This window comes from Gadus morhua, chromosome 8, assembly GCF_902167405.1.
Source record: "Gadus morhua chromosome 8, gadMor3.0, whole genome shotgun sequence".
NCBI lineage: Eukaryota > Metazoa > Chordata > Actinopteri > Gadiformes > Gadidae > Gadus > Gadus morhua.
The window spans coordinates 2,420,868-2,701,841 of record NC_044055.1 but is presented as its reverse complement, the minus strand read 5'-3'; the positions used below and the strand labels follow the sequence as shown (position 1 = coordinate 2,701,841).

Here is a 280,974-nt window from a genome sequence, read left to right as displayed (position 1 = left end):
CAGTTTTTACTGTGACCCCTAGGGACACCTTCCTGTTGTGTCTGCTCAACAGTGGAACCAGCTTTGTTGCTGGATTTGTTGTCTTCTCCGTACTTGGATTCATGGCAGAGAGACAAGGTGTTCCCGTTGACATGGTGGTAGACTCAGGTAGCACATTTTGTTTTGCATGACTTCAATTTCAATGAAAAATTCGAAACTACTGTTCAAGTATTGGACTGTAATTACCACAGACCGTACTTTCTCGAACATTCAAATTTTGTCAGAATGGAATTCTTGATCATCGTCAGCATTTTCCTTTTTCGATTGGAATTTGATCCTAAACAAAAGGGCTCTCTCACCTCTACCAACAAAGGTCCTGGCTTGGCATTCATTGCATATCCCCAAGCAACAGCCCTGATGCCATTGCCTCAATTCTGGACCATCTGCTTCTTCCTGATGCTTTTTCTACTCTGCGTCGACACACATGTATGGTTTTGACGTTGCAGGAATCGGTGACTTTTTGTTGATGCATGCAGACTAGTTTTGGTCATTTGTTGTGTGTTTCCAGTTTGTGATAGTGGAGTGTTTCATCACATCAGTCAGCGACCTGTTTCCCAAACGCTTCCGCAGATTTGGAAGGAGTGAAATCTTTGTTCTTCTCATCTGTATTGCAAGCTATCTGATACAACTGCTTTTGGTCTCTGAGGTAAGATAAAACTATTTAAATAATGACAAAAAATGTTGATTATTGTAATTTCATAATGTGATTTTTCTTTTGTCCATTTTCTAGGGGGGCATCTATGTGTTTCAGCTCATAGATTTTTATGCCTTTACTAGAACGGGCGCAGCCATAATGGCAGTGTGTCAATGTTTGGCAGTGGGCTGGATATTTGGTAAGAAAAAACCTCAGAGTGTATCATACGTTCTCCAATGTTTAGGTACTTTCATTATCATCGAATTGGAAAAGCATTTTTGTTTAAGTTAATTTCTAAATTTTCTGGATAAAGGGGCTGACAGATTCTACAACATCATCGAAGAGATGACAGGAACACGGCCATGTTTTTACTTTAAACTGTGTTGGAAGTATTGTATTCCAGTGTTGACAATGGTGAGTCGTCTCTTTTCTAGCTTTACCGTGGATAGGATTTGGGGATATGGTCTGGTGTGGCTCCAACAGCATGATGGTGTAAACCCTGATGCGGTTATAATCATTATAATGCAGTAATAATAATAATAATTCATTAATTTTGTATAGCACCTTTCAATGTCCTATAGATGCTTACAGCAGTGGAGGGGGGGGGGGCTCACTAAAAACAACCAGTGTAGCACCCCGATTGGCTGCACGGCAGCCAATCGGCCCCTGAGCGCTCACCACAAACCAGCTTCAGATAAAGAGTGAGGGAATTAATGAGTCAGACAATTATACAGGAGGATGAGTAGGGGGCCATATTGAATGAGCCTGGTTGCGCCAGGACACCGGGGAAACCCCAAACTCTTTTGTGATAAGTGCCTTGGGACCTTTAATGACCTGAGTGAGTCAGGAGACAGGACCTCGGTTTTACGTCTCCTCCGATTGACGGGATATAGCATTAGCATAGGGGTTAGGGGCTCACACATACGTCATCACGTCGTAATACCATAAATACGTCATCACCAAGTGTCCTCGCCGCCGTAACAACAATGGAGAACAACAACGAGAACAACACAGAGATCAACACAGAACACAATTGGCACTAACACTCGACTTCACTATCGTTCCAACGTAAACCTACTCGTGAACCGCTTGCCGCCATTGTTTAAAATGATTGTTGTGGGAAAGAAGGGCATGGACCTATAAAGAAAGAAGGGTCGCGCAAGGACTACGTCATCCAGCTCACGTTGCGTATCATCTCATTAACATCTGTACTTTGGCCACGGCACACCTCTCCCAAGTGTGCCGTGGCCAAGGGGCTGTTCCGTGCTGGAATACGGATGGCGTGGTCACACTAGCCAAACGATCTAGACTTTAGTATGCAAATGAGCTCAGGCACGGGACCGTGGCCCTAGTGTGAGTGGCCCCTTCGTGTTAGGCTGTGGTAGTGCAGTTTGGTTCTGGTTAGTTAAAGACAGGGGCGGACTGGCCATCGGGAGGTTCGGGAGATTTCCTGAACGGCCGGACGATTTCAGGCCGAGCTGGCCGGCCGTAATTCTTTTAGATTTTTTTATTATTATTATTCTTTTTATTTTTTATTACATATTTATATATTTTTTTGTTGTAAAAGATGTAAAAAAAAATGAAAACGTTAAGTAAGCCGTGATTTGGGGTGGCCTGCTGCCGGATATTTGCTTACAGCGCGAAACGGAGCTCTTGCCTGACGGTGAAACGGCGCCGATGTATTACTGTCAATTTAGAGGGGGGAGCACCCCCACAGTGTATGGGGGCAAAGCGAGCGGCCAAAGCGAGCGGCCGAACGGCCCCTCCCTACTTGGACTGCTCCAAGTTGGGAGGGGCCAGTCATTTCTGATTGGCTCAGCCTGACACACGGCCGGGTCACTTACTTCTCGTTGATCTCACTGAAGTTACACAGAAATACGAAAATGTCAAAAAGGAAAAAAGGTGGTGGAGAGGAAAAAGAATTGGGTGGCGCTCAGAAGTTGAAAAATTTAGAGCAAGACGCAGCCAAATGTGCTAAATTAACCGACCTTTTCCGTGGAGAAGCCAAGGTTGACGGCGACGCCCCTGTCAGCGAGACCAATGGTGAGGCGGGAACAGGACACAGCAGTATAGCTATGACAGGTGCACTAGCGAGCATGTTTGGCAATATATTTTTACTTAAACTAATTATGGAAATACCAGAGACGTCGGAGAACTATTCATAATATTGTAATGACCACGGAAGAGGCAGTGAATGAAGTATTGATCAGAGAGCGATTTATTAGATACCACCGCTAATAAACCATTGGAACACTTCAACACCGGTAAACACAGCAACGCACAACAAACCCTGGCCCGCCCCCATCTCCCAAACCCTGTGTATGTGTATTAGAGCCCGACCGATATAGAATTTTTAAGGCCGATACGATACGAATATTTTGTGATTTAAAAATCCGATATGCTGATATATCGGCCGATATATATATATTAAAAAATCCAGAAACGCGCAACAAAACAAACACATTTCCCTAACATTGGTTATTTGTAGTTATCCTTTAAATCCTTTTCACTCTCAGCTAACACGTAACAACAGCAAAACTGGACATGGTAGTCATGAATTAAGGCATGCTTATCGACTTTAGAGAATTGATGGGGATGTTCTTTTAATTGTTATTCAAGCAATGTATGTCTCGTGACAGTTGCCAACTTACCATCAACACACTTAAACACATGAACAACACCGATGACTCCGTTGATCTCCGTCGTTCACTCTGCCTAACTCTGGCTGAATCAGCGGGTTTGGGCAAACTTTTTTTTTTTTCTTTTTTTTTTTATTCATTTATCGGCCATTATAAATGCCGATACCGAATAGTTTGAAAAATGCCTAATATCGGCCGATAATATCGGCCAGCCGGTATATCGGTCGGGCTCTAATGTGTATGACAATTTCTTTCCACTAAAAAAATTGTATCTTGCACTATTTAGATCATTTTCAGCCCTGATTTCCCTTTCTAGGCACATGCAATTTCTAATATTTTGTACATGGACAAGATTGCTTAGAAAATATTTCCCAGTGATCTTCACAATAGACTATTCTAAACACATGCACATCCCAACATTGACATGCAGTTGCAATACACATATCCACGGATAAGGACTAGTTTTTATTATTTTACACCGTGGCAAAATTCTACGCACGCTATTCCCGCGGTCTCATAAAAGGCCTCTCCATCCCAAAGTCCCGGGCCAAATTTTTGTCCCAGTCCATCCCTGGTTAAAGATGTTCTTGTTGCACTGGCACACTATCTCCAATCCTGTCGGATTAACTCAAAATTGGATAAATTAATACTTTAGTTAACATGAACACCATTAGTAAATTATTACTTGACAATAACTGAATTAAAAAATGTATTTAATGTTTGTACTGCATTAACTAATTTAATTAATGATTAATAATTGTAGCCTTATTGAAAAGTGTTACCAGTTTATGAAAACGGAGGATGGATTGTGGGTCAGTGTTCATTGTCAGATGATGTAATCATTGAGAGAATCTGTAAAAAAGCACTTATAGAATTATTGGATTATTTGACATGATTAGTAGCCATAATGTCCATGGACCTTTCACAACCGTTATCCATGATTCAACAGGGTTCCTTCATTGTGTACATGCTGAATTACAAACAAATGAAGATTTCTGCTGCATATGTCTACCCTCATTGGGCCCACGTGCTGGGCTGGGTCATGTCTATGTCTTCTATCCTCATGGTGCCACTGTTTGCCGTTGTGCAGATCTGTCTTGGGACAGGGCCATTGAGAAAGGTCAGTGTTTGATACATCAAAGTTGTATTTGTCATATCATATCCTATCATATAATAGATCATCTCTTAAACATTTACTGATGGTGTGTGCAAAAGATTATTGTGACTATTTTGATTGTAATTAGATTAATACAGTTATATTGATATAATATATTGTAATATGTATTATGCTATCACTTGTATATTGCAAAAAACATGGTTTCTCAATCTCATTAGCACACATACATTATTTATGTGACCTTGAAAAGGCAGGGTTGCCAGATCTGTGTTGCAAAACAAGCAATACAAGGACTCAAAATGAGCTCACTGTAGAGGGTTATCCGTACTAAGATCAGACAGTCCAAGTAAAGGAAACAAACAGATTTTGCGATATGGATGCAATATATAATAGTTTTATTATTAGACCACACATTCAGCAGTACATGGATCAGAGTCAGTATGTTAAGATGTTAACTTTGCCTTTTCAGCGTTTATCCGTCCTTTGTCAACCTGTTGAAGATCAAACCGGGCAGAACACTAAGATGGGAGCAGTTGAGACAGATGAGGGGCAGATGATGTTGGAAGAGTCCGAGCCTGAAATGTGCTGTGGCGACTCCTACAGGGGTCACGCCGGGGATTCTGGGGATCCGTGATGTCGGTTGGGGAAAAAGGGTTTTATCGTCTTTTTTGGTTGGGGTGAGTGCAGTTGTGTGTTGTTGAGTGTTTACTTGTTGTGTGTAGTGTTGCCGCCAGCGTTACCGAGAATTGCATGTCTGTTGGTTGGGTGTGCTGTATGTTGTGTGTCGTGTTAAATAAAGGCAGCTCTCGTAGTCGTGCGGTGTACGGGGCACGAGAGTTGCGTCATCGCTTAACCTGGGCTCCCGTCTCGTCCTTCCCTCACTGCTCGCCACATTGGTGTCGGAAGTGGGATGTGGCCTGCGCACACAGAGAGGGACTTGAGCTTCACGGTCCAGCCCATGGAAGCCCCCACCGAGGCCGACGCACCCTGTGCTAGGGGAGCGCAGGGCCCCCCTGTGACCACGACCGGAATGGCCCGGGAACCAGCGGCTGCTAACCGCCCCCTGGTGGCAAGGACAGGCGCAACGCAGCTGGAGCCGTAGTTGTCCGATCCTACGCAGCGGACTTGCAGCTGCACCCCCGGCGGGGTTATCCAGGCATCCCTGCGGCAGCTAGGGATGAGCTAGCCCTGCATGCCTTCCTTCAGGGACTGGCCCCGCCGCGGCTGGGGCAGCATGTCCGCCTCACCATGCCCCCGACCCTCGATGTGGCTCTCCACTAGGCGGAACAGGCGGAGCGGGAGCTCTCCAACCAACCCAGCCTGTCGGAGGATGATTTCCCGGACCAGTCTGGTCCGGCCAAGCACTGCTGCCGTCGTTGTGGTGCCCGGGTGGACGCGTCTGGGGCCGCCCTCTCCCGTGGCAAAAACGACAGTGGCTTCCCAGTCGGGGCAGGACGAAGAACGGGTCCGGAAACCCAGTCCATCGGACCTCGAGCCGGAGCAGTGTCGGCGGGTCAATGACTGCGGATGGACTGGACGGCGCCCAGCCCAGCCCAACCGACGGGCCAGACGGCGGAGGATGGGGTCCCCGAACGGCCCTCCAGCGCCCCCCTATGGCAGAAACCGGTGGGGGCCCCGATAGAGTTGGTCCCCGACCACAACCCCAGGTCCTCTGCGGACAGTTGGAGACGGGCGTCCCAACCAGGGAGGAAGGCTGCACCGCAACGGGGCCGCCACTGGCAGGGGCCCCCTGACTCCTACCGGGGGTCGCGATTCTGGGGATCCGTGATGCCGGTTGGGGAAAAGGGGTTTTATTGTCTTTTTTTGTTGGGGTTAACGGGTTTGGGGTGTGTGCTCGGTAGAGTGTACTTTTGTGTTGTTGAGTGTTTACTCGTTGTGTGTAGTGTTGCCGCCAGCGTTACCGAGAATTACATGTCAGTTGGTTGGGCGAGCGGTGTGCGGGTGTGCGGTGCGCTGTGTGTTGTGTGTCGTGTTCAGGCCCGTCGCGAGAAGGCAAGCAAACCAAGCAGTTGCTTGGGGACCCGAGTTGGCCTGGGGGCCCAAGACAATGACTGGTTATGAATAAAATGCAACGACAAACTGTGTGAGCGCCCCTTTGATAGTCAATGCAGTAAAGATCAATGACACTGTTATCGGGATCCCCCTCGAGGGGGCCCCTCTCAGTCGCTGACTGAGAGGGCCAGCCAGCCAAGTTTGTGATCTCTGCTGCCGGCAAAATACAAAACCTTGGCAGTCATGAAGCGGAATTATCAATCAGGGAGCCATAAAAGAAAGAAGAGAAAGGAAGAGGAGGATAAGAAAAAAAACAGATAGTGGTAAGTTTTAAATTACACTGGATAAAATAGCTCTACTTGTCTTGTACAAATGGTGTAATTTCTGATCAGGTAGGCTTGCATAAAAACAATTATGTTAGCATAGCTAGCTGCCTGCAACTTTTTTTCGATCGGATGGAATATGGTTACATACTTTAATATGTTTATTAAGGAAGAGGCAGATCTCTTCCAATATCACTGTTTATCGTATTTAATGACACGACATTGCTATAGCTTCGTAATAGGTTTTGATGAAAGTGGCATAGTATCTCTGCTATACTAACTATTCCACCGGGATAATCTATTTACCAAATGGTGGTTAGGAAAATCACACGATAATTTTCGTCCATCAAAGCAGACAGGAATATTCATGTCTAGTTGTATTCATGCACGCCAGGTTTACTGTTTTTAAAGTACCAGCTGCATCTGTCTAATTCTCTAACAGCAGAATGCTTAAATGCCATGTAAGCTACAAGTTGGCCAATGTATATCATTGGCTTGGGATGCCAGTATATGCAACAGCAGTATTTGCACTGTCAACATTTTTTATTGATATAAAGTGTGGGTGAACTTTACGTGAACTCCATGCCCATTTTGCTTGGGGCCCCAAAATTCATTGAAACGGCCCTGGTTGTGTTAAATACAGGCAGCTCTCCTAGTCGTGCGGTGTATGGGGCACGAGAGTTGCGTCATCGCTTAGCCTGGGCTCCCGTCTCGTCCTTCCCTCGCTGCTCGCCACAGACTTCAACTGACAACTGTTGTATTTTATCAATGGTTTTCGTTATTTTTTAATCACATTGATATGGCTGTGCAAACTTTGTAAATTGTTCAATTGAAGAGTGTGCCTTTTGTATAACACGTTTGGCTATGGAGTGTAAAAGTAATATAGATCCTTGATTCAAAAAGTACTGTGGAATGGTGCCATTAAGTGTTTACGCGTTCACACCAAAGCTGTAAAGCGTTTTGAGCATATACGCCCATTCACTTTCAATTAGACATGAACGATAAAGCGATAGGAGCGATAAAACGCTTGAGCGATAGCTTTAAATCTGTAAATGAGAGTTGAAAACAGCTCAACTCTATGCAAATTAGCTAGTAGCGTTTCGGCTGTAAATGACCGCCAGCCAATCGGAATGTAGATGTATCTCGCCGGCGTGGGTCCCAGTAAACATACGCGAGAACTTTAGTTCCTAGTTCCGACCACACATTTGTTCCTTCACGGTGCGTGAGAGAATAATGCAGCTATTGCAGGGCCTCGTATTTGTCCGCGATTGCATAGCCAACATGGTCTCATAATAGCCCGATCATTAACTAAAAAACCCACATAGAAAAAGAATAAAGCATTATGATTTCGACAATGTATGCGGGCATGCGCAATCCGCATTACGCAACAGAGATGGTCGCACAGTGTTATAAAAAAACAGTGGACGAGCGGTGGGTGGAGATGTGCGCGCATTTCAGAAGCAGGGAGATACCTCACAAAAATCTATTTCTAATTTGTCAGTTTGCCGTGTGTCTGCCTGGCACAAGTGCTCCCGTTGAGCGGATCTTTTCCATAATAAACAATACTACGCCGCACACGCACGTACACACACACACACACACACACACACACACACACACACACACACACACACACACGCACGCACGCGCACAAACAAACACACACACACACACACACACACACACACACACACACACACACACACACACACACACACACACACACACACACACACACACACACACACACACACGATAGCGATCAACTAAGCTGTAATCTTGCATATAATGAATCGCTCAATTAATTATTCAGTGTTTCATATATTTATGCTTAATATTTTTCTGTTGACCAAATTTATGACTATCTTGTGTTTTTGTGTCTCGGCATCAGGAGCAGCACTTGTCTCAACTACGAGCATGCAGGCAAAAAGCGCGGATCCTTTAAATGGAAAAGCAAAATCGCAAGAGCGACATATGAGTTGTAAATATTTTGGACAGCGTTGCGTTTTGAGCTATACGGCGATTTTGGATCTTTTACAGCTCTTGGTGTGAACGTACAAAGATGGATTTGGTTATTTTCTTTATCCTGCAGCCAGAAAGAAACACAAACATAGTGGGTAAATGTCATCAATCAACCTCAAACATTCACACCGAACCTTTGAAAGCAATAGGACAATAATAAGATTGTATCATGCATTTCTACAGACAGCTTTTTACTGATAGTCTTAGTTAGAAGCTTAGCTTGTGTTGGCCCCTACTGGAGAGAGTTATCAAATTAATAAAGTATGGAGCATCTCCGTGTGAACTAAGATTATAGTAACAATTTATATTAATTTAAGTCAAGGGTTTATAATATAAAAGTAATTCAATCATCATTAGACCTACCATTGATTTGTATTGTAATAAATAAAGAGTTATTAACACTAGCTTGAGGCCATTAGTCGGTGCTGGACATTGCTGTTCAATAGTGACCGCACAACATTGGCATTCTACCCATGTGAAGACCACACCCGCTCACTCCCTCAATAAAAACACAAGTGGGCCCACAGAAATGGTATTTGAATGAGTCTAAGGTTTTAAAGGATATCCCTTGCTGTTTTAGGGAGTGGTCAGAAAAATCTGTTCTGCCACTTGTGGTGTGGTCGGCAATGGCAGTCGTCCAATATGGGCGGATACAATTAGATCATACTCTTAATTCTGAAACAATTCAATGTTGCTGTCAGAATGTTTAATATAATATTTTGTTAATGATAAGAATAATAAAGAAAAATAAATCACACATAACGGTTGCCATACATTAATGATATTCTCCCCCACTTCTTTATGTTATGATCCGTTCTCTAATAAAATAAATACGTTGAAATAAAATATATAATGTGCTACTCAGTTTCTTCCGGACCGCATTGTAAATTGTATACCTTAGTTAGCTAAGCCTAGTTACGGAATAGTTATTGTTTTAAAACGCATTCATTGTCTGTGCCTGTGGAGGTGACGTCATTGTGATCCACATACACAGCAGGAGGGGTGAGGTGGCCAACCCAAGGAGCGATCCACCGGTATCATGGCTTCCTAACAGGAAAGGAAGTGATTTAGTGGGAAAATACTGAGTTTCGTATTGAATATTAGCGCAAATACAACATTTGCGTGACCGTGAGGGTGGGTAAGTGGGGCTTGGCCTCCCATTGCGCCCCTAGATCCAGGATCTAGTTCAATTAATTTGTAAATTTCCATTCCTGCACCGTGGAAGATGGCCGACCCGGCGGAGTGCACCATCAAAGTGATGTGCCGTTTTAGGCCCTTGAACAGCTCAGAGGTAACCCGAGGAGACCGGTATATACCCAAGTTTCCTCAAGGGGATGACACGGTCGTAATAGCGGTAAGTTGTTTGCGTCTTGAACGTAGACCTGGTTTTAGCCAGAAACCGCTGTTGTAGTCGGCGGAATTTAATCTGTCTCGGAGGTAGGGTCGTTAGCATTTTAGCTTCCGTGCTAACGTTAGCCCAGTGCTGACCTGTGCGATCTCTCCTAATTGGCCCTTCGCTGTACCCAAGCGTCGGCCATAAACAGTGTCTATTTTAGAATTTAATCGGACGTATCCTTGGTATGATGCGTATATATAATCGATTGTCTTTTGGACATCACGGTCACAGAACTAACTAATACCCTGCATGTCCCAAATGTCAAGTTCGCGGTTGTTCTTTCGTGGCTAGCGAGCTGTCATTCAACGATGCAACACACAACGACTGTCCCTGGTCGGTGATACTAAGACTCTGGATGTCTTTACTATCATTCGATGTCACTGCTACTATAAACATAGGGCGTCGATACAAAGTCATACTGGTAACCACGCAGAAACAATAACGTTACACTGACAATGGCTGATGTGAAGTGCTAGCTAGGCCAGCTGGTGGCTTGACAGATAAGCTGGCCCTGGCTTGCTAGTCAGCTAGTTCCACACAGCTCACTTGTTAACCATGTTGGCGATATGGAAACCACTGAGTGCCTGCGTATTGTGCATCCTACATCTAGCGGTGGCATCGATGAGATGTGGCCAGGTTTGATTAATCGCTTGCTGTCACATATTCCGATTGCCTTGAGGAACGAGTTTTGAAAGCAAGTCGGTGGTCTAGTAATGCATTCCATTGAAGTTACATTTGTGTTCACTTTACTTCTACTAATCCCACTACCCTTGTGACACAGACCTCTAAAAGCGTGATTAATGAAACGTGACACTGCTTCATTGAGTCAACGACGAAGACATGCTAATTACTGTTGATGGTGGCTTGTTACTGCACAGAAGCCTTTGAGCGCCGTTGATATTGACAAGGGTGTGGGCTGGATAGTCTTTTAAATACGAAACTAGGGCCTTAAATTAACCTTAAATTACAATTTCCAAGTAATCTATGTGGCTGTGTTACAAAGAAAATTAGAAAGTTACCAAGTTCGGTTAACACATTCTTGAGTGTCATAACTGAGTAGTAACAATCTAGCCTCTTAAATATGGTTACACATTATGTGTCATGGCAGAAACCCGCCCTGTTTTGCATGGACTTTGGTGTCGGACAAAGGGATTACACCTCAGGAAAAGTAACAGATGAAGCACTTGGAGCCCCTTACAAGATATAAATATATGTCTTTTATCATGCAGTGACATCCATGGAGTAAACCTATCATTGAATTTAGCTGATAGCGCTTGGCCACAGTGGACCCATTCATTCAACATTTTGCAAACAAAACAGCCTGTGCGGATATCATTTAACAAAGAGTCTTCAATAGTTCTGAGTGACAAAACGCCCAAGCTACTGCTAGCAATCCCAGCATTTGGACCGGGCCACGCATACCATTGCAAAACCCAAGTCGGTACGCCTTTTAGATATTCCCTTAATCCCTGTGCACATTGTCAAAGACACAAGTGTTGGTGGCAAGGGGCCCTGCTAGTATCTGCTAGCTCAGCTGTTGGAAGAAGTGGCGCACTCACTGTACGCATACATGGCAGTGGCACAGGCCTTCTGGGTAATCCCCTGTGTTCTATCGCCTGGTAACCAGCTGTTCCTCCAATCAGGGCAGTGCTGGGCACTGGTAGATTCCGCCTGATTGGGTGGGGTGATGTTGTGATTTGTTATGTTGATGTATGTTGTTTTGCACTATTATTCACCATGACTGACTTGTTTTGATCCCGGCTTTATGCACCCTGTGTTAGGCCTGATGCCCAAACTGCCTAATTTCTCTTCCCTAGCCTGTATAAACATTTACAAATCCACCTTTGCCTGAATTATAGTGAACAGAATCAACATTTGTGTCCTTGTTCCCTTTGTCTGTACTTTCTTGACTGTTTCCTGAAGAATTGGGGACATCAGAAAAAAATAAAATATAGAGCTATGACCAAATCTACGTTTAGTTTCTCTTTTCACTAACGAGTCCGACTATATAATAATTGTGACTTCCCACTGGACCCATCTGCATGTGTAATCCCTGGGCAGGAAAAGAAACTTGTTTAATCAGAGAACACGCCCATCAGCACAGTAGAGTGACTCCTTCCATATTTAAACTCATTGAGAAAGAAACGGTACGGCTCAGCTCCTTTCATACCTGATATGACGATGAAACCAGTTGAAAGGAAATTTCAATTGTCTATTTGCAATCTTTGCTATGAAGATGACACCTAATCTGGCATTAGAATATCGATAAATATAGCCCAGCTTTGCTGCCATGATTCATAGTCTCCCTTCCACTCGCAAATATTTCCATGTGGTGCTGTGTTGCCTGGACATGGATGCAACTCGTCACTATAGGAAGGCTGGGCCGCATGTTGCCCATGGGTCAATTATTCATGCACCCATTACTGTTCCCCCTGGGCCCGCAGACAAAGGATGATGTCGTTGACCATGGAGTTCACACACTGCTGTGTCCTCCGTGAGATGATGGTAGATGGAGATAACCAGAGAGGATATGGCTATTGGCTAGGTCTAGTTGGTGAAGTGAGAGGAGGGCGCCTTCTACTTAACTAGTTACTGAATGTTTGTGGAAGCAAGGATTGTAAAAAATGATATGGTAATATTTATTACTTAGTACTATTATCTAAGGACAGGCCTGCTTTGTCTGCCAACAATAAAACAGTTGGCATCATGTTTGATTATATTTTTCTCTAACCTTGGAGTTTCCTTAACCAGGCAATTAAGCAATCTTCTGTTAACCGGAAATGACAATGATGTTTGAGGGACGCCATTGAACCAGATATCCACTAGAACTGCAGGCTGTGAGTTGAGATGTTTCAAGATCACAGTTGGATCCTCAAGTGGCCATGTCCTGCATATCATAAGCAATTCATCTCAACCAACTCTTGCCATAAAGTAAAAGCGTCCCCAGACATGAGCTAATGAATAGAGGGACTAGACAGCTCTTGGCTTCCTCTGCTCGGCCATCCTTAACGCAGTGCGCTATTATACACGCATACTGCATTTGATGCAAATGTGTGTATATATATATAGCCCAGAGAAAAAGTAAAAGTCTGCCTCTGCAATTTCAACAATGCGCTATTGTCCACAATTAGCTAAAATAGTTTGACCGCTCGGCTATCCGTGCCTTGACTAATGGTGCATCTGCATCGCTGCAGGTTGGGTAGATCAGACAGTAGCTCAGCTGCTTTTTAAAAACGGAGCAGGTCTGGCCAGCTCGGGTGTGTACTGCTGTCGCCAGTGTTGGCTATGACTGGTCTAATGACGTATGGAGGAATACATTTTGAAAGGGGCAACGGCCAGAGCTTTGTGTTGGCAGTAGAGCGTCGGTGCCTGCTGGCCACTGTGGACAGAGTTTCTTTGTCCTTCTCATGTACAAATGACAGTCAAAGACACGGTGGATCTTTTCCAGGGCGGTGCACTTCCGTATCCGTGCATGTACCTCAGGCAGAGGATGATATGGGGGATTACACTCGGAAAATGAATTCATCCTCTCGCTATCGGTCACACAGTCAGAGCGGTTCAAATAGTTTGCTCAGTATTTATAGTCCCTCCGCTGGTGACATTGACTCTAATGTTCAGAACGTGTTTACTAGAGGGACGGGGGGGAAGAGAGACAGGGCCCCTCTGCAGTGAAATGCAGGAGGGGACGTTTGTCTGTGTTCCAGTTCCCCCCAGGGTGGGGCCTGGGTTAATTTATACAGGTGGTGGTGTGGTCATCTCGTGACGGTTTGCTGGGTGCCAGGGTGTTCATGTCTCTGAAAACCAGGATTACTAAGGGTGTGGCAGAGAGGTGTGTGTGTGTGTGTGTGTGTGTGTGTGTGTGTGTGTGTGTGTGTGTGTGTGTGTGTGTGTGTGTGTGTGTGTGTGTGTGTGTGTGTGTGTGTGTGTGTGTGTGTGTGTGTGTGTGTGGTACATTGTTGGCCCCATTACTTCCGAGCAGGCTAGTGTGATAGGGGTGAGGCAGGTGTTTTTTCAAAGCGAACCAGCCGTCCGTCTCCTTCAAAACCCATGGAAAAACTTGATGCATCAGTTTTTGTACTCTGCTGTAAACCCATCGATTCAAATCTCCCTTGATTCAAGTACAAAAGACACTCCCTGAAGAGCTTGTTTCTTTTTGTTGAATTGGGCAATGGCTAACATATCATTATTGTGATTATAGACCCAAGACTAGTCTTCAAAGACTAATCCTAATTGTAGCGATAGTTTTGATTACAGCCATGTTCTTATCCAATGTCAGTATTCTATAGAATACTCTAGGAAAAATGTTGGTTCTCACTTCTGAGGCTATCAATAACAATTTTATTTTTAATTGTATCTATTTTTTGTCAGATGAAACGATGAATCATTAGTTTCATGGTGAAAATGAATGTTTTGGTAACCAACATGGTTACCAAAACCAACCAAACCAACTTGCAATAGTTAAAATAGTCTGCAATAGTTATAAGACTCAGAAATATAAAATATTGGATAGTTGTAGTATGAGGGTTTTTAGTTATCATTATTTAATGATTTAATGATGGTCTGCAGTACCATGAAGAGAAGTGCCAAAAGTAAAAAAAAAAGAACTTTTGAAACAATGATCTCATACTGTCTACCTGTCTCTCTTCCAGAGTAAGCCCTACGCCTTTGACCGGGTCTTTGCCTCGAACACCTCCCAGGAACAGGTGTACAACGCCTGTGCCCAGAGGATCGTTAAAGGTGAGCTTTCTCCTCCCCTTTCTCTTCCGCTTTTCATACTAATCTTGTCCATGGTGTTCCAAGATTATATGATTTATATTGGCCTGATGAAGATCCTTAGAGATCGAAACGTGGCCCTTTTAATTAATCCACTTCTGGAGCATTTAAACAGTGTGCAGACCCTCCCTTTTCTCTTAAGATTATATGAAGACATGAGTTATTCTTCACTCAAAGCACCCTTGTGTTTGATTGACTGCTGCGTGTATGTTTGATGTACTTTAAGATGTTCTGGAGGGATACAACGGGACGATTTTTGCCTACGGGCAGACGTCCTCTGGAAAAACTCACACCATGGAGGTATGACATCTTCCTACTCTCAGCAGTGAACCATTGTTGCTGTATGCAGTAGTGTTAAATCTCCCAAATGATTTGTAATACTTCAGACGTTACCGTAGACCTTACTCTAGACGCATTCCCCAACTATAAAATATAGATTCAGACAATTGTAATTTGAACCCCAGTAGATGGTTCGGTCATTCCGGGCAGTCGTACCGTGTACCATGGTATTTCTTCCCCTCGTTTCCAGGGCCTGCTGCACGACACAGACAACATGGGCATCATCCCAAGGATCGTGCAGGACATCTTCAACTACATCTACTCCATGGACGAGAACCTGGAGTTCCACATCAAGGTCCAAAGAACGAGAGAATCCCGCACTTTACAAAGAAACGTGTTTGACTCTGAGCTCCGAGGCGTTGGTTTGGTTCATCTGTTAACCGTTTTTGTTATTTTTCTGTCGCAGGTGTCGTATTTTGAAATCTACCTGGACAAGATTCGGGACCTGTTGGATGGTAAGAGGCAAGGATGTGAGGGGGGGTGTGTACTTGTGCAATGTCAACACGTTTGATGTAGGTACAATACACAACCTCACTCATTGCATTGCTTGCTCCATGTGACTTTACTTTTTCCAGTGTGTTTCAACTAGGGATGCACCGATCCGCTTTTTTCACCTCCGATACCGATACCGATATCTGAGGTTTAGTATCGGCCGATACCGATCCGATACCGATATAGAAAAACAGCGCGAAATTATGGCTACAAACTGTACGTTTCATTGAGGGGAAAAGACTGGGATCATGAGACTTGAATTTTTGGAGGTGCTTTATAAGGTTTGTGGTATTAAAGCTAGAAGGTTTAGTACCACCCCTCGGGACATTTACTTTGCATATGTTGCATGTAGCCGTGGAGCTTGCTGGCTTAGGTAAAGTGAAATAGCTCCAGATAGCAGATCCTTTTGCTCGCTCCATTTTGCAATCACTGTAGGCTCCGCACGGCGTGTTGCTTGTTTATGACGTCACTCACAGCGCACAGCATAGAAACTGAATAGATCAGCCAATAGATGGATAGATACACTTTTATTAATCCCGTGAGAACATTTTCGTGGGAAATTAAATTATCAAAGCAGCATGGTAGTAGGAATAGGATTCAAGTATGTACATAAACGTTAAAAAAAATATATATTATTTATTTATTTTTTTTAAATATGGATCGGCCCATTTGTCACGATACCCGATCTAGAAATGTCTTCAATATCGGTACCGGTACCGATACAAATATCGGATCGGTGCATCCCTAGACTTTCAACCAGAAAGAGACGGTTTTGTTTCGTATATCTGACGCGTACGTTTTCCTCCCTTCTTCCAGTATCCAAGACCAACCTGTCGGTGCACGAGGACAAAAACAGAGTCCCCTACGTCAAGGTAACAGGCTCCGCCTCCCGTGACCCCCTTTCCCCCCCGCGTCCCCATACTTGTCCCTGACGTCACTGTGTCTTTGGTTTCCCAGGGATGCACTGAGAGGTTTGTCTGCAGCCCAGAGGAGGTTATGGACACCATCGACGAGGGCAAATCTAACAGACACGTAGCGGTCACAAGTAAGACAGGCTCACACCGGGCTCTCTCCTCTCTCGCTCTGCAGCTGCATCCCGTCCCCGGTTGTAGTTATGCATTTCGTTTGTATTGTGTCATTTTCGCTCGTCATCCATCGGTTGACAGATTATCGGAAAATCCTTTCGAAGTGCACCGTTCCCCATTTTGGGTACATTATAAAATATGTATTTCCGAAACGCACACCATTGTTTGATCAGGCATTCTGCTCAAGCAGTCGCGCCTTCATTACGGCCGGATGCGTGATGAAATGGGAACCATTGTTTTGATATTCTTAAGCCATGCTCTCTCGTGGCCGGCTCCCCTCTCAAGCTTGGGTGTGATGTGTTTCCCAGACATGAACGAGCACAGCTCCAGGAGCCACAGCATCTTCCTCATCAACGTGAAGCAGGAGAACACGCAGACGGAGCAGAAGCTTAGCGGGAAGCTCTACCTGGTGGATCTGGCTGGCAGTGAGAAGGTACGCAGTCGCTCCACAAGGCCGGAGCTTAGGGCCGCTTGATTATGGAAAAAATCCTAATTGTGATTATTTTGGTCGATATTGAAATCAAGATTATTCAAACGATTGTTTCTGTGTTCGAAAATATGATGTATTTATTCAGCATGTCTCTCCCAAAAAGAACGTTGTAACTGAGATCTTTGAAATTTCGCCTTAAAAAAATACACAATGTTCAGATAAAAAATAATGCACAGATATGTATCCGACTGTTCGATTTATATTACTTTTGTGATCGTTTGACGCTATCAAAATCGCCATCAAAATTCAATGAATCGCCCAGCCCTAGTGGAGCTGGTTGCTTGCCACACCGCGTTATCGGCTCTTTGCAAGTTGGAGGTCACACACATTCCGAGCCACCATCTTGAGGCTATTTCACGATTACAATCAGGGAGTTGTAGCAGCTAGGTGATTGGTTGTCTTTTGTTTTTTTATGAAACTTTGAGTCACATGATTGAAACACTCCTATATTTAATGTGGGGGACAATATAATGGACCTTTGCCCCTCATCTCTTGTCTATGATTTACCCAGCCATCTGCTGACCCACTAGCTTGACCCTCTCCCCCACCATGGACACTACTGATTTTCTATATTCTAATGATTAACCTTTACCTAAAACCGTTTTGCTTGTTATGCTTCCATTGTGGCAGCCATTTCACTTCTGACCAACCCTGGAGCATATTCCACATCGGCATAAAATATAAACGAATGTATTAACGTAAATATAGTGAAAGGCCAATAACTTGGGACGGGTATAAGAAACAGTATCTAGAGACAAAATAAATAGAACTAAAGATGTCTCCATTTCCATGGAAAGAGGTGTGAATTTCCTGTCGATTGGAGCCGGCGCTCCCTACAGAGGGGGAGTACTCCCAGGGTTGATCCCCAGAGGGTGGGTAGCCCTCTGGGGACCCCTGTTGTTCCCATCCACCCATCCTCCTGTTCTTATTCACAGGTCAGTAAAACGGGAGCCGAAGGGGCCGTCCTGGATGAAGCCAAAAACATCAACAAGTCTCTGTCATCTCTGGGGAACGTCATCTCTGCTCTAGCTGAGGGAACGGTAAGTTTGTGTGTCTGTCTGTCTGTGTGTGTGTGTGTGTGTGTGTGTGTGTGTGTGTGTGTGTGTGTGTGTTTGTATACATGCATGCATGCATCGTTTACGTTACGTGATGATGCAGACCAGCACACTTGACGAAGTCACGTTACGTGGATACAACGTACAACAAATGATAGTGCTATTTACTGATTCCCGTATGAAAGACTTCAAAATGCTGATCTTAACCGTTCCATTAAAATCCCACGTGAGGCACCTTTCCTAGGATTAAAGTCGTTTCAGGATTATACAAATGATGACTAAAACGAATCAGGTGGTCCACCGAAAAGCAGGAAGTAATGTCAGAAACTAGAGGAAAGTGGAACAGCGCAGCACACAGTGCTGTAGGTGTGTCAAAGTGCTGGCGTGTTTTGTAACCGCACACATGAGCCAGCCACGCGTGGAGTAAAAACAAACATTGGTTTATCAGGGTAAAGTCATATTTTATCCTCTGTAGCAGCCCAGACAACTACAGGCTTTTTATTCAGATGCTTTTGCCTCCGAGCTGTTGATCCAACGGTGTCGGCGGCTTCCGTTTGAGTCAATGTTTAGTCTGTTGTGCGCCATCTCTTTATTCGGGGCGCTTTCCCCCTGGCGCTTTCTTGCAGATTTATCAGCAGTTTTGGTTAAACAAGTGTTGTATTGTGCACTCGCTCTCTCCGTTCTAACTGGAAAAGGGCACTTTCGAGGAAAGTTATTGGCTCGTTATAGGTGTTCGGGCTGATAATCGATGACTCTTCTCCCTTTAACGGTGGCGAGGAGTGACTGAAACCGCTGTTAAGCTCTGGTCGGGTCCTCGGGTTTCACAGAGAGCGAGGCATGTCACCGAACCTGTTTGTATTCCGACCGCATGGTCCCCATGGCCCACAGCGTTTCACACAGATCATACCCCCATTACCTCAGCGTTTTGACCGCGGGTTAATGAGAGCAAGTATGCTGCGGGTTGTATCCCAATTCAAAGTCGTTTCTCATTGAGTTTGGCTCATTTAACAGCAAATAGGGTAGTGATGGAGATGCTCTCTGTTATAATGAGGGGCAACTAGTGAATAAGGGTGCATCCTTTGTGTGGCTTATCAAGGAGGCTTCCTTTTCCCACTGGGTTTATGGAGCTTTTCCCTTTAAAGGATACTGTCACCTATCGTTAGCATGGGTCCCTGAGGAGCCCCTTCAGTCTAAATTTGTAATAATGTGTGCATAATAGACTTGGAGCACCATTACTACTCTAGATGTGTACAGTAGCTGTGGCACACGTTTTTTACATTATCCTCAATCATCCTTGTGTGTGTGTTTGTGTGTGTGTGTTCTAGGCATACATCCCGTACAGAGACAGCAAGATGACTCGTATCCTGCAAGACTCCCTGGGTGGAAACTGTCGGACCACCATCATCATCTGCGCCTCGCCCTCCTCCTACAACGAGTCGGAGACCAAGTCCACGCTCATGTTCGGACAGAGGTGGGTTGCTAACAGCAAACCTCATGGCCATATTTCTGGGCACCAATATTTCCTATTTAAGCCTAAAATGTTGCTCCTGATTTCGACCAAAAGATAAGCTAGGGTTGTTACCAGCCTTGTGAAAGGGGTTTGGTACGTTTTCCAATCAGGTTGTTGTTGATTTGGAAAAAAGGCGGTTTTCCATCTAGTATAAATGGTTACCGTATTTTTCGCACTATAAGGCGCACTTAAAAGCCTTTTAATTTTCCCAAAAAACGACAGTGCGCCTTATAATCCGGAGCGCCTTATCTGACGAACACTTAGAAGGCGAACACACGTTCACCAAGTCGGGGAGACAGCGCCGGGCGACTTAGGCCACTATCTGCCAATGGATCGTGGATGCCTGGGCTGATATATCAGTCTCAACTCTGGTCCGAGCTTTCACGAAGGCAGGAATAATCACTGAACTGCCAGGCAACAGCAGCGACACTGACTCGGATAATGACGAGAGGGAGCCGGGCATGTTGGATGCCGTACTCGCCCAAATGTTCAATTCGGACACTGAGTTATTGTGAATGCACTACGTTTAAAATGTAGTTTTATACGTAAGTTGAACAATTTCGAGAGTTACTATATTGTGAATGCACTAACGTTTGATTTAGTGGCATCAGACTGTTTCTTTTACTACGTGTTTACTGAATCAGGGAAAAGTTCCCCTCCACGTTTGGGAGAAGAGTGAACAAGGCTGGGAGTTATTGTTAATATGCACATTAACGTTTGAACATCGTTACCATGGGAGTGAACGGAGTTGTCAGAACGCTTAATAAAGTTTGACTTTATCTGACTGTTTTGTTGACATTCCCTTTAGCACAGCTCGGTCTAGTCGATGCATAACGCAACCCCAGTCAAACGTTTGACTGCAGTATCTTTTATTTTATGCGCCTTATAATCCGGTGCGCCCTATATATGAAAACAGTTCTAAAATAGGCCATTCATTGAAGGTGCGCCTTATAATCCAGTGCGCCTTATAGAGCGGAAAATACGGTATTTCGTCCCTGACCGAAAGAAGGAAAACCTAATTTATGTGGTCTGTCCCCCAGGCTTCTGATGCAACAGTTTGGTTTGAAATGTAAATTCCAACTCCAAGCTTTTTATATATAAAGATGGATGGATAGATATAAATAACACTATTTAAAACCACACCTCCTGACCTGAGAACAGTTTTATAAGTTGAACTCGAATTCTCGCCGTTCACACTGGATGACAATGCTTTGTCATTGCATTTTTTTTATTGATTTCTACAGCTAAAGTTTGAGAGCTGGTAACTAGGGCCGCTCGATTATGGGAAAAAATCATAATCACCATTATTTTGTTCCATTTTGAAATCACGATTATTCAAACGATTATTTTTGAGTTTGAAAACATGATGTATTCATTCAGCACGTCTCTCCCAAAAAACACATTGTAACTGAGATCTTTGAAATTTCGCCTTCAAAAATACGCAAAATGGTCAAATAGATTTTTTTCAAATCTTAATTAATGTAAAGATATGTTTCCAGCTTTTCTGCTCTCTTTAAAACATTTAATGAAATTTTTTTTTTCTTTTTGAAAAAATCGATTATATTAGTTTTGTCATCGCTAAAAATGAATTGCCCAGCCCTACTGGTAACATTGAGTCCCAAACAACATAACGTCCGTTTGGAAAAACCCAAAGCCTACCGGCTCCTAACAGCAGTTCCTGGTGTCTTTTGCGCTTGTGCTTGCAGAGCGAAGACCATCAAGAACACGGTGTGTGTGAACGTGGAGCTGACCGCGGAGCAGTGGAAGAAGAAGTATGAAAGAGAGAAGGAGAAGAACAAGACCCTGAGGAACACCGTCACCTGGCTGGAGAACGAGCTCAACCGCTGGAGGAACGGTGAGAGGGATTCACTCGCTCGCTCACTCACTCACTCACTCACTCACTTGTTCGTTCTTTCGGGCCTGAAATTTCAGGACTACAGAGGTAAGGCAAAGTAGACTATAATGATTTGGCTAAACTATAAAACGCGACACTATAAGATGGAGAACACACCTATAACAACACATCTACATAGCAGAACAAAACATTCCGGATACACCCCAAACACCTCGTCCAGATTTGGTCGCTGCCATCTACGGAAGGTACTCGACCCCACGTTGCGAGTTATTAAGCCCTCGTCGTAGGAGAAGCCTGGAGGGAGTCCGAGTAGCCCACCGACACAGACCTGCAAATTACACAGACCCCGAGACGTCCAACTCAGTCAGGCTGACCTCCCCACCCCCCCACCCCTTCCTGGCTCTGGGTCCCTTTCAGGCGAGAGCGTCCCGGTGGACGAGCAGTTCGACAAGGAGAAGGCCAACGCTGAGGTGCTGGCGCTGGACAACGTGGTCAACGACAAGCCGGCCTCCACACCCAACTTGCCGGGCGTCCGCCTCACCGACGTGGAGAAGGACAAGTGCGAGGCGGAGCTGGCCAAGCTCTACAAGCAGATGGACGATAAGGTGAGGGGGGGGGGGGGGGGCAAATAAGAGTTGCCCAAACACCAACCCCAGGAGCACACGTACGTGTGCTCCTGGGGTTGGTGTTTGGGCAACTCTTATTTCGGGTTTCGCGGCATCGCGCGGAAGAGCGCCTTTGAACTTCTTCGAGGGAAAAATATGCTCCGAGAGAGCCAAAAAAGTTGTGGAATTGGTTGAGATTTTGAGTGTTTGTTCGGTCGGTAGAATATGCTTCTGTTCGCTGCATAGTCGTGCGGTGTTTCAAGGTGGTTATATTTAGGTGATGCAGTCATTTTTGGCGCAGCGCTGACGGGAGTTGCTGAAGCGTGCTCCGTTAATCATGCATGGGTAGTATCGCTTCCCCAGTTCCCCTCCCTTTTGTCTTGCTTTAGTGTGCACACAACGCACGTACGTTTGGTTGTTGTGAGTTGCCTGGAGTTCCAAGTACAAATCAAGGCAATTAACAAACGGGGTGACCACACTTCACCGTGTTGGTCACTTACTTGGCAATGCCGTGACTGGGGGGGGGGGGGGGGGGGGGAACAATAAACAACCCAACAAGCACTATTAAAAACGTCAACTTCCCAATTACATGAAGTACATAAACGGCAAACTTGTGTACTTCAAGCACCTGTGTTCAAGCACCTGGAATATTGAACAGCATCCCAAAAACAGAAGTAGTAATGTGTTCAACAATTAACTTTGCCTGACCAGTGCCCATGTACATGCCCAGATCCCACAGTGACGTATCGCCATCTGTGATGCCCCATCTGGGTGACAGTGGCTCCAGTGTGTTCTTGCTAATACCAGATGTTCTCCATGTGTCCAGGACGATGAGATCAACCAACAGAGCCAGCTGGCTGAGAAGCTCAAGCAGCAGATGTTGGACCAGGAGGAGGTGAGCGATTATGTACTGTAACTCGGCCTATACAATTAGCATGATGCTGGTACGGCTGGGTGATCTCTTGTTTTGTTACAAATATTGTGTCCGTGTCAATAGTTTCTTAAAATATGTAGTAGTTGCATAGTCATTACAACCGTTTTTTTTTTTTTTTTTAGTTTTCACATTTATTCAAATGTACAACTGCAACTGTTCTGGAGTCGTGCTTGCTGTCGGCAGCTGTCATTTGAGGCTAGAGAATTGGGTCTGACATCAGTGGGATGTGCTTCAGCACGTGCTTACGATTTGCGAAAGCACTAAAATGGTAACAAGCGCCATAGTTTAAAAATAAATGGCATCTTTGTGTTGCAACGACTGGAATCCGATTGCAGACATTCAGAGTAGAATAAGATTAAGGTCGGGGCTCAGACGCAAAAACATGAAACACGATGCTCCTCGTTTGAGGCAGCGGATGCCAGATAAACTGCTGATTTTATTCTGTTCTGCTCGTATGCCTAGCCTAGCCCACAAACAAAGAGTTATGAAAAGCAAGCTTGTGAAGGTCATAATTCATTGCCAGTCCACTTCTCAAACAAGACTTTAACAGGATTTATTAATGGACTTAATATGTTCAAATCAAGAATGATTTGAACATATTAACATATTATTAACCGCTATGCGGAGAGGTTTAGCTTTCTCCCAAATAGATTCTAACCCTTATTGTAAGCTTGTATGTGTTTTTGCACAGGTAGTTTTAATAAATGACGTGACATTTAGTTGAAATGTATCTGCTTGATCATTTCAGTCGGTCTTTCATTTTAAAGAGTGATCATAACTAACTCAATCCCGATTGTATGAGGTGACCTGAGAGTAGGTATGGTAGGTATGGTGGGACGCACTATCTCAGATATTCTCCTTTCAGTGCACCCGTTGGTCCTAGTCTTGTTCTTAACTTTAACTCCAGTGCGCTCCCCAACAGCACTCTAACACGGCTCCTCATTCGAATCCCCCCCCCCCCCCGCTAGCTCCTGGTGTCTTCCCGCCGTGACCATGAGAACATGCAGGCCGAGCTGAACCGCCTGCAGGCGGAGAACGAGGCCTCCAAGGAGGAGGTGAAGGAGGTGTTGCAGGCGCTGGAGGAGCTGGCCGTCAACTACGACCAGAAGAGCCAGGAGGTGGAGGACAAGACCAAGGAGTTTGAGGCCATCAGCGAGGAGCTCAGCCAGAAATCGGTGTGTAGGAGGGGGAGGGAGATGGTGGCGATATCATATGTATGGTGGTGCCCCTTCTTGCCTTCATGTCAGTGTCTGGGTCAGCAAGTTTGTTCAGGCAAACTATCGTGTGTGTGTGTGTGTGTGTACCTTCATCCATATATGGAACCTGAAAAGTCCTGATGTGTACTAAATGTGTTCTTGATTGAGGCTAACCGTGTACACGGATAGTAAATCATAACCGTTTAGGAAAAATAAGTAAACAATCACTGCGCTATTTTTTTCAATGGGGAATCTCGACGGTCCATACTTTCAACATAAAGTTTACATACTTATAATTCGAAATTCGTCCCAGCCCTTATACCACAGATACTGTAGGGTCTATAGCAGGGCTATTCAACCTCCTTAACAAGTGGGCCGAAAAGGAAAACCACTGGGGGTTCATGGGCCACACGGAGTAAAACTACGTGAATAAATCGCTACAAATAAATCGTACTTAAATTAGTGTTAACTTAATATATATAATACTACTACATGGAATAAACTTGTCAGACGCATTCCTTCCTTCTTGACTTTTAATCGTATCATTATAAAAGATTTTGTTCTCACATATTTTGGACACGTATTTAGAATTCAACAATGTTGTTTGAATCATCACAAAACAGAACTACTGTACATATGAGACATTTTGAGCCAGTGAGTCAGTGAGAAAGATGCACTGCCTTGTTTGCCTAGTTTGGCTCATCCTGAGACACTCATGCAGCTTCTCATATGTCATGGTCCAACGTGCCCTTGTTCTGATGGCATTCATATGAGAAAAGCTAGAATCACACGTATCGGTTGAGCCAAACATTGTCAGAATAAGTGATGCCAGTTCCTGATTGTGGGATACTGATACTGGCTAGTATCACCGGCTACACACAGAAACCTGATTTGCATGCAACTATGTTTCTCCTTTATTTTATTTATTTTTTGCATGCAACCTCTTGCGGGCCAGAAAAAATGTAAGAGGGGCCGCATTTGGCCCACGGGCCGCTAGTTGAATAGGCCTGGTCTATAGCATATAACCGCGTTTTCTGATTACAATTTAATGTAACAGTAAGCTGACAACATCCTAATTAACACCGCAACAGAAAATTAACCACACGGTGATAACCATGGCAACCGGTCAAACTAATCTTCGTTTTGCGATCATTCTGATCGCGCATCCGCCGTGTTGATAAACAAATAATCCCCCCTATAGCGCGACTGCGGTCCACTTTAAAAAAAAAAAAATCATTAATTAATAAAGAAAAACGGTTAGCCGTGTACACGAAAAAAAAAGAGGTTGTGTAACCGTTTACAATTTTTTGTAACTGTTCACACCCCTCGTTGAGGCAGATCTTCTTTTTTTAAAGCCATTCTGTGAATAGCCAATGGCAATGTTTAATCAAACGCTCTTCCTCTTTCCCGTCCAGACCCTCCTCACATCGCTGGACTCTGAGCTCCAGAAGCTGAAGGAGATGTCCAACCACCAGAAGAAAAGGGTGACGGAGATGATGTCGTCGCTGCTCAAAGACCTGGCCGAGATTGGCATCGCCGTGGGCAGCAATGACGTCAAGGTACTTAAAGCACGGGCAACGGGAACACTTTTGGGAAGTCGCAGTTGTCACGTCAAAACATAATGTATTTATTCAGCATGTCTCTCCCAAAAAACACTTGCTAACGGAGATCTTTGATATTTCGCCTTAAAAAAAATACACAAAATTGTCAAAAAGAAAATGTTCAAATCTAAAATAATCTACAGATATGTATCCAGCTCTTCTGCACTTTCTATAAAACGGTTAATAAAAAAGAAAAGAAAAAGAAAATTCGATCAAATTAGTTTTGTGATCGTTTGACGCTGAAATCGAAATCGTGATCGAAATTTTGATCGCGATTTCGATTTCAGCGTCAAAAAACTGACCTGTGAAAATTTCGAAAGAATGACAAACACCGGCGGACCTTCGGTAGAAAGGGACCGTATCGAAAGGTGCCAGCGAACCCCAATGACACCGTCTCTCCCTCCAGCAACACGAGGGCAGCGGCGTGATCGACGAGGAGTTCACGGTGGCGCGCCTCTACATCAGCAAGATGAAGTCGGAGGTGAAGACCATGGTGAAGCGCTGCAAGCAGCTGGAGGGCACCCAGTCCGAGAGCAACAAGAAGATGGACGAGAACGAGCTGGAGCTGGCCGCCTGCCAGCTGCGCATCCAACAGGTGAACACCCCGACGCCGTACCTTAGCCGTTACCGCTAATAGTGATGGTAGAGCAGTGGGAGGCTAGTTGTTGTTGTTGTTGTTGGAACCTTACCCACATTCAAAGCTGGAGATCTTGAGAGGGTTAAAACTATGTGTAGGGAAGCGGAAACGCAACCATAATAGAAGTAGGGGTGTAAATCTCTGGTTTCCTCACGATACGATATTATATCGATTCATTGGACAACGATACGATATTTGCCGATATCAAAAGTCTGCCGCAATACGATTTCGATTCAGGGGCATGCGATCGATATGAGACGATATCATATGCCCATTTAACACAACCTCTTACAATCACATCAACTTAATTATAATTTCATCATTTTATTTCTTTGCTCTTCCGGATATTTAAAACAAAAACAATCCATTTTTAATACAAATAATAAAGTGCCACATAATTGCATTTAAGTGCCAAAGGTTTTTTATGGCTTAAATTAAAGAGCCTGTAATGATCTTTCATTTTGAACGTAGACCATTCCCAACCTATCTGTGTGGATAGTTTTCTTCTAAAAACAAAACATCCCTCAGAATCATCTTGGCTGTTAAGATAAGCCTTCCGTGTTGCCAGATTGGGCAAATTTTCCAGCCCGATTTGGCTACTTATAATCACGTTTGGCTGGAAAAACGGGACATATGCCCAATCTGGCAACACAAACCGAAACTAGACATCCTCGCGCTCACACATGTGCTCGCTGTTGCCTCGTTTAACCGGTGAATGGATACGAGCGGCTTGGCGCTTTGCGCAGAAATAGTTTCACAAACACCCGCGAAAGGAGATATATACGGTAATAATAAAAGCGTGTAATACAGCGATATGCATCGATGTTTGGGCGTTGCATCGATGCAGTTGGATCGTTCGCCAATCAATCGATGTATCGATCTACATCGATTTATCGTTACACCCCTAAAAAGAAGTTGAGGCTGCACACGTGGCCTCACCTTTGCTGACCCGTGAGAACATTGTTGGTGAGCCGCTGACGTGAACGTCTGTGTTTGTCGGCCAGCACGAGGCCAAGATCAAGTCCCTGACGGAGTACCTGCAGAACGTGGAGCAGAAGAAGAGGCAGCTGGAGGAGAACGTGGACTCCCTCAACGAGGAGCTGGTCAAGATCAGTGCCCAAGGTAGGGTCTGGTTACAGGGGAAAATACTTGTTTTGTTCGGTTTGATTATGATGAGCCGCAAATACATGCCTGTGTGTGTTCCGTTCGATTCACTACAGTCCCACTGGTATTGATTTGTGCTCCGTGTCTGTTATTGCTGTATGCTGATGGGGTCTGTTGTCCTTCTGCAGAGAAAGTTCATGCCATGGAGAAGGACAATGAGATACAGTCTGCAAATGAAGTCAAGGTAAATGAGATCCCCCGAAGCATTCGGTCGTCCTAAGAGATGGGAATTGTTCATTTGAATTAAATCGTGGAAAGGCGTAGAACTGGCATTGCTTGGAATGTTTAATAGTCTGGAATCGAGTGGAAGTCTATTTTGGACTAGAGTTAATAACAAGACTTAAAAAATAAAGAGTGATTCAATTGATTGTGTATGTCCTGAAAAGCCTGTGGCCCAAGTCTCATCCTCCTCTGGTCTGCCTGCCTGAGAACAGGGTTGGGGCTAGGGAGATGAGACACAAGGAAAGGGAGAGATGCAGAGAACTTGAGGAAAGGCGCCCTTCATAACTCCAAAAAAAGTTTAACAGAAAACAAGACTATGCTGTTCCAATCATACAGCTCTTATTTGAGAGAGAGAGTGAAAATGAGTAATCATCAGGAGTGCAGTCTTTTCTTTAAGACGTCACCTCGGACAGGATAGCGGTATCGATCCGCTTACTGAGACCCAGTTATATTTCGACACCCCTGGTATCTGTGTTGTGGGTGCATGTGGGTGTGGTATTGGGGTGTCAAGCGGTGCTGTGTTCTGCCCAGGAGGCCGTGGAGCAGCAGATCCACTCCCACCGCGACGCCCACCAGAAGCAGATCAGCAGCCTCCGGGACGAGCTGGACAACAAGGAGAAGCTGATCACCGAGCTCCAAGAGTAAGGGAGCCATGACGCTGAAGGGACCATTGTCTTCTTCTGTTTTATGTCGTCTGTTTTTCTTAATGTATATTTTATATGGAACTTTATGCTACACTCTTGGCCAGGACTCCCTCGTAAAATAAATTCTGAATCTCAATGGGATTATTCCTGGTTGAAAAAAATAAATATAGAGGCTTTACTGTAACTAAAGGACAAGCAGGCCCTCCCAATACCAGCCCCCCCCATCTCTCTGCACTAATACCATTACCGTCGTCCAGACGTACTGTAGGATGTCCCAATGGAACGATGGGTTTAGTGGTACTAGTGCTGTTTGAATAGTAGGGATAGAAGAAGTATCCCAGAATGCATTTCGATTTTCATTTGAAGTACAGCACAACGAGAGGAAATCAAATGTATGCTCTATTACCTTGAAGGGACACTTCATCCATTTGCATTAAGCTTTGCATCGTTAGAAACCCAGTCATATTTGTAATGGTCTTGCATCATTCCTTAATTTTCCCCTGAGACGGGAGAGATCCGTATCTACCTCTAACACTCCCTGCTTTAAATGACACAAAACGAAACGTCATTACGGTCAGTGCCCTTTTATGGTGTCTCTGAGTCGCTTTAAAACGCCAAGTGAGCCCCGTTTGGTGTAGTTCCTTTGACCCCCCTGGAGAACGGCTGCTAGGCCATGGTGGGGGGCTCATGATGATCAGCCTAGTGGATCCGTGTTGTTGACGGCCTCTCTGCCCTCTCCCAGCCTCAACCAGAAGATCATGCTGGAGCAGGAACGTCTCCGGGTGGAGCACGAGAAACTCAAGTCCACCGACCAGGAGAAGAGCCGTAAGCTGCACGAGCTCACGTAAGACACACGCACTCCATCCCACACTCACACTCACACTCACAACCACACTCACACCCACAACCACACTCACACTCACACTCACGCTCAGCCTCAGACGAGCATGCACGCGTGAGCACATTCACACACATACTCATTCTTTCTCTCACACATGCATGCAATCATTCTGTCTTGCATGTGCACTAGGGCTTTGACTTTTGCCCAAAAATCATATTCGAAGTTTGTTTTTTTATTAATATTAATATTTGAATATATTCGAATATTTATTAATGATATTTTGACAATTAAATGCCTTCAGTAAGACCTGGATTGGGCTTCGCGAGGTTTGTTTACCGGCGTTGCTATGGTTACCGGTCTTGCGTGTTCCGACGGTTTATTAGGTTTCTAATAAATCGCTGTCTAATCAATACTTCATTCACTGCCTCTTCCATGGTCATTACAATATTATGCCTGCCACTAACAGGTTCCAATATTAAGGGCTGCCTAATATTTGTTCGAATTTTGATTTATTTTTTGATATTCAAATTATATTCGAATGAAGAAGTTTGGAGTCAAAGCCCTAATGTGCACACACAAACTCATTCAGCCTCTCGCACACAAACATGCACACATGAGCACATACACACTTAAGCAAATATAATAGAATATAATTATCTTTATTGCATGCGCTCACTCGTTTTCTCTCTCATTTGCACACTCGCGCTGATTTTTGTCCCTCACACTCACAAACTCATTCAGGCTCTCACACACAAACGCACACACACAAACTTTCTTATTTATTGCCATCGGTGTGAGGAGCATAACTATGCAGTCGCTGCGAAAACTATTAGCCAGAGGTTGTGTCCATAAAAATGTAATGATTGCGTTTGGTTTTGTAATGGCCCACGGAACAATGTCCTGTTGCTAAGCCGCGGCTGTTGTTGTTGGTTGTCCAGGGTGATGCAGGACCGCAGGGAGCAGGCTAGACAGGACCTGAAGGGACTGGAGGAGACAGTGGTGAGACACACACACACACACACACACACACACACACACACACACACACACACACACACACACACACACACACACACACACACACACACACACACACACACACACACACACACACACACACACACACACACACACACACACACACACACACAGGACCGCAGGGAGCAGGCTAGACAGGACCTGAAGGGACTGGAGGAGACAGTGGTGAGTCACACACACACAATGTGTGTGTGTATAATGGCTCATTTAAATGCTCCAAAGTGTATAGAGAACATTGCCGTGGGACACACACATCCTCACACACACACACAGTGTGTGTGAGGGTGTGCGTGTCCCACGGCAATGTTCTCTATACACTTTGGAGCATTTAAATGAGCCATTATACACACATCCTAAAGCACTGTACCAACACGGTTGAAAAGGAGGAGCAGAATGGAGTTCGTGCCGCGCCTCTTTGCGGGATCGCACTCAATGAAATGGTTTCGTATTCCTACTAAAGGAGTGCAGCTCTGCACGTTTAAAGTTTAATTCACCGACCCAGGCTAATAACTCTGCGCAGATCTGCTGTTGTACTGTAATTGGAAAAAAGGAACTTCAAACCATAATTGAGGTTTTGTGATTTATTTGAACGCCCAACCCCAGTGCTGTATAGGGCTGCCGTGCGGTAGAAAGGCCACCACGGCTGATAAACCCGAAGCATGAATGAAGACTCCCAAGCTTAGGTCTGAAGTTGTTTTGTTCCTGCAGGCTAAGGAGCTGCAGACTCTGCACAACCTGAGGAAGCTCTTTGTCCAGGACCTGGCTACCAGGGTGAAGAAGGTAAAGCACATCGTCCACAACCATTCATCTCCCTTTGACCGTGTACTAGACAACAGGCTTGGGAATATCTTCAGAACTGGCCCAGTAGGAGCTGAATGAAACGGACTGTCAATAGACTCTCCATTAGTCATACAGACAAACAGAAAATGAATCGAGATACATCAAGAGGGTTAGGCTTGGTCCTTACTCCAGGGTGTGTCTGGTCTTGTCCCGGTTAATAGATGAGTTCTCTTGACTGTGAGCGTGTTGCGTGTGTGTCTCCGCAGAGCGCTGAGATGGACTCGGACGACACCGGCGGCAGCGCGGCCCAGAAGCAGAAGATCTCCTTCCTTGAGAACAACCTTGAGCAGCTCACCAAGGTTCACAAACAGGTAAGAGACGACGAGATGGTCCGTGCACTGAGAACAGACGCCGACGGTGTCAGTTCTCCACTCGCCTCCCGCCACCCATCTCATCCGATCCGTCTCTCCGTTTTTGAACCACAATCTTCTTTTTTTTTAAGATTTACTTTTTGAAGGTATTATCCTTTCTTTTTGTAAAGTGAGTACGACAGGATTTAGGGCGGGGCGATATGGACCAAAAGTCGTATCATGATATCTTCAAGCAGAATGTCGATATATTTCTATATTTGTTGACGCAATCTGTGCTGGACATTCAGCCCAAATTAAACGCAAATTAAATTATATAGATGTTGACGATAGCGTCTCGTTCCATATCTCGTTTGAAAAAATATCGATATATCGCCCAGCCCTACCAGGAATGTATGGTACAGAGGGGGGGGGGGGGGGGGTAGGAATCTAACCCCGGTGGCTGTGGTAAGGAATAGGCCTTAATTGTACTCGCTCTACCCGGTGAACCACAGGGGGCGCCCCTGAACCTCAAGCTCATCGTTGCTCTCACGGCTACTCAAACGAACAATGCATAAATGCCTACAAGCTGGATCCGTATCATTATTACTTATCTTGCGAGCCGGAGGAATCGTTTGCCATACAGCAATGGTTTAATCATTTTTGACACAAACATGATTTTGAGACAACGGAAGATACTGGGAGGGAATCATGAAAACGTAGCCATCCCTGGTGTGGAGCCTGTGTCTTCGCCCCCTGCATAGCTCTCAAACGTGTGTGTGTGTGTGCGTGTGTGTGTGTGTGTCTTTGTCTTTGTCCCGTAGCTGGTGCGTGATAACGCGGACCTGCGCTGTGAGCTTCCTAAACTGGAAAAGCGTCTCCGCGCCACGGCCGAGCGGGTCAAGGCCCTGGAGTCGGCGCTGAAGGAGGCCAAGGAGAACGCCGCGCGCGACCGCAAGCGCTACCAGCAGGAGGTGGACCGCATCAAGGAGGCGGTGCGCGCCAAGAACATGGCCAGGAGAGGGCACTCCGCCCAGATCGGTAAGCGACCGCGCGGGGGCCACGGTGGCACCAGGCTGCCGCTGGCTGTCTGTGGGACTACCCCGTGTACTAGATCATCTGCGTGAGATAAGATGGTGCTCGATGGTAATAAAGGAGTTCCATTGATTAAGGAAAGCCCGTTACAGCAAGGCAAGCGCTGCAGCAGAAGGTACAGCACAGTAGGGCCGTTTAAGAGTAGAAGTACCGAAAACACGTCATCAACATAACAGAAGTTTTCTTCTCCTAATGGGTATCCGGCCACAAACAACACCGTTTATTTTCTAGGCATTTTAAAAGTGATTATGCAGAGTGAAAATTGTGTCCATTTCTGTGGAAGGCGATTACCTAAGCTTTATGTATGTTTTTTTTGTGCCCCGCCCCGCTTGAACCGGCCGAGCGTCGACATTGATCTGCGTCTCTTCTCCTCTCCCTCAGCCAAGCCCATCAGGCCCGGCCAGCAGCCCGTGGCCTCCCCCACCCACCCCAACATCCACCGCGCTGGGGGGAGCTTCTACCAGAACAGCCAGACGGTTTCCATCAGGGGCGGCGTCCCCAAGCCGGAGAAGAAGTGAGTTGAGGGAGGGCGCTCGTCCTCTCCCCGTCAACCTACTCTCGCCTCCGTTAAAGTAGCGACGCATGTGAAGTCGATTTTTTTTTTTTTACATTTTTGAATTGTTTGCTGGTCTTTGCTGTCATTGCAATGGGACAAGCGTTTTGTTTGCACTGAACATTTGAATGCCGTTTTACTTAGATTCGTAAGGCTAGATAAACAGGCCTACTGATGCCGTTGCAGCGCTCTCGTGCCGGCCTATTTTCGTGTTGTCACAAAATACAAAAATAAGGAAAAAATGTCATTGATCCTTGACGTCAGTCTCCTCCTTCTTTTCTCACGTTTGCCATCCTGGTCTCTCCCTCTCTCTCTGCCTCCAGCTGAAGAGCAGCGTAACAGAAGCCAGCGTCGACCTCCACCACCACCTTCACCGCAGCCTGTCGCGTCAATACAGCAGCGTTGGAGTCCTGCAATATAAATATATATATATAAACACCCCTGGCCTGTACAGCTTCACCATCCCCACCCACTCCACACTTCTCTCATCCCCTTCTGTCTCCCGACGATGTAATCATCAAGAAAATAACAAAAAACGACTCCCAAGTTGTTGACTAAAATTCACCAAAACGTCACCTGCCACACTCATCGGCCAGAAAATACAAACCAAACGCAGTCTTTGTTCACGCATACCCTGATCTGACCGTGTCGCTTCCTGGGTTGTTTTTTCTTTCTTTTCTTCATTCATTCATTCATTCATTCATTCATGCATCCATTGCACTGGTATGTTGTCATCTGTCGTTCGTTCATCTGCACTGTGCCAAGGTGAATGTAATCGGTAGCGGGGTTGGTGTGCAAAACACAAACGTCTATCTTATCTATATTACCCGTGCCGCTGCGAGTATAGCTTGAGTTTGGCTAACCTCTGTACATTTCACGAAGGTTGTTAACCCACGCTACCCCCCCCCTCCCCCCGGATAGATTTTACATGCTTCTTTAAAGAAAAAAACAAAACAAAGCAACTGTTTTACAAAAAAAAAAAACTAGATTGAACACTGAGCATTATGTTTTTGTTGGGTCTTGTACCGATGTCACTTTGGCCGTACTGCTCATTCTTCCTGAATGTCAATGGGAGTTGGGGGAACGAAGAACAAAAAGACGCCAAGACTTGCAACAGAGTAGATGTATTTAACTAAATACCTGTGGAGGCCAATTGTTTTTATCATTAAGTTAAAATATATATACTCGTTATTGGTGACTTCACAAGAAGGATGTAAAAAAAAAAAAAAAAAAATTGAAAGATGAAAACGTCGGAAAGAAGGAAAGAATGATCCAGTTAAGCAGAGAGAGAGAGAGAAAGGACATTACCTTTTTAGCACAGCCTTTCCTAGTAGCTGAATGTACCCAACCGTACTTCTCCATGAGGTTTACTATGCCATTTTACTGGACACTATTTATATCGGTCACACATCGGAGCACATAGAGCACAGTCATACTGACTGAGATGACACAAACACCCACACACGTATGTTTGTTGTCCTGTCCTAGCTAGTAAGGTGCGTCCAACATCCCCCCCCCCCCCCCCCCCCCCCCCGCGCGCGCTCTCTCGGCTTGGCTGTGTAGTGGAGGGCTTCTGTCTGTTGCAGTCTCTACGGTTTTTATAAGTGTTTCTTTTTGCTGCAGCATCCACGTGCTGCAGGGAAGGCTGTTCCTGCCATGTCATGTTGATTGGGTTGATAAAGTCATATCAAGGGTGCCTCGCGTTGGAAGAATCATTTGACCCAAAACTGCCCCTGCTTTTTTCTGTTTTGTTTTCTGAACGTTTTTTTTTTGGGATTGTGTGCCCCTTTTGTTGTATATTGCAGACTTGTTTTTGCTGGAGTTATGTACTGTATGTGTTGTGTTTTTTTTTTCGGTTTTGTCGTCTTTAGGTTGATGTGTGGAATTGGGATTAATATGTCATTGGGCAGGCTGTCCTTGATTGACAACACTTTTGCTACTGATCAGCCAATCAGATATGCAGGGTCTCAGTCAAGGCAGGGGTTAATGTTAAATATCTTGTATCGTCTTCAGGAAGGTTTATTTAACTAAAAAGCTAGTCAGGGGTGTAGGATTCTGTTTTCTGATTGTCTTTATTGCATTGTTTTTAAAATATTGTTTCCCCTCTATGCTTTTAAATATTATTTTCACCTTTTTTTTTTTATGCTATGGATCCCATAAGTATTTGCAGAAACAAACATCTCTTGCAAGCGCAAAGTAAAATCCCAGTTTATCCGTTAAGGGAGACGTGTGTTTTAGTCGCTAGTGCAACAAGCTCTTCGTGAAGTAGGCCCATATAGTACTTGAGGACGGCTGATCCCAGAACGACACACTCCATATGTGGCTACTTTTTAAGAGCGATGAGAAAAAGCTGCTTCCAAAGCCCGGGCAAGGAAAAATGATTTGTAACCGATCTTCCTTCTGGGGTTGTCTTTTGTGCATCGGGTTGTCTCCGACAGGAAGAAACCGGTTGTCCTGTCGCGGCTGCTTCTTCATCCATGTGTCCTAATAGAGAATGCCTATCTTTATCTTAAACTCCTACAAATACTGGATATGAAATTTGGAAAAGCATTGTAAAAAAAAAAATACGACAAACATTGTTCTATGGTGTTCACCAAAATTTAAATCGTTTGCGTTAATTCTAAAAAACAAAAATGTGTAGCCACCTTTTATTACTGTGTAATAGTTGCTCAATTTGTAAGACAGTTGTGAGGATTCCGTCAGTGGACAAAGGTACTGGATCATTCCGAGAGAGCTGGGGCTCAAATAGCAGGGCTCAGACTTTGAGGGGGAAATGGGGAAACGTTTAATGAGATCACCGTTTTGGATTGACTGCATGATGTAAATGTATGTGTGATTAAATAATTATGAGAAAACCCTTTCAATGGTCTACGGGTTTTTGTTTGTTTGTCTGAGTGTTGAAGAATTTGGAGGTTTTATTTAAGACCACTGGTTAATTCGTTGGATTGTGTTAGTTGTGGTCATTATTGGAGTAGCCTAAGCTATAGCCCGGGCAAGCGCCGGTGCTACACCGAATTCTGCGACCCAACGAAAATATTTTCTGCAACCTCCACGCAGCACGAGCATGAAGTAGACCGAAAAAACGGTGTGCACATCATAGTAAAAACATAAATAAAACATCTCCCCCCACCTCCTTAACTTGTTATAAAATGTGATTTGATCGATTTGATTTGATTAGCATTTAACAGACCCAAACAATGGATAGGGCATTTAGTACGGTCCATCACCGTTGCTTCTTTCCCCATAAAAAGCTAGTCATTATTTAATTAGTTGATTTACCTTTGAGAATTTCCTATTATAGGCTACTGTGTAAAATGCTGTTTAGAATTAACATTGGGATCAAGAAAGGAAAGACCCGCTCCCATGGGGATCACACAGGCAACCGGGTGCGGAGTGTCGTCTCTTCGACCCCTGATTCGGAGGATCCTAGGAAAATGTGATTTTGGGCTGCTTAGAATAAGCACAGTGCAATAATAACAGGATCACAGGCCATTGCATCCTGTATGAAGTATATTCCAGGCTCCCTCCAAGATCAGCCTTGAAGATAAAGAGCCCAAACAAAATCAAACACGGTGCTGTTGCTACTGCTGTGGCTGCGACTTCGATGGAAGTCACTCCGCAAAAGTTTTTTATTGATCAAACCAAAATAAATGAAGGATACAAATTCACGTTTTATTGTTGATCTAATATTAACACAATAAGTTGATTCAAACTAATTTCCATGTCCTAAGAAAGGATGTCTAAGACAAGGGCCCCCAAATTTTCCTTAATCAAGCAATGTCTTTCAATATATAAATAAACCAACTAAATTGAAATTATAATTTTTGATCCAATCTAAAATCTTTAGCTTTTATTAAACCACTATTTAATAAACTAAACGTATTTACTAAATTGATAAAGCCACTTGCATTGTGGTTTTCTGCTTGTTTTATGTTTGTGTTCACCAGTAAAAAAAAAATTCCATTCCTTTATTGTTCACATACAGGTAGGTGCCTACGTCAAGGAAAATAAAATATATTCTAGCCAATCAGATCACTCAAAATGTTTTCTTTGGCCAAATTGGATCGCTTGAAAATACAATTTGTTTAGCAAAGGAAATCGCTCGAAAAAATATAAAATAAGTAGGCTTTATATTTTAAAGAAATTGGTCAATCGGATAACTCTAGAAAATAAAATTTATTTAGCCAATTAGAAAAAAATCGTAGACATCAGATCGCTCGAATTTTCTTTTATTCTAGACAATCAGATCGCTTGGAAAAAAATAAGAGTTGGTTCGTGAGGAAAGTGATGGGCTGGTGGTAAAAATGGAAAAAAGCCCCCCCCTATGCATTCAAAACATTTGACAACTTATTTTAAGTTAGTTAATCTTTTCAAATGATTGAACACAGATGGGTGGTAGTGATAGGCTAGATGAAAAAGGACATGCCAATACTGCGGACGGCAAATAATTCGGTTCAACCAGATTTGTTAGGGCGCCACCAAATGAAAAAGTTAGTGGCACTGCCAGCAGTAGAAAATGTAAGTCTTGAGCCCTAATCTCACTATGCTAGCCTATAGCCTATACTTTATGACACCGCAAGAGCTCCTTGCACAACTCACACGCTCGTATTTGCGACGTTCTTCTATTGCATGATGCATTCAAGTTCAAGCCATTTGGAGATATTTGTACATAGGGTACATTCTACATGAATAAAAACATTTTTTTTCTTATTTGATGGTTTAGTTAACGTATTGGGGTAGAGATGGTGAAGTTCCGTATTCATTTAGATATTTTGTTTCGTTTCGGTATTTTGGTCGTTCTTTACAGCTTTTGTAAAGAGGCAACCCAAGTAAAGAGGCATCTTTAAATATAAAGGCATAAATGTCTCCAACATGGCAAAATAACACACTGGAACGTCATCCTCCACCAGATGGCGCCAAATATTTACATAATGCGTGCGTGTTTTCGTGAGCGCGCGCAGCCATCCTGTCCTGTCCATGCTCATACCATGGGCTCAGACCCACAGGTGGATTCGTGCGTCGTGCAAGCAAACAAATCTTAAATGCGCTGCAGTGCGTAGACAAAACCGTAGCTCCCCCCCACCACCACTAGATGGCGCGAACACCCTTTGTCTATGATGTATCCCTGACACCTGAGCGCTCCGGGGAAGCTCGAGAGCTGGCAGGCGTGAATAATAAGCGGGAGCGAGCGCTGCTCTGGGAACGCCAGAGTGAGACAGATAGGAGCGCTGCGTTCACATACCTTAGGAAAATAAGTAACTAGTGCACACGGGAACGGGTGGTGGACACTTACTAGAATTAGGAAGTAACTCAACTTGAATATATACAGGTTCTGTTCATATAACTGAGGCGATCTCCGGTTTCTACTCGGAACGAGTCTCGTCAAAGGAAAAGGTAAATATCGTTTCTTTACTTCCTAGTCTCGCCCTGGGACACTGATTAAAGCTTAGCTCCGAGCTTATTAGCTTGCTAACCTTAGCGACGGCTCAGTACCTGTCTAGTCAAGCTCAGAGGTGTAGTCAGTGTTTACTGGGGGGGCCGGTGCGTGGATTCATTTCCTTACGTCCTTTTTCCTGCATGACCAAACTCCTGACTCTTCTGACACCGATCAGACCATTGGTAGCAAATCTGGATTAGACCCCTTGTACCAGATCTGGATCAGACCCTGGTCTAACAGATCTACATCACTATGTTAGTCCCAGGTAGGCGATTGCGTCATGAAAACGTCGCCGTCGCAAGAAAAGAAAGAACAAGTTGTCTGAAAATAAGTTGCTGTGAATTCGAAACGTGTACAGGTGATCGAGGGTCTGTGTACCTGGGTGGTCGATTCCTTGGCTTATTCCCCATCATGTAAAGAGAAGTCAAACACCACCTTCTCTCCTTTTCTCTTGCCATTTAGAAAAAACAGTGTAGGCCTACTTTACAGAAGAGCTCGGCACCTTTAGTATAATGGCCCGTTTGTTGTTATTCGTGGCAATTCAGGGTGAAACGTGGGATGTGCTAACTAAGGTATATTTAGCTGAATTGAGGCACCCTGAGAAACCTATTAGGGCTGGAATGGGTTTGGCACTGACTCAGTTATGTGATTCCAAACAGTAAGTAAGCACATCTTGTATAGCCTACTTCAAAACACCTCGTAATTTGATCGGTAGCCAACTTCCAATGGTAGAGTATAACGATTCAAAACTAAACATAGGCCACTTGTCAACCCTGTTATGTAGGACTAGTCACGCTATTGGAGCGAGGACTTGACTCAACTTGCCTGCACGTTTTTCAAATATAAATCTCGTTCCATTGGCTTGGTCTAGCGAGATGGAATGGTGTGAAGGTTATGCCTGTCAAACACTCCTCTACTGCCTCACAGCAGTCCGAGAGCTTTCCCATCCTTCTCTGTTTTTATAAATAGAGCAAGGAAATGACCTGGAACATTCAGAGATGAACACCTATGAGGCACCCACCACGATTCATCCGTTTAAAAAGGGTGATTTGTATACATATGTTGTGTTCCACCTGACCAACATTGAGATGAGCATATGTTGGCCTATATTTGCATAAAATAAAGCCAAACGCGATCAAAAATGTACAGTATGTAAATGTACACAATTCTGATAAAATACACAACTTAGACCCAGGCGTGGATCCAAACTCCTATAAAAAGGTTCACATGAGTGGGGTTCTGAAACACTATGCCGGCCACAGCTTGCTTCTCTGTTAAATGCATTAAGGTTGACCTCAACAGTGCCTTTTATTTTTGGTAAAGGGTGCAGATGATCATCTCCAACAAAGTGTTGGGTTTAGACTGTAACATGGGAAGTAGGACCAAATCACTGTTGCTAAAATAACCATCTTGAATGTTTGGCACAATAAAAGTGTTTGTGAATTAGTGGATAGTGGATTCTTTTGTACAAAACCCACCGTTTTTAGTACAAAACTTAAACTTTCCAAACAATTCTACGACACTCTCAATCTGTTCCAATATTGATAATGTAGACTCTATAGCCAATATTGTCTATAGATTCAATTTGTATTGAGTATAGCCAATCGTCTGTACAGTTGATCGAAATTAATCAATGATTTACTCAAATGATTTGATCGGAACAAGCCAAACGGCTGGGCTTTCATGACTATTCTATCCTGTCTAATCTACTAATAGGCTATGTTTTTGAAAACTGTTTATTTACAGTTTGGAATTTCAGACTTCTCATTGCTTCATGTTCGTAGTAGAAGTAGCAGCTGCAGAATGTTTCAACATAGAAAGACTATTCCTGATATTTCCAAACCCATCACTTCCTATGCAGCACTATTAGCCAATATCCTGCCATTGCATAGAAGCTACGCTAAACAGTTAGGCAATAAAAGGAATTAATTTGATGGGCATAGAAAGACAAATGAAAATATTGCCTAAGAATTGATAAGATAGCATAGGCCTATATGGTGATGGGTAAACAAAAGTATTTTTAATGTGTTTGAGGAACATTGCAGGATTTCTTTTAACAAGTGATGTGGGTGAAATATTGGCAAATGATGGAAACTCTGGTTTGTGTAATATCTTTGTGGGTATGTGGGGTGTGATATCTGAATGGCTTCTGGCGCTGTGTTTGATTTACATTCACATTTAGGGCGCTATTATCCAAAGCTACTTACCATAATTATGTTTGTCAGCAGAAACTGAAATATGTTCTCTTCTTTCCTATTGGATCAGAACAATATAAAATTAAATTTAGTATGCTCTACTAAACAGAGATAATAGAAGGGTTACAAAGTAACTGTTAATTTACTATAAGATGTTTTATAGTATTGTGTTATTATTATTATATCGTTTTTGTGGTTGCTGTTAACTTGGTATGTAGTTATTGCTGTTTGTAAGGCTTGTGTTTGCTCTGTTGCTGTTTGTTGATGTTTCTGTGGTTCTGTGGTTCCTCATGTTCCTCATTATTTCATCTACGTGTCTAATATATAAGTAAAAGGCAAACAAAGGCCCTTCTTTTAAATCACATTCTCCTATTGTTATTATGTGGCAGAATCTGATAAAAGACCTGAGCTACATATGATTCAACTTCAAATTAACTACTGACTGGTAGGCCTGACCTTTCACGTGGTCTCATCATGGCCTCAGTATGAGCATTAGTCAGAAATGGAAATGGCATGACCCCCCCTCCTGTCAGACCTGCTAACTGAATTGACAAGTTAAAAAGTTAAAGGTTAAAGAGGTAAGCCTTGGAAGGCCATGATGGTCTTGTGGACCTAACGTACTCCAGTCCAGGATCTCTACCCAGTAACCACTGTGTTGTGTTCCCCTGTTGATGCGCTGAGAAAAAAGATAAAGATTCTCCATTTCAATTGAAGGTTGAAACTACAAAACAACGTTTAAGTGAGGCTTTCAGCCAGGGACGTTCTCTGCTGTGGTTGTCCGGTCAGTAAATATAGGGCTGGGCGATTTGGCAGAAAATTTGAATCTCCGATTTTTTTCAAACCACACCCGATTGTCAATTTCGCAAAAATTAACAAAAGCAACATTTGCTTGCCAGACTCTAAACACTCCGTTTTTTCAGCGCATGCTGCCATGTTGACATTTTTGAAGTTCATTTCATTTTTTTTCAATAATTGATTTTCTTTATAAAAGATAGATTATTGATCATGAATTCAAATGGCGAAAAAAATAATAGATTAATCGCCCAGCTCTAATTAAATATTGATCCCCCCCCCCAGCCTTGCCCCGGACTAGCATGTTGTTGTGGATCTCGTCTTCCCTGCTGCGGTGAGGTGCCAGGGAGGCTCCAACGAGAGGCGCCATGGCGGACCTGCCCATCGCCCCGGGCCAGGTGTACATCGAGGTGGAGTACGACTACGAGTACAAGTCCAAGGAGCGGCTGGTCAACATCCAGCAGGGCGACTGCTTCCTGCTGGTGAAGAAGACCAACGAGGACTGGTGGCAGGTGAAGCGGGAGGAGGGCTCCAAGGCCTTCTATGTGCCCGCCCAGTACGTGCGGGAGGTGCGCAAGGCCCTCATGCCCCCGCCCAAACCCATCCACCTGGGGGGGCCCACCGGCCACGCCCGCTCCAAGCCCAGCACCCTGGAGCTGGAGCCCCCCGCGGAGCCGGGCGTGAGCCGGCGCGCGTCGGGCTACCGGCGCTCGCCCTCCTCCCCCACGTCGCCCGGTCACGTGACCCCCCCCGCCCCCCGGAGAGACTCCTCCAGCCACCAGCCCCCCCACTGCCCCTCGGACCCCCACCGGGGCCTGGCGGACGGAGCCGGAGGCCCCCCCCCCTCCCAGCACGGCAACAAGGGGGGAGGAAGTGACACGCTTCCGCGCTCCCGCGCCCGCTCGCCGGACGCCGGCCGGCAGCCGCTGGACGTGGACTCGGCCGGGGAGAGCCTGGAGCGACGCACCAACGACTCGGAGTCCGGAGACGAGCTGAGCGGCAGCTCCACCGAGCACCTGCAGGTGAGAGAGAGAGAGAGAGAGAGAGAGAGAGAGAGAGAGAGAGCTGGACGTTAGGGCCACTCTGTTAGCGCTGGGCTGCAGTTTGACCCTTCATGCTTGTTTCCATGCAGACTTTTGCTACAGCCTGATCTATACACAGAGTTTAGATTATTTTTTCACCTTTTGTATGATATTCACCACGTCGTTTTGCTGACGGCGTAGTTAAGGCGGCAGGCGTGTGTTGCTCCGGCAGCCGCCTGAGCTGTTCAGTGCTGTGGGAAACCCCGACATATCATGATCTATTTGGCCCTATTGCCCCGGTGTCAGCAACACTTGGATGAGGGATTGGCCAGGCTGGCTGGTTTGTGTTGGCGATCATTAGTCCAGCTCGCTACAGGACAAAAGATCAGCGAGAGAATGGAAAACTAGGTCAGGATGGCACTGCCATTACATCTACAACAGCCCCCCCCTCCTCCCCTCTCCGCTGTGAAGGAGAGGAGAGCTTTGCTTGGGGTCGCTCACATGTCTGAAGATGGGTTTAATGTTTCCCTGGGGTATGGTGTTATATCACCGATGTAACGGAGCATAAATGATCTGATGTCTGCATGAGGCAACTCGGTGTGTTCCTAGCGTACCATGGGGACGGCGGCAGATCTGTTGGCTCATGTCTTATTAATGAATGCTTGTTTTGGTGTAATACTCCAGCCGAGGTAGTAAACGACACGGTGAGATGAAAACATGGACTTTGTGTGTCTGATGGCAACTTTTTGTGTGCCGGTTGTCCTGACAGCCAATCCTTGAAATGAACTGCATTCAATCAGAAATACCTCCTTCACGTAGGGCACATAATACTCGGCTTGCAATGTTTTGTAACTTTTTGCGCTGCTTTTACTTCGCGTTATGTGTCAAAATGTGTGGTGCTACGTAATTTAGTCAGACAGTAACTGTTGATTGTTAATGCATGTCGGTCCCCCTGTGAGATCATAGCGAAACAAGAAGAGGAAGCCTGAAACTGCCAAGTCAGTCAGTGTGAGAACCATCCGATGAACGTGAAAGACCGGGGGTTTGGGGGGAGGGGGAGGGGGGGGGTATATTTTGCCGCTAACTCTGTATCCTTATAAAGCAGTCACTTAACGACTGCAGAGTTCCTGTGAGTCAGTTGTTTTTTGTGTAACCGGTGGTCATGTGGTCAGGTTCTGGCCTTAGTCCTGTGTTTGTGAGTAGAAGCCCTTAAATTCCCATTTTCCTATTTGTTGTCGATAAATGTATCGGTACTAAAACAATAACTAGTAAATGTATTTGTTATAACAAGTAAATGTTTTGATCTATCAAGTAAATGTTTGTGCTGTTATTTATTTACTTTCATGTGAATGTACATGTGTGATGTACAGTAAAAATAGCTCATTGTCTGTTCCAGCCCTAGTATTTATTGCAAAATTCTTTGGCAATAGCCACAAACTATTTAACATAATTTCCCATAATGGCAATTTGAAGAAAATCTGATGCTATGGGTCCATTGTACTCTGCTGTGTATTTAAGTAGACTCACTAATACTCTATTGTTTTTCCTAGTCTGTATTTTGAAAAATAGGGTTTTTCAACAATTATCACAAGGAAATACTTCTATAATAAATTGCCTATCCTCCCTATAGCTGAAGTAAAAAGCTAATAGCAAGTAAGGGAACAGAAACTGAGTTACGGATGAGCGGAAAAACACTTAATGGAATATCATAAACTGGTATAGTTTTGTTGTGATTTAAGATGTTGGAGAGGTGTGTGTTTGTGCTGGCCGTTGTCCCGGCGCCAGCTGGCAAACGCAGGGTCTTGTGATAAGCCAGCCAAGAAGTGGCTCTGCCATACGCCTCCCTGGCCAGCCCGCTGTGGCTGGGACCGGATGGAAGACACTTTGTCACTACTTTCTATGTGACCTAGTGGGCTATACCCCCGCATGACTACCTCCTCCCCCCCCCCCCCCCCCCCCCCCCCCCCCCCCCCCCCCAACCACATCAGTCTTTCTGTTCCTCTTTACGAGCAGCGGAACATTCCTTTTTATAACCACGGCCACATTATGACTACGACTACCTTTTCAATAGGGCCACAGAGGAGTGTTCTCTCGCCACGGTGGTGGAGAGAGATGGTGGTGGTGCAAATCTACAATCGATTTGAACCTTTTTCTTCTCGGAGCACCAACACTCAGATTTCCAACGAGCGCTCTCAGCATTGATCTTGTCGTGACAAACGGGGCGCCTATGATCTGCGCCCTCACTGCTCCTACTCCCTCTCCCACAGCTGTCCTTGTAGATGAGACTCCCCCACGCCGGTCGCGGCGACCCTGGGCTAGTCTGAACACCACTCCCTCCCAAGGTCTGGGGGGTGTGTTCATTTGCCGCTCCGCTGAACGGCTCCTCCATCGATTTGTACTTATTCATTTTCTTACTCCTTTCGATTTTTATTACTCTCTCCCCCCTGGCTGACTGTTTTCCTGCAACACCATGGACAGCACATGGGCTGTATATATATATTTTATATAAAAATATATATATATGTACTTCAGGTTTTATTGTGAAGTGCTGCGTCTATTTCGCTAAGGTGATGGCCTTGCGCGGCTTGGTTCCCACCAGACCTCTATCAGTGTTGTGTCTTTCGTGTCGCTTGTTATTCCACTCATCGTAGCAAGGCAGAGGTCACTGGTTGAGACGTTGTGTATGGCGCGCTTCCCAATAAGGGTTTCCTTTGCACTTAATACAAAGGTAAATTATTATTATCATATACCCCTCTACTGACTCTTCTGAGCGCCCACGATTCAATCGGTGAATGTAGCTTAACGTCGTCCTCGTTGTAGGCGTTTACATTATTATGTTTAGCGTTTTCTTTGAGTAGTGAATCGGTCGGCACGCTGTGTCTGTACGTCGCCCGCATGGCCCAGGGCGTTCATACTGAACAACACTGCAGCACTGAGACGCTCGCTTCATGAAGTGGACCTTCTATACCTTCCATTAAACCGAGGCTGTGCGTTGTGCGACCACTATCCCTTATAGCTTGAGGCCCGATCTCGCGTGCGTGCGTGCGTGTTTGTGGGAGCCTGTGTGTGTGTGTGTGTGTGTGTGTGTGTGTGTGTGTGTGTGTGTGTGTGTGTGTGTGTGTGTGTGTGTGTGTGTGTGTGTGTGTGTGTGTGTGTGTGTGTGTGTGTGTGTGTGTGTGTGTGTGTGGGAGCCCATGTCTGGGAGCGTGTGTGTGTTTCTGCGCGTGCATGTGCGTGTGTGTGTTCCTGCGCTCGCTGGTACGTGATTGGTCGAGCCGGCGCTGTAGATAAGCGCCGACTCGGCCCGTCCTCCTCATCCTCCAGCCCCCGTCTTCAGGAGCCCGCCGAGCGCTTCATTAACCCCAAACTGCGGTTCTGCTCACACAGTGAGTCAGCACTATCCCCCCCCCCCCCCCCCCCCCCCCCCGCTGCTCCCCGCTCTATGTTTCATACCACACCGCGATTTCCTTCTGTTATCTCGCTCACTTTCTGCCACTTTCTGCCTCTCTCTCCTTTTTCCTTCTTTCTGTGAATGCACTCCCTTTCTGAATTTCAGTCGTGAGCCATTCGTGGTTTTTAGGCGTCGTTTTGAGGCGAATTTGTCCCCCGTGGTTCAATCCAACCTTCTTGGTCTGAGGGAAGTGTAAATATATGGCCTCACGTTCACTAATCCAGATATCTGACAGAATGCCCACGTGGTGTCTGTGCCTTGCAGTGATGTGGAGAGAGAGACCCACACACACACACACACACACACACACACACACACACACACACACACACACACACACACACACACACACACACACACACACACACACACACACACTAGAAATGGGTTTAGAAAAACAGTATTTGAGATTCATAACTCGAAAGCAACCATTGGCTTTTATCGAACAAAATTAGATGAGTTTTTCAGTAGGAACATTGATTTAAGCAAAGGATTGTGAGGTTAAACTCTATATCAGGACCTTGGTCTCTGTATTCTCCCTCACTAAAACGGCACCACACAGCCAAAGCACAATACAGACTGTGTGCAGCCTTTCAGCGGGCAGATGTGTGGCAGACAGAGGGTCTATTGGATGGAGCTCAATGTCCTTCTGAACTACATGGAGACGACATTCCAAGACTTGGATGGAAGCGCACACACACTACCAGCACTTATAGAGAGCTTGCCTTTAATCCCTTTGACTGACACACACACACACACACACACACACACACACACACACACACACACACACACACACACACACACACACAGTGTTTTGTCTAAGATTGCCATGTCTCGGGATGATCTGTGCTGGGCGGCATTCTGCGAAAGCTGGACAAGAAGTGACGGCATCTGTTGTGACAGCATTAGAGCGCTTGAGAGTGACTGAACTCTCCCTCTCTCTCTCCCTCTCTCTCTCTCTCTCCCCCTCTCTCTCTCTGCCTCTGCCTACCAGCCTGTCTAGTTGATGTCATTTTAGGAGGGTTTTTTCGGTGCCCACTGCAAAGAGGTCCTTGATTGTCTTTTCTTGTGGGCTAGTCGATGAGTGATCGCATTCAATTGCCGAGGTTGATTGGAGGTGGTGGGGGTGTCTCTGCCGCTGCTATTGCTGCTGCTGCTGCTGCTGCTACTGCTCCTTGGTCCCCGTGCTGCGCTGCCTCACACATCCCTCAGCCTCCTGATCAGCCGGCAGTGAGGCCAGGAGCCCCTCGCTGCTGCAGCCGAGCCCAGCCGCGAGGCAGGACGGTATGTACCCAGAGGACCGCCGCAGGGTAAGGGGCTCTTTGACGCTGTCGGGGCTTCAACCGTGTGTGTGCGTGTGTGTGCGTGTGTGTGTGTGTGTGTGTGTGTGTGAGAAGTATGTGGAACGAGTCACTCTGTAGTGTACCGGTCAATGCATGCACACGGTGAGGTGCGTGTGTTTATTTCTTTTCCCCACCAACACCACTTTCTCCCACGCGCGTTATTTATGGTGCAGTCGCTCGGACACCGGCGCTGCGAGGACAACGCATCGGGCGCCGCACACGCCGCAGGGTGACTCCCGCAGTGTGCTGCCGAGTCACCACGTAGCGGTCTGTTTATCAGGCGGCAGCTCTCCCCACACAGCCCCGGTTCCACCTCGCTCGCCGCGTCGGAGGCGTCGCAGCGAAGCACCGTCGCATGCATAATGTCTCCGCACACAGCTCGCCGCGGTGACGGGCACGGGGAGACGACGCGTTGATTGCAGCCGCGGCTCGTTTCAGTCGTCCCCACATCGAGGAGGAACGCCTCGCGAGCGCGATCCACGCCGGTATGCTGCGGCGCGTGTGTCTGCGTGCGTGATGATTCACATGGGAGCTCCGCAGGAGAGCCTGCGTGTGTAGCTCACCATCACCTCTCCTTCCGCCCTCCGTCTCTTACTGTGAGACTCTCAATAGTGCGGCTCTAGCCCTTTTCTCTCTCCTACAAAGCGCTCTGCCGGTCTGCTTCTCTCTCTCTATTTCTCTTAACAGCCAGTTCTTTGCAGGCTTAGCTCAAACTTCCTCCTCCACGTCGTCAGAGGACTCAAAGAAGCAGCTGTCCCCGACTACAATTCCCTTTCAGAACTCATTCATCCGTTTGGCACCGAGGCAAACGGGCAGTTAAGATCCAGTTCCCCCGATCCGTTCTCGCTTCCCCCCCCACACACACACACACACACACACACACCCACACACACACACACACGCACACACACGCACCGCCAAACATCCTCAGCACCGTGAGATGCTGGTGATGACTAGCGCTGCGGGTACAGCTAAGAGGATGTGTTTAGTCCTCGCCACGCTACATTACGTAAACCCTGGCTACGTAACGTTTGTTTGGACAGCTGTCCGCCCGGGGCAGCGCTGGTGCTGAGGATGGACGAGGCGGGCGAGGGAGGGGTTGTGCCAGAGCGAGACTGAACGGGATTGGGGTTCTTTGGCTTGAGGTCGCCTTGTTGACTGGCTTTTATTCACTGGATGAGGGAATCTGTAAGTGGACAATTCTGAAATATTTTGTGTCAAAGAACTATGCTTACAAAACATGGCAGGAAAGTAGATGTAAAGTTGTGACCCTTTCCTTACGTTTGACATACAACTGATTCCAACAAACCTATACTGTGTCTAAATTGCACAGTACAGTTTTCCATATTTGAATAGGCACGTTGATAATCAACTTGTATATTCATTTAATGAACATGCCAATGGTTCTTTGGCAGTTCTGCAGAGAGTCACTGTTGTCTGCGACGTCGGTGCCTCATAATGGTATGCCGTAAGTGAAATACTATATCGATGTCGTTGTAATTATTGATGATGGCCCACATGACCTTTCCTTCTTCCTTTCTTCTTCTTAATGACACGGCCTCTTGTGTGTCCCCTCTCTGGGAACCAGTGGCGGGGCCCAGCCGTTGCAAATAGCTTGCCCAAAGCTAGGCAACCATCCCGCCCCATACATCGTGGCTCGGATTGTCCTCCTTCATGTGTGCGTCTGTTAGACATTGCAGGATTCCTTCTTCGCAGCCATGGCACCAAAGCAGCAATTAGGAATGATTAAAAAGCTCTCATGAGGAATCGTCACCGTAGCTGTCGTTCGGAGCAACACTCGAGTGCTAACGCCTGGAAGACGATTTCGGGGTGGAACATAGTCTAGACTTTTGAAGAAGTTTACCATTCCTGGTCTCTGAAGTATGATGCTATTATGTGGGGGAACCACATAATCCTCATCATATTTCACTGCCCACCAAATGACAGGGGACCGGAGGAAGCATGTCATTTTCCAGTGCCGTATAAATGGAGGTTTGCTCGGAGCCCTACCCATGTGTACTTAGCAGTGACACTGGGCTGTATAATTTCTGCGGGGTGGAAGACATCGCGCTGTGCACTTTGCACCCGGCCCCGGGGCGACTTCAGAGTCACCGATTAACTCAGGAGGGTTGACATTGTGGGGCCAATCAACGCCTTTGTTTGTTTGGACACAACTCTTTTATGAAGGGTGAGAGTTTGACACTTTTTTTTAAATCTGAATCGGCAAAAGTAAGATGTGAATTGATTGATTGCTGTTTGGTCAGACGGCGTAGAATGTGTTCACGGTGACCTCATCCCTGTGATGAGTGGCGAGTAAAAACGCCAGATCAAGCCTTGTCTCGATCCGCTGGGTGTTACTACGGTATTATGAAATGTAAAACTAATCAAATGAAGTAACTATGAAACCATTTTTCATCAACTTTGCATGGAGAAAGTCAGCCCATGTAGGCATTTCTTATCTGAACGCCTTTGAATACAAGGCAAGAACACCCACATTTCTTTCCGTGGAGCATAAGCTTCAAACATCCCCACAGCTTGGTTCGATGTCAGCGGGTCACTGCAGCCTACACAGATTAGTTTTGGATCTGGCTCAGCCAGCTCTTGTTTACTGTAAACGCTGGAGCTGGTGTGAAGCTTCTCACAGTAACACCGCTGCAGTGGGCTGCAGAGGTTAAAAACAATCTTAGCTGCACCGGGATTGACATACCGATCGTCTGTCTTTCAGCCTCTATCCCAATGCTCTATGTGCTGGAAGTACTGCCACTGCTGTAGCAAGTGTTGGGTTATCGGAGTAAACCAATGAGATGTACATTCAGAATCTTCTTCTCTTTTAACAGACATTTGGGGTGCGGCGGTCTGCTTAGCTTGGCATCATCGCTGATGGAGATAGTTCCCAAAGGTGTCCTGTGTCTGTATGCATCCTGTTCAGCAACGGGTTGGCACTGACTGAGGACTCAGAACTAGACTTTGAACTGGAAAAGCCTGCTACATATTTGTCAGTGTCTGGGGGTGGCGTTCATTCTTTATAAAAGCTGCAGGGGGTTGCAACACTGTGGTGAAGTATATCAGCGTAGTGTGTGGGTGAACCGCTTAATATTCCATACCTCGTTCAGAGCCACTTGTCTAGTCGGCAATTGTATTGTAGTGCAGGTGCGGAGTTCTCCCTTTTTGTTATTTCGACAGCTTCATCTCATTGGTTTATCCGATTATTTGATTATATATTATGTATGATTCAAGAGCCCCCGGTATTTATTCCTGTGAGCGATGACAATGGTTTGCTCCAGTCCTCGGAAAATAGTACACGGTTGAAGCTAGCAAAATAAATAAACCCCACTATAGTTTCACTTCAGGCTGAATATTGACTTATTTTGTATGATTTATTATCTACACACATTCTATTAAAACGTCTGACGTAACAATAGCCCCCTAAGGCAGCCAACCTGCGTCTGCTAATGGACAAGGTGGGCTTCATGTCTGCTCTCGCCGTCCCCATTCCTGAGCTGGCTTAAAGCTCCTTAGCCCTGCCCTTAAGACCTGGCTGTGGGGAAACTGCTGTATCAGATGGGATTAGTAGATGACTGTAGAAAACCTTGTTGTCACCTTCCCTATTTTTCTTCAGCGCTCCTCTGAATGGATCGCACAGGTTCTATGACCGAACCGCGGCACTGTACAGCGGCTTCAAGCCAACAGGGCTGTTGAGTGCATGTCAGCTTCACAGCTCTTGCTTGGCTGCCATATTGTTTGTATGGTGCCTAAATAAGTGAGTCTTATGGGAGCTTTAGTGAAGCCCAGACCGGCGACATATCGATGTTAGAAACGATATAAGAGGGATGTCGGAGCTGTTTGAATCTGTCCAGAGGACAGGTTTGTAGGAATCAGTTGTATGTAAAATGTATGGAAAGGGTTACATCTTTGCATCTATTTTCCTGCTGTGTAAGGTCTGCATGGTTGTTTGTCATTGGCCTTCTCACATAAAACACATCTTTGCATTTTTCCTGCTTCCTTCAATGGTGTGTGTGTGTGTGTGTGTGTGTGTGTGTGTGTGTGTGTGTGTGTGTGTGTGTGTGTGTGTGTGTGTGTGTGTGTGTGTGTGTGTGTGTGTGTGTGTGTGTGTGTGTGTGTGTTGTGATCTCACAGTGAAAAAACACAACACAGCATTCCAATAATTACCATGGAATGTGCCACTCTTTTAAACTGCCGCTAATATTCCCGAAGGGGGACAAGGGCATGGCCCATTTGTCTTTTAAAACTGGTTTTCAAGCCTTGTTCTGGGCTGCCGTCTCGGAAGTCAGGTTAGATGCTTCCCACTTGTGTTCATTTGCGTTCCAAACCGGAAAGACCAGTCCGGGCTGACTGTTAGCTACGCGTTTCCCGAGGACAGTTGGTTCGACATGTATGAGGACAGAAGCAAATTACGTTGCTGCTATAGATCTTAAAGGTCCCATGACTTGCACCAGGTGTGAGTGTGATTAGCCGTTACAAGCCGTTAGAACGGATGAGCAACCTTTTGCTACAGTCCACTGGGTAGGCTGGTAGACTAGCACACATTAACGTGGACACGCCCATTTGTGATGTCATAAGGGGCAGATTTTCAAAACGGCTTGTAACGGCTAATCACACTCACACCTGGTGGCATGTCATGGGACCTTTAATAAGATGTACGGCTAGCTAAAATGTTCCTCGAAAGGCTAACGTGCTGGGTCTGGGTCTGGTGCACTTCACAGCACTAGTTATGTGTTTCCTCTGCTGGAGTGGAGAAGGGAGGGTTTTGTAAATGGGGAGGACCGACATGCCAAGACGCATGGCTGACCACATATCTGCTAACGGTCACACAAGCAGGACAGATACGTTAACACGGCCCCGACTAATGAATCACCCTCCCACTGTTCCATCTGAATCAGTGGAATTTCAACGTTGTTTAGGTGCGGTAGGTAGTCTTTGAGAGCTATACTCAAGCTCATGGTGGAAGCGATTTGCTGTTGTTATTGCCCGTACTGGAGGAAATTCCTTGTCTAGACTTGTGTGCAGAAGTATTACTAGACCATAAGCTTCTGACCATGGTTCTGTAACCTAGACATTCTGGGGACATCAGGATTCAGGACTTATTCATGAAATAGATGTAGGGCGTGTTCATTTGTTTTGTACTCCAAATAAGTTTTGAGTCACTAACCTTACAGCTTTAAGCACCAGTGATGTATGAGGTAGCTCGCTTTAGTTGAGCGTTACGTTCAATGTTGTCAAGCAAAAGTCGCTTTCAAAACGATAAAGGAACGTTCAGTTAAATTGCCATCCGTGAAACCAAAAATGATTTGCAAATATTGTGAAATATTGAATATGTGACCCAAACAATTAATTTGCATTTTGAAGTTTTTCAATTTAAAGACGGCCAAGGTTTCATTTTTGATCCAGTGTGGCCTGGCCAGCATCGACATGTCAGCCGACTGGACAACAGGAAAGACCAGAGCAGTGTCAGCACAGCAGTGAGGTTGTGTTGCGTGACGATATGCTAACCACTCACTCTTAACAGGTCAGGACGGGTTTCAGAAGAGGAGAGACGGTGCATTCCTCTTCTATGAAGCGGCCGCGTGGTCTTCGCTGAATTGTTGTCAACTTACTTTCTTACTTTTTTCACTTTTGCATAGCTGGGACAGCATTTGGCTTTTTTTCATTCAGTAAAAGCTATCATGAACGCAGCGCAAAACCCCAGCCCCTTGTCGGTGATTGGTTGGAATACTATTTATTTAGGTTTTCAGTGGTCGGTAGTACCATTTGTTTTTGTGTGCGATCTCGGAGCATAGGCTGCCCTACAGTGGCGCATTCTTTTAACGGCCGGCTCATGTGGTGGGGCAGCTAACGGATCGTGAGGATAGATCAGATGAATGTGATCATTTATGTTTCGGCCTAGAATCGCTGATACGACCTTTAAGGCGTCACCCTCCACTCAGTGAAGACGTCGAGTGGCGCCTGTGTGGTCCCTCATGATGCGCCTGTTTGTTTACCTTTTTCTCCCCCTTGATTGCTTTGTGCGGGGGTTGATCTCTTCCATTGATTCAGAGCGGACCATGTTGTCTCAGCGTCTCTTCGGGGACGGATGGACCGGCTCTGCAGAAACTCGATCATAAAGCGGTTATCAGCACGCCTCCAGAGCAAGCGGTTGGATTGTGAAAGCTTTCTTTCTGTCGCCTTTATCATCAGGATAAGCGAGGCAGAGCTTTCTGTTAAGTGGCCTTGGTTCTATGTCCATTGTGCTGCGTTATATTTAAACAACTTCCTGCTAATGTCAGTATTGCCATCCAGTGTTTGCCAAACAAACAAAGTTGGCCTTTTGTTTTAAAGGTCCAATACTGGCACTATGATTGTCAGATTTTTGGTCATTGGCCGAGTCATCTAAATGGATCGCTCTAGCAATGAATCATCTGGATGCATAACAGAGCAAAGGAAATGTGATCAAACTGAAGAATACTGCAAAACTCTTTTTCTCTTGAAAAAAATCTTGACACACTAAACCTGACCCACTGTGTATGTGATCTCTCTCACACACACACACACACACACACACACACACACACACACACACACACACACACACACACACACACACACACACACACACACACACACACACACACACACACACACACACACACACACACTTCGTCTGTCCCCTTCTTTCTCTCTCTCCCTTCCCTGAGAGGCCTTTCTGTTCAGAAGGGCCTTACACTCTAAGACCTTTTTTTAACAAATGTATGCTTTCTTCTCTAGCTGCAGGAGGTGAAATTTTGGCCACCATTTTTTTCTCCTTTTCTCTCTCTCCCTCCCTCCCTCCCTCCCTCCCTCCCTCCCTCCCTCCCTCCCTTCCTCCCTCCCTGCATTCTTTAAGAACAGTGGAGACAGGCTTGTACATGTTGTGGAGAAAGATATTTGACTGAACAAATGGGGAATGATAGGGGAACTCCTGAAAAAGGAGTCAAAGTTAAGATTTGAAAGAACAAAGTAAAATTTAAAACGAATAAATATGTGTGATGATTTGATTGTTGTTGATTGGGGACTAGAACTCTTGTGTCACACCACGCTCGAGTCTCCTATGTTTTTTCGCTCTGGCCATTATGCCTTCTCACCACCCTGTGCCATGAGTCGGTCAGATTCATTTCTACTTTCTTTAGTCCGCCTGTGCTTTCTTCGAAATCATTTTTCTTTTCCTTATCTCATTCAGTGCACATTATTTTGTTGCGAAAGTAGAGGGCAAAAAAATGATGGTGAACCGCGGTGCATGGCCACCAATTATACCGACGCGTCCCACAACATCGCATCTTCTTAAAGGCTGTGCCGACGTGTTCCGATAAGGATGGGAATTAGAAGGGCAGAAGCTGCTTTAGTAACACTTTCTTTAATCTATACACTATAAATGGCTTTTATTAGACCCATTTTCAGTCCTGGGTTTCCTGTCCTGTGTGGACAGGATAAGAAATGTGGTCGAGGATTGTTTGAGAGCCATTGTTCAGGTTGCGGCAAACAGTAAAGTACGTTACCAAAAATAAGTTTCCTTGGTTCAATTCATTAGCCTCTCCCTGGGGTATAATGGACGCCCCTTGAGGACTATAATTGTAAGACTTCCTGTGTATTTTGGGGTGCCATAGTGAGTAGAGCTCCTGTTTCGGGGCGTATGACCTTCTCTTCTTATTATCCGGTTGCCACACACTTCAAAGGTCAGAGACCTCTTCTTATACAAAATCGTCAAGAGACATGCGTCACACTTGATGTCACAAAGCCATCAGAACCAACAACATCCTGCAGCCATACAGCATCACACATCAGCAGAACAGCAAACCCGTCGTTGGACTAAAACTATGGGTTCCACGTGCAGTGTTTTGCATTGAGCACACAATGCTTTTCATACTGGTTCATCTTCACCTTGAGGTACTCCCTATGACAAGTGAAGGAGTTGAACAGATGGGTCCCAAAGGGCTTCACGCCACTCGCTCAACAGTGTGTTCAGCACTCTGGGTCTCGGCTGTAAACCTTCCTCTGATCTCTTCAGTAGGAGAGACGGCTGCATCTGTAGACTCCGTCTTTGAAATGCCGACAGTATCCCAGGTCACCGGGACCATCTGATGAATGGCATGGGTTTAGGATGGGGTAGCTGTGAATATGGGTGATTTTACACTTTTTAAAGTAACCGTTACATCCAAACTATGCTTCAACAGTTGGCTAGAAAATTTCACAATAGTTTCAATTCTGACGCACTTGCAAAATCAAAAATGGATTTGCCCCATCTTGCAAGCCTCTTGTGCCTCTCAAGGGGAAAGAGAAGCAGATGATCTAATCCGATCGTTAAAAACGATGTTTATTATGTAGTTTAATAACAGGCACCAATGCTCAAGCTCGGGATCAGAGGTCCATCAACTCAAGGGAATGTTTGGTGCATTTCAATGTAATCTCGAGTAATACTTTTGCACACAAACTGGTGAAAGCCTGAAGTGGCCTGGATACGAAAGGGTGGGGAAATGGTGAGGGTTCGCTACACTCACAATCAATGCCAAGTCTATGAGGGGTAAACCTACACCCCTCATACCTAATACCTCACACAGACATTGATTTCCCAAAACGAAATGTAGCTTTGTCAATGTTATAAAAATGTATGAAATGTACATCCGAATATGACTCAAATGAGGCTTGTATCGTATTCTGCAATCGGATCCTGGATCTGATTGCGGAATATGATACAAGTCTCATTCGTATCATATTCTGATGTACGTTTAATTGTTCAGAAATAAAAGGTTCATTGTACTCGTGCATGTTGAGTAAAAACTCCGGAGGCTCAGGCCTCAGGTTCAGCCCAATCGGAGGCTCGAGCCCTCGAGGTATCGATGTCTGATGGCGTGCCTCCATACCCATTGGGCTGCCCTCCCGATCGGGACCAGGACATTTGAGACTCCATTGCACTCGTGTCGTTCATGTGTGGCGTCCATCAGACTACTGAATACGCACTTCCTTGTTCTCCTGTGCCGTGGCGACCCATAGCTGATCATTACTGGTACTCTAACTCATTCTCTCTACTCTTCAAATTCCGTGAGATGTTTTTACTACAAACAGTGATTTGACAAGAAGCAGGTCTGTTTTTGGTATTTGCTGACTGAAGCAACACACCTTGGTTGCATGTTTGGCTTAGGAAGGCATTTAACCCGAAATAGCCCCGCATCCACCCAGACATCAACACTATCAACCAGGACGTGGCTGCTGCTTCTATGGACGGGTATTTGGTGTTTGTGGAAGAGTTTCGGTTCTGCGGTTTGGTTGTCAGTTGGAACTTGGGAGTGTAGTCACCGGCTACAGCCCGAATGTGTGTTGACAAGAACACACCCAGGGACACACACTGTTCTCTGGGTCCTCCCCATGGACACACACACACACACACACACACACACACACACACACACACACACACACACACACACTCTTTGCCATCTGCCCGTATATTTCTAGTATCTTTTCCTGCATTGTCGCCAAACCTTAATGTCCTTAATTGACCTTAATTGCAACATTGTTTTTTCCCTATTGCCTTAATGAAAACACACAGATTCTTGTTTGCATAGAATCATCTTTGGTTGTATGGAAATGGCCTTGACTGCGCAATGCACTGGGAAATAGGTTGTGCTGTGAGAAATCGTGTCCGGTATTGAAGCCCAATTACATTGGCTTTCCCATGGCCAGTATCTGTATTGTGGCTGGCGAGAATATACTCCAGATTTCAACAAACCGGTCGGCTGAACTTCTCTACAACTCTCTGATACGGTATCAAAGGGGAGAGCTAATCTTTACTGTGCATAATAATATCACATTTTATTTAATGGTGCCTTTCATGGCACTCAAGGTCACCATCCATCATATAAGATCAGTGATAAAACATAAAATAGAAGCACCAGTAATAAACATCACCAGTAAGACAGTAAGCAACAGAGCATATCTCTGCAATTAGCGATTAATAGTTAAATATAAGAAACCCTTGCAACCCTAGCATTATTTATCTATCTATATCACAACATAGATTGTGAATTGTGTTACAATTCTCTGACTTGATCCAACTAATCCATTGAAAATGCACTTAATGGCAACCATACAACTCTCCACGGACAAACAAAACTAGACTACATGCCAGTTACTATATGCCAGTTCGATCCCCGGCATAAACGCAATGGGTATTTGAGTGAAGACCAAAAGCATTGCTGGATAAAGGGACTATCAAATAAATATGGTAGGTCAATTGAATATTAGGGATTTCCATAAAGCACTGTATTTATATGCAAGGTGGCTGATCCGCACAAACAGATTGAGATTAGTGGGCTGTAAACCCACAGGAGAATGTGTAGGGTGGCACTCTATAGAAGCGCTACTGCGATGCCACAGAAAACCTATATCTCCTCTTGGGATCTTAATTCTCTTCAGTTTGCTTGGATCTGATCTAAAGCCGCTGGATTAAGATACAGATGCATGATAACCCGTCCAATGTGAAAAGATTAGCTAAGTGTTTATGCAGAAGGCCGGATATTTACACCACAGTGAAGAGCTTGTCCATACATCCTTCAACAGATTCCAGGGCCATAATACCTTCACGCTACAAGTACTGCTACCCCACTGTTGCATCACCAGAACCCTTCTGATTGGCTGACTGACTTGTCGGTTAGCAGTTAAAGGCCCTTATCTGGCAAGCGACACTATATAATCAGAAACTGAAACCTTAATGGCTTACTGTGTGTTGCTTTCTTTGATTGTAGGGTTGCTCGCGCTACCTTTATAACCTGCTACATTTAAGTTATACTCCCCCCAGGCCAAGATTATCTTTCAAGTCACCTGCTACAAAGCTAATTGTGTGCTTACATAACATGTGATATTAGTCATGCAGATGTGGTACCTGTGAGTCATCTCTGGTCATGCTCCTCGTTGGGCAGAGAACTTGGAGGTTGCCACGACAAAGAAGGAGTTTCTCTGAGGCACCAGGGCGCAAGAGTATAGCTCCACTGCCAGCTGTACACACACACACACACACACACACACACACACACACACACACACACACACACACACACACACACACACACACACACACACACACACAGCTTTAATGTTAGGCGGCACAGTAGCTGGTGTGTGTGTTTGTGAAAGCTAGGCAGCAGAGAGGAACATTCAGAAGAGTCCATCTCCAGATCCCAGCTGTCCGATGCAGTACATCGGACAGACTTGTGTGTTGAAATAAGAACAGTTTGCTTAATTGCTTTGATACAGCTCTGACATACTTACCATTTAGCGGTTTAATTCATTCCTGCTAATGGTACATATTGCATGACTGAAAATGACTGCCGGGTTATTGCCTACGATGCATCATGTCCCCAAGATGTGTTTTTAACCGAGTACTTCACAAGCATGTCTAAGTCTTAGCAAACCCAGGATTGCATGTGGAGGGACAATGGGTAAGTCAATTCCTTTCTAGCCTGGTGGCCCCATTGAACACAGGAAACCCGATCTGGGCCTTTTCTTTCCTCGTCAAGCCGCACGCTGGGTAGGAAGGAGAACACCCTGCTACTAGTGACTCAGTTCTACACTGTGAAGCCGTCTTCTGGCTACCGTGTCACATTAAAGTATAAACATCGTCATATTTCAACGTTTTATTATTGTCAGACATTATAGCTCTCTTAATGCGTCCATGCGTAGCATACCAACTAGTAGAGATTGTCCTTTATTCGATTAAATTGACTTTAAATAATTCAACTTCTCAAGCATACAAAACGACGCTGGGTAAGCTGTGAGATGTTATGCTATTCAACCCCTTGAAAGTGAACAGTGGGGCTGACGTTTACTCACACGGTGTCACACCATCGTCGCGCCCACACAAAATGCCAGCAACACTTTAAACATGACATGAAGAATATTACATTGAAATATATGACAAACTTATGACCAAGTATCCAACATCACTCATTGAGAGACGTGTTTGAATTTCAGACAGTTTAAGCCCCCGTTTAAATCTATTTCAGTCGGGAGCAATTCGTCAAAGAATACAATAATGAGAGACTGGAGCAGTACCGTTGTGTTTGGCGGCACGCCTATGTTTCGGGACATAGCCCTGCCTGGCCCCATCAGCCATGTCCACAGTTGGCAGGAGAGGCAGTGAGAACCCCCCCCCCCCCTAGGGTGATGGAACAGCCCCGGAGGCCGCCTGGTGCCATACAGGGCTTTACGTCATCCAGCAATGATCTGGGAAGAACCAATTGAGGGTGAACAGGGGTGACGGCGGTCGACCGGTGACTTGGGCCATAAGCACGCAGTTTCATGTGTTATGCTTCGAGTGTGATTTGCTTTGAGAGTCAGCTGCGCCAACCTCTCGTTGGTAATCGGTCGCTGTACGTATTGAGGCTAATTGGCTGATGTGAGTGTTGAATGACGAGGTTATAATCAATCAGCTGAGTCAACAGCTGACTTCAGTCGACTCCGTGGCCCGCCTGGACTCAAACGACGCTCGATTGAACTGCCGTGTGTGTTCATTGTGTCAATCTGTCCTGATCTTCATGAAGTCCTCCAGAGGACATGCTTACTGAAGTGTATTCACAGATGTTTTTCCCATCATTATCCCCTCCCCTCACTTAACATAGCAGGGATCTTGTAATGACCGAGGGGTGGTGTATAATGACTGAAAGGCGGGGGCCACATTTGAAAGATGTCTAGTTTTTGGTCACATGGATTTATGCGTTGTTGTTTTGGGTGTATATATTTGGGTTATGATACGGTGACTCCTACCTTCCTGACTCGTATCACGGTGATTGTGTCAGAGCAGACTGAATCAGAAGACCTCTGGTTAGGGCTGTTCTCCTGGGAGACGGGTATCGTTATGTCTTGACTTGCTGTGGCGTATGTCTGTAATTCATCTTGACTTGCTGTGGCGTGGGACTGAAAAGGACATAAGAACAAATTTAGTGAGAAAATGTTGTCTGTTTAAGACCTGCTACTTGTGTGTGTCGGCTTGAAGCTCAAGTTCACTATGATGCGACAAATGTCGGAAAACAAGATCACAATTCTCAAGCATTTTTCAATAGTTGGATGTGTTCAGTTGACTATTACTGATGAGATTTGAGATTTGAACTCCGGTGTTCCACCTCCTCCCACAGTAAAACCTCTCTTCTTGTTTCGTGGCTCTGGCGGCCCCTCCTGGAGGAGGTCAGCGGTGCACCCACGTCCACGTTAGAATCGGCCCACTGGCTGACCCACACAAAGTTGAACTGCACCGTGGTGTGTCCTCAGGAAGGGATTTTGGTGCATAGAAACGTCACGAGTTAAAGTCCCCCCCCCCCCCCCTGTTATTCAAAACTGGCATCGTTTTTAGATGACTCAATCCACCATATCCGATCTTGCTCATCGTCAGCTTTCAAAATACGTTCCCTTGGTGAATTGTATCTTTCCAAATCTATGCCGTTGCATATCCGCCGTGATCGCCGCAGGGTCGACGTGTTGGGAACTTTTGGCCGTGGCTGCTAACTATGCTGCTCGTATTCTGAGTGTGTTGCTTCCTAAGGAGTGGCGTCATGTGGCAAGGCGCAGGTCTGTCTGTCTGCATTAAAGCTGAACCAAGCCCAACCCTACAGACTCTCATGTCCCGAGACTTTGTTGGGTGGGTGGCGGTGGAGGTGGTTGGGGGTGGGTCGAAGGAACACCTTGGTTCATTGCATTCTGGGTACATGAGGTGAAGAAACGTTGGGGTTTCTTTTGTGTGTGTGTGTGTGTGTGTGTGTGTGTGTGTGTGTGTGTGTGTGTGTGTGTGTGTGTGTGTGTGTGTGTGTGTGTGTGTGTGTGTGTGTGTGTGTGTGTGTGTGTGTGTGTGTGTGCGTGTGGCACCACTGCCCTGAAGTCCTCCAGGTGTCTGTGTGTATTTGCATGAACGTTTTTTTGTACGTTTACTATGCGGTAGAGCTCGTTCCTCACAGGAATGCAGGAAGAACGGGGGGGGTGGCTATACAGAAGGTCTCTCTCTCTCTCTCCCTCTCTCTCGCTCTCGCTCTCTCTCTTGTGTGAGGGCGCCCTCTATCTATTGGAGACCTGCCATCCAAGGTGCAGTGGCTGCCTCATTTCCAACACATCTGTGCAACCCCAAAAAGTATCCCAAAATAAAGGTGGAAGACCGTGTGGTGGTGGACGGGACACTGACGCAGTGTCCCGTCCTCTCCTCTCGCTCTCCTCGGGACGGTTAGACTGTGTGTTGAAGGGCAGCCTAGCCAGCATGCACAGCTGCAGTTGGAAGAGCCAGATCCCCTGTTTCATAGTGTGACCATGTTTAAACGTAGAGCGTAGGAACACGTCCATACATCCTCCAGATTTCGGGTTATTGCTTCCCTCACGTGCCAGTGTTCTGAGTGTGACTCAGGCGTAGTTTGCTCTTGCGGCACTTTCGCTCCACCGCACCCTCCTCAAAATAAATGCCTTCTTTCTTTTCCTGCTTCCATTCTCTCTTCTCTTTGTTTCTCTGGCTGTGTCCTCCTCGCTAGTTTTTTTTCTTCCGCCTTTGTCCGCCCTCGCTCTTTTCTTTCTCTTCCTTCCTTTCCTTTCTCGTTTTTATTCTCTCTCTCTCCCTCTAACCCTCTCGCCCTCTCTCTCACCCTCTCTCTCTCGCTCTCTCACCCTCTCGCCCTCTCTCTCTCGCTCTCTCTCGCCCTCTCTCTCTCACCCTCTCTCTCTCACCCTCTCTCTCTCTCTCTCTCTCACCCTCTCTCTCTCTCTCTGTCTCTATCTCTCTCTCCCTCTCTCTCTGCCTCGCTCCCTCTCCCTCTCCCTCTCCCTCTCTCTGTCTCTGTCTCTGTCTCTGTCTCTGTCTCTGTCTCTCTCTCTGTCTCTGTCTCTGTCTCTGTCTCTATCTCTCTCTCTCACCCTCTCTCTCTCTCACCCGCTCTCTCTCTCTCTCCCTCCCTCCCTCCCTCCACTCCGTTCCCTGCCTCCGCAGAGCGGTCGTTTAGACTCACAGTGTTGTGCTGCAGTGATTCAGCCGGAGTAACGATACACACGATACCGTCACCCCCTCGCCCATCCTCACCGGCCCAGCCCCTCGTCACTCTGTTGTCCTCGGGTAGCTCTGGACCGGCACGGTACCATGACACGCCGCCTCCATATGATCAGCAGCCGCAGGGCGGAAGCGGGGAGGGGGGGGGGGGGGTGGATGACCACTCACTGTTTGTTTCCTGCACCACCGTTGGTATGGCAACAGTGTAAGGCGGTTGGTGTGTGTGTGTGTGTGTGTGGGGCGGGGGGGGGGGGGGGTAAGCAACTGCCTTCCTGCTTCCTGTCGGCTCTGCACACGTTGAAACTGCGCCCTTCTGTTCGAACTTTAATTAGTACAAAAGACGCCTACGGGATACCACACAGGCTAACACAAAATAGCACTCTGAGTACTCGCGATGGCACTATCTGTATATCAGATGATCAGGCTTAATGAGGTGGGAGGGGTCAAGCTTTATGTTGCAGCAGCGTGACCGCCACACGGACGACAGTCTGACGGGCAGGCTGTTCTGCCACGGCCCCCAGATGTCTCCAACACTCCTCCTGCCAACGCTACACCTCACGCATTGCAAATGAGGCTAATCTGGCAACCCAGCCTTTCTCACCGTGTCCGCATTAAATAACTTAATTTTGGTGCCGTCCGTCATATTACTTCAATGCGGTTATGTTACACACACGCGGCAACATTGTTAATTCATAGTGCGTCGTTGATTAACTTTGGTTGATGATTTATTCTTCATGATTATAGGTTGTAGTATTACTAGTACAAGTCATAGGCTATATATAGTTGATAGCTGTGTCAACAACACCCGTGCTGTTGTTAATGTCCCTGTTGCAAAGAGAGATAGTTGACCTCGAGCCAATAGGAAAGCAGTACACCCTGGTCCTTTTCTGTCAGGTGTCGCGGTTAGCCTGCTAGGATCAACCGTCTGCATGGACTCCCCTCTTTGTGAGGCACAAGCACTTACAATCAGACCACGGCCTCCCGACCACACTGAGGTAGCTCTAAGGATCTATCAAGTGCACGTGTTTGTGTGACCGTGCGTGAGTGCGTGCATGCGTTAAGCAGTAGCACTTGAGACGCCATGATCCACGTCAGTGGAGGCCTGTACTTACGCCCCTAACCCAGCAGCAGCAGTAGTAGAAGAAGAGAGGGATCCAGTTCACGTGCCGGTGGTTTTCACACCACCCAGGGTACTGCCATTGTGATGGTTTGAAGTACCCTTACCTGGTGCTTCACCAAACCACACACACAGACGGTGGTCTGGTTTGGGGGACAACAGACGGTGTCACCACAGACTGGTGGAGCTCTGATTGGTTCCCACATGCATGTGCTCAGAGCCTCAGAAACCGCTGCTCTGAAGTGGCTTCTTGTTTTCAGAAACCTGCTGGCATCCTATTAGGTTCAGTTCATTGAGTTGGTACCTGTTCACATCAGTAACTCGTAAGACTGTTTAGCTTGTCCCTCTCTAATCCTCACTGGATCCCTCTAGCTCTAAGTCTCAGCCTCTCTGTGTTATCTCCAGCCTGATGTCATTCCCTCTACTGTTTTCCAAGCTGATCAGTTGATATGTAAATGAATTAAATGAATTAAACGTCGTGACCCAGTCTTGACGTCACACTGACTCACTCTGCAGTGTATCAGGGAGAATTTAACAAAGGAGAGTAAAAGTCTTTGTCAGAAATGGTTCCAACACTGGATTTTAAAGTCCAACCCGTACTGAACTTGTACCGTTTTAGTTTATATGTTTACCTGAGTAAAACAACATTTAGGTAATATTGTTTTATCCCATATGGGAAACTCGGAATCCACCAACTCAATTGTATTGATTTCCATGGAAAAACTCTGCAATTGTTGGCGAGTTGTTGGCGCTGTTCTTACGTGTGTGTCTCCTACCGGCGCCAGACGCCCTCGTGTTGAAGTCGCGTTACGTAACGCCGTCGCCTCCCGCCGTACAGGACTCCGTGTCCGTTGCGAGCTTTCACTTCCTCCTCGCTCTCCTCTCTTCCCTCGTTGACCCCTCGTCTTCCTATCTGATGCCGCGGTGTCTAAAGAAACGGTTGAAACGTGACGCTCAGTGATGTGTTTGACTTCAGGTTCCCACCAATGCCAGCGTTTTCAGTTCCGGGTATCTGAATCTGTGTGGTTCTCTTTTTTTTTTGCGCTTCAATAAAGAATGCAGATGGCAGGTGGAAGAGATTGAGTCAGCTGGTTCGTCATTCAAATCAGGGGTTGTCTAACATCCTTCTGTTTCTGTGAAATTGCTTGCAACGTAAAAAAAGATGACAGATTGTTGGATTTTTGTCATTATTCAGCATCGGAATTCACCGGGCTGGAGATGGAGTCAATTATTAAATAAATTCCTATCCCTGCGGTATTTGGTATGTTTTGTTAGGGTTGGCAATATTTTTTTGTCCATGTGTTTGTGTGCGTTTGCTGTGTGGTGTGTTTTACATTGAGCTCATGGTTCTGTCCCTGAGTTGATCGTCCACTGTCCAGGAAGTTTGTTATTTGTTTCGTGTTCCCGCCCTGGTTACATAACCATGTTGAATCCACTTTGAGCCGAGTTAATATAGGCTGGGGCCCCAGGAGCAGTTTGAAAAATAACTTAACTTAACTTATTTCATCTTAAAGGTGCGATAAGTAGGATTTAACAGTTATTATCTGAGGCCTAAAAAAAATGTTTGTTTGGTTCCGGTTTCCGACCGACCCTGTCAATTTATGTGCGACCCAAATTATTTTATGAGTTTTATAAAAAAAAATTTTTTTTATTTTTTTTATGTAATTACGTTTTGGTACAGCACCTCTATAATTACGTTTTGGTACAGCACCTCTTCATTCTGTACAAGGATGAGCGAATTTTCTCGTTTTTAAATGAAAACAACCTACCTATCATTCGCTGCCGCTGGAAAAAATAATATAAAAAAATAAAATAAATTCCCTACCTACCCATGACCTCAACTGACAACCAACAGGAACCAAACTTTTTTTTTTTTTAGGCCTGAGTGTATCTATGAGAAATGGCATAGCCATCCCTCCGGTTTTGGTCATGGAAGTCCTCCGTGAGTCCTACGAGCCAATTGGACATCTCCCGGCTCTTTTTTAACCAATCAGAGCCTCTCTTCACCATCTTCTCCATCGCCTCTTCCCTAGCCAACACTTCCTCTGGTGTTACAGCTACAGGGGGGGAGCCGGGTCATAAACGAGGTCAAAGGGCATTATGTAGGCGGTGAGACCCTCCCATTGCTAACGCACCCCCCCCCTCCCCTCTCTCTCCTCCATCAGACGAGCTCCTCCCACCAGGCCCGGCCGGACTCCCCCGTCTACTCTAACCTCCGGGACCTGAAGATCACCCAGGGCCAGCTGCCCGAGCTGCCCTCCGGCTTCCCGCTGCACACGCTGGGCGACTGGGACACCTACCGCGACCACAGCGGGCGCCACTTCTACTACAACCGCTCCACCCAGGAGAGGACCTGGAAACCCCCCCGGGCCCGCGACGCCCCCGAGAGCACCGGGGCCGACGGCCAGGGCACGGGCGACGGCCACACCGAGGTACGGGGCGACTCGCCCCCCAGCTGAGGAGCCCAGCGTGACCGTGCGGTCCCTGGGGGTCGGCGTTAGTGTTTGGGGATTCGGTCCTAGTCTGGTTGGCAAGTTTTAAAAGTGACAAAGGACACTTTGAACGAACTGACAGAAGGTGATATATTAATCATCACATCAGTTTACCTGGATCCGCCTGATGCACCATGGCGGTTGGTCATTTTTAAAACTTTATCAATCAAAATCAAAGGACACTATATTATACACCTGGGAAGGGGTTCGACCCTTTTATCCTACATCAACACTCAGCCTTACAACCTGCCTAGAAGTCCTACCCTTTAAATCACAGCATCACTCTTTGACTACACCTCCTTCTTAGAATGATGAGAAGCGACAACACACTGCCATCTACTGACCAAATGGATGAACTGCCCTCTGTGTAGTGGATAGTGATCTATTAGGCCCTCTGTAGTGTGCTTTTCTGTCTCTGGTTCGGTTCTGGGATTAGACCTCTGTTTCTCTGTCACTCTCGGGGGGGGAAATATAATCAAGTTTTCGTCTCCTTTATCTACATCTGTTGTACACGATGTCCTGTTTCTGTCTCTCTCCCTCGCTCTCTCTCTTTCTCTCATTCTTTCTCTTTGGCTCACTCACTCACTCACTCACTCACTCACTCACTCACTCACTCACTCACTCACTCACTCTTTCTCTCTCTCATTCTTTCTTTCTCTCTCTCATTCTTTCTCTCTCTCTCTCATTCTTTCTCTCTCTCTCTCATTCTTTCTCACTCTCTCATTCTTACTCACTCACTCACTCACTCGCTCGCTCACTCACTCACTAACTCATTATCTCTCTCTCATTCTTTCTCTTGTTTTCAATTTTCCTCTCATTTTTTCTCTCTCTCTCTCTCTCTCTCTCTCTCTCTCTCTCTCTCTCTCTCTCTCTCTCTCTCTCTCTCTCTCTCTCTCTCTCTCTCTCTCTCTCTCTCTCTCTCTCTCTCATTCTCTCTCTCTCTCTCATTCTCTCTCTCTCTCTCTAACTGTAGCCCACGCCCCTCTCTCTCTCGCCGTCCTTCCTGCCCATGCTCTGTCTCTCCATCGGCCGTCTGCCGCCGCCGTCCTCCGAGGACGCCAGCCTCAGCGCCTACTCTAGCCAATCAGACAGCCTGTACGGCTCGCCGGCCTGTGGTTGGTCAGAGGAGATGGACGCGCAGGGCCAGACGCTGTATGTCAGCGACTATAACAACGAGAAGGTACCCCCCCTGCTCCCCCTCCCCCTCCCCCCAGGGCTGGGCCATTCGGCCTGGAATAAAATCTCTGGATTTTTCAAACCAAACCTGATTAACGATTTTAAGCAATTACTTTGCATAAGCGAGAAATATGTATATTTTTTAAGTTTGGATTCTAACAATGATCGACCAAAAGCTAAATAAATAACACACATGTGTTGTGCTTCTGCTTATGGTTGCCACAGACTTTAAGCAAACTCTACACACACACACTTTTTCCGGCGCATGCTGCCATGTTGATAATACCTTTTAAAGAAAAAATAAAAGAAAAGTGATGTATTTAATTTTTTTTATGAATACATTTTCTTAAAAAAAAAATCGTCCTAAACCATTCATTCGAATTACGATAAAAAAAAATTGGTTCATGGCCCAGCTCTCCCTCCCTACCCCTCTGTCTCTCTCTCTCCGTCGTCCTCTCTGTCTTGGTTTGATTGCTCTGATGTGATTGGTGTTCTGCTCTGGGTTGAGAGTCTGTGTGGCCAGATCTTCAGCTCACAAGCTCTCCTTAGATCCGCCCCAAACCCCTCGATAGCCCCCCCATACCGAGACCTCCGAGACCTCGAGGCGGCTTTGGTCACGTCTGGTCCGTTTGACGTTTGAGGGCTGGAGGTCTCACCATGGACGATTTAGGCTGGGTCGATCAGTGACAGTTAAAGGCTTAAACCCTGTGTGTGTGTGTGTGTGTGTGTGTGTGTGTGTGTGTGTGTGTGTGTGTGTGTGTGTGTGTGTGTGTGTGTGTGTGTGTGTGTGTGTGTGTGTGTGTGTGTGTGTGTGTGTGTGTAGTGGATAAAGCATGTTGATGAGCAAGGCAGGCCCTACTACTACAGCGCCGACGGATCCAGGTCGCAGTGGGAGCTCCCTAAGGTTGGTCCCCTAACGACCCCTACCGTCTCATGCTTCCTCCTCCTTTCTTCTGCTTTGACTCGTTATAGTCGGTTTAAAGTCCAACGGGGAGTTTCGCACTACCTATTAATTATTGTGTGGGGAAAGGCAGATAATCAGCCTATTTGCCTCATTCTTTGAGGCGTTTAGACTTTTTGACCCGACAGCTAGACTTGTTTTTTTTGTAATGGTAGTGCAGGGTTCACGCGCAGACTGAAATCCCTAACGTTACGACCTTCGTCCGAGGGCGCACGTCTTTAGCAGGCCAAAAATGAATCAATGTTGAACCAGACCCCTGTGATTCTACTTGCCGTTCACATTATCTGTAGCGTTGCATACCCTACGGTAATGTTACGTAACAGGTTGGCGTTTGGTCCGCACGTGTACGATTCACATTATGAAAACAAGTCTAGCACTCTAGCCTAAAAGTCTAAACCGAATGACTATAACTTTAAAATGTATTTGCTGCACGCTTTACCCATAATCACCAGGGGACGCCAACCTGCAATTCCAGATTTGTTTCCTGCTAATCATAATTCTGCTCGCTGTTAGCCCTAAATACGCCTGCACCACACTGCTCTGTGAGCACACTCTCAGACCCGACGACGCGAGCACAGACACAGTCGTGCCCGCCCCACTGGATGATAAAGACTGGAGGACGAGTGCAGGACATCCAGTGCGTTATCGGAGGCAGGCCCAACCCCATCCCCTTCCTATGTTTTTAACCCCCATCTGAAGGCTTAGTTATGGTTCCACATCGACGCAACGCAAGGGGGTGACGGACCCCTTACGTCCTTGCGGACCCTCCTTGCGTCCACCGGAAGGGTCTGACGTGCGCCTACCAAAAAATGGTGACCTTCCGTCGAGGCGACGCAGGAGCGAGGGCTGTGATTGGTCCGCTCACTGAAACCCGACGCAGAACCATCAAGGTTCCCCGACTGCTTCGAAGCGTCTGCGTGGTCGTTGCGTTGCGTCGACGTGGAGCCATAACTGTATGCCCCCTGCCCCCCCCCCCAGCTGGCGGGGGACTCGCTGAAGAGCCGCAGCCTGGACAGGAAGCACGCGGACCCCATCGTGTTGACCAAGTGGAGACACAGCACCACCTTCCTGGAGCCCAGTGACAAGGTCTGACTGACACACACACACACACACAGACACACAGACACACAGACACACACACACACACACACCGAACCAAAGTATACTCAAAGTAAATCATGGCTATTATGATAATGCATTTCCATGATTCCCTCGTTATCTTTTACATACACTAGAATACATTGCCGCCCTTTTAATTGCCGCCCCTATAATAAGTGGCAATAGCACAGATGTCATATTTTATCCCTCCATTAAGTAATTGTCTGATACGCAACATGCCAAAAGTGTGAATGTCAAGTCCAAACATTGAGCTATAAAAGAGAACTGCTGTGATACACAAAACACAAGAACATAATGTATCCACAAATTCAACTGTTACCGTACTGAAATATTTATGATAAATGAACATCCAATCATACCGTAGTAATCCGAATCCACGTCCTGGATTGGGATTCGTTCGGATCTGTTCGCCAACGATTTAATTCGACATGACAACTTTGTACACAGTATGAGAGTCGATGGATGTAAATGTGTTGCAGGAGGAAGCGGATGGCTTCGTGACAGAGATCTAGATTTGACACACCGATGGGTTTACAGTGACTGCATCACGGTAGTTGTAGCAAGAAGTGTTTCCCTTGGTTTGTAGGGCAGTGTGACTCACAGATCTGCTCCACCAACAGGGCCTTGTGTGTTCATGAAGTGCACCAGGGCCGTCTGTCGGTGTGAATGGGTTCTACTGAAGCGATGAAGGGAGGGACAGTGGTGGAATAATGTGGTTGTGTTGCAGCGCATCATCAAAAAGAGAAACCTCCGCGGTGGATCTGCCCGCCCCCACCCATACAAACACCAAGTCAGTGGCCTGTCCTCCATCAAAGGACCGATCGGCACCCTGCACAACGCAAACTCATCCAACCCAATCACCTTGAAATGGACCGATTGTCCCAATGACCCAAAGCGACCCCCGGCAATAACCCTCAAGCCTCATCGAGTGATTCGATGGCAATGATTTCTATGATTTCACCAGAAGTGTTTAAACAAACAATCACGATTATCAATCAGATGCATCCGAAGGCCAGTCCACACCGGCAATGATCCCGCTTGATTGGAAATAGTAATCACGCTTGTTCCCCTGAGATACGGACTCCAACAACGCAAGATTGAATCTGTTGCCGACCCACTCGCCTCACGTTGATTCTCACCCCGTCATTTCGTTGATTTTATAACACCGGTGTCCGTGAGATTCACTGACAATCCGGTCAATTCACCTGTCAAACATGTTAATAATAATTATAATAATTGATTGATTGATATAGCGCTATATATTCTATACACTTAAAGACGCTTTGCAGTGAAGGGGGGGACCTCACGCACTCACCACCACCACCACCGTGTACATTAGCTTGTCCGTTAGCATGTTGGTTGGCGTGGTCCCCATGACGACCCCTCCCCTGCCGCGCCCCTGTGGTTGCCGTGACAGCGTTGTGTGTCTCCATCACCAGGACGCGCCTCCGGGCCTCAAGCCGCCCTCGCCCGACTCCGACTCCGACCCCTCGTCACCCAAGGCCCCCGCCTCCGTCAGTACCCCCACTCCCTGGTCGCTCTGCTGGTCTGCCCCGCTCTGCTCTCTGCTCTGTGTTCCAGGACCTGGGATGGACCTGGAATTTCAATTTCAATTTTCTTCAGAGGAAACCCCTTGAGATGAATCGTCTCGTTTTCGAGGGGACCTCACTTTAATATCTTAAAGGCATACATATTAGGCATACATATTATGCCACCAGGTGTGAGTGTGATTAGCCTTACAAGCCGTTTTTGGAAAATCTGCCCCTTATGACATCACTAGTGGGCGTGTCCACCTAGATTTGTGCTGGACACGCCCACTAGTGATGTCCGAAGGGGCAGATTTTCAAAACGGCTTGTAAGGCTAATCACACTCCCACCTGATGGTATGATATGTCTCCTTTAAAGTGTGGATTGAACACGCATACAAACAAACAAGCAATCTTGTTTCACAATACAAGCAATACTTTTATAAGTTTGACTGCCATTTAGATAGTGAAGACAATCCAAGATAAGAAATGTATTCTAATGTTACAAATTAATCATTTTACAAATGATTGACTTTCGATTTGCTTTTGCTCAATTGGTAGGCCCCTTGTATACTGCATTATTCACCAGTATAGCCTTTCCACTGTAGGCTCATTGTGGCCATATTTGATGTAAGCCAAGCTGGGGTTTTACGTAGATGCTTGCATCACAGAACCATGTGGTGCTCGCCCTGTTTTTAACCTATTGAGATGGCAGCAAACCCAGACAAACTTCTCTAGTTATGGGCGGCCAGCGTTCACCGAGGACGATGACATAAATGGCTCCTCTGGTTGTGTTTGCTAATCAGCACTATGATGTCATCGCTTATGTGTGAGGTGACGATAAAAAACAAAAAAAACCACGAAGGTCAGGGTATTGTGATTCGTGATTTCCTTTCTTCATCAATTCAAGTTTCCTTCCATGTGTCTGCATACTGGTGGTGGGTTTGTTTCAAAGCCCTAAAAGCTGCCAGCCAGTGTTCTTTGGACTTCTGCATCTTTTTTCGGTGGCTCAGAGTTTGGTGAAGGTGCTACTATTAGGTGTCTTACCTTTCTGATGTTTTCACTTCAGGACGGTGTGTGTGATCATTCTTGACGGCTGTCCTTCCTCTCAACCGAGTGTTCTGTTTGGGATTTTGCTATTTAAGAGGTGGTCTGTGTGGGCTTCTCTTGGCTCTGCACTACCTTCCGTCACTTCGGTAAGAAACCAATGTTTGTTTCAATCCACAGCCCTCTGAGAAGTGTGGATTGCTGACCGTGACCAAGATCACAGAGCATGGCAAGAAAGTCAGGTGAGTCCGAATGTCTGTTTGTCAAAAAAACGTTTTTCTTATCTTTAACAATTTTATACGTACCCCAGTTTCCGTATCTGGGATTATTAAGATAGACTTCCACCTTATAATTGTATTGTGTTCATTAACTGGTAGTTAGGTTATATTTAATTGTGTTTTTGTTTAATTGTATTTAAACGTGATTTGCTATGGGGGATACTGGATCACACGCTGAACGGCCGATGCATCTTCCGAGGGAACGTAATATGCAGTAAATATTATCTTCCATTTTGTCTTATTGTCTGCTATAATTTTTTGCGGAACAGGAAGAACTGGACCTCTTCCTGGACCGTTCTCCGGGGATCCATGCTGCTATTCGCCAAGGGCCAAGGGGGCGGGACCAGCTGGGTGAGTGACACTTTTTTGTTGGTCCTAGGTTTTGCACAAATGCAGTCAGACTTGCCTCTGTATCTTTCTATTTTTTATTAAATAACATATTAAGAATGGTTTCATAAAATGGTCGATTCCAAATGTCTACGTATGTTCAGTCACGTCGGACATTTGAGGATTCCTTCGAATGGCCGTGTTAAACAAACAACATAACAGAAAACGTATAGCAATTAATATTCTGGCATAGTGGAGTTGTATATTTTTGAAAAGACATGGCACATCTACAAGGTACGTGTGTGTGTGTGTGTGTGTGTGTGTGTGTGTGTGTGTGTGTGTGTGTGTGTGTGTGTGTGTGTGTGTGTGTGTGTGTGTGTGTGTGTGTGTGTGTGTGTGTGTGACTTAGGTCATATCCACAAAAATGTAGTTAGAGGACTGCGGTTGGGGGTGGGTTACATAAGAAAGAAACCAAAAGATTGAAAAAGTTTTGCTCTGTTTCAGCCACCATATGTACTTTGTAAATCTGGACACAAAGATGTTGTTTATCCATAAGTGTTCGGTGTAATATCTTAACTTATCATGTAGGTATTGTGAAAGCGTGTAAGCTTGAACCTGTTACATTATCAATCTTTGTTCCCAAAATGTTTGGATCTTGTTCCCCTTCTTTCTGAATTCGGATCCAAATAAAAGCGTGTGTGTGTGTGTGTGTGTGTGTGTGTGTGTGTGTGTGTGTGTGTGTGTGTGTGTGTGTGTGTGTGTGTGCGTGTGCGTGCGCGCGTCGTCTCCAGTTTGGATCGGGCCAGTCCAAGCCAGAGTTCACGGTGGACCTCCGGGGAGGCGCGGTGGACTGGGCCTCCAAGGACAAGTCCAGCAAGAAGAACGTCCTGGAGGTGGGCTTCAGCGGCCTGGGGGTGATGTCGGGTCATACAGCGCAGACCCTCGTTGGTGATCACCTTAAATCATCCATTACCTAGACCGCGAGCCCCCCGCCCCTTCTGCCGGCGATTTGAGTCCGCCCTGCAGAAGGGTCTGGAGAGGATCAATACGTTTCTTTCTGCTTCCGATACGTTTTTGCGGGAGCCAATCGCCGAGCTGGCTTTTCCCCATTGGCGCGCTATTGGCTGGTTTAACACAATGACGACAGGGAAGCGACGGCAAGCAGCCAATCGCGTACAGAGTCAGTTGAACGAGGCCCGTTGATCACGCCTCTTGTGCTGAAGGAAATGACAGCAGCCTCCCCAGACCAACGTGTAATCTACGATGGAGCTTGGTCTGGCAGTAGCCAGGCTACCACCCATTCCTACCACGGCACACTTCAAAGGTTCTCCTGAATCTCTATTGATGGAAATTGAAAGCATACAATTCCTGAGCACCTTGTTTTCATTAAGGACAAAAGCGGTCTGTGTGATTAAAACATCGTTAGCGTCTCCCCTGGCTTCCCTAATACCTCTGTTAACAGGGTTATGGTCCAAACGACTCCCTTGTACGATGGGTCAGTAGGATGCCAGGTTTGTGGACAACATAACGATACCTAACCTCGCCATACAAGCACTTTACAAAATGTCTGATCCCAAAGGCCAAAGTGCTGTGAGCACATTCACCAGAAGTACTCTCAGGGATTTCGCCAAATTATTTCGGGTCCGTATGTTTTCGTGAAGCCAGGAGACACTCGGTTTGTTCCCCAAGAAGAACGGTATTGTCTTATAACGTTGATTTATCTGGGTTTATCTACACTTCTACACAGCTATAACAGGTCTGTGTGTCTGTCTGTCCACTTCGACTCAGCTATAACAGGGCTGTGTGTCTGTCTGTCCACTTCACCTCAGCTATAACAGGGCTGTGTGTCTGTCTGTCCACTTCACCTCAGCTATAACAGGTCTGTGTGTCTGTCTGTCCACTTCACCTCAGCTATAACAGGTCTGTGTGTCCGTCTGTCCACTTCACCTCAGCTATAACAGGGCTGTGTGTCTGTCTGTCTGTCCACTTCACCTCAGCTATAACAGGGCTCTGTGTCTGTCTGTCCACTTCACCTCAGCTATAACAGGGCTGTGTGTCTGTCTGTCCGTCTCCCAGTTGAAGACCCGTCAGGCCACAGAGCTGCTGATCCAGTCGGATAACGAGACGGTCATCAACGACTGGTTACAGACCCTGCAGGAAACCATCTGCACCCATGTGAGGAACCCACGCACAACAGACAACCCTGGCCCCCGCCCATTCAGTGTGTCCCAGTGTCTCCCAGTGTGTTTAACGCCGTGTGTGTGTGTGTGTGTGTGTGTGTGTGTGTGTGTGTGTGTGTGTGTGTGTGTGTGTGTGTGTGTGTGTGTGTGTGTGTGTGTGTGTGTGTGTGTGTGTGTGTGTGTGTGTGATGTCTCTGCGTCCGCCTACAGGCCTGGGAGTCTGACGAGGCCATCGAGGAGGACATGCCGGAGTCTCCCGGGACGGAGAAACAGGACAAGGAGAAGGAGCACCGGGACTCAAAGAAGGGTGAGGCTGTCTGCCCTAACCCTAACCCTAGCCCTAACCCTAACCCTAGCCCTAACCCTAACCCTAGCCCTAACCCTAGCCCTAACCCTAGCCCTAACCCACTCAAAGAAGGGTGAGACTGTCTGCCATAAGGAATACACTCACGGAACATGCAAAGAAAATGTCCCTTTGGTTAAATGCCCCTAGTCCTCACTACACACAACCACACAGCTCACACGGCAAATGAGCTAGTTAGCCCGGCTTAATGATGACAAAAAAAAAAAAATGCTGGGTGGCATGTATACAGATTTGAAATATAAAAAAGGAAGTTACGATAAAGGAAAAACTTTTTCTATAAATGAATAAGAGTTTCCTGTCGTTCCGGATGCATTGTATGGAAAATATAAATAGAGTTTAAACTTTTTTTTTTTTTGTTACGACCATCCTCTCAATCGCCCAGTGGCGAGGGTATTTATGTCCTTCTCGCCCCCCCCCCCTCAGGGGTCAAGTACTCGGCCAGCGTGGAAGACCGGGACAACAAGAAGACCCGGCACAAGCTCAAGAAGTTCCTGACGCGTCGGCCCACGCTACAGTCCGTCCGGGATAAGGGCTACATCAAAGGTGAGCGCCTCTATGGAAGGCAGCAGGTGGATCACCTCCCGATACGCTCCCACCAGGATCACCATGGCAGCTTACTATAACTTAAGTACTCCATGTGAGGTTATAGTTGACGTGCCAAACATCACATGTATATAATCAATATACAATCATTTGTATATCATTATATTATGCATAGCCTCAAATCATTTTTGGGAGTTAATCATGAAAACTGATGTTTCTCCCTACAGCTTTGTGTTCCCTCATGAATATAACGTTATGCTGGAGTCCTTGAACGGGGCACTGTGTGTGTGTGTGTGTGTGTGTGTGTGTGTGTGTGTGTGTGTGTGTGTGTGTGTGTGTGTTTCCAGACCAGGTGTTTGGCTGACTCTAACCTGTGTGTGTGTGTTTGATTGTAACTTGCGTGTGTGTGTATTTGACTAACGTGTGTGACTGTAATGCGTGTGTGTGTTTTGGACTGTAATATGTGTGTGTTTGACTAACTCTTAACGTGTGTGTGTGTGACTCTAACCTGTGTGTGTGTGTGTGTTCAGACCAGGTGTGTGGCTGACTCTAACCTGTGTGTGTGTGTGTTGCGACCAGGTGTTTGGCTGACTCTAAACTGTGTGTGTGTGTGTGTGTGTGTGTGTGTGTGTGTGTGTGTTCAGACCAGGTGTTTGGCTGCAGCCTGGCCGAGCTTTGCCAGAGGGAGAGTACCTCGGTGCCCAGCTTTGTGAGGACGTGCATCGACCACGTGGAGCAGAACGGTATGCCCAGCGGGGGGGGGGGGGGGGGGGGGGGGGGGGGGGGGGGCCTCCAATTCCAACACTGGGGGTCGGGTCGAATACCTTTGGGGGGCTGGGAGTGAGGACGTCTTGTCTCCACGGTTACGACCCGTGCTAACTTTATGGATCTAATACCGTCGTGGTCCGCAGGGCTGCACGTGGACGGGCTGTACAGAGTCAGCGGGAACCTGGCCATCATACAGAAACTACGCTACTCCGTTAACCACGGTACGTCACCCGGAGATCAGACAGCAGCCCCCTGGTGGTGAGCCATGAGGAGACGGGGCCTGAGGATGTGGAGAATAATGTGTGTGTGTGTGTGTGTTTGTGTATGTGGGGCTGCGTCTGTGTTTGTGTGTGTCTGTCTCTGTCTGTCTGTCTGTGTCTGTATGTCTGTGTCTCTGTGTCTGTATGTGTGTGTGAGTGTGTGTGTGTGCGCGCGTGTCTATCTCTGTGTGGTGTGTGTGTGCGCACGTGTCTGTCTCTGTGTGTGTGTCTGTCGCTGTGTGTGTCTGTGTGTGCGCGCGTGTGTGTGTGTGTGTGTGTGTGTGTGTGTGTGTGTGTGTGTGCGCGCGTGTCTATCTCTGTGTGTGTGTGTGTGGTGTGTGTGTGCGCATATGTCTGTCTCTGTGTGTGTGTGTCTGTCGCTGTGTGTGTCTGTGTGTGCGCGCGTGTCTCTGTGTGTGTGTGTGTGTGTGTGTGTGTGCGCGCGTGTCTATCTCTGTGTGTGTGTGTGTGGTGTGTGTGTGTGCGCATATTTCTGTCTCTGTGTGTGTGTGTCTGTCGCTGTGTGTGTCTGTGTGTGCGCGCGTGTCTCTGTGTGTGTGTGTGTGTGTGTGTGTGTGTGTGTATGTGCGCGCGTGTCTGTCTGTCTGTGTGTCTGTCTCTGTGTATGTGTGCGCGTGTGTCTGTCTGTGTGTATGTGTGCGCGTGTGTGTGTGTGTGTGTGTGTGTGTGTGTGTGTGTGTGTCTGTGTGTGTGTGTGTGTGTGTCCGTCCAGATGAGAAGGTGAGCCTGTCTGAGGGGAAGTGGGAGGACGTCCACGTGACGGCGGGCGCTCTGAAGATGTACTTCAGGGAGCTTCCCGAGCCGCTCTTCACCTTCTCCTCCTTCCACGACTTTGTCGGCGCCATCAGTACGTCTGGGCGCCGTAGACTCTGATACCATCGCCTGATTGGCTGGAGCCTTAAGCCAATCAGCTGCCTTGTTTGCTTGAAATTACAACTTTTTTTATTTTTTTCATGGATTACTATTTTTATTATTACATTATTACAACAATTTTTTATATTTATTTAATAATGATAATAATAATAATCATATATATTTCTTTATATTGCAGAGAATTCAGAGTACAAGCACCGGGTGCATTCCATTAAAGAGCTGGTGAAGCAGCTGCCGCGGCCGAACCACGACACCATGCAGCTGCTGTTCAAGCACCTCCGCAAGTACGGCACACGTGACACGACGACGTTCAAATCTATCGCTTTACACCTGTTTGCTTCCCTGTGCTTCCCTGGAAATGGTCCAAATAGCTTTTAAAATAAATTATAATTGCAGGGTAAGTCAAGTTTATTTGACCAATTACAATCGAAAAACCAACATTTAAATAATATTGCCCTCTCAACCATTAAACCTTGTTCAGGGCAGGTAATGAGTGCCACCAATTAACCTTGAGTATTAGCTCATGGGAGGGTTCCTTCCCTTTAGGGGGGCTCGCATCCAATAGGAGCGCGCTGGGCTGCAGAACAGTCAGAAGGGGTAGAACAGTAACATAGGTAGTATGTAGGCGCTAAGCCAGGGAACCGCCGATCAAAACGTGACCTCAGCCGTACAGCAGTAGATGCTCGTGACCAGTGATTATATTTTATTTTATTATTTTTATTTAAAAAAATATTTTTTCGGCATTATTTACAGACAGTTCAATAATGTTCCTTTTTTGAATTGAGACTGGTAACATTCGTTATCATCATTGTGTAATTTTCATGATGTCAATTGAGGGAGCAAAAGCGATATCGGCTACAATTATCGGCTCAAGAAAAACGGCATCGACGTATCGGTTATCGGCTAAAGCTGATGAAAAAAAAGTCTGTATCGGTATCGGCCCTAAAGAAAATCCATATCGGTCGACCTCTACTTGTGACATTAACCGTGATCTATGCCCCCCCTCCCCCAGGGTGATCGACCACGGGGAGGAGAACCGGATGACCACCCAGAGCGTGGCCATCGTCTTCGGGCCCACGCTGCTGCGGCCGGAGACGGAGACCCTGAACATGGCCGTCCACATGGTGTACCAGAACCAGATCGTGGAGCTCATCCTGCTGGAGTACGAGGCCATCTTCGGCAAGTAGGACCCCCCGGCGGAGGGCAGGAAGGGGGGGGGGGTTCTGGAGCTTAAGAACGGAGCCCTGGCCGGAATCAGCCAGACACAACCCGGGACGGTCTTCGTCTGGTGTGGCCTGGCTCGAAACTCTTCACCTCCAGCTTGTCCCCCAGGTCTGTGTGCAAACCCCTTTCGGACCGTGGACCCCACGGAGCTCGTGTGGAGCTGATGTTTTTGGGGGGGGGGGGGGGGGATCCCAGCGACAACCCCGAGGAATAGAGGCTCTTTCGTTTTCTTTTTTTTTTGTTTTGCACTCGATAGTGCTTGCATTTCGTGCCACATTGATGCCACTCCGTTTCCTGCTACACTGGATTCCTTGGACTTCAACGGACAAAAAAAATAACAATTTCTCTCTCTCGCTACTGGATGAGGCCGAGAGCTGCTGGGGAGATGTGTATGTCAGTGGGGGGGGGGGGGGGGGGTACGTTGACCGATCTTGCGTGTTGAGGTATCTCAACCAGGAGGTCATTTAGGCGGACCTGATGCCGCGTTGCGTGCGTTTGTGTCGCACTTGTTCACCTAACTTGTAAAGTCAGTGTTTCGTCCATTGCCTCTACTGCTGCTTCCTCACCTGCGGTCCAACACGCCTCCACCTTTATCTCCGGGGACCCCCCCCCCCCCCCCCCCCCCTCGCTCTCTCTCTCCATGGGTCATCTTTCCACAGGTGGGGTCTTAACAGAACTGGCCGCTGCCCTTTCCGGTACTATTGGTCATCGGTTGCAACATGAGCAAGAGAGTGAACTCTGGATACTGGGTGTTGCTTTGTATGAGTCCCCATGAGGAGAACTTGCTGAGCTCAGTTCCGTGGCTCGGAGCAACAAAACCTTTATGCTAACGCATGCTAGTCTTTATTCAATTCTTTCTTCTTCTTCTTCTTCTTCTTCTTCTTCTGCTTCTGCTTCTTCTTCTAATTCTGCTTCTAATTCTGCTTCTGCATCTTGTCTCCCTCTCTTTGTCTTCTATCTCTACTGCTGATCTTTATGTTGTTTCTCTCTCTCACGGTCTCTCCCTCTTCGCTGGTCGATGACCTACCTTACTCTGTAGAAACGTCCCTTTTTATTCAGCTTTAAGAACAAAATCAGTCTTGAGTCGCATACTAAAAAAAGTGCCCGAATGGAGAAAAAAAACAACGGTACATCTCGTCGTGTTATTTCCTTTGTTAATGGGTAGAACATATTAAGGTGAAGAGCCTTTGAAACTCTGTTGTATTGAGACGTGTGCAGAGCGTTAGCGTGCGTGTGGGCCGAGGGACAGATGAGATAATTGAATGATGAATCGGTGATGAATGGACCAAGTGACAATAAATTGTACAAATGGTAAATATGAGGATGTATGCCGTGAGAATATGAAATATGGGGGGAAATCCATAATGTATGATGATTCTTGAACTGATGGATTGAGGAATAAAGGTCTGAACTTTAGTGATTTTGAGGTGTGTGTGGAACGTTGTAACCCTATATAAAGAGATGCAAAACAAAATGACTTTGGGACACCTCTAACATCAAAGTATTTGATTTAGCAGAGCATGAACATGGGAAGATACAGGCAGCCATTGACCAAGCATCTTCCATGAAAAAAAAAAAAGGGTGTACATGATCCTTCGTGGGCAATAACAGCAAAGTGAGGGGGCGTGGCCATCGTGGAGAGCTAAGGATTGTCCGGAGAGGCCAAGCTAATTCGCAATGGAAGGGTCGTGGACAGGATGGAAGCCCGCAAGAGGAATCTGCACACGAAAGGAGCCGGGAGATCGGCATGCCCCCAGAATCAGAGTTGGTGGCTACAGTGTTGGTGCAAATGAGAAATCTCAGGTGCAAGGAGAGGGAATACAAATGTATTTTAAAACAAGGTTCATATAATTGTACAGGGTTATAAAGAAATAAAGTGGCATTATGCAATAAATGTCCTTTTTAAAATAAAAACGTATTCAATCATTTAGATACATTGGTACATTAATTTATATAATTATATTAATTATGTATGTAATGCCCTATTTATGTCCTTTATCGCCATAATTATGTATTTAATATTGGGTGCAATGGTAATCCCATAGGCTACACCCAGTGGCGCAGAAAGTGGGTACTATGCACTAAATGGTTATGGTGATGGCGCCTCGTATGGCTGCTTCGGTGTGTTGGTGGGACCATAGAAATCTTATAGATAGACGGAGCATTGGCTGCTGGGACGCGAGAAATACGGCCGCCATCTTGGAGTGGTCAACCGGGAGCAGCAACAGGATGCCGGGCTGTTGTTCAGCGTATTCCTGCTCAAATCGTATGGAGTCAGTTTCCTGCCATAAATCAAACCTGAAAAAAAAAGTTTCAAAGGCTTGTAAGTCTGGGTTTGAAAACTCAACACCTTGTAAAAAAGGTTTTGCAACACTGAAAAAAGAGATTATAACCTGAAAAAAAATAAAACTAAAATTCAAACATCTGTAAACATGATTTTGTGTTCTATTTTAACTTCTTCATCATTTTCACCAACACATTTTCAAAGTTCAAACAATTTCACCAGCGCATTTACAGAGTTTCAAATCTGGCACTGTTCTAACAGTGTATTTCATTGTTGCCCGATTTTGAAACCTTGTAAATGGGATTCTGCAAACAGGTGTTAATACATTGAGAAATACGTTTTGAAAGGTTGAATATTTAGTTTTAAAAACTTGTAAAGGTGTACGTTTACGACATTGCACCGTATTTTTTCAGAACTGGCTTTTCAGCACTGACTTTTCAGAGATTTGACCACGCAGGCGCAAGCTTTGAGTCACGTGAATATTGGCAGTGTTCTGACGCCACTCGTTTTGAAACTCCTGACAGTCGAATCTGAAAAAGAAAAAAACGTTCCTGGGGGCGGGACCATTTAGCTCTAAACCTATTGGTTGCTCTCGGCTGACGTACATTCCAATCACATGTGCCGTTCACCGGGCTGTGCGTGATTGACAGTGCTCTGCCGATGACACGAATAACAAGCGACTTTCGCGGTTGATTTTGATTTCCATTTTCTGGAACCATGGCTGTTTCCCAAAGTGAAGGCTGCAGCCTTGCTAGGACGCGTCCTTGCTAGTCGCGTCCTATGGAGATGAGACTCTAGCTGTGTTCGAAATCGTTCCCTATCATGGATGTAGTGCACTAAATAGGGTGCACGCCATTTTGTAGGGTGTTCGAATTCTCAGTGGTCCACTATATAGGGCACTATATAGTGGACTTAAAATAGGGTACATCCGATGTTCCCTACATGTTACTCCCGTATACCACAATGCAATGCGGTTGTATTTTTCCAGGGGAGAAGAAGAAGCTGAATAACCGCGAAAACGAATACATTTAATGATGGAGTCTCCGGCTTGGGTTTAGAAATGTAAACAATTTATTTGGGATTTAACATTCAAAATTAATTTAAAAAAACTTGAACAAGGAAATGTACCATTCAACATCAATACAACCTCCAGCCCGGTTTGTTTAGATGATGTCGGCGCATCACGTCACACAAATACCAGGCGCATTTACTGACGCAAATGACGTTTAGAAATGTTAGGCGTAGTGTCCGAATTCTCGTTCCCTATTCCCTATATAGTGCACTATATCATGTACACTATATAGGGAATAGGGAACGAGTGTATAGGGAACGATTTCGAACACAGCTTCTGGTTCCAGAAGCTTCTGGTTCCAAAATCAACCGTGAAAGTCGCTTGTTATTCGTGTCATCGGCAGAGCACTGTCACGCACAGCCCGGTGAACGGCACATGTGATTGGAATGTACGTCAGCCGAGAGCAACCAATAGGTTTAGAGCTAAATGGTCCTGCCCCCAGGAACGTTTTTTTCTTTTTCAGATTCGACTTTCAGGAGTTTCAAAACGAGTGGCGTCAGAACACTGCCAATATTCACGTGACTCAAAGCTTGCGCCTGTGTGGTCAAATCTCTGAAAAGTCAGTGCTGAAAAGCCAGTTCTGAAAAAATACGGTGCAATGTCGTAAACGTACACCTTTACAAGTTTTTAAAACTAAATATTCAACCTTTCAAAACGTATTTCTCAATGTATGAACACCTGTTTGCAGAATCCCATTTACAAGGTTTCAAAACCGGGCAACAATGAAATACACTGTTAGAACAGTGCCAGATTTGAAACTCTGCAAATGCGCTGGTGAAATTGTTTGAACTTTGAAAATGTGTTGGTAAAAATGATGAAGAAGATAAAATAGAACACAAAATCATGTTTACAGATGTTTGAATTTTAGTTTTATTTTTTTTCAGGTTATAATCTATTTTTTCAGTGTTGCAAAACCTTTTTTACAAGGTGTTGAGTTTTCAAACCCAGACTTACAAGCCTTTGAAACTTTTTTTTTCAGGTTTGAATTATGGCAGGAAACTGACTCCATATCGTCAGCGCCAGTAGGCGGTAGCATTCGATGCTCCGTCTATCATATAAGATGTCCCGTGTGGGGACGCACACTTCTGTGTTTGTTTTTAGTCTTTAATAGTGTTTAATTTAGTTTATTGCTAATCAAACCGGATTATTTTGTTTTATTGTCTTATTGTCACAAACTGTGTTGGTTTTAATTCTGTTTATTACGGATCAGCTCGGACTTTTTTAGGTTTTTCCATTTTTGTTATTGTGTTGCTATGGCGATGTCACGGATCATTTTTACGAGAGATGAGATCCTTAACATCAGGGACTCAACACCATCGGATTTATGTCCCAACTTTCTCGCCTCTCCCGTGGACTTACAAGACCTACTTATCCAAGGCCCTGGTCTCACAGTGAGACGGAGAAAGAGAGGAAAGCGCGCAGGAGCCCAGGTGCGATTTAGGAAGAGAGGAATGCGGTCGCCTTTACCGAGTATAATCCTCTCCAACGTCCGCTCACTCTGCAACAAAATAGATGAACTACGTCTTCTCATCAGGACAAATAGGGACTTTTCTCTCTCTTCTGTCATGTGTTTTACGGAATCCTGGCTGACTGAATCTACACCGGACTCTGCAGCACAGCTGACCGGCTTTCAGCTGTTACGTGCAGACCGCGATCCAACTCTTTCAGGCAAATCAAAAGGCGGAGGTATTTGTTTCTATATAAAACAGTGCTGGTGCAGTGACGTGAAAGTGATCTTACAATCCTGTTCTCCCGACTTGGAATCTTTTTTTATCACCTGCAAACCGTTTTACTCCCCCCGTGAATTCACTTATTTTATTCTTGCTGGAGTTTACATCCCACCGCAAGCTGACGTGCGAGAGGCTCAACGTCAACTCGCTGATCAGATATTAGGAGTGGAGAGTAGGAGAGAGAATACATATTCTCCGGTTATTGTCATTGGAGATTTTAATAAGGGCAACCTCACGCACGAACTCCCGAAATACAAACAGTTAGTCAAATGCCCGACCAGGGAGGAGAATACTTTGGACCACTGCTACAGCACCATCAGCAGGGCTTATCACAGAGTCAACCGTTGTGCGAACTAAATCGCAAATTGGATACCATTCTGGTGAAGTAGGACCGGGCTTAAACGGGCCACGAATTTTCGGCTAATTTGGCCTTTTGGATTCTGGAAATGGAAGACTACAGAGAGTATCAGAGAGACTTTAAGGTTGGCAAAAATTGCAGAGTCGGCCTGACCCAAAGCAATCGTTATCTTCATTCGGCTCCCCTACTTCGGCCTTGGAAGGCTGATATCTCTCCTCTCCCTGGTTCTTATGCAGACGGATGCCCTGCCACCCTTCCCCCCACCCTCCACCTCCTGTGAACTTTGTCTCTGGTCGGAACTCTTCGAGGTCGTCTCCACGGCGACGGCCGTGTCCTCGTCACCAGCATCAGACGGGAGAGACACTGTTGAGTCCATTGGAGATGGAGTCCTTGAGCTCACACACACGCACACAAGACTGATTACACACACACCCCCTGGACTCACCGCCTACTGGACTCCCTCCCCCTCCCCTTCCCTCGTTGCAGCACAGTATGCCGTGAGTGATGTGATGCGCCCGTTGGCTGCGTCCGCCTCCCGGTGTCTGAGTTGTGACACCTCCCCTCCCCAACTCCCTTCCCCCCTCCCACATGTGTTTGTGATGTTTTTGATGTGATGCTTATGTGTTGAGGTGTTTTTTTGCTAATCCCTACACTGTGCCCCCCTTAAAGGAGCATAGTTTGGGGTATTGACAATTTTTTTTTCCCCTCGTTACCTTGTTTAGCTTTTTAAACTTTCTTATATAACGCGGGCCGCATGGTTCTTGTTGAACAAGCGCCTGACAGTCTCTCCGTCCCGTCTCCCCACACTGTCTTTTATGTTTCTTGGACAGAATGTAACTGGGAATTTCGTTGCTCTGTTGCTCTGTAACATGTGCAATGACAACAATAAATTCAATTAAATTCAATTATCGTGCAGTTTCACACGCTGCTCTGGGGCTATCCGACCATGCTCTTATTCATCTGATCCCAGCTTATAAACAAAAACTTAAAATTTCGAAACCTGCTGTGCGGACTACAAAAAACTGGAACAACAGAGAAGCTGTGGATGAGCTGCGGGACTGCCTGGATGACACAGACTGGGACCTTTTTAGAACTTCTTAAAACTACATTTTCTGATTCTGATTGCTGTAGTACTTGCCAAAGGTGGGCTTTTACCTACTACGGGTCATTATTTGTTCATATTTTGCATAATAGTGAAACAAGATGCAATTAATAGTTTAAAATATTCACCAAAAATCAATAAAACTACATTTTCTCATTCTGATTGCTGTCGTACTTGCCTAATGGTGGGCTTTTACTTACTACGGGTCATTATTTGTTGACATTTAGTTGAAATGATACCATAATGTTACAAGAAATACGGTCACTGGCAGCTACATCAAAGCATAAGAAAATGTATTTGTATTCATCACTGGGCTTTGTTTTTGTTTAAGAGATAGCCTACAGCCATATTTACTAATCTGTTATTAAAAAATATCTTGTTAACAATGCCTTTTGTGTGTTTTTCATAATTACTCCCATCCTATTTCACAAAAAAGGTCACCCATAATAAGTAGCAGCATACCTTTAGCAACAAGCCTATAAACAGAATGGGAAAGTTTCCTTTTGTTGAATATTTCAAACCATTAATTGCATCCTCATTCGCTATAATGCAAAATGTCAACAAATAATGACCCGTAGTAAGTAAAAGCCCACCATTGGCAAGTACTACAGCAATCAGAATGAGAAAATGTAGTTTTTATTGATTTTTGGAGAATATTTTAAACTATTAATTGCATCCTGTTTCACTATTATATAAAATATGAACAAATAATGACCCGTAGTAAGCAAAAGCCCACCATTGGCAAGTACCACAGCAATCAGAATGAGAAAATGTAGTTTTATTGATTTTTGGAGAATATTTTAAACTATTAATTGCATCCTGTTTCACTATTATATAAAAAGTGAACAAATAATGACCCCTAGTAAGTAAAAGCCAACCATTGGCAAGTACCACAGCAATCAGAATGAGAAAATGTAGTTTTATTGATTTTCGGTGAATATTTTAAACTATTAATTGCATTGTGTTTCACTATTATGCAAGATGTCAACAAATAATGACCCATAGTAAGTAAAAGCCCACCATTGGCAAGTAGCCTACTACAGCAATCAGAATGCGAAAATGTAGTTTTATTAATTTTTGGTGAATATTTTAAACTATTAATTGCATCCTGTTTCACTATTATGTAAAATATGAACAAATAATGACCCCTAGTAAGTAGAAGCCCTCCATTGGCAAGTACTACAGCAATCAGAATGAGAAAATGTATTTATATTGATTTTTGGTGAATATTTCAAACTATTAATTGCATCCTCATTCGCTTTAATGCAAAATGTCAACCAATAATGACCTGTAGTAAATAGTGATTTCTTTCCTGAAACAATTCCATGGTAACGTCTATGTCACCAGTCCGTGGGGTGTAGGCTAATTTGTGGACGGTCCCTAAAACAGATTGCAGCCGGACTGTAGATTACAGCGCTGTTCTTGCACAGATATCGATAGCAACAACTAATTTCGGTGTGATTCTTTGTCAAATACGCTGTCCTATACTTTCCTCAACATACTACACCCGTAATATAGTGCAATTGTGTTGATTAAGCCGGATGAATCCGATTGCAAAACTGAATATCCGCCGAATATCCAACCTGCTGCTAACTTTTACCCGCTGAGCTTTGCCTTGCGGCTCAGCTTTCTTTTCGTAACAACAGTGCGGTAAAGCGAACGCAATACCGCCCCCGCTGCTCCGATTCTCCGGCCAATCTCACGCTCCATAGTACCCTCACTCGCGAACAAGACCGCGAGGTACTTGAACTCCTTCACTTGGGCTAAGGACTCATTTCCTACCCGGAGTAAGCAATCCACCGGTTTCCTGCTAAGAGTCATGGCCTCAGATTTAGCGGTGCTGATCTTCATCCCAGCTGCTTCACACTCGGCCGCCAGCCGATCCAGTGAGTGCTGAAGGTCACAGGCCGATGATCCAATGAGGACCACATCATCTGCAAAAAGCAGTGACGAGATCCTCGGACCACCGAACTGCAAATGTGTCTTGTTTTAAATAAATGTAATAAACACAGGGAGAAACACGTACACACACACACACACACACACACACACACACACACACACACACACACACACACACACACACACACACACACACACACACACACACACACACACACACACACACACACACACGATAAATAATTAAATTCTTGAATATAATATATCCCGGGTTTGGATTGACCTGGGCACTGTTACATTTCTTTGGGGTAAAGCCTCACAATGGAGAGGGACAATCAATAACAGAGTTGGTTTTCATCAATTTGGGAGATCGCTTATCTTGTTATGAAGGGGTTAATGAGAGCCCGACAGGACAGACTAATAAACCAAACAGTAGAAATCAATAATTGCAATAATCACATTTCCAAATGGCTTCATTATACCTAGTTCGTATGCGACCCAAATACTAAATAGAAAAGGTACATTAATATTTGATCACTTTTATTCTAGACAGGCTTTTCATGCCCTGCGTTCAATACGGAGGGAAACTCTTTATCGGCTCGAGCTTCTGGCTTGTCACAGCCATCCCGTTCTCGTTCTCATTAGCTACTAATTGAGTTCACCTGTGTCGCCCCGCACGTGCGGGATGAATATTTTTGCGTTGCTCCCAAACGCGTATTAAAATGGTCCCGCGGTTGATTGTTGGTTTTTTGGGCGCTTTTGACTGAACAATCCGGACAACGTGGCCACCAACGGGGGAGCGAGGACGCCGGCATGTAAGTCACCAATCGTTTGTTATTCCTTGAGCTGGTTGAAGTTGTTTGGTTGTGTTTGGCTGCTGTTTTCAGAATGTGTCCACCGCACACACACATCGCTATATTCTTTCCACTAAACTTAACCTGGATTTTACCGCTCGTCTGTTTGGTTTTGGCTCATTCTAAGTTTAGTGCAGTGTTGTAGGTTGTTTTTGAGTGCATTGTTGCACGTGTTTGTATGAGGCCTAACGGGGGACGACTAAACGACTGACTTTACTAACGCTGCGGACCGCTACAACAAGAACAACCTGTCTGGACACTGGGAAGGATGTGCTCTTCAAACTGGACGCAAAATGGAAGAACACCTGCGACTATTGTGGAAGTTCAACGTTTGGGCAAAATTGGAATTGGTGAAAGCAAACAAGCGCAAGTTAGATGGTAAGCATACCAATTGGCGAATGCAACTATTTTCGCCAATTGCTTTTTTGTTTCACAGCACCACTGGACTACAGAACATCCCTAGTGGAAATGACATCGGTGCAATTCTGGATGTTACAATTTGATGTCACAGCACCTTCTGCCGATGCTTCACCTCCCTCAGGAATCCACAAAGAACTGGAAGTTCTGGGAAAAACCCAGAACGGATGTCTGGCAAACCGAAATTAGGGCGAGTGTGAAGTTGTGACCTCAAACTTCCACAATGGGGTTTGTTTTCGCTCCACCCGTAACCCCACTGGACTGGTGTATGAAAAGCTGTCAGACTGACTTCACTAGACGAATGACTGCGGGCATGTTATGGTTTGGTTTCAATTGTTGGTTTTTGGCTTGGTAGGTTTGAATTTAGGAGATGGATTAGTTGATGTACACATCCACACAGTACTCTACATTCTCCCTTTTTTACAACTTTCGATACACTTGCAAATTGTTGACTGCTGCTGAAGTTGTAGGCTACTGCTGCTTCATACTTCAATGTGGTTTTATTCTGTGCTAAATGATTTTAATTCCTTGCAATGTGGTTTGATTCTATGCAATACGGTTTTAATTCTTTGCAATTCTATGCACTAAGATTTTAATTATTTTGCAATTCTATGCACTACGATTTTAATTCTTTGCAATTCTATGCACTGCGATTTTAATTATTTGCAATTCTATGCTCTATCTGATTTTAATTCTTTGCAATTCTATGCACTACGATTTTAATTCTTTGCAATTCTATGCACTACGATTTTAATTATTTTGCAATTCTATGCATCATACGATTTTAATTCTTTACAATTCTATGCACTACGATTTTAATTATTTGCAATTCTATGCTCTATCTGATTTTAATTCTTTGCAATTCTATGCACTACGATTTTAATTCTTTGCAATTCTATGCACTACGATTTTAATTATTTTGCAATTCTATGCATTATACGATTTTAATTCTTTACAATTCTATGCACTACGATTTTAATAATTTGCAATTCTATGCTCTCTATGATTTTAATTATTTGCAATTCTATGCACTACGATTTTAAGTCATTGCAATGTGGTTTTATTCTGTGCAATATTATCTGAAATATGTACTCGGACAATTGCAGTTGGCCAATTGGGGAGTATAGTCGACCTATGGCTATAAGATGTGTATGTAAACATACTGACTGTACAGCAAATGCAATTGTGTTGGGGGCGTTTCACCTGGTAGCCTGGAAGCTAGTTTGCTCCAACGCAACTGTGTTGGGAGCGTTTCACCTGGTAGCCTGGATGGTAGTTTGCTCCAACGCAACTGTGTTGGGAGCGTTTCACCTGGTAGCCTGGAAGCTAGTTTGCTCCAACGCAACTGTGTTGGGAGCGTTTCACCTGGTAGATTGGAAGGTAGTTTGCTCCAACGCAACTGTGTTGGGAGCGTTTCACCTGGTAGCCTGGAAGCTAGTTTGCTCCAACGCAACTGTGTTGGTAGCTTGGAAGGTAGTTTGCTCCAACGCAACTGTGTTGGGAGCGTTTCACATGGTAGCCTGGAAGCTAGTTGCTCCAACGCAACTGTGTTGGGAGCGTTTCACCTGGTAGCCTGGAAGCTAGTTGCTCCAACGCAACTGTGTTGGGAGCGTTTCACCTGGTAGCTTGAAGGTAGTTTGCTCCAACGCAACTGTGTTGGGAGCATTTCACCTGGTAGCCTGGAAGGTAGTTTGCTCCAACGCAACTGTGTTGTGAGCGTTTCACCTGGTAGCTTGGAAGGTAGTTTGCTCCAACGCAACTGTGTTGGGAGCGTTTCACCTGGTAGCTTGGAAGGTAGTTTGCTCCAACGCAACTGTGTTGGGAGTGTTTCACCTGGTAGCCTGGAAGCTACTTGCTCCAACGCAACTGTGTTGTGAGCGTTTCACCTGGTAGCCTGGAAGCTAGTTGCTCCAACGCAACTGTGTTGGGAGCGTTTCACCTGGTAGCCTGGAAGCTAGTTGCTCCAACGCAACTGTGTTGGTAGCGTTTCACCTGGTAGCTTGGAAGGTAGTTTGCTCCAACGCAACTGTGTTGGGAGCGTTTCACCTGGTAGCATGGAAGGTAGTTTGCTCCAACGCAACTGTGTTGTGAGCGTTTCACCTGGTAGCCTGGAAGGTAGTTTGCTCCAACGCAACTGTGTTGTGAGCGTTTCACCTTGTAGCTTAGAAGATAGTTTGCTCCAACGCAACTGTGTTGGGAGCGTTTCACCTGGTAGACTGGAAGGTAGTTTGCTCCAACGCAACTGTGTTGTGAGCGTTTCACCTGGTAGCCTGGAAGGTAGTTTGCTCCAACGCAACTGTGTTGTGAGCGTTTCACCTTGTAGCTTAGAAGATAGTTTGCTCCAACGCAACTGTGTTGTGAGCGTTTCACCTTGTAGCTTAGAAGATAGTTTGCTCCAACGCAACTGTGTTGTGAGCGTTTCACCTGGTAGACTGGAAGGCAGTTTGCTCCAACGCAACTGTGTTGATTGTTGGTTTTTTGTGCTCTTTTGTCTGAACAATCCGGACAACGTGGCCACCAACGGGGGAGCGAGGACCCCCGCATGCAAGTCACCAATCGTTTGGTATTCCTTGAGCTGGTTGAAGTTGTTTGGTTGTGTTTGGCTGCTGTTTTCAGAATGTGTCCACCGCACACACACATCGCTATATTCTTTCCCCTAAACTTAACCTGGTTTTTACCGCTCGTCTGTTTGGTTTTGGCTCATTCTAAGTTTAGTGCAGTGTTGTAGGTTGTTTTTGAGTGCATTGTTGCACGTGTTTGTATGAGGCCTAACGGGGGACGACTAAACGACTGACTTTACTAACGCTGCGGACCGCTACAACAACAACCTGTCTGGACACTGGGAAGGATGTGCTCTTGAAACTGGACGCAAAATGGAAGAACACCTGCAACTATTGTGAAAGTTCAACGTTTGGGCAAAATTGGATTGGTGAAAGCAAACAAGCGCAAGTTAAATGGTAAGTATACCAATTGGCGAATGCAACTATTTTCGCCAATTGCTTTTTTGTTTCACAGCACCGCTGGACTACAGAACATCCCTAGTGGAAATGACATCGGTGCAATTCTGGATTTTACAATTTGATGTCACAGCACCTTCTGCCGATGCTTCACCTCCCTCAGGAATCCACAAAGAACTGGAAGTTCTAGGAAAAACCCAGAACGGATGTCTGGCAAACCGAAATTAGGGCGAGTGTGAAGTTGTGACCTCAAACTTCCACAATGGGGTTTGTTTTCGCTCCACCCGTAACCCCACTGGACTGGTGTATGAAAAGCTGTCAGACTGACTTCACTAGACGAATGACTGCGGGCATGTTATGGTTTGGTTTCAATTGTTGGTTTTTGGCTTGGTAGGTTTGAATTTAGGAGATGGATTAGTTGATTTACACATCCACACAGTACTCTACATTCTCCCTTTTTTACAACTTTCGATACACTTGCAAATTGTTGACTGCTGCTGAAGTTGTAGGCTACTGCTGCTTCATACTTCAATGTGGTTTTATTCTGTGCTAAATGATTTTAATTCCTTGCAATGTGGTTTGATTCTATGCAATACGGTTTTAATTCTTTGCAATTCTATGCACTAAGATTTTAATTATTTTGCAATTCTATGCACTACGATTTTAATTCTTTGCAATTCTATGCACTGCGATTTTAATTATTTGCAATTCTATGCTCTATCTGATTTTAATTCTTTGCAATTCTATGCACTACGATTTTAATTCTTTGCAATTCTATGCACTACGATTTTAATTATTTTGCAATTCTATGCATTATACGATTTTAATTCTTTACAATTCTATGCACTACGATTTTAATTATTTGCAATTCTATGCTCTCTATGATTTTAATTATTTGCAATTCTATGCTCTCTATGATTTTAATTCTTTGCAATTCTATGCACTGCGATTTTAATTATTTGCAATTCTATGCTCTATCTGATTTTAATTCTTTGCAATTCTATGCACTACGATTTTAATTCTTTGCAATTCTATGCACTACGATTTTAATAATTTGCAATTCTATGCTCTCTATGATTTTAATTATTTGCAATTCTATGCACTACGATTTTAAGTCATTGCAATGTGGTTTTATTCTGTGCAATATAATCTGAAATATGTACTCGGACAATTGCAGTTGGCCAATTGGGGAGTATAGTCGACCTATGGCTATAAGATGTGTATGTAAACATACTGACTGTACAGCAAATGCAATTGTGTTGGGGGCGTTTCACCTGGTAGCCTGGAAGCTAGTTTGCTCCAACGCAACTGTGTTGGGAGCGTTTCACCTGGTAGCCTGGATGGTAGTTTGCTCCAACGCAACTGTGTTGTGAGCGTTTCACCTGGTAGCCTGGAAGGTAGTTTGCTCCAACGCAACTGTGTTGTGAGCGTTTCACCTGGTAGCCTGGAAGGTAGTTTGCTCCAACGCAACTGTGTTGTGAGCGTTTCACCTTGTAGCTTAGAAGATAGTTTGCTCCAACGCAACTGTGTTGGGAGCGTTTCACCTGGTAGACTGGAAGGTAGTTTGCTCCAACGCAACTGTGTTGTGAGCGTTTCACCTGGTAGCCTGGAAGGTAGTTTGCTCCAACGCAACTGTGTTGTGAGCGTTTCACCTTGTAGCTTAGAAGATAGTTTGCTCCAACGCAACTGTGTTGTGAGCGTTTCACCTTGTAGCTTAGAAGATAGTTTGCTCCAACGCAACTGTGTTGTGAGCGTTTCACCTGGTAGACTGGAAGGCAGTTTGCTCCAACGCAACTGTGTTGATTGTTGGTTTTTTGTGCTCTTTTGGCTGAACAATCCGGACAACGTGGCCACCAACGGGGGAGCGAGGACCCCCGCATGCAAGTCACCAATCGTTTGGTATTCCTTGAGCTGGTTGAAGTTGTTTGGTTGTGTTTGGCTGCTGTTTTCAGAATGTGTCCACCGCACACACACATCGCTATATTCTTTCCACTAAACTTAACCTGGTTTTTACTGCTCGTCTGTTTGGTTTTGGCTCATTCTAAGTTTAGTGCAGTGTTGTAGGTTGTTTTTGAGTGCATTGTTACACGTGTTTGTATGAGGCCTAACGGGGGACGACTAAACGACTGACTTTACTAACGCTGCGGACCGCTACAACAACAACCTGTCTGGACACTGGGAAGGATGTGCTCTTGAAACTGGACGCAAAATGGAAGAACACCTGCAACTATTGTGAAAGTTCAACGTTTGGGCAAAATTGGATTGGTGAAAGCAAACAAGCGCAAGTTAAATGGTAAGTATACCAATTGGCGAATGCAACTATTTTCGCCAATTGCTTTTTTGTTTCACAGCACCGCTGGACTACAGAACATCCCTAGTGGAAATGACATCGGTGCAATTCTGGATTTTACAATTTGATGTCACAGCACCTTCTGCCGATGCTTCACCTCCCTCAGGAATCCACAAAGAACTGGAAGTTCTAGGAAAAACCCAGAACGGATGTCTGGCAAACCGAAATTAGGGCGAGTGTGAAGTTGTGACCTCAAACTTCCACAATGGGGTTTGTTTTCGCTCCACCCGTAACCCCACTGGACTGGTGTATGAAAAGCTGTCAGACTGACTTCACTAGACGAATGACTGCGGGCATGTTATGGTTTGGTTTCAATTGTTGGTTTTTGGCTTGGTAGGTTTGAATTTAGGAGATGGATTAGTTGATTTACACATCCACACAGTACTCTACATTCTCCCTTTTTTACAACTTTCGATACACTTGCAAATTGTTGACTGCTGCTGAAGTTGTAGGCTACTGCTGCTTCATACTTCAATGTGGTTTTATTCTGTGCTAAATGATTTTAATTCCTTGCAATGTGGTTTGATTCTATGCAATACGGTTTTAATTCTTTGCAATTCTATGCACTAAGATTTTAATTATTTTGCAATTCTATGCACTACGATTTTAATTCTTTGCAATTCTATGCACTGCGATTTTAATTATTTGCAATTCTATGCTCTATCTGATTTTAATTCTTTGCAATTCTATGCACTACGATTTTAATTCTTTGCAATTCTATGCACTACGATTTTAATTATTTTGCAATTCTATGCATTATACGATTTTAATTCTTTACAATTCTATGCACTACGATTTTAATTATTTGCAATTCTATGCTCTCTATGATTTTAATTATTTGCAATTCTATGCTCTCTATGATTTTAATTCTTTGCAATTCTATGCACTGCGATTTTAATTATTTGCAATTCTATGCTCTATCTGATTTTAATTCTTTGCAATTCTATGCACTACGATTTTAATTCTTTGCAATTCTATGCACTACGATTTTAATAATTTGCAATTCTATGCTCTCTATGATTTTAATTATTTGCAATTCTATGCACTACGATTTTAAGTCATTGCAATGTGGTTTTATTCTGTGCAATATAATCTGAAATATGTACTCGGACAATTGCAGTTGGCCAATTGGGGAGTATAGTCGACCTATGGCTATAAGATGTGTATGTAAACATACTGACTGTACAGCAAATGCAATTGTGTTGGGGGCGTTTCACCTGGTAGCCTGGAAGCTAGTTTGCTCCAACGCAACTGTGTTGGGAGCGTTTCACCTGGTAGCCTGGATGGTAGTTTGCTCCAACGCAACTGTGTTGGGAGCGTTTCACCTGGTAGCCTGGAAGCTAGTTTGCTCCAACGCAACTGTGTTGGGAGCGTTTCACCTGGTAGATTGGAAGGTAGTTTGCTCCAACGCAACTGTGTTGGGAGCGTTTCACCTGGTAGCCTGGAAGCTAGTTTGCTCCAACGCAACTGTGTTGGTAGCTTGGAAGGTAGTTTGCTCCAACGCAACTGTGTTGGGAGCGTTTCACATTGTAGCCTGGAAGCTAGTTGCTCCAACGCAACTGTATTGGGAGCGTTTCACCTGGTAGCCTGGAAGCTAGTTTGCTCCAACGCAACTGTGTTGTGAGCGTTTCACCTGGTAGTTTGGAAGGTAGTTTGCTCCAACGCAACTGTGTTGGGAGCGTTTCACCTGGTAGCTTGGAAGGTAGTTTGCTCCAACGCAACTGTGTTGGGAGTGTTTCACCTGGTAGCCTGGAAGCTACTTGCTCCAACGCAACTGTGTTGTGAGCGTTTCACCTGGTAGCCTGGAAGCTAGTTGCTCCAACGCAACTGTGTTGGGAGCGTTTCACCTGGTAGCCTGGAAGGTAGTTGCTCCAACGCAACTGTGTTGGTAGCGTTTCACCTGGTAGCCTGGAAGGTAGTTTGCTCCAACGCAACTGTGTTGGGAGCGTTTCACCTGGTAGCCTGGAAGCTAGTTGCTCCAACGCAACTGTGTTGGTAGCGTTTCACCTGGTAGCTTGGAAGGTAGTTTGCTCCAACGCAACTGTGTTGGGAGCGTTTCACCTGGTAGCATGGAAGGTATTTTGCTCCAACGCAACTGTGTTGTGAGCGTTTCACCTTGTAGCTTAGAAGATAGTTTGCTCCAACGCAACTGTGTTGTGAGCGTTACACCTGGTAGACTGGAAGGCAGTTTGCTCCAACGCAACTGTGTTGATTGTTGGTTTTTTGTGCGCTTTTGTCTGAACAATCCGGACAACGTGGCCACCAACGGGGGAGCGAGGACCCCCGCATGCAAGTCACCAATCGTTTGTTATTCCTTGAGCTGGTTGAAGTTGTTTGGTTGTGTTTGGCTGCTGTTTTCAGAATGTGTCCACCGCACACACACATCGCTTTATTCTTTCCCCTAAACTTAACCTGGTTTTTACCACTCGTCTGTTTGGTTTTGGCTCATTCCAAGTTTAGTGCAGTGTTGTAGGTTGTTTTTGAGAGCATTGTTGCACGTGTTTGTATGAGGCCTAACGGGGGACGACTAAACGACTGACTTTACTAACGCTGCGGACCGCTACAACAACGACAACCTGTCTGGACACTGGGAAGGGTGTGCTCTTGAAACTGGACGCAAAATGGAAGAACGCCTGCAACTATTGTGAAAGTTCAACGTTTGGGCAAAATTGGATTGGTGAAAGCAAACAAGCGCAAGTTAAATGGTAAGTATTCCAATTGGCGAATGCAACTATTTTCGCCAATTGCTTTTTTGTTTCACAGCACCGCTGGACTACAGAACATCCCTAGTGGAAATGACATCGGTGCAATTCTGGATTTTACAATTTGATGTCACAGCACCTTCTGCCGATGTTTCACCTCCCTCAGGAATCCACAAAGAACTGGAAGTTCTGGGAAAAACCCAGAACGGATGTCTGGCAAACCGAAATTAGGGCGAGTGTGAAGTTGTGACCTCAAACTTCCACAATGGGGTTTGTTTTCGCTCCACCCGTAACCCCACTGGACTGGTGTATGAAAAGCTGTCAGACTGACTTCACTAGACGAATGACTGCGGGCATGTTATGGTTTGGTTTCAATTGTTGGTTTTTGGCTTGGTAGGTTTGAATTTAGGAGATGGATTAGTTGATTTACACATCCACACAGTACTCTACATTCTCCCTTTCTTACAACTTTCGATACACTTGCAAATTGTTGACTGCTGCTGAAGTTGTAGGCTACTGCTGCTTCATACTTCAATGTGGTTTTATTCTGTGCTAAATGATTTTAATTCCTTGCAATGTGGTTTGATTCTATGCAATACGGTTTTAATTCTTTGCAATTCTATGCACTAAGATTTTAATTATTTTGCAATTCTATGCACTACGATTTTAAATCTTTACAATTCTATGCACTGCGATTTTAATTATTTGCAATTCTATGCTCTATCTGATTTTAATTCTTTGCAATTCTATGCACTACGATTTTAATTCTTTGCAATTCTATGCACTACGATTTTAATTATTTTGCAATTCTATGCATTATACGATTTTAATTCTTTACAATTCTATGCACTACGATTTTAATTATTTGCAATTCTATGCTCTCTATGATTTTAATTATTTGCAATTCTATGCACTACGATTTTAAGTCATTGCAATGTGGTTTTATTCTGTGCAATATAATCTGAAATATGTACTCGGACAATTGCAGTTGGCCAATTGGGGAGTATAGTCGACCTATGGCTATAAGATGTGTATGTAAACATACTGACTGTACAGCAAATGCAATTGTGTTGGGGGCGTTTCACCTGGTAGCCTGGAAGCTAGTTTGCTCCAACGCAACTGTGTTGGGAGCGTTTCACCTGGTAGCCTGGATGGTAGTTTGCTCCAACGCAACTGTGTTGGGAGCGTTTCACCTGGTAGCCTGGAAGCTAGTTTGCTCCAACGCAACTTTGTTGGTAGCTTGGAAGGTAGTTTGCTCCAACGCAACTGTGTTGTGAGCGTTTCACCTGGTAGCCTGGATGGTAGTTTGCTCCAACGCAACTGTGTTGGGAGCGTTTCACCTGGTAGCCTGGAAGCTAGTTTGCTCCAACGCAACTTTGTTGGTAGCTTGGAAGGTAGTTTGCTCCAACGCAACTGTGTTGTGAGCGTTTCACCTGGTAGCTTGGAAGGTAGTTTGCTCCAACGCCAACTGTGTTGGGAGCGTTACACCTGGTAGCCTGGAAGCTGGTTTGCTCCAACGCAACTGTGTTGGGAGCGTTTCACCTGGTAGCTTGGAAGGTAGTTTGCTCCAACGCAACTGTGTTGGGAGCGTTTCACCTGGTAACCTGGAAGCTAGTTGCTCCAACGCAACTATGTTGGGAGCTTTTCACCTGGTAGCTTGGAAGGTAGTTTGCTCCAACGCAACTGTGTTGGGAGCGTTTCACCTGGTAGCTTGGAAGGTAGTTTGCTCCAACGCAACTGTGTTGTGAGCGTTTCACCTTGTAGCTTAGAAGGTAGTTTGCTCCAACGCAACTGTGTTGGGAGCGTTTCACCTGGTAGCTTGGAAGGTAGTTTGCTCCAACGCAACTGTGTTGTGAGCGTTTCACCTGGTAGACTGGAAGGCAGTTTGCTCCAACGCAACTGTGTTGTGAGCGTTTCACCTGGTAGACTGGAAGGCAGTTTGCTCCAACACAACTGTGTTGTGAGCGTTTCACCTGGTAGCTTGAAAGGTAGTTTGCTCCAACGCAACGCGGTTGATTGTTTTTGCTTGTTGATTGTTTTCTATGCTCTATATGATTTTAATTCTTTGCAATTCTATGCACTACGATTTTAATTCTTGGCAATTCTATGCACTACGATTTTAATTATTTTGCAATTCTATGCATTATACGATTTTAATTCTTTGCAATTCTATGCACTACGATTTTAATTCTTTGCAATTCTATGCTCTATATGATTTTAATTATTTGCAATTCTATGCACTAAGATTTTAATTCTTTGCAATTCTATGCACTACGATTTTAATTCTTTGCAATTCTATGCATTATACAATTTTAATTCTTTGCAATTCTATGCACCACGATTTTAATTCTTTGCAATTCTATGCACTACGATTTTAATTCTTTGCAATTCTATGCATCATACGATTTTAATACTTTGCAATTCTATGCACTACGATTTTAATTCTTTGCAATTCTATGCATTATACGATTTTAATTCTTTGCAATTCTATGCATTATTTTAAGTCTTTGCAATTCTATGCATTACGATTTTAATTATTTGCAGTTATATGCTCTATATGATTTTTATTATTTGCAATTCTATGCACTACGATTTTTCATTCTTTGCAATTCTATGCATTATACGATTTTAATTCTTTGCAATTCTATGCACTACGATTTTCCATTCTTTTCAATTCTATGCACTACGATTTTAATTCTTTGCAATTCTATGCACTAAGATTTTAATTCTTTGCAATTCTATGCATTATACGATTTTATTTCTTTGCAATTCTATGCACTAAGATTTCAATTCTTTGCAATTCTATGCACTACGATTTTAAGTCATTGCAATGTGGTTTTATTCTGTGCAATATAATCTGAAATATGTACTCGGACAATTGCAGTTGGCCAATTGGGGAGTATAGTCGACCTATGGCTATAAGATGTTTATGTAAACATACTGACTGTACAGCAAATGCAATTGTGTTGGGAGCGTTTCACCTGGTAGCCTGGAAGCTAGTTTGCTCCAACGCAACTGTGTTGGGAGCGTTTCACCTGGTAGCCTGGAAGCTAGTTTGCTCCAACGCAACTGTGTTGGGAGCGTTTCACCTGGTAGCTTGGAAGGTAGTTTGATCCAACGCAACTGTGTTGGGAGCGTTTCACCTGGTAGCCTGGAAGCTAGTTTGCTCCAACGCAACTGTGTTGGGAGCGTTTCACCTGGTAGCTTGGAAGGTAGTTTGCTCCAACGCAACTGTGTTGGGAGTGTTTCATCTGGTAGCCTGGAAGCTAGTTGCTCCAACGCAACTGTGTTGGGAGCATTTCACCTTGTAGCTTAGAAGGTAGTTTGCTCCAACGCAACTGTGTTGTGAGCGTTTCACCTGGTAGCCTGGATGGTAGTTTGCTCCAACGCAACTGTGTTGGGAGCGTTTCACCTGGTAGCCTGGAAGCTAGTTTGCTCCAACGCAACTTTGTTGGTAGCTTGGAAGGTAGTTTGCTCCAACGCAACTGTGTTGTGAGCGTTTCACCTGGTAGCTTGGAAGGTAGTTTGCTCCAACGCCAACTGTGTTGGGAGCGTTACACCTGGTAGCCTGGAAGCTGGTTTGCTCCAACGCAACTGTGTTGGGAGCGTTTCACCTGGTAGCTTGGAAGGTAGTTTGCTCCAACGCAACTGTGTTGGGAGCGTTTCACCTGGTAACCTGGAAGCTAGTTGCTCCAACGCAACTATGTTGGGAGCTTTTCACCTGGTAGCTTGGAAGGTAGTTTGCTCCAACGCAACTGTGTTGGGAGCGTTTCACCTGGTAGCTTGGAAGGTAGTTTGCTCCAACGCAACTGTGTTGTGAGCGTTTCACCTTGTAGCTTAGAAGGTAGTTTGCTCCAACGCAACTGTGTTGGGAGCGTTTCACCTGGTAGCTTGGAAGGTAGTTTGCTCCAACGCAACTGTGTTGTGAGCGTTTCACCTGGTAGACTGGAAGGCAGTTTGCTCCAACGCAACTGTGTTGTGAGCGTTTCACCTGGTAGACTGGAAGGCAGTTTGCTCCAACACAACTGTGTTGTGAGCGTTTCACCTGGTAGCTTGAAAGGTAGTTTGCTCCAACGCAACGCGGTTGATTGTTTTTGCTTGTTGATTGTTTTCTATGCTCTATATGATTTTAATTCTTTGCAATTCTATGCACTACGATTTTAATTCTTGGCAATTCTATGCACTACGATTTTAATTATTTTGCAATTCTATGCATTATACGATTTTAATTCTTTGCAATTCTATGCACTACGATTTTAATTCTTTGCAATTCTATGCTCTATATGATTTTAATTATTTGCAATTCTATGCACTAAGATTTTAATTCTTTGCAATTCTATGCACTACGATTTTAATTCTTTGCAATTCTATGCATTATACAATTTTAATTCTTTGCAATTCTATGCACCACGATTTTAATTCTTTGCAATTCTATGCACTACGATTTTAATTCTTTGCAATTCTATGCATCATACGATTTTAATTCTTTGCAATTCTATGCACTACGATTTTAATTCTTTGCAATTCTATGCATTATACGATTTTAATTCTTTGCAATTCTATGCATTATTTTAAGTCTTTGCAATTCTATGCATTACGATTTTAATTATTTGCAGTTATATGCTCTATATGATTTTTATTATTTGCAATTCTATGCACTACGATTTTTCATTCTTTGCAATTCTATGCATTATACGATTTTAATTCTTTGCAATTCTATGCACTACGATTTTCCATTCTTTTCAATTCTATGCACTACGATTTTAATTCTTTGCAATTCTATGCACTAAGATTTTAATTCTTTGCAATTCTATGCATTATACGATTTTATTTCTTTGCAATTCTATGCACTAAGATTTCAATTCTTTGCAATTCTATGCACTACGATTTTAAGTCATTGCAATGTGGTTTTATTCTGTGCAATATAATCTGAAATATGTACTCGGACAATTGCAGTTGGCCAATTGGGGAGTATAGTCGACCTATGGCTATAAGATGTTTATGTAAACATACTGACTGTACAGCAAATGCAATTGTGTTGGGAGCGTTTCACCTGGTAGCCTGGAAGCTAGTTTGCTCCAACGCAACTGTGTTGGGAGCGTTTCACCTGGTAGCCTGGAAGCTAGTTTGCTCCAACGCAACTGTGTTGGGAGCGTTTCACCTGGTAGCTTGGAAGGTAGTTTGATCCAACGCAACTGTGTTGGGAGCGTTTCACCTGGTAGCCTGGAAGCTAGTTTGCTCCAACGCAACTGTGTTGGGAGCGTTTCACCTGGTAGCTTGGAAGGTAGTTTGCTCCAACGCAACTGTGTTGGGAGTGTTTCATCTGGTAGCCTGGAAGCTAGTTGCTCCAACGCAACTGTGTTGGGAGCATTTCACCTTGTAGCTTAGAAGGTAGTTTGCTCCAACGCAACTGTGTTGGGAGCGTTTCACCTGGTAGCTTGGAAGGTAGTTTGCTCCAACGCAACTGTGTTGTGAGCGCTTCATCTGGTAGATGGAAGGCAGTTTGCTCCAACGCAACTGTGTTGTGAGCGTTTCACCTGGTAGCTTGGAAGGTAGTTTGCTCCAACGCAACGCGGTTGATTGTTGTTTTTTTGTGCGCTTTTGACTGAACAATCCGGACAACGGGGGAGCGAGGACTCCCGCATGCAAGTCACTAATCGTTTGTTATTCCTTGAGCTGGTTGAAGTTGTTTGGTTGTGTTTGGTTGCTGTTTTCAGAATGTGTCCACCGCACACACACATCGCTATATTCTTTCCCCTAAACTTAACCTGGATTTTACCGCTCGTCTGTTTGGTTTTGGCTCATTCTAAGTTTAGTGCAGTGTTGTAGGTTGTTTTTGGGTGCATTGTTGCACGTGTTTGTATGAGGCCTAACGGGGGACGACTAAACGACTGACTTTACTAACGCTGCGGACCGCTACAACAACAACAACCTGTCTGGACACTGGGAAGGATGTGCTCTTGAAACTGGACGCAAAATGGAAGAAAACCTGCAACTATTGTGAAAGTTCAACGTTTGGGCAAAATTGGAATTGGTGAAAGCAAACAAGCGCAAGTTAAATGGTAAGTATACCAATTGGCGAATGCAACTATTTTCGCCAATTGCTTTTTTGTTTCACAGCACCACTGGACTACAGAACATCCCTAGTGGAAATGACATCGGTGCAATTCTGGATTTTACAATTTGATGTCACAGCACCTTCTGCCGATGCTTCACCTCCATCAGGAATCCACAAAGAACTGGAAGTTCTGGGAAAAACCCAGAACGGATGTCTGGCAAACCGAAATTAGGGCGAGTGTGAAGTTGTGACCTCAAACTTCCACGATGGTGTTTGTTTTCGCTCCACCCGTAACCCCACTGGACTGGTGTATGAAAAGCTGTCAGACTGACTTCACTAGACGAATGACTGCGGGCATGTTATGGTTTGGTTTCAATTGTTGGTTTTTGGCTTGGTAGGTTTGAATTTAGGAGATGGATTTGTTGATTTACACATCCACACAGTACTCTACATTCTCCCTTTTTTACAACTTTCCATACATTTGCAAATTGTTGACTGCTGCTGAAGTTGTAGGCTACTGCTGCTTCATACTTCAATGTGGTTTTATTCTGTGCTAAATTATTTTAATTCCTTGCAATGTGGTTTGATTCTATGCAATACGGTTTTAATTCTTTGCAATTCTATGCACTACGATTTTAATTATTTACAAATCTATGCTCTATATGATTTTAATTCTTTGCAATTCTATGCACTACGATTTTAATTCTTTGCAATTCTATGCATTATACAATTTTAATTCTTTGCAATTCTATGCACTACGATTTTAATTCTTTGCAATTCTATGCATCATACGATTTTAATACTTTGCAATTCTATGCACTACGATTTTAATTCTTTGCAATTCTATGCATTATACGATTTTAATTCTTTGCAATTCTATGCATTATTTTAAGTCTTTGCAATTCTATGCATTACGATTTTAATTATTTGCAGTTATATGCTCTATATGATTTTTATTATTTGCAATTCTATGCACTACGATTTTTCATTCTTTGCAGTTCTATGCATTATACGATTTTAATTCTTTGCAATTCTATGCACTACGATTTTTCATTCTTTTCAATTCTATGCACTAAGATTTTAATTCTTTGCAATTCTATGCATTATACGATTTTATTTCTTTGCAATTCTATGCACTAAGATTTCAATTCTTTGCAATTCTATGCACTACGATTTTAAGTCATTGCAATGTGGTTTTATTCTGTGCAATATAATCTGAAATATGTACTCGGACAATTGCAGTTGGCCAATTGGGGAGTATAGTCGACCTATGGCTATAAGATGTGTATGTAAATATACTGACTGTACAGCAAATGCAATTGTGTTGGGAGCGTTTCACCTGGTAGCCTGGAAGCTAGTTTGCTCCAACGCAACTGTGTTGGGAGCGTTTCACCTGGTAGCTTGGAAGGTAGTTTGCTCCAACGCAACTGTGTTGGGAGTGTTTCATCTGGTAGCCTGGAAGCTAGTTGCTCCAACGCAACTGTGTTGGGAGCATTTCACCTTGTAGCTTAGAAGGTAGTTTGCTCCAACGCAACTGTGTTGGGAGCGTTTCACCTGGTAGCTTGGAAGGTAGTTTGCTCCAACGCAACTGTGTTGTGAGCGTTTCATCTGGTAGATGGAAGGCAGTTTGCTCCAACGCAACTGTGTTGTGAGCGTTTCACCTGGTAGCTTGGAAGGTAGTTTGCTCCAACGCAACTGTGTTGGGAGTGTTTCACCTGGTAGCCTGGAAGCTAGTTGCTCCAACGCAACTGTGTTGGGAGCGTTTCACCTGGTAGCTTGGAAGGTAGTTTGCTCCAACGCAACTGTGTTGGGAGCGTTTCACCTGGTAGCCTGGAAGCTAGTTGCTCCAACGCAACTGTGTTGTGAGCGTTTCACCTGGTAGCCTGGAAGCTAGTTGCTCCAACGCAACTGTGTTGTGAGCGTTTCACCTGGTAGCCTGGAAGCTAGTTGCTCCAACGCAACTGTGTTGTGAGCGTTTCACCTGGTAGCCTGGAAGCTAGTTGCTCCAACGCAACTGTGTTGTGAGCGTTTCACCTGGTAGCCTGGAAGCTAGTTGCTCCAACGCAACTGTGTTGGGAGCGTTTCACCTGGTTGCTTTGAAGGTAGTTTGCTTCAACGCAACTGTGTTGGGAGTGTTTCACCTGGTAGCCTGGAAGCTAGTTGCTCCAACGCAACTGTTTTGAGCGTTTCACCTGGTAGCCTGGAAGCTAGTTGCTCCAACGCAACTGTGTTGGGAGCGTTTCACCTGGTAGCTTGTAGGTAGTTTGCTCCAACGCAACTGTGTTGGGAGCGTTACACCTGGTAGCCTGGAAGCTAGTTTGCTCCAACGCAACTGTGTTGGGAGCGTTTCACCTGGTAGCTTTGAAGGTAGTTTGCTCCAACGCAACTGTGTTGTGAGCAGTAGCTGGGTTCATCAGCAAATTGTAGGCTTTCGCCTGGTAGCTAACTTGTGTGTTGTATTTATTCATATTACTTAATTGTCTAGCATTTGCATTAGCTAGCTATAGCTGCTATGTACGGGGAATGGGTTAGCCTAGCGATTTTTAGTACTTGCACTTGGTCCTATGAACATCAACACCGGCAAATTCAGATTTGTAGGACTGCAAATTTAAATTGTTGACAAATTTTCCATTTCAATATTTTGTCAAATTTCACAAAGTCCATTCCCAGATATCTACAGACTTCAGCAATGGAGGCAAGTAAGGTTTATCACTTTCTATGGCAATTTACTTGAGTTAAATTATTTGCTCTAAAAACATATGGTTCTCACTGTACCATAATCATCTTGCTGGATATGCCTCATGCTGTTCTTTATATTACTTATATGCAAGGAATTTAAGCATTGACAATTATTTATGAACGTTGAACCATGAAATAATTGAATTATTTTTGTTCAGGGGTAGGGTTTGCCCCTGAACATTTAATTTCAAGATCAGTGTTCTACAGCGTTTGTCAAATTCAGGACTGGCGCTGGAAGCTGTAGGTGGAGGGAAGACCAGGAATGGTGCAGCTCTGCAGATGCTGAAGGGTAAGATAACGGAATACACATATTGATGGCTTGCTTGGATTGTTTAGAATGACACGTCAGCGACGCATCGTACAGATCTAAAGTTATCCATACAGATGTGTTTATTCTGACTGGCTGTTAAGAAAGCATTCTCGGCAACTAGGACTAGTCAGGATGTGTATTACATTTGGCTGGCTTTTGGGGTTGGGAGTAATAACTATTGTAATTAGTTCTATCAAAACAGCCCACTATGTACTGTGCTGTAAAAGTGCATATAAAATACACTATTGACATCTGAGTGAGGTGTTGGACTGCATTAATGGGGATAAAACAAAGGTCCAGTGTGCCAAAGGGTCACGTGTGTTCCTGATGGGACTGAGGCGACGCAGTCGGAGGTCCCTGCGGTGGCGGTCAGCGGGAGGTGTCAAGACCAACCAGCTCCTCGTCCAGGAAAGGTGAATTCTTCAGACCGTTCTTCAAAGGTTCAATAAAGTAAATCTTATCATCTAAAAAATCTAGGACACAGTAGCTGGGTTCGTCAGCAAATTGTAGCTGGGCTTTTGGTCCCCCAGAATAAAAGTCAATGGTGCTGAGCAGCGCTGCTCAGGTGACCCCACCCCCCCCCCCCTTATTTATTATCTCTCTCCCCCCCCCCTAGAGGGGGGTGGGGGATGGGGGGGGAGTTAGAGATCTACCTATTTATTTTTTATTTATTATGTTCATTTATTATTATTATTTTTGTGTCTTGTATGTCTTGTTTTTTAAGCTATTTATGTTGACTATATGCTCTGTAAGGTGACCTTGGGTGTCTTGAAAGGCGCCTCTAAATTGAATGTATTATTATTATTACCTATGGTAGAGAGGTGCGTGATATTTATTCGAGAGATGGTACATGAAACGGATGACCTGTTAAGATGCTCGGGGGATCAACTCCCAGCAGCGGTACCGTATCCCCAACGTCTTAATGTTGTAACCTGTCAAACCCAACGCTAACAATTCGGGAAGCTTTCAGTGCATCCTGACAATGCCGCTGTTAGATACATTTACACTTGGTTGGGGCCATTGTATAAAATTAATCCATCGATACTAGGGATGGGCACGGGTAGTAAATTCCAAACTCGAGTGATCGAAGGAATTCCTCGAGGATCAATCGAGTACTCGTTAAATCAAATCTATTTTTAGAATGCAACGCATCTGCAGCAGGAATACGCCTGATGATGAACGGCAATATTACCAACCAAACATGTCATGCTTATTCTCCATCAAAACAGTCAGAGTTATCAGAGTATTCATTATTTATTTTTGCAAACGTTCAAAACACATTTTCCTTACAAAAATAAATATGCGTCTCACAATTTAAATCACCAAGGCCTGTAACAGTTTAAAAAAAAAAAAAACAAGTAGCCTAACCATTGCAAATAATTTAAAGCTGCAAATAAAACGGCAGCAAATGGACTATGGAAATACTCAGCGTTGTGATCTTCTCTACACGCCCGGGATTACAGCTGCGTCTTGCGGCGGTGAAAATAGCAGACACAGTTTCACTTTCACCGTTGCTGCGGGTCTGCTTTCCCGAACTCACCGTTGTGTTTCAGGAGCATATGTTGCCGAATAGTACTTTCTGGTAGCTCGATTTCGCTTGGCATATTTTACATTACATACATTATTAATACATTTCACCTTATGATCTCCTATTTCTTTAAAGTATTTCAATTCTTCGCTGCGGTTTGCTTTAACCGCCATCTCTTAACTTTTTGAATTCTGGCGTGCCTGCACACGGCACGGAACGCACCATGGAAATGGATGCATTTAATTATCTTTGTGCCCACGTCATGCGTTAGTGGCGCCGACAGAAAATTGATACATTTGCTTCAGAAAACTTTGTTTGTGTGTGTATATGCAAACTCGAGTTTGCCTGTCCACCAACCGAGTTCTCGAGTAATCGATTCCTCACGCCCATCCCTAATCGATACCATCTCAAAACAATGCTCTCATAGTGTGTGCTTTTGATTTTTTTTTTCCGCTTAGTCAAACTGATATTGGCTAATGCTTAAGAATCGTAAAAATGAATTATTGCTCTTCTGGTCACACAATGCTTGCTTCCATCCTATGTATAATTTTTATACCTACCCTTGGTGTATATTTTTTGCCCTTCTTGCTATGACTAATTTCCACTTGGGATCAACAAATTACTGTTTTTTTCAGGTCACGACGGAAGAGCAGATGGCTGTGCAGTTGCCATGGTGGAGAGACCCAGGTGAGAACTTTGTTAAATGGTTCCTTCATTCTTAAATGGACCAAATGGCGATCACATAATCCCTCCCGATTTTAATAAAAATGTTGAAGACTCTGGGAATAGCTGAACTGACTTGTATACATTTATTGATGAAAGATGGTAATACAGCACTGACTATTTGAATGTGGTTTTGATGTTGATGCACTATACAATTTTAAATCTTTGCAATTCTATGCACTATACGATTTTAATTCTTTGCAATTCTATTCACTATACGATTTTATTTATTTGCTATTCTATGCACTATACAATTTTAAGTCTTTGCATTTCTATGCACTGCGATTTAAATTCTTTGCAATTCTATGCACTGTACGATTTTAATTCTTTGCCATATGGTTTTTTTCTGTGCAGTATAAGACGGAATATGTTCAGTGCGGTTCCTTTGGGATTGTTCTCAGGCGGTGTCCTTTTGGTTCAATCCATATAAACATGTAATCACCAGCGAGACTTGTGTTTACATGACAATCGAGAACCAAATTATTGGGTTAGTCTCACTGTGATTGTATTTTTAAGATGCATGTATACACCTTAGTCTGACTAAAATCAGACCAGATCGGGTTTCTCATCGTCGGATTATGACCTCTAGATTATTCGATTGATGGTCTCATTAATCGTGCATGTACGTTCAATCAGGGTTATGCGTTCTGCACATGCTGGAGATTTTTTCCCAGAGCAGGAAATAGGAGACAATAGTCATGGTGTTGTCACTGTCAAACGGCAAACACGATGGAGAGGTCCAGGAGCAAGACACACTTTTGGACTGACGAGGAAACTCACCATGATGTACCAGTTAAAATACGTGCACAATTTACAGTTTATGGATGGGAGGAAGACTAGAAACTGATTTATTTAAAAAAGGTGATTGAAATGGGTACAATGCCATGCCACCTATCGTACTGGGGCATGACATGCTTCGGCCATTGAATCGATCTGTACTTGGACAATTGCAGTTGTTTCATAAAAAGGTTGAAGACTCCCTGGGAATAGCTCAACTGACTTGTATCAATTATACATACATTTATTGATGAAAGATGGTAATCCAGCACTGACGATTTTGATGTTGTTGCCGTAATGACTTGAAGCCTTTTCTCTCCTGTAAATCAATATAAAATCCAACCTAAATGACTGAATGTAATGACCTATGTTTGACGCCAGATGGTGCGGTTACTGTTATTTGTGTCTTTGATTGGCCTTCATGTTTGGTGGTCAAAATGTCTTCTAAATCGGCCAGCACACTGTGAGACTGACTTTACTTTTTGCCTTCAATTTATTTCAGAGTATGATGACCGAACAATGGATCTACAACGATGGCCTTCTCCCCATCCACCCTGAGGATCCCTGGCTGCACCTACAATCCAATCTACCCCAGACATAACCACTCGGAGATCAACAACTCCTACAACTCCTCCTGCCTCCTACACACCATACTGTTACCACTTTACCATTTTAACTTTAAAACAAAGTACTGTAATTCACACCATGTTGTAGGAAAAGCATGTTTAGCTCAATGATTTATACATTCTATTTCTGTGACCCCAACTATTGTATTTCTAACCCAGTTACCTCTGAACCCTCTTTCTAAGGGAGCGACTAAAGGGACAAAACTGGAGCAAACCTGAGCTTAACAATCTTTCTAATCTTTCTTTCAAATGTCCTAAATTGAAACATATAAAATGCCTAAAGTAACTTGTCTAACAAAACAAAAAGCCAACCTAATACCCAAACTTAACCATCTAACTAAAGATCTCAAATGCCTAAACTCTCTTACCTTAACCGAGTACCTAAACCGAACCATTTAACTAAACATCTCAAAGGCCTAAACTCGCTTACCTCAACCTAACCTAATACCCAAACTTAACCATCTAACTGAAGAGCTCAAACACCTAAACTCTTACCTTAACCTAGTACCTAAACTGAACCATCTAACTAAACATCTCAAAGGCCTAAACTCGCTTACCTCAACATAACCTAATACCCAAACTTGACCATCTAACTTAAAAGCCCAAATTCTTAAACTCTTACCCTAACCTGGTACCTAAACTTGACCATCTAACTAAGCATCTCTAATAACTAAACTCTTTCCTAATACCTAAACAATCTTTAATACAATCACTAATGCCTCAACTTAAACAAACACCAATAATAAAAGTTAACCATCCTTAATCTTAAACCCAAACCAGACTTGTCCCTGGGTCGCTCCACTTTGTTTCTTTAAAGGCATCTCTTTTCCCCTGCATCTGTGTTTTATTCCTTGAGGACTTCAAGTACTTCAGATGATATTTGAAAACTTGTTTAATTAATAATGACATTAATTTGGAGTGTGAAAACGACAGATGCGAAGTGATGACCACTTGTGCTTTTCTTATTACATTATGCATTGTGGCAACTCATGGATAACCGGCCAGAACCCCATCACCATTTTAATATGATGTGCATGTATTTACCTGTATGTCAATTGTGGCACCCATTGCACACCTGACCATCCCTGGAAGAAGGGATCCCCTACACTGCGTTTCTTCTCAAGATTTCTTCCTTGCTGATTCAAGGGAGTTTTTTCTTGCCCGTGTGGGGGCATGGGTAAAGGGCGGTGTCACAAATATTTGGCCTGTTAAGCCCTTTGAGACTGTAATGGTGATTAAGGGCTATACAAATAAAATTGAATTGAATAAAGATACTTCATCTTTACAGATTTTGTTTTGGGGAATTGGGACAGCTGAGCAGCTTAAGCATCCTTACTGGTGAATCTGATCTGACGATATCAATCTTAGGACTATGAAGCTGCAGAGTTCTTCCAAGAAAGGGTTCCAATCCAGGATAGCTTTTAACACACAAGTATTTCGGTATGGTAACTAACTACGGAGCAAAAGGAGGTGGAAGTGTGTTGAACACGTGCTGAGCGTCTCCCAGCTGATCAAAAACATTAACCCTTTGTCTGGTAGCAGCTAGAAGATTCTGAAGTCCAACTTCTCTGTCGAGATTGAACTGAAATGCAATGCACAACATGCAATTTGTCCTTATCTCAATTTTTAAAACTTTTTATATTTTTTATTATTACTATTTATTGTGCTGCTCTCTCTCTCTCGATCTCTCTCTTTGTATTAATACTGTACTTGACTTGGGAAGCCCTGCACAAGAATTCCACTGTGTTTGAACTGTCTTGTTTATGCACAAATGGCGAATAAAAACCTTTGAACCTTTGAACCTTTTTTTTTTAACCTTTTTGAGATTGAAAGGGTGAAGTGGGCGTGGCCTATGTGACGTATTAGCTTCGGCTTCACCTATCTAAAGGTGCCGCCTTCTGTGTGGTTGGAGCAGCTAGTGCAGCCTTCAATAAGGTCCTGCTCCCCTTGTGGCTATGTATAGTATTTACGGCTTATGTTTGGTCCTGCTTCCTTGGGGCTATGTGGGGGCAGCTCAGGTTCTTAAAATACGTAACAAAGCCAATAACATAAGGCTGAATATGTGAAAAGACAAGGTAGATAATGATCGAGGAGTAAACAAGGAATTGATTGGTAAATATCTAACATGGAACCAAATGCCTATTTTTTTGATCTGTTACCAGGCTATCGCAGTAGGGGAATCTGAAGGAGTGCCATACAGTGTTGCATGGGTTCTTGCTAGATTGCATTATGGCTGAGGCCATTGATTACGCTTGTTAATTTGAAGAGTATGAATAAAGAGTAATTGAAGTGGATTGTTGAATGTCTTTCAAATTTGTCACAATAGGGAAATCTGTTTTGAATGCATCTAGGTGAAGGGTTTATTGCTACTATAAAACACCAAGAATAGCAGGCTATGTATAAATACTGACCACCGTATTTTCTTTTATAAAAAAACACTATGTAGTCATCACTCACCCTCAGGCTCTTGTCTAACCCTGCTGGCCACGCCTTGTTGGCGCTCTACTTCGCTGAAGGCCATTTTGACTTCATAAAAGCTGCAGTTCGTAAATGGTGACAAAGAAGTCCTTATGTAGGATAGGTGAAGGAAGGATGAAAGGGGTGCTGGTTCTACTAGGCTAATCTAATAAAAGGGGGTGCTGATTCTACTGGGCTAATCTAATAAAAGGGGGGCTGGTTCTACTGGGCTAATCTAATAAAAGGGGGTGCTGGTTCTACTGGGCTAATCTAATAAAAGGGGGGCTGGTTCTACTGGGCTAATCTAATAAAAGGGGGTGCTGGTTCTACTGGGCTAATCTAATAAAAGGGGGTGCTGGTTCTACTGGGCTAATCTAATAAAAGGGGGTGCTGGTTCTACTGGGCTAATCTAATAAAAGGGGGTGCTGGTTCTACTGGTCTAATCTAATAAAAGGGGGGCTGGTTCTACTGGTCTAATCTAATAAAGGGGGGTTCTGGTTCTACTGGTCTAATCTAATAAAAGGGGGGCTGGTTCTACTGGTCTAATCTAATAAAGGGGGGTTCTGGTTCTACTGGGCTAATCTAATAAAAGGGGTGCTGGTTCTACTGGTCTAATCTAATAAAAGGGGGTGCTGGTTCTACTGGGCTAATCTAATAAAAGGGGTGCTGGTTCTACTGGGCTAATCTAATAAAAGGGGGTGCTGGTTCTACTGGTCTAATCTAATAAAGGGGGGTTCTGGTTCTACTGGGCTAATCTAATAAAAGGGGGTGCTGGTTCTACTGGGCTAATCTAATAAAAGGGGATGCTTGTGAGGCTATCGGTTACCGTCTTCATCGATGCATTGGGATTCGCTCTCCCTGTCCGGTAGCGTTTCACCGCAAGAGCTCCACTTATTGGGGGAGGCATCTCCTGGTGGACTATGGGCGCTCCCTGTTTGCATGACGCTCCCCTGACTACCAGATCTGGAGTCTCCGTCCTGAACGCCCGGACTCCGTTTGAGGAGCTGTCATGCTAAATTTGTACCGGCTGCCAAATTTGTACCGGGCGCGTCATCCATACGTAATCCATTCCTAACCTGCCTGGCAACGGACGATCGCGTCGAATGACGTGAAAGGTTCACGAACATTCGCGAACCTTCTATCTAGCGATCCGTTATCTCTATTGTGCTATTTCGTCCTTGACCTGCTTTAAACACTCAGTTTACTTGCTAAATTTGAGTAAACAATACAAATATAAAGTAAAAACAAGTGTTATCTAGCGATCCGTTTTCTGTATTATGTTATTTCGTCTTCGGCAACATGAGCGCGAATGTTTTTTGAAACCTGCCCGGCAACGGACGACGCGATCATCTTTTGCAGGCAGGTTTGGAATGGGTTACGTATGGATGACGCGCCCGGTACAAATTTGGCAGCCGGTACAAATTTAGCATGACAGCGGCTTGAGTTGTGCCAGTGACTCGACTGTTGTGGTATTGTTTTTAAGTAAAAATATGTTTTTACCAACAACATTGTGCGTCGAGGAAACTCTTTTTCACAGGGACAAAATGCACAGATAGGAAATCCTAGAAATGGAAATTTTCTGGGTATCCTTGATCTCTTATAGCACGGTATGATGTTACACTGGCAGAGCATCTTAGAAAGGCTGCCTCTAATAAAAACACCGGATATCTGTCTTGGTGCACTCAAAATGAATTTTTTGATTCAATATCAGAGTGTGTTTGAGGTCAAATTTGTGCCCAGATCAAAGAGGGGGGGGGGGGGGGGGGGGGCGCCTGCTATGTGTCTGCATACCCCCCAGAAAGTAGGCAGTTGCGCCCCTGGCTACACCTGAGGGATGACACAGCTCCCATTGACACGGATAGTCATACATTTGGGGTGCACGAAACCCATCAAACATAACTTTTGCTCCATTGAACAGAATCGTTGCATTATTAATCACATTTACCGTGTTGGCTCTACGGTTTTAAACGGTTGCCTGATTTAACAAACTTGAATAACGGTTATAAATAATGACTGCCAGATGGCGCTGTTCAGATTATTTAATTATCCTTGTACTTTAACTACGACGTGGGGCAGAAGCAACAGTCTTTAGTAGGCTAGTTGTAACAGGTAATAGAAAGATAATTATATTCGAAAAATTTCAATTTCGGTAGCATCGTATTGACATCTGAAAACTGAAGTCGCTATGGCACGTCAACATCAATATATATATATATATATATATATATATATATATATATATATATATATATATATATATATATATATATCCTAATCCCGGATCAAACAGAAACCTTGTGGGAATAAGGAACCATAAAAAGATCTTCTGTAATGGTCACGTGGTTTGGAAGCGGTCCAAGTGCAAAGGTACGTCCCACTGTTGAACTTCTAGAGAATCATCTGCGGATCAGAGTCGTCCCGGACAGTGCTTCGGACCTCTTGAATATCCTAAATACCGTGGGATCTCGACTACCTTGTGACCGCTATTATCACGGGCTATTTGGACGGTGCGCGTTGGAGCAGAGCTGAGCAGAATGTTGAGTAAAGACCTACCCGACATAGAGGTATAGATATCGATATTTTTTTTCCCCCTCTTCCCCTGTCTTCAACATACGTTGAGTAATGTAGGATTGTATTCCTTGATATTAGAATAAGTAGGCTAGTATAATGAAAGCCATACCCTGCAGCTGTTGGTGTGGGAGTGAGTTCTAAATCATATATCATGTGACCAGATGAAGATAAATACCTCTTCTCCTTCACCCTCAACTTGAACTTTTTTAGGACACAAATCCTTTGAGCAACTTGTGTCACATCTCGGTCAGATCTCCCCCCCGCACCACGCTCTTCTGATTGTTGCTGACATTACTGTTTGAAAAGGGTCTGAGATGTCGAAGCACTTTCAGTTTCACATGTGCAAAACGAGAAAAAAAAGCGGTTGCAAATGTTGCATATAGGGGTTGATGGTTAACACGTTTTTCGTTATTCTATTTATTTTAATGTAAATGTGTAACTGTAAATGTATTCGTTTGCATGGGAGTACTGCTTGAATTATAGTTATTGATTAATTTAGTAATTAACATATAGTATATTAAGTGAGTAATTGAGTAATTATATCTATATACCTATATCTTTATCAATACATTATATAGCAATTTAAATAGTTGCTGCACTCAGCAGTTTACAGAAACCAAGCACACTTTCTTTTGGAAGATGAATGTCAAAAAAATATCAATAGTTGCAAATAACCGAGGGAGGTAAGGGATTGTAATTAAACTGGAATCATCCTGTAAAGCCTCCAGATCGTCGCTGTACAATAGGCCTACAGGGGGAGCATTTGCAAACTTGGATATAGAAAAATTTAATTTGTTTTCAGTGAGGGTGTGAAACTTCTTATTCCAACAGAGCATCTTGGCTCTGAACCCAAGAGTGAAGACACACGCCGACGTCATCTCCACGGCAACCAAGAAGAAAGAGAAGAAACACTGGAAGAGGAACGCTGAGCATGGTTGTGATGTAAGAAACCCCCCCTACACACACGCACACGCACACGCATGCACAAACACATTCACGCGCACACAACATGTCAATGTGTCAGAAAATGAAATATGAAATATATTTTAGTTAACTTAGATATGAAGTATACTTAACTTAATGGGTAGCAATTAGGTAGCATATTAGTGTACTCTAGTATAGCATAACAGTATGGTATGGCGTACTATCATTGAAAAGTTGTATTAGTTAGTACTTAGTATAGTCATATAATATGCTAATAAAGCATCCTCATTTATACATGGCCCTGTTTGAGCTCAGTTGTGCGTGCACGCTGAATCCTCCATCTTCCTCTTCGCCATCTTCCTCCTCCATCTTCCTCCTCCATCTTCTTCCTCATCTTCCTCCTCCATCTCCCTCCTGCTTTCCGCTCCCCAGTCGTGCGTGAAGCTGGAGAACAACTTTGACGACATCAAACACACGACGCTGAGCGAACGCGGAGCTCTGCGCGAGGCCATGAGGTCAGAGCCCCCCCCCCCCCCAGAGCACTGAGGGCCCAGAGGAGGAGGCGGCGGGCCGCAGTAGTTCATACGTTGATCTATGGGGCCCTTGAACCTGCTTATGTCGGGTCAACACACACAGCCTATCTGGTGGGGGGGTTGGGCGAGTCAACATGCACTTTACACCAGGACCCCCCCAGAGCCTGTTGGTGTGTGGGCGTGTGGGTGTGTGTGTGTTTGATTGGGTGGTAGGGTGGGTGGGTGTGTGGGTGGGGGTCTGGGTGGGTGTGTGTCTGTGTTTCTAAACATTCAAACAGACCGCGTGTGTGTGTGTGTGTGTGTGTGTGTGTGTGTGTGTGTGTCAGTGTGTGTGTGTGTAACTGGGTGACTAAGTAAGTGTGTGTGTGAGAGAGAGAGAGAGAGAGAGAGAGAGAGAGAGAGAGAAGGATTGGTTACTTTTAAGTGATTTATTTAATTCTAACTTTCTTTTTATTGTGTCTGACTCATTCCTTGTGTCCAAGTACGTCCTACTTCTTGCTTGGTCATAGGAAGACTGAGACTAACCTTCAGCCTGTGAGGTAACGCTTCCCGTGTCATCACAGGTGTCTCAAATGTGTAGACGCCCCCTGTCAGAAGAGTTGTCCCACCAACCTCGACGTAAAGTCATTTATTACCAGTATATCCAATAAGGTAGGACACGCACGCACACACGCACGCACGCACATGCACACAAACTCACACACAGACACGCACACACACACACACACACACAGACACACAGACACACAGACACACACGCACACACACACACACACACTCACACACACACACACACACACACACACAAACACATACCCAGACACACACACACACTCACACACACACTCACACACACACTCACACACACACTCTCACACACACACACACACACACACACACACTCACACTCACACACTAACACTCACACACACGCACACACTATGCTTATACTGTGTGGGTGCTTTAATGTTAATTTTGATATATTGGTTTCTTCCAGAACTACTATGGGTCGGCCCGTTCCATCCTCTCTGATAACCCCCTGGGGCTGACCTGTGGAATGGTCTGTCCCACCTCGGAGCTGTGCGTCGGGGGCTGCAACCTGTTTGCCTCGGAGGAAGGTCCCATTAACATAGGGGGGTTGCAGCAGTTTGCGACAGAGGTGCGTTATCTCACACGGCGGGAGGGACGAGCTCTTCGGAGGGTCAAGGATGCGGACCCGTCTCATAAACTGGGACATCGCTGCGTAACACATTAACTACTTCTATAAGTTGCGTTCAAGAATAACACACTTAATGGTTTTCTCTCAGTAAACATTTGATTCAACACTTTGGGGGTCAAAATTACTTTTTGATAAAAAAATATTTTTCTAATCGTACAAACCCCATGCATGTGCTGGTGTTCGTATGAGCAAGCTGGGGCTGGGCGATTTGGATATTATTTGAAGATTAACAAAAGCAACATTTGGTGACCACAGTCTAAAGGCAACGTCTAAACGCCCACTATTTTCAGCGCATGCTGCCATGTTGAAATTGAATAATCGACTTTTAAATAATCGATTTTATTAAAAAAAAAATCGATTATTGACCATTAATTTGAATTACGAATAAAAATGGATTAATCGCCCAGCTCTAGAGCAGGCTCAAGATGTTCTCAGTGTCATACTGTGCTTGTTCCTCTAATGAGAGAGTGTTGACTGGGTCCGTTTCGGGTCTTCCGGATCTGGTCCGTTTCGGGTTTTCCCGACTGGGTCCGTTTCAGGTCTTACTGACTGGGTCCGTTTCGGGTCTTCCTGACGGGGTCCGTTTCGGGTCTTCCTGACTGGGTCCGTTTCGGGTTTTCCCGACTGGGTCCGTTTCGGATCTTCCTGACTGGGTCTGTTTCGGGTCTTCCTGACTGGGTCCGTTTCGGGTCTCCCCGCGTCAGGTGTTCAGCAAGATGGGAATCCCGCAGATCCGCAACCCGGAGCTGCCGCCGGCCAATGAGATGCCAGAGTCTTACAACGTACCCATCGCTCTGATTGGCTGCGGGCCGGCTTCCATCAGCTGTGCCTCCTTCCTGGCCCGTCTGGGGTACAGCGACCTCACCATCTTCGAGAAGCAGAAGTACATCGGAGGCCTGAGGTTCGTGGAGTGATGGCTCTTGTTTGTTTGAGAAGGAAGGATGGGGACTTCGATTCGACTCACGTCCATTATATTTGCACAGATCTCAATCGTTAGTCTCAGGCCACATTTGAAGACAGCCCTATTTATCCTAAAACAAGGAACACAGGCAGAGGGATCCCTCCTTCAAGGGAAGTTTAAGAGTTTGAGAACAAATACAATTTTACCATCTGCCTGACGTCAATGGCAATGTAAAATGATTGTGTTTGTTTTGCTAATGCCATGCCATGACCTGTCCGTACGCAACATTTGATTGTGCAACCTTTACATAAATAATACAATCTCTTATGAAAGTTGAATTGTTTAGAATGTATTGTGTGCCTCTCTAAAACTCTCTAAAGCAGCATTACTTTGAATAAATTTGCAGCTATGCCACTCGTGGCCTTTTAGTACATAGAACTATTAAATCACTGAACTTAAAGAACCAATAAACGTATAGAACCACTAAACGCATAGAACCACTAAACTTTTAGAACTACTAAATGTATCGAACCACTTATATTATATATTTAAGCAATAGATCATGCCAGGCTGTGGTATGTGCTCATTATACCACTGTGAAGGGGCGTTGTCCGGCCCCGACGCGCAGCGGAGGGCCGGCGACCCCCTTCACAGTGGTATAATGAGCACATGCCACTGACTGAAGTGATCTATTGCTTTTATACAACGGTTTCTGTTATGGCGAAACGAAAGTCATAGACACACTACATTTAAAAAGAAACCAAGAAAGTCAAAATAGACGTTTTTATTAAAGACTACCAAAAAGTAGTCCCTCCTGGCTGCCGCTATGCATCGACGGTCGCTATGCAACACACTTTAGCGTCCCTCCGAGAGAAGGCTCCGATAGAGCGGTTCGCCGGCAATTTATCCTATGGAGCAGTTCACTCGCCGTGTGCCTAAGCTTTCGTTAGCCTCTCCATCGCCTTGCTCACTCCCGGAGAAACAACATTTACACCCTCTCCATCATCCAACACATGTTTCACTTTGTAACTGTTTCTACTTCCAGGCGCGGAGTGATATGCAAACTTTCACAAAATGATCGGGCGTCATAGCAGTTATGTATACGCTCATTATACAACAGTTGGGAACCAATCAGATCGCTGGATTTAGGTCCCCCGTTCTATAAATACTTATATTATATATTATATTAACGTATATAACCAGTGAACGTATAGAACCAGTAAATGTATAGAACTATGAAACTTGAAGAACTACTAAATGTAGAGAACCACTAAACGTTTAGAACCACTAAACTTTTAGAACTACTAAACGTATAGAACCACTCAACGTATAGAACCAGTAAATGTATACAACTACGAAACTTACAGAACCACTAAACGTATTGAACCACTAAACTTCTAAAACCTCTAAACGTATATAAATACTAAACGCATAGAACTACTAAACTTGGACAAGTACTTTTAGGCATTGTAAGGAAGTACCAGCATTGTAGGTTTTGATAGCAAGACTCCCTGCGAGGATTGGTGGAATATGAAACCGTGGAAACGGTGTGTGTTTTGCGCAGCATGTCAGAGATCCCGCAGTTCCGTTTGCCCAGTGAGGTCGTCCAGTTTGAGATCGGCCTCATGAAGGACCTGGGGGTCAAGGTACGCACACACTCACACGCACACACACGCACACGCACATGCACACTCACACACACACACACACACACACACACACCTACACACAAGTCAACCTTTAAGTGTGGACTGCTTTTCTAAGAAACAGAGACAGAAAACAAGCTCAATGTGCAGACTTTAGTACTCGACCTCTTATAACATGGTTATATATATGGTGGGGCGTGACCCGTGACCGTCTGAAGATACAGACAGTCAGGGCCCACCCTCCCGGATATTAGGCAATGACATCCAGATAATGGTAATGATTACGCAAACCCTGGCGGATTTGATAAGTTGTAGTTGTGTTTATTTGTCTGAAGATCACGTTTACTCAGAGGGCTGTTTTGTGTGTGTGTGTGTGTGTGTGTGTGTGTGTGTGTGTGTGTGTGTGTGTGTGTGTGTGTGTGTGTGTGTGTGTGTGTGTGTGTGTGTGTGTGTGTGTGTGTGTGTGTGTGTGTTGCAGGTGGTCTGTGAGCAGGGTCTCGGTGTCGATGGTCTAACGCTGCAGTCGCTGAAAAACAAGGGCTTCAAGGCCGTCTTCGTCGGGATTGGTCAGTAGCCCTTGCTGTCGCTCTACCATTGGTCGCTCTGTCCGTCCGTCGGTCTGATCCAGATCTCTTCTCTCTAGGTCTGCCCCAGGCCAACAGAGCTAAGATCTTCAAAGATTTGACCATGGACCAAGGCTTCTTCACCTCCAAAGACTTCCTGCCGATGGTCGCTACAGCCAGCAAGCCAGGTTCAACTTAAACCAGATCTTCTCTGTCTTCCCATCCCAACTTATACAGTATCCCCCTCTCGAAATTAGGAATCCCACTATGGCCACGCCAATATCCCGAAAAGACCCGCCGCCTCTATTTCTGATTGGTCCGTCACACACGCCACCTCTATCTTTGATTCTACTGTCTATGGATTTGATTACCGCGCTTTTACTGGTTTGATATTAGCTGCTAGGGTTAGGGTTAGGGTTAGGGTTGGGGGTTAGGGTTATTTTGTGACGCTCTCGAATGCTCACAGCGAGGGCACCGTAGAGGTCTAAAGCGCCCGGTTGAGTTGCATGCAACCCGGCCAATCACAGACAGAGTAGGGCGGGTCTTGGCGTGGCCATGGTGGGATTCGTAAATACATTATCCCCCTCACCTCCCCCTCACCTCCCCCTCACCCCCCCCCTCCCCCTCACCTCCCCCTCACCCCCCCCTCCCCTCCCCCTCACCTCCCCCTCCCCTCCCCCTCACCTCCCCCTCACCCCCCCCTCACCTCCCCCTCTCTGAACACCTCCCCCTCACCTCCCCCTCCTCCCCCTCACCCCCCCCTCTCCTCCCCCTCACCTCCCCCTCACCTCCCCCTCACCTCCTCCTCCCTGACCACCTCCTCCCTTCCTCTTCCCTTCCTCCCTAAACTCCTCCCACCTAGAGAGACTTAAGGCAGGTGATAATGGCAGAGTCGGCCTGACCCAAAGCATTCATTATCTTCATTCGCCCCCCCCCCCCCCCCCCGGGTGGGTGGAGAGAGAGTCCTTGGGCTCACACACACACACACACACACACACACACACACACACACACACACACACACACACACACACACACACACACACACACACGAAGACACATAACACACACACCCCCTGGACTCACCGCCTTCTGGACTCCTCCCCCTCTCCGTCCCTCGTCACAGTACAGTACGCCGCGAGTGATGCGACGCGCCCGCTGGCTGCGTCCCCCCCCCCCCCGGTGTCTGAGCTGTGAGACCCCCCCTCCCCGACACCCTTCCCCCCTCCCACATGTGTTTGTGATGTTTTTGACATGTTGCTTATGTGCTGAGGTGTTTTTTTCCTAACCCTACATTGGGCCCCCCTGAGCCTAGTTTTGGAATTAACTTTTTTTCCCCTAATTTTTCCCGCTTGTTTATCTTTTCTTATCTAATAATGAGGTGGCGCATGCGTCCCGACAGTCTCTCCGTCCTGTCTCCCAACACTGCCTTTTTATGTTTCTTGGACGGGATGTAACTTTCGTGACATGTGACATGTGACATGTGACATGTGACATGTGACATGTGCAATGACAATAAAGTCTCTATCTATCTACCCTCTCCATGACCTCCTCCCCTCTTACCACCTCCTCCCCTGACCTCCTCCCCCTCCTCCTCCCCCTCCCTCCTCCTTCTCCTCCTCCTCCTCCTCCCCCTCCCCCTCCCCCTCTTCCTCCTCCTCCTCCTCCGTCCTCCCCCCGCCCTCCTCCCCCTCCTCCTCCTCTTCCCCCTCCTCCTCCTCCGCCCTCCGCCCCCCCTTCCCCCCCCTCCCCCTCCCCCTCCCCCTCCTCCTCCTCCTCTTCCTCTCCAGGTATGTGCAGCTGCCGCTCCGCCCTCCCTGAGCTGCGGGGCGTGGTCATCGTCCTGGGCGCCGGGGACACGGCCTTCGACTGCGCCACCTCGGCGCTTCGCTGCGGAGCCCGCCGGGTCTTCGTCTGCTTCCGCAAAGGCTTCACCAACATCAGGGCGGTGCCTGAGGAGGTAGGGGGCGGGGCTTCACCAACATCAGGGCGGTGCCTGAGGAGGTAGGGGGCGGGGCTTCACCAACATCAGGGCGGTGCCCGAGGAGGTAGGGGGCGGGGCTTCACCAACATCAGGGCGGTGGCCGAGGAGGTAGGGGGCGGGGCTTCACCAACATCAGGGCGGTGCCCGAGGAGGTAGGGGGCGGGGCTTCACCAACATCAGGGCGGTGCCCGAGGAGGTAGGGGGCGGGGCTTCACCAACATCAGGGCGGTGCCCGAGGAGGTAGGGGGCGGGGCTTCACCAACATCAGGGCGGTGCCCGAGGAGGTAGGGGGCGGGGCTTCACCAACATCAGGGCGGTGGCCGAGGAGGTAGGGGGGGGGGGGGGGGGCATCTTTCTTTTGCTATTGTTATAATATTTGTATATATTTATATCGATATATTCTCAAGGGCTTTTGTTTCCTTTATGGACAGAACAGTGAATAAAGACAGGACAGCGTGTTGGAGGAGGGTTGGAATGAGAGAGCACAGCACCACTGCATAACAGTTTCAACCGGCTTGTGCCTGAATCACAAAAAAAGCTGAAAATTCTGTCGGATAACGTGTGGAACAGGAAGTGGATAAGCTGAAGGTCTGCGGTATTCGACCCGGTGCTCGTACCTCCCCAGATGGAGCTGGCGAAGGAGGAGCGCTGTGAGTTCCTGCCCTTCCTGTCACCGCGCCAGGTGCTGCTGAAGGCGGGCCGCGTGGCGGGGCTGGAGTTCTGCCGCACGGAGCAGAGCGAGGACGGGGAGTGGCTGGAGGACGAGGAGCAGACCGTCCGCCTGAAGGCCGACTACATCATCAGCGCCTTCGGCTCCATGCTCGACGACCCGCAAGGTGCACGCACGCACGCACGCACGCACGCAGGCACGCAGGCACGCACGCACGCACGCACGCACGCACGCACGCACGGCCGTGGCTCGACGACCTCGTCGCACGCACACACGCACCACGCACGCACGCACGCACCACGCACGCACGCACCACGCACGCACGCATGCGTGCACGTGGCTCAACAACCTCCTGACAGACACACACGCACAAACACACACACACACACACAAGGCTGCAGCTCGACGACCTCGTCACACACACACACACACACACACACACACACACACACACACACACACACACACACACACACACACACACACACACACACACAGGGCTTGTGCTCTGTGGGCTCTTGAATGCATCATGGGTTTCTTCCAGAATCGTTTCACAACTAACTGCTAAAACAATGACCCAAACACTATTCCTACCAATGACATTCCAATGCTCCGATACTCCCGTAATGGAGTCAATGCGATGTGGTGTTGAGATGAACGAACACTAAAGTGGTCAATACATGCTGAAGCTGGGCGTTTGGAATACAGCCCAAGTCTACAGACATGATCAGTGCGTTAACCTCAACACAAAAGGCTTTGGAAGTTGGAATCTGATTGATGGATGCACTTCAACACACAACTTCAACAGTGTTGAACTCGTAGTAACTGAGTGCAGAAGCAAGGCAAAGAATCCAAGCAGCTACGTCAAGAGACCAAGATATAACAGACATGCAACAGCAGTTCAAGATTGGAGCTAGGAACTAGGAAAGAAGGCTCTGGTTTACCTTAGCCTTAACGCTAAGCTGATGACTGCAGCCATTCATGCTGGGCATTATAGCGTTCTTCAGGGTTTCAGAGCGTAAGGTTTACATTGCAGCTACCACAGAATGACTGTGATTAGTTAAACGTTATACACACAACTGACCACTTTCATAGCGGGATTAACATAAGTGCAGAAATGCCCACAAACATTCACAGACATAGGGGACAACTTAATGCCGATGGTCGTGTTCAATATGTCAACACATTTTGTGATGTTTAACCTAGAGCATAATAAGGGACTACTTTATGCTTTAATAATACACCTATCGCAGGTGTTATTAGGCGCGCATTGATCTTTAGTATATGCTAAACGTGAACCTCCTAAAATGGCACCATTTGATTGGTTCGCTATCGCGGGATATTGGGCCATATCCCATGTTTGAGATCACAAACTTGGGATATTGCGTAACGGTCGTCTCGCCACGCTAATAAAAACGAATCAACCCCTAATAAAAAACGAATCAACCCCGGCATAAAGTGTTATCTCGTTTATACTTGGAGCGGTCACGTTTTATACATACTAAAACAATTATTCACCTCAGGCTCCGTGAATAGTAGGGAAGAATCCCCCACTCTTCACTTCGCCTTTGGCGAATAATTGTTAAACTGATGTTATGTTAAAGGTTTAAGTCCACCGGTAAAGCACCCTGAAAGAGTCAACCCCCCTCCAGTGTTTCTATGATTACAGCAGTCGTGTCATAACGCCTCAAACCCAACCCAGTGGTTGAGCTCTTGTCACTGACCTGATCTTGTGTATGAATTGAATGATTTTGTGTACGAACTTGTGTAAATGCATTTATATGTGAATATGTGTTTAAGTAGGTATACTTACTGTATTTACTTAGCTTTAGAAAATATGTTTTGTGCTTCCCAGTGGCTAAATTTAATATTACAAAATTATTTTCCAGGTATTAATTGCATAAATTGCAAGTTTGATTTAAGTAAAGGGTACAGGTAGTAGTTTATAATTATTGTATGATTTAATGAAAGGGGGTGGGATTAAACAAGTGTATACTTGTCCCCAAAAAAAGGAAAAATAGAGCCTTGCTTTTGCGTCCGTCATTCGATGAACATTCGATGTTCTTTGCACATTTGACCTATGAACGTCAATTCAAACCAAACCCTCCTGCCGCCCCCCCAGTGGCGGAGGCCCTGGCCCCGGTGAAGCTGAACCGCTGGGGGACCCCCGACATCAGCACGGACACCATGCAGACCAGCGAGCCCTGGGTGTTCGCGGGCGGAGACATCGCCGGCCTGGCCAACACCACCGTGGAGTCGGTCAACGACGGCAAGCAGGCCTCCTGGCACATGCACCGATACATCCAGGTGACGAGGCCGCCCGCCGCCCGCCGCCCGCCGCCCGCGCGTAAGAGCGTCGATGCGGCAGCTTTGTTTAACCTTTGTGATAGTAAAAAAGTTAAACAATGATAGTGAAAGTAAAACTAACTTATCTGTCGGTACTGTTAATTTGCAGTTCCACTACTCCATAAAAAAGGTTCTGATGCCTATTGCTACTCTGCCCTCCATCAAGGTGTTGCTCTTCCAAAGTCGCTTTGGAAATAGCATCTGCTACATAACAAAATATTAATGTTGTAGAAGTAGTAGTTAGCCCCGAAATCCAGACTCCACTAGCGGCAGCAAATTTAATTTGCAGCCAGGGTCGTCTAGAAAACCTTCATTAGCTTGTGAGCCGGACAAACCAAACTCTGGTCGGCCAATCACATCGTGTGTGGAGTCGGTGGGCGGGCCTAACACAACCACAACAGAGTTGCGACTGGTCCGTGTCAAGTCCATGTGGTCCCTGCTACGTGATTGATTGTAGCGCTGTCCTATTGCGTGCAGAGGGAATTTGAAAGACAACCGTTTATCCCACCCCTTGGATTGAGTCGTGCCCATGGAGTGTTCCCAGACCCAACATCTTCATGTGGTTCTGGCTTGCCTTGCCAGGCTTAGTAGTAGTAGCAATAAACGTAACGTAAAAGCATCTTGATTATTCGTAAAAAGCTTGCTGCCGTCCCTTGAACCACCTGCGGTTGTAAATCGCTGACTGCAACGTGTAGCCGCTATCAGTCCAGCTCATTATCAGTATCCAACACAACACTCATGTGTTACTTGATAAGAGAGGCGGGGAGACATTCTAGGAACAGTGCTGCAAGCGTAAATGTGGCAAAAGATAGGTTTGAGGTCACGTCAAAGGGGAGCAATACATTACTTTCCCCGGAGGAGCCATCATAGGACAAACACTGGTGCTCTGTTATGCACCAGGGCGCCCAGTAGACTACAGTAGACTACAGTAGACTAACAGTAGACTACAGTACACTACAGTAGACTACAGTAGACTACAGTAGACTAACAGTAGACTAACAGTAGACTACAGTAGACTGTAGTAGACTACAGTAGACTACAGTAGACTACAGTAGACTACAGTAGAGTTACAGTAGACTACAGTAGACTGTAGTAGACTACAGTAGACTACAGTAGACTGTAGTAGACTGTAGTAGACTACAGTAGACTACAGTAGACTTACAGTAGACTACAGTAGACTACAGTAGAGCAGATAACCTCACAGTAACTCTGGACCCTACACAGAGCGGTCAAAGCAGGGTAAAAACATCGAGTAGGTAGTAGGGGTGGGGGAAAAAATCCCTTCATGTAAGAATCGTGTATCTTATATCATCAGAATCGATTCACAACCTCCCACATTTCTATTGCTAGAAATGTTTTTGGCCTTCTTGTCTCCGGTTTTGCTTTTGGTGTCCGTTGACATAACGCTTTCAAACATGAAATCAGCATTATGTCTCACAGCCTTACGCCTTCGTGCCACAATCAGCAGCCCGGGTACTGAACAGGGGTCGGACCGTCCCCCCCTCTCTCTGTCGCCCTGCAGTCTCTCCACGGGCAGGCGGTGAGCGCCGTGCCGAAGCTGCCTCTGTTCTACAGCGCCATCGACGCCGTGGACATCAGCGTGGAGGTGTGCGGGATCCACTTCCCCAACCCCTTCGGCCTGGCGTCCGCCCCCCCCACCACCAGCTGCGCCATGATCCGCCGGGCCTTCGAGCAGGGCTGGGGCTTCGCTCTCACCAAGACCTTTGGACTGGACAAGGTGGGCAGGGGGAAACACACGTGCCTCCCGCACATGAACGCATGCACACACGCACACGCACACACGCGCACGCAACGCTGATCCTGAACGTGAAAGAGCAAAGTCATCGTTGCAGCGCGATATGTGTGTTTGTGTGTCTATGGATCATGATGAAGGCACTTCAGTCATCATTGATTCATTCATTCTAATCATCTTTCTTTCTTTTACTTTTCATGCTCTTGTCTGTGTCCCTGTCTGTCTGTCTGTCTGTCTGTCTGTATGTCTGTCTGTATGTCTGTCTGTCTGTCTGTGTCCCTGTCTGTCTGTGTCCCTGTCTGTGTCCCTGTCTGTCTGTCTGTCTGTCTGTCTGTCTGTCTGTGTTCCTGTCTGTGTCCCTGTCTGTCTGTCTGTATGTCTGTCTGTCTGTCTGTCTGTCTGTGTCCCTGCCTGTCTGTCTGTCTGTGTCCCTGTCTGTCTGTCTGTCTGTCTGTCTGTCTGTCTGTCTGTCTGTCTGTCTGTCTGTCTGTGTTCCTGTCTGTCTGTGTTCCTGTCTGTCTGTGTTCCTGTCTGTCTGTGTTCCTGTCTTTCTGTCTGTGTTCCTGTCTGTCTGTGTCCCTGTCTGTCTATCTTTGTCCCTGTCTGTCTGTCGGTCTCTCCGGGCCCCCCCCCCCCCCCACCCCAGGACCTGGTGACCAACGTGTCCCCCCGTATCGTGCGCGGGACCACGTCGGGGCCCTTGTTCGGGCCGGGCCAGAGCTCCTTCCTGAACATCGAGCTGATCAGCGAGAAGACGGCGGCCTACTGGTGCCAGGGCGTGGCCGAGCTCAAGAAGGACTTCCCAAACAACGTAACTCTGCGCTCCGCTCTGTTCCCAGCTGTTCAAAGCATTCCGTTTCTAGTCTTCCCATTTTGAATTTCATAAAATAGCGGAGTTAATGGACCGCATTTAGGTCCCTCGCTCGGGGACACCTCGACACTCAGCTAGGAGGAGCCGGGGATCGAACTAGCGACCTCGCGGTTACAAACCAGCCCGCTGTACCTCCTGAGCCAAATGCCGCCTAGTGTCTTGTCATGTTTGGGAGTCTTATCCGTTTGGGAGACATGGTTCTGACTGTCCCTCAGGTGGTGATCTCCAGCATCATGTGCAGCTTCAACAAGTCCGACTGGACAGAAATAGCCAAGATGGCGGAGGTGAGAAAGACGACGAGACACACTTAGCTCACTGTGGTTCTACTGCCTTAAAACCTGACTTCCGTAACGCGCGCGCGTGTGTGTGTGTGTGTGTGTGTGTGTGTGTGTGTGTGTGTGTGTGTGTGTGTGTGTGTGTGTGTGTGTGTGTGTGTGTGTGTGTGTGTGTGTGTGTGTGTGTGTGTGTGTGTCCGTCTGTCCGTCTGTCCGTCTGTCTTAGGCTTCAGGAGCGGACGCATTGGAGCTGAACCTCTCCTGTCCTCACGGCATGGGGGAGAGAGGCATGGGGCTGGCGTGTGGACAGGTGTGTTCTGTCAGATCAGCTTATTTCTAAACTATTCGTATACACTCTGCGTTGTGTATTCTTTTTAGTAATTCTTGAAGTGGAAGGCAACTTGACAGGTTGGATCAGAGGGTCGAATAGATGGTTTATTCGAGGATGTAATACAGCGCAGGTACAGACTTAGGTGGGATGGTCTTAGTGTAGGTGGTGAGGAGCAGTCTCTAGACGTGCCCCACGTCACGCGCTCATCCTGTATCACCCCAGTAGCGCCCTGTCCACGCATACTGTACTAAAACACTGCAAGGCACTGCGTTGTCGTAGTAATACACCTTATTGTGTGTGTGTGTGTGTGTGTGTGTGTGTGTGTGTGTGTGTGTGTGTGTGTGTGTGTGTGTGTGTGTGTGTGTGTGTGTGTGTGTGTGTGTGTGTTGTTGTGGTCAGGACCCAGAGCTGGTGCGTAACATCTGTCGCTGGGTGCGCGCGGCCGTCTCCATCCCGTTCTTCGCCAAGCTGACGCCAAACGTCACCAACATCGTGGTCATCGCCACGGCCGCTTACGAAGGTAGACAGGTCTTCAGAACTGCCAGGAGACCGTTAGTCTCTCTGTTGCCTATTGGCTGACGGTCTCTCTCTATTGGCTATTGGCTGACGGTCTCTCTCTCTATTGGCTATTGGCTGACGGTCTCTCTCTCTACTGCCTATTGGCTGACGGTCTCTCTCTCTATTGCCTATTGGCTGACGGTCTCTCTCTATTGCCTATTGGCTGACAGTCTCTCTCTCTATTGCCTATTGGCTGACGGTCTCCCTCTATTGCCTATTGGCTGACGGTCTCTCTCTATTGCCTATTGGCTGACGGTCTCTCTCTCTCTATTGCCTATTGGCTGATGGTCTCTCTCTCTCTATTGCCTATTGGCTGACGGTCTCTCTCTATTGCCTATTGGCTGACGGTCTCTCTCTCTATTGCCAATTGGCTGACGGTCTCTCTCTCTATTGCCTATTGGCTGACGGTCTCTCTCTCTATTGCCAATTGGCTGACGGTCTCTCTCTCTATTGCCTATTGGCTGACGGTCTCTCTCTCTATTGCCTATTGGCTGACGGTCTCTCTCTCTATTGGCTGACGGTCTCCCTCTATTGCCTATTGGCTGACGGTCTCTCTCTATTGCCTATTGGCTGACGGTCTCTCTGTATACTGCCTATTGGCTGATGGTCTCCCTCTCTATTGCCCATTGGCTGACGGTCTCTCTCTATTGCCTATTGGCTGACGGTCTCTCTCTATTGCCTATTGGCTGACGGTCTCTCTCTCTCTCTATTGTCTATTGGCTGACGGTCTCTCTCTATTGCCCATTGGCTGACGGTCTCTCTCTCTATTGCCTACTGGCTGACGGTCTCTCTCTCTATTGCCCATTGGCTGACGGTCTCTCTCTCTATTGCCCATTGGCTGACGGTCTCTCTCTCCGGGTGCAGGCGGGGCCAACGGCGTCACGGCCACCAACACGGTGTCGGGCCTCATGGGGCTGAAGGCCGACGCCTCGCCCTGGCCCAGCGTGGGGGCGGGACAACGCACCACGTACGGGGGGGTGTCCGGTGAGTGCACACACACGTTTAGCACACACACACATGCATATAGACACAAGCGCGCGCACACGCACACACAGAAAGACCTGCACATAGACACACGCGCACATTCACACAAACACACACACACACACACACACACGCACACGCACACACATGCATATAGACACGCATGCACATATACACAAGCGCGCACGCGCACACGCGCACACACGCATACACAGAAAGACATGCACATGGACACACGCGCATTCACAAACACACATACACACGCGCACACACACACACACACACACACATGCTCATAGATCCATTCACACACACTCATGAACACACCCTCACACACAGGGCCGTCGGACTGCGGGGACAAAGGGGACAGTTGTGGGGGGGCCCAAGGCAGAGGGGGGGCCCATGACCAAAAAAAAAAAATATATATATATTTTACCCTTTATTTTTTTACTCCCCCCCCCCGTCAACAATCACTCCGGACCCCCCCCCCCCCGTCAACAATCGCTCCGGACCCCCCCCCGCCCCCCCCCCCCCCCGTCAACAACCTGGCGCAGGGGGGCCCCATCAGTACCTATAGTATAGGGGCCCAGGATTCGGTGCTACGGCCCTGCTCACACATATACACATGCACATATACACAAACACACGTATACACACACACACACACGTATACACACACGTATACATACACACACACACACACCTTGATCAATCACTTATTATTTTTCACGTATTTTTCTATAGGCTATATTAAAAACTCCTATTGGTAGAAAATACAAGCATGTTGTCTCAATGAGGTTTATGCGCCGCTTGTAAAAGCCGAAAGATCTGTGTCACAGAATAACAACAGAATAACAACAATCACACGAGCCAGATTAAGACCAGATCTGTATTCCAATTCCAATAAGAACCGACGGTTCTCACACTATGCAAAACAACCTCCGTTTGATCGAGAAAATGATCACGTGATCGGCAAAAATCCTTACCGATCAATGATCAACCATAGATCAATCACGCCCCTCCCTGCAGGCAACGCCATCCGGCCCATCGCCCTGAGAGCCGTGTCCGCCATCAGCAAGGCCCTGCCGGGGTTCCCCGTCCTGGCAACCGGGGGCATCGACTCAGCCGAGAGCGGACTGCAGTTCCTCCACACTGGAGCCTGTTTACTGCAGGTGAGACACACACACACACACACATGCAGACACAGACACACAGTCACACACAGTCACACAAAGTCACACACACACACACACACACACACACACACACACACACACACACACACACACACACACACACACACACACACACACACACACACACACACACACAGTCAAACACACACACAGGAACATACTTACAAACACACACACACACACACAGGAACATACACACACATACAGTCACACACACACACACACACACACACACACACACACACACACAGGAACACACACACACACACACACACACACACACACACACACACACACACACACACACACACACACACACACAGTAGTATAAATTCGTTACAGTTGAGAAAATAACTTTAGGTCATTTCTTTACACAGCCCTTAATGGGGATCAGATACTGTGTTATTCATGCTAATGAGTCTCACGTAATTAACATATTAACATCCACACTCCCTGTCCCGGTCTCTCGTGGCTCTCTCATGCCTCACTCTGTCTGTCTAGGTGTGCAGTGCGATTCAGAACCAGGATTTCACTCTGATTGAGGACTACTGCGTAGGTATGGGACCTCATCCGTGCTTCCTGTTTCAGCTCAACGCGTTGAGTAGCCTCTACTCTGTCTGGGGAACACCTGGTCCTCCACACGGCCTCAAGTGTGTTTGGATTGTTGTTCAAATCTGAACGAGAGTTGCTAACCACAGTGACTTGCTAACATGGTGAAATGTGAATAAACAATAGATACAATAACTAAACTAATTATTACATTTTTATAATAAAAAAGAATTCAGGGAATGAAGGAATATGTAGTTTTACATATAGAATATATACTATTATAGTATTAAATATTCATAGCACCTTAAACTTGCATAATTGACCTAATCCGAGATAAATCATAGATGTATGTAAGTTATGTATGTGGATTTAAGAATTATGGTCCCCTCTCTCTGATAAGATAAGATAGGACAACACTTTATTGATCCAAAGCCAGGAACTTTGGGTGATTGGTTCTGATGTGAACCAATGGAGATGATGATGAGGATGAAGAAGAAGAAGATGATGATGATAATGAAGAAGAAGAAGAAGATGATGAAGATTATGATGATGAGGAGGAGGAGATGGTGGAGGATTATGATGAGGAGGAGGAGGAGGAGGTTGATGATTAGGATGATGATGAGGATGATGATGATGTTGTTACCCCCCCCCCCCCCCCAGGCCTGAAGGCCCTGCTGTACCTGAAGAGTCTGGAGGGTCTGGATGCGTGGGACGGCCAGTCTCCTCCCACACAGAAGCACCAGAAGGGCAAGCCCATCCTCAGGGTGGGCGAGCTGGTGGGAAAGGTGGGCTTCAGAAGCACGGATCAACTCATTCACCAATCGGGGACAGAAGTGATCAATGTCCTTTTTCCATCACTGCTTTCTCAATGTATTTGTGTTTCCCGTTCCCTATACCATTATTTGGGAATTCACCAGCCACTTTGAATGGCTTAAAGAAAGAAAAAAAATTCTACGACTGACTATTGTCCAAAAACAACGCATCAATATTTGTTTTATTCGTTACTAGAAAAAGGAAATTGACCAATTGAAAATGGCCTTCCCTAAATGGCTGTGTGTGTGTGTGTGTGTGTGTGTGTGTGTGTGTGTGTATGTGTGTGTGTGTATGTTGATTGTGTTTGTGTATGTGTATGTGTGGGTGTGTGGTGATCGTGTGTGTCTGTGTGTGTTGATGATGGTCATGTGTGTATGATGATTGTGTGTGTGTGTGTGTCTGTGCGTTGATTGTTTGTGTGTCTGTGTTTGTTTGTGTGTGTGTGTGTGTGTGTGTGTGTGTGTTTGCGCGTTGAATCTGTGTGTGTGTTTGTGTGTGGTTGTGTGTTTGTGCGTGTATGTTGATTGTGTTTGTGTGTGTGTATGTGCGAATATATGGTGATCGTGTATGTGTGTCTGTGATGGTCGTGCGTGTACGATGATTGTGCGTGCGTGCGTGCGTGCGTGTGTGTGTGTGTGTGTGTGTGTGTGTGTGTGTGTGTGCAGAGCCTCCCCAGTTTCGGCTCTTATCTACAGGAGAAGCAGGACGCCATCGCGGCGTACAAGAGACAGACTAGAGACAGCGGCGTTGGCGTTGTCACGGAAACCACTGAACCCAAAGTCAACTTATCCAAGAAGCCGGTTCCTGCTGTCAAGGTTTGCGCACGCACGCACGCGCGCGCACACACACACACACACACACACACACACACACACACACACACACACACACACACACACACACACACACACACACACACACACACACACACACACACACACACACACACACACACACACACACACACACAGGAGTGGTTTTGAGAAAGGATCCTTTCTCACCAAAGTTTTGTTTGACAAAAAAATATCAGATTTTCATTTAACCTGTATGAATATAACTCAACCTGTATCAAAACAGGGTTATCAAATAATATATGAAAAATCATTTATTTGATCTGGCTCCCGAAGTTGAACGGACTCTCAAGGCTCCAAGCGAACTCTGCTGGCTAACATGGAACAACAATTTCTTAACTGAAACGGAAAATAATAATCAAGCCATTGGGAACCTTCAGTTAAATGTGACAACAAGCCCAGTGCCAATCTCTTACTATTTACATTTACATTTTTTCATTCAGGGTATTTATCTTCATTTAGGGTACTTACAATAAGAACATTTGTCATAAGAAGGTGAAAAAATATATTTGACTATATTCCCTGTGGAGGAAAAGATGCGGGATGGACAGGGTGGGGGCGATGACAAGCTCTACTGCGGGTGTTTTTTTTTTAAATTTCATAAAATAATTTTCACATCCTAATGTCCTACCTTTTTACATTCAAATTCATATGCAAATTTAGAGTGTGCGTATGTTTTTTACACACACGTAAACACACACACACACACACACACACACACACACACACACACACACACACACACACACAGACACATAGTATTAAGGGTCTGTGATATGCTTACATAAATATGTGTGTGTGTGTGTGTGTGTGTAGGACGTGATAGCCAGAGCACTGCGCCACATCGGAGCGTACCAAGAACTGGACAACAAGGAACAGGTACCAGAAGTTGTGCCTTCCCTTAACCTGTCTATTTTCCTACACAACAGCAGTTTGGGTCCGTTGTCAAGGAAACCCTTCTCCTCAGTCCTGGTGAATTGTATCTCTGCACATTCAGATTCCCTCGTTTAATAAATCTGATCTGGACCTTCTGTGTGTAAATGTTTTAAAGGCATCTCATTGTATATTGTAACTAATTCAATATGAAAATAATGTAGCATATACTGTATTTTATAGCATTTTAAGTGAGAATACTATCATGTGTATCTATTAGGGCTGGGCAAGTTAACGCGGTAATTACGCGTTAACGCAATCTTATTTTAACACGTTTTTTTCTTATTAAGTACATTTGGTATGAAGGATAATGTGTCATTCCAGTTGATAATCTCATTTAACTTCAATTGGAGTGGATTTAAAATGTAATTGTGAATTGTAAGTGCGATTAATCGCAAGTTAACTCACCAATACTATGTGATTAATCGCGATTAAAACTTGTAATCTTTGCCCAGCCCTAGTATTTATATCACAATCCCAAGCCGTCCAACTGGTTGTGTAACACGTTCTCGCTGGGGTTCCAGGTGCTGGCCTTGATCGACGAGGACATGTGTATCAACTGTGGCAAGTGCTACATGACCTGCAATGACTCAGGATACCAGGTAGGGCGCGCCTAGTCACTCAGTAACCAGCCATGTCTTTCTCAATGTATTTGTGTTTCCCGTTCCCTATACCATTAAAGTGTCACCACTAGTGCACACTGTGAAACCTGGGGTCCGTTTAAAGGTCCAAAACCCTCTGCATCATGGTGGAAAATATGCCAGTTGTATGGAGAGCAAGGTTTGGTAACGTGATCGGCATAATGTGAAACTTGAAAAAGGCCTCAGGCCGAAACGTTGTTCATTAAAGGTCCCATGACATGAAAATCTCACTTTGTGAGGTTTTCTAACATAAATATGAGTTCCCCTAGCCTGCCTATGGTCCCCCAGTGGCTAAAACTTGCGTTTGGTGTAAAACGAGCACTAGCTGTTCTGCTCGCCTTTGAAAAAACGGAGGCTCAAGCGCGCTGATTTGGAATGTCTGTGCTCATGACGTCATGAGGAATCTCGGCTCCTCCCCTTACTCTGCCTGGCCCGCCCAGAGACGTTGGCCCGCCAATGAGACTCGACCGTGCGAGCGCCACGTGTGTGTGTGAATACACACTGTAACGCAAGTGTTTCTTGTCGGTTCTTTGACGTGTCTTGTATTTCCACAACGAGACTGTCGTGGGGGTTATCTGAGCCATGTTTGAGAAGGAATTGGGGGAAAGGAACTTTGGTTTGACTCGCTGAAGTACATGAACTGCGACATGCCGCCGGTTGCCGCGAGGCACCATCGCCCGGCAGCGGGCAGCTGGCAGCAGGCAGCGCCCGGTTCAGTCGACTTCAGGTTGATGTGAAAGTGGAAGAACCAGAGACGTCGCAGAACCCGACAAAGTCGTTTGTGATTCATAATATCGTCTGGAGGCGCACACAATATATTATATGATATAGATATCTATGTATTATATGATATTATTTAGATATAGAGCTCCAGGACTGTAACGCAAGTGTTGTACACTTCCTTGTTATTTGGCGCATAACGCGTCGGACTCTCGTCTCTGGTATTTCTACAACGAGACTCGTATTGGGGGTTATCTCAGCCAAGGTTGAGAAGGAATTGGGGGGGAAAGAACTTTGGCTTCGACTCCCTCAAGTCAAGAACATGAACCACGACAAGGAGGAGAAACGGATCTTTGCCGGGCAGCGCTTAGGCACCTCCGCCTCCGGCGGTGGTCCCTCAGCGGGGCTCAAGCGGGAGACATTCGCCGCCAACAATCCCTTTCTCCTCCATGTCGTGGTTCATGTTCTTGAGGGAGTCAAAGCCAACGTTCCTTCCCCCCAATTCATTCTCAACTTTGGCTGAGATAACCCCCAATACGAGTCTCGTTGTAGAAATACCAGAGACGAGAGTCCGACGCGTTATGCGCCATCACACCAACAGCAGAACGGTTATCCAAATAACAAGGAAGTGTACAACACTTGCGTTACAGTCCTGGAGCTCTATATCTAAATAATATCATATAATACATAGATATCTATATCATATAACATATTGTGTGCGCCTCCAGACGATATTATGTATCACAAACGACTTTGACGGGTTCTGCGACGTCTCTGGTTCTTCCACTTTCACATCAACCTGAAGTCGACTGAACTGCGCGCTGCCTGCTGCCGGCTGCCCGCTGCCGGGCGATGGTGCCTCGCGGCATGTCGCAGTTCATGTAGCCTACTTCAGCGAGTCAAACCAAAGTTCCTTTCCCCCAATTCCTTCTCAACCATGGCTCAGATAACCCCCACGACAGTCTCGTTGTGGAAATACAAGACACGTCAAAGAACCGACAAGAAACACTTGCGTTACAGTGTGTGTATTCACGTTGATGTGGACGTTGAAGAACCAGGAACGTCGGAATATCGGCTCACACAGCTTTTGGCCGTGATAATATGTATTATATGATATAGATATCTGTGTAGGCTATATGATAATATTTAAATATAGAGCTCCAGGACTCCCGTGTGTTCTAGAATATTTACAGAACACGGCTAAAGGCTGTGTGCGCCTCGCCATTGCGATACATCCACTGTAAACAGAGCGCATGGTACCGTCCCTGGCTGCAAGCTGCTCAGGGCCACACCCCCACCCTCCTCCTTGACACGCCCACCGAAACAGCGCATTTGGGGGAAGCTCAATGTGCGACTGGCTCGGAGTGGCTGTAACTCTGCACCACGGCTGAATTTCAGGAACGTCTTTGAATACTGTGTTAGTTGCCCACTAATACCTATATTAAAGAATACATAAAATAGCATGTCATGGGACCTTTAAAATATTATTCGGCATCTGAACAAGAGTGTGCGCTTTCACAGTGGACCGGGAATCAAATGAACAACAAGGTGTAGCATGGTTGTACTTAGTGGTACTTTGCTCTCTCTATCTGTAATCAGGGGTGTGCTCCTTCTATGTGGATCTTTGCTGGAGCAGACTCATAAATACAGTTATGACTGACACCTGTGTCCATCCTACGATGACCCTTTGGAGAAAAAGGGTCTATAGTTTACAGGGAATTACCGTGAATGGATTTTAACCTTCAAATGAGTATGGTGAAGATAATTTCTCAACTCAACTTAACCCAGCTATCACTCTCTCACTCTCATTCTCGCTCTCTGTGTCTCTCACTTTCTCTCTCTCTCTGTCTCTCTTTCTCTCTCTCTCCCTCTCCCTCCCTCCCCCTCTCTCTCTCTCTCCCTCTCCCTCTCCCTCTCCCTCTCCCTCTCCCTCCCTCCCTCCCTCCCTCCCTCCCTCCAGGCCATAACGTTTGATCCAGAGACCCATCTTCCCTTCATCACTGACAGCTGCACTGGTTGCACGCTGTGTCTCAGTGTCTGTCCCATCATCGACTGCATCACCATGGTTACCAGGACAACGAAATACGAGCCCAAGCGCGGTATTCCCATCAGCCCCATGTGCTAGGCCAATCAGAAGAGCTTGATTTCTGTAATCTGTATTACCTCATAATTAAAATATATATATGAAATTTGCTATACACATAAAAAAATGCTTTTATTAAAACAAGCAAGCCAGTTAAGAAGGTCACCTGTTAGTTGGCATTTGGTGACTGGAAAGGCGCCAAAAATAAAAAATATTATTATTAGTTAAATTTGTATCCAATTTGTTGTACTTTCTGATAACCTGTTGTTTCAGCATTTATTCACCATGAGGTATTTGTCGAAATGGATGATATGCAAGAGACGTTGGACAGAGATGAACAAGATAAATCATAAATTGCATTCCTGTGCATCATGTTGCTCCCCTTAAAATGTAGGATGATTGTGATTGGCCCATTTTCAGTTCGACCAGTTGATTTTAGAAAATGTGATATAAAACATGGTCAGAGCCACAGAAGGGTTCCTCTGACGAGTGTGGTAATATTTAAATATATTCAAACTTAGCCATATTTACCTTAAGTTTAGATGTTTGGCTGTCTCTCACTTTCCTCCGGTATCTTTTATCGGGGTTTTACCGTTGGCATTTCGTGCCTGAACAAATGAAAATGTAAATGTGTTCAAATGAGCAGCTACGTTCAACAGGGTTTGATTTTAATAAATTGATTCATGATGCAGGAAGCTCTCCTTTGTTATTAAGTGTGTATTTGAGTTCCCCATGAGAATTGTTCCCCTAAAGGATTTCCTTTCCAGCCCGGTCCCCCATTCCCTAAAATGTAGACGTACACACAAATATACGCATACTTATATTCATGAAATACATACAGATATAAGTAAATTGAGTATAGGTCAGAAGTCCTAGTAGGGAGATCGGGAGATGTATGGAGATGAAATGGATATCTGATGGGAGGGACACATACACACACTAGTTAAAATGGATAGCTGGAAATAATTTAGGTTTGAGCAATCATCAATACAAAGTGTCTGTATTGATGACTCTGACAGAAAGACGTTCATGGCAAGTGATTTAAGCCATGAACGTTTAAGCCATCGGTGAAGAAGACCACTGGCTCCAGTTGAACCACTCGATGAAGAGGAAGTGCTCATTTAATATATGCGGGTGATAATAATAATAATAATGCATTTTATTTATAAAAGCGCCTTTCAGGTCACTCAAGGACACTGTACATCACACACAATAAAACACACATGAAATATACAAAAAACGTGATAAAATAGACATGGAAAGGACAACATAATAAGTTAAAATACATAGGGCAGAATGGCAGGAAGCATGGAGGTTAGAGAGAGTAGGCAGTCCGAAACAGGTGGGTTTTTAATGAAAGTTAAGGACGCCAACGAATTTGAGGAACTCTGATTCAGGTCGATCCCAGAGACCGAAGATCTCATCCAGATAGCACCAATACCCCTGGGGCCTATCGGTTGATACGCTCAGGGCTCGGGGCTGTTGCCACGCTGTGTCCCATTAGTCCCTCCTAATTAATCTGCTCTTCCATCTTCACCCAAAAGACAATAAAGAAACTTGTTATCTCCTGAGGGGACATGAGTCACAGCTAGAAGAACAGGCAGAAATCATGAAGGCTAAATATAGAAAATACACAGGATGCAAGCAAGCATTGTGTAACATAGAAAATATGTATATATTGTGGGGCAGAAATCTATGCAGCAGTAGAATACCTCGTATGGTCGTGCACATTAAGAGAATGCAAAACTAGACCCAGTAAAGTGAAAGTAAACCCTGCGGTATGCAAAAAGTGGTTTGACATGAGTCGCCATCGTCGTGTTCAGCCGAGCAGCAGTCTGCAGCACCACTCACTCTGTCTATCCTGGGGGGCCACTAAATGTCACCGAATGCTGTCCTGTGATTGGCTACCACCATGGCACCCACTCCGAAAAGTCTAGTGGAGGAGAGTATTTACAGTGACGGTTTTGTAGGGATCTTCACGAGTAGCAGGTCATAAGAGCAAATATATGACAATAGATGAGATGGATTTAGCTGATGCTTTTAAATAATAGAAACGAACAATGAGTGCATTCAACAATGAAGATGAATCCCAGCAATTGCAAGAATCATTCAAGCACATTACAAATTCATCAAATAAGTAAGTTCAATTTCATGAATTGCAGTAGTCTAGACTCGAGATGACAAGAGCCTGGACCGAAAGCTACGTGGCCTTCTGGATGAGGGATTGACGTATTCCCCTGAAGGGGTGCATGTATCTGCCGTAGCAGGTAGTGACAGGTAGATGTTGGCAGTCAAGGACAGCAGGTCATCCAGGGCCACACCCGTGTTCCTCACCGTCTGAACCACAGACACCACAGAGTTCGCTATCGATGGAGACGTCGTGGATGGGAGATGCCTTTCCTGGAAGGAAGATCAGCTTAGGCTCGTCCAGGTTGAGCCATCTGTGTTTCATATTTTTAGTGAGTCAACCGATCAACAAAAGGTTTATTTATGTATTTTTGTGGCATATTAAAATAATTATATAGGACACATGCATATCGGTGGTCTGAGCAATGAGCACATGCAGCTTTTATTATCACATCCATCCATCCATCAATCCATGGTTGTTCCTTTCATGACTCATGACCGCTTCGTCCACAGGAGTGGAAACGACTGCAATGCTGTAAGTGATCCACGAGATGTCACTGTGCCTTCAATTTCCAAAGTTTCAGAGCTTCGAATCCCAAGCTTCCCTGTTCACGTGATATGTTTCGGTGTGTCCCCGTGACACCACCGGTGACGACATCGCCAGGGACACTTGAGCGAATAGGAACGTTTCAATAAAAAAAAGACATTTCTCAAATATAAATATTAACCAAATATTGTCCATCCTATAATGTAATCATTTAGCATTCACATTTTTATTGAGAATGTCATGTTATGTTTCCATGGGCAACAACACCGTGTTCCTAAACCTTGCGCACAACTGGAAGTTTCTGAATTATGCAAGCGCGTGGACACGCACGGAAAATTCCACCTTGGCCATTACAGACTGCGTTTCACAAAGATTATAATAATTAATAATGATTATCAAAGCTTCAAGTCGTATAAGAAACTTCAGAAAGGCCGACATACATGGGCTAAGTAAGTAAGAAGTGTACTTAATTAAAAGTTAACAATGTATCAATAATTATGTAGGTGTTATCTCAATGCACTGCATACATATAGAATATATCGTAGGCCTATATGCATCGATTCAAATAATGTCCAGGCCAGATATTTCATGCTTTTATGGAAAATGCAACGACAGCTGCGCCGATTCACCCGGAGATGGCGCTAGAAAGGCAGATATCAAACGATGTAGGCTTCATGTGCTTGGACTGTCACTGGGTTCGGATTCGGAACCAGGCTGTTCCCAGCCCGTCCACATCCCACTGCGGCCATGTCATTGTATAAATCCTGGTCCACTCTACTCCTCACAATAATACGAGGATTTTCCATAAACAGCCCTAATCGTATCCAGTCTCACAAATCAGATCCAATACAACTTCTGGGTTCCCGAGATCAGCGCAGGCCTGCACCCTTACGTAACAGCGTTGAATCCCGTTTTGAATTAATTGCCATCGATGACGTTTCATGCGTGCTCCTTTGCTGCATTCTCTAGTAGTAGTGTGTGGATCCAGGGGCAGTAGATCACTCGTTACAGTTCGCAGCGGCTTCTAAGGTTACGATTGCCATTTTGGCTCCACCGCCGTGTCGTCAAGGGAGGAGCCGCGCCGTGCTGCTGCTTCTGCGGCGCGCAGAGCTCAGCGTTCAGCCCGGGCTTGAGCCAAGATGTCTGGTGCTGCAGCTCGAAGCGAGCAGCCTAGCCTAACCCTTTTTCCACATTGGGGGGGAGGAGGAGGAGGGATCCTTGAGTCCTGTCGCGCAACTACAGTAGACTAGAGGCTGTACTTTTCGACTTGCTCTGTCGGGAGTCTGGGCAGTAGTGAATTACGGGAGGATAGTCAGAAATAGCCTTCAAATGCGATTAGGTATGACGGATAGTGGCGAAGGGTTTCCGAGGCACTGTGCGTAAAGATGAGGATTCCTCCAGTAAGTACTGCATCTGTTTATCGGGATATTTCTGGGGCTAGACTACACGTTTCACTACTATTACAACGCCTGAAGCCTACTTGCTTCTCTGAAATACATATTTTATTCGTGCTAATCCCGTAAGGACGTGTGTTCCTGGATCGGTGGGGCACTTCCAGAGGACGGTGTTTAACGTAACAACAGATCGACAACATGTTACCGGGATCATATAACGTTAACGTGCTTACGAGCTCTGGGAAACTGCATGTAATGGTAGTAGCATTTATAGCCATCATAATTATTGTTCTAGCGGGATAATTATGCACAGTGGGCAGTTTGGTCAAGTTTACACCGCCGACCAGTAAATAGCATGGCTGTAAGCCACAAAGCCCCAGCGGGTGTATGGCGCGGTGTGTACCCGTTAATGCAGTCAAGAGCTGCCGCTACTCGGCGCACGACCCACCGGAGAAACACTGTGGCTAACAGACGCATTGTATTGTAGTGCACGTTGCCCGGACGAAGTGATAGTTTGTAAGGGTTCCCGCTCTCTGTTTGTACCTGCCTGGCCGCATTGCTACCCTCTTTTAACAAGAGTTATCCCACAACTTGGGGTTAAACTGTTGGGTTCACTTATTGGCGAGTGGTGTTGATGCTCTCAGTTCGCACAACATGAACATCACTAACTAAACTAAAGTCCAAGTAAAGCCCTGACACATTAATGGACCATGTTTATTATTTTGATACTGACATTTGAAATAATATGACGCGTTTTCATTTGTTGGTTTTAACACTGACTGTATTGGATTTTCAATGGGCCTCTATATTGTCAACAACCGTTATTATACAGAATCCATGCCGACTGTTTATTTTGAGGGATAGTTTTGTGCTCAGTTTGTGCTGGCGTGTTTGCATTGGTTTTATTGTTCTGTGGCTATAAACCATACCATTCATGTTGACACACAGATTTTTTAAAGTTAAATCAAGTTGATAAAAAAGGACTACAGGTTTGACACAGAAAAAAAACCAGCCAATTAACGTCGCAATAATGTCGTCTCAAATATAATTCCCTATTTTACCAGTAGCCTACTTACTTAAGTAATACAATCAGCCTTTTTAACAGCGAGCTAACTGATGAGTGGCAGTTGCCCATCAGGGAGTTTGGTCAGCTTTACTAATCTGAAGTAATTGAAGATGACAGAACTATTCTAGCAACATCTGGGTTGAAGAATCAAGCTACTTGTAGTCACATCTTTTGTGTGATATCTTTGGTCGTTTCCTTCAGTTAAGTATTGGAACTGCTTTTCTATAATGAGATACAAACCCATGTTTACATTGTTAAGTTTAGTTACCAATGTTATTTTTTATCACGCCACTATTCTTTTTTTAAGTCACTCTTGTGTTCCCAGGTTAACAGAATGCAACACGTATTTTAATTAATTTGACTATTTACAATAGTAAATACAAGTGAAAATTAACAGATGAGGTTCACCTGATAAGCAGTAAAATATGTGCTGTTGGTCACCTGGGGTTATAAAGTAATGTCAGGACTTGTTGAGAGCTCCACTACTTTCTGTAATGCGCTGATAAAATCAAAGCCTACCACGCCACTGTAAATTAGTAAACTGTAATGGCCGACCCATTCAAGTTTTCTTTATAGTTTTCCCTTCGATTATTTTTCCTGTCATGTATTGTTATTATCTGTGACTATTTATAGCCTTTCTACTACCGCGGGTAGTGCCCCAGACTTGTAAAGATGTAGGTTACTCAAGGCTTTCATAACGTATTAAGCTTGCTTCCTCTGAAGGAGCCATGGCAGGCGGTCTCGAGACATTTTCGTGTTGTTTTTTCTTCTGGTGTTTTAATGGAGATCAAAACATCCTCGTATCTCATAATCAGGCTTGGCAGTCGCTTTAGAAGGGCAGGCCTTAAAAGGCACTTCTGACAGGAAGACCACTTCTGTCTTTACCGTTTCCTAAGCTTCAAATCTCGGCGGATTCAACCCCCTTTCTTGTCAGGAGAGATGGGATACGTTTTTAGAAATTTCTAGAGCAAGAACGACCTGCTATTACGTGGTAAGAGCCTCACTTGTGGCTTTAACTCTGTCTCATTCAGACTTCTTTGTTTTGATTTATACTTCCCTCAATGTTGTCTCTATTTTATTTTTGAATGCCCTGCATTTGCAAATTACACACATTGCCAAAAAGTATTTAAGTATAAAACAAGTATTACACCAAAAGCAAGCTATAAATAACTTCTTGCTCCCTCTCTCTGACACACACACACACACACACACACACACACACACACACACACACACACACACACACACACACACACACACACACACACACACACACACACACACACGTGTGTGTGTGTCATAGTGTAGCCTCTTGCTGGAGAACGGAAGACAACTCCCAGTCATACTCCCCGAAGCATTCCCCAGTCATGGCGTGGAGGATTACATAATGCGGCGTCATGCGTCTGTCACGCCGATCCTATGGGCTAAGGCAGTGTAGTCGGCCAACAGAGGAAGTAAGAGGAAGTCGTTTGCTGTGTCCACTTCTTGCGGTCTGCAACGAAACTTGCTGGACAGCGCCTGACGACAACAATAACCGGATACAGGGCCCTGTTAAAAAAAGAAAACAGAGGACCTAGTGAACCCTGGCTGGACCTGAATGGTCGTTCTATACTCTTCGCCCGTTTAATGTAATGGCATTGACATTCCAGTTTGTCCAGTCAGGCGTATTTGTCATCCCCGGAGCCCAATGTTTGGGCCCGTCGTTAGCATGGTGTGGGACAAGCTAGTGCACGCTACTACACACGTGTGCACGTCTGTCAAGCAAAGGTCGATGTATGGATTGTATACATCTGCATGGATGGATCATTTATTTGCTTCAATAGAAGGGCTGCCTTTCTCCAGAAGTGCTACTGTTATCCAGTTTTATAACAGGAGAAACGCCTTCTTTCTTTCCCATGAAGGATTAACCCCCAGTTCTGTACCAAACCGATTTAGGCAGGCGTTTTATGTGTTTCGTTTTTCAGAGCGTAGGCGATTGTTTTTTTTTTAATTGGTAGATAGGTGCATTCTGGGCTTGCTTCATACGCAGGGGGTGGATTTTATTATGCAACCACACCTGATAATGTAATTAGTTACCGAGGTGGAAGGGAACGCCCTAAAGCAATTTACCAGTCCACCAGACAGGATTTTGTAAATGCTGTGTATACGTTTACAAATGCAAAGTCAGGAACGTCCTGACCTCTCAGATCAGCAGTGCCCTCAATTTATGCTTTGGTCCAAAATACAAAATCATCTCAATGTTTTCTCCAAAAGTAAACCCCAGCTACTGTGAATGTATTTTAAATGAAGTAAAGTTATTTTTACACACACACACACACACACACACACACACACACACACAGAATCTCTGCCGTTCTGGATTCGGTGAACACGCACGTCTTCTGGAGTAGAGCCTCTCTCCATGTTTGCATGTCTAAAAATACAACCTCTTCCCTTACTTTGACTAAAGATGCATTATTCAGCCATCCTACAGAGTGATTAAATCTTAATCAGGGACGGGCATCTGTCAGTGTGTGTGTGTGTGTGTCAGATCTGCATAATCTGGATAAAATATCCAATGGCGAATTATTTTGACAGTGCAATTGTACTGCGTCTTATGACTTGGGAAGTAACCACAGCTGTATGGACATTGCAGCTTTGGTCATAAGGAACAGCCTGTGTGTGCAAGTACTGCAATCCGCCACCAATAGAAACCTATGCGCTAGTACACCGTGGAGCCAGTGTTTAGACCCGGGTGCACTCCACCCCATTGTGGTGTAGCTTTCCATGTGTACAAGATGATTCACGTGGTTTCGTGGAGCCTTTCGTCTGGACGTTGAGGAATTGTTGAGGCTCTGCAGGTCCGTCGAGGTGAAGGGGAGTTGTGTTTTTGGGCGTGTGTTTCGATGACAACACGAGCATCTGCCAAGTTCCCCAGCGGTTGTCTTTAGTCACTCTGAAGGGCGTGGGTCGTCTGCATGTCTTTCTATACCCTGGCCCGTGCGGTCCGTGCGCTGTAATACCAGGCTCTTTCTCTGCCTCACCGTCATGTCAGGTTTCCCCTCGCCTGAATTGAAATGCTGGATTAGATCCCAGCCGGATTGTGGTTGTCTGAGGTGGACTAGACAAACCCACGGCGTACGTTCCGACTGTTTATTTTGGTGTTTGCTCTCGGTGACGTCATAGTCAGCCGGTTTGGCGCGGATAAACAAACCAAATACAAGGCCATTCCTACTTGGACTTCATTCGCGCTGAGCTCTGAGGAGGTCACTTCCTGTCGCTCAGAGCGTAGGGCAGAAGCACAGGGGTCGTTTGATCAATTGATCGATAGGAGAGAAATCCAATACATTGTCATTTATCAACATCTGCTGCAGAGAGGCATATATTTCAGAGTCGCTGTCCCGGCCTAGAGGACACTACTAAACAAATATTTCAATATTGGTGACTGACCTTGCGCATCTAGGTCTGGGATTAGTAATCGTATGTTTACCTGCAGTTTTGTTTTAACCAATCGGTTTTCACCGTGGCACCGTAAGCACAGTTCACACTGTGTCTTCCCCGTGTTGTGCTGACCGTGCGCTCCAGAGCTCCCCATCTTTAAGCTCAGCAGAAAATGTGTTGAGTCGGCTCCTTTTCCGCCCGGTCGTACACATACTGCACAGGGTTGGATCTCTGGAGGGGCCCGTCCCCCTGCCTCCTGTCCCAGGTCCCTGAGGGACCTTATGAGATGAACTCTGAAGACGAGGCTGATGGCTTTCTGTAGCTGGGCCAACGCTCACCCCGACCTAACCATGCCTCACACTTGCACACTCATATTACACACACACACACACGCCTACCCACACACGCACACACACAATCAGTACGGAGCAGATCTGTATTTTCTATCTCTCCATCTGTGATCCTTTGCATCACAATCCTAATTTGATGCTGGGAAGGGTGGATGGAGAAAGGCTTTAAGGTGTCAGACGCGATACGAATCCCAGGTTTGTTTCAACTGTACAGCTGCTGGAAGTTGTCGATGCTTTGGTCCTCGGTTTTGTCGAGATGTTTGAGCAAGGAAATCATTGGGCCAATATCGGCAGCCACAGGGGGGCTTATATTTAATGCTAATATTAATGATTCAAAAGGTTTAAATCATGTATTTACTAGACCATCGCCCCACGTCATAAAGAACAAGGAGTAACATAACCAATGATACCACTGTCATGAATGCGGTCATAACAGCTACCGAGTTACACACTGATGTATCGAGACAGGCAGAAATTCCCCAAAAAAGTCGTGCATGTTACCATACGAAGGCACATCCTAAGCTCGTGGTTTAGGGGGTTTACGCTCAGCCGAACACGGCGTGACCGGTAGAGCCACCTTCTCGTTACTCGTAACACTAGTAAATCCAATGCCGGAGGGGTCTAGTCGCACAGTGTTGTTGAGCTCTGTTTTACAGCGATGTTTCCCCTCGTTATCGCAGGTGTGGGCGCTTGGCGCCTGCCAGACTGGATGAAGTGAACGCGGAAGCAGGGAGAGGGAGAGAGAGAGAGAGAGAGACCCGTAAACAGCCTGCTGAAAGCAACAGCTCCACCACCTGCGATTGCTCTGGAGGACCTCAGCGCAGGTGAGCCCCACCAACAGGAAGTGCTAGAAATGTGTCTGTATTTGTTATTGGTTATTGATTTATGTGCGGACAGACATCATTCTACCATCATGTCCGTCCATCATGGCACTGCTGGCCATCCCTGGAAGCAGGGACGACTCCCTCTGTGTTCCTTCTCAAGGGTTCTTCCTTAATACGGAAGGAGGGTTTTCCTTGCTCTTTGGGTGGGCTAGGGTTAGGGTTAGGGGGCTGTTTGAGCTGTGATTAAAGGGGTGAAGGACCTTAAAGGTGAGGCCCGATGGCTTCAGGCTAGGGAAGTCACGCTGGGACAATAAAACGTTCCCAAACAAGCCAGTGATCAAAAGTCTTCTAATGTTGTCGGAGAGAAGGGAGAGCGTGCTATAATATTTATGGGGAATGAAATGCATTATATCATCTCTGTAGGCATTGAGGATCCGCGGGTTGCAGCATTCACCCAGATAGAGTTGTACGGAGATGGCTCTCAGCAGGGGAGTTTGCTGTGTTTAAGGGTTTTGGTTTCTGTTCAAATAAACGATTAAAAATATCAAGTAGGTCTCTTTGCTTTGGTTTCTATGTTAAAACGCTAATAATTCAAATTTTGGGTGAGGGCCAGTTAGAATTGTCTCAGGGCCTTCTGAATAATGTCGTTGAACCCTGTATCGACACGCTCCGCACGTTCCACTCTGTGACCAGTGCCATGAGGCTGTTGATGTTGAACCCCCACCGTGGTGGTTCTGTCCCCCAGGTTCAGCCCAGCGGCGGTGGCAGCAGCGTGGAGCCCCCTGACACATGGAGAATTACTTCCAGGCCGAGGGCTTCAACCTGGACAAGGTGCTGGATGAGTTTGAGCAGAACGAAGGTGAGCTCGCCGCAGAGTCGTCCCTGGCACACGATATCGGTGTCACTGTGTGTCTGGCCTGTGTGTCCGGTCCTTCTCTCTGATGACTCTCGGATGTTTTGAGTATTCCTATTACATTTGGATCCTACTGCAGTCGAACAGGGATGCTTGCCAGACTAGGGAAGGTGAGGTATTAGTATGCGTTGTTTAACATCAACACGCGTGGTCAACGGGAGTCGCTGGGGAAGCAGAAGCAAATCTGGAACACTTCTCTGTTAAACGGGCTGAAACGGCAGCAGTCACCACTGAGGTTTTTTAAAAAAACGACCACTATGTAAAGCTGTGTTCCTTCGGAGGGGAACGTCTCAAGAAGATGCTGCAGAGACAACAGCCTGGACAGATTATTTCGCCCGATGTGTGCATCAACGCCAACCTACCCCGGAGGATGGGCTCCACTCACAGGAGGAGGAGGAGGGATTAGCGTTCAGATGTCGTCTTTCTTTTCTTTTTTTTCCGCCACGTCACAAGTGGAGGCGGGGAGCGACGATGTGTGTGTGTGTGCGTGTGTACGGGCGGGGCGGGTTCGCTGGTGTCTGCCTTTTTTTCCGCCCAACGCGTTTGTCTTGAAATACGTGCAGGTGGCAAATGAGGGTGGGGCCCTTGGGACTTGGATTAATTAGATTGGAGCGTTTCCCATGGGCCCCGGCGGCAGACTACGCAATTAGCTCGCAGCCGAGACTGTAAAGTGCCTTCTTTTTGTCTAGTTTTTTCTATTTATTTCCCCCCCCACATCTAGGCTATTGCTCACCGCAGAGGGAGATATTATCATGGCACCCTTTTGGAAGGGTTCCGGAGGGCTTATTTATGGAAATGATTATAAAGTCAACATTGAGTTAGTCTGCGGTGGTTCTTCTTACGTGGTGCTACAACGCGGCTTGGCTCTCTGGGCTACACACGCGTCTGCTGTGTTTGTTGTTGAATCTAATGTGATCACAGGGCTAGCAAAGAGGCTGTAAGTGTTGTGATTGAAGAGAGAGTGTGTGTGTGTGTGTGTGTGTGTGTGCGTTTACTGGTGTGTGTGTGTCTGCATCCATGTAGCACATTCCAAACTGGTAACTGCGCAGCATGAATTCCAATGAAGGGAGGGAGGTGCATGTGTGTGTGTGCGTGTGTGTGCGTCTGTGTCGTGTCTTTCGTTGAGTGCTGTTGATACTTTGAAACAGTGGTCATGTCCCCTCGATTAGTCTGTGTAGGAGTGTGTGTGTGTGTGTGTGTGTGAGCGAGAGGGAAATGGAAGTGAACATTACTGGAATTTCCGCCTGCATTCCACACTATTCATGTGTCAGGTTGACTGATGACTGGAGCTCCCCGGGGGGGGGGGGGTTGTAGCAGATTGCCCCACTTTCTGAGGATCTCTTAGCCCATCCTGATGCTCAATTTCCCGGCCCATGCCCACCTCTTTTCTCCATTTACCGCCTGGTTCTTGCCATGCTCCAGCCGTCCTGGGGGGTCCATCATACTCAGGGGACAAGCACCTCTCCTATCAAACGATGTTTATTTTCACTATTGACTGAGACGACTGAGAATATGCTCCTTTCTGTTCTACAAAGTCTGTTGTTAAAGTTGAATTTCCTAGTGCTGGCCTTATTCAACATTTTTTCTCGGTGGTGGCTGAGCAACATGAACCATGAATACCGCTTCCTGCTTGGTCATCCTCGCATTTCAAATATTCTGTTTTCCCTTGTGCAGCCGATCGGTAGAGGAAGATGAAAGATATTGCCAGAGCATTGTTATTCACCCATGAATAAACCTCCGCTAGCTTCTGGATCCATCGGTATCATTTTACCCAGACTCGGTTAAAGGCGTGGTTGCCGATCGCACGTCGGTCTGGGGAGGCTGCCGTCCTTTTCTTCAGCACAAGAGGCGTGATCAGCGGCGCCTCGTTCGAATGACTCTGTACGCAATTGGCTGCTTGCCGTCGCATCCCTGTCATCATTGGGTTAAACCAGCCAATAGCGCGCCAGGGGGAAAAGCCAGCTTGGTGATTGGCTCCCGCAAAAACGTATCGGAAGCAGAAAGAAATGTATTGCTCCTCTCCAGACCCTGAATTCGAATCGCCGGCAGAACCAAGTACCAAGTACCCGGTACCCGGTACCCGGTACCAGGTACCTGGTACCCAGTACCCAGTTGTCTAGTTGTTTCAGGTTTTGCGTTCATGTGTCTAACCCGTGTCCCTCACTACTCCCCCCCCTCCCCAGATGAGACGGACTCCCCCAGTCTCTCGGACTCCAAGTGGACCCAGATCCTGGCGCCGCCGGCCCACCTGCTCTCCCTGAACCCGGCGCTGGCCCACGCCGACCTGAGCCCCCAGGAGAGCCCCCTGCCCTTCAAGGCTCCGCCCCCCGACACCACCCCCACCTGCTCCCGAGGGGGCGGCGGCGGCGAGCCCAAGCTCCTCCTCTCCGCCGGGGCTCCGCCCTGGGGCGAGGCGCGGCCCCCGGACGTCCACAGCCCCCCCCTCCCCCAGCCCAACATCGGGAAGCTGGTGGGCGCCGAGGAGCCGCCATGCTCCCCCGACCGGGCCGCCCCCGCCGCGGGGAACGGCCACGGCGAGGGGGAGGCCGCCGGCGCTGAGCTCGACGGCCGCGCCCCTCGGACCGGGGGAGGGTCCCACCTCGACTACACCCGCTTCACCTTCGAGGACGAGCCGGAGCCGCGCCCGACGCCGCCGGCGGCTTCGGAGTCGTCCGAGCGGCGGGATCCCAGGGGGAACGCCGCGAGGAACGCTCCGGAAGGACCAGAGGGCGGCGGCCTCCAGAACGGAGGAGCGGTTGTGACCCGGGGCGGGGGTGAGGAGGAGGAGGAGGAGGAGGAGGAGGAGGAGGAGGTTGCCCTGGATGGGGGCTCTGATCATCCAGTGCAGGAGGCGGAGATGATGATGAGCCGTCGTCACGGCGACCGCCTCTCCGTCCCACCGGGCCTCGGCAACGGCGTGGGGCCGGAGGGGAACGGGCGGGGCGGGCGCTACGAGGAGGAGGAGGAGGAGGAAGAGGAGAGGAGGGGCCTCACTCCGAGCCCCGTCCCCTCCAAGGAGGACTCTGTGACGGAGGAGAAGGAGATCGAGGAGAGCAAGCAGGAGGGCGCCGAGGGCGTGCCCCCCCCCCCCCCCGCCCAAGCTCAACAACAACCGGCTGCAGCCGGTCAGCGTGCCGTACGGCGGCGCCCGGCCCAAGCAGCCCGTCAGCCTCAAGCTCCAGATCCCGCGGGCCGACGCCCCGGTGCACAACACCCTGGGCCCCTCCCCCACCGGCAAGAACAAGAACCTGGACAGCCAGGGGCCCGGGCGCGTGCTGGGCCCCGCCCCCGACACGGCGTCGAGCGCCGAGTCGGACCGGGGCGCGTCGACGGCGTCGTCGTTGACGACGCCGCCGCCACCGCCGCCGCCGGAGGTCAACGGAGACCGCTCCGGCTCCCCCGCCCCCTCCGCCGCCCGGAGCCCCGACAACGACGTCCAGGCGGGCCAGCAGGGGGCGCTGTCCCGGAGGCCGACCGCCCCGCTGGGGGAGGTGGCGCCCGTGTGGGTGCCCGACTCCCAGGCCCCCGCGTGCATGAAGTGCGACGTCAAGTTCACCTTCACCAAGCGCCGGCACCACTGCAGAGCCTGCGGCAAGGTCAGTGGCGGAGAGCAGCGCTAAACCCGCTCCCAGATAACGGGATTACATTAGCATTCATTCATTCATTCATTAAGCAGGCGCGTTAATTCGAGCCGATTTTTACAAAGGGGGGGGGGGGGGGGGGGGGGGGGGGGGGGGGGGTTGAGCAATCAAAGCAGGCGTAATCAAGGATTCCAAAAAGCAATCAATGCGAACGCAGGATGGCTCAAACAGGGTTGCTGATATCAGCGCTCGGGTCAGGGTGCTTGTCAAACAACAACAGCACGTTGACCTTGATCACGCTGCGGCAAATTTAACAGTCCGGTCAGGCGTTAAGGTGATCCGGGAATAGCAATAGAGTCTTCCGGTGCTTTTCAAGGCTGTACTTAATTAAATTAACTTGTAACATGAACCTCATGGGATTGTAAGGAATTATGATCATTTCATTATTACATTATGTCATAGAGCATTTTTCTTTTCTTTTTTTTTCTCAAGTTCACCTTGAATTGAGGCCGCACATGTTTTTCCATTCTTCAGGACCGAGCACAATAGCTCTTACAGTTCAAAGCCTCAACTCATCGAACGATAGACAAAACACACAACACGTCAGGGCATTGACAAACCGCTGAAACAGCACCCCCTCTGGCCAAACACTGGATAGCAATGGGCACTTGTGATTGGCACAGCTGACTCCCCTGGTGATGACTATGGAAAATGGCATCACCTTGCACAAAATCTGCATCATGTGGAGAGAAAGAAAATGTGATACCCTTTTTTTATATGTGGTTTAGTTCTGTCCCTGTGGTTTGTCCGTCTTAAAACAACATCAAATGATTTCCGTCTGGACCTAGCTGGTATACCTGAGGCCCGAGCTAATGCTGAGCACGGACCTGCCAGGGGGCGGCTGTCAGCATAGACACCACCGCTGTCATACCACCTGAGTAGAGCTGTACTCCAGCCTCCCTCCAACACTTACTCACACTGCAGCCCGGAGCTGCCCGTGTGATAATACCGACAGGATGACGCAGACACACATGGGATTACACACCGTGCGACCTGGATCACGCACTCACCCCTCACACCTGAGCCACCCGTTTGTTGACACAAGACACACATAGGATGCACACACGTCTGTAAACAAAGGCTCAGGAAAGAAATGCACGAGGTCATGACCTCTAAACGTCTGTCTGTCTGTCTGTCTGTCTGTCTGTCTGTCTGTCTGTCTGTCTGTCTGTCTGTCTGTCTGTCTGTCTGTCTGTCTGTCTGTCTGTCTGTCTGTCTGTCTGTCTGTCTGCCTGCCTGCCTGCCTGCCTTAGTGTTGGTTTAATACTTGTATTATACTTCCGTTATCTAATGTTACGCTGTGTGTGTGTGTGTGTGTGTGTGTGTGTGTGTGTGTGTGTCAGGTGTTCTGTGCGGCCTGCTGCGGTCTGAAAGGCAGGCTGGTGTACATGGACATGAAGGAGGCCCGGGTTTGTGTCACCTGCCATTCGGCTCTCATGAGTGGTGAGTAGGGCTGCTCGATTATGGGAAAAATCATAATCACGATTATTCTGGTCAATGTTGAAATCACGATTATTCAAACGATTATTTTTTGCCAACCCCACTCCGTTGTGATTGGTTAGCTTCCGGAAGAGCATGTTACAGCATTACCATACATGGAACATTCGGATTGTTCTACGTAGATAAATCCTGGTAATATGAACAAGTGAATGGCGACCGGCGTCCCGAGTGTTTAGCACTCTGCACAGCCACCCCAGACGGTCAGCAGGGAACACGTCTAAATGCATGTACGTCATTATTTGAAACTTTAGTATGGTTAAACATATGACTATAAATCATTACAACAACGTTTATAGGTCATAAAAGTTGAAAAAGCATAATAGGTGCTCTTTAATGAAAAAAAACAAAAAATAAGGATTACGTATATTCGTTTTGTGATCGTTTGGCGCTAAAATCGAATTCGCGATCAAAATTCGATGAATCCCCCAGCCCTAGTGGTGAGTACAGTACACGTATTGTATTCCGTACAGTCTGAGTGTGTTCCTGACATCAAACAAACCATTACTCACAGATTCAAAGCCAGTGACTGGTTTTAATCTGAGCCCCCTCCCATTCTGTAAGGCCTCGCCAAGGAAAAAAAGCAACAAGCATCTTAATTGTTTGGGAATAATCATCCTGTCATGTTGTTGATCGAAAAGAGAAAAAGCATCGCAGACCGTCGAGACCGAGCCAGGATGACAATAATAAAATTTGTGCTGCCGACGTTCCCGATGAAACCACAGAGATCAGTTGTGTTCCTCAAAGGCAGTGCTGACCCTACTTCCTCTCTTCGTCACTGGAGCTTTGAACAGCTTGCTTGGTTAGATTGTTTTTGTTTTAGGGAGTACTGTGATGGCTACGGTAACGATATGGACAAAGCCTGGCTAATATCCCGGGGCATCTCTGCAACCTGATGTTACGAGCTTCCTGGACAATAATGGAAGCATCTCTGGCAAGACTGCCTTCAAGTTGTTTCTTTTTCTCTTTCTGTTTTTGTTATGATTCATGAAAAAAAGAAGAAATGCCCACAAACCAAAGCTCACAGTTCTCCAATTAGCAGCTCACTCCTAGCCAGCGGGACAAATGACCACACGGTAGAGACGTCCCGTCTCTGACCGCCGACACCCCCCCTCCCCCCCCCCTCCCCGCGCCCGCCTGCCCGGTCCTGGGACCCCTCGGTAACATGTAGCCCCCCCCTTTCCTCCCAGCCCAAGCGTGGAGGTGCGTGGCGGCGGCTAGCGGCGTTAGCGGTTATGGCGGCGGCGGCGGCGGTGGCGCCGGGACCCAGGCCCAGCCCAACCCCAACAACCCGGCCGAGTACTGCTCGACCGTCCCCCCCCTGCAGCAGGCCCAGGCCTCTGGGGCGCTGGGCTCCCCCCCGCCCACCGTCATGGTGCCCGTGGGAGTCCTGAAGCCGGCCTGCTCCGAGGGTACGACCTAAACCCCCCCCCCCCCCCCCCCCCCCCCCCAAACCCCAACCCCAAGCCCCCCGGCCGCTACACCCTCGGCTCTGCAGAGCTGTAATTGCTCTTTTTCTTCCAATAATCTGCTGGATCTGTACCCTGGCCAGGCTTGCCCTGTTTGGTTCCACCCCCCCTCCCCCCCCGACCCCCCCCCCCCCCCCCCCGACCCCCCACACCACCACCCCCCCCCCAACTGCTTTCCGCTCTTCAGTGATGTCACAGATCGTGGCGGCGTGCTTGCTTGTCCCCCTGCAAAGTTTTTCTTTTTTTGTTTTCTAAAGAGAATCTCTTGGAACTACTTTTGTACCGATCGGAAGCAGTGGTTGCAGGTTTGGACCCCCACCCCCATTTGCGTTTTCTCCCCGTTTTGGAGTTTTGTAGTGTGTGAAAAAATAAAATAAAAATGCAATTGTGATTTGTTTCTTTTTTAAGTGTGTAAGCATCTCCCCCCCCCCCCACCCCCCAGGGCTGCTGACGCGGGAGCAGAGGAGGGTGTGGTTCGCCGATGGACTCCTACCCAACGGGGACGGCACAGAGTCGTCCAAGACCCCCCCCAACCCAGTCCCAGACCCTGCGTCTCGGCCCGCGGCCGGCTCCCTGTTCTCGACCAAATGTTCCCCCTCGGACGCCTCGGAGGTAAGACCCCCCCCCCCCCCAGACCCCCTCCCCACCTCCGCGCCACGTTCCAGTCCTGTGAATGCTCCAGACGTGACAGGTTCACCCCCCCAACCCCCCGCACGCGAAGACAAAAAACAGCCCCTTCTGGCTGGTCCACTGACCGCTACAATGCAGCCTTTTGTTTGCGTGTGGCTGCTCTCTGGGTCGAGGCGAGTGCTACCGAAGCACACGGTCACCAGGAAGTATCCTGGCTTAAAGCAGGACAAAGGACTGCTGTGAGTCTTTGACAGGGGAAATGTAATAAATTCATAGTTTCTGATAAGCTACTAGTGAAGAGAAGTGGGCCTTGGGGCAGATGACAGAACCACAGTTTGGGTTGTTTGATGTGTATTTTTTTATAAACTGCCGTCTGGGAACCAAAAGTGCATGGATTAATTGTGTGTTTGATTCTGAAATTGCGGTTGGGGCTTTTTACAAAAGGCCCACTTTTGGTTTCGATATTATCATGCATTAGTGCATGCATGTGTGTGTGTCTGTGATTTTGAGTTCATAGTCAATAGACGGCTGTTGACTTGGGTGAAGTCGGTAGTCGGAGAGAGAGAGAGGGGGAGAGAGGGAGGGAGAGAGAGAGGGAGAGATGGGGAGAGAGGGGGAGAGAGAGAGAGAGAGAGAGGGGGTGAGAGAGAGAGAGAGAGAGAGAGAGAGAGAGAGAGAGAGAGAGAGAGAGAGAGAGAGAGAGAGAGAGAGAGAGAGAGAGAGAGAGAGAGAGAGAGAGAGAGAGAGAGAGAGAGAGAGAGAGAGAGAGAGAGAGAGAGAGAGAGAGAGAGAGAGAGAAAGAGAAGGGGGGGGGGGAGAGAGAGAGATTATTACCCTGGAATAAGCGCATTGCATGTATCTTATCTTCTTCTAAATGTATCGGTTAAAAAAAGATTGTCTTAAACCTCATAGAATACGACCCCCTGTGTGGGTAGTGGCCGGTGACCTGTGGTTGGAGTGACGGTGCCCGGTCTGACTGCGTGTTCTTCTGTGCATCCGCCAAGAAAAGGCTTGACCTTGAGTTCTGACCGGCTGCCTGAATACATTTGAGGAAATGAGTCGCGGTCCAGGTTTAAAATCAACGCGTCAGCCTTTTTATCACAGTGTGGGCCGTGCACGCTTTTATCAACCCCTTTGTTTTCTCTTGTGTGTGACACGTTGTGTATGTTAAAGGTTGTGTCAGCGATTCTATGGCGAAACATAAACGATCACGTTCATCTGATCTTTCGTCACGATCCGTTAGCTGCCCCGCCCAATGGGCCCTGAGATCTCTCACAAAAACAAATGGTACTACCGACCACTCAAAACCAAAATAAACAGTATTCCAACCGATCACAGACAAAGGGGGGGTGCTGTGGGGTTTTGCGCTGCGTTCATGATAGTTTTTACTGGATGCACGAAACGCGGAAGAGAGGGGCGAGCTGGCTCTGTTTGTTTGGGATCTCGCTTCAACTTCCAACAGAAGTGACGTCACCCGACATCGCTGTGGTAGATAGCCCTCTGATTCGTGTTCTCCTCCTCCTCCTCTTCCTCCCCCTCCTCCTCCTCCTCCTCCTCCTCCTCAGGCGTCCAGGGGCCCAGGGCCTGGGGGCGGGGCCCTGGCGGCGGGGAGCCCCGTGGGCAGCTCCCTCAGCCTGATCCCGGAGGACGGCCTGCCTCCCATTCTGATCTCCACGGGAGTCAAAGGAGGTACGGGAGGCCACGTCACAGGTGCTTGCCTTCATCCCTCGCCACACAGCTGCCTCGTCCTCCTCCTCGTCCCCCTCCTCCTCCTCTTCCCCTCCTCCTCTTCCTCCTCCTCCTTCTTCTCCTTCTTCTCCCTCTCCTTCTTCTCCTTCTTCTCCCTCTCCTTCTTCTCCCTCTTCTTCTTCTTCTTCTTCTTCTTCTTCTTCTTCTTCTTCTTCTTCTTCTTCCACCGCCATCGCTTCCGTTTTGAAGGAGGGGGGGGGGGTTGCATTTTTGTTTTCACACGGCTTTGGGGACCGTTTGACCCATCATCATCACTACCACCTCCACCATCATCATAATCACCATCATCACTACCATCATCACTACCACCTCCATCATCATCATCATCATCACTACCACCTCCACCATCATCATAATCACCATCATCACTACCATCATCACTACCACCACCATCATCATCATCATCACCATCCTCATCCTCACTACCACCTCCACCATCATCATCATAATCACCATCATTACCACCATCATCATCATCACTACCACCTCCACCATCATCATCATCACTACCACCTCCACCATCATCATCATCACTACCACCTCCACCATCATCATCATAATCACCATCATTACCACCATCATCATCATCACTACCACCTCCACATCATCATCATCACTACCACCTCCACCATCATCATCATAATCACCATCATTACCACCATCATCACTACCACCTCCACCATCATCATCATCACTACCACCTCCACCATCATCATCATCACTACCACCTCCACCATCATCATCATCACTATCAACTCCACCATCTCTACCACCTCCTCCACCATCACCACCACCTCCATCTTGGTTCCCTCTTGGGCTCTTCTAATGAACCTTCTAATGACTCTCCCCCCCTCCCCCTCCCCCTCCCCCTCCCGGCTGACCTCCACCCACCACCTGGTGCCCTGACTCCACCCCCCCCAGACTACGCGGTGGAGGAGCGGCCCTCGGAGATGGTGCTGCTGCAGCAGCTGGAGGAGGGGGGTCCGGACCCGCTGGTGTTCGTCCTCAACGCTAACCTCCTGGCCATGGTCAAGCTGGTCAACTGTGAGTACCGCTGGTCCAGACGGACGGCTGAGTGCTACAGCGCCCCCCGCTGGGCCGTGTGGGACACTGAGGGTCTGTGGGGCGCCTGCAGACTGGGACTGGGGTTAAGGGCCGCACCAAAACACTTTAGTTGAGTTATTTCGATCACAATTCGACCACAACATTGCATACTTGCCATAAGTAAAAAAAAGTAAAAATAAGTTGTCATCTTAATTTATACATTGACATTGTTTAAAAGTACCGACCGAATACCTGTACGTAAGCATTCTGTTTCATTGATGATAGTCGCAGGATGTCTGGGGTATGATTTGTCAAGTCGTTGCCCCGTTGCTACTTAGATCCTGTGGCTGTCTTCGTACTTTGATTTGTTGCATGTTTAGTGTTTTCTTTTGATAGTAAGCGCAATGAACCAATGGTAGCCAGCGCGATGACTAAATATTAGAGCTGTCAGTTAAACGCGTTATTAACAGCGTTAAAGGCAAGCCGATGCAATTCACCATGTTGATAAGAGAATTAAAATGAGAAGAATTATGGGACAAAAAAATCAAGGGATATTTAGCAAAGAAAAATAATTTGCGATTAATCGTGAGTTAACTATGACATTAATGCGATTAATCACGATTAAATATTTTAATCGCTTGACAGCTCTACTAAATATGCCTTTTTAGACGTATTGCAGTGCTTTCTCTCGGCTGTAATCTCTAGATAGTTTCTTCCTGGCGGTGAGAACATAACCATTCGCCCAACTATTGAAATTGTAATTCCTGGCTTCATGAACGTTTGTCTTATTCTGAAAATGGCCCCATCTTATATTCAGGCTTTGAATGAACCGTTTACCCTTTCTCCCGTCCTTCCTGCCCTCCCATTGGCCCAGATGTGAACAGGAAGTGCTGGTACATGACCACCAAGGGCATGCACGCGGTGGGCCAGGCCGAGGTGGTGATCCTGCTGCAGTGTCTGCCCGACGAGAAGACCATCCCCCGGGACATCTTCACCCACTTCGTGCTCCTGTACCAGGAGGCCCTGACTGGTGGGTACCCCTAAACCCCCGGAGCATGGCGGCCTTCTGGAGGTCCTAGAACCCCCTTTAGTATGAGAGGGGGGGGGGGGGGGGGAGATAGCAGCCTGATATCTTGCGTTATCAGGCTGACTCAAGATGTATCTATTTATTTATTTATCCATTAATTTAATATTTAAAGAAAATATTTAAATATATATATGGCATATAAAATCCTCGCAGTACCCCATCAAGAGGTCCCTACGTGTTCCCCTCCTCATACTTCAGTAGGTAATCCGTCCTTATATGGGAGACGGTGATACCGCATGTTGGAACTACAGTGGAACTACAGGCCCTTAGAGGAACTACAGGCCGTTAGAGGAACTACAGGCCGTTAGAGGAACTACAGGTCGTTAGAGGAACTACAGGCCCTTAGAGGAACTACAGGCCGTTAGAGGAACTACAGGCCGTTAGAGGAACTACAGGCCCTTAGAGGAACTACAGGCCGTTAGAGGAACTACAGGCCCTTAGAGGAACTACAGGCCGTTAGAGGAACTACAGGCCCTTAGAGGAACTACAGGCCCTTAGAGGAACTACAGGCCGTTAGAGGAACTACAGGTCGTTAGAGGAACTACAGGCCCTTAGAGGAACTACAGGCCGTTAGAGGAACTACAGGCCCTTAGAGGAACAACAGGCCGCTAATGGAACTACAGGCCGCTACTGGAACTGCAGGCCGTTAGAGGAACTGCAGGCCATAAGATGAACTAGAGGCCGTTAGAGGAGCTACATGCACCCCTCCCCCCCCCCCCTACGGGCCAGTACAGGAACTACACTCCTCCGCACAAGCCTCCCCGACAGACGGTCATGGCTGCCGCTTGCCCCCCCGTACCCCTGCCAGACTTCGGGCGCACAACGCTTCTTAGGACACCGAGGTGCTAACATCCAGTGACTTTGACAGCACAAGCTGTCAAAGTCACTGGATGTTAGAGCCTCAGTCTGAGGGGGCAGAAGACAGCTCAACGGCGTCTTCCACCCCCCCCCCCCCCCCAAGGGGTGGTCTTTTTATTAATCCGCTTCCCACTCGAACACAAACTCACTGCTGTGCAAGGAACCATTTCTTCCCTCGGTTGTCGTCTCCAGCTGAAGCCCTTGTTGGCCGCTGTCGTGCGGCTGTGTGCTAACCGATAGCTTCTGCATCCACTGTCAGGGGGCTTCACCGGGGAGCTATGATCTCTCCCACAGATAATTGGTAACATGACGCTAGGGAAGGTAACATGAAGTGGGTCGCGGCCCCCAGCCGGCGGGGGCAGTGAGCCAGTCATTCACTGTGGTTAAAGAGCTCCTCTTTTGGTTTGTATCAAGTCCTCGCAGACAAGACTAATCCTGGGAATTTAAGAGCCTTGTTGCATTCACTCCATGCTTAGCGCTAGCCGCACAGTTTATTTCACCACTATCTCTCCACTTTTCACTTCATCTTTGGTTTTAGTTTCCTGGCTGCCTCTTCCTCGATATCGTAATGATCTAAAGAGGCAGTCTTTGTTGTTTGAGTCCCCTTTCTTGTATCCTCTTCCCAATCCTGCTGGTTCATTTTTGTTTGACATTTATTTAGGACTTCTTTTGGATGTATGTTGCATTTCTCCTGCCAACCAAAACATGCACACAACAAACTAAACGACTTACCAACCGTTGTATAAGGTGGACGGCTGTTTTGTGTGTCGTGAACTCATATGAAACAAGTTTAAACTGAACTATGAAACTTTTTTACTGTAATTACTGAGCTAGAAAGTGTCAGTCAATCAAGGAGATCTTCCCTAAAAAGTGTTATTCTGGGCAACCTTTGCTCACCCCCAGACCATGTGAAAAATACTCAGACACTGTCATCTGAAAATTGGTACAGCTATAACCGTAGCTACAAATCAGGCCACACGAGGCAGCGGATGTTCAAACACATAGTGCAGCTTTAAACCGGAAAAACAATTTTAATGGTTCCCATTCAAAACTCCTAAACAAGAAAGTCTCACTCATACAAATCAATCCCCCCCCCCCCCCCTCTCTCTCTCCCCAGGTAACGTCCTGGCCCACCTGAGTCACTCGTTCTTCACCCAGAGCTTCCTGGGCAGCAGAGAGCACGGCGGCTTCCTGTACGTCAGCCCCTCCTTCCAGTCCCTGCAGGAGCTGCTGCTGCCCAACCCGCCCTACCTCTTCGGCATTCTCATCCAGAAGTGGGAGACGCCCTGGGCCAAGGTGTTCCCCATCCGACTCCTGCTGCGGCTGGGGGCGGAGTACCGATGTGAGCGGGGGTGGGGGGGAGGTGGGGCTGTTGGGTGTATTATTAGCATTGTCATGGTAGACCTCCTCTATATGAGAGGATATAGGTGGTAGACCTCCTCTATATGAGAGGATATAGGTGGTAGACCTCAATATGAGATGATATAGATGGTATACCTGCTCTTTATGAGAGCATATAGAAGGAAAACCTCCTCTTTATGAGAGGATATAGATGGAAAACCTCCTCTATATGAGGATATAGGTGGAATACCTGCCCTATATGAGAGGATATAGGTGGAATACCTGCCCAATATGAGAGGATATAGCGGGTTAACCTATATATGAGAGGATATAGGTGGTAGACCTCCTCTATATGAGAGGATAAAGGTGGTAGATCGCTCCCAGCTTGTAAATCCTGCCTGCCAAATCCCACCACTGTAGAGAAAAGTCCAACAAAAATCCATCATTGCACTTGCAGCCTATCCCGTGGACAGCGAAAAAACCCAAATCCGACCCATTACTAATGGATGTGAGGGAGAGGCTAGGATTTCACCTCCATTATTCTCAGCCATAACACAGTAAAATATTAACACATGAGGTCATTTAGAAATCTCAGCCCTCTAAGTCGATTGTCAGCCTGAAGAACCCTCCTGGTGTGTGTGTGTGTGTGTGTGTGTGTGTGTGTGTGTGTGTGTGTGTGTGTGTGTGTGTGTGTGTGTGTGTGTGTGTGTGTGTGTGTGTGTGAACAGTGTGAACAGCACACTCTTGTATGAACCATTCACCACGCTCTACTCATTAGGCTTTAAGTCTGAAAAGGGATTTTTTTCTTTTTTCATTTTGCTCCAACCAAATCCCCCTGTAAGCGAGACGCTGCTGGCCTGGACTTAGCCCCATTCCTAGCCACCCGTATTCACGTGACGGAATACATTAACAAAAGCCACTTAGATCTGTGTGGGCTGCAGAATGTGAACCTTAACACACATTCACCTGTTTCAATATCTTTGAAGGCCCGGGCGCTCCAGTGTCAAGTGTGTATGAGTCGATCCTGTGAGGTGGACGCCAGTATAGCCTATTTATAGTGTAATGAATGAACTGGTGGAGTAAGATGTAATTTCCCGGCTGTCTGCTGAGATAAGGCTTCCAAATAGGCTAATCTAAGAAGCTTTGGTTGCTGGTGCAACGCTGACATCTTTCCCTGCTCATGGATTAGAAGCTGTCCTCTGAAGTAGAGAAAAGCCTTTTGGTATTTGTGTGTGTGTGTGTGTGTGTGTGTGTGTGTGTGTGTGTGTGTGTGTGTGTGTGTGTGTGTGTGTGTGTGTGTGTGTGTGTGTGTGTGTGTGTGTGTGTTGGGGGGGGGGGGGGTGTGTGGGTGTTGAAGTCCCTGTTTCATTTAGTGGCACATATAAATGATGAACGGAAAAAGTGAGAATACATGGTTAAATAAAAAGGAGACAAGCATTGAGGGAAGTTCCATTTAATCATTAAATTTGAAAAAAATAAACGCACAAATAAAAAAGAAAAACACACAAATCAACCAACATTCGTTTCCAGTTGGGGAAGGATCATGCTTGCAGTAGGGTGTTCAACTCCCTGCTGAACTGTGTTCCATCCCAAACGGCCGTAGCCTGCCTCAAGGCCTTTTGTGTCATTTAGCAGACGCTAAATGACACAAAACAACAACGTCGGCAACAGGACAGCCATGCTTGCGGCCTAATTGCCCTGACGTTATTGTTTCTTTCCTTCCAGTCTATCCGTGCCCGCTGTTCAGCGTGCGATACAGGAAACCCTTGTTTGGAGAGACCGGCCACACCATCATGAATCTTTTAGCAGTAAGTTCTTGGCTTACAGACCCCTCTAGTCGGTATCTTCCATGACCCAAGGCGCAAGATAACGTTTAATGCGTTGAGTAGACGCCTTTTGAATTTAGGTCATTTTTTTGTATCTACCATCAGTCCTCTTTATGATCGTGAAGTTAATTCAGTCGAGTGCTTTGTTAATCCCGATGGAAAATTATTCCTGTCAGAATCGCTCTGCTCAAGATAGAAATAATATCAACGCAGAATCTAAAGCATGCAATAACATAAGCAAATACAGAAAAATATGAAACGCATAATAAAGTAAAAATGCAGTTACTCGAATGCTGGAACACTGCAGATTCAATGGAAATATTAAATTTGGACCTCTGGAGAAAGCAGTCTCCAGCACGTCTCCTGAGTCCTTTCTCTCCGTCTCTGTCCTAGGACTTCCGTAACTACCAGTACACTCTGCCTGTGGTGAAGGGGCTGGTGGTGGACATGGAGGTGAAGAAGACCTGCATCAAAATCCCAAGCAACCGCTATAACGAGGTAGGTACCCTCTCTGTCGCTCTCCCCTCCCGCTGTGTATCACGATGACCCTCGACCTCACAACCCTACTGTAGGGCTGCTCGATTATGGAAAAAAAAAACATACTCACGATTATTTTGGTTATTTATTCAGCATGCCTCTCCCAAAAAAACCTTTTGTTTCTGAGAACATTGAAATTTCGCCTTAAAAAAAATACACAAAATGGTAATAACTAAAATGTTGAAATCTAAAATAATGTATAGAATTGTATCCAGCTGTTCGGCACTTTCTATAAAACATTTGAGGAAAAAGGACGGAAAACTTGATTATATTACTTTTGTCGTCGTTTGACGCGGAAAATCGAAATCGAAATCGCGATCAAAATTTCGATTAACCGCCCAGCCGTACCCTACTGGCATATGTTCAGTAACCTTAGAATATGTTTTTTTTGGTCAAGGATGGGACACACGCGACAGTCTTAAGTGTGTGTGTGTGTATAGGATGTTATAACACTACTCCACTGACCTAGCTCTTTATATTTGACTATCGCCCTGGAGGTTCAGTAGCAGCTGCTAACCCTTTTTATGCTTCTACCACCACCACTAAAACTACCACTAATACCACCAGCACTAATTCGTTACAGGCCATCTGTTAGAGCAATTTAGATTCACAAAACGTTATAGTCCATCCATTGGGACAGAATATCCTCCTCGACATGGCTCATATTAAAACTCATAATTTGTAGCGTACTCGAGAAAAAAAATGGCATATTGCAACGTGTGTAAACTGAGACATGGCTGGTGTGAAGGACAAGTTTCATTTGTGATGCTAATAGGAAAACCGAAACGCTCCTAATTAAATGACGCCCATCTGAAGGGAGCCACCCATCGACCGATGGCTTCCATCTTTTGGCGGGCGACGCAGTGACAGATCCCATAACCCTGACACAGTGACTGGAAGGGTGGGGACGCTTGACCCCCGTCTGAAGAGCGGCACGCAGCCCTCCGTTCATGACCCCCAGAGGGGAAACCTTTAATCGCTGAGCCCTTAGGTTAACATATCAAACGCCCGCTAAAAACTCATTTCAGAGCAGTGAAAGTCTTGGGTAGAGGCACACAGTTGGTCTAGAGCTGTGTGGGTGTGGGTGTGAAAAAAACAACACACTAAGAGTAAGAATATAAGACGGAAAAAAAAGTAGAATGTAATAAATAGAAGTTGCAGCCTACCAGTGTTTACACGTGCATCAAAGGACTTAACATAGCGTGTGCGGTTCGGTTGGAGCTCAGTGGGAAACGCGTCTTTCGTTCCCATATTCATGCGAGGAGTGGCTATGTCTCTCTCTCTCCACACTCTGTCCATAAAGGCATTTTGCTGCGGAGCACATTAACTCTGGGGGCAATTAGGCTTAGCCGGTGAGCGAGCCTCCCTCGGAACAAGTCATGTCATGCCTTCACCACCCCCCCCCCCCCCCCCCCCCCATACCCTAGGGGGACGGGTGAGTTCATCCTCCCCTCGTCTCCTTCTGTCCTTGCCAGCTGATGAAGGCCATGAACAAATCCAACGAGCACGTGCTGGCCATGGCGGCGTGCTTCAACGACCGCGCAGACTCCCATCTGGTGTGCGTCCAGAACGACGACGGCAACTACCAGACGCAGGCCATCAGCATCCACCACCAGCCGCGCAAAGGTCGGCCTCCTCCTCCTCCTCCTCCTCCTCCTCTTCATCCTCACTCTCCTCCTCCCTCACCTCCTCCTCTTCCTCCTCCTCTTCATCCTCACTCTCCTCCTCCCTCACCTCCTCCTTTCTTCCTCCTCCTACTCCTCCTCCTCCTCTTCTTTCTCCTCCTCCTCCTTTTCCACTCTCCTCCTCCTCCTCCTCTTTCTCAGCTCTCTCCTCCCCTTTCTCCATTCTCTCCTCTTCCTCTTTCTCCACTCCCTCATCCTCCTCCTCCTCCTCCTCCTCCTCCTCTTCTTTCTCCACTCTCTCTCTTCCTCCAGCCTCACCTCCTCCACCCTGACCTCCTCCTCCTCTTCCTCGATGCTGTGCCTTTGTAACTTATCCCCCTCACTCACTCTTCACCCCGGGACGCTCCACAGGGGGGCGCTGTTGAGCCGGCCAATAAGCAGCGTGTGATTAACATTCATGTGTGCTCTCTCCCCCCCCCTCAGTCACTGGCGCCTGCTTCTTTGTGTTCAGCGGGGCTCTGAAAGCGTCGTCGGGCTACCTGGCCAAGACCAGCATCGTGGAAGGTGAGAAGTGCTGACGGGTCTGTCTGTCTGTCTGTCTGTCTGTCTGGCCGTATGGCCGTCTGGCCGTATGGCCGTCTGTCTGTCCCAAGGGCCGCTGGCTCCACACGGCTGATCGTTTGACCGCTCGTGTCACTGCAATAAGGTTCGATTAGTGTGAGGAAACTGATGCCTGACCTCCTTCTCCTCCACCGCCCCCCCAGACGGCGTGATGGTCCAGATCACTGCGGAGACCATGGACTCGCTACGGCAGGCGCTGAGGGACATGAAGGACTACACGGTGGCGTGCGGCAAGGCGGGCCAGGAGGAGAGCCAGGAGCACGTCCACATCCAGTGGACCGAGGACGACCACAACTTCAACAAGGGGTGGGTCGGGTGGGTCACGGTTGGGGGTGGTCCGGCTAGGGTTGGGGGGGGGGGGGGGGGTTCAGGGTCGGGGGAGTCCGGGTTGAGAGGAGTTACCGTTTGGGGGTGGGTCAGGGATGAGGGGGTCACGATTGGGGGGGTTCACAGTTGGAGGGGGGGGGGGGGGGGGGGGGCTGGGGGGGTCATGGTTGGGGAGGGACGGGCGGTGGATGCATTTTGCAGTGTTGTTCCTCCTGGATCTCGCGAAATGATTACAATATTGTGAGTAAAACCAGCGAGTCATGTACAGCTTCGCATTGAAAGGGTTCTGTGCTTTGGCACGAGTACAAACACGTATAATACGCAGATCCGTATGTGCTCTTCTATCGTCGGATCAGAGCGTGCCGGCTTCTAACGTCACTTCAGGGGCGAATCGGGCGATCTGCTTTGCTTGAGGCCCTAGAGATTCGGAGTTTGATAAGGCCATTCCTTCAGCCCCATTACTGCTGTGTGCTCGTTGCTTCTTCTGGGCTCCTCCAGACAGAAGTTTTTATGTGGAAACACTTCATAATAATAATGACAAGTGGGGTGGCCAAGGAAAAGCACACAGAGATCTGCCCCGTTGAACCACAGTCACGTGACCAAACGGCCACCAATCAAACACCTTCATCAGCTTTTGGAATATTGAATACTATTGTATACAATAGTTCAGGGAAGATCATATTTGTCCTCATTATAGGGCTGGGGTTGGAACCCACAACCTACCCCAGTGTCTTTATTAAAGTGTGGGGGATATGTGAAGCAAATCAACGACTACATTCATGTTGTTTATTCTACAGCTAGGCAAATGTGAGTAACTCCGTGACATGCAAGCACGCCACAGTAATTAATCTGCCATAAACGCGCCACAAGGGGAACGCACCACGTGACAAACCAGCACTGCTGGAAGCGTTTTGATTGACAGCCTCATGCAGAATGGCATCTTGACAGCTGGTTTGACAGCCCCGTGCTGCTTTGTGTCAGGGAGACTTCACAGGTTCTTGCCCTTTTTATCTCATCGCTGAATGCGCGTCACGCCCCAGCTATGACATCGGTATGCCACTTTAGCACTCGCTGGCAGTAAAAAACTAAAACAATAAAGGTAATCTTCACACTTTGAGCACGCAGTGTGTGAACTCACCGACCCTTTAAAGGTGACATATTATACCACCAGGTGCGAGCGTGATTAGCCGTTACAGGACGATTTCTTCACAAGTGAGCGGGCGTGTCCACCTAGATGAATGACAGATAGATGAGCAACGTCTTCTACAGTCCACTGGGTAGGCTGGTAGACTGATCCATCCAGATTCCAGAGTACGATTTTCAATACTTGTAACGGCTAATCACAGTCACTATAATATGTCATCTTTAAACCCTAGTGAGTACAGCGCCCCCTTGAGGGTGAGCCCATGTGTTGTACGTCTAAACCTCCTGATCTCCCCACAGGGTGATCAGCCCCATCGACGGGAGGTCCATGGAGTCCATCACCAGCGTCAAGGTCTTCCACGGCTCTGAGGTCAAGTCCAACGGCAAGGTCATCCGCTGGACCGAGGTACGCCCCCCCCCCCCTCCCCCTACTGATCCTCTTTCCGGCCCTGGGACCTGTGTTTAGGCTGTTAGGATTCAGGCTGTTGGTCTCCAACGCTAAAAACACCTAACTTAAACACTTTTAAATTAGTTTTATACCCCCCACTACATTCTCACAGAACTCCCGACTTTCCCTGGCCTACTTTTTTAGGGGGGGCATTTTTGTCTTGTTCTAACTATTATTATTATAATCATGAAAGTGAACTGTTTCTCTATTCTATTTTGTCTGCCACAATCTTCTCTAAAAAAATTATACGGCTGAAAAAGATGAAATAAAAAACACTATATTCTATTAAAATACAGTTGCTGAAACTGAAAAAAAAATGGCCAATAATATTAATAATGAATTCAACGTTGAACGTAAGTCTACCGACCGTTCAATAACAACGACGTAAAACCCCACAAAAAAATAGTGCCACTGTACAATCGGATTACCACGACCTAGACCCCGCCCCTACCCTCCCTTGCTCATGGTCAATGGTAATAGTGCTTTTTCTGTAACCAGTGGCCACCAAAAGCGCTTTACAATACTGCCCAACATTCACCCATTCATGCACACATTGCCACCTCGACGGCGGAGTCAGCCACGCAGGGCGACCGCCAGCTGGTCAGGAGCGGTCAGGGTGAGGGCGGCTAGGAGGAGCCGGGATCCAACTAGCAACCTTTAGCGGTTACTAGGGTTGCTGCGGTATACGGTATTACCGGTGTTACCGGTGTTGAGGCCAACACCGATTACTTTTTTTTCTTTTTTTTTCGGTAATTAAAAACAAATTCAGTAAAAATGAATAATATAATCATAATTAAGAAAATTAAAATATGTAGAATAGGCTACAGTTCTGTTCTGTGCGCAAGAGAATTGGCGCGCCGGGAATTGACGCGCTTCCTTACAAGACCGGTAACCATAGCAACGCCGGTAAACAAACCCCGCGAAGCCCAATCCCTACGTGAGCTCCCCGCGCTACGGCCATCTGGAGGCGCACAGAGCTTTTGGCCGTGATATTATGATATGTACAATTATATTATCCTTGGCGCGCTGCCAGCCGCTGTCACCGAGTGTGAGAGGAGAGTTGACGGAGAAGATGGCGGTTGACCTAGTTTCAAAGTCAATACCGTTTATACCGGTAATACCGGCGTTGACACGAGCGTATTACTCGGTGTGAAGATGTCCGCACGGCGGCGACCCTAGCGGTGACCGGCCCACTGGCTCCACCTCCTGGGCGACCTGCCGCCTGCTCACGGGGTCCCCGGGTAGTGAGCTGTGTCTGCGTGCCGTGCCTCGGCCCCCCCTGCAGGTGTTCTTCCTGCGGAGCGAGGACCACCCGGGGGGGGGTCTGGGCGACCCCGCCGACCACAGCCGGCTGACGGAGAACGTGGCGCGGGCCTTCTGCACGGCGCTGGGACCCCACCTCAAGCTGCTGAAGGAGGACGGCATGGCCAAGCTGGGCCTGAGGGTCACCCTGGACACGGACCAGGTGGGTGGGGGGTGGGGGGGGGGGGGGACGCCCGTGGGGGCGTGGGAGTTGTATCGAACCATGCACTAAAATTCAAGTTACATTGAATGTAAGTTATAGAATGTATCTTTCCATAAGTGTCGAGTTATCCATGTTGGGAATGCAGGTGGAATTCATCTTTCAAGGTTATTCTGTGAAAGTGACTTACTCTCCATTGCCCCACAAATGACTAAGTACCGGTAAATATGAATTTACTGACGAACACATATGGCTTTTCTTGCGGATTACATTCTAGTAAAACAGGGCTCAACAATAAGGAGCAACTAAAATGAAAAATATAATAAATCGTTTTTTCCGATCATCATCGATTGAGTTATGTTGGCCCCTCCCCTTGCCCACGTTGGATAATGCTTTGTGAATTATTTGATTTACTTTGATTTAGGCTTTGTTGTTATCTGATAACCACTAATAAAAAGGGGGTCAGTCAAATTGACTTCGGGCAAGTAGAATTCAGACCCACTGGCCCGACCGGGCAAGTGGAAAAACCCTTAGCGTCGAGCCGTGTAAAAGCTCTTCTCTCTCTCTCTCTCTCTCTCTCTCTCTCTCTCTGTGTGTCTCTCTCTCTCTCTCTCTCTCTCTCTCTCTCTCTCTCTCTCTCTCTCTCTCTCTCCCCCTCCCCCCCTCCCCCCAGGTGGGCTACCTGGCGGGCAGTAACGGCCAGCCCCTGCTGCCCCAGTACCTGAGCCACCTGGACAGCACCCTCATCCCCGTCATCCACAGCGGCGCCTGCCAGCTCAGCGAGGGCCCCGTCGTCATGGAGCTCGTCTTCTACATCCTGGAGATCATCTCCTAGGCAACGGCCGTCCCCGGGGCCTCTTTGTTTGTTCCCAGCTGTCTCTTTTAGACGCAACCGGGACCCCCTGGACAACGTGTGGGGGTCCCCAACGCCTCCTTTTAAACGCCTTGGTTTGCCCCCCCTCGTTGGAAAGGGTCACGGAGCCGGCACTGACTAGAGGGGGTCGTCATGCCAACGCCATCGCTCCTCGTGCATTCTGACTGTACGGACCCTCAGACCGGAGCGGGCTCGGCCTCATGTGTTTTTGGGATCCGGTTGGGACTGGTTGGCGAGGAGGACCGGACCCATTGGAAAGCGCTTGTTTCAGTTTGAACCCGCTTAAGTCGATTTGCCTTGGAGGCGGTTCAGCTAAGCCACGGCGACCGCACAGGTCACGGGAGAGCTTCTCTGCCCGTCATCTGATATATTATTGTCATATATATATATATATATAAATATATGTATATTTTTTAACTTATTGTAGCAACACGGGGCCGACCACCATCCACCTGCGTTGTGAACAGGATAAAACGCTACAAGCAGTCACAGAGACTTTCTGACTCAGGTTTGCACTCCCTATTCCCCCCCCTCCCCTCCCCTCCCATAACGTTTTAAGTTCCACTGTGGGAGCCCATCTGTGAAGACCCCCTCCCTGGTAGCAACAGCAGACCCTCTGGATCACCAGAGGGGGGGGGGGGGGGGGGGGGCGCGGCAGCGGAGCCACTGTCCAGCCCTCTGGTCATCGTCCGTCCGTGAATATCAGGAGGATCAGAGATGATGATAAACCACCGCTGCAAGAGCACACGAGAGGGACCAGAACAAGTGCCTGTGCGTGTGTGTGTGCGTGTGCGTGCGTGCCGGTGGCGTGTCTTCTCCTGCACCGCGGTGCTCAGTGCCTGCAGCGAGCCGCTCTATCAGAACAACGGGAACCTACAGACTAACCCGGGCTTCACTCCTCCGACACAGGCTTTGTTTTCCCCGGACGTCCGCGACGCGCCCCCCCCGCGTTGTTTGGATTCTGCGTGTACATATTCTGTAGCCTCAGGGGGCGGAACCTCCTCTGATGAACCAGAGTTAGGAGGGTTAAAGCGGTCCGGGACACTGGAGGCCCGGCCTGTGCTGGGAGGGGTCGTCTTCAGACTGTAAAGGCCTTCTCCGGGGTCCTGTACGACCGGCCTGCTCACGTCAGCAACAACAAAAAGGTCTCCATGCTTTGTCAACTTGACTGTGTGACGCTAAGCAGGACGGTGAGGGAATGGTTCTGAACGCCAGTCACGTGGTCCCACTTTCTGAGCCTGGGTTGTCCACATCAAGCTGAAGGCCACTCAAAGCGGTGAGCCTGTGTGTTTCCATGCTGTGACCTCGTCCCATGCATGCAGCTTCTCGCAGAAGGACCGAACTTGTGCAAGCTGGGAGTTGAGGACGGGAATTTATGTGGGAGGGGCTTGGGGGGGGCTTGAAGTGTGTGGGGGGGGGGGCATAACTCCCTGCTAGCATCAACGGCAGGAGTGCAGTTGGAATGGACTCTCGCCGCCTCGTTTTGTTTGTCGACATTTCAGTCAAACAGATGTTCTTTGTTTCAACACTTCCTAATCATACAAAGAAAATAACTGTCAAAAGCGTAAGGATTATTATAAATATATATAAATATCTATACGTGTGTGTGTGTGTGTGTGTGTGTGTGTGTGTGTGTGTGTGTGTGTGTGTGTGTGTGTGTGTGTGTGTGTGTGTGTGTGTGTGTGTGTGTGTGTAAAATGCAAAAGCAGTGCACTGGATTCTAAGCCATTTTACAGGAGAGATAAAGACTTCAGACCGAGGGATGCGGGCAGCCTGGGCCTTCATCCTGTAGAAGGGGGGGGGGGGGGGGGGGGGAGTGCTAAACATTAGGTTACCGCTTTGACGGGTTTAAAATGCCCCCCCCCGATAACTCCACATCCCGGGCGCTGAGTTCCTGGGGGTGCACGGGGGTGAGGGATGACACCATCTCGCCTGGTCGCTCAACATCAGCTTGGCCCGCATATACACATGTAGTCAGACTTTGACAACATTTGGCCATTTAAAACCCAACCCCCCAAAGCAATAGGAACCCTGTAGATCTGGGAAACGCTTTAAGGCTTCAGTGTTTTAAGTCTGCATGTGGGACGTCCAAAATCAACCACCCCAATAACCCTCAATTCTACACGGGCAGAGGTCTGGCCTATCTTCTCCTTCAATACCATGGACCTGATAGAAAACAAGAATGTATTTGTCCTTTTGCAGTAAAACATTATCTGTAAACCCTTTGTTTTGTGGGCAAACCCTGGCTGAAGTCTGTGTGTCATCGTGTGAACTGCATCTCCTCTCATGTCCACCATCACACAAGGGAATCTACAGAGGACACAACGTCGCCCAACAGCAATCCACAGGGAAAGGTATTGTGAAGCATTTTACTATATAGTAATCGTCATGTTGTCTCTACGAAAAGAAAGTCCACCTGCTATCCGCAGCATCCAAGACAATCACGTGAAGAACTGCAGAAGAGCCAACGCCTTGACGTGCGCACCCTGTCGCGCCACCCTAGTCTCCTCCTATCATCTCCGCCCAATCGGTGACCTGGACCGTAGCAGAACGCGACGGAACACGGACGGCTACCAATGAGGTGAAAGGATTATTGTACAAGGGGTCAAAGGTCAAGAGCGATGGTTCACTGGTCGTGTGTCCTCTAACCCCCCCACCTGGCCGGGCTGCAGTCGGGATCAGTCACTGTGTCTCCTCCACTGTGATGAGCTTACAGCAGCCGGCCACAAGGAGTGCGACTTGGTTTGTTTTTTACATTGGCAGAATCTGGACCGGGAATAGTGTGGACTTAATCTATTTTTCAATCCTTCCCAACCCTGTATTTTTTTATTTATTTTTTTGGAAACTTTGTTACCTTATTTTAGCGTTTATCTGATTTGTGCAATATCCCAGCACCTTTTTAAAAGGTGTGGTTTTATTTAGTCATGAGTAGCCTTTTATACAATCCAGTTGGAGGTCGTATCCGGATTGAGAAAGCTGCATGCATGCATTAACAAAAGAGCTGGCCATGGTGAAGAGCTATTCAACCTTGCATCTTGATAATATTTGTACATTGTGGATCAAATGTAAAATCAAAAGACAACCAATCCAGGCAATCCCTCCAATTACTGGGTGTTGTTAAAATCGTCTTTATTTTATTCATCTTTGACATCAGTCAAGAAGAACTGTACGACAAGCCAAAAAAAACTAAACATGTTGATCTCATTACACTACAAACATCTTCAATCGCATTCTTTAGTAAAAGAAACATGTAGTATATGTATAATAAAGACTTATACAAAATTGAGAAGATGTTTTTGTAATATTTTCGTCCAAACCTCTTAAACAGCGTCGTTAGACACTGTTTCTCAAAATAAGCCTATTTTCTTCTATGATTTAAGTGTGCAAAAATAGAAAACCCTTCATTGTAAAAGTTAAATTTCAATCTGTTTACAAATGCAATTTCGACTACATCCGATATCTTTCGTAAGAATGTAAGTCACCAAATCACCAAAGACTGAGCAAAGGAAGATAAAGACCAAAACCTTTTAAATAAAGCATAACGTTGAGATGTCAACAAAAAGTCATTGGAAAACGGTGTGAAAATAGCGACACGGTTGGTGATAACAGCGTGACAGCGCGGAGGTATAGGTTTAAATGAATCTGATTTGGCTCAAAGTCGGTCTGTTATGGACCGGTGTTAAGGAATTTGTCAGAATGCCAACTCTTTTACGAAACCCCTTTAAGAATTTGCGAGCCTAGCTCCAACATCCATCCAGCCATCTGCAAAGCAAGACACGCTTGCGTTTCCTATCTGAGCTCGAATGCGCTGATGTAAGATCGGTTATGAAGAGGATTTTTGAACGACCACAACATTTAAAACTCATCTAAGATCCGTGAACATTAGCGCCCCCTTGTGATTCGGATGTGCAGTTAAGTGCTACAATATTTAAACCTTTCAATACGAGAGCAGAGCACACAACCACGGACAAGAGCGCAGCGATAACTGAACCCATACGTACCGGGTGAAGGTCAGGTCCAGTGGACACAGACACAACTTGGCTCAACAGAAGACATTAATGGTGTCCGTGCCTTAAAAATGATTGTGCCATTTTAATTACTTTGAACAAATCACATGACACCTTTTTATAGTAGCCTACCTACCGCCAACTTATATTATCCTTCAGACATTGCCCTGTCTCTCTTAAGAACCCCCCTCTTCCATTGATAAATAGATTATATATATATATATATATATATATATATATATATATACACCATGGTCTGGGGGAATACTCAATTCTGATTGGCTGCAGGGTGTCCATTAAGCCCTGATATTTGGACACCTGCTAAGCACGTAGTTCCAGTCAAATTGTCTATTCAGCCTTCAAAACGAGAGCTGGTAAAATGTGAAAAAGGCATTAAACTGTAACCAGAAAATATGCTATATAGAACCTATAGTATCTGTGGTAAAAAGCTGGGACGAATTTCAAATTATAAATATGTAGCCTACACTTGATTCTGAAAGTTTAGGCCTATAGACCATCGCGATTCCCATTGAAACAAATGGCGCGGTGATTAGTCTTCAAAATGAGAGCTGGTAAATTGTGAACAATTAATTAAACTAATCAGACAAAGGGGTTGTATGCTATAGACACTATAGTAGGCTATCTGTGGCCTAAAGGATGGGACGAATTTCGAATTCTATGCATTTCCTGCAGAAAATGCGGTGAGTGCTGTAGTGCAAAGCGAGGTTGAAAATATTTTTTAATAAAGCCACATAGATTAAGACATAAATAAACGTTAAATGGCTTAAATCAAGTGAAGGGATTTGAACATACTGGAGTAGCTCTCTTATTTCGCTGTATTGTAAAATGCAATGACAACAAAGGCATTCCAATTCTAAACAACATGTTAATTGCTATACAACCAGGATATCACACTAGTTTTGGTTGCTGATTGGCCCGCTAACGCTTGACTCTAACGCTCGACTCTTGATTCCAGCTGGTTGCTGATTGGCCTGCTAAGGCTCGACAGAGTCTAACACTCGATTCAAGCTGGTTGCTTATTGGCAGAAAGCTGCTAACGCTCGACTAACGCAAAGATGACACGCAAATTCGAGAAGCCTACTATCTTTTAATGTTTAATTCATATCACAGCTCTTATAATTTAATATTATGTTTTTGGTTTGGGTCAAACATTGACCCCTAGTGGCGGAGTGGTCCACTACAGCGGTGAAACACTGCCATCTTCTGGTCCGCTAAAGCGTTCCTCCACTGTCCTGGACCACCGTTACCAGGAGTCTGAATTAACCCCAGGACGAGTTCAGCTACTCTTTCTGGAATTACTTAGATGGCCCATTTTTTTTCATTGTTTTGTACCTGTATTTGTGTTTCATAACAACAAACCGATGGCCCTTCTTCCATCGGTCCCGCGTGATGCCGAGGCCTCGTCATCCCAGTCGGGAACCCCCTCAGCAGGCTGAGGAGGAGGAGGGCGTGAGTCGCCTGTCAACATGTCACATTGGCCCTGGCCCACGGCCTGGTGGAGCTGCGTCACCACGCCTTCGTCAGCGTTCGTCAGACCAGAGAGGGATCGTCGCTCTCTGGCAGAGGCTGATGGAGCGGGACAAGGTGCCGGGGAACCCCGAGGAAACATCATCAACAATCCCCAAAGTGAGTAAGTAAGTAGGTAACTGTCAAGTTACTCCCTTTCTTTGTGCAGTCTCCACTTGAAGGAGTTGGATATCTACGCAGAGTTGCTGGGCTTCACTCAATAACCACACTTTTCTTTTCCTTTTTTATCTTCTTTTATTTTGTGATTTTAAGGTTTCAGGTAAGTAGTTCGTTTGCAAGTAAGCAGGTAGGTGGAAATCCTTTTGAAACGATAAACAAGAAAAAGGTTGTTTTTACAATGTTCTGGAAAATATAAATTTTTAACAATTGTTGCCTTTTTTTTTAAAGGGACACTTCACCCATTTGCATTAAGCTTTGTATCATTAGAAACCCAGTCATATTTTAATGCTCTTGCATCCTTCCCTCATTTCCCCCTGAGACGGAGAGATCTGTATCTACCTCTAACACTTCCAGCTTCAAATGACGTAACATGACGATTTTTGCGTCATTTAAAGCAGGAAGTGTAAGGGGGGGGGGGGGGCTCTAAAAAACATTTGGGCTTTTTGAGACTACTCTTAAAAAGCACATCATCCACTGTGGACAGTTTTAGTTGACTCCTCCGCACCTGAATAGCATATCCAGCACCGGAGAAGTCTCGCTCGTAATCCCAAAACCCGCGACTGACCAGCGCTGTCAGGTTTCCGATCCGACCCCCACCCGTGTCCGAAAAAGTATTCAAATTGTGCGTTCATCCAAATTGTACGGGTCCCCCGTCGGATACCCGAAACCGTGCAGGAATCTGGCCGAGATAACCCCCACAACGAGTCTTTATTTGTTGTGGAAGTACCAGAGACGTCCGAGAAGCCGACGCAGTCTTTAATTCATAATATCATCTGAAGGTGCACACAGTTTTTGGCCATGATATTATATATAATATTACACAATATAGATACTTATATATTATATTATTTAGCTAAAGAGCTCCGGAAGTCCGCAAACGGCAACAATTACTTCTCCTCCACGATGCAGTCTCCTCCATCTCCTCCAGGCTCCATGCTCCATGCTGATTGGCTGTTATGTTATGTCCGTCAGGGAATGAACGCTGATTGGCATTTTGGGAGTTGTCGTCTTCAATCTACAAGCGCCAAAAAGTCACTGTCTGCATTTTCTCGGTCAAGAAGTCACGAAATTTATCTTACTATTCGACTACATATATGACCCACTTTCAATACAGATTAATGCCTCCACCGGTGAAATACTCCTTTAAGAACACAGGAACAACTGTTAAATATATTTACTGTGGTTAAAATTGTGAGACACCTCAACATTCATCATTTAACAACATTTGACAATCAACCAAAAGTAACAAATACACGATAGAGATAGATTTGTAAAAATATTGTCGGTACAGCATTTTGTGAAAAATATACATTTTGATATCGCCTCAGCCTCTGTTTCTTCAGGATCATCCACTACTGTCCGTCTATCTGTGTTTGACTGTGAGTGTGTGCATGTTTTTGTGTCCATTTGCATATAAACACGTTGACAAGTTAGGCAGGGAAGGTGGGCAAGGGGCATGCTTGCTTGCATACAACGATGAGTGACCGCATGTAGCACAAATCCAGGTATTTTTGGCCTGCTGCCTTTTCAATACTATATATTGGAACATACTAAATAATTTTTCTGGCATTCTAAATAGTATGGTAGTATGTTTTATGGAACGCAGGGACTGACTAAATATACTAGGAGGATAAAGATAACGAGGAACAGGTGCATTAGAATCTAGGTGGGGGAAGACGATCAGAGGCGGGAAACATTGCAGGGAGCGACGTGGAAGGAGAGGAATAGTGAGCAATACAAAGTAAAGTAACAATGACAGAATGAAAGAAACAAATAGGACGTAACTTAAGGAGCAGGGTGGGCGTGACATTATGGCGTTGATCTTTTTGTCGCATTCCATTAGAAGAGCTGACATTTGGGTTACGGTCTTTCTATTTTTTAAGAATAAATAATTTGTTTTAAGTTGCGTAGGGGAGGCAGGGGATACGTCTGCCTCAATATTTAGAAAACATCCAGTTGTGTGAAAGAAGCATCGGACCAAAGCAAAGTGCTTTTATCATGCAAAACCGCTATCACGTTTCCAATAGGTTCAACAATTTCTCTGGGTAAGCCTTTGTCTTCAACACTGGCAACTTTTTTTTAATCAGTAGAAATTACACCCACACACACACTCTCCAAAAGATGTGATCAATGTTTTAATCGGTTATGGATGGCCCAGATGTTACATTATTGTTATCATTCAGCTTCAATAACATTCAGATGTGCATGATTCCTAAAATCAATCCAAAACACAGATATGTGTGATATGTTTTGAATGTGTAAAATAATGAAATGAGAAAATGTTCTGCAAAATAAGATAATATAGTAGAAGTGCCAACTTTGGGAAGGTGTTGTAGTACATGATGTATAATATCTATACTTTAATATACTTTGAACTTGAAGGAATAAATAATGGTTGAATCTTTTCTTTCTGGCTGTGCCCCATGTGTATTACTCTATGGGGACATGAATAGTATCTCTCCTCTATCCATCCAGCTGCTCTTTCAATGTCTCCATTGCTGTGAATGGTTAAATAAATATGTAAAATATTCTTAATAACTTGTCCTTACAAACAGCAACTGAACTTGGAAAAAAATAAGCTATGAGTAGAAAATCATGATAGGGGTGTCAGAGTATCAGCTGTGGTTGCTGCTCTGACCGGCTCCTTCCTGTCACTTCCTGTTGCTGCATAAGAAACCCAATGCGGTGTGAGAACTATCCGTACCACAGCGGCTAATAGGAACACAACTTTTGTAAACTTGTTTGAGCTATTTTGATCGTATGCCATTACTTGCCAGTTGCTTGAGATAAAAGGGTCTGCTGAAGATGCATGGATGGAGAAACTTAGTGCTGTATTCATTGATAAATATATATATATATATATATATATATATATATATATATATATATATATATATATATATATATATATATATATAATATTTTATTTTATTTTATTTTTTTATTTTTTTGACACATGCCGGCACCGGGGAAATTGTGAAAACTTTGCAGCAAAACATAGACTATGAATGCAATAGTCATGCATGGATCGAGATCGGTCTGGCAGAATTGGGGATCGAGCCCGGATCTGCAAATCCACAGTTCTACTCTGAACCCAGTTAACAAAAAGGGAAGGGTATAGACTCAAGTGCAGAGAGGGTTTAACTGAAAGGTTGTTTATTACAACAAAGTCTTTGGGCAAAAACAAAGAAGATCACAAATTCCAAAACGAGGGCAAAATCCAAAAAGAGCCAAAAGTCCAACAGAGAAGGCAAAAGGAAAACTCAAAAACAGGTAGATAGATCCTCATCAAAAGACAAAAGTCCAAAACGTCATACCAAAGGGGCAAATCCAAGTGGGTAATCCAGAGAGCAGGCAAGCGGTCAAAACACAGGGGATCAATAATAATTTCCAATACAAGACTTTAGCTTCGGTCAGAGTACGAACGTGGCACATCATAGACTAAGCACTAAACATAGGCATAATCAGGGCTTAAATACATGGCTTGATTGGTCATGTGACCGGAGCAATAAGACACAGGTGACAGAGCTAATTGGCAAAGCAAGGGAACAGAAAATACTTAAATAACACATTTAAAGCAACTTGATGCCGCCAATGACCAAAGTGCAAAAAACATTATTCAAAACCATGATACTGTCTATAGAGAAATAATAGATTATATAGATCTGCAACTACTATGTTCATTATGCTACTACAATTCAGAAGCGTGCATGTATCTAGAACTATACAACTTCATGAAACATTCAATAATTGTGATAGGCTACATCACAAACTAAATGTAATTACGTATTCAGAAATCCTCTTTCATATCTACAACACATGAAACAAATATGGATGTTATTTTACACTTTTATAACCAGCATTGAGGCAAATGGGTTAAAGGTGAGGACAGTTAAGCCTGAGAGGGAAGGCTCTTGAAAGGGCTCTGAAATGTAAGCGATATCTCATTCATCAATAGGTCATGAAGCATCGCATTTGGCTATTACATTTTAAAATTAAAACAATTCAGAAATTATTTGAACAATGAAAAGAGATAATGTTCTTGAAAATAAGTAAATAATAAAAAATAAAGCAGCAGTGCCAGCTTTGGGCAGATATGTCCCCAATATATTGTCTACATTACGTGAAATAATTGTATTAGATTTAGAATGAATGTTGGACAAAATGTGGCCTGCGTACCATAGGGGCCCATATAGATAACCTTTCATGGGGCACTAAGATCCTGTGCTACGCCCCTGTGCATAACAGTACTGCTACCAGGGCCCAATTCAGAAAGTCAAATCTCCTAATCTTTATGCCACCTTTCCTTAACCTTTGTGGAAGTCATCGGGTGAAGGAGAGATGAAAAGCTGCTTCCTTTCAAACAGAGGAAGAGCCAGCCCTGTTTAAAATGAATTGTGCGGCAGTGAGTATTGCTGACCTCTAGCGTCGCCAGGGCCGTTGCTACGATTCCTGGGCCCCTAGACAAGATTTACTGATGGGCCCCCCTGCGCTGAATTGTTGACGGGGGGGGGTTGTAAGGAGCAATTGTTGACGAGGGAGAAATTGTTGACGGGAGGGGGGGGCTATGGTAGTACTATGAGCTGGTAGTAAAATAAAAAAAAAAATTTTTTTTTTTTTTTGTGGGCCCCCCCTGGGCTGTGGGCCCCTAGAATCGTCATCACCTTTCACCCCTTATCGACGGCCCTGAGCGTCGCTAGCGTGAAACTACAATTTTCCGAAGATGGACTACAACAAGCGCTCTTTCGATCCATCACTTCTTGTCAGATGGATTTCAATAAGGTTGTCGCCAACAGTGAGATTCACCTAGGTCGGACTTGGCCAAAGGGAATCTTTTAGGCCAGTTGAATCCCAATTCACAAGTAAAAAAAAAAAAAGAGGCCTGAAAAGACGGAATGGCAGAAAAGACGGAAATAATATTGGTTGAGTAAGCTGAAGTTTGAAAGATAAAGGCACAAGCGCAAAACATTAGTTGGTTTGCGAAGGACTCAGGCTTCATGTTATTTTCAAAAAATGTTGGATGCCTCTCACATGCACTGGCCAATCACAACACCCGATGCATAAAGTAGCCAAGTATAATCACAGGAATCAAACCTCTATACCACATATATGGGTTAACATAAAGATGTGACATGCACGAGAACAATGACAATCCCTTCTACTAAGACAATAAGCATGCATTCAAATGAAAAACCAACATATGTGATTTTGGAATACATTCATAATGCAGGCATTCTAAGTAAAGGGAGAGGAAGAATGAAGGGGGCTCCTTTGTTCATTGTGGCTGTCATAAAGCCCTCCCCCTCTCTTCCTGTCAGGATGAGGTGAGCCAGGAATAGAGGGGTTCACAGCTTTAAGGGGTCCACTTGGAGTCAGCACAGTAACCGGGGTTCATCTCAGGGGCAGCAGAAGCTGTGGATGAGGGACATGTCGGTAACCCTCGGGATGTAGGCCTTCGTTGACTCTGCTTTTCCACACTTATTGCATTCATGTAGGCAAGATAACGCTGATACTTACTTTAAACCTACAGTCAATGTCTCCCATAGAGCCTCCTAGGTGCTTATGGGGTTGAGTTCTATGTCAGTGGTCTCCAAAGGGAGAGGAGGGGGTCCTAACAGACTCTCATTCATATAGATGGTGGCAGCTTGGTCACAGTTTGGACTCTGGGAAGAGAATGTCATGTACGTGTGTTTTGTTGTTTGATTATCTTATAAGCAACATTTTCTCTTTTATTGATATGTTCAATATTTATAGTTGTTTAAAGTTGACAGTTCGAAATTCGAAGGGTAGTTATCGGGGGTAAGAAATGTGAATAGCAACATATTTGGAGGGTATAATTTACTTACCAGTTCAGAATCAAGGTTTTCTGTATGATGCTCTATTGAAAAAATGGCACAGACAAATAACATGTATGAATAAATCTCCATGAGAGTAAGGTTTAATTTAGTTCAAACTGTAGTCTAATGTGACTTACTCTTTTTCCACCAGCAATAAAGAATGACCAGAATGATGATTGGGAATGGGATGGAAAAGACTGAGGCCGAATGCAAGAGGTAAATTAATTTCTGATTTTTTATGTTGCCAGGAATACCTGTCAACAGATAAAACAGAGGAAGGGATTCAAAAGGGATGAGTCAGTGATCCATCAACCTCATCCAACCGGGACACTCTAACTTAAAAAAGGAACAGTAGGATGTCTCTCTTGAGTGACCTTTTTCATGTGTGTTTACGGGGACATGCTTCCCGAGAGATGATACATCGTCAATGTATAATCTTCTGTCAGATGGGAACATCTCCACCCTGCCTGGCCAGGGGTTGTTGGAGAGACCGTGGACCAGCCTCACTGGAGGGCCAGCTACGACAAAAGGAAAACATTTGACTACGGGTTGATTGAAGAAGTCATTGAATGAAGACAACCTCAAATAACAAACTAAATCAGCATGTTTTCATCACAATCTTTCTGAAGAATGAGATATTATTCATTGGATAGGAAAATAAGCCATAGATTTATTGTCAGAAGACAAAGCAGATATTGTGTAGCCACATGTTAAATGTATTACCTTCACAGACAACTCCAACGTCCTCATGGTGACCACAGTCGTGGGTCCACAGTCCTCTGTGGCCACACTGTGTGAGCTCAGATTCGTGGCCATTGCAGTTGACATCATCCAACCCTATAGGCCCTTGGCCAGGTCCAAAAGTGGCCCCACGTGGTGCAGACAGCACCCTCCCACAGCCCAACTGTCTACACACCACCTGGGCATCGACCAGGTCCCAGTCATCATCACAAACTGTGGCCCACTGGCCCTGGAGGAAGACCTCCACCCTGCCTGAACAGGGGTTGTTGGAGAGACCGTGGACCAGTCTCACTGGAGGGCCAGCTACGACAAAAGGAAAACATTTGACTACGGGTTGATTGAAGAAGTCATTGAATGAAGACAACCTCAAATAACAAACTAAATCAGCATGTTTTCATCACAATCTTTCTGAAGAATGAGATATTATTCATTGGATAGGAAAATAAGCCATAGATTTATTGTCAGAAGAAAAAGCAGATAATGTGTAGCCACATGTTAAATGTATTACCTTCACAGACAACTCCAGCGTCCTCCTGGTGACCACAGTCGTGGGTCCACAGTCCTCTGTGGCCACACTGTGTGAGCTCAGATTCGTGGCCATTGCAGTTGACATCATCCAACCCTATAGGCCCTTGGCCAGGTCCAAAAGTGGCCCCATGTGCTGCAAACAGCACCCTCCCGCAGCCCAACTGTCTACACACCACCTGGGCATCGACCAGGTCCCAGCCATGATCACAAACTGTGGCCCACTGGCCATAGAGGAGGATCTCCACCCTGCCTGAACAGGGGTTGTTGGAGAGACCATTGACCAGTCTCACTGGATGGGCAGCTACGACAAAATGAAAACATTTGACTACGGGTTGAATCAAAAAGTTATTGAATGAGGACGACTTCAAACACAATAAGCACATTTTCATCACATGCCTATTTATTTGATAATAAAAAAAGCCATAGATCTAGTATCATGCTATTTTAGCGAGAGAAAAATAAGATAATGCATAGCCACATGCAGGGGTGGACTGGGAGAAAAATTCAGCCCTGGCATTTTCTCTCCAGACCAGCCCACTACATTATTAGCACTAGGGGTGGGACGAGACGAACGGGAAGAACCCTGTATATCCGAATAATAGTGCAGTTTTTTGTTTTTCAAGTTTGTGTTTCTTGTGCTGCTGACAAGAAAGGTGTGAAACCCGAACAGGAAGTTAACAGACATCCTGTGTTTGCTGCATGCATCTCCAACCGCCATATCTACTACAAAACCCTTGTTAAATATCACACATGATCCAACGCTAAATCCTCTCTTGCAGTTATTAGTCTGTGACTGTGAAAATCGTTTGGTGTAAGCCCAGCATTAGTTAAAACCAGACTCGGACAATAATAACAAAATCTCCTGACGAATAATCTAAATAGAAACATATTACAGACAGTAACAGCATTAGAGCTGAAACCAATTTGTTTTAACGGTGACTCAGTCATTATGAAACCCTAAATAGAGAATTTTATTTTTTTTCTCATATACTTCTCATATTCTCATACACGTGTATGTGCACATGTATGTATACATGTGCACATACATGTATATGAGAATGCATATCTATTCAGACCTGTAATTCGGCCTACCTGCATAACTGTTAATTATATAAAAGATATGCAAATGTTTGAAATTAAAATCAATGTGAAAATCTTCAACCAGGAAATAATCATAATCAAACCTTTTGTTTCAATCTGAGGCAAAACAAGTTGCATAATAAACTCACAAAGTCAAGAGAAGCTCGCTCTCTCTCTCTCTCTCCATCTCTCTCTCTCTCCATCTCTCTCTCTCTCTCTCTCTCTCTCTCTCTCTCTCTCACATCATAGAATAACTTCTAGCAGGTGAGGAAATCCTGTTTGACAGGAGATGATGGTAGCAGAGAATATAAAGAGACATTTATGAATAACCAATTGTCATTTTATCACACATATAGTATGTTTCTTCACATAAACCTTTAAACATACACATATTGCATCCCTCTCGAAATAGTCATCACCTCAGTAAACAATAAATGAATTGAAAGATTACAATAAATTCAATGGCAAATATTGCAAATTAAACTAATTATTTCCAATAGGTTTACTTGTATTTTGTGCTAAAATTCAAAGTGTCACATCTGTATTTACAATACAGCTTGATTCTGCATCTCTATTTACAGCTCATGAGTCCATGTCAAGGTTTACTGTTGCTATGGCAACAAGAGACTGCTAACGTTAGCAGCTGTTAGCTAGCTTAGCCAAATCATCTGAACAATAATAACCAATAATATCACAATTCGGCCTATTTAAACAAAATCAACCACAACTACCAACAGTCACAGCCCTTCAACTCTGGGCTAATATGTTGTCACAAGTATGCAGTTAATTAGGTCACATCACATTCAATGTAAAAACGTTTTCTACTTTGTTTTGGACATGTCTCAAAATGTAGCCTAGCTAGCCCCAGGCTAACGTTACTTAGCATATGCCTCCACTCGCTCGTCTCCTGGCGCAGCAGCACCTGCTGGGGTGTGGACCCCGGCACCAAATAGGTCTGTCAATTTTGAACATTTAACTTCCAGAGGCTTAAGTCGCCGTTTTTCAGCACCACCCGGGCGTTTTCAGCTCCGTACCGGCTCCCGCGACTCCGGCCCATGCCCTGAGGTCCCACCCACCCTGGTTTGTGTTGTGATTGACAGCACTGTCAGGGCTCTCTGAGCCAGTCAGCCCATGATTGATTGACAATGACAAACATAGACCAATAATATGCGTCGATGCTGGCAACACACTGCTAGCTCTCTGTAGCCCATTGGCCGGCCCAATTGGAGGGAATTTAGAGAGAGAGGAAAAAAGAAAACATAGCGGACCGGACCGGCCCACATTGGGTCAACGGCCCACCGGGACGATGCCCGGTATGCCAGATGGCCAGTCCACCCCTGGCCACATGTTCATGGATGTATTACCTTCACAGACAACTCCAGCGTCCTCCTGGTGACCACAGTAGTGGGGCCACAGTCCAATGAGGTCACACTGTGTGAGCTCAGATTCGTGGCCATTGCAGTTGACTTCCTCCAACCCTATAGGCCCTTGTCCAGGTCCAAAAGTGGCCCCACCAGGTGCAGACAGCACCCTCCCACAGCCCAACTGTCTACACACCACCTGGGCATCAGCCAGGTCCCAGTCATCATCAAAAACTGTGGCCCACTGGCCCTGGAGGAAGACCTCCACCCTGCCTGAACAGGGGCCATTCCCTCCATTCACCAAGCGGACCTCCCCCTCAGTGGCTGGGTTGTTGTCTGGTCCTTGAGGAGCAGTCGTTGGATCACTGGTTCGACCTGTGGTATAATTAAGCAATAGATCACGCCAGGCTGTGGTATGTGCTCATTATACCACTGTTAAGGGGCGCGCGTCGGGGCCGGTGTGTGGCTAGGCTAGGTGGCGACTTTAAACCAGGTATTTCCTGGTTTGTGCCGCAAATGGTTTCTGAAACTGAAAAATAGCACCAGGGAACATTTGCGCCAGAACACGCCTCCTCCTTTCGCCGAGCCGCCCCCTGGGGCGCAAGATCATTCCCTAATTTACCGACGCGTGGCGCAGGAGGGAAAAGAACGCTCTGCGCCAGTTACAAACTATCAACGACACATGCGCCAGTGGGAAAGTCAATTGCCCAGGATGCAAGATAGGGCCCTAAGTGACTATGACCACAATGTCTATGAGAAACAAGACTATAGACGGTTTTTTGTGGCTACTAAAAATGGATCCCATGATGGCGGCATCACTTGTATGTCACTTTAGATAAGAGTGCTTGCTGTGGATTTAAGTGTTTTGTAAAACTAAATAATAGTGTATTAAGTGATATACACGAAATATATACACCATTTAATAACAAAGAAAAAACTGTCCAATAATTTACTGTGGTTGTATGAAATGAATGGAAGACACCTCAACATTCATAATTGAAAAACATTTAACAATCAACCACAAGGTAAAAATATAAGTATAGCCTACAATGGAGATAGATTTGTAGAAATATTGTTTGTACAACATTTTGTGAAAAAAAAAACATTTGGAAATTGCTTCAGCCTCTTATTCAACAGTTTCTGCAGGATCATCCATTTCTGTCCGTCTATCTTTGTTTGACTCTCAGTGTGTGCATTTCTTTATGCCCGTTTGCATATAAACACGTTGCAAGGTAACGTGGAAGGTAGGCAAAGAGCATACTGGCTTGCATACCACGAAATGCATCCGGATGTAGTACAAAATCCTGGTATTTTTGGCCTACTGCCTTTTTAATACTATGTATTGGAACATACAAAAAAAAATCTGCAATGCTAAATAGTATGGTAGTATGGGTATTGGAAGGCTGGGACTGACTAAATATACTAGGAGGGGAAAGATAACGAGGGACAGGTGCAAAAGATTCAAGGTGGGGGAAGAAGATCAGAGGCGGGAAACAAGCGCAGGGAGCGACGTGGAATGAGAGGAAAATGAGCAATACAAAGTACCACAGAAAACAATGACAGAATGAAAGAAACAAATAATCCATAACTTAAGGAGAGGGTGGGACGTGACAGTATGTCCTTGATCTTATTGTCGCTTTCCATTGGAAGACCTGACATTTGGGTTACGGTGTTAAGATTTCTAAGAATAAATCGTTCCCCTTCGGCAAACACAAGATTTTATTTGTGTACCCTCAAATAAAAAATACCCTAATTAATTAAACAGAGCAATGTTATAATGTACGTACATTTATTGATCCAGCTGTCTATACTGATACCCTTTTTCATCAAGATATAAAAACGAATCTGTATTAAAGAAGGACGGAAGAAAATTATTTCGATATTTCAATAGAAAATAATGTTTAGTAAAGATGGATGTTCACCTAAAACAGATAAAATGAAAGCAATACGCTATATTTATCAGAGATAAAAGGTTGGGAAATATTTTTGGTTTTACCTCGAAAGCATACGAACCATAAAATGAGATATAGAGCAGAGATACAGGTTAGATACCATTGCCCTGCCTCATCAGTCAGAATGAAGAAATTAGAGAACAGCATCACACCATAGGTGTTGCAGGGGTAAGCAGGGGATACGTCCACCTCAATATTGAGAAAACATCCATTTGTGTGAACGAAGCCTAGGACCAAAGCATAGTGCTTTTATTATGGAAAACCACTATGACGTTTCCAATAGATGCAACATTTTCTCTGACGGGGGCAAGCCCTTTTCTTCGGCACTGGCAACTTTTTTAATCTAAAAATAAAAAATTACACCCACACACACCCACTCTCCAAAAGATGTGAACAATGTTTTTATTCTGAGAAACCAACAATGTGTTGCATTGTTGGTTTCATTCAGCAAATATTCTTAATTAGCTGGCTGCCCTTACCTAACCCCAAACAGCAACTGAACTTGAAAAAAAAATGTGATGAACATCACGTAAGGGTTGTCAGAGCATCAGCTGTGGTTGCTGCTCCGACCGTCTCCTTCCTGTTATTTCCTGCTTCTGCACAAGAAAACAGATGCGGTGTGTCGATGAGAGGGTGGGTGCATCATGGGGGGGGGGGTATGTATGGGAGGGTGGGTGCATCATGGGGGGGGTATGTATGAGAGGGTGGGTGCATCATGGGGGGGGGGGGGTATGTATGAGAGGGTGGGTGCATCATGGGGGGGGGGGTATGTATGAGAGGGTGGGGGCATCATGGGGGGGGGGGGGGTATGTATGAGGGGGTGGGTGCATCATGGGGGGGGGGGGTATGTATGAGGGGGTGGGTGCATCATGGGGGGGGGGGGGGTATGTATGAGAGGGTGGGTGCATCATGGGGGGGGGTATGTATGAGAGGGTGGGTGCATCATGGGGGGGGGGGGGGTATGTATGAGAGGGTGGGTGCATCATGGGGGGGGGGGGGTATGTATGAGAGGGTGGGTGCATCATGGGGGGGGTATGTATGAGAGGGTGGGTGCATCATGGGGGGGGGGGGGGGTATGTATGAGAGGGTGGGTGCATCATGGGGGGGGGGGGGGGGGTATGTATGAGAGGGTGGGTGCATCATGGGGGGGGGGGGGGGGTATGAGAGGGTGGGTGCATCATGGGGGGGGTATGTATGAGAGGGTGGGTGCATCATGGGGGGGGTATGTATGAGAGGGTGGGTGCATCATGGGGGGGGGGGGTATGTATGAGAGGGTGGGTGCATCATGGGGGGGGGGGGGTATGTATGAGAGGGTGGGTGCATCATGGGGGGGGGGGGGGTATGAGAGGGTGGGTGCATCATGGGGGGGGGGGTATGTATGAGAGGGTGGGTGCATCATGGGGGGGGGGTATGTATGAGAGGGTGGGTGCATCATGGGGGGGGGGGGGGGGTATGTATGAGAGGGTGGGTGCATCATGGGGGGGGGGGGGTATGTATGAGAGGGTGGGTGCATCATGGGGGGGGTATGTATGAGAGGGTGGGTGCATCATGGGGGGGGTATGTATGAGAGGGTGGGTGCATCATGGGGGGGGGGTATGTATGAGAGGGTGGGTGCATCATGGGGGGGGGGGGGGGTATGTATGAGAGGGTGGGTGCATCATGGGGGGGGGGTATGTATGAGAGGGTGGGTGCATCATGGGGGGGGGGGGTATGTATGAGAGGGTGGGTGCATCATGGGGGGGGGGGGGGTATGTATGAGAGGGTGGGTGCATCATGGGGGGGGGGGGTATGTATGAGAGGGTGGGTGCATCATGGGGGGGGGGGGTATGTATGAGAGGGTGGGTGCATCATGGGGGGGGGGGGGGTATGTATGAGAGGGTGGGTGCATCATGGGGGGGGGGGGGGTATGTATGAGAGGGTGGGTGCATCATGGGGGGGGGGGGGGTATGAGAGGGTGGGTGCATCATGGGGGGGGTATGTATGAGAGGGTGGGTGCATCATGGGGGGTATGTATGAGAGGGTGGGTGCATCATGGGGGGGGGGGGGGGTATGTATGGGGGGTGACTGGATGTGGGGAGGAGGGGGGGGGAGACAGTGTGTACTGTGGAAGTATGGAGGAATTGGAAAGGATGGATTATTGGAAAGCTGTGCATGTGTGCACGAGGGGAGTCTGTGTGTGTGCATGAGAACAGCAGGAGTATGAATGAAGTGGATAAATATAAAAAGGTCCCAAAGATCATTATACTGTATGTTGCTATATTAGACCTTAAAATGTACAAATGAGGGGGGGGGGGGGGGGGGGGTATATGATTTCCTGCATTCTGCTGCATTAGGGTGACCTGGTGGAGATCCTAAATGTATTCTGGTGGGGGGAAATTCTATCTATTCATATATCAATCCAACACATTGCATATATTTGAACAGTCTGCTGTTTCATTGGCAGCAAAGCATTGACCTTTTGAAACAGCTTAAAAATGCAGTTCTGAACCGCTAAAGTTATGAAAGGAAAAAAGACTGTTTGGATGAAGGAATAATCAAATGGATGTCAACTGTAATAACAAATTTGAGGTATGTAACATTTCTTTTGGGTCATTTTCACTCAAAAATGATATGGTCCCCAAGTAAAATGCGAACTTCAAAACAAATATTGTTTTATGATATCGGAATATTGTATCAACACACATTTTTATAAAACTTGTGATGCAAAAAGATCCACAAGTACAACATGTACTGGATTAATACTATGAGAAACAGACCACTATTTCGGGAGCGCTCAACCATGTCGCCTCACTTTCAGGGACCAATACATTTCATAAATTGTATAATACATTATTATAAAACTATTACTATAAAAATCCTCAAGTACAACATGTAGGCCTATAGCCTGATGCTATGAGAAACAGACCACTATTTTGGGAGCACTATGTCGCCTCACTTTCAGGGACCCATACTCAATTGTTTGATTAAGGCATTAAGATCAATTTTCAAAAGATGATTTTTTTAGTCAACTTTAGCATGGGTGCCTAAACTCATGCCTACAACTGTACATGCAGCACGACAAACAATGACCACAATGGCTATTAGGAACACAACTTTCCTTCAACTTTTTTTTTTTTCTATTTTGATTACATGCCATTACTTGCAAGGGGAAGATTCACGTGTATTAAAACATAATATTGGGTTGTAAAACATAATGGTGTATTAATTGATAAATGCTATATTTATATATATATATATATATATATATATGTACATTTTCCAATTACCCTAGACTGATCCATTAACACAATGTCACTATAAATCAAAAAATTACAAATCAAGTCTGTTTGTATCCGTTGCAAAGAAGGTTTTAAAATGTGCCTACCACATACAAACAGATACAATCGACAGAAAATGCTACATTCAATTATTTACATATAGTCAAAAGAAAATAGGCACATTACTTACTGAAACATTTGTATTTATGTCGTTTTAAGACTTTTAAGAAGCGGTTTTTATGTTTGTTATTTGAATATGTGATTCATTTATAGCTGACCTATAGAGTTAGAAAGCTCAATCTATATTGTATGCTATATCATAACATAGAAACACTAATGATAAGGTTATTTATTTTGTTTCTTAAAATGGACGTTCACGTTTACCAGATAACTGCTAACAACGTAAGCAATAGGCTACATTAATCAGAGACAAATGGTAGAAAATGTGTTTTTTACCTTGTAGTCCTACAAACCAATCCATGAGATACAGAGCAGAGAGAAATATAGACCATGAATACATGTTAGATACTGTTACCCTGCCTCGTTAGGCAGAATGAGGAAATGAGAGTACGGCATCGAACCAGAGGGGTAGATTAAGGGGGGGGGCCTTAAGATTAAGACGCAATATTGTTGCTCCGCCACCGTGTGTGTGTGTGTGTGTGTGTGTGTGTGTGTGTGTGTGTGTGTGTGTGTGTGTGTGTGTGTGTTTGTGTTTGTGTGTTTGTGTGTGTAGGCGTTATTCAATAGCCTGGTGATTCGTAGGCTATAGGCCTACGTACAGTAGGAATATTCATACTGATTTAAATAATAAATTTGTAGTATTTCCCATCTTTGCTGAGCAAGAATTTTGTTCGAAAGTTCAGCGATTGAAACAAATAAAAGCCTTGGATATTGAAGTTTTACGGTAGGCCTACCACTGTCATGCACCTACCCGATGTCAAGTGGACCTGGTTGAATTCACTGCGGGTCTCTCTTCTTATATCCAGCTTACCAAATATATTTTATTACTGTCCTTCTCAACACTCTCTGATCTCACTAAAAGAATTGCAGCACGAAATCAAGGGATATTTAGAATAGAAAATAATGAGTTAACTATGACATTAATGTGATTAATCGCGATTAAATATTTTAAGCGCTTGACAGCACTAATATATTCATATATATATATATATATACATATATATATATATACAGTACACAGCCTATTAATTTAATATCTAATATAGATATATTAGATAGCATATTATATTAACGGTGGCCCTGCAGTAACAGTTAAAAGATAATACAAAAAGCTTTCCGCTTCAGCTCCTCCCTGCCTATCAAGCGACACACAGTCTCAAAGTGTGTGACTAAAGTGAAATGCAGTGGTATTACAGCAAACAATGCGCACGGAAAGCAATGCTTAACCATAGAGGATAAGCTCAACAACAGCTACACTGAAGCGCTGCACTTCTAGACCTTACAAAAAAGAAAGTTGCATGTCAACAAAGTAAAAAAGAAAAAAAGGTTTACACTTGGATCAGATTTTCCATGAAGGTGCCTGGTTCCATGTAGAAAACACTTGTCATACCACCTCCGGAGGAAGTGTAGGCTATATTAAAAAAATAATTGATAGTCCTCATTTATAGACCCCCCCCACACACAGTACCGTGTTGCTGCTGAAACATTTATTTTAGGAAAAACTGTTTAGTAAAACTATGACTGAAGTATATCTGTGTGTGTGTGTGTGTGTGCGTGCGTGCGTGCGTGCGTGCGTGTGTGCGTGCGTGCGTGCGTGCGTGCGTGGTGTTGCTACAGTTGATCTGTATCTATATACATCGAGTGTTGGTAGGCTATGGTGAGGGAGAGAGAGACAAAGAGGTGATAAAGGTGGAGATCCTGCTCAGGCTTCTTCTGTTCTGAAAGGAAATAAAGAATTCAGTGAATACACATTCAACCCATATCAATTCAGTTTACTCACAACTTTTGATGAAGAAAGAATGCATATAGTTAACATTAAGCACAGTAATACCATAGCTTATGGTCTTACCCAGAGGCGTCGTCAGCCCCTTTTTACTGGGGCACGTGCCCAGGGGTGGACTGGCCATCTGGCATACCGGGCATCGTCCCGGTGGGCCGTTGACCCAATGTGGGCCGGTCCGGTCCGCTATGTTTTCTTTTTTCCTCTCTCTCTAAATTCCCTCCAATTGGGCCGGCCAATGGGCTACAGAGAGCTAGCAGTGTGTTGCCAGCATCGACGCATATTATTGGTCTATGTTTGTCATTGTCAATCAATCATGGGCTGACTGGCTCAGAGAGCCCTGACAGTGCTGTCAATCACAACACAAACCAGGGTGGGTGGGACCTCAGGGCATGGGCCGGAGTCGCGGGAGCCGGTACGGAGCTGAAAACGCCCGGGTGGTGCTGAAAAACGGCGACTTAAGCCTCTGGAAGTTAAATGTTCAAAATTGACAGACCTATTTGGTGCCGGGGTCCACACCCCAGCAGGTGCTGCTGCGCCAGGAGACGAGCGAGTGGAGGCATATGCTAAGTAACGTTAGCCTGGGGCTAGCTAGGCTACATTTTGAGACATGTCCAAAACAAAGTAGAAAACGTTTTTACGTTGAATGTGGAGTGACCTAATTAACTGCATACTTGTGACAACATATTAGCCCAGAGTTGAAGGGCTGTGACTGTTGGTAGTTGTGGTTGATTTTGTTTAAATAGGCCGAATTGTGATATTATTGGTTATTATTGTTCAGATGATTTGGCTAAGCTAGCTAACAGCTGCTAACGTTAGCAGTCTCTTGTTGCCATAGCAACAGTAAACCTTGACATGGACTCATGAGCTGTAAATAGAGATGCAGAATCAAGCTGTATTGTAAATACAGATGTGACACTTTGAATTTTAGCACAAAATACAAGTAAACCTATTGGAAATAATTAGTTTAATTTGCAATATTTGCCATTGAATTTATTGTAATCTTTCAATTCATTTATTGTTTACTGAGGTGATGACTATTTCGAGAGGGATGCAATATGTGTATGTTTAAAGGTTTATGTGAAGAAACATACTATATGTGTGATAAAATGACAATTGGTTATTCATAAATGTCTCTTTATATTCTCTGCTACCATCATCTCCTGTCAAACAGGATTTCCTCACCTGCTAGAAGTTATTCTATGATGTGAGAGAGAGAGAGAGAGAGAGAGAGAGAGAGAGAGAGAGAGAGAGAGAGAGAGAGAGAGAGAGAGAGAGAGAGAGAGAGATGGGGCACCATGGGAGAGAGAGAGAGATGGAGAGAGAGAGAGATGGAGAGAGAGAGAGAGAGCGAGCTTCTCTTGACTTTGTGAGTTTATTATGCAACTTGTTTTGCCTCAGATTGAAGCAAAAGGTTTGATTATGATTATTTCCTGGTTGAAGATTTTCACATTGATTTTAATTTCAAACATTTGCATATCTTTTATATAATTAACAGTTATGCAGGTAGGCCGAATTACAGGTCTGAATAGATATGCATTCTCATATACATGTATGTGCACATGTATACATACATGTGCACATACACGTGTATGAGAATATGAGAAGTATATGAGAAAAAAAAAAAAATTCTCTATTTAGGGTTTCATAATGACTGAGTCACCGTTAAAACAAATTGGTTTCAGCTCTAATGCTGTTACTGTCTGTAATATGTTTCTATTTAGATTATTTGTCAGGAGATTTTGTTATTATTGTCCGAGTCTGGTTTTAACTAATGCTGGGCTTACACCAAACGATTTTCACAGTCACAGACTAATAACTGCAAGAGAGGATTTAGCGTTGGATCATGTGTGATATTTAACAAGGGTTTTGTAGTAGATATGGCGGTTGGAGATGCATGCAGCAAACACAGGATGTCTGTTAACTTCCTGTTCGGGTTTCACACCTTTCTTGTCAGCAGCACAAGAAACACAAACTTGAAAAACAAAAAACTGCACTATTATTCGGATATACAGGGTTCTTCCCGTTCGTCTCGTCCCACCCCTAGTGCTAATAATGTAGTGGGCTGGTCTGGAGAGAAAATGCCAGGGCTGAATTTTTCTCCCAGTCCACCCCTGCACGTGCCCCAGTAAAAGTCTCCAGTGCCCCAGTAAAATTCCATTGATCATTATTAAATTAATCTGCAGAAGCGCCGCACTCGCTATGGAATCGACAGGATTCATCAAGTACATCTCCTGCTGCCTCGGGAGTCTTCAGTCGAGCCTGCCTCTTACCAGCCAATCAAAAAACGAAAGGGGCTACATAAAAGCCAATCAGAAAATAGCCCTATTGTATCTGGGTAAGATTTAACGCAACAACCAATGAAAAAAATCAGTTATTTACGGATTCGTCCACGTGACTCTTCTGAATGTTTCAGTGGTAAAGTGTGTAAAGTATGACCAAGTGTTTCTTTCTGTTCAATAGTCTAGATAGAACTTTATCAATCCCCTGTAGGAGAAATTTGTTAATAAAACAATAATGGTAAAAAAAATAAGGAATCTCCCACTTCCGGCTTCCATGAAAGAGAACCATACTAATTCACACAATAGCGTTGATGCAAATCTAGCATTAAAGGTTAATTTAAGGAAGTTCTCTCCAGTCACGCTGAAACTAGTTTGCTAGTAGTAGCGCTTTAATTTGCAGTGTAAGAGAATTCTGAGAAATCTGAATGCTGACAAAATTCTCAGAATTCTGACACTGCAATTTATTTGCACGCTACGACTAGTGAACTACTTTAAAAAAAACTCGACACTGCGACCAGGCGACAAATGACTGGTGAGAAGCTTCTTAAATTAACCTTTAATGCTAGATTTGCAGCACTTTAATTCCCGTCAACTTTGTTTTCTAACACCAGCATTTCCACAACTATGCTCATGTTCGTGACTGCTATAGGCCTACAAAACCATTTATAGTGCATCTATTTTTCTGCTGGGTAGTGATAGTCGCCCTAAATGCAGCTTTAATTTGGGCTCTGATTCTGAATAAATGCCGCTGCTGAACTGTGTGAATAAATAAAGGGAACTGAAATCTAAAGAAGACACGTGGTTTTGATGTAGGCCTACCGTGAATTCCAGCTGAAAGTGGAACATTGCTGCCATCAGGGGAAATTAATGTAACCTAGGCATATTGTAAGTAGCTTTCAATTCCTTGTTTTTTTGTTGATCATGTTTCGTTGGAAACCACGGGAGCTGGAAACAGCCCAGAGTAAGTCATCTCCTTTTTTAACGTTACAACAAATTCACAACTTGTTTGACACAAACAATGACAACTTGATTGCTGTTAAAGAATGTTGCCCACATAATTAGCACCAGTTTTTCAATACTGAGCGTCTGTAGCCTGTAGTTTTATAGCACACACACACACACACACACACACACACACACACACACACACACACACACACACACACACACACACACACACCATGCGTGCACGCACACACGCGGAAAATGAATAATGAATGAAAAATTGTCTGTCTTCAAAACTTGAGGAAGTTTTAGTGGACAAAAACTTCCTTAACACAAAAAAGGAAATTATGGATATACAGGGTGTTTTTAACATATATGGATCCAACAATGTTCCCAACACTGACACAGATAATTCAGATCATTGCACTCACAATTCCTGTAAACAGTTGTAGTTGTGAGCGATCTTTCAGTGTGTTGAGAAGGCTCCACACCTGGCTTAGGTCAACCATGGGGCAAGGAAGGCTATACCAACTTTCTCTTTTGTCCATTGAAAAGGAGCAACTATGCAAAGTGAGTCAAAGCCACGTTATTGACCGCTTTGCCACCATGAAGGCGCGGCGATACAGCTTAATAGTGAAAAAATAATCATTAAAAAAGGCTCTATGCAGTAGTGTATGGCCTTATTTAGTTTAATTTAAGAGCTTTGATGGTTCTATAACATTTTCCAGGTTGATTGGTGGCAATGAGCCACCTCACCTTAAGTCAGAAATTCTATTAGTTTTAAACCTTGTTTCTTGCCTTTTTAGTACATGTCGTTCTGGCAAAATTATGCTGTTTCCACACAGCTTCTAAATAAATATAGATGTGTAGACTTCTCCTGATAAAGAGGTGAAGGTCATAAAGAGACTTTTTGTTTATTTGTCAGTTACCTTATTTGTAAATCTTTGAGATGTGTATGTGTTTAAATAAATATAATTGTACGGTACTCATGAATCCATCTTTGCGTCTTTACCTTTACCAGTGCTTTAATATAGCCTACAATATGACAGTGACAATGATTTTGAAGCTTGTACATACCCTTCTGTATCCATCTATTTCATATTGTGCACACGTAAAAAAAAAAATGTTGGCAGTTGGGGGCCTTTGCCCCAGTAAAACTCTAGGTCTAGCAACGCCCCTGGTCTTACCTCTTATCAAAACAAGTGACCGTTCTTCTGTGGCCAGCTGCAGCCCCTCTCTGGACGACGCTCATGGGTCCAGGGGGATTTGTCTGTGCACATTCTTTAGAGCAGGGCCTAAAGCCTCTCATCCCCCATACTGGATCTCAACCAGGTTTTCAGGCGGCTTTTGACCAAGAAAGACCTCTCACCGAGCATATGGTCACTGGCAATGTGCGGTGAATGCAATGGGTGCATTTAATATTAGGATAAAATAGCCTCTATGTTGCTGCTTCACGGTAATTCACCTCTTCGTTGGGGTAACACCAATGGTGTTGGCCATCTCCAATGCTTGTTTATACATGGCAGTGAATCTCTCATCAATTCAGCCACTTTCCTTCCTTCATCATAAGCACAAAGTATCTCCCCATCTGGAGAGTGAAGTCGTATTGTCAATAGCAGTATGTATGCCACCTAGTGGTGGACCAGCTGACGTTTTAATTACCCGTTGCGCCGTTATCACAGAAATGAGGTAGGCACGACCATAGACATCTTATAGACAGACGGAGCATTGGCTGCTGGGACGCGAGAAATACGGCCGCCATCTTGGAGTGGTCAACCGGGAGCAGCAACAGCAGCAGAAACAGGATGCCGGGCTGTTGTTCAGCGTATTCCTGCTCAAATCGGCGGACAATCCATAATAGGAATCGGGGGATTACTTTTCACAAGCAAGATTTAACATTACCGTACTATTGGTATAATTAGTATTGAATAATATAACACGCCAAACCATGTGGCCTTTATCATAGCTACACGTATGACAAAAAACCGCATGAAAATCTGTGGTATTCAGTGAGGTATGATTAATTAAATGCGCTGACAGTTCATTGCTCCAGCCAAACGGATTACACTGAGTGGAGCGGATGACCACTCCAAGATGGCGGCCCCGCGTCTCGTCAGCGCCAGTAGGCGGTAGCAATCGATGCTCCGTCTATCTATAATGCCGCTTTTCCACCGCACATGTAGCTCGACTCGACACGACACGACTCGACACGACTCGACACGGTAGCAGCGCGGGTGCTTTTCCACCGCAAATAGTACCTCCGGGACGTGGGCGGGGTCGTCTGCGCGAAAGGGCCGTGACGTATTTTTGTACGCGACGCAAACAACACCTACGTAACCCACACATGGACAGAACACACATAACAACAATGAGAAAAACATAGATGCGATGGTATTCGTGTTCGTATTATTAGCTGGCATGTTGAAGAAGTGGAATATGTTGGCTGCGGCGCTACTATGGCTGTTCTATCGTTACCAGCATGGTTGCCATGTCGCTCTCGTGACTTCGTCACACTCTCTGGCCAATCAGTGGCCGGCCGTCTGCCGACGTCACCTTTTAGCATCGGCTCAGCCGCTTGGAACCTAGAGCGAGGCGGTACTAGAAAAAGCAGCCACTTGAGGTACTAGATCGCGGTGGAAACGCAAAAAAGGCGAGCTGAGTCGAGTCGAGTCGAGTCGTGTCGAGCTGGTACCATGCAGTGGAAAAGCGGCATTAGATGTCTATGGGCACGACCTCAATGTTTCATACGGCGGGTTGACGCTTGCCGGCACCGGGGAATTTGTGAAAACTTTGCAGTAAAACATAGACTATGAATGCAATAGTCATGCGTGGATCGAGATCTGTATTTAAAGAACTAATAGATTATATAGATCTGCAACTACAATTTATAAACGTACATGTATCTAGAACTATACAACTTCATGAAACATTCAATAATTGTGGTAAATCACAAACTAAATGTAATTACGTGTTCAGAAATGATCTTTCATATCTACAACACATGAAACAAATATGGATGTTATTTTACACTTTTATTACCAGCAGTGAGGCAAAAGGGCTAAAGGTGATGTCAGTTAAACCTGAGAGAAGGACTCTAGAAAGGGCTCTGAAATTTAAGTGATACATGATTAATCAATAGGTCATGAAATATCGTATTTGGCTATTACATTTTAATTCAGAAATTATTTGAACTATGAAAAGAGAAAATGTTCTTGAAAATAAGTAAATAATAAAAAGTAAAGCAGCAGAGCCAGCTTTGGGCAGATATTTCCCCAATATATGGTCTACATTAAGTGAAATAATTGTAATAGATTTAGAATGAATGGTGGACAAAATGTGGCCTGCGTACCATAGGGGCCCATACAGATAACCTTTCATGGGGCCCTATTATCCTGGCTACGCCCCTGTTCATAACAGTACTGCTACCAGGGCCCAATCCAGAAAGTCAAATCTCCTGATCTTTATGCCACCTTTCCTTAACCTTTGTGGAAGTCATCGGGTGAAGGAGAGATGAAAAGCTGCTTCCTTTCAAACAGAGGAAGAGCCAGCCCTGTTTAAAATGAATTGTGCGGCAGTGAGTATTGCTGACCTCTAGCGTCGCTAGCGTGAAACTACAATTTTCCGAAGATGGACTACAACAAGCGCTCTTTCGATCCATCACTTCTTGTCGGATTGATTTCAATAAGGTTGTCGCCAACAGTGAGATTCACCCAGGTCGGACTTGGCCAAAGGGAATCTTTTAGGCCAGTTGAATCCCAATTCACAAGTAAAAAAAAAAAGAGGCCTGAAAAGACGGAAATAATATTGGTTGAGTAAGCTGAAGTTTGAAAGATAAAGGCACAAGCGCAAAACATTAGTTGGTTTGCGAAGGACTCAGGCTTCATGTTATTTTCAAAAAATGTTGGATGCCTCTCACATGCACTGGCCAATCACAACACCCGATGCATAAAGTAGCCAAGTATAATCACAGGAATCAAACCTCTATACCACATATATGGGTTAACATAAAGATGTGACATGCACGAGAACAATGACAATCCCTTCTACCAAGACAATAAGCATGCATTCAAATGAAAAACCAACATATGTGATTTTGGAATACATTCATAATGCAGGCAGTCTTTGATTGTAACATTAACTAGTTAACATTAACATACAAGTCATTCTAAGTAAAGGGAGAGGAAGAATGAAGGGGGTTCCTTTGTTCATTGTGGCTGTCACAAAGCCCTCCCCCTCTCTTCCTGTCAGGATGAGGTGAGCCAGGAATAGAGGGGTTCACAGCTTTAAGGGGTCCACTTGGAGTCAGCCCAGTAACCGGGGTTCATCTCAGGGGCAGCAGAAGCTGTGGATGAGGGACATGTCGGTAACCCTCGGGATGTAGGCCTTCGTTGACTCTGCTTTTACACACTTATTTCATTCATGCCGGCAAGATAACGCTGATACTTACTTTAAACCTACAGTCAATGTCTCCCATAGAGCCTCCTAGGTGCTTATGGGGTTGAGTTCTATGTCAGTGGGCTCCAAAGGGAGAGGAGGGGGTCCTAACAGACTCACATTCAAAGAGATGGCGTCAGCTTGGTCACAGTTTGGACTCTGGGAAGAGAATGTAATGTACGTGTGTTTTGTTGTTTAATTATCTTATGAACAACATTTTCTCTTTTATTGATATGTTCAATATTTATAGTTGTTTAAAGTTGACATTTGGAAATTCGAAGGGTAGTTATCGGAGGTAAGAAATGTGAATAGCAACATATTTGGAGGGTATAATTTACTTACCTGTTCAGAATCGAGGTTTTCTGTATGATGCTCTATTGAAAAAATGGCACAGACACATAACATGTATGCATAAATCTCCATGAGAGTAAGGTTTTATTTAGTTCAAACTGGTGACTAATGTGACTTACTCTTTTTCCTCCAGCAATAAAGAATGACCAGAATGATGATGGGAATGACGAAGGCCGAACGACAGAGGTTAATTAATTTCAGATTGTTTTTGTTGTCAGGAATACCTGTCAACAGATAAAAACAGAGGAAGGGATTCAACAGGGATGAGTCAGTGATCCATCAACCTCATCCAACCGGGACACTAACTTAAAAAAGGAACAGTAGGATGTCTCTCTTGAGTGACCTTTTTCACTTGCCAAACAACCAAAGCAGTCACTGTTGAACGTGAATTCTTACTATTCTTACTACTACGCAATGCATAGATGGCAACAATTGACGGTGACCAGACACAAGTCAGTAGGGTGCAATGAGGTGAGGGTCCCCAAGCGATTCGGAGTGAATCCGAGTCACAGATCGAGAGCAAATGCCCTGATAGCGTTAAGCATTTGATCATTTTTGTGGAAATTAACCCAAAACTTCTCACACGTCTCAAGGGCGATGGCCACTATATACGTACACAGTTACAATTCTCATATTATGAAGTGGAATTGTGAATTGGAATAGGTTTTTAAAGGGGTGATATTAGGCCACCAAGTGTGAGTGTGAATAGCCATAAAAGCTGTTTGATATTCTGCCGGCTTTGAATGGCTAATCACACTCACACCTGGTGGCATAATATCACGCCCTTCGATTTTCTAACATGTCCATAGAGAACTAGAACTGTTTGTCACTACGACAACAAATAAGGCAGGCAGCCTTATTTGTTGTAATAGCAGATAAACAAAAGAAAGTGTGACCGCATATCAGAGGGGCCCCTGGAGACAAATCTGTGTTTTCGGGGACATTCTTCCCGAGCGATGATACATTGTCAATGTATCATCCTCTGAAAGATGGGAACTTCTCCACCCTGCCTGAACAGGGGTTGTTGGAGAGACCGTCGACCAGTCTCACTGGAGGGCCAGCTACGACAAAAGGAAAACATTTGACTACGGGTTGGGTCATTGAATGAAGACAACCTCAAATAACAAACTAAATCAGCATGTTTTCATCACAATCTTTCTGAAGAATGAGATATTATTCATTGGATAGGAAAATAAGCCATAGATTTATTGTAAGAAGACAAAGCAGATAATGTGTAGCCACATGTTAAATGTATTACCTTCACAGAGAACACCAGCGTCCTCACTGTGACCACAGTCGTGGGTCCACAGTCCTCCATGGCCACACTGTGTGAGCTCAGATTCGTGGCCATTGCAGTTGACATCATCCAACCCTATAGGCCCTTGTCCAGGTCCAAAAGTGGCCCCACGTGGTGCAGAAAGCACCCTCCCACAGCCCAACTCTCTACACACCACCTGGGCATCGGCCAGGTCCCAGTGATCATCACAAACTGTGGCCCACTGGCCATAGAGGAGGATCTCCACCCTGCCTGAATAGGGGTTGTTGGAGAGACCGTTGACCAGTCTCACTGGAGTTGCCGCTATGAAAAGAGAAAAAATATCAACGAGAACGAGTTGATCGAAGAAGTGTTGGCATGAACAAAACCACAAATAACAAGCATAACAGTTGAAAAGTATTGACAGCCCATGCATCGGCAAACCAAGCGACCACCTTTTCCAGTGATACGTCTATGAGCATGTCATTAATAAATACTCCTATGATGCCAGCGTCTTGAACGTGCCTCCAACGTGCCGCAACTATGCCTCCAAAAGGGGCGTGTCTTTGTTGATCAGCACTGGGTCTTTTTTCACTCCCAAAAACACACATGCACATGCACACACATAAAGACAATGACAAAGACACGCACCCTCACACACACGCACGCACACACACACACACACACACACACACACACACACACACACACACACACACACACACACACACACACACACACACACACACACACTAAATGCAGGTTTACCATCACAGATGATGCCAGCGTCTTGAACGTGTTCGCAGTTCTGAGAACCAAACCCTTGATGTTTACAGTCGGTTATTGACGTTTCCTTTCCTCCACAGTTGACATCGTCCAACCAGATGGGTCCTGTTCCCGATCCAAAATATGCCTTGTTGGTGGCTGATATGGCACTGCCACACCCCAGCTGTGTACAAACCACCTGGGCATCATTCAGGTCCCAGTCATCATCACAAACTGTGCCCCACTGGCCCTGGAGGAAGACCTCCACCCTGCCTGAACAGGAGTTGTTGGAGAGACCGTTGACCAGTCTCACTGGAGAGGCAGCTACGACAAAAGGAAAACATTTGACTACGGGTTGATTGAAGAATACATTGACTGAAGACAACCTCAAAAAACAAACTAAATAAGCATGTTTTCATCACATGCTTTCAGAAGAATCGGATATTATTCATTGGATAGGAAAATAAGCCATAGATTTAGTGTCATGTTATTTTAGCAGAAGACAAAGCAGATAATGTGTAGCCACATGTTAAATGTATTACCTTCACAGACAACACCAGCGTCCTCACTGTGATCACAGTATTGGGTCCCCAGTCCTCTGTGGCCACACTGTGTGAGCACAGATTCGTGGCCATTGCAGTCGACATTATCCAACCCTATAGGCCCTTGTCCAGGTCCAAAAGTGGCCCCACGTGGTGCAGACAGCACCCTCCCGCAGCCCAACTGTGTACACACCACCTGGGCATCGGCCGGGTCCCAGCCATCATCACAAACTGTGGCCCACTGGCCATAGAGGAGGATCTCCACCCTGCCTGAACAGGGGTTGTTGGAGAGACCTTTGACCAGTCTCACTGGATTGGCCGCTATGAAAAGAGAAAAAATATCAACGAGAACAAGTTGATTGAAGAAGTACTGGCATGAACACAACCTCAAATAACAAGCATAACAGTTGAAAAGTATTGACAGCCCATGCATCGGCAAACCCAGCGACCACATTTTCCAGTGATACGTCTGTGAGCATGTCATTAATAAATACTCCTATGATGCCAGCGTCTTGAACGTGCCTCCAATGTGCCGCAACTATGCCTCCAAAAGGGGCGTGTCTTTGTTGATCAGCACTGGGTCTTTTTTCACTCCCAAAAACACACATGCACACACATAAAGACAATGACAAAGACACGCACCCTCACACACACACGCATGCACACACACACACACACACACACACAAACACAAACACACACACACTAAATGCAGGTTTACCATCACAGATGATGCCAGCGTCTTGAACGTGTTCGCAGTTCTGAGAACCAAACCCTTGATGTTCACAGTCGGTTATTGACGGTTCATTTCCTCCACAGTGGACATCGTCCAACCAGATGGGTCCTGTTCCCGGTCCAAAATATGCCTCGTTGGTGGCTGATATGGCACTGCCACAGCCCAGCTGTGCACAAACCACCTGGGCATCATTCAGGTCCCAGTCATCATCACAAACTGTGCCCCATTGGCCCTGGAGGTAGACCTCCACCCTGCCTGAACAGGGGTTGTTGGAGAGACCGTTGACTAGTCTCACTGGAGAGGCAGCTACGACAAAAGGAAAACATTTGACTACGGGTTGATTGAAGAATTCATTGATTGAAGACAACCTCAAATAACAAACAAAATAAGCATGTTTTCATCACAAGCTTTCAGAAGAATGGGATATTATTCATTGGATAGGAGAATAAGGCATAGATTTAGTGTCATGTTATTTTAGCAGCAGACAAAGTAGATATTGTGTAGCCACTTGTTAAATGTATTACCTTCACAGACAACACCAGCGTCCTCACTGTGACCACACCAGTGGGTCGGCACTCTATGGACACACTGTGTGAGCTCAGATTCGTGGCCATTGCATTTGACATTAGCCAACCCTATAGGCCCTTGACCAGGTCCAAAAGTGGCCCCACGTGGTGCAGACAGCACCCTCCCACAGCCCAACTGTCTACACACCACCTGGGCATCGACCAGGTCCCAGCCACGATCACAAACTGTGGCCCACCGGCCCTGGAGGAAGACCTCCACCCTGCCTGAACAGGAGCCATTCCCTCCATTCACCAAGCGGACCTCCCCCTCAGTGGCTGGGTGGTTGTCTGGTCCTTGAAGAGCAGTCGCTGGATCACTGGTAAGACCTGTGGTATAATAGGTTGTATAAGTTTGAGGTATGGAAGGTATTGGTTCAAAGGCCTTGGTGTTCACTCACTGTCTATCCACCTGGAAAACAAGTCTCACTTAACTCACCAGGCTACCACTGGCCCAATGCTGCCAAACTAACTAACGAAAGTTTACCATAACAAGATATCTATTGCTGCTCTCTGGAGAATAGGTTGCCTGCTTCATGATATGTATGAGTTTCAACTCAGAACATCTTGATTCAAAATGTGCATGAAATATTTATATGAAGCTATGGTTTACATATTTCTGAGATAAATGCTAGAAAATAAGTTTGGGGTTTTACCTATAATAAAAGTTAAGCAAATAAAAAGCAGAGAGAAATAGAGAGCAGAGATACATGATAGATACTGTTTTTCCTCGTTGGTCAGAATAAGAAAATTACTGATAAGGCGTCTAACCATGAAAGTATATATCGGGCGTGGGGATAATTGGTTGTCTTGTTTCTGACAAAAAACAAAAACACGTTTGTCTTGTTTCTTAATAAGACAACCAATGTGATAAGAGAACTAGCCTGCCTGCCTTATTTGGTATCTAAGCAGCCAACAAGGGGAAGATGACCTGTATGCAACATGAAAAACAAGACAAAGGATGCACATGAATTTCAAACTTCAAATGGCTCAGTTTATGGCCAAATAATACGGCCTAATTCACACATGGAATAAGGTTTTCTTCGACAACTTCAGAAATACTGAGTCCTCAAATAAATTTCGGCAAAGAAAACTTAACACACATGTGACATGCGGCAACTGTGGTTCTATTCAATGATATATGAAATTAATTATAAACATCGTTTTTTATCAGTATTGTATGTATTTTGTTATCGACTTGTGTTCCTAATATGCATGTGCGGTTAATATACATTGCCATGGACTGTATTATGCGTTACGTGTTTAGTTTGCGTGTGTTTAAACAGATGGACGCACACACGCGTGCCCGCATTCATTAATTCTTTAACACATACACACACACACGCCCCAATGTGTGGCTAGGTAGATGAGAGAAGCAAAGTGTATGCGCGAGGTACACAAGCAACATTATGCATGCGCCCTTAAAATAGCATCTGAACAACGTGCCACTGACTTTAAACCAGGTATTTCCTGGTTTGTGGCGCAAGTGGTTTCTGAAACTGCAAAATAGTACCAGGGAACATTTGCGCCAGAACACAGAACTCCTCCTTTCGCCGAGCCGCCCCTTGGGGCGCAAGATCATTCCCTAATTTACCGACGCGTGGCGCAGGAGGGAAAAGAAAACTCTGCGCCAGTTGCAAACTAGCAACGACACATGCGCCACTGAGAAAGTAAATTGTGCCGGATGCAAGATAGGGCCCTAAGTGACAATGACCACAATGTCTATGAGAAACAAGACTATACGGTCGGTTTTTTGTGGCTACTAAAAATGGATGCCATGATTGTGGCATCACTTTTATGTCACTTTAGATAAGAGTGCCTGCTGTAGATTAAAGTGTTTTGTAAAACTAAATAATAGTGTATTAAGTGATATACACTAAATATATACACCATTTAATATCAAAGAAAAAAAACAAAAACAAAGAAAAAACAGTTCAATATATTTACTGTGGTTGTATGAAATGAATGGAAGACACCTCAACATTCATATTTGAACAACATTTAACAATCAACCACAAGGTAAAAGTATAGCTTACAATGGAGATAGATTTGTAGAAATATTGTCTGTACAACATTTTGTGAAAATAAATACATTTAGAAATTGCTTCAGCCTCTTATTCAACAGTTTCTGCAGGATCATCCATTTCTGTCCGTCTATCTTTGTTTGACTCTCAGTGTGTGCATTTGTTTATGCCCGTTTGCATATAAACACGTTGCAAGGTAGGCAGGGAAGGTGGGCAAAGAGCATGCTGGCTTGCATACCATGAAATGCGTCCGGATGTAGTACAAAATCCTGGTATCCTACTGCCTTTTTAATTCTATGTATTGGAACATACAAAAAAGAAATCTGCCATACTAAATAGTATGGTAGTATGGGTATTGGAAGGCTGGGACTGACTAAATATACTAGGAGGGGAAAGATAACGAGGGACAGGTGCAAAGATTCAAGGTGGGGGAAGACGATCAGAGGCGGGAAACAAGCAGGGAGCGACGTGGAATGAGAGGAAAAGTGAGCAATACAAAGTACCACAGAAAACAATGACAGAATGAAAGAAACAAATAATCCATAACTTAAGGAGCGGGGTGGGGACGTGACAGTATGTCCTTGGTCTTATTGTCGCTTTCCATTGGAAGAGCTGACATTTGGGTTAGGGTGTTTCTATTTCTAAGAATAAATCGTTCCCCTTCGGCAAACACAAGGTTTTATTTGTGTACCCTAAAATAACAAATACACTAAATAATTAAACAGAGCAGTTTTATAATGTACGTACATTTATTGATCCAGCTGTCTACACTGATATAATAACGAATCTGTACCAATGAAGGACGGACGAACATTATTTCGATATTTCAATAGAAAATAATGTTTAGTAAAGATGCATGTTCACCTAAAACAGATTTTGTTTCAATGAAAGCAATAATAAATATTATTTTCGGTTTTACCTCGAAAGCCTACGAACCATTAAATGAGATAAAGAGCAGAGATACAGGTTATATACCATTGCCCTGCCTCATCAGTCAGAATGAGGAAATTAGAGAACAGCATCACACCATAGGTGTTGCAGGGGTGAGCAGGGGATACGTCCACCTCAATATTGAGAAAACATCATTTTTTGTGAAAGAAGCATAGGACAGAAGCATATTGCTTTTATTATGAAAAACCGCTATGATGTTTCCAATAGATGCAACCATTTCTCTGACAGGGGCAAGCAAGCCCCTTCTCTTCGGCACTGGCAATTTTTTTTTTATCAGTAAAAATCATACCCAAGTATAATCACAGGATTCAATCCCCTATACCACATGTATGGGTTAACATAAAGATGCGACATGCACGAGAACAATGACAATCCCTTCTACTAAGACAATAAGCATGCATTCAAATGAAAAAGCAACATAAGTGATTTTGGAATACATTCATAAAGCAGGCGGTCTTTGATTGTAACATTAACTAGTTAACATTAACATACAAGTCATTCTAAGTAAAGTGAAAGGAAGAATGAAGGGGGCTCCTTTGTTCATTGTGGCTGTCATAAAGCCCTCCCCTTCTCTTCCTGTCAGGATGAGGTGAGCCAGGAATAGAGGGGTTCACAGCTTTAAGGGGTCCACTTGGAGTCAGCCCAGTAACCGTGGTTCATCTCAGGGGCAGCAGAAGCTGGGGATGAGGGACATGTCGGTAACCCTCGGGATGTAGGCCTTCGTTGACTCTGCTTTTCCACACTTATTTCATTCATGTCGGCAAGATAATGCTGATACTTACTTTAAACCTCCAGTCAATATCTCCCATAGAGCCTCCTAGGTGCTTATGGGGCTGAGTTCTATGTCAGTGGGCTCCAAAGGGAGAGGAGGGGGTCCCAACAGACTCACATTCATATAGATGGCGGCAGCTTGGTCACAGTTTGGACTCTGGGAAGAGAATGTCATGTACGTGTGTTCTGTTGTTTTGTTCAATATTTATAGTGGTTTAACGTATACATTTGGAGATTCAAAGGATAGTTATCGGAGGTAACAAACCTGAATAGCAACATATTGAGAGTATAATTTAAAGGAAATCGGCTTACCTGTTCAGAATCGAGGTTTTCTGTATGATGCTCTATTGACCAAATGGCACAGACACATAACATATGTATACATCTCCATGAGAGTAAGGTTTTATTTAGTTCAAACTGGTGACTAATGTGACTTACTCTTTTTTCTCCAGCAATAAAGAATGACCAGAATGATGATGGGAATGGCGAAGACCGACCTACAGAGGTTAATTAATTCCACATTGTTTTGGTTGTCAGGAATACCTGTCAACAGATAAAAACAGTGGAACCGATTTAACAGTAGAACAAATTTAACATAACATTGGATAAAACATTAAATCTTAGATTAGCAACGCTCTGCAGCGAAACATCACCAACAGAGCTGGATAACTATGGAGAAGATGGCCAAAGGCAGACAGAAGTGCAGGGACATTGTTGCTGTCCGGTGCGCCAGCTGACTCAACAGGGATCAGTTAGTGATCCCTCAACCTCATCCAACGGCTAACACTCTAACTTAAAAAACTTTTTTTTTCACTTGACGAACAACCAAAGCAGTCACTGGTGATTGTGAATTCTTACTATCGCAAATGGATAGATGGCAACAATTGACAGTGACCAGCCACAAGTCAGTAGGGTGCAATGAGGTGAGGGTCCCCAAGCGATTCAGAGTGAATCCGAGTCACAGCTCGAGAGCAAATGCCCTGATAGCATTAAGCATTTCATCATTTTTGTGGAAATTAACCCAAAACATCTCACACGTCCCAAGGGCGATGGCCCCTATATACATACATAGTTACAATTCTTATATTATGAAGTGGAATTGCGAATTTCAATAGGTTTTTAAAGTGAGTTTGAATAGCCATTAAAAGCTGTTTGAAATTCTGCCGGCTTTGAACATAGATTTATTCTCAGGTTATTTTAGCAGAAGACAAAGCAGATAATGTGTAGCCACATGTTAAATGTATTACCTTCACAGACAACACCAGCGTCCTCCTGGTGACCACAGTCGTGGGTCCACAGTCCTCTGTGGCCACACTGTGTGAGATCAGATTCATGGCCAGTGCAGTTGATATCATCCAACCCTATAGGCCCTTGTCCAGGTCCAAATCTGGCACCATGTGGTGCAGACAGCACCCTCCTACAGCCCACCTGTCTACACACCACCTGGGCATCGACCAGATCCCAGTGATCATCACAAACTGTGGCCCACTGGCCCTGGAGGAAGACCTCCACCCTGCCTGAACAGGGGTTGTTGGAGAGACCGTTGACCAGTCTCACTGGAGAGGCAGCTGAGACAAAGGAAAACATTTGACTACGGGTTGAATCAAAAAGTTATTGAATGAGGACAAATTCAAACACAATAAGCACTTTTCATCACATGCCTATTTATTTGATAGTAAAATGAGCCATAGATCTAGTATCATGCTATTTTAGCAAGAGACAAAGAAGATTATGAATAGCCACATGTTCATGGATGTATTACCTTCACAGACCACACCAGCGTCCTGCTGGTGACCACAGTTGTGGGTCCACAGTCCTCCGTGGCCACACTGTGTGAGCGCAGATTCCTGGCCATTGCAGTTGACATCATCCAACCCTATACGCCCTTGGCCAGGTCCAAAAGTGGCCCCATGTGGTGCAGACAGCACCCTCCCACAGCCCAACTGTCTACACACCACCTGGGCATCGGCCAGGTCCCAGTCGTCATCACAAACTGTGGCCCACTGGCCATAGAGGAGGATCTCCACCCTGCCTGAACAGGGGTTGGTGGAGGTACCGTTGACCAGTCTCACTGGAGTTGCAGCTATGAAAAGAGAAAAAAATATCAACGAGAACAAGCTGATTGAAGAAGTACTGGTATGAACACAACCTCAAATAACAAACATAACAGTTGAAAAGTATTGACAGCCCATGCATCGGCAAACCCAGCGACCACCTTTTCCAGTGATACGTCTATGAGCATGTCATTACGCCAATACGCAACCATGCCTCCAACAGGGGAGGGTCTTTGTTGTTCAGCACTGGGTCTTTTTTCACACCAAAAAACACACATGCACAAACATAAAGTCAATTACAAAGACACACACACACACACACACACACACACACACACACACACACACACACACACACACACACACACACACACACACACACACACACACATACACACTAAATGCATGTTTACCATCACAGATGATGCCAGCGTCTTCAACGTGTTTGCAGTTCTGAGAACCAAACCCTCGATGTTCACAGTCGGTTATTGACGTTTCATTTCCTCCACAGTTGACATCGTCCAACCAGATGGGTCCTGTTCCCTGGCCAAAATATGCCTCGTTGGTGGCTGATATGGCACTGCCACAGCCCAGCTGTGCACAAACCACCTGGGCATCATTCAGGTCCCAGTCATCATCACAAACTGTGCCCCACTGGGCCTGGAGGAAGACCTCCACCCTGCCTGAACAGGGGTTGTTGGAGAGACCGTTGACCAGTCTCACTGGAGAGGGAGCTACGACAAAAGGAAAACATTTGACTACGGGTTGATTGAAGAATTCATTGAATGAAGACAACCTCAAATAACAAACATAATAAGCATGTTTTCATCACATGCTTTCAGAAGAATGGGATCTTATTCATTGGACAGGAAAATAAGCCATAGATTTAGTGTCATGTTATTTTAGCAAAAGACAAAGAAGGTAATGCATAGCCACATGTTAAATGTATCACCTTCACAGACAACACCAGCGTCCTCCTGGTGATCACAGTGGTGGGTCCACAGTCCTCTGTGGCCACACTGTGTGAGATCAGATTCGTGGCCATTGCATTTGACACGATCCAACCCTATCGGCCCTTGTCCAGGTCCAAAATGGGCCCCATGTGGTGCAGACAGCACCCTCCCGCAGCCCACCTGTCTACACACCACCTGGGCATCGGCCAGGCCCCAGCCATCATCACAAACTGTGGCCCACTGGCCCTGGAGGAAGATCTCCACCCTGCCTGAACAGGGGTTGTTGGAGAGACCGTTGACCAGTCTCACTGGAGAGGCAGCTACGACAAAAGGAAAACATTTGACTGTGCGTTGATTCAGAAATGCATTGAATGAGTACAACCTCAACAAAATAAGCACTTTTTCCTCATATGCCTTTTTATTTGATAGTAAAATAAGCCATAGATTGAGTATCGTGCTACTTTAGCAAAAGACAAAGAAGGTAATGCATAGCCACATGTTAAATGTATTACCTTCACAGACAGCACCAGCGTCCTCCTGGTGACCACAGTTGTGGGTCCACAGTCCTCTGTGGCCACACTGTGTGAGCACAGATTCGCGGCCATTGCAGTTGACCTTATCCAACCCTATAGGCCCTTGTCCACTTCCAAAAGTGGCCCGATGTGGTGCAGCCAGCACCCTCCCACAGCCCAACTGTCTACACACCACCTGGGCATCGACCAGGTCCCATTCATCATCACAAACTGTGGCCCACTGGCCCTGGAGGAAGACCTCAACCCTGCCTGAACAGGAGCCATTCCCTCCATTCACCAAGCGGACCTCCCCCTCAGCGGCTGGGTGGTTGTCTGGTCCTTGAGGAGCGGTCGTTGGATCACTGGTATGACCTGTGGTATAATAGGTTGTATAAGTTTGAGGTATGGAAGGTATTGGTTCAAAAGCCTTGGTGTTCACTCACTGTCTATCCACCTGGAAAACAAGTCTCACTTAACTCACCAGGCTACCACTGGCCCAATGCTGCCAAACTAACTAACGAAAGTTTACCATAACAATATATCTATTGCTGCTCTCTGGATAATAGGTTGCCTGCTTCATGATATGTATGAGTTTCAACTCAGAACATCTTGATTCAAAATGTGCATGAAATATTTATATGAAGCTATGGTTTACATATTTCTGAGATAAATGCTAGAAAATAAGTTTGGGGTTTTACCTATAATAAAAGTTAAGCAAATAAAAAGCAGAGAGAAATAGAGAGCAGAGATACATGATAGATACTGTTTTTCCTCGTTGGTCAGAATAAGAAAATTACTGATAAGGCGTCTAACCATGAAAGTATATATCGGGCGTGGCCCGTGGGGCTAATTGGTTGTCTTGTTTCTGACAATAAACAAAAACACGTTTGTCTTGTTTCTTAATAAGACAACCAATGTGATAAGAGAACTAGCCTGCCTGCCTTATTTGGTATCTAAGCAGCCAACAAGGGGAAGATGACCTGTATGCAACATGAAAAACAAGACAAAGGATGCACATGAATTTCAAACTTCAAATGGCTCAGTTTATGGCCAAATAATACGGCCTAATTCACACATGGAATAAGGTTTTCTTCGACAACTTCAGAAATACTGAGTCCTCAAATAAATTTCGGCAAAGAAAACTTAACACACATGTGACATGCGGCAACTGTGGTTCTATTCAATGATGTATGAAATTAATTATAAACATCGTTTCGTCAGTTATCAGTATCAGTATCAGTATTGTATGCATTTTGTTATCGACTTGTGTTCCTAATATGCATGTGCGGTTAATATACATTGCCATGGACTGTATTATGCGTCACGTGTTTAGTTTGCGTGTGTTTAAACAGATGGACGCACACACGCGTGCCCGCATTCATTAATTCTTTAACACATACACACACGCGCGCCCCAATGTGTGGTTAGGTAGATGAGAGAAGCAAAGTGTATGTGCGAGGTGCACAAGCAACATTATGCATGCGCCCTTAAAATAGCATCTGAACAACGTGCCACTGACTTTAAACCAGGTATTTCCTGGTTTGTGGCGCAAGTGGTTTCTGAAACTGCAAAATAGCACCAGGGAACATTTGCGCCAGAACACGCCTCCTCCTTTCGCCGAGCCGCCGCTTGGGGCCCAAGATCATTCCCTAATTTACCGACGCGTGGCGCAGGAGGGAAAAGAAAACTCTGCGCCAGTTGCAAACTAGCAACGACATAAGGGCCGGGTCTAACGAATGGGCTGACCGGGCTGTAGCCCCAGGCCTCGCCGCTAGGGGGGCCTCCGGTCGCTGAAGGTGAAATGACAAAAATCCATAAAAAAAAAAAAAAAAACGAGCGAAAATGCCGGGCCAAAGGAAACACGAGAGCGGAGCAAAAAACCGAAAATTAGATGAAATAAAAAAGGAAAGAGCGAAAGAATTATTACAGAAAACACCCAAATTAACCAACATGTGGAGGAGTAATCAGCCCGCTGTAGCAGCTACCACCAACAAAGATACAACTGTCAGTGACGGAGAGCAGCCAACCACCGCTAGCCAACTAACCAGCCCAACTAGCCAGTCTGCTAGCAATAGTGCTACAATCTCTGAGGAAACAAGTGATGGAGAAGAAGCAGTGGGTAATGTAGCAGATGAGCCTGTTGATTCTGAGGCTGGGGCGAAAACAGATACATCAACAGACATTGCCTGCTGGGGAGAAGTTAATGAGGAGACGCGAAGCTATTGGGTCGGAAAGGGAATTGAAGCACCCACACAATGTCAACATAAAGATGTCGATTTTTCGGCTTCTGAAAGGAGCTATAAAAATCAGAAGCGATGTCTGAGCAAAACATTGTTCTGTCGCTCGCTCAGAAATGGAGAGAAGGTGGCAAGAGAATGGTTGTCTTACTCCCCATCTACTGGAAATGTGTTTTGTTTCGAGATGCACGAAGCGGGTCAGCCCCACAGAAAGGCTGTGCTTACTTGGCTTGCGCGCACCCTGGTGCGTGGGATCGACGCGGGCCTGCAGGATCAACTGAAAGATGAGGCGAATTATTGGAAGGAGGTATTGAGGAGAGTTGTGGCCGTGATAAAATTTCTGTCAGAGCGTGGGCTCGCTTTCAGGGGAGAAAATGAAACACTGGGCTCAGTGCACAACGGCAATTATTTGGGCATCTTAGAGTTGCTGGCCAAGTTTGACCCTTTTTTGGATGAACACTTAAAACGTTTTGGAAACAAGGGGTGGGGGACACCCTCATATTTGTCATCGACTGTATGCACTGAGTTTATTGCACTCATGGGCCAGCGAGTACAATCAGAGATAATAATGCAGCTTCAACACGCAAAGTATTTTTCACTTATTGTGGATTCTACACCGGATTTGAGTCACACTGACCAACTAACATTTGTGGTGCGTTACGTGTCTCAGGAGGGCAAGATCTTTGAGAGATTTTTGAAATTTCTGCCCATTTTTAGCCATACAGGCGAGTCCCTTTTTGACTCAGTCACAGGTGTGCTGCAGGACATGCACATAGACATTAAAAATTGCAGGGGACACTCAGTGCTATGACAACGCGTCTAACATGGCAGGTGCATACAAGGGATTGCGTGCCCGAATTCAGGAAATAAACCCACTTGCTGATTGGATTCCATGCGCGTCCCACTCCCTGAACCTTGTTGGGGTCTGTAGTGTGGATTGTTGCCCTGACGCCAGCTCTTTTTTTAGGCTAGTTCAATCCATCTTCACTTTTTTCTCAGCTTCGCCTAGCCGCTGGAAAATATTAATGGATGGACTGGAGTCTAACGACTCGAGAACAAGCGCATGGAGATGGTCAAGGGACTTTCATCGACGCGATGGGCAGCACACGCCCGGGCTACAAAAGCTCTCAGTTTAAATTTCAAAAATATCCACGACACTTTAAACGAGATAGCAGAAGACGACCATCAGAAATCAGCCGCACGAGATGAGGCGAAGTCTCTAGCAAAAAAATTGAATAGATTCGAGACAGCATTCCTCGCCATCATATGGGATACCGTGCTGCAAAGGTTTGACATCACAAGCTGGGCCCTGCAGACGGTGGAGTTGGACCTAGTTACTGCTGTGGAATTGCTCCAGTCCCTCATAGACTTTGTGTCCAATTTACGCTCCCAGTACAAACACTTGGAATCCCAGGCCAAATCGCTATCACTGTCACAGCAGTACACTGTGACTCGACAGGTGAGGCGCACCACCCCGGCCGATGACACAGACGAACCAACCCTTGTGTCCAATGCGGGAGAAAATCGCTTTCGGGAGACATTCTTTGTCATCATAGACAAACTGATCAGTGCATTACAACAGAGACACGCAGTGTACAAAGAAACGTCCACCTACTTCGGATTTCTAACGCAACTGGACACATTGTCTCTCAGTGAAATACGTGAGAAAAGCGTCAACCTGCAGGCAAAATACCACGAAGACCTGGCTGATGATTTCCCTGATGAACTAGGACAGTTTTTGCATTTCGCAAAAGTCTCCACTGTAAACAGGCAGCCGATGAACCTACTGTCATTCATTCGAGAAAGGAATCTACAACAAGTTTTTCCAAATGTCTACATAGCACTGCGGATCTACCTTACATTGCCTGTCAGCAATGCCAGCGGGGAGAGGTCATTTTCCAAACTTGGAATTATCAAGAACAGGCTGAGAACGACAATGTTGGAGGAGAAACTTAACAATCTGACTTTAATGTCAATTGAGCACGACATGCTGGCCCAAATGGACTTTGAGGAGCTCATTAATGATTTCGCACGGCAGAAGAGCAGAAGACGGGCCTTCTGAAGTCCCTTGGTGAGTCATGTTTGCCGCGGCGGCCTCCTCTATATGACCCAGCCCCATTAATGTGTAAAATAGTTTTAGCTTGTTTGTGTGCACATTTCAAACAGTTCACCCCAAATATATTGCATCGTAGGCCTACATTCCTGCCTGTCTTCTTGCTTGGGGTTTGTTGTGCGTAACCAGACATGTACCAGGGCGTTACTCCTGGAGTAAATTAACCATTCAATGCCCAAACCGTTTGAGCCATAGCCGGGGCCTTCATTGACCTTTGTTTAATAGCCTACAATAGGCCCTACATTGTTTTATAGTTTTTGATGAGTTTACAAAAACAGGATGCATTTCTATAAATTAAGTAACTTTCAAAAAACAGTTCATTTATGTTGTCTGGGCCTAACTTGCTGTACTTGATAGCAAATGCATTGTAGGGCCTATTACTTTTTCTGTAATGATTTGCCAAAGTCACCAAATCACCAATTTCATACTTTCTTTTTTCCTACATTTTCAAGTAGGCCAATTCAGATACATTTTGTTTCCCCATCCTCATTCTGTCAGCTCTGTCAACACTACTGCAATTATAATAAAGCTACCCTTGAATTGAAATTAATTTAATTGAATTGAAATCATATTACCAGTTCACTTTAAATAGTCTGTCATAGATTGGTAGGCCTACCGTGTACGCTGATGTGTCAGTGGGTTTGTGTGAGGTCATGCGTCAGAACATCATGATATGAAGGGCCTCACCCGGGTAATTAGCCCCGGGCCTCAGAAAGTGTTAATCCGGCCCTAATGCGCCACTGAGAAAGTAAATTGTGCCAGATGCAAGATAGGGCCCTAAGTGACTATGACCACAATGTCTATGAGAAACAAGACTATAGACGGTTTTTTGTGGCTACTAAAAATGGATGCCATGATTGCGGCATCACTTTTATGTCACTTTAGATAAGAGTGCCTGCTGTAGATTAAAGTGTTTTGTAAAACTAAATATTGGTGTATTAAGTGATATACACTAAATATATACACCATTTAATAACAAAGAAAAAACAGTTCAATATATTTACTGTGGTTGTATGAAATGAATGGAAGACACCTCAACATTCATAATTGAACAACATTTAACAATCAACCACAAGGTAAAAGTATAAGTATAGCCTACAATGGAGATAGATTTGTAGAAATATTGTCTGTACAACATTTTGTGAAAATAAATAGCCTACATTTAGAAATGGCTTAAGCCTCTTATTCAACAGTTTCTGCTGGATCATCCATTTCTGTCCGTCTATCTTCGTTTGACTCTCAGTGTGTGCATTTTTTTATGCCCGTTTGCATATAAACACGTTGACAAGGTAGGCAGGGAAGGTGGGTAAAGAGCATACTGGCTTGCATACCACGAAATGCGTCCGGATGTAGTACAAAATCCTGGTATTTTTGGTCTACTGCCTTTTTAATACCATGTATTGGAACTAGAGCTGTCAGTTAAACGCGTTATTAACGGCGTTAACGCAAACCAATTTTAACGGCGTTAAAAAATGTATCGCGCGATTAACGCAATTATTTTATTTAAAAAAATAATAACAATAATAATAATAATTCTTTGGCTCAAAACAAAGAAGCAGTAGCCTTACTGCTATGTTCAAATGACATTTGTTCAAAGCAGTCGTTTAATTGCACTATAGGCTCTTTTTTTGTATCGTCCTGTTTTGATCATTATATGCCAATGTTGTTATCAATAAAAAATCATTTGCACAAGGCAAGCCGATGCACTTCACCATGTTGATAAGAGAATTAAAATGAGAAGAATTCTGCGACAAAAAAATCAAGGGATATTTAGCATAGAAAAAGAATTTGCGATTAATCGCGATTAATCATGAGTTAACTATGACATTAATGCGATTAATCACGATTAAATATTGTAAACGCTTGACAGCTCTAATTGGAACATACAAAAAAAAAATCTGCAATACTAAATAGTATGGTAGCATGGGTATTGGAAGGCTGGGACTGACTAAATATACTAGGAGGGGAAAGATAACGAGGGACAGGTGCAAAGATTCAAGGTGGGGGAAGTAGATCAGAGGCGGGAAACAAGCAGGGAGTGACGTGGAATGAGAGGAAAAGTGACTAATACAAAGTACCACAGAAAACAATGACAGAATGAAAGAAACAAATAATACATAACTTAAGGAACAGGGTGGGGACGTGACAGTATGTCCTTGGTCTTATTGTCGCTTTCCATTGGAAGAGCTGACATTTGGGTTACGGTGTTTCTATTTCTAAGAATAAATCGTTCCCCTTCGGCAAACACAAGGTTTTATTTGTGTACCCTAAAATAACAAATACACTAAATAATTAAACAGAGCAGTTTTATAATGTACGTACATTTATTGATCCAGCTGTCTACACTGATACCCTTTTTCATCAAGATATAAAAACGAATCTGTACCAAAGAAGGACGGAAGAACATTATTTCAATATTTCAATAGAAAATAATGTTTAGTAAAGATGCATGTTCACCTAAAACAGATAACTTGTTTCAATGAAAGCAATACGCTATATTTATCAGAGATAAAAGGTTGGGAAATATTTTCGGTTTTACCTCGAAAGCCTACGAACCATTAAATGAGATATAGAGCAGAGATACAGGTTAGATACCATTGCCCTGCCTCATCAGTCAGAATGAAGAAGTTAGAGAACGGCATCACACCATAGGTGTTGCAGGGGTGAGCAGGGGATACGTCCACCTAAATATTAAGAAAACATCAATTTTTGTGAAAGAAGCATAGGACAGAAGCATATTGCTTTTATTACGAAAAACCGCTATGACGTTTCCAATAGATGCAACCATTTCTCTGACAGGGGCAAGCAAGCCCCTTTTCTTCGGCACTGGCAACTTTTTTTTAATCAGTAAAAATCATACCCACACACACACACGCTCCAAAAGATGTGAACAATGGTTTATTCGGTTATGTCCCAAATGTGTTGCATTGTTGGATTCATTCAGCTTCAATAACATAGTTCAGATGTGCATGATTCCTAAAATCAATCCAAAACACAGATATGTGTGACATATTTTGAATATGCAAAATAATGAAAAGAGAAAATGTTAAAATGCAAAATAAGAAAACAATACATAAGAGTATAGTAGAAGTGCCATCTTTGGGAAGGTAGTGTTTGCATGAAGTGGAATATCTATATTTTAATATACTTTGAAGGAATACATAATGGTAGAAATGTTTTTTCCTGGCTGTGCCCCTGTGTATAACTATATGGCTACAGGAATACTCTCTCCCCTCTATCTATCCAGCTGCTCTTTGAATTTATCCATTGCTGTGAATGGTTAAACAAATATGTAAAATATTCTTAATTATCTGTCCTTACCTAACCCCAAAACAGCAACTGAACTTGCAAAAGAAATGTGATGAAAATCATGATAGGGGGGTCAGAGCATCAGCTGTGGTTGCTGCTCCGACCGGCTCCTCCCTGTTATTTCCTGTTTCTACACAAGGAAACCAATGAGGTGTGAGAACTAGCTTGCCCTCTTTTCTAGATAACTATCGGAAGTTATAGCAGACCTGCTAGAGGAAGAGGATTTACATTGGTAGGCATACGTTTAGCCACCCATGCTAAAGTTGACTATAAGTGGAATAGAAAATAATCTTATTGAAATTTATCTTAATGCCTTAATTAAACAAATGAGGAAAAATCCAACCTATAATGATGCCAATTTTCTTTGTGAATGAATATGGTATCGAAAATAAATATATGTTCTCCATTAAACTACAGGGTGCATAGGTGTAGACACCCGTATTTTAGATTCCCATAGATGTAGGCAGATCTTTATTTTTAAAAGCCAGTTATTTCATGGATCCAGGATACTATGCACCCTGATGAAGTCACATAGGCCTTTGGAATTAAACTAGCCCCACATCACCACAAACCCTTCACCATACCTAGAGATTGGCATGCCTCTTTTCAGTAATAGCAGATATCATGAACCAAGGATCAATATGCTCACATGGAACTAAAAGATAAACATGGACTAAAAGATACGGAAAAGTTTAGGTACCTAGGTGACACTGAAAAATTGGATAAGGGACCAAATGGATCTCGACTACGGAGTAGCTACAGAAATGAGAGCGTGGGGGGAAGTATGTAGAAGGAAGGATTGGAGAGGGTGGGTGCATCATGGGGGGGGTATGTATGAGAGGGTGGGTGCATCATGGGGGGGGTATGTATGAGAGGGTGGGTGCATCATGGGGGGGGGATGTATGAGAGGGTGGGTGCATCATGGGGGGGGTATGTATGAGAGGGTGGGTGCATCATGGGGGGTGTATGTATGGGTGGGTGACTGGATGTGGGGAGGAGGGGGGGGAAGAGAGTGTGTACTGTGGAAGTATGTAGGAATTGGAAAGGATGGATTATTGAAAAGCTGTGCATGTGTGCACGAGGGGAGTATGTGTGTGTGAATGAGAACAGCAGGAGTATGAATGAAGTGGATAAATATAAAAAGACAAGGTCCCAAAGATCATTATACTGTATGTTGCTATATTAGACCTTAAAATGTGTACTAATGATTTGAGGTAAAGTCAGGATCTGGTCATATGCTTTATGAGTTTGTATTGTAAAAAAAGTTAGCAGTTAGCCTAACAGATGTCAGTTAGCCTAATGATTTCTCAATGCAAATCTAACCAGCTAATAGCAGGGGCGATTCTAGGTTCTGACTTTTGGGGTGCTCAGCCCCCAGGAAGCCACAGGGGCATATTAAGTATATAAAGGGGGGGGGGGTATGGGGTTTCCTGCATTCTGCTGCATTTTAGGGTGACCTGGTGGAGATCCTAAATGTATTCTGGTGGGGGGTAATTCTATCTATTCATATATCAATCCAACACATTGCATATATTTGAACAGTCTGCTGTTTTATTGTCAGCAAAGCATTGACCTTTTGTAACAGCTTAAAAATGCAGTTCTGCACCACAAAAGTTATGAAAGGAAAAAAGACTGTTTCGATGAAGGAATAATCAAATGGATGTCAACTGTAATAACAAATTTGAGGAATATAACATTTCCTTTGGGTCATTTTCACTCAAAAATGATATATTCCCCAAGTAAAATGCGAAATTCAAAATAAATATTGTGTTATGATATCGGAATAGTGTATCAACACACATTTTTATAAAACTTGTGATGCAAAAAGATCAACAAGTACAACATGTACTGGATTAATGCTATGAGAAACAGACCACTATTTCGGGAGCATTAATCGATGTCGCCTCACTTTCAGGGACCCATACATTTCATAAATTGTATGAACATACATTATTATAAAACTTATGATGCAAAAAAATCCATAAGTACAACATGTAGGCCTTTAGCCTAATGCTATGAGAAACAGACCACTATTTCGGGAGCATTATGTCGCCTCACTTTCAGGGACCCATACTCAATTGTTTGATTAAGGCATTAAGATCAATTTTCAAAAGATGATTTTTTTAGTCAACTTTAGCATGGGTGCCTAAACGTATGCCTACCACTGTACATGCAGCACGCAAACAATGACCACAATGGCTATTAGGAACACAACTTTCCTTAAACTTTTTTTTTGCTATTTTGATTATATGCCATTAATTGCAAGAGGAAGATTCATGTGTAATAGAAAATAATATTGGGTTGTAAAACATAATGGTGTATTAATTGATAAATGCTATATATATACATATATACATTTTCCAATTACCCTAGACTGATCCATTAACACAATGTCACTATAAATCAAAAAGATTCAAATCAAGTCTGTTTGAATCCGTTGCAAAGAAGGTTTTAAAATGTGCCTGCCACATAGGCCTACAAACAGATACAATCGACAGAAAATGCTACATTCAATTATTTACATGTAGTCAATATAAAATAGGCACTTTACTCACTGTAACATTTGTATTTATGTTGTTTTAAGACTTTTAAGAAGTTGTTTGTATGTTTGTTATTTGAATCTGTGATTCATTTATAACTGACCTATAGAGTTAGAAAGCTCAATCTATGTTGTACGCTATAACATAACATAGAAATACTAATGATAATGATATTTATTTTGTTTTTAAAATGGACGTTCACGTTAACCAGATAACTTCTAACAGCGTAAGCAATAGGCTACATTAATCAAAAACAAATGGTAGGAAAATGTGTTTTTTACCTTGTAGTCCTACAAACCAATCCATGAGATACAGAGCAGAGAGAAATATAGACCATGAATACATGTTAGATACTGTAACCCTGCCTCGTTAGGCAGAATGAGGAAATGAGGGAACGGCATCGAACCAGAGGGGTAGATTAAGATTAGGGGGGGGGGGGGGGTATTTAGAACACGTCCATTGGCCCCAGAGGACCTTTATTATGAAAAGACTTTCCTCATAGACGCAACAACTCCTGCGTCAGGTGTGGGTCTTCTTCTTCAGCACAAATTAATGTATTGCACTACTATTATTACAATTTAGGAGTATAAGCGAATGTGACAGACACACAATAATACAAAAACAAACACCCAGTTTGAGGAGAAATGTAAGCTTTTGTACGGCGGTTCGAGCAGTTCAGAGGAACGGGTTGTGACAAGGGGATCTTGTGGGTAGGCAAAGACTATTTCGTAGGTCGATTAATCAAAGATGACAGAACTGAACCACCTGACTTTACAGTGCAAAGAAAATATGTTTAAACCCTTAAGAAGGAAAGAACGCACAGGCGAAGTATCTAAGATGCTCTTTAACTAAGTAGCCTAGTGTAAGGGCCGTCAGATTCTCCTAAAACGCAGGTTGTATTTTCCTAAGTCCTTATGAAATCTCCTTTGCTTCTTTCCTTGACCTCATGTTGTTTTCGATCGAGGTCAAGGAAGGAAGAGATGAGGAAAGGACATAGAACATACTTTTGTTGTATATTCAACCAGAGCCACAAATAAGCATTGATGTAGGATTGACTATAACACATTCAACAATGTTGGTTTGCAACTACACAATGGAATTACACATTCAACAATCCTCTTTCACATCCGGGCACAGATCTACAGCCATGGCATTATTATTTTACACCTATTTTATAGCTATTTAACCTATACAACATATTTTACTTTCTAACCAATGTCACTCCCCTCTAGACAAAATTTACTCGGATGCGACGTTGACAGTTTGTTGCGTCTGAGTGAGAGGTTGCGGCTGCACAGCTCAGGCTGCCGGACGGCGCTTAGAGGGACTTTTATAAACGCAATATTGTGTGTGTGTGTGTGTGTGTGTGTGTGTGTGTGTGTGTGTGTGTGTGTGTGTGTGTGTGTGTGTGTGTGTGTGTGTGTGTGTGTGTGTGTGTAGGCGTTATTCAATAGCCTGGTGATGTGTATAGGCCTACGTACAGTAGGAATGTTCATACTGATTTAAATAATAAATGTTGAGCAACAGTGTTGTTCGAAAGTTCAGCGATTGAAACAAATAAAAGCCTGGGCTATTGAAGTTTTACGGTAGGCCCACTGTCTTGCACCTACCCGATGTCAAGTGGACCGCGTAGAATTCACTGCGGGTCTCTCTTCTTATATCCATCATACCAAATATATTTTATTACTGTCCTTCTCAACACTCTCTGATCTCACTAAAAGAATTGCAGCACGAAATCAACGGATATTTAGAATTAGATTATAAAATAATGAGTTAACTATGACATTAATGTGATGAATCGCGATTAAATATTTTAATCGCTTGACAGCAATAATATATTCATATATATATATATATATATATATACAGTACACAGCCTATTAATTTAATATCTAATATAGATATATTAGATAGTATATTATATTAACAGTGGCCCTGCAGTAACAGTTAAAAGATAATACAAAAAAGCTTTCCGCTTCAGCTCCTCCCTGCCTATCAGGCGACACACAGTCTCAAAGTGTTTGATTAAAGTGAAATGCAGTGGTATTACAGCACACAATGTGCACGGAAAGCAATGCTTAACCATAGAGGATAAGCTCAACAACAGCTACATGGAAGCGCTTCACTTCTAGACCTTACAAAAAAGAAAGTTGCACGTCAACAAAGTTAAAAAAAAAAAGGTTTACACTTGGATCAGATTTTCCATGAAGGTGCCTGGTTCCATGTAGAAAACACTTGTCATACCACCTCCGGAGAAAGTGTAGGCTATATTAAAAAAATAATTTAGAGTCCTCCTGTGCAGGGCTGTAGCCAGAAACCCCCCACACACACAGTACCGTGTTGCTGCTGAAACATTTATTTTAGGAAAAACTGTTTAGTAAAACTATAACTGAAGTATATCTGTGTGTGTGTGTGTGTGTGTGTGTGTGTGTGTGTGTGTGTGTGTGTGTGTGTGTGTGTGTGTGTGTGTGTGTGTGTGTGTGTGTGTAGTGTTGGTCTATGGTGAGTGAGAGAGAGACAAAGAGGTGATAAAGGTGGAGCTCCTGATCAGGCTTCTTCTGTTCTGCAATGAAATAAATAATTAATTGAATACACATTCAACCCATATCAATTGCGTTTACTCAAAAATGTTGATAAATAAAGAATGCACTTAGTTGACATTAAGCACAGTAATACCATAGCTTATGGTCTTACCTCTTATCAAAACAAGTGACTATTCTCCTGTGGCCAGCTGCAGCCCCTCTCTGGGGGACGCTCATGGGTCCAGGGGGATTTGTCTGCGCACATTCTTTAGAGCAAGGCCAGAAAGCTTCTCATCCCCCATACTGGATCTCAACCAGGTTTTCAGGCGGCGTACGACCAAGAAAGACCTCTCACCGAGCATGTGGTCACTGGCAATGAGGTGAATACAATGGATGCATTTAATATTAGGATAAAATACCCTCTACGTTGCTGCTTCACGGTAATCCTCTTCTTCGTTGGGGTAACACCAACCGATGGTGCTGGCCATCTGCACTGCTTGGCAGTGAATCTCTCATCACTTCAGCCACTTTCCTTCCTTCATCATAAGCACAAATGATCTCCCCATCTGGAGAGTGAAGTATTGTATTGTCAATAGCAGTATGTCTGCCACCTAGTGGTGGACCAGCTGACGTTTTAATTACCCTTTGCGCCGTTATCACAGAAATGAGGTAGGCACGACCTCAATGTTTCATACGGCGGGTTGACGCTTGCCGGCACCGGGGAAATTGTGAAAACGTTGCAGCAAAACATAGACTATGAATGCAATAGTCATGCGTGGATCGAGATCTGTATTTAAAGAACTAATAGATTATATAGATCTGCAACTACTATGTTCCTTATGCAACTACAATTCATAAACGTACATGTATCTAGAACTATACAACTTCATGAAACATTCAATAATTGTGGTACATCACAAACTAAATGTAATTACGTATTCAGAAATCCTCTTTCATATCTACAACACATGAAACAAATCATCATCATCATCATCATCATCGTCATCCGCTTATCCGGGGTCGGGTCGCGGGGGGAGCAGCTCAAGCAGGGGGCCCCAGACTTCCCTTTCCCGGGCCACATTGACCAGCTCTGACGGGGGGATCCCGAGGCGTTCCCAGGCCAGTGTTGAGATATAATCTCTCCACCTAGTCCTGGGTCTTCCCCGAGGTCTCCTCCCCACTGGACGTGCCTGAAACACCTCCCAAGGAAGGCGCCCAGTGGGCATCCTTACCAGATGCCCGAACCACCTCAGCTGACTCCTTTCTAAGTAAAGGAGCAGCGGCTCTAATCCGAGTTCCTCACGGATGGCTGAGCTTCTCACCCTATCCCTAAGGGAGACGCCAGCCACCCTTCTGAGAAAACTCATCTCGGCCGCTTGTACCCGCGATCTCGTCCTTTCGGTCATCACCCAGCCCTCATGACCATAGGTGAGGATAGGAACGAAGATCGACCGGTAGATCGAGAGCTTTGCCTTGCGGCTCAGCTCTCTTTTCGTTACAACGGTGCGGTAAAGCGAACGCAATACCGCCCCCGCTGCTCCGATTCTCCGGCCAATCTCACGCTCCATAGTACCCTCACTCGCGAACAAGACCCCGAGGTACTTGAACTCCTTCACCTGGGCTAAGGACTCATTTCCTACCCGGAGTAAGCAATCCACCGGTTTCCTGCTAAGAGTCATGGCCTCAGATTTAGCGGTGCTGATCCTCATCCCAGCCGCTTCACACTCGGCCGCCAGCCGATCCAGTGAGTGCTGAAGGTCACAGGCCGATGATCCAATGAGGACCACATCATCTGCAAAAAGCAGTGACGAGATCCTCAGACCACCGAACTGCAACCCCTCCCCACCACGACTACGCCTCGATATCCTGTCCATGTATATCACAAACAGGATTGGTGACAAGGCGCAGCCCTGGCGGAGACCAGCACCCACTGAGAACGAAACTGACTGGCTGCCGAGAACACGAACACAGCTCTCGCTTTGGGAGTACAAAGATTGGATGGCCCTGAGGATAGACCCCCTTACCCCATACTCCCGCAGCACCTCCCACAGTTTCTCCCGGGGGACCCGGTCATACGCCTTCTCCAGATCCACAAAACACATGTAGACCGGATGGGCATACTCCCAGGCCCCCTCCAGGATCCTTGCGAGAGTGAAGAGCTGGTCCGTAGTTCCACGTCCGGGGCGAAAACCGCATTGTTCCTCTTCAATCTGAGGTTCGACGATCGGCCGAACCCTCCTTTCCAGCACCTTGGAGTAGACTTTACCAGGGAGGCTGAGAAGTGTGATACCCCGGTAATTGGCACACACTCTCTGGTCCCCCTTTTTGAACAGGGGAACCACCACCCCGGTTTGCCACTCCTTTGGCACTGTACCCGACTCCCACGCGATGTTGAATAGGCGTGTCAACCATGACAGCCCCTCAACACCCAGAGCCTTTAGCATTTCTGGCTGGATCTCATCAATCCCTGGGGCTTTGCCACTGCAGAGATGTTTGACTACCTCAGTGACCTCCACCAGGGAAATTGACGACGAAACACCATCAACCTCGAGCTCTGCCTCCAACATAGAGGGCGTGTTATTCGGATTCAGGAGTTCCTCAAAGTGTTCCTTCCAACGTCCGACGACCTCCTCAGTTGAGGTCAACAGAGTCCCATCCTTACTGTACACAGCTTGGATGGTTCCCCGTTTCCCCCTCCTGAGGTGCCGGATAGTCTTCCAGAAACACTTTGGTGCCGACCGAAAGTCCTTCTCCATGGCCTCTCCGAACTTCTCCCACACCCGCTGCTTAGCCTCCGACACGGCAGCCGCTGCAGCCCTTCGAGCCTGTCGGTACCCTGCAACCGAGTCAGGAGTCCTCCAGGATATCATATCCCGGAAGGCCTCCTTCTTCAGTCGGACGGCTTCCCTGACCACCGGTGTCCACCACGGTGTCCGAGGGTTACCGCCCCTTGAGGAGCCTAAGACCCTGAGGCCACAGCTAGCCACCGCAGCTTCAGCAATGGAGGCTTTGAACACCGCCCACTCCGGCTCAATGCCCCCAACCTCCACAGGAATGCCAGAAAAGCTCCGCCGGAGGTGTGAGTTGAAGATACCTAGGACGGGGGCCTCCTCCAGACGTTCCCAGTTCACCCGCACTACTCGTTTGGGCTTACCAGGTCTATCCGGAAATTTCCCCCATTCCCTGATCCAACTCACAACCAGATGGTGGTCGGTTGACAGTTCCGCCCCTCTCTTTACCCGAGTGTCCAAAACATGCGGCCTCAGATCAGATGACACGATCACGAAATCGATCATCGATCTTCGGCCTAGGGTACTCTGGTACCAGGTACACTTATGAGCACCCTTATGTTCGAACATGGTGTTTGTTATGGATAATCCATGACTAGCACAGAAGTCCAATAACAAACGACCGCTCGGGTTTAAATCAGGGAGGCCGTTCCTCCCCACCACGCCTCTCCAGGTGTCTCCATCGTTGCCCACGTGGGCGTTGAAGTCTCCCAGCAGAACTACGGAGTCCCCTACTGGAGCCCCATACAGGACTCCATTCAGGGTCTCCAAGAAGGCCGAGTACTCTGAGCTGCTGTTTGGTGCATATGCACAAACAACAGTCAGAGTTTTCCCCCCTACAACCCTTAGGCGCAGGGAGGCGACCCTCTCGTCTACCGGGGTAAACTCCAACACCGCGGCGCTCAGCCGGGGATTTATGAGTATCCCCACACCCGCCCGGCGCCTCACGCCCTCGGCAACTCCGGAGAAGAATAGAGTCCAACCCTTATCCAGGAGTACGGTACCAGAGCTGAGACTGTGCGTGGAGGTAAGCCCCACCAGATCTAACTGATAGCGCTCCACCTCCCTCACAAGCTCCGGTTCCTTTCCCCACAGCGAGGTGACGTTCCACGTCCCCAGAGCCAGCTTCTGCCGCCCGGGTCTGGTCCGTCGAGACCCCTGACCTTCGCTGCCACCCATGTGGCTGCGCACCCGACCCCAACGGGTCGTCCCACAGGTGGTGGGCCCATGGGATGAAGAGAGGGGGGGTGCCACGTAGTTTGTTCGGGCTGTGCCCGACCGGGCTCCGTGGCAAACCCGGCCACCAGGCGCTCGCCATCGAGCCCTCCGTCTGGGCCTGGCTCCAGACGGGGGCCCCGGGCTTCCTCCGGGCCGGGTCACATCTCCTCTTTTTTCGTTCTTCATTGGAGTTTTTTGAACCATGAAACAAATATGGATGTTATTTTACACTTTTATTACCAGCAGCCAGGCAAATGGGTTAAAGGTGACGACAGTTAAGCCTGAGAGGGAAGGACTCTTGAAAGGGCTCTTATCAATAGGTCATGAAACATCGCATTTGGCTATTACATTTTAAAATCCTGTGCTACGCCCCTGTGCATAAAAGTACTGCTACCAGGACCCAATCCAATGTATCCATGGGCATGCCCCCCCATACCTCAAAGCACTTCTCAACCTACATAGCACAACACGCTCCCTCCGCTCTCCTCACTCTAACCTCCTTCACATACCCAGAACCAAACTTAGGACCAGGAAGATAGGGCCTTCCGTGCTGCCGCCCCACGCCTGTGGAATGCCCTCCCTGACACCTTGAGTATGGAAGCATATATGTAGCAAAATTCAAATGGCAATGCAATTTGGAATTACATTATGCATTTGACAATTCATTATGCAATTTTATAATGTAATTTGTAAATACGTTATTCAAAGTGTATTTTAATATGCAAAGTGACAATGCAATCCTCAATTAAATTTGCAAAAGTTATAACAATACAAATAGAATAACATTTTGTCAAATTCTTTGAGTTCCTTTATACAAATTGAAAAGCTATAGCGTCCCCGTGATTGCAATCCACTTCGCCACGCTCCGTGTGTTGCGATATTCAAATGACATTTCAATCCGCAAAACGAACGCTTTGCAAAATATTTGGCAAAACGGAATCCAAAGAGGAATCCAAAGAGGAATCCAAATAGGAATCCAAAGAGGAATACAAATAGGAATCCAAAAAGTCAATATGCAAAGTGGCAAACGTATCAGCCAATCAACGTCTGGGCTGCAACTACGTCACTTGCTCGTAATTTCCTTGTTCCCTTCTAGTTCGTAGCCTATGGTCCATGGTCACCAATGGAGATTATTGATACGCTCCGAAGTTTGGCCGATGATGTGGAGAACAATCGTGTTGAAGACACAGATGCAGTAGATAGAGTGCGTGTTCTGGGAGATAGGATAGACGACTTATCCTCACTGGTACGTTTTGACGCCAGTGTGGTATACACAAAGATTTCCCAAGTGCTACAGATATTGGGTGCAAAACATAGGGTCGGGAGACCCACCGTCTCCACCCACTCCTCACCTACAAAGCTCTCCACAACCTAGCCCCCAGTTACCTCTGCGACCAACTCCAAGAATACACTCCCTCCCTTCCTCCGCTCAATCTCTGCTGGACTACCATGTATCCCCACATCACGACTCATTACGAATGGGTGCCCGGTCATTCAGCTGTTCAGCACCCAGTGTCTGGAACTCCCTCCCCCCACACATAAAACAGTCATACACCATTACAACCTTCAAGTCACAACTCACCTGTTCAAACTCGCACACAACGTCTAACTGATCACTGTCTTGATTGTTTGTTTGTTTTGTCTTGTTTTAGTTTTATTTATTTATTTATTTATTATTATTATTTTTCCACAATGTGTTGTTTTAAACTATTTATGATAACTTTATGCTCTGTAAGGTGACCTTGGGTGTCTTGAAAGGCGCCCTTTAAATTAAATGTATTATTATTATTATTATTACTACCGTGGAGATACCCTTGGAGACAATAGAAAGTGACGTCAAGACGCTGATTGGCTGATACGTTTGCCACTTTGCATATTGACTTTTTGGATTCCTATTTGTATTCCTCTTTGGATTCCTATTTGGATTCCTCTTTGGATTCCGTTTTGGATTCCTATTTGTATTCCTCTTTGGATTCCGTTTTGCGGATTGAAATGTCATTTGAATATCGCAACACACGGAGCGTGGCGAAGTGGATTGCAATCACGGGGACGCTATAGCTTTGCAATTTGAATAAAGGAACTCAAAAGAATTTGACAAAATGTTATTGTATTTTTATTGTTATAACTTTTGCAAATGTAATTGAGGATTGCATTGTCACTTTGCATATTAAAATACACTTTGAATAACGTATTTTACAAATTGCATTATGAAATTGCATAATGCATTGTCAATTGCATAACGTAATAACTTATTGAATTGCAAATTGCAAATTGCATTGCCATTTGAATTTTGCTACATATATGTTTCCATACCTTGAGGGCACCACAATCCACTGATTGCTTTAAAAAAGGTCTTAAAACATTCTGAAATGTATTATTATTATTATAATCCGGAAAATCAAATCTCCTAACCTTTATGCCACCTTTCCTTAACCTTTGTGGAAAACGTCATCGGGTGAAGGAGAGCTGAAAAGCTGCTGAATAAAATGAATTGCGCGGTGGCAAGTATTGCTGAACTGTAGCGTCTCTAGCTTGAAACTACAGTTTTCCGAAGATGGACTACAGCAAGCGCTCTTTCGATCCATGCCTTCTTGTCAGATTGATTTCAATCCGGTTGTCATCAACAGTGAGATTCACCCAGGTCGGACTTGGCCAAAGGGAATCTTTTAGGCCACTTGAATCCCAATTCACATGTAAAAAAAAAAAAAGAGGCTTAACTTATTTTGAAATTCACTGCCCCCCCCCGGTAGTATTTCTTAAATGTGAGGTTGGCATTTTCTTTTCTTATGGTGTAAATTATCAGCAATGAAAATAACTATTAAGATGTTGGTCTTTTATGAGCTCTTTAGATGATTCACCTCTTCTCCATAATGTTTGGTTAACTCTTGTCTTGTCAATTTTCTTTTCTTCTCTTCACTTCTTCTGCTTTACCACGTCTCTCATGTGTCTTTGCGTAGAGTCGGTAAACTTCGTCGGCGGCCTGTTGCTTTTAATTTTGCCGCCGTAAAGGATTCTGTGTTGCCAAAATCTCCTTTCCTTTCATAAAGGTGGGTCAGGAGTAACCTATGCTAAAGGTTGCATCGAGGCACCTTTCGTAAGCATTTTTAGAATTCAAACAACCTTTCCTCCAAGTATTTCCGGGTCATCTAAACGAGATGATATGGAAGCATTTATGTAGCAAAATTTAAATGGAAATGCAATTTGCCATTTGCAATTTAATAAGTCATTACATTGTTCAAGGACAATTCATTATGCAATTTAATTATGTAATTAGTAAATACGTTATTCAAGGTGTATTTTAATATGCAAAGTGGCAATGAAATCCTCAATGAAATTTGCGAAACTTATAACAATAAAGATAGAATACCATTTAGTCAATTTTTTGAGTTCCTTTATTCAAATTGTAAAGCATAGCGTCCCCGTGATGGCAATGCACTTCGCAACGCTCTGTGTGTTGCGAAATTCGAATTACATTTCAATCCGCAAAAAGCTTTGCAAAAGATTTTGCAAATCGTATCAGCCATCGCGTCTGGGAAGGAACTACGTCACCTCCTCGTCAGACCAGCATACACGACCTAGGACTTTCCTTTCTATCACTAGCATTGTGTATGGTTTGACTGGGTGGACGTATATAGTAATAACGTGAAAATGGCAGAAAATACGGAAATGAGAGAGGTTGAGTAAGCTGAAGTTTGAAAGATAAAGACGCAAGCACAAAACATGAGTTGGTTTGGAAAGGACTCAGGCTTCATGTTATTTTCCAAAAAATGTGGACACCTCTAACATGCACTGGCCAATCACAACACCCGATGCATCGGGCCCTGTGTGACAAACACAACCTTGAGTAAAGTAGCCAAGTATAATCACAGGAATCAATCCCCTATACCACATAAATGGGTTAACATAAAGATGTGACATGCACGAGAACAGTGATAATCCCTTCTACTAAGACAATAAGCATGCATTCAAATTAAAAAGCAGCATATGTGATTTTAGAATACATTCATAACCCAGGCAGTCATTGATTGTAACATTAACTAGTTAACATTAACATACAAGTCATTATAAGTAAAGTGAGAGGAAGAATGAAGTGGGGTCCTTTGTTCATTTTGGCTGTCATAAAGCCCTCCCCTTCTCTTCCTGTCAGGATGAGGTGAGCCAGGAATAGAGGGGTTCACAGCTTTAAGGGGTCCACTTGGAGTCAGCTCAGTAACCGGGGTTCATCTCAGAGGCAGCAGAAGCTGTGGATGAGGGACATGTCGGTAACCCTCGGGATGTAGGCCTTCGTTGACTCTGCTTTTCCACACTTATTTCATTCATGTCGGCAAGATAATGCTGATACTTACTTTAAACCTACAGTCAATGTCTCCCATAGAGCCTCCTAGGTGCTTATGGGGTTGAGTTCTATGTCAGTGGGCTCCAAAGGGAGAGGAGGGGGTCCTAACAGACTCACATTCATATAGATGGCGGCAGCTTGGTCACAGTTTGGACTCTGGGAAGAGAATGTAATGTACGTGCGTTTTGTTGTTTAATTATCTTATAAACAACATTTTCTCTTTTATTGATATGTTCAATATTTATAGTGGTTTAACGTTGACATTTGGAAATTCGAAGGGTAGTTATCGGAGGTAAGAAATGTGAATAGCAACATATTTGGAGGGTATAATTTACTTACCAGTTCAGAATCAAGGTTTTCTGTATGATGCTCTATTGAAAAAATGGCACAGACACATAACATGTATGTATAAATCTCCATGACAGTAAGGTTTAATTTAGTTCAAACTGTAGTCTAATGTAACTTACTCTTTTTCCTCCACCCATAAAGAATGACCAGAATGATGATGGGAATGACGAAGGCCGAACGACAGATGTTAATTAATTTCAGATTGTTTTTGTTGTCAGGAATACCTGTCAACAGATAAAAACAGAGGAAGGGATTCAACAGGGATGAGTCAGTGATCCATCAACCTCATCCAACCGGGACACTCTAACTTAAAAAAGGATCTGTAGGATGTCTCTCTTGAGTGACCTTTTCACTTGCCAAACAACCAAAGCAGTCGAAGGTGAATGTGAATTCTTACTATTCTTACTACTACGCAATGCATAGATGGCAACAATTGACGGTGACCAGTCACAAGTCAGTAGGGTGCAATGAGGTGAGGGTCCCCAAGCGATTCGGAGTGAATCAGAGTCACAGCTCGAGAGCAAATGCCCTGATAGCGTTAAGCATTTGATCATTTTTGTGGAAATTAACCCAAAACTTCTCACACGTCTCAAGGGCGATGGCCACTATATACGTACACAGTTACAATTCTCATATTATGAAGTGGAATTGTGAATTTGAATAGGTTTTTAAAGGGGTGATATTAGGCCACCACGTGTGAGCGTGAATAGCCATTAAAAGATGTTTGATATTCTGCCGGCTTTGAATGGCTAATCACATTCACGCCTGGTGGCATAATATCACCCCCTTCAATTTACTAACATATCCATAGAGAACTAGAACTGTTTGTCACTACGACAACAAATAAGGCAGGCAGCCTTATTTGTTGTAACAGCAGATAAACAAAAGGAAGAAGTTGGCAGGCAACATAATAAACAAGACTGTAAGATATCATGACCATAATTCTAAGAGATTTTTAGATTTTGATCTCACTGTGGGAAATCCAGTAAATGTTATCTTAACAGACACAATGGGTCCAACAGACAGAAATGTTCACCAGGCAAAGTGTGACCGCATATCATAGGGCCCCCTGGAGAATTAATAGTCACTATCATATTTCTGTTCAAAGTAATGTTTATGTATCTTAAGGTGTCATCCTTGCACCCTTCCCCCATCCCTTGTTGTGTTCTGTCAAATGTCTATTGTCATTGTTCTCGTACATGTCTGTAGATATTTGTGTCATTGTGTTTTTATATTTAAATAAAAAATAAAAAAAATAAAAAAAATAAAATAGGGCCCCCTGGAGACAAATCTGTGTTTTCGGGGACATGCTTCCCGAGAGATGATACATTGGCAATGTATAATCCTCTGCAAGATGGGAACATCTCCACCCTGCCTGAACAGGGGTTGTTGGAGAGACCGTCGACCAGTCTCACTGGAGGGCCAGCTACGATAAGATGATTGAAGAAGTCATGGCATGAACACACAATTAAATGGCCAAAATAACAGTCGAAAAGTATCGATAGCCCACGCACCGCCTAACCCAGCGACCGCCTTTTCCAGTGATACGTCTAAGAGCATGTCACTACTCCTTGACGCAACTTTGCCTCAGACAGGGTGTGTCTTTGTTGTTCACTAATGTTTTTTGCTCCCAAAAACACACATGCACACACATATAGACAACGACAGAGACACACACACACACAGGTTTACCATCACAGATGATGCCAGCGCTTTCAACGTGTTTGCAGTTATGAGAACCCAACCCTTGATGTTCACAGTCGGATATTGACGTTTCTCTTCCTCCACAGTTGACATCGTCCAACCAGATGGGTCCTGTTACCGGTCCAAAATATGCCTTGTTGGTGGCTGATATGGCACTGCCACAGCCCAGTTGTGTACAAACCACCTGGGCATCATTCAGGTCCCAGTGATCATCACAAACTGTGCCCCACTTGCCCTGGAGGAAGACCTCCACCCTGCCTGAACAGGAGTTGTTGGAGAGACCGTTGACCAGTCTCAATGGAAAGCCAGCTACGACAAAAGGAAAACATTTGGCTAGGGGTTGATTGAAGAATTCATTGATTGAAGAAAACCTCAAATAACAAACATAATAAGCATGTTTTCATCACATGCTTTCGGAAGAATGGGATATTATTCATTGGATAGGAAAATAACCCATAGATTTAGTGTCATGTTATTTTAACAGAAGACAAAGCAGATAATGTGTAGCCACATGTTAAATGTAGTACCTTCACAGACAACTCCAGCGTCCTCCTGGTGATCACAGTTGTGGGTCCACAGTCCTCTGTGGCCACACTGTGTGAGCTCAGATTCGCGGCCATTGCAGGTGACATTATCCAACCCTATAGGCCCTTGTCCAGGTCCAAAAGTGGCCCCACGTGGTGCAGACAGCACCCTCCCACAGCCCAACTGCCTACACACCACCTGGGCATCGACCAGGTCCCAGTCATCATCACAAACTGTGGCCCACTGGCCCTGGAGGAAGACCTCCACCCTGCCTGAACAGGGGTTGTTGGAGAGACCGTTGACCAGTTTCACCGGAGATGCCGCTATGAAAAGAGAAAAAATATCAACGAGAACGAGTTGATTGAAGGAGTACTGGCATGAACACCACCTCAAATAACATTTTAAAGTATTGACAGCCCATGCATCGGCAAACCCAGCGACCACCTTTTCCAGTGATACGTCTGAGAGCATGTCATTAATAAATACTCCTATGATGCCAGCATCTTGAACGTGCCTCTAACGCACCGCTACTATGCCTCCAAAAGGGGCGTGTCTTTGTTGATCAACACTGGGTAATTTTTCACTCCCAAAAACACACATGCACACACATAAAGACAACGACAACGACACACACACACACACACACACACACACACACACACACACACACACACACACACACACACACCACACACCACACACCACACAACACACAGACACAGACACACACACACACACACACACACATACACACACACCCACACACACACACACATACACACATACACACATACTAAATGCAGGTTTACCACCGCAGATGATTCCAGCGTCTTGAGCGTGATCGCAGTTCTGAGAACCAAACCCTTGATGTTCACAGTCGGTTATTGACGGTTCATTTCCTCCACAGTTGACTTCGTCAAACCAGATGGGTCCTGTTCCCGGTCCAAAATATGCCTCGTTGGTGGCTGATATGGCACTGCCACAGCCCAGCTGTGTACAAACCACCTGGGCATCATTCAGGTCCCAGTCATCATCACAAACTGTGCCCCACTGGGCCTGGAGGAAGACCTCCACCCTGCCTGAACAGGAGTTGTTGGAGAGACCGTTGACCAGTCTCACTGGAGGGCCAGCTACAACAAAAGGAAAACATTTGACTATGGGTTGATTGAAGACCTCATTGAATGAAGACAACCTCAAATAACAAACATAATAAGCATGTTTTCATCACATGCTTTCGGAAGAATGGGATATTATTCATTGGATAGGAAAATAAGCCTTAGATTTAGTGTCATGTTATTTTAACAGAAGACAAAGCAGAAAATATGTAGCAACATGTTAAATGTATTACCTTCACATACAACTCCAGCGTCCTGCTGGTGACCACAGTTGTGGGTCCACAGTCCTCTGTGGCCACACTGTGTGAGCTCAGATTCGTGGCCATTGCAGTTGACATTATCCAACCCTATAGGCCCTTGGCCAGGTCCAAAAGTGGCCCCACGTGGTGCAGACAGCACCCTCCCACAGCCCAACTGTCTACACACCACCTGGGCATCGGCCAGGTCCCAGCCACGACCACAAACTGTGGCCCACTGGCCATAGAGGAGGATCTCCACCCTGCCTGAAAAGGGGTTGTTGGAGAGACCGTTGACCAGTCTCACTGGAGTTGCCGCTATGAAAAGAGAAAAAATATCAACGAGAACGAGTTGATTGAAGAAGTACTGGCATGAACACCACCTCAAATAAAATTTAAAAGTGTTGACAGCCCATGCTTTGGCAAACCCAGCGACCACCTTTTCCAGTGATACGTCTGTGAGCATGTCATTAATAAATACTCCCATGATGCCAGCATCTTGAACGTGCCTCCAACGTGCCGCAACTATGCCTCCAAAAGGGGCGTGTCTTTGTTGATCAACACTGGGTCTTTTTTCACTCCCAAAAACAAACATGCACACACATAAAGACAACGACAAAGACACACACACACACACATACTAAATGCAGGTTTACCATCACAGATGATTCCAGCGTCTTGAGTGTGATAGCAGTTCTGAGAACCAAACCCTTGATGTTCACAGTCGGTTATTGACGTTTCATTTCCTCCACAGTTGACATCGTCCAACCAGATGGGTCCTGTTCCCGGTCCAAAATATGCCTTGTTGGTGGCTGATATGGCACTGCCACAGCCCAGCTGTGTACAAACCACCTGGGCATCATTCCGGTCCCAGCCATGATGACAAACTGTGCCCCATTGGCCCTGGAGGAAGACCTCCACCCTGCCTGAACAGGGGTTGTTGGAGAGACCGTTGACCAGTCTCACTGGAGGGCCAGCTACGACAAAAGGAAAACATTTGACTACGAGTTGATTGAAGAATTCATTGAATGAAGACAACCTCAAATAACAAACATAATAAGCATGTTTTCATCACATGCTTTCGGAAGAATGGGATCTTATTCATTGGATAGGAAAATAAGCCATAGATTTAGTGTCATTTTATTTTAACAGAAGACAAAGCAGATAATGTGTAGCCACATGTTAAATGTTTTACCTTCACAGACAACTCCAGCGTCCTCCTGGTGACCACAGTCGTGGGTCCACAGTCCTCTGTGGCCACACTGTGTGAGCTCAGATTCTTGGCCATTGCAGTTGACATTATCCAACCCTATAGGCCCTTTGCCAGGTCCAAAAGTGGCCCCATGTGGTGCAGACAGCACCCTCCCACAGCCCAACTGTCTACACACCACCTGGGCATCAGCCAGATCCCAGCTATCATCGCAAACTGTGGCCCACCGGCCATAGAGGAGGATCTCCACCCTGCCTGAACAGGGGTTGTTGGAGAGACCGTTGACCAGTCTCACTGGAGGGCCTACGACAAAAGGAAAACATTTGACTATGGGTTGATTCAGAAGTGTATTGAATGAGGACAACCTCAACAAAATAAGCACTTTTTCCTCATATACCTTTTTATTTGATAGTAAAATAAGCCATAGATTGAGTATCGTGCTATTTTAGCAAAAGCCAAAGAAGGTAATGCATTATCCACATGTTAAATGTATTACCTTCACAGACAGCACCAGCATCCTCCGGGTGACCACAGTCGTGGGTCCACAGTCCTCTGTGGCCACACTGTGTGAGCACAGATTCGTTGCCTTTGCAGTTGACATTATCCAACCCTATCGGCCCTTGTCCACGTCCAAAAGTGGCCCCACGTGGTGCAGACAGCACCCTCCCGCAGCCCACCTGTCTACACACCACCTGGGCATCGACCAGGTCCCAGCTATCATCACAAACTGTGGCCCACCGGCCCTGGAGGAAGACCTCCACCCTGCCTGAACAGGAGCCATTCCCTCCATTCACCAAGCGGACCTCCCCCTCAGCGGCTGGGTGGTTGTCTGGTCCTTGAGGAGCGGTCGTTGGATCACTGGTATGACCTGTGGTTGAATAGGTTGTATAAGTTTGAGGTATGGAAGGTATTGGTTCAAAAGCCTTGGTGTTCACTCACTGTCTATCCACCTGGAAAACAAGTCTCACTTAACTCACCAGGCTATCACTGGCCCAATGCTGCCAAACTAAGTAGGAAGTTGACCGTAACAAGATATCTATTTCTGCTCTCTGGAGAATCAACCCAGTCTCAAGGAAAAACGTAACACTGTCACGTCATTGAATCTATTCATTCGTGATCTGGGACAGGTAATTTCATTTTTTTCCGGCCAAAATCACAAATTTCTAACAATATGACAGCTTTTGGCCACCCATTTCTTTTGATTCTGAGAAATTGTGACAATTCACAGATATATTTAATGCAGGTGCACTGCTCTGTAGGCAAACCGCGACGGAAAAAAAGGTAGCTGCTTCAACTCTTCTTTTTCGAATGAGTTTGAAATTTGTGCTTTTTGGCTTTTGTGCTTTTTTTTTTGATATGTTCAAATTTCCACTCATCAAATATTGATTTAAAATGTGCATCAACTATTTATTTGAAAGCAATAGGCTACATATTTCTGGGATAAATGCTAGAAAATGAGTTTGGGGTTTTACCTTGTAGGCCGACGAAGCAATAATTAAGCAGAAAGAAAGCAGAGAGAAATAAAGAGCAGAGATACATGATAGATACTGTAGTCCTCGTTAGACAGAATAAGACAATGAGAGAAAGGGCGTCTAACCTTGACAGTATACATGGGGGGGGGTTGTCTTGTTTCTGAACAAGGTTGTCTTGTTGAGAAACAAGAACTAGCCTGCCTGCCTTATTTGGCATCTAAGCAGACAAACAAGGGGAAGATGACCTGTATGCAGCATGATAAAAAAGACGAAGTGCCCCTGACCACAATGTCTATAGACTATAGACTTTTTTTGTTGGCGGCATCACTTGTGTGTCACTTTAGATAAAAGTGTCTGCTGTAGAGTGTGTCTTAAAACTAAATAATGGTTAAGTGACACTAAATATATACACCGACCATTATAACATATTTAATAACACTTAATATATTACTGTGGTTAAGAATGTGAGACACCTCAACATTCATAATTTAACAACATTTTACAATCGACCACAAGGTAAAAAAAGAAGTATAGCCTACAATGGAGATAGATTTGTAAAAATATTGTCTGTTCAACATTTTGTGAAAAAAAAACACCATTTAGAAAATGCTTGAGCATCTTATTCAACAGATTCTGCAGGATTATCCATTTCTGTCTGTCTGTGTACATGTGTTTGTGCCCGTTTGCACATCAACAAGTTGACAAGGTAGGCACGGAAGGTGGGCAAAGAGCATGCTGGTTTGCATACCATGAAATGCAACCGGATACAAAATCCTGGCATTTTTGGAATACTGTCATTTCAGTACTATGCATTGGAAAATAGTAAATACTTTTATTCTGGCATACTAAGTAGTATATTGGAACACAGGGACTGACGAAAATATAATAGGAGGGGAAAGATAATGAGGGACAGGTGCAAGGAAATCAAGGTGGGGGAAGACGATTAGAGGCGGGAAACAGAGCAGGGAGTGACCTGGAATGAGAGGAAAAGTGAGCAATACAAAGTAACACAGAAAACAATGACAGAATGAAAGAAAAATATATAATACATAACTTATGGAGTAGGGAGGTGACAGTATGTCATTGAAAAAAAACGAGGTTTTATTTGTGCACCCTAAAATAAAATAAAAACTAAATAATTAAACTGAGAACAATTTTATAATGTATGTTCATTCATTGATCCAGCTGTCTACACTGATACCCTTACACGATGTCACTTTGAATATTAAAAACTAGATAAAAATATATACCATGTTAAAATGAAAGCAATACACTGCATTTATCAGAGACAAAAGGTTGGAAATTATTTTGGGTTTTAACTCAAAAGCCTATGAACCATTTAATAAGATATAGAGCAGAGATACAGGTTAGATACTGTTTTCCTCGTTAATCAGAATAAGAAAGTGAGAGAAAAGGCACCTTACCATCAGAGTATATATCGTCTGGGGGGGTGGGGGGGGTTGTCAAGACAAGACAAGGTTGTCTTGTTTCTGAGCAAGAAGATGAGAGGACTAGCCTGCCTTCCTTATTTGGTATCCACGCAGACAAACAAGGGGAAGTTGGTATGCAACATGATAAACAAGACAAAGTGTCCATGACCAAAATGTCTTAAGGAACAAAACTATTTAGTAGACGTTTTTTTGTGGCTACTAAAAATGGATGCCATGATATCAGTATCACTTGTAAGTCCCTTTAGATAAAACTGTCTGCTGTAGATTCAGCTCCGTTGTAAAACGAAATAATGGTGTATTATGTGATATGCACGTAATATATACACCATGTAGCCTACTGTACACACCTTTCTTCAGGCGCCATAGGCGCCTGAAGAAAGCGCAACCAACAAGGTTATAAAATACACAAATTCCTGGTTATATACAATGCATCAATTATAATTATTTGGAAACTTCCCATCGCTGCCAGTACGGCGAAGGTGACGGTGATGCAGGGTTGCAAGCTTCATGTTCACGGGTCACATTTCACTGCTACAACAACAAAAAAAATAGAAGAAAAATATTCCAAAATGGAATATCTTTTAATTTGGGCTGCTTCTAGGACATTTTGGGTGGATTTTAAACGGTATGTGGGAAGGACGATATTCCTCTGGTTGAGTGAGCTCTGATAGTCTCAGGCGGCTCTGCGAGCAAGGTACGTTTTATCACTCTGTTTTCTGGGAATAATTGACGCAAGCAGAAACCAGAAAACAAGCCGTTTTTTCGTTTTTTCGTTTTGACAAGAAAACGAAAATCAAGATTTCAGTTCGTTTATTCGTTTCTACGTTTTGTCAAAAAAACGAAAATCAATATTTCAGTTCGTTTATTCGTTTTTTGGTTCTTACTGAGCGAAACGAATTTACCACTCAATATCTGGTTTCCGCCGGTGGGCGGGTCCTCTTATTGGCTAGCGTGCTTCATTGACCTGTGCTCTTCATAATAAAAGTTCTTCCGTTTGATAATGTCGACAAAAATATTACTTTATCATAGACACTAGCAGACACAGAGGACCACACCACCCACAGTCAAGACTGACACGGCTTCAAATAACAATAATAATGTTCATAATCATTTGACAATGAGAACTTATGAAGTTATGATGACTTCAGTGCAGTTGATGTTTATCCACAGTTAATACATGCAGAATAGACCTGAGGGCTTTACTACGACATCATTGTCCGGCTCTGAACTATGCGCTCTGTACGCGTTCACATCAAAGGAGCTGAGATCGCGGGCTGCTGATTTCCTCACAGCCTGAGAGCTATGAGGAATCCAAGTGATTGCAACACATTTCTGACAGCTGCACATTGCGCAGGGCTCTCCGTGAGACGCACGCAATTCAACCCATGCACACGCTCACACGCCACACAACTTGCGCCGCTATTTGACAGTGGAAGGGTAGGAATCAAATGCGTCCGGGTGAAATTTCAAAATCGTCCGGGATTTTAATAAAGCCTCAATACATGTTGACATTTAATTTGCGTTGCGTTCCTCTGGGTCTGTCACAAACTAGTTGGGCTACGCCCTCCCATACTCAGTTCTGTTCGCTTTGCATTGGTGGAAGTGAGTAGGGGGAGTGGTTAAGTAAAGCCTTCAGATTGGACGGTTTGACTTTAGAGTTACCGTCATGTTTTGTATTATATTTTTTTACCATTATTGTTTTATATGGACAAACATTAACACATTTCTCCTGCAGGGGATTGATAAAGTTCTATCTATGTAACAGAAGGGAACACTTACTCATCAAATATTCATACTCATACTTTGCACACTTTACCACAGCATTGGCCTACTGAATGCCACAGATTTATTTTTAAGCATTGGACTGAATGCCGCGTAAATATAATATATGTTTTGCACGTTTGCAACGTTTAAAAGTTCAGGGAAAGTATATGCCTCTACTGGTGTTGCTTAGGCCAGTATCCTTATTAGTGTTAAGGGCCAATAAGGCCTACTATCATACATTAGTCACCATGTCTGTGAACAAATTTGTATGCAGTTACATATTAATATATCCCCCCCCCCGCATCTGTTGACCTTTATCCATTTACCTTAAACAGATAATTTTTTCTTGCTGGAAGATATTTTATATTGTTTTCATATTATTATTTACTGACAGTTATTACAGAATGCTAGTGTGTGTTATATTGAAAGCGAGGCTGGGTGTGCCTATGAATATAGGCTACAGTGAGTTTTTTAAGGTGCTGTACAAGCAAATCATATTGACTACAGGGACAAAGAGTGTACAGTAACCTACTTCATTCAATATTGAATAGGCTACTGTAGCCTACACTATGTACAGATGGTTTTGCTTTTTTGCTCATGGCAGTTGTGGCAGTCATTTTAACATGTCAGCAGGCAAGCTTCACTCATTCAAGGATGTATAATGCTTTGTCCTATAGCCTACTTGGAACGTGTTTTGAAATGGATCTATAGTAGCCTAAGAAATTTGCCAGCTGGAATACAAAGCAAACTCCTTCAAATGCACATTCATGGAAGTCTTGTATTGTCATCCCCAAATAATGCTGCAATGTAATAATATACATCTTTAAATGCACAATAATGAATCATTACCTTTATTATGACTTATCCAAGATTTTTATTGGCTCCCAGAATGCAGGTCTGTTAGTGACTCCCATTATCTCTAAAAACAGACTGGGAAGTAGAGCATTCAGTTGCTGGGCTCCTTTACTGTGGAACCAGCTCTCCCCATGGGTCAGAGAGGCAGACCCCCCCCCCCCCCCCCTCACCTTTCGCACCTTGTAGTTTGGCCTTGGCGTCTCGCAGTCTCTCTGTGTTTCCATATATTCTCCACAGCTCCACCCCCAGTCTGAACCAACTGCAATTTTTCCCCTTGATTTTCCTGGGAGTTTTTACTCAGTCGATGTGAGGGCTTAAGGGAAGAGGATGTTGTTATGATGCTCATGCTATGTAAAGCCCTTTGAGACAAACTGTTTGTAAAAACGGGATATAAAAATAAAATTGCCTTGCCTTGCCTAACCCGCTTGGACTGTAATTCATATTCATGCTACTAGTTTGATCATTGACTGACTACATGAATAGAGATTCTTATAGAGGTCTTATAGTCAAACGGTATAGGGTATATACAAATTTCTATGTGTTTAGGCCAGTTATGAGATCTAGTTAACATCATTAAAAGTCATTTCCAAACACATTAAAGAAAAGAAAAAAACAAAAGCAAAGAGATTTTGCAGCAGTAGCACACTTTTACTTAAACAGAGTGGGATAGGAATCAGGTTAACAAAACATAACATCTAAGCTGTCTAACACATTACCAACGCAACATTGAAACATCATAAAACATCACAAAAAAAACAGCTGGAATACAAAGAGTTTGCTTTGTATTCCAGCTGGCCTGTTATGAGCAAATTTCTATACGCTACTATAGATCCATTCCAAAACATGTTCCAAGTAGGCTATAGGACAACGCATAATGCATCCTGGAATGAGTGAAGCTTGCCTGCTGACACGTTAAAATGACTGTCACAACTGCAATGAGCAAAACCATTTGTACATAGTGTAGGCTACAGTAGCCTATTCGATATTGAATGAAGTAGGTTACTTTACACTCCCTGTCACTGTACAGAGTAGACAATATGATTTGCTTGTACAGCACCTTAAAAAACTCACTGTAGCCTATATTCATAGGCACACTCAGCCTCGCTTTCAATATAACACGCACTCGCATTCTGTAAACACCATCAGTAAATAATAATATGAAAACAATATAAAATATCTTTCAACAAGAAAAAATAATTTGTTTACTTTAAATGGATAAAGGTCAACAAATGAGCAATTTTCAGCTGTCAGTAATGTGTTGTGATCACTTGTAGGCCTATTTCTCATAGCTCTCAGGCTGTGAGGAAATCAGCAGCCAGCGATCGCAGGTCTGCTCTGCATGTATTAACTGTGGCTAAACATCAACTGCACTGAAGTCATCATAACTTCATAAGTTCTCATTTTCAAATGATTATGAATACTATTATTGTTATTTGAAGCCGTGTCAGTCTTGACTGTGGGTGGTGTGGTCCTCTGTGTCTGCTAGTATCTATAATACAGTAATATTTTTGTCGACATTATCAAACGGAAGAACTTTTATTATGAAGAGCACAGGGCAATGAAGCACGCTAGCCAACAAGAGGACCCGCCCACCGGCGGAAACCAGATATTGGCCCTCATTTATCAAACGAGCGTACGACAGAAAACGTGCGTAAAATGGACGTACGCTCATTTCAACGTTGAGCTTGGCATTTATCAATTTGAACGTGAGCGCAGGCTGCGATGAAATCTCACGTCAGGTCTGAGCTCGTGTACGCAAGTTTTTTTGGCGCAACATACGGGTATTTCAATGATGAATAGTGCAGCACAAGTAGCCCATGTTCAACATCTGTATTAATTACTAATAAATTGGAATTAGCCCAGCCGTTCAAACAATTACAATCAAGTCAGGCCTAATTAAAAACAGTATTGCTATGAAAATAAGTAGAATGTGACAGGTGAAATGTTTATTCAGCTGTCTATATTAACAGGAGCTTTGCCAAATAGGTGATCGTGTCTCAGCGATGGCAGATCTGGCTCTGTTAAGGACCTCAACGCACAGATGAGAGAGTTTTTCGAGACCGCGCCGATTTTTTTAAGGAGGGCGATATGGCTCTTGAGTCGTTTTCGTCTCCCAAGGCATCTCCTGATGGAGCTATGCAATGCTTTGGAGCCACAGTTAAGGCGAGAAACTAGGCGATCAAACGCAATACCTGTGCAGGTTTGCTCTACCTTGGGATTGTTGGCCACCGGGATCTTGCAGCGGGAGATCGGGGACAGGTCTGCTATTTCCCAGCCAAGTATTAGCCGAACCATGCCAGCAGTTTTGGCAGCTATAATGTCCCTCTCCGAACGTTATATTAAATTCCCATATAATAACGATCAGCAAACTGGAATCAAACGGGATTTTTATGCTATTGCTAGGTTTCCAAATGTGATTGGTGCGGTTGATTGTACCCATGTGCGTATGAACCATCTATTAATGATTACGCGTACATCAACCGCAAAAGCTACCATTCAGTTAATGTTCCGATTATTTGCGATGCCAGAATGTCAATCCTGAACATGGTAGCCCGATGGCCTGGGGGCACGCACGATTCTTTTATTTTCCAAAATAGCAACGTTGGGCATCGTCTACATCAGGGCGCACTACATGGTCAGAGTCATCAAGGTGAGTTACGCTGCAGTCGCACTGCACCGGCCTCCCGTTTCTTGCTTGGCCGGCTTCACAGCCGCAACACGTTTTTTCGTGCTGAGCTTCCTGTCGGACCATTTTTTCTTCACCTTATTCGGAATTAAATAACTTTATCGGAATGCAAACAATAGCATATATGTGAAATGTTTTAAGCTGGATAACAGAAGTTGTACATTTAATTTATTATTTAATTAATTTAATTAACAAACCTCTTCCGTAGCCCGACGAACATTGGAACGCTGGGATTGGTGTGATACGAAGGTTTCGTAAATCTCACGTGGGTCCTATCGTAAGATGAATCATGCGTTCAGATTTGCGCTCATTTCTACGTTCGTTTGATAAATGAGGGCCACTGAGTGGTAAACTCGTTTTGGTAAGAAGAACCAAAAAACGAATAAACGAACTTAAATTTTGATTTTCGTTTTTTTGGACAAAACGAAAAACCGAAAAAAACGGCTGGTTTTTTGGTTTCTGCTTGGGTCAATTATTCCCAGAAAACAGAGTAATAAAACGTACCTTGCTCCTCTGCCCCCGCTGACACATAAGCCTGTGTGATAGCATCACACAGCCAATGCGACAGCCGTTGTTTCGTCAGGGGGAGGCCCTGGGAATGCTCTCTGTAATGCACAGATAACTGTTGAGATTTGCGCAGAGCCTCCGTGGGCCTCACATAACAGGCAAGCGCGCGTACGGGGCACAAGAGATGGGCTGTTGCCTCCTCCTCAGATTGATGAGGAGGGAGAGAGAAACCATTGAGTGTTATTACTATCGGGTATAAAAGCCGGGTTCGGGCGTAATCTGGCCGAACTGCCGTCTCCTTGTATTCTAAGACAAGAAGGGGCTACAAAGAGTGCAGACAGGTCACTCACCCTCTTAGCTGACGTCAGGGCCAGCAGCAAAGCTGTCTTGGCTGACACAAACTTGAGGGGCACCCGGTCAAGTGGCTCAAATGGGGCTTTAACCAGTGCGCGCAGCACCAGTGTTAAATCCCATTGTGGAGTAAGAGAACGCGTCACGGGTCTCTCTCTCCTCACACCTTTTAGGAAGCGCTTCATTAAGGGGTGACTAAAAACTGCTTTATCCCCGAAGCCTTCGTGGCATGATGAAACAGCAGCCGCGTACGTTTTAACCGTGCTAAAGGCCAGCCCTCTTTCCATCAGTGTCTGGGGGAAAGAGAGCACACGCGGCAAAGGGCAGGAGATGGGATCACAACCCCTCTCGTGCACCATTTCTGGAAAGCCGCCCATTTAGCCGAGTAACACCGTGCATTGCAGAGAGATCGCTCTGCAAATCCTCTACAGCCTCTATTGGCACACACCGGGCACGCCACCCCCGACTGCGGCACTCCTCCACTAAGGACGCTTCCTCTCATTGGCCTCTTCCATGCGCTCCTCCCAGGGAACTATCAGCTCCAGTAGGACCACCTGTTTTGTTGAATCTGAGAACATAACTACGTCTGGTCTCAGGGTGGTTAAATTAATTTTTAGTAGCTAAGACAGATAGAAAATAGGCACTTTGCTTGTGGCCGTATAGTGCAATTGCGATGGTTTGGTCGCATGATATTCATGTGTGTCATACAGGCGCGTCGTTAGACCTGGGCATTCGGGGCTATAGTGTGTATATATATATATATATATATATATATATATATATATATATATATATATATATATATATATATATATATATATATATATATATATATATATATATATATATAGCTGCTTTCATACACGTAAGTACTGGCTGCTCTTCTGAATATATGCTGCATCGTTGCAGCAACATTGAAGACGATCGCGTTGACTTCTGCGGTCTGTTCTGCCTCCATGCTGTCTGCGTCAAACCAAAACAAATCTGAGTGACAGCGGCCGCACTTATCCCGCCTCCTGCAAATGTACGTAATATCCCTCCCCTTGCAATGCCGGCGCTGGCACTGGCCGCGGGAGCAAGATGTTATTCAAACAAAAATGCATCAATCATTGTTTTATTCTTTCATTACACAATTTCTTTCATTCTTATAAATAAAAAAATAATATAAATACACATATAAATCTAGCCAACTTGTCAATCAAAATTAGTCTTGTCTTGTCCCTCTGGTTGTTCATTCTAAAACACTACAATCTTTTGAGAAGCAAATGGTTGCAGCCTCTAGCGCTGATGTGAGTACTGTATGCATGCAATACTACTACTCATAGTAATAATCGGAGAGGGTTGAGAAACAGTGGGTTGACAATCCATTCTGGTACCTCATTTTGAAAATCCCCAAAAAAGAAACTTCACGTAGGACTGTCTTTCGATTTTTAATACATTGCTTTGGAGGTTTTCAATCTAACATCCCACTGGTTTGATTTTACCTAAGAGAATTTTTTTTATTTTTTAAAGCATCCACAGCAGCCATAATAATGAGATTATGAGACAATGAGAATGAAGCGGCAACAGTGTGACTGTGCAGAGTGAGAGAGATGGCTTCAATGGATGACCAGGGATTGGTGGTGGCGTTACCCAGGAAGGGCGGCTGTAGTTAACTGCAAGCAACAGAACATGAATAGTGAAGTGGAGGAAGGAGTCGAAATGAGACTTCATTAACAGATTCATGTACAGCTCAGATTTATATGGAGATAAGCTTCTTAAACAACTTGCATACAGCATAAGCAAGTAACAGAAAGTAACATATTATTTTTTCATTATTTAAATCTACATCCTGGTTACACGTCGCGCGATAGCGCATATCATTTCATGCAAGCGAGTGTTTACTTCCTGGTTACAGGTCGCGCGATAGCACATATCATCTCATGCGATCTTAAAGAGAACTTGACGTGAACAGTTTAGGAATGCATATTCCGGGAAAACATTAGAACTCTGAAATTCTGACTAAATATAAAGCATGTTTTTATCTGTAACATTAAACCTACACTGAAAATAAGTAATAACTTAAAAATGAAACATAAAAGCAGACCACTACTTACTTGCCGTTGCCTGGCTGGGGGAGAAAGGTCCGTCGGAGCAGCGATGGCTTCTTGACATCGGGTAGGTGCACGCAGGCTATATAGGCTATTCTAATGTCTTATTTTTGCCCTGGCACTCGGCATAGGCGACCTATGTGTTGGGGGCGCCCTTAATTAATTAATCGATACATTAATTGATTAATTAATTATTTAATTAATTAAGATACTGTAGCACGCAGGAGTCAGGACGGTGCTCCCCCCCCGGGCTAAAGCCCCGGATGTTTTCAATTGCTAACGACGCGCCTGGTGTCATATACTGTCTCATCACGTTTCTATTGTCCTTTTTTAATTGGATTACATTGGATTTATGTTTTTTATTTCCGGGCACTGCCTAAACCTACCTCTAATAAGACCTCTCTATCTTGGCTCTACTCCACTTTATTGGCTACAAATCTTGACCCAGGTACTCATCAGACGTTGGACTTTGGCCCTATATGGATACAGGGCTGCCATCTGGTAATGCACTATAGGTGCAGGGGCGTAGCCACGTGGGGGCCATGGCCCCCCCGCTGAGGTTGGCCACCCCGCTGCCCCCCCCCCCCCCCCCCCCCACCCCCCAGTATAAACAATTAAATCCTGAACGGAAACGCTTTATAGAAAGCTGAAATATATGCACTGTTAGTTTGATCTAACTTTGATTTATCATTCTTATTTAAAGTGTTATAATCCGGCATTATGAATAAATATTGCATTTAAAATGACAATCAATCATATATATATATATATATATATATTAGGGATGGGCGTGAGGAATCGATTACTCGAGTACTCCTCATTACAAATGAACTCGGTTGGTGGACAGGCAAACTCGAGTTTGCATATACACACACAAACAAAGTTTTCTGAAGCAAATGTATCAATTTTCTGTCGGCGCCACTAACGCATGACGTGGGCACAAAGAAAATTAAATGCATCCATTTCCATGGCGCGTTCCGTGCCGTGTGCAGGCACGCCAGAATTCAAAAAGTTAAGAGATGGCGGTTAAAGCAAACCGCAGCGAAGAATTGAAATACTTCAAAGAAATAGGAGATCATAAGGTAAAATGTAAAATATGCCAAGCGAAATCGAGCTACCAGGAAGTACTATGCGGCAACATATGCTCCTGAAACACAACGGTGAGTTCGGGAAAGCAGACCCTCAGCAACGGTGAAAGTGAAAGTGTGTTGGCTATTTTCACCGCCGCAAGACGCAGCTGTAATCCCGGGCGTGTAGAGAAGATCACAACGCTGAGTATTTCCATAGTCCATTTGCTGCCGTTTTATTTGCAGCTTTAAGCATTTATTTGCAATGGTTAGGCTACTTGTTTCGTTTTTTTTAAACTGTTACAGGCCTTGGTTCGACGTGATTTAAATTGTGAGACGCATATTTATTTTTGTAAGGAAAATGTGTTTTGTACGTTTGCAAAAATAAATAATGAATACTCTGATAACTCTGACTGTTTTGATGGAGAATAAGCATTACATGTTTGGTTGGTAATATTGCCGTTCATCATCAGGCCTATTCCTGCTGCAGATGCGTTGCATTCTAAAAATAGATTTGATTTAACGAGTACTCGATTGATCCTCGAGGAATTCCTTCGATCACTCGAGTTTGGAATTTACTACTCGTGCCCATCCCTAATATATATATATGCAACTACGATGTTCATTATGCAACTACAATTCACAAACGTGCATGTATTTAGAACCACACAACCTATGAAACATTCAATAATTGTAGTACATCACATCAAAATGTAATCATGCATTCAGCAATCCTCTTGCATATCTACAACAACACATGAAGCGCATTATTGAATTTATTATACACTTGTTTATCCAGCAGCGAGGAAAATGGGTTAAAGGTGAGGGAAGTACTCTAGAAAGGGCTCTGACATTTTTGTGATAGATGAATCATCAATAGGTCATGAAATATTTTAATAAATTTAGCATTAATATATAATGGTGGACAAAATGCGTGCACCATAGTGGCCCATACAGATAACCTTTCATGGGGCCCTAAAATCCTGGCTAAGCCCCTGTGCATAACAGTACAGTCTCTCTCATCCTATTCAGTCAGCTTTTGTATGAATTTATCCAGTACATTGTTAAATAAATATGTGAAATCTTCATTAGCTGTCTTTACGAAAATGTATAAACTATATGAAGAAACAATGTTAGGGGTCAGCTGTTGCTGGTGCTCTGACTGACAGTTACTTCCTGTTTCAGCACAAGCCAACCAATGGGGTTAGAGAACTAGCCTGCCTTCTATTTTTGGTGTCATAGCAGACAAACCATGAGAGAGCAAGTTCATGCAGCGTGAGAAACACTGACCAAAACGGCCACAATGACTATTAGGAACTAAAAAAATTGTTGTAGCTTCTCCATTTTGTTAGCTTACCTAGATGTAAGCCCAACTTGTTTAAGATAAAAACAAAGTGTCTGCTGAAGATTTGTGTCTTGTAAAACCAAATATTTGGTAGTAAAATATAATAGATAAGTGATATACTATATATATATATATATATATATATATATATATATATATATATATATATATATATATATACACACACACACACACACACACACACACACACACACACACACACACACTTATAACATATTCAATAAAACAGAGGACAGAACGTCATTTAAAGTAGCCTAACCTACTAACTTGTTCATTGTGGCTGTCATAAATACCTCCCCCTATCTTCCTGTCAGGATGAGGTGAGCCAGGAATAGAGGGGTTCACAGCTTTAAGGGGTCCACTAGGCGTCAGCTCAGTAACCGTGGTTCATCTCAGGGGCAGCAGAAGCTGTGGATGCGGGACATGTCGGTAACCCTCGGGATGTAGGCCTTCGTTGACTCTGCTTTTCCACACTTATTTCATTCATGTAGGCAAGATAATGCTGATACTTACTTTAAACCTACAGTCAATGTCTCCCATAGAGCCTCCTAGGTGCTTATGGGGTTGAGTTCTATGTGAGTGGGCTCCAAAGGGAGAGGAGGGGGTCCTAACAGACTCACATTCATATAGATGGCGGCAGCTTGGTCACAGTTTGAACTCTGGGAAGAGAATGTCATGTACGTGTGTTTTGTTGTTTAATTATCTTATAAACAACATTTTCTTTTTTATTGATATGTTCAATATCTATAGTGGTTTAACGTTGACATTTGGAGATCCAAAGAAAGTTATCGGAGGTAACAAATCTGAATAGCAACATATTTTGAGAGTATAATTTAAAGTAAATCGGCTTACCTGTTCAGAATCAAGGTTTTCTGTATGATGCTCTTGAAAAAAGGCACAGACAGACAACATATGTATAAATCTCCATGAGAGTAAGGTTTTATTTAGTTCAAAATGTGGACTAATGTGACTCACTCTTTTTCCTCCAGCAATAAAAGATTATCAGAATGATGATGGAAATGATGAAGGCCGACCGACAGAGGATGGTTAATTTCACATAGTTTTGGTTCAGGAATACCTACAAATAACAACAAATAAAAACAGAGGACGGGATTCAACAGGCATATCCATATAACAGGTTATCCATTGACACACATCGTGTACAAGGCCATAACTTTTAAGATTGATGAAAAAACATAGTTTTAGCGTGAGTGAGTGTTTAAAAGAATGAATGAATGTGGTTGATGTTTTGAGCGCAGTTCAACAATATGTGTGCACCCATCTGTTTAAACACACGCAAACCAAACACCTAGCGTATATTACTGTCCATGGCAATGTATATTAACGGGGGGACACATGCATACTATGAACACAAGTCCATAGTTGACTAAAACAGCATAGAAAAGTTTGGTGTGGCCACAACGAGGACGCGTGAGGGCGCACCAATGAGCCGCGGCATCACAATTCATGTGGTCATGCATCTGTCTCAGCGGAGACCGCAAACGCCCTGTCGAAATATCAACTCGTCAAGTTCAAATGTGCTCATGGCTCCTAAAGGAGATGGGAAATCAAACTCACATTGGTTTATTGCATGCTAAGCCCAAAACACACCTACGGGTATTCAGACCAACCCTTTTTAGAGTTGCGTCGGGCGCAAGAGTCATTTATCCGGTATAATAGCAACAGCGCCAGAGATCTGCGCACAAAGCTACTTGCATTCCCGTTCCACACTAAAATCGGGCCCAATGGATCCAATAGAGAGAAATGTTCAGCATCCGAAGCGTCCAGCAGGCTACTGTTAACTTTGACAGCCAATTATAGCGCCCACTAAAGACAAATTTGTGTATTCGGGGGAATGCTTCCCGAGACTTTAGTTTTTCACAAACTTGAAGACATTGGTTCATTGAGGGGGTGTGTGTGGATGAAGGCAGGTTTAAGCAGCCTCACCAGGTCAGGTCTCATTGGACTCTGGGTCAATGTATGTATGTGAACACCAGGCGATGTATCATCCGCTGCAAGATGTTTGCAACATTACCCCCTGTGTCCGTTGTCTGGAGGAGCCCAATAGAAGAAAGCTAGGACTGTTGCTGCCACCTAGGGGGCTTGTAGAGCATGGACCTCTGCTAGATTGGTGCCCAATACAGGAGAATGTCGAGAGGAGATCCCTCTCTCTTGGTGTGTGTTGATGGCTGGTTTAACCTGTGCACACAATTGGACCAATCAGACTCGGCCAGTTGAGGCTGCTTAAAGCAGCCACTATTCACATACAACCCGCAGTTATATATTTGATTGAAAACAAGCCATAGATCTAGTGTCTTGCTATTGTCTAGATAAAGAGAAAGCGATAATGTGTAGCCTCAAGTTCATCAATGTATTACCTTCACAAACAACACCAGCATCCCACTGGTGACCACAGCTGTGGGGCCACAGTCCTCTGTGGCCACACTGTGTGAGCTTAGATTCTTGGCCATTGCAGTTGACATTAGTCAACCCAATACGCCCTTGTCCAGGTCCAAAACTGGCACCATGTGGTGCAGACAGCACCCTCCCACAGCCCAACTGTCTACACACCACCTGGGCATCGGCCAGGTCCCAGTCATCATCACAAACTGTGGCCCACTGGCCCTGGAGGAAGATCTCCACCCTGCCTGAACAGGGGTTGTTGGAGAGACCGTTGATCAGTCTCACTGGAGAGGCAGCTATGAAAAGAGAAACAATATCAACGAGAACGAGTTGATTGAAGAAGTACTGGCATGAGCACAACCTCTTATAACAAACATAACAGTTTAAAAGTATTGACAGCCCATGAATCGGCAAACCCAGTGACCACCTTTTCCAGTGAAACGTCTATGAGCATTGTTGTTCAGCACTGGATCTTTCTTTACTCCCCAAAACACACATGCACACACATACAGACATGTTCAAAGACACACACGCACACACACACACACACACACACACACACACACACACACACACACACACACACACACACACCACACACACACACACACACACACACACACACACACACACACACACACACGCCAGCGTCTTGAGCGTGATTGCAGTTCTGAGAACCAAACCCTTGATGTTCACAGTCGGTTATTGACGTTTCATTTCCTCCACAGTTGACATCGTCCAACCAGATGGGTCCTGTTCCCAGTCCGAAATATGCCTCGTTGGTGGCTGATATGGCACTGCCACAGCCCAGCTGTGTACAAACCACCTGGGCATCATTCAGGTTCCAGTCATCATGACAAACTGTGCCCCACTGGCCCTGGAGGAAGACCTCCACCCTGCCTGAAGAGGGGTTGTTGGAGAGACCGTTGACCAGTCTCACTGGAGGGCCAGCTACGACAAAAGGAAAACATTGATTGATTGAAGAATTCATTGAATGAAGACAACCTCAAATAACAAACAAAATAAGCATGTTTTCATAACATGCTTTCGGAAGAACGGGATATTATTCATTGGATAGGAAAATAAGCCATTGATTTAGGGGACTTTTGGGACTGAAGCCCCGAATCTCACTTAAAACGCCCCAGATCTTTTTTAAGCTTTTGAATTTTCATTGCCATCTAGTGGAATGGACATGCAACAGCATGGATAATGCTTCGCAACAAAATCATTGGCCTTTTGTTGGCTAAGCACAGTGGGCATGCCACTTCTAAAATACAAAAAAGCAAACAAAATACCAAACAAACAATCCATCTCTGCAATCCTACTTTGAATCTACTGAAAGTTAGTCTCAAAGTCTACATTTTTCAATTGTAGTTCACATAAAAATCTCTAGAAGTCAATAGTTAAGTGGTTATTGTTTCTTTCCATTACATAGTATTGTCTTGAGAAGGCCTTGCAACTGAAAATGTAGGCTATGAATTAGAAGGGATTTAGGATTTGCCAATGTTCAGCAGGTCACCCTAAAATGGACTAGAACGCAGGAAATCACATCTTACAAATTCAAAAATGTCTGAGGGAGGATCCCCAGACCCCCGTCAGGGCCAAGCCCTGGACGTACACCAAGTCTGCCTCTACCCTGACAAAGACAATGTTCTCTTGTTTCTGAACAAGACAACAAATGGGATAAGAGAACTAGCCTGACTGCCTTATTTGGTACCAAAGCAGGCCAACAAGGGGAAGCTGCCCTGTTTGCAAAACGATGAACAAGACGAAGTGACCTTGACCACAATGTCTATAAGGAACAAAACTATTTTGTAGACGTTTTTTTGTGGCTACTTAAAATGGATGCCATGTCAGCATCACTTGTGTAACTTTAGATAAAAGTGTCTGCTGTAGATTCAAGTGCGTTTTAAAACTAAATAATGGTGTATTAAGTGAAATACTAAATATATACACTGACCATTATAACATATTTAATAACACAGGAAAAACTGTTAAATATATTACTGTGGTTAAGAATATAAGATACCTCAACATTCATAATTGAACAACATTTAACAATCAACCACAAGGTAAAATAATAAGCATAGCCAACTATGGAGATAGATTTGTAAAAATATTGTCCGTCCAACATTATGTGAAAAGAAAACGTTTTGAAATTGCTTCAGCCTCTTACTCAACAGATTCCTCAGGATCATGGATTTCTGTCTGTCTATCTGTGTTTGACTGTGAGTGTGTACATGTGTTTGTGCCCGTTTGCACATCAACAAGTTGACAAGGTAGGCAGGGAAGGTGGGCAAAGAGCATGCTGGTTTGCATACCACGAAATGCGACCGGATGTAGTACAAAATCCTGGTATTCTTGGAACACTGCCTTTTCAATACTATGCATTAGAACATAGGCCTGCGTAATATTTTTTCTGGCATACTAAATAGTATTGTAGTATGTCAATGTAACGCAGGGACTGAATAAATATACCAGGAGGGGAAAGATAAGGATAGGGAGCGACGTGTATGAGAGGAAAAGAATAAATAAACAAATAATCCATAACTTAAGGAGCAGGGTGGGATGTGACAGTATGTAGTCGATCTTATTGTCGCTTTCCATTGGAAGAGCTGACATTTGGGTTACGGTGTTAAGATTTCTAAGAATAAATCATTTCGCTTCGGCAAATAAAAGGTTTTATTTGTGTACCATATAATAAAAAATACACTAAATAATAAAACAGAGCAATGTTATAACGTACGTGCATTAAGATATCCAGCTGTCTACACCCTTTTTCATCAAGATGTAGACAAATCTGTTACAAAGAAGAACATCCAACATTACAGATGGATGTCCACCTCAACCAGGTAACTTGGTTTAGGTAAATGAGAGAACAGCGTCACACCATGGGCGTCGTTTGTAGTTGCGTAGGGGAGGCAGGGGAAGCGTCCACCTCAATATTAAGAAAACATCCATGGTTGTGAAAGAAGCATCGGACCGAAGCATATTGCTTTCATTATGAAAAAACGCTATGGCGTTACCAATAGATTCAACAATTTCTGTGACAGAGTCAAGCCTTTTTCTCCAGCACTGGCAACATTTTTAATCAGTAAAAAATACCCACACACTCTGCAACAGTAATCAATGTTTTAATCGGTTATGGCCCAAATATGTTACATTCAGAAGTGCATGATTCCTAAAATCAATCCAAAACACAGATATGTTTGATATATTTTGAATGTGTAAGATAATGAAAAGAGAAAATGTTCTGCAAAATAAGAAAATAAATAAAAAAAGAATAGCAGAAGGGGCATCGTTGGGAAGATATTGTTTATATGAAGTAAAATATCTTTATTTTAATCTGCTTTCAAGGAATAAATAATGGTGGAATTGTAACATATAAAATATTCTTAATAAGTTGTCCTTACAAACAGTAACTGAACTTGAGAAAAAAAGAAGCTATGTGAAGAAAATCAAGTTCGGGGTGTTCTAGTATCAGCTGTGGTTATTGCTCTGACCGGCTACTTCCTGTTACTTCCTGTTGCTGCACAAAAAAACCCAATGGGGTTTGAGAACTAGCCTGCCTTCGTTTCTCACTAACTATCTGAATTTATAGCAGACAGGCTAGAGGTAGAGGAAGTACATGCAGCACTACAGACATCGACCACAAAGGCTAATAGGAACCCAACTTTGTTTTTTACTATTTTGATGGTATGCCATCACTGCCAAGTGGCTTCAGATAAAAATGTCTGCTGAAGATTCATGTGTATTAAAACATGATATTGGGTTGTAAAACATAATGGTGTATGATAAATGCTATATATATACATATATGTTTATACACAGACCGTTTAGGCATATTCAAGAATAAGGCATCAAAAAAGAAACAAATGATATATCAAATTAGAATATATTTTAAAATACACACACAAAATGTTTACAATCTATTATCTTATGTAAGATGGAGATAGATTCTGTACAAAATGTTTGTATGTCCATTTAAAAAAAATAAGAAAAAGAAAAACTTACTGTAACCTCTATTTTTTTTTAATATCTGCAGGATCATCCATGTCCCTCTGACTCTCTGTGTTTGTATTTTTATTATCAGCATCTTGCACAAGGACCACCAGACATTAGTAGCCAGGGATTGAACCAGCAATCCTCTAAGCCCTTATTGGGTTTAGTTCCATGTCGGCGGGTTCTAAAGGGAGAGGAGGGTCTCCTAACAGACTCACATTCATATAGACTGCGGCAGCTGGATCACAGTTTGAACTCTGGGAAGAGGATTTCAAATATACTTCATGTTATGTTGTTGAGTTATATCATAAACAATATTTTATATTATATTGATATGTTAAATTATAAAAAAAATTATCTAAAGTATAAAAAGAATAGTTAACAAAGTGGTTAACAAAATGTGAGATGTGAACCAATTCGGAGGGTATGAAATTGGCTTACCTGATCAGAATGGCCTTTGAGGTGATTGCCTACAGACAAAAGAACCAAACACAATGAAAATAGAACGATACACAAATAATAATACAATATAATAACATTTTATTTGTTTCATTAGGTGAAAGTAGAGACTTATGTGACTTACTGTTTTTTCTCCAGCAATAAAAAATGACCAAAATGATGATAGGAATGACCAAGACCGACCGACAGAGGATAATTAATTTCTCATAGTTTGAGTTGTTATCAGGCAAAACTGTCAAGAAATAAATACAGAGAAAGGAATCAAACAGTGGAACTTTATCATGAACATGCATAAAACATAAACTCCTAAAGTAGAGACATCACTGACAGAGCTGCAGATAACTATAGAGACAGAAGGGCAGGGACATGGTCCAATGCACTGTCCGATGCACCGGCCGACCTAACAGGGACGAGGGATTTATCAACATCATCGAACAGTGCCACTCTAACTTCAATAACTGTGACTTCAAGTCTGTTCTGGAATAGTTAACACTACTATGCATGGATGTCAGTAATGCACTGAGCCAATTTAATAAATGTCTTAATGATGAATGGTGTTCTGTTTGAAGGGTGTTATAGACGGCACTGTATGAGGAAAAGCTTTAGGACGGAATTAAAAAAACAGTGGCATATATAACAGGAACATTTGCAAATCGGCCCTTCACTAATAAGTATTTGATGTGATCTTACCAGCATCTTTAAAACACAGAGGTTTTATCTCCATCGTGGCTTTTGACCAGCTCACTTTGTTGCTATGGTTACAGATGGCGATCGAACCATTTGACAGGTAGAGGTTGAGCGGGGCATCAGAGGTCACGACCTCTGCTGGGTCTCCTCCATCCCCAGAGCAGGTCCGAGGGGTGCACGTGAAGGTGGAGTTTAAGGAGGAGCTCTGAGTGCTACAGGTCACGGTCACTTTACAGGATTCACGACTGGGAGACACAGACGACACATTCAGGACCACTGGTGATACCCGCTCTGGAACAAGGAGATTTAGATATCATTAAAATACAAACAAATGAACAGCTTGTATCGAATGTCTGTACTCTGTTTCAGTGAACATACCTTGAACTGTGACGTTGTATTCAGCAATAACTTTATCTTCTTTACCACCTATATCTACTGCTTGGTAAATTCCACCGTCATTCAATCTTAGGTTTTCTATTTGTAATGAGTAATTCTCTGTTGATAACTTTGCCCTTTTGTCAAAGAAAAGGGTCCGCCCATCGGGATCATGCCTTATTATTTTTTGGGATTTATAGCGCCATAAAAAGACACCGGTGGGTTTCTGTGTATTTATTTCCATGAATAAATCCTTTCCTTTGAGCAAAAAAACTGTAGAGGTATGATGTTCTGACCCTGTAAAAAATAAAAAAGATTACACAGGAAGTAATTAAAAAATGTGCATACATTTATTTGTTAAGATATATGATGCAGGCCTACTAACACAATATCACATTGAATAGGACTAATGCAAGCTATAAATCATCCTTTCTCAAATAGAGAAAATAAGTTTAGTACGAGTTTTGCCCCGTTTACACCATCCCGCTAATGGTCGCTAACGACCGATGGACCACCGATGTGGAAGTCGGTGTGATTCGGGTGACATCGGGCTAAAAATGTATGATCGGGTCAACTTATCGGGGTAGCATTTACACATACCCGATGTTATAACGATAACATAACGATTTATGCCAGGGAAGACACCCGAAGTGCGTTTTGCGTCATTTCGAATGACGCCAAATACGTCAAAGCCTTAGGCGTGAATAAAGTGCAGTTTTCCTGAAACCGTCTGCGTCTGGGTCCTACCTGCCTGCCTGCACCCGCAGCACCCTAACAGAATGATAGCACCAACATTGGACCCAGCGGACGATCAAGTTAGCCGTGAGTGGGAGGATTTATTAGGGTTCTTTATGAAGGCAATGGATTTTTTGGAGGGTTTGGGGTACCACCGGGTTCCTCCTGGCACTCCAGCTCCCGCACTGACTCCAGTCCCTGAGCCCTGTCCGGTTCCTGAGCCCACTCCTCGCCTTCCAGAGGGGGACCGGCCTCTTCGCCTGCTTGAGGTGGTCCGCCCCCTGTTCCTTCCAGAGGGGGACCGGTCTCTGCTCCTGCCTGAGGGGGCCCGCCCCCTGCTCCTTCCAGAGGGGGACCGGCCTCTGCTCCTGCCGGAGGGGGTCCGCCCTCCAGACCGTCCAGGGGAGGCACGCCCTCCGCTCCTGCCTGTGGGGGCCCTCCTCCACTCCTTCCCGAGGGGGGTTCCCCTTCAAGGCCTTCCACCAGAGGGGACCCGCCCTCTGCCTGGCCTTCCACCAGAGGGGACCAGCCCTCTACCTGGCCTTCCACCAGAGGGGACCCACCCTCGTCCTGGCCTTCCACTAGAGGGGATCCGCCCTCTACCTCTCCTTCCTCCAGAGGGGACCCGCCCTCCAGCTCGCCTTCCTCCTGAGGGACTGAGCCCTCATCATCCTTGCCGCAGGCCTCCTGAAGGGTTCCGCTTTCCCTCTGCCTCTGCTTGCCCCCCAGGCCGTCCGCCTGAGGCTCCCTGCCATGCCCTGGGGCAGTTTTCTGGACGCCCGCCTGACGTCCCTCCGCTCTGCCCCAGTCCATTTTTTTTTTTTTGATTCCCCCCTCCTGGCGCCCCTCCACCCACCCGTTTTGGGTTTGACTTTCTTCGTTTTTTTTTTGCTTGTCGTGGGTCGCCTGGGAGTCGACCCTTAAGGGGGGGGTACTGTCATGGTCTGTCGTGTTTCCCTGTGTTTCCCTCCTGTGTTGATTGCTGCTCCCTCCCCTAATGTGTCTCAGCTGTTCCTCGTTGTGTTTGTTACTTAAGCCCTTGTCTTTCCTTTGTTCGGTGTGCTATCATTGTGGTTGTTAGTCCTGCTTGTTCCGTGTTCCCTGTTGTCTCCCGAGTTCCCTGTTGTCTCCCGAGTTCCCTGTTGTCTCCCGAGTTCCCTGTTGTCTCCCGAGTTCCCTGATTCCTGTGCCTTAGCCTTTAGGCGTGAATAAGGTGCAGTTTTCCTGAAACCGTCTGCGTCTGGGTCCTACCTGCCTGCCTGCACCCGCAGCACCCTAACAGGGACATCCATCCATCACCCCCTATTTATACCCAAGTGACAGATTGAGGGTCTTTAACACAATCTGGTCACAATCGTTATTTGTCGTTAGATTATGGGTATAATTCGGCCTGCAATCTGTATGTTTCGTGTCTAATTCGGGTAAAAAATAAATAGCGTGACTCTATCGGGTGTAATTCGTGTGCATTCGTGTAATAAACGTGCTAATCCGTATGTCTTCCCTAGGTCGGGTGTATTTCGGGGGTCTTTCGTGTGTTGAGGTTGCCGATATAAAGACGATAAAGCGCGGAAGATTAACGAATATAGCCGATGTACCCCAGGAAAATTCCAGAACGACTTGCGATGTCTTACGTTATACTCCCGTTCTATTCCCGATTATAGCCGATTAGCCCATAGCAACACCTGGTAACCGATTCTACCCCGATAGACCCAAAATTAACAAACATGTTTGTTCTTTGCCCGATGTTGCCCGATCATTGAGCTTTTCTTCCCATTGTCTAACGATTTTCCCGGGAAGAGTAACGGTGTTTCCCGATGCAACCACGCTATTTGCTGATGTTATAACGATAGCTGCTGATTTAGCCATCGGGCACCATCGGGGCCCACTATCGGGTAGGTGTAAACAGGGCATTTAATACAAAGGTTTTAAACTGAGCATACCATAGCATATCGTTTTATAGCGGATATTGTAAAAACGGATGACATTAATTGTAAAGAACAAGGAGAGATCATTAAAATCCAAACAAAGAAACAGCTTTTATGATATGTCTGTTCTCTGTTTCAGTTAAAATACCTTGAACTGTGACGTGGTAGTCGGCGATAATTACTACGTCCTTAGAAACATCTAATGCTTGGTAAAGTCCAGAGCCGGACAGTAACGGAGTACATTTACTTGAGTACAGTACTTAAGTACAATTTTGAGGGATCTGTACTTTACTCGAGTATCATTTTTTGGGAGTACTCATGACTTTACTCAAGTACATTTGAGAGGCAAATATTGTACTCTTTACTCCGTTACATTTCTATCCATAACCGTGAGTACCCGTTACTCCTTCTGAAAAATAAAAGGAGAAAAGAAAAATCACGGAAACCCTCACTTTGTTGTTTCCCTCTCAAACGTGATTCCCTCTCAAACTGATTAGGACAGCCTTCAGCCTATCAGCAATCACCTTCGCTTTCCGCCAAAGCCAACTCCATGGTCAGAATTAGATGAGACGATTGTTGATTTGATTGATAAAAAAACGGAGAAACTCACACATACATAGAATTGTTAGCTGAATTTTCTTTTCTGATATTGCATATTTATGTAAGCTGAGCAATTGTTTTTATGTTCTTGAGTATACTGTTATACTGTATACTATTGTGCTATTGCCATGGTAAAAAGATGAAAATTACTTGATTTTACTTTCAATTCCTGTTACATTCTCCAAGGTGTTAACATTTTTCATAACTCCATGTAGGACGTTTCTATACATAAATGTAAGCACTGTGGCAGTAGTAATGCAATATTTAGAAAACATACTCTTGTACTCTTGATACTCAAGTACTTTTAAAAACAAGTACTTCAGTACTTTTACTTAAGTAGACATCTGACTGTAGTACTTTTACTTGTACTTGAGTTAAATTTAGCAAGGGGTATCTGTACTTTTACTCAAGTAAGGAAGCTGTGTACTCTGTCCGCCTCTGGTAAAGTCCACTTTCATTCAATGCTAGGTTTTTTATTCGCAAAGAATAATTTGCTGTCTAAAACTCTGCCCTTTCTCCAAATTGATTTTTTTGAAATTCATCAGGATAATATGTTATTATGAAGAATTCTTTTGATCTTATTTTGCTTTTTCATTGGAAGAAGTTAACTTTGGGTTTCGGTGTTTCAATTTCCAATAATAAATAATTTCCCTTCAGCAAAAATAAGGAATTATTTGTGTACCCTGAAAAAAATGAAAAAATTACACAAAGTAATTTTATAACATGCATACATAATTCTCTAAATAGATAAATAAACACAATTTCGTTGAATATTGAAAACTATAAATCACCATTTTTCACATCAAGAAACAAAAACAAATCAAAAACGAACTAAGAAACAAAAACGGCCTACCACATACAAACAGATACATACAACAGACAATACTACAGCTTATTATTATTATTATAAATGTAGCTTTAGATAAAAGCCTGCGTACCCTGTACTTACCATGTAACTGAATGTAACAAAGGGAGAAACCACTGCATAAGTATATAACTTATGCAGTGGTTTGTTTCTATTTACTTGCCTCACAACATGGAAGAACAAACTATATGAACTTCAAAGTTTGCCGTCAGAAGAGTGTATTAACCATGTATATGCGTTTTGATTAACAAGTTATATCTAGAAATGTTTGTATATATACAGATAGTCATATATATTTCTCTACTCTAGCATTTTTTACTACTAATGTTGTAATACCATTACATTGAAGTATTACAAAAAGCCCACAACAACATATCTGCATACATAGCCTATTATATGGGCCCTATTTTCGGAATTTAAATAGAATCACATGATACAGAAAATGATACAAAAACATCTAAGAGCAACGCCCATCCCCTATAGATGATTAACCGTTAAACAGTTATGTTCTAACAATGAAATCAATAGGCGACACATATCAGAGACAAATGGTAGAAAAAGACTTTTGGGATTTACCTTGCAGGCCTCTGAACCAAAAGCTAAATACATAAAGAACCGAGAGAAATACAGAGCAGGGAGTCATGGTAGATACAGTGGCACTGCCTCGAGAGGAAACGCGGAGCGCGTCTCTCTCTCTCTCTCTCTCTCTCTCTCTCTCTCTCTCTCTCTCTCTCTCTCTCTCTCTCTCTCTCTCTCTCTCATATATGGTATTTTACACTAATGTGTGGTCTGTTGGCGCCTGTGGACGCGTCTGTCTGTCTGTCTGTCTGTCTGTCTGTCTGTCTGTCTGTCTGTCTGTCTGTCTAGAGACAGGCAGGCTCTGTCTCTTACACATAGCTTAAACACCTTCCCCTCTGCGGTTCGAAGCCTCCACTTTGGTTTCTCCCCCCCCAGAGAGTGGCTTTGTCTTTCATGCTCCGCTCTTGACATTGTTTTGAGTGCTCATCGTTAACGATTGTACTTGGTACCGAGTGCGAGGTTAAGTCCCCCACTATAGGTCTCTGTGTAGATCGGGCCACAATAGAATAATCTATCTTTCACTTTCACTTCCCCCATTCTTCTGTCCTTTCCTTAGGCCGGCACGGTCTGTGTTCCTAAGCAGTAGCTCCATAGCCGACGTTCACAGTGGATACTATCTTATTTGCCGATCCGCTGGTACCACACTGGACTGTATGCTTACATTTTACATTCAAATCTATTGGGATTTTGTTATTAAAGACGATGGATTACTAAAGAGTACGAGTCTCCCCCTCCTGACCCCATACACTCGTAAAGTCCCCACCTCCTCCCTCCAAGCCCCTCACACCCGAGAACCCCCCCCCACCCCACCTCTCCCCCCTCCCCTCTCTCTCTGTCTCTCTCTCTCTCTCTCTCCCCCCTCTCTCTCTCTCTCTCTCTCTCTCTCTCTCTCTCTTTCTCTCTCTCTCTCTCTCTCTCTCTCTCTCTCTCTCTCTCTCTCTCTCTCTCTCTCTCTCTCTCTCTCTCCCTCTCCCTCTGTGGCTGGTTTTATTAACAATAAATACTGTTTGTAGTACCCCTTTTCATCAGAGGATCTCATAGGGCTATTTGTGTATATGTGTATACACACAGTGCAGAGAGCGGATAGTGTGTTGAGAGTGTGTATTGCGATTAAGTGGTGGCCTTATGCCATAAAGTAAAAATAGAGTTTATTTTATCGATTGATAAGTTTGTAGTTTCCCCCACCGCCATATTTGGAGTTCTTCATAGTCTCTGTAGCCCCCCATCTCAACATCTCCCACCACTGGATGCGAAGAGACCTATTCCCAGCTCTATCTCACCGCCTCCCCCTGCTCGTTGAGAAGAAAAATATTCCCAGTTCTATCTCAACGTCTCCCCCTGTACCACAAGAAGAGGACTATTATAAGTCCCAACTAGGTGACCCCCTGCTTTCCAAGAAGCTAACTACTAGTGTTTTCTCCGCCCCCAGCCCCAGAATCCCCTCAAGTGTCTGCCCCCACCAGGCGAGCCCGAGTTCGCCTTACAACAATAGGGTAACCCATTGGACAGCCGTTCACAACCCCTCTTGACATTCATATAGATGTGAGAAGGAGGCCATACCCCCTTTCTAATGTTAGTTAAATTGAAGGCTTCTTCTTATTGTTCTCTCTTCCCCTCACTCCCTTTCTCCCTAAACACCTAGCTATGTGTTAGGACCAGACTGTAAATTGTTGAACTTGTTTGTGTATCTGAGTGTCTGTGTGTGTCTAAGTGCTTCACCAACATGAGATGAGATGAGAGATGAGACATTATTCTAAATATTATCTTTTCTCTTCAGGAAGTGGCAACAAAAGCAGTGAAGGATGCCCAACACTCATCATTTTAATTGTGTACATTATTCTAAATATTCTCTTTTCTCATCAGGAAGTGGCAACATAAGCAGTGAAGGATGCCCAAAACTCATCATTTTACTTGTGTGCATTAATCTAAATATTCTCTCTCTCTCTCTTCAGGAAGTGGCAGTATAAGCAGTAAAGAATGCCTAACACTCACAGACATTACGTTTTTCCAGGTTGCTGGGCCCGTCTGTCTGATTTTGTGCGTTTTGTGTATCACGACAGTGCACTAGACACTGGTTGTGTTATGAACATTGATATTAGAGAACCAGGATGGTTAAAGTAGACACAGGGTTTAACTAATAAAAGAATACGTTTAATTAATAAATGATGCGCATGGTTTTCACCGGTGCACAAGGAGGGAGTTGGCTCAACTACTGTAGTTCAATTACAATACATTTTTTTGCGAATACATCTAAATGGGTAAATTTCTGCACCTATCAGCTACTGCATGTGTAAGAATGACAAATAATTTTGTATCCTTTCATTTTATATTTTGTGGTTACGTGAGTTTTATATCACCAAAATCTTGTATTGTTCATGTAGGCCTATAGTCCAGGCAAAATAGCGTTTTTCGTAGAATAAATTGTAAAAGAATTTTTTTCAGCTCAGATAATTTCTATGAGGTGTCCAGAACAACATACTAAAAGTCCTAAGAAATCCTAGTTGGGGAAATATGTTTAATTCTCATCAATCCGAGATGTGTGCCAATAAGGCGAGACATCAATACACCCCAATGGGGCTATTTTTTTCCTTTAGTCTTATCAAAATGAAACTTTACACAATGAAAGTAACCATAAAAATAAACATTTTTTGCATTACAAGTTTCTTTGAAAATACATTTTAATATGCAAATGAGCTATACACTAATCGAATAAAGGCTACCCAAAATATATACGCATAGCCTAAATTTTTTCCTTTACTCCTACCACAATAAAACTTTGCACAATGAAAGTCTACATGAAAAGTAAAACATTTTGTATTAGAAGTTTCTTTGAAAATCAATGCAGTCCGCTCAGTGTAACGTGAAACCAGGAGGCGATGCCGGTTGCTATGCGGTTGCTATGCGGTTGTTATGAGGGATCTGGCCCTCTGATTGGCCAGGTTCAAACGGAGGCAAGACGGCAGTTTGGAGGAGTTAGTAAGACTACGAGATTACATGCAGAAGTCATTCTTACCAACTAAACGATTCACTCTCACACAGAAGACAGATGAAAAACCAGATAGACACACTTTCCAGACATTCCAGCTCTTTAAAATAATTTTGCCAGGCACCAAAACTGCTTCTCTTTTTGTAGTTAGCAAGTATTTCAGACCAGGCGGGCCACACATCAGACTTCCACTGTTTGTAAAGTAGCTTTGCAGTTTTATGAGAAACAGCAATATCTAGTCTAGAAACCCAATCAGAACATTTAAAGTTACCAACTCCTTTCTAACTAGATAATTCACTGTAGATACATTTTGCTTAAGGCCAAAACTACTTTTGATCTCTCATCTTTGAGTCGCCTAGCCTACTGAAACAAACTAACGTTAGCTTGCTAGCATTAGCAAATTCTATTGGGCCTCATTTCATTGCTAGATAACACTGTTTTCTTTTCTATTTTGTTTTTGCAGTGTGTTATGTATGTAAACAGGGAGAAATGGAGAAGTGTAAAATATGTAATGAGTCATTCAGTGATGGAAACACATCGGTTGTTCTACGAGCAAAAGGCAGCAATGGTGTGAACCATGCCAGTGCTCAACGTGGAAGTAGCATAGTGACAATTCCTGGAGACAGAGTACACATTGAATGCCGCCGCAGCTATTGTAAAGCAGAAAATATTGCACGTGATAATGTAATACCATCTCTGAAACAACAACAAATCAAACATAATCTCCGCTCAGAACATAACTTCAATTTCCAAGAGCATTGCTTGTTCTGTGGACAACCAACTGAAATAGATAAGAAACATAAGCAGAGAGAGAAAATTGATATCTACCCAGTAAGAACAGGAGACTTCCAGGAAATGATTGTGCAGGTTTGCCACTTAAGGAACGATGAATGGTCTGATACAGTTTTGGGGAGAATGTCATCTGTCCATGACCTTCATGCAGCCGATGCTGTGTACCACAACATATGCAACACTAACTTTCGAAATATGAAGAATATTCCAAGTCAATTCTCTGCAAACCCTGGCAACAAACCCAAAAGATTAAAATTAGGAAGACCTGAAGATTATGAGAGAACAACAGCAGTCCTAAAGGTGGCAAACTTTTTAGAAGAATACGATGATGAACAAATAACTATTCAAGACCTTATAGTCAAGATGACAGAGTACTTGCAAGACACAGGTTGTGAACCATATTGTGCAAAGTGGATGAAAATTAAAATAAAGGAACACTTTGGAGATAGAGTCATAGTGACCGGCCTGGAAAATCAATGTGTGGTCACTTTGCGAGACACAGCCCACTCAATTCTTCGTGAATTTCACAAGCAACAAAAATCTATGAATCCAGAAGATGAGAAGCTGAATATAATTAAAACCGCTGCAAAGTTAATTGGAAGTGATGTCAAATTCATGGAAGTCCTAAACGATTCTTACCCAGCCTCAAGTGACATTGCAGCTGCTGCAAGCTATGTTCCAGAGTCACTACGTGTTCTACTGAGGAATATGTTTGCTGGTAAAAACATTGATACAAAGGTTGCATCAATCGGGCAGTCCATCATGCAAGCAATAAGACCAAGGACGATGATTGCACCTCTTCAGCTTGGCCTAGGGGTTCAGATGCATCACCATTTTGCGTCACGCTTTTTGGTAAACACACTCCATGAGCATGGTTTTGCCTGTTCCTATGCAGATGTGATTAAATATGAACAGAGTGCAGCAGTGGCACAAGGAACTGAGATCCCTGGATTCACAGAAGAGCATCATATACAATATGTTGCAGACAACGTCGACCACAATGTGGCAACCATTGATGGTACTGGGACATTCCATGGAATGGGTATAATAGCTTGTATTACACCAGGAACGCAACAAAACAAACCTGTTCCAAAGATCCAAGTGACTGCTGCAGATATTGATGCGGTTGGTCGCATAAACATTCAGTACTTTATGATTCCTCCTATACGTGCACCTATTGTGTATCAGCCACTGGCTCTGTTGCCGGCAGATAACAAAACATCACAGCTGGATGTTTTGTGGAAGACATCCCTACTCCTTCACTCTCAAAGGCCATCATGGTCTGGTATGATGCAGATCCTGCATCTAGATGAACACCCTGGGAGAGCTTCAGTAACATTTCTTCCCATGATTGATCTTGATCCCAGTGATGAATCCTGCATATACTCAACATTGAGGTTTGTGGCAACTCATGCTCTGCAGTATGATGTGACCCCTGTTCTGACGTTCGACCAACCACTTTTCTGGAAAGCATTGAACATTATCCAGTCTCAGCCAAGCAACAATGAACTCAAGCGAATAGTCCTCAGGCTTGGGGGATTTCATATGAAAATGAGCTTCTTGGGTAGCATTGGACATTTAATGGCAGGGTCTGGACTGGAGGAGCTACTAGAGGTGGTGTATGCTGGAAATACAGTGTGCCACATGATGTCTGGCAAGGCTGTGTCCAGGGCAGTTCGTGGTCATATGCTAGTGGATGCCGCACTTAACACTATGTTGCTGGCTGATGCTTACAATGTACCACTACCAACCAAAGACACAGTAGAACACCCTCCAGTTGAGATGACGCCTGCCGCTGATACTGAGCCAGATGAAGAAGTTCCTGATACCCAAGAAACAGTCACAACTGACTTGAGTATTGCAAGTGAGCTATATGACCAAGCCATGTCCTCTAATATGCCGATGGAAGGACTTTGTTCTGCTGATGTTTTGGTGAGAATCCAGAGTGCACTCAACAACAAGAAGGAATCAATGCATATGAGGACAGCACAGCTTTGGCTGCAGTACATGGACATGATTGATATTCTGAGAAACTTCATCAAAGCTGAGAGGACAGGCAACTGGAGATTGCACCTTCAGTGTGTTCAAGATATGCTACCCTACTTTGCCACTTCTGGACATAGATTATATGCAAAGTCAGCCTATGTATACCTGCAAATGATGACAGCCTTACCTGAAACACATCCAGATGTCCACAAGAAATTTGAGGAGGGATTTCACGTAGTGAGGCGGAGCAACAGGTATTGGGCTGGACTGTCCACTGATCTCATTATTGAGCAGGTGCTCATGAGAAGTGTAAAAACACATGGAGGCTTAAGAAGAGGAAAAGGATTTACAGAGACTCAACGCTTGGTGTGGGTCCTCTCAATGCCAGCATGTGCAAACATCAATAATGCCATGCAGTCCTTCACAGGTGTCTCATATGAGACCAACGACCAACATAAAGACCTGTCCAAGGCCAGGCAGACAAGAGATGTCAGTGACACTCTTGCCCTGGTCACCTATCTAAAACAGAAAGACCCATTCACTGAGAACCCTTCCCTGCACAACATTGCTAATGGTATGACAGCCCAGCAGGGAGTCAATGTTGAGAAATCAAGGGAAATTGGGTGCAAAATTTTGGAGTCTATGGTAGGGAAAACAGTGGACGAATTCGCCTTCAGGAAAGCTGACCAAGCAGTGACACTTGCATCTAGATCAACTGTCAAGATCAAAGGAGAGACAGTGGTAGTTGATCCACAGCTGTTATTCCAGCGGCTTGTAGCAGTGGGAGACCGTTGTGAAGATTTACCATCACTGTTCCAGTATGAACTCTGCAGTCACCCGCCTGCTTTGTTTGAATCATCCTTCCTCCCCCTACAGGCAAACAAGGCAATTCTTGCCGATGTCCTCTGGAAATCTATTGAGCAGCAGCAAAGACAACCCAGCAGTGATGTCCAGCATGTCCTTGATGGGGGTGCATTACTACATCGTTTACCATGGCCACACGGGTCCACTTATGACAGTGTGTGTGACATGTATGTCAGATATGTCACACGGAAGTATGGTATGGCTACTGTCATAGTCTTTGATGGCTACACAGAAGAACTCACGATAAAAGACGCCACTCAACTGCGTCGAACAGGTGTTGCTCCCGGTGTGACTGTACACTTTTCTGGTGACATGATCATCCAAACCAAAAAGGACCAGTTCCTCAACAATAAGGAAAACAAACAACGGTTCTTGGTTTACCTCAGGGATAAACTTGAGAGGGCTGGGTGTATCACAGACCATGCAAAGCACGATGCAGATGTGCTCATTGTCCAAACTGCCATTACCTCTGCCAGAACAAGAGACACAGTCTTAGTAGGTGATGACACAGACTTGTTAGTACTCTTGTTGCATCATGCTGATCTGAATGCACAGGAGCTGTTTCTGGCACCAGAACCAAAGAAAGCAACAAAAACAAGACGGATATGGTGCATAAAGCAGACGAAGGAGTTACTTGGTCCCAAGGTGTGTGACAATCTCCTCTTTCTCCATGCCATTTCAGGCTGTGATTCTACGTCTCGTCTATTTGGCATAGGAAAGGGAATGGCACTGAAAAAAGTAAAAAATTACACTAGCTTTCTCGAACAAGCTACGGTGTTCAGCCAGTCAAAGGAAAATGTGGAAAAAGACATAATCTTTGCAGCAGGTGAAAAAGCTCTAGTAGCACTGTATGGGGGCGAAAAAGATGAATCACTGGATATGCTGAGATACAGGCGATTCTGTGTTAAAGTAACTCAGAACTCATCTCCAGTGGAACCTCAAACTCTCCCCCCAACGTCAACAGCTGCAAAGTTCCATAGTTTTCGGGTCTTCTACCAACTGATGGAGTGGAAAGGGGGAAGTGAACATATGGACCCAAAAGACTGGGGGTGGCATGTTTTGGATGGGAGATTAATGCCAATAATGACCGATCAGCCTGTGGCACCATCAGAACTACTAGATGTAGTCCGCTGTAGTTGCAAGAAAGACTGCAGCACAAATAGATGCACATGCAAAAAACATGGACTCCCTTGCACTTCCATTTGCGGAGAATGTCGTGGTACAAGCTGCACAAACTCACAGTTGCCTGATTTATCAGATGAATATGACCCAGAGGGGAAGAACTAAGCAAAGAACAAACCAGGAACTGATATAGGGGGTTCCAGAACCAAGAGCCATAGAGAAGAGGTGGAGGATCCAGGCTGGATTTTTTTTTAACTTTAAAAAAAACTTTAAAAAAAACTTAAAAAAATATAAAATATAAAACACCAACAAAAAAAATACCTCCCCTGTTGTTGCTACCTTGTCGTGGTGGGGAGGCTTGTGTGCCTCCGTGACCCTGAAGACTATACTGGCGGGGGTTATACCCCTGGTAGGTGCTACCAAGCCAGGCAGTTTTCAGGTTAGAGGCCAGTCTAAAAGCAGCATTGCATTGGCAGTAGGATGATTGGATATTCAATGAGTGTGGAGCTCATGTACATATTCAAATTCATATCAAAACAAACTTGTAATACAAAAAAGTTACTTTTCATGGATACTTTTACTATGTAAAGTTGTATTGTGGTAGGAGTAAAGGAAAACAAATTAGCCTATTTGGGTGTATTGTGGGCATGTACGATTAGTGTATAGCTCATTTGCATATTAAAATGTATTTTCAAAGAAACTTGTAATACGAAAAATGTTTATTTTTATGGTTACTTTCATTGTGTAAAGTTTCATTTTGATAGGACTAAAGGAAAAAATTGCCCCATTGGGGTGTATTGATGTCTCGCCTTATTGGCACACATCTCGGATTGATGAGAATTAAACATATTTCCCCAATTAGGATTTCTTAGGACTTTTAGTATGTTGTTCTGGACACCTCATAGAAATTATCTGAGCTGAAAAAAATTCTTTCACAATTTATTCTATTTTTGGCCCCTAAATGCCTTACTTTGCCTGGCCTACTAGTAGTTTTTAGGCATTGGGAGATTTATTTGTGGTGTAACTGCGCCCTCTATTGGATAGTGGCGGCTATACGCTGGATTTTTGCGTTCCTTTCTCAGTTTGCGTTCCACTGGAAAGAGAGGTACGTGTCCACACCTGTGCAATGTTAACTTTAACTATACCTGTTCTAACTTTAGTTTTAGTACATATGGTAACTTGTATATGTATTCCAGGATGAGTGCACTTAAATTTAGTCATGTTTTGTCGAGAACATTTATGTTTTATGAGCTTAGATTGTTAACATAGCTAACCTTGTGGTTTGCGCTCGCCGCTCTATCTTCGTGTAGTATAGCCCAAATGTTTCAGTTCTCCTTTTTCTTTTGTTAGGCTGGTTCAATCCATGAAGATAGAGTCCTGAATCTTTGTTCTCATTGAAATTGTACAGAATAAAGCGCCATAACAGAACGTCAGCGTCCTGTCTTCAGTGCACCGGAACACAAAGCAGTAGTCGGCTACATGGCATGCAGGCCGCGGCGGCTACATTGGTGCCGTGACCCGGATCTCATCGCTTCAGGGTGATCGCCGGTGGTTGCTGTAACGAGTAGGAACTCTTCGGGACGTTGACAAGTACTTGTTCTACTGTTAATGCGCAAATTGTAATTCTTGATTGCCTCTATCTCACCTAGTGTCATTTTGCATTGTGTTTTTTTTTTCTTTCTTTCTCGATATTATCATTTGTTACTTGTTCATATTTTAATACCATAGTCTAACACATGACAACCTTTGCAAAAATGACTGATGGTAAGGATGTGCAGACACCTCTTAGCCGTGGGGACGCTGCGCTGGTAAGCCTAGGTAGGGGCAGGCTTATGAGTAGGGTGGAGTGCACGCCGGTTGAAGGGGCTGGTGCACTAGGCAAACCTGTGCTCTCTTCCACACACTTACACACTGATGCACATTCCCCCGCACCGCATATGCGTAGATTAGGGGATGCTTCAGACATTGGTAGTGGTGTTAGTCCAGTGGGCCGTCCTGTATTCTCATACCCTCACACGCATACAGATGAACATTCTCCACGTCAGCCAGTGTCTAGTCCAGAGGCGCGTTCCTCAGACCTAGGGAACCTCATTACACAATTAGCATACGAGATAGGGGAGAACATTGCTAGCCAACTTAACAGATCTATGGGTAGCGCAGATAGTCAAAACACTCCTACACCTAGTCTGAATTTAGGACAAGGACAGTCTGACTTGAACATGACTGGAGTAACGTTAGTTAGGAAGACAGATGTCAAAGAGCCACCGTACTTCAGGGGAGATTGAACAGACAGACACACAGTGCACGAGTGGGAAGAAATAATGAGCGTCTACCTGAATAAGCGGGGTGTCCCCCCACAAGAGTGCTCCATGGAGATAATGTCAAGACTAATGGGAAAGGCTAGAGACATTGTTAAAGTTACCCTGCGCAGCATGCCATCGCTGCGGCCAGCTGAACACTCCAAGCTTGTCTTTGATATCCTGAAACAACATTTCAGTGAGGTAACCTACTCCTCAATGCCTCTAGCAGACCCCTCTCATGAGGTCACGATGACGCCGGTGAAACACTGTCCTGACCCCGCTCTTGCCAGTGTCCTGAAGTGCAAAATATCAGAGAAGTGGACAGCAAATGAGATTCAGGAACACCTCATCGAACATCAGAGAGAGGCCAGAACAATGTCTCATTCCAAATCTTGCCGGCCAAAGAACATCGGTGCACATCCTCAGACTTCAGCAATAGACACATTGCCTGCTAATAACACCACCGACCTTATCTGCTACCCGACGTCAATGGGGCCCTCATCCTCTTCTCAGGCCGAGGGTGTCTGCGTCCAGTCTCTCATTGGCTTGTTGAACCGTGTGCTGGAGCAGAAGGCCCCGACAGCAGCGGTCGCGCCACCCAGCAGGGGGGCCAGTTGCCATTGTTCAGAGTAGATGTAGAGTCTGTCAGTCTGATGAACACTCAACTACTGTGCACTGTAGACAGGCAAACCTCTGTATGGGCTGTTACAAGCCCGGCCACTGGAAGAGGGAGTGCCAACAGCGCCGGCCAAGAATTAACACCCCTCCACAGCCACAGCCACAGCTATCTAAAGCACGGCCTGAACATGAGCAAAGAAGAGCAAGTTTAAACTAGATGGCTCACATATGGAGAGGGGATGTGTGAGCATTAAAACATCGACCCTTGAAGAAAGTGGAGAATTAAAGGAGTTGTATGTCAATGTTTGAAAAACAATTTCAGATGATTGTACAGTAGTTGTTCAGAATATTCACACAGTTGAGACCTTCAGCGAGTTATTTCATGCACCGGTGACAGTTAATGGCCGCGCTCAGTTACAAGAGCTCCTTGACACAGGGTCAATGGCCTGCATGATAAGTGAAGAGGCAGAGCATAGACTGCTATCAGATAGCGTCCTGACCCAACCGCAAGAACTCCCGCAGCGCATCATCCTTGTTGGCTGTGGAGGAGTGCAGGTGAGCCTGCAGTGTTTGTATGATATGGAACTCAGTCTGTAAGGGGTGAAGAGCATGGTCCCAGTCATGGTTGTCGCTGGCCAGAAAGACGATGCAATAGTAGGCACCAACATGCTGAAATATGTGCTTCATCAGCTGAAAATTTAGAAAGATTATTGGAAACTTATCTCAAGCAACACACAAGTGTCTTCAGACGGCCAACAGTTTTTGGAGATGATGGCAAGCCTCACGAGATGGAGGGGTGAAGGTGTGCCGGAAAAAGTAGGGACTGAATAGTGAATACCTCAGGCGGTGACTCTCCTCCCCAAACAAGAGTACCTACTGTGGGGTAGACTGCCAAGTAATGTGCCCAAGTCACCTGGGAGCACAGTTATTGTGGAGCCTACCACCTCCAGGTGTGTGCCTCGGGGCCTCATGGAGGGGAGAGTGGTCACGCCGCTGTGGGGAGATGGCTGGACCCCCATGAAAATCACAAACATCTCAGACAAACCACTCACCCTGAGAAAGAACAGCAAGCTGGCAGATGTCTCTCCTTGTGTTGCCTGAAAGACACACTGCAGAAGTCTGGTCTTGGAAGCGTCGACATTGACCAATGTGAAGCGAGCCCCTCCACCAAGATCCAACATTGCTTGAGAAGTATCAAGATGTATTTTCAAAGCACAATCATTCTAGACTGTGGAGAAGCCGAGGGCTTTGTGCATAGAATCCGTCTCACTGACGACCGTCCTTTCCGTCTTCCGTATCGTAGAGTGCCGCCAGCCCACTATCAAAAAGCTGCGCCAAGTTCTCACTGAGATGGAAGAGCAAGGAATCATACGAAAATCAATGAGTGAATATGCTTCCCCACTTGTGAAGGTTTGGAAGAAAAATGGGGATCTTCGTATATGCACAGACTTTCGATGGCTGAACGCGAGAACCATCAGGGATGCTCATCCTTTTCCCCATCTATCGGACTGCTTAGCTGCCCTTGGCGGTAATGCTGTTTTCAGCATCATGGCCCTCACATCGGGTTTTTATAACCTGTCCATGCATGAGGAAGACAAGAAATATACTGCCTTCACAACACCACTAGGCCTGCCTGAGTATAACAGAATGCCGCAGGGGCTTTGCAACAGTCTGGCGTCCTTCATGAGGATGATGCTGAGTATCTTTGGTGATCTAAACTTCACAGTCTCTTGTGCTACTTAGATGACCTCTTGATTTTTGCCCCCAATGAACCGCAGGCCCTCAGCAGGTTGGAAGTTGTTTTTCAGAGGTTGCAGGAGCACAACCTGAAGTTGAGTCTGAAAAAGTGCCATCTGTTGCGGAGGTCTGTGAAGTTCCTCGGACACAAACAAACATGTCCGATTATTTCCATGCAACGGACCTTCAAGCTGCTCTGGCAGCTCTAACAAGCGTACAGGAGTCTTTCCACGAAATGTACAGTATATGTACAGATAGTATTACTGAACAGAGAAGGATCTTTTTGGTTTTTGCGGCACGGATAAGAGAAGAAGGAAGATTCTACGCATGCGCTCAGACATGGCGGTGTTGTGTGATAGTGTATCACAGCACCACCTAGCCGCCTGGCATGCATACCCAATCGAATTCCACACACTTTCGCGTCACCGTATGCACGCAGATTACCTCCCGAAAACGCTTGTCTAAACGCGGAATAAAAAGTGAAGACGCGACACCACTTTTGCGGCTTCTGTTCAGACCGTCATCGTGTAATCGTAGCCTCAGTTGTTGGTGCCTCGATTTATGTGTAGGGACCCTAGTCATGCTACTGCAGAGGTTTGGTGCTATTTTAACTATTAGTGGTTAAAAAATGCAGATTTGGAAGCGAAACTCAATGCCCCAAGCCAATAACATGGACGCCAAACATTGCGCCAGGCAAACTATTACTCGAATTTCAATGAAAAAGGTATCTGGAGTGCTTATGGGTTTTCATGCCAAAATGGGTTTTCATGTATCCCCATAAGGTGATCTAGTCCCCAAACATGTTTGTGCCTGAATTCATTTTAACGGTTCAAACCGATAACTGCATGTTTAGAATTGAGATCTGTAACAAAGACATTCATTATGCGACTACAATTCACAAATATGTATATGTGCAAAACATTATAACACAATCAACAATGTTGGTTTGCAAATACAAAACGTAATTACAGATTCAACAATCCTCTTTCACATCCGGGCACACATCTACAACCTTGACATTATAATTTTGCACCTAAACCAACCAGTAGCAAGGTGATCAGCTTGGATTTCTTTTTCACATTTCAAGACGAGCTGCAATCCACACTGCCGGAGGTGCATTTTGCTATTTAGGTTTAGGTGGTTTGATTGCACTCTTTGTTAGTTACGACAGCCCATTAATCTCATATTTCAATGTCGGTAATTTGATACTGATATGAAGCTTATATGCTTATGATGTACCATATTGACCCGAATATAAGACATTTATGTACTTATATTAGTGCTGTCAGTTAAATGCGTTATTAACGGCGTAAACGGAAACCAATTTTAACGGCGTTAATTTTTTTATCACGCGATTAATGCAATTGTATTTTTTTTTGGGCTCAAAACAAAGAAGCAGTAGCCTGACTGCTATGTTCAAGGCAGTATGTTTGAATGTTCATCTTTAATTTCACTATAGGCTTTTTTTTTGTATTGTCCTGTTTTGATCAGTATATGCCAATGTTGTTATCAATAAAAAAACATTTTCACAAGGCAAGCCGATGCACTTCTCCATGTTGATAAGAGCATTAAAATGAGAAAAATTAATGGGACAAAGAAATCAAGGGATATTTAGCATAGAAAAAAAATTTGATTAATCGTGATTACTCATGATTAATCGTGAGTTAACTATGGCATTAATACGATTAATCGCATTAATGCCATATTAAATATTTTAATCGTTGAACAGCACTAATATATATATGTGTGTGTGTGTGTGTGTGTGTGTATATATATATATATATCAGTGGTGGCTTCTCCATTGAGGAGAGGGAGGAAGATCCTCCTTAACATTGTTGAGAATAAAAAATGTAGATTGCCCAGACTACTGTAATGAATTAATACCCTTAAATATGACTACTTTAATGCCTTTGAATATATAATGTTCGTTTCCCTGGGTAAAGGGACATTAGCACCCCCTATCGCCTTTTGACAATTACTTCAGGGAGGATGGTCCTCCCTCAGCCTCCGTTGACTCCCATTCATTTCCCCAAAAGTACTGGCGGCCGGTGAATAACATGGGTTTCAATGGGAGAGAGGAGGAAAGTCCTCCTCTGAGTGGGTGTGACCTTACAGGCGTCTGATTCGCGCAAAAATCTAGTCGCGCTGCGCTATGAACCAATCAGCAGGATCCCTGGCTGGTGAGCAGTCTTGCCAGATTGGGCAGATTCCCCACCCAATTGGGCTAATTTTAACCACTTTAGACCATGCTTTAGACTGGGAAAATTATCATTGGGCGGGAAATTTACCCAATCTGGCAACGCTGTCGATAACAAACAAACCCGCTCTGCCTGCATTGCCGCTCAGTCTAGAGACGCAAAACAGGTGAAATCATCTGAAGGATAACGAGATTCTAACATTTGCGAATAAAGTGTACAATAGAAACATTGGAAACAGAGGACATTGTTCATGTTTAATTACACAAAGCATTCCATTAATTGAGTTACAGTGCTAAGTTAGCGACCAAAGAAAAAGGTAGACCACTTCGCAAAATCGAGATCCCCCTAGTGTCAAGTTCACGTTGGTGCTGCTATGCGACTTTCCTTGCTAGGCATCATGCCTATAGATCAGGTGGAATCTAGAATAATGTTCTCGTTATTTTACTAGTTTGCTACTCTGACCCTTCTGTTTGATATTGTGGAAAGGGTGAATGATTCAGAGCATGATGCATTTTAAATGGCATCACTTTTGGTAAGTCTTTTCTTAAAACAATTGTACCTGAAAATAAACATAGCTAAATTACAACCAATAACTTCAGTCATTGAGGGCAAAAATAGGCCCAGATTTTTTTATTTACTTTTACAAATCAAGAGTAGGCCTGATTTGACTAATGGGCTTTGCATCCTTTCCTTCTGCCCTTGTAGTTCATTTCAAAGACATGCTGCCCACCAGCTTTCAAATTACAGTGATGCCACTGGTGGCTTTGTATCAAATTTACATATAACTATCCCTCCCTACTATTTTGTAGTTCACCAAAACACCCTGACACAACTTGAGTCTCACATTCTTATGCCACCATACACCAACAGTGCAAGCAGGCCAATGGCAACCAAGCGCGTGGTCCTTCCTCCCTCACTTTAAAAACCACCAGCCGCCACTGATATATATATATATATATAATGGTGGCCCTGCAGTAACAGTTAAAGGATTTAAAGATGATAATTAAAAAAAAAAGCTTCCATCTTCAGCTCCTGCCTGCCTTGGTACCGAATTCATTGTATTGCTTATTCCCTTCATCCCCTTTTGTTTCCTTGCTCAATTTACTTGTTCTTTCTTTTCCTCTTCATTTTATCCCTTCTTTGTTTTTTTGTTTTTTAATATTTCCCTTCCTCCTACTACCTAGTATAATCTCTTTGCTCACGGCTTCCCTTCTTACATCTTTGTTTTTATATATTTGTCAAGAACGAAGAAACATTTTTATGCTGACAAATACTGAGCAGCAAATTTAGATTTGTGGGTGGTCTATGCCTTTGAAATGATTGACAGTGGATTTGGTTGGGCATTGTGGATTTTTTTTGAAAATTAGCATAGCATAAAGACATTATGCTCTCCTGACTATATCAGTCATATGGTGCACCTTGGCTGAATTGTTTCTCATTCAATATCCCCATCGATTTCAATACAATTCTGAGAAGGTAGTCTGCATCACAACTTATTCTTAACTGTCAGATCCCTTTCATCACTAACCTCAGCAATGGGACTCTCAACGTCGTCCCTGCACTCTGCCCCTGCCTCTGACTCACTCTCAAGCTATAAAAAGAGGTGGTGGAGTGATAATTATTCACCAAGCAGTATATATTCTTTCACATTGATACTAAGGCCCCGTCCACACGAAGCCGATTTCA

At 44.9% G+C, this 280,974-nt stretch overlaps 6 protein-coding genes and 4 long non-coding RNA genes across 16 annotated transcripts in view; 7 read left to right on the top strand and 3 right to left on the bottom strand.

The window, feature by feature from the left end:
• Positions 1-5,282, top strand: part of LOC115548900 (sodium- and chloride-dependent GABA transporter 3) — an 8,628-nt gene extending 3,346 nt beyond the window's left edge. Inside the window, exons 8-14 of the mRNA XM_030363813.1 lie at positions 23-147; positions 353-465; positions 548-685; positions 770-872; positions 987-1,087; positions 4,262-4,432; positions 4,899-5,282. Coding sequence (XP_030219673.1) covers positions 23-147; positions 353-465; positions 548-685; positions 770-872; positions 987-1,087; positions 4,262-4,432; positions 4,899-5,063 — 916 coding nt within the window. The 3' untranslated portion in view covers positions 5,064-5,282. The remainder of the gene's footprint in view (positions 1-22; positions 148-352; positions 466-547; positions 686-769; positions 873-986; positions 1,088-4,261; positions 4,433-4,898) is intronic.
• A 4,485-nt stretch (positions 5,283-9,767) lies between these two features.
• LOC115548787 (kinesin-1 heavy chain) lies at positions 9,768-36,303 on the top strand. 2 transcript variants are annotated; one of them, XM_030363630.1, is made up of 26 exons: positions 9,768-10,141; positions 14,833-14,920; positions 15,183-15,256; positions 15,486-15,590; positions 15,702-15,750; positions 16,604-16,659; positions 16,745-16,832; positions 17,181-17,305; positions 18,298-18,402; positions 19,743-19,888; positions 21,634-21,782; positions 22,200-22,387; positions 23,214-23,282; positions 24,290-24,496; positions 25,933-26,076; positions 26,525-26,713; positions 27,760-27,877; positions 28,048-28,103; positions 28,676-28,782; positions 29,528-29,629; positions 30,565-30,625; positions 31,373-31,444; positions 31,711-31,815; positions 32,616-32,832; positions 33,268-33,400; positions 33,763-36,303. In XM_030363630.1, exons 1-26 carry the CDS (start codon positions 10,013-10,015, stop codon positions 33,764-33,766), a joined length of 2,886 nt encoding a protein of 961 aa, XP_030219490.1. In that variant the 5' UTR covers positions 9,768-10,012; the 3' UTR covers positions 33,767-36,303. The 2 variants fall into 2 exon arrangements, with proteins under 2 accessions (XP_030219490.1, XP_030219489.1); XM_030363629.1 differs by having other exon boundaries at positions 9,769-10,141; positions 28,673-28,782.
• Positions 36,304-38,602: 2,299 nt separating this feature from the next.
• On the top strand, positions 38,603-80,921 carry LOC115548693 (rho GTPase-activating protein 12). 5 transcript variants are annotated; one of them, XM_030363458.1, is made up of 19 exons: positions 38,603-38,833; positions 42,149-42,885; positions 66,002-66,268; positions 67,302-67,508; positions 68,328-68,408; positions 69,444-69,551; positions 70,312-70,374; positions 71,024-71,098; positions 72,338-72,399; positions 72,705-72,786; positions 73,554-73,655; positions 74,839-74,937; positions 75,153-75,249; positions 75,730-75,849; positions 76,494-76,592; positions 76,761-76,838; positions 77,611-77,745; positions 77,950-78,055; positions 78,784-80,921. In XM_030363458.1, exons 2-19 carry the CDS (start codon positions 42,232-42,234, stop codon positions 78,956-78,958), a joined length of 2,610 nt encoding a protein of 869 aa, XP_030219318.1. In that variant the 5' UTR covers positions 38,603-38,833; positions 42,149-42,231; the 3' UTR covers positions 78,959-80,921. The 5 variants fall into 5 exon arrangements, with proteins under 5 accessions (XP_030219318.1, XP_030219319.1, XP_030219321.1 ...); XM_030363459.1 differs by lacking the exon at positions 70,312-70,374; XM_030363461.1 differs by lacking the exon at positions 67,302-67,508 and having other exon boundaries at positions 38,604-38,833.
• Positions 80,922-83,367: 2,446 nt separating this feature from the next.
• Positions 83,368-85,344, top strand: LOC115548692 (uncharacterized). The gene is made up of 2 exons (XR_003977629.1): positions 83,368-83,821; positions 83,966-85,344. It is a non-coding gene; the product is annotated as an uncharacterized LOC115548692 (long non-coding RNA).
• A 19,761-nt stretch (positions 85,345-105,105) lies between these two features.
• Positions 105,106-110,491, top strand: LOC115548176 (uncharacterized). 2 transcript variants are annotated; one of them, XR_003977534.1, is made up of 4 exons: positions 105,106-105,809; positions 106,131-106,243; positions 107,994-108,045; positions 109,361-110,491. It is a non-coding gene; the product is annotated as an uncharacterized LOC115548176 (long non-coding RNA). The 2 variants fall into 2 exon arrangements; XR_003977535.1 differs by having other exon boundaries at positions 106,125-106,243.
• A 3,805-nt stretch (positions 110,492-114,296) lies between these two features.
• Positions 114,297-138,548, top strand: dpydb (dihydropyrimidine dehydrogenase b). Its single transcript, XM_030363824.1, has 25 exons — positions 114,297-114,505; positions 115,344-115,454; positions 115,869-115,951; positions 116,533-116,620; positions 116,967-117,128; positions 117,893-118,089; positions 119,654-119,735; positions 120,214-120,301; positions 120,379-120,486; positions 122,089-122,258; positions 122,908-123,118; positions 125,075-125,259; positions 126,821-127,036; positions 127,698-127,862; positions 128,138-128,206; positions 128,424-128,507; positions 128,928-129,048; positions 129,951-130,070; positions 131,100-131,242; positions 131,768-131,822; positions 132,476-132,600; positions 133,294-133,443; positions 134,296-134,358; positions 134,937-135,014; positions 137,734-138,548. The coding sequence occupies exons 1-25, from the start codon at positions 114,476-114,478 to the stop codon at positions 137,896-137,898; spliced, it is 3,069 nt and encodes a 1,022-aa protein (XP_030219684.1). The 5' UTR covers positions 114,297-114,475; the 3' UTR covers positions 137,899-138,548.
• A 2,747-nt stretch (positions 138,549-141,295) lies between these two features.
• LOC115548863 (zinc finger FYVE domain-containing protein 9-like) lies at positions 141,296-173,962 on the top strand. Its single transcript, XM_030363743.1, is given in 20 exon segments — positions 141,296-141,930; positions 147,441-147,584; positions 148,330-148,443; positions 150,681-151,587; positions 151,589-152,093; positions 153,482-153,581; positions 154,826-155,047; positions 155,547-155,716; positions 157,300-157,423; positions 158,405-158,527; positions 159,402-159,557; positions 161,590-161,814; positions 163,539-163,621; positions 164,033-164,137; positions 165,652-165,802; positions 166,285-166,365; positions 166,566-166,728; positions 168,193-168,298; positions 169,626-169,805; positions 170,476-173,962. Coding segments are annotated over 18 exon segments (3,633 nt in total). The 5' UTR covers positions 141,296-141,930; positions 147,441-147,584; positions 148,330-148,373; the 3' UTR covers positions 170,638-173,962.
• A 5,562-nt stretch (positions 173,963-179,524) lies between these two features.
• On the bottom strand, positions 179,525-239,047 carry LOC115548580 (deleted in malignant brain tumors 1 protein). The gene is made up of 17 exons (XM_030363326.1): positions 238,993-239,047; positions 238,432-238,749; positions 237,893-238,213; positions 237,234-237,554; positions 236,695-237,015; positions 235,888-236,208; positions 211,732-212,052; positions 211,193-211,513; positions 210,488-210,808; positions 209,973-210,293; positions 204,402-204,722; positions 203,681-204,001; positions 203,142-203,462; positions 201,238-201,342; positions 182,237-182,268; positions 181,908-182,053; positions 179,525-181,802 (listed from the first exon to the last, which is right to left on the bottom strand). The coding sequence occupies exons 1-16, from the start codon at positions 239,045-239,047 to the stop codon at positions 181,943-181,945; spliced, it is 4,152 nt and encodes a 1,383-aa protein (XP_030219186.1). The 3' UTR covers positions 179,525-181,802; positions 181,908-181,942.
• Positions 239,048-252,422: 13,375 nt separating this feature from the next.
• Positions 252,423-253,812, bottom strand: LOC115549093 (uncharacterized). The gene is made up of 4 exons (XR_003977694.1): positions 253,031-253,812; positions 252,908-252,939; positions 252,569-252,714; positions 252,423-252,463 (listed from the first exon to the last, which is right to left on the bottom strand). It is a non-coding gene; the product is annotated as an uncharacterized LOC115549093 (long non-coding RNA).
• Positions 253,813-259,650: 5,838 nt separating this feature from the next.
• LOC115549092 (uncharacterized) lies at positions 259,651-264,846 on the bottom strand. The gene is made up of 3 exons (XR_003977693.1): positions 264,683-264,846; positions 259,985-260,278; positions 259,651-259,897 (listed from the first exon to the last, which is right to left on the bottom strand). It is a non-coding gene; the product is annotated as an uncharacterized LOC115549092 (long non-coding RNA).
• Between the last annotated feature and the right edge of the window lie 16,128 nt (positions 264,847-280,974).

What these genes read in the sequence shown, in the direction of transcription:
- LOC115548787 (XM_030363629.1), top strand. Translation starts at nt 10,013, where the DNA reads ATGGCCGACCCGGCGGAGTGCACCATCAAAGTGATGTGCCGTTTTAGG. An exon ending in GCTCAACCGCTGGAGGAACG is followed by an intron (nt 21,783 to 22,199) that starts GTGAGAGGGATT and finishes GGTCCCTTTCAG; the next exon opens with GCGAGAGCGTCCCGGTGGAC. An exon ending in GGTCAAGATCAGTGCCCAAG is followed by an intron (nt 27,878 to 28,047) that starts GTAGGGTCTGGT and finishes GTCCTTCTGCAG; the next exon opens with AGAAAGTTCATGCCATGGAG.
- LOC115548693 (XM_030363458.1), top strand. Translation starts at nt 42,232, where the DNA reads ATGGCGGACCTGCCCATCGCCCCGGGCCAGGTGTACATCGAGGTGGAG. An exon ending in GAGCATGGCAAGAAAGTCAG is followed by an intron (nt 72,400 to 72,704) that starts GTGAGTCCGAAT and finishes TTTGCGGAACAG; the next exon opens with GAAGAACTGGACCTCTTCCT. An exon ending in CTGTTCAAGCACCTCCGCAA is followed by an intron (nt 78,056 to 78,783) that starts GTACGGCACACG and finishes CCCCTCCCCCAG; the next exon opens with GGTGATCGACCACGGGGAGG.
- dpydb (XM_030363824.1), top strand. Translation starts at nt 114,476, where the DNA reads ATGTTGAGTAAAGACCTACCCGACATAGAG. An exon ending in AAGACCTACCCGACATAGAG is followed by an intron (nt 114,506 to 115,343) that starts GTATAGATATCG and finishes TTATTCCAACAG; the next exon opens with AGCATCTTGGCTCTGAACCC. An exon ending in AACTGGACAACAAGGAACAG is followed by an intron (nt 134,359 to 134,936) that starts GTACCAGAAGTT and finishes CTGGGGTTCCAG; the next exon opens with GTGCTGGCCTTGATCGACGA.
- LOC115548580 (XM_030363326.1), bottom strand. Translation starts at nt 239,047, where the DNA reads ATGTCAACTGCAAAGGCAACGAATCTGTGCTCACACAGTGTGGCCACA. An exon ending in CGCTGGAGTTGTCTGTGAAG is followed by an intron (nt 238,214 to 238,431) that starts GTAAAACATTTA and finishes CTTTTGTCGTAG; the next exon opens with CTGGCCCTCCAGTGAGACTG. An exon ending in CGCTGGAATCATCTGTGATG is followed by an intron (nt 237,555 to 237,892) that starts GTAAACCTGCAT and finishes CTCTTTTCATAG; the next exon opens with CGGCAACTCCAGTGAGACTG.